General features: G+C 47.8%; 1 protein-coding gene across 5 annotated transcripts; it reads left to right on the top strand.

Moving 5' to 3' along the window:
• The first annotated feature begins 29,243 nt into the window (after positions 1-29,243).
• On the top strand, positions 29,244-256,571 carry Pcbp3 (poly(rC) binding protein 3). 5 transcript variants are annotated; one of them, XM_076868082.2, is made up of 17 exons: positions 29,244-29,399; positions 85,920-86,022; positions 181,780-181,908; positions 194,651-194,723; positions 217,181-217,335; positions 219,348-219,371; positions 220,243-220,275; positions 220,642-220,758; positions 231,131-231,262; positions 232,010-232,138; positions 235,488-235,562; positions 238,788-238,829; positions 247,944-248,022; positions 248,682-248,741; positions 251,028-251,080; positions 254,786-254,955; positions 256,067-256,571. In XM_076868082.2, exons 5-17 carry the CDS (start codon positions 217,267-217,269, stop codon positions 256,101-256,103), a joined length of 1,020 nt encoding a protein of 339 aa, XP_076724197.1. In that variant the 5' UTR covers positions 29,244-29,399; positions 85,920-86,022; positions 181,780-181,908; positions 194,651-194,723; positions 217,181-217,266; the 3' UTR covers positions 256,104-256,571. The 5 variants fall into 5 exon arrangements, with proteins under 5 accessions (XP_076724197.1, XP_076724196.1, XP_076724194.1 ...); XM_076868081.2 differs by lacking the exon at positions 194,651-194,723 and having other exon boundaries at positions 247,947-248,022; XM_076868079.2 differs by lacking the exon at positions 194,651-194,723.
• The last annotated feature ends 11,366 nt before the right edge of the window (positions 256,572-267,937 follow it).

Here is a 267,937-nt window from a genome sequence, read left to right as displayed (position 1 = left end):
AGTTGAGCTGCCCCTCCCTACCCCCAGCACACACTGCGCAGCCTCCTCAAAGGTCCAGGGCGGCCGTTGGGCAGCTCCAGGGCTGTGGTGACTGCAGCGGAGCTCAGCTGGACTCTGGGGTGAGGGAGGAGCTGGCAGAGGCCGAGCCCTGATGCCAGCCCTGCAGGCCTGGATGACAAGGACCCCTGGGGACCTGCATTCTCATCTGGGGAGGGGATTGCAAGGAGTCTGCGCTGGTTGGGCTAAACGCCTCCCCCATGGCTCAGAACCTACCCCAATTTTGCCTGGGTGTCCACTCCCCCCCCCACAGCCCCCACTGGGCACCCACCCCTCCCCAGCTAGTCCGAAGCAGTCAGCCCAGTGTGCTGCCTCCACCACCGTCTGTACGTGGAAGTCTGGGCAGACAGTCTCACTCCCTCTGGGATGGCCTGGACTGTGGATGTGAAGGCTGGAGTTACTGCTGCTACTGTGATACCAGAGGGAAGTGCCCTGAGGGTAGGACACATGTGGAGTGCTGCATGGCAGAGTTGTGTAGAATTATGACTGGGACCTGGGTCAGACGGCACCTGAAGCCTGCCTTCCCTGGACTTCACAGTGTTAAGAGTCAATGTTCATCAAGAGATGGGTGTTTAAAGTTTGAGTTGGGATCTTTGGGACATGGAGTGCTCCTTTGACCCCAGTGCTAGCAGCACCCCTGGGTCTCTGAGTTCTTTCTGGGGGCTCACACGTGCAACAGGGTACAGATCTAGTGCCTGCTAGATCTAGCTGCTCTGGGCTGGACACTGGTGGAGGCCTTCATGGCCGATGGAGCTCCTTCCCAGCCACACCTGGTGGCACTCTGCAGAGGAGGGACTGAGCCTGGAGAGGGAGCCCAGGCGCCCGCCCACATCTCCAGTGGGGAGGGCGGGAGGCCAACCTGCAGCTCCAGGCTCAGAGCCGGGGCCACCCTTCTCCCCACGGCGCAGGTGTGTGGGGCCCAGGAGCTCGGCTCCTTTGGTGAGCTGCTTCTCCGTTTCCCTCGTCAGGCTCACGAAGGGTCTCCCAGAAGCCCTGTTCCCAGCACACGTCCTGTTTCTTGCTTTGCCTCTTTAAAGCAGAAGCACAAACATTGACTTCTGCACCAACAGACCCCCCCGGAGCCCGGGGAAAACCCTGCCGTGTGGCTGTTTTGCATTTCCCCCTGAGTGTCCAGTGCTTGCTTGTAGGGACCCGGCCTCCCCTGACCATTTCCATCACCTCTGTCTATCCTGGGGTCCGGGCGATGCTGCGGCCTGTCCTCCAGGTTCTAGATCTGACCCCTGACAGTATCTAGTCTGCGATTCTGCCTCCAGATGACATGGGCTTCTGCATCTTGCTTCTCTGGAACCCTCCCAGGCTCCACGTGCTCTGGACCTTGGCCTCTTCTTCACAATGTCCTGCTGCGTTCTCACCTTGCAGCTCAGCCCCTCTCTCTGTGTGGGGCTGTCTCCCAGTGGTCAGGCTGAGGCCTTTTGCTGGCTTGGCCTTCCCAGTCCTGCCCATCCCCAGGTGTGAACACCAGCACTTGCTGGGCACCCCAAGTCTCAGCTTCCTTCAGCAGCTACGTGGCCAGGCAGATCCAGGAAGCTCCTGGCTCCTGGCTTCCATGGTGACCACTGTTCTACACTGGGCCTGACTTCTCTGCCCACTGTGGCAGGGAGATACCCCAACTTCCTCTCAGGGCCATGGGCACCCAAGCTCCCAAGCAGCACAGGACACCCAGGGAGTCCCTGTGGCACAGCACGTGGCCATGGTTGGCTTTCTCTGTGGTCCACAATGCTGTGTCGAAGGCTGACTTCCAGTGGGTGACAGTGGGGGACTGCAGGTCCTTGCACTTGTCTAGAAGCACACTGAAGTTGGCCGTCCTGTGGGAATACAGCGCCCAGGCCCCTTCCCGGCTTTGCCTCCTGGCCCCGTGCCCAGTGCTGTGCTCCCTGGCCTCAGGGAGGGCCCTCTGTCTGCCCTGCGAGCCTGGCAGCACCCTGCAGGCGTGGCTCGGCTTGGCCGCCTCGGGAGGCAGAGACTGCTGTGGTCCTGCCTGTGCCGGTGTGCTATGTGGGGCGGGCTGGGGGTGGGGCTTGCAGCCCCAGTTTGACGGGTGGGTGTGAATGCTGCTGACCACCCCCACCAAGATGGAAGGGCAGCAGGACTTGCAGAAAGGTGCTGAAGGGCTTTATGTGACCAAGGCTAGGCCCTTGACCTACGTCTCGTCCTCCTCCTTGGGAACGCCCCTGGGAGGTGAGGGCACAAGCCAGGCTGGGGAGGTCCCAGGGCAGGGAAAGATGCGACTTCCAGGCCTGGCAGCCAGGCAGCGCACACCTGGCCCGTCCGTTGTCCCTGCTGTGGCATGTGCTGGCTTCCAGGCCCGCATCACGGGACGCTGTGTGTGTGGGGCTCGGGTCACGCCCGGCTCCTCTGCGTCGACTTTCAGGGCTGATTTGTATTTTAGGCACAGAAGCGCCGTCTCTCCCAGCCCGCACACTGCGCTGTGTTGCCCGGTCCTGTTCCATTAGCTAATGACGCCTTTCCTCGTCCTTCATCTGTCAGAAACAGAAGTTGGCTAGAGTCTCCAAGCTTCACGGGCACCATGTCTCCTTTGTCCATGTTTCTGTCTTAACAACAGAGGTCTTTCCTGGTCCCTCCCTGCCCTCCCCGCCTTGCAAGGGGGGACTTCAGCCTGACTCCAGGGTGAAGGAGGAACGTGAGGCCCGGGGTCACTGGCCTGGGGCACACACAGCCTCACCCTCCTACAGGGCCACCCTGCCCTTTCTGCCAGACTGCGGCTTGCAGTTCTGGGGAACTGTTCCCCCAGCTCTTGGCTCTCACTTGCTCCCCTCCACACGCAGAGGCTACCGGCAATCTGCGCCCACACCTCTCCCGCCAGGATGACGTTCTTCCCAAGTGACGGGGAGGCAAACAGCAGCCAGACAAGAGCTCTGCGCCCTGCAGTCCAGGTAGGGGACAGAGGGCCCCTGAAGGGATCTTTCAGAAGGCAGAGGTGCCGGGGCAGGCTCCCGTGACATCAACACTAGCCTGTGTCACCCGTGGTCATGGAATGTGATACCCCAGCAGGATGGAGGGCCGCTGCCCTGTCTTGCTGGCTTTGGGCCCTGTGACCTCTGAGCCATGTGGCACTGCCGCGAGTGAGCAGAACCCTGCCCTAGACTCTCCTCAGGCCCCCCACCAGGTCCCCAAGTCACCTGAGGACCATTGCGCTCTGTTCACACTCCTGGACCATAAGGCTGCCTGGCTTGCCTGAGCCTCCCACGGGTCTGGGTAGTAATTTGCACCTTTTTGCAGAAAATAAGGGGCAGCTGTGGCCTGACCCCCAGGGATGTCACGTGGTTGGAGAGTTTTTCCTGAGCTCAGTTCAGTGAGAACTTGAGACACTAATTGGAGGAACAGACTTTCAGCTCCTGCTGGGCACCATGGACCCTGGGAATTAAGGGATGAGCGTCCTGCTCCGCTGGGGAGACTCACTGGACAGGCACCATGACATGGCAGGGCAGTCCCAGGGAGCTCCTGGTCAGGTCACCCTGCCTTCATGGGTAACTCCTTCCACAAAAAATATTGAAAATCCTGTTTTCCAACTGTTGATAAAAAGACCTATGTGTTAATAGTGTGCGTGAAACATTTTCTTCTAAGAGCTCTTTTTCTTAAGAGGTTAACAGTCACTGGAGGGTGCTGGGGGGCTTGGTGCTCCCCAGGAGGCAGTGGTGCTCCTGCAGCAACGGAGGACTCAGCGTGAGGAGCATCCTGGGGGCGTCTGGGCCAGCGGGTGGGGGGCGAGTCTGACCTAGGCAGGCAGGTGTGAGTGTCTGGAGTCAGGGGAGGCAGGTGACGGTGTGTAACTGAGGTGGGAGTCGGCCCAGCACAGGGATGGGGTTCTTTTGCTCAGTTCAGAAGAGAAATCTGCCAAGGCAGAGTGGGGCCCAGTGGAGTTGCCAGCTGTCACTGTTACCAGCTCATCCAGGGTTCTGTTGCCCACTCTCAGACAGGAACCGCCAAGAGGCCGGCCACACCACCCCAGCAGGCGCTATGGGGGTTGTGCCCAAGCGCAAGGGCCCAGTGTGGGGTAGGCTCCCAGAGGTGCTCAGCGCTCGCGGGCCACTGCAGACTCGGGATTCCTGCTCACGCCTAGTCGGCTGCTTGCGGCAGCGGGGTTGGCACTGGACATGTGGCCGGCACATGAGTGCTGGGTCCACCGTCACTCCAGGAGGGTCTCCCATCAGTCAAGTGGAGGCCCACAGTGCCCGCAGGGGGATGCGGCTGGCCTGCGGGGGGGGGGGGGGGGGGGGGACGATTCTGCCCGGGCCCTTGGGATGGTGGAAACCTGGACCCTCCCTGAGCCAGGATCCTGAGCCCGACTCGCTGCTCTTCTTGAAGGTGTCCTGGGACTTCCTGCTCCCCCACTAGACACACCCAGACCTTACCCCACCCACAGTCCACCAGGTGCTGGGGAAGGGAGGGGCCATGCCAGTGCACAGAGCCCTTGGTGGGCGCCCACCTCTGACTGCGGTCTGTCTCTGGTCACTCTGCGGCCCTCTAGGGCCCTGTGCCTTCCTCCCACTAGAGGACAAGGGAGTGCACAGGTGAGTGTGCAAGTCATGAGGCCCCCCCCGTGGTGGGCGTGGCTCCAGGGGCGTGGCCTGGGAGGCTGGTGGGCGGGGCTCAGGTGGTGGGCGGGGCTCCAGGGAGGGGTTTGGGCAGGGGGGAGGGTAACGGGCGGGCGTGGCTCCAGGGGTGTGGCCTGGGAGGCTGGTGGGCGGGGCTCCGGTGGTGGGCGTGGCTCCAGGGAGGGTGCGAGCCACCGAGAAGGCCCTGATGGCCAGGGTGGTGCCTCCTTCCCGGCGGCCGCTCAGTCCCCAGCCCCTGGCGGTGGGAGCGACTCACTGTGAGAGCAGCAGGGAGCTGGCGCCTACAGCTTGGGGAAAGGGGCCAGGCTGCGGGGGTCCCTGGGGAAGAAGGGGCGGGAGAGCGCCCGGGCTTCTTTCCCAGCGAGGTCTGCCATATTTTGGTGCACATGTCAGTTTTGTAATAAACAGACTGCTGTCCGACTGCTGTGTTGATTCCATTGAAATCAGACTTAGCATGATCACTCCGGTCACCAGTTTGATCTGACACAGTCATCGGGAACCAGCTGGATACCTTTTGCAAGGAAAGTTAATTAATCTGACTTTTTCAGGCTGATTTTCCTTTTCCCCTTCCCTTGTTTTAAAACTGGCCATTATGTGTACGTGATGGATTGTAACAGCTTGTGCCTGTTGCCCTACCTCACGGATGCAGTTCTCTCCTCAGAGTCGGGACCTTCTGAAAAATGGACATGAGAAACCAGTGTGGGCAGGGGTTGTGCTCAGGGGTAGAGCATTGCCCAGCACGTGTGAGGCACTGGGATGGACCCTCAGACCACCTAAAGATAAATAAAGGTATTGTGTCCATCTACAACTAAAAAAAGAAATTAAAGTGTGTGTGTGTGCATGTGCAAGGAGCACAGGCATAAAACACAGTGAGCACACTCCAGAGTCCTGCTCTGCCCCTGACCTCTACGGTCAGTGCCATATTGAAGAGACCTTCCCAAACAGCAGGAGGGACAGGTCGCCCCAGGGACGCAGGCCAAGCCCCACCAGCCAGCTCCCTTGCCTGTGACCTTGAGCACTTCATCCCCTCAGCCCTGGGGCTGCCCTCACACTTGAGGACAAAGCCCATGTCCCCACTCCCCTGGGGGTCCTCCAGGGAAGCCGGGGTTTCTGCCTGGTGTCTGCTCCTGGCCCCGCAGTGGCTCTGCTCCTGCTGTCCTCCTCCCAGATGTCCACATCCCTCGTGTCCAGCATTCCTGCTCTGAGCACAGTGGGATTGTGGGCACCGCTGCAGGGGTGCTCTGTTCCTGCTGGACCCAAACCCGAAGCACAGAGGTGCCACTGGCAGGGGGCTTGGCAGTTGGCCAGCCAGTGGGACCCAGTTGGAGGCGTGGGTCAGGGCGCGAGGGAGCCGTGCCAGGCGCTGGCTGCCTGCTGTTCCCACCAGGACTTCCTCCTCGAGGTCTCGGTTTCCTGTCCTTGCTGGTACCTGACTGCGAGTTCCCTCAGGTACTACGCAGCCAGCGCTGCAGGGGTTGGTGTGTGAGGGGGCTGCCTCTCCCTCAGACTGTGCCTTTGTTTTCTGCATCTCGAAAGTGGGCTCAGCCTTGTGCCCTTGGGCAGGAGGCCTGCTTGCTGGCCTCGGGCCCCTCCCTGGCTCCTCTCCCAGCCTGCGCTCTGCCTGTGTGCAGCCCGGCTCTGGCTGAGAGTCTGGCAGGGCCATGGTGAGACCTGCCTCTCCCACACGGGCTTGCCATGTGCCTTAAACCCACCCGCTGCAGTCGGCGCTCCCGTTTGCCCTGTTCCCTCTGCTCCCTCCCCTCTGGGGCTCTTTCCGTTGGATTCATTTTCATTCCAGGCTGATCTTCTCTGAGCTTACTCTCTCAGCAGTCGCCCTTGGGATCAGAGCGCGGTCTGGGCTGGTTAAAGTCTAGTCCAGGTGACGCCTCTTGTCTCTGCTGGACCTCCAGGCCCGAGAGCTCCCTCTGCCGGAGTGTGCTGTGGGCTCAGCTCCTGCCGGCCTGTGTCCTCAGACCACCCAGCCTCCTGGCCTCCCTTCCTCCCCACCAAGCCTCCCCTGGGATCTCACACGTGGCCCCAAGGCCAGAAGCACACCTTCCTTCTTAGGAGCAGACCCTGGCTGACGACACCCGCTGTCCCTGGCAGCCTCTTCCCCCTTTCTTGGGTGGACTTTCATCCCGGAGCCCAATGCCTGTGATGGAGGGTGTTCTTTAGGAGGGTCTCAGAGGCCATGGGAACCACGGATAGTCTCTTCCCAGAGTAGAGGACTCTTCCCGACCTGGGGAGGGAGGTGCTCAGCCAGGAGTGGACTCTGGGGGAGTGGGATTGGGTTCTTGCTACAGCAGGACCTCACGGCCTCCTCCTGGCCCTCTAGCTTCGGGATGCTGAGACCCAGGTCCAGGCTCCGATGCTCGGCTCCCAGCACCTGCCCTCAGAGCGTGGCTCTGCCCTGATGTGGGTTCCTTGTTCTTGTCTTCCCTCTTCTTTCAGACCTTGGTCCTAAAACTTCTGACTGCTTTAGAAATTCTCTGTTGCTTTCAAGCAGACATTTTAAATGTGTTTTTCCCCAAGCCAGTCATGATGATGCACATTTGTAATCCAGGGACCTGGGAAGTAGGCAGGAGGATCACGAGTTCCAGTTCAGCAACTTAGTGAGACCCTGTCTCAAAATAAAAATAAAAAAGGACTGGGGATGTAGCTTAGTGGTAGAGCAACCCAGGTTCAGTCTCCAATATACAAAACAATTTTCCCCCAGGTTTTCTAGCTTTTGATGGGCGAGTTGGTCAGCCTCTGTTGGAACAGTCACATCTACAGAACCTTGAATTTCTTACTGATTCATTAAATTTCAGTCAGTCCCTGCAATATGTGTATGAGTGTGTCTTTGTGTTCACGTGTGCATGTATGCACATGTATATATGTGTGTTTGCGTGTGTGTGTGTGTGTGTGTGTGTGTGCACATGTGAGGTCCTCACACCTCCCCCTTAACACTGCTGCTTTTTGCTCCTGCCCCTCTGGCTGAGCCACCAGGGCAACGTCAGACCCTGGACAAAGTGTCTCCAGCTCGTCAGACCCTCAGACCCTGGACAAAGCTCCAGGCCTTTGAGCAGATGGTGTATGGGTGGGCTGAGCAGTGGCCACTCAGGTGGGAGTGGTGGGTAAAAGGTCCAGCTGGCTCCCAGAGCCAGATGTAGTAATGAAGCTAGTGAGTTCCAATTCGGGGGGTCCGTGACAAGTCTGGAGGGGCAAGCTGCAGCTCTGGAGAGGAGCATGCCTGCCCCTTTCCTGACTTGGCAGGAACCAAGCGTACACAGGTCCGAAGCGAGCTCTCCAGGGGGTCCCCTGAAGCTTCCTTCTACGTCACACAAGCATTTGTTCAGGAAATACTTTAAAAACAAAGCTGCCTAATGAGCTGACTTCTGCTTGACGGGACACATCATTCCAACTCCTGCTTTTTGAAAGAGGTGGCCAGACAGCGGACAAGGACAAGCTGTGCATTTCCACTCTAGTTCTGAGAGTGCTTAGCGGCCCCTGGGGAGGAGGACCCATGAAATATTCAGAACAGAAGTGAATAAAACATATAGGTTCTAGACACAGGCCAGGAAGAGGCTGGGTCCCGCGAAGCCTCTGAGATGGGGAATCTTCTGGAAGAGGCAGCCGCTGCTCCCGGGTCCTCCTGGGACATCTGTGAAGAAACAAGGCACCCAGTACAGCAAGCAGCTTGGCTGAGGGGACGAGCTGGGGACAGCTGGCTGCAGGCCACGCTGCGCATAGGTCCTCACACACTGCTCCACACCACCACCCTCTGAGGTGCAGTGGGATCCTGGGGACCCTTCTCCAGGAGTCCCACCTCCGGCCTCCCTCTGTCACTCAGCAATCCAGAGGGCAGCGCATGGCGCTCCAGGGGACCGCCTAACACTGCTGAGGAGAGAACGAAGGATCTTCTGAACTCTAACGGAAAGAATTCTTTTTTTTTTTTTTTTTAAGAGAGAGGGAGAGAGGGAGAGAGAGAGAGAGAGAGAGAGAGAATTTTAATATTTTATTTTTTAGTTATTGGCGGACACAACATCTTTGTTTGTATGTGGTGCTGAGGATTGAACCCGGGCCGCACGCATGCCAGGCGAGCGCGCCACCGCTTGAGCCACATCCCCAGCCCTAACGGAAAGAATTCTTTAACTTTTCATCAAGATCTTTTTTAAAATTCTTTTTCATTGTTTAATTGTGACCTTAATGGTACATGGACATTTATACATATTCATATTTAATCTTTTCTCATTTCTAGCATTTTTGAAGTCAGTTTTCATGGATTATTTTTTTATGAACTAGGATGTTTGATTAGTATGTTTTAGTTTTGTTTTTTATTCTTTTATTTATATTTTTAATTTTAAAAAATTTTTACTTTATATATATATTATTTTTTTCTCTTACCCGTTTCCCTTGATTCTGTCTTTTCTTCTGCTAACAGCCAATCTCTATTGTTCTCTTTCACTCTTTCTTAATTTGTTTACTTCTTTTTCTCTCCTCTTCCCTCATAATCATCACATCCTATATCCCTTCTGTTCTCTCCCTGTCCACTGTTGAAAATCATAAAACCTTTTGCAAACTTGCTGTTTCTATTATAGGCTATAATTGATCATACCATTTCTGTTGATTGTGATAATTAACATTGTATGTCATAGTAGAAAGTATTTGGTTTAACGCTAAGTTCTTTGCATTGGTGGTGGTTATTATTTTTCTCGCCATGAACAGTGAGGTGCTGGAAACCTTCAGGGACTCCCAACGTTCACAGGACCGTAACTCGACTGCCTCAGGTCCATACTGTTAAACAACATGAAGAAGCAAGGGGACTGATCGCTCCAGACAAACCCAGATACTCCAATAACAGAATCCATTGACCCCACAGGGGAAGAAATGTCAGAGAAGGAGTTTAGAATATTCTTAGTTAAACTGATCTGCAAAGTCAAGGATGGTATAAGGAATGAAATCAGAGAGAAAATACAGGAAGTGAACTATCAATTCAATAAAGAGAGAGATTCTGGGAAAAAAAAGCAGAAATCCTCAAAATGAAGGAATCAATCAACCAAATTAAAAATTCAATTGAAAGCATCACCAACAGACTACAACAGACTAGACCACTTGGACTTCAGAACCTCAGGCAATGAAGACAAAATATATAATCTTGAAAAAGAGTTGGCCAGAGAGAGGAGTTTTCAAGAAACCATGACCAGAACTTCCAAGAACTATGGGGTAACATGGAAAGACAGAATTCAAGATTTATTGGGATAGATGAAGGTGCAGAGACACAAACCAAAGGAATGTACCATCTTTTCAATGAAATGATATCAAAAACGTCCCCAAATCTAAAGAATGAAATGGAAAATCAAATACAAGAGGCTTGCAGGACCCCAAATATACAAAATTGCAACAGACCCACACCAAGTCACATTATAATGAAAATGCCTAACACATAGAATAAAGACAGAATTTTAAAGGCTGTGAGAGAAAAATATCAGATTACATATAGGGGGAAACCAACTCAGATCTAATGATTTCTCAGCCCAGACCCTTAAAGCTAGGAGGTCCGGGAATAACAAATACCAAGTTCTGAAAGAAAACAAATGCTAACCAGTAATCTTATATCCAGCAAAACTAAGCTTCAGCTCTGAAGATGAAATTTAACCCTTCCATAAGAAACAAAAGTTAAAAGAACTCACAACTAGAAAGCCTGCACTTCAGAACATTCTCAACTAAATATTCCATGAAGATGAAATGGAATGAAAAAGTGAAACACAAAGGGAGGCACTACACTGAAGGGTAGTCAACCACAGGAGAAACTAATTCAAATTAAAAACTAGAAATGAACCCAAATGACCAGGAACACAGATCCCATCTCAATAATAACCTTGAACACCAATGGACTAAACTCGTCAATCAAAATTCTCAGACTGGCAGATTAGACTGAAAAACAAGACCCAACAATAGGCTGTCTCCAAGAGACTCACCTCCTAGGCAAAGACATCCCCAGACTGGAGGTGAAAGGGAGAAAACGTATCACTCACGTGGACTGTGTCAACAGCAGGGTTTCTGTCCTACCAGATAAAGTGGACTTCAAGCCAAAGTTAATTAGGAGGGACAGAAGGACATTTCATACTGCTTAAGGGATTCATACATCAGCAGCATAGCAATTGTAAATATTTATGCCCCAAACAATGGAGTATCTAAATGCATTAAATAAAACCTTCTCAATTTCAAGAATCAAATAGCCACACAATAATTCTGGGTGACTTTAACATGACTCTGCCACCACTGGATAGATCCTCCCAACGAAAGCTGAGTACAGAAGCTATAAAAGTAAAAAATACAGTTGATGATTTAGACTTCTCAGACATACATAAGATACTTCATCCATCAATGACTGAGTACACTTTTTTCTCAGCAGCACACGGATCCTTCTTTAATACAGACCATGTTATGTAACATATGTTGACCTACAATTGTAACATTACCTTATATATTCTTACCATCTGTGGGGTCATTTTGAGAGCTCCCTTTCCATTGATATTAAATTTTCTGTTCTTGCTTTTTTCTTGATTAGACTTGTTTTTTAAATAAAATTTTAGCTGTGTTATTTCTTCTCTATTTCATATATTCCTGCTCTTATTTTTTCCTTCCTAGTATATAATTTGAAAACAATTTGATTGTTATTGTAGCTTCTTTCTGATACAAGTGCTTTAAGTTATAAATATTCATCTGATTATGGTTGCATCCCAGACATACTGATATTTTGAGCTTTTATTATCACTTAGTTCAAAGAACTTTTTATTTACTTTCCTTGCACTTTCTCCCTTGACCTCTGAGATACTTATAAGTGTGCCATTTAATTTTGAAATAGTTGACATGGGGTGGGGTTCTATATATCTTAAGGTGACTGATTTCTAATGTAATAAATCAAGCAGGAAATAGTCTGCATGATTTCAAATTTTAAAAAAGTAACGGAAATGCTTTTTATATTGATTGTATTGGTTACACACATGTCAAAACTGAAAAATTACATACTTCAAATATGTGCATTTTATTGTACTTCAATTTTTACCTCAGTAAAGCTATGGGGGGGGGGGAGCAAAAAAACCACACCAAAACACAGTGCTTGCCACAGAACCCCGAGACCTGCTGTTACAGGAGGGAGCTCATTCTGGGGATAGAGAAACTCCGTGTCTTGTCGCTTACTGGGCCTCTTCTGGCAGGTCCTAGGACCTCAGCTGTCTCTTTCCCTGCGCCCCGAGTTCCCTCTGAGCTTGCCACAGCCAGGCTGTGTCCTTGTCACCATGGACACCTTGAGCAGGGCTGCATGGCAGTTACAGGGCCAGGCCAGACTTGTCCCTCAGTCACCCAACCAGAGGTCCAGCTCCTGTGGCCAGCTTCTATGCAGCTGCATATGTGACCATCTTGGGAAAGGATCTACATCCTGACCAGGTCATCCCCAGGGAGGGAGTATCTGGGGCAGCACTCTCAGGAGTCTCGAAACTTTCCCCATGAGCCAGGGATGTGGTCGGTGTTGCCACCAGTGTTTAAAAGAAAGAGAAGAAATGGCCTGGCTTTGGGCTTCGGCTTCCCCTGAGACGTCAGTGATGGAGCAGGGTCATGCTACTAAGGCCTCTTGGTACAAAGCCTCAGGATTTCGTAGTTTTGTGAGTGTTTCCTTCTGCGGACATGGCAGAGGGTGACATGTCCCCGAGGGGGTCCCAAGCATCACTTGAATCACTCATACTGTGGTCCCACCATTCCAGTCCTGGTAATTGGCCAAAACAACTTAAATCATATATCCTCCAAAGAGTTGTGCAAGCATGTTCTCAGCAACTTCACTCATGATACCCCAGAACCAAGAGTGACCCAAAGCCTGTCAGCAGGTGGGGGAGAGACGTCTCTTGGCAACGAGACAGAAGGATGAGGGGTGTGGGCCATGTATCTCAAGACAGGTATTGTCCACTCAAAGAGCTCAGATGAAGGAGAATACATAGTCTGACTTACTGTTTATAGTGATTCCAGGTACGTGAATCCTGGAAGCTGCAGGCACACCTGTATCTATCTGTGGGACAGGAGGGCGGGACGGTGGGATCACAAGGGCAGGAGGAAACTCCTGGGGTGGCTGATGTGCTCCTCATCTGAGCCACCGAGATGGCTTGGGGCACATGTGTGTCCAAAATGAACAAACTGCTACTTTGATCAGGCGTGGTTTACCATGCGTCAGTCATACCTCAATACAGCTGAAGAGGAGAAGCAAAGTAACAACCACACCACTCGGTGAGAGTAAGGTGATCTGCAGGTACAGCGCCAGGTCAGAAATCACAGACCTGGGGCTGGGGTTGTGGCTCAACGGTAGAGTGCTTGCCGAGCAGAGGCCCTGGGTTTGATCCCCAGCACCACGTAAAAGTAAATACATAAATTGTGTCCAACTGCAACTAAAAAATAAATATTAAAAAAAAGTCACAGACGTTAGCAGCATGACCCTGCTCCATCACTCAGGGGAAACGGAAGCCCTCAGCACACTTACACCTGCTCCACTGGGGTGCAGGGTGCTGCTCCAGCGGGCTCTTCCCCTGGCCCTGGCCTCGGCTCCCCCAGCTACTCCACCTGTCAGCCTGGGTCTCGCAGAGGTCTAAGCCTGGGTGAACGGCTCCTGCAACCAGAGCTCCGGCTGCCCCGGACGCCCTCTGCCTCTTACCAGGCAAGCAAGCCGCTCCTGACGTCCAGCTCCTTCCAGGTGTCGCAGCGGGAGGGGCCCTGCGTGTGCACTGTGCTGGGCCGTCCTCCCTCCTGGGTCCAGCCTTTGAGATTCGGGGCATGGGCTGTCTCATGCCTGCTCCTCCCCTGTGAGGCTGCACCTCCTGTGGAGGCCCCGGTGCACGGGTCAGTGTTGCTCCTCTTTCCGGCTGTGGTGAACAAGGCGCTATGGACACCTTGTCCAGGCTTTTTCATGGGGGTGCGGACATCGGACATTGGAGGTTTTCCAAGTGGCTGTCCTGCGTCCACCCGCCCGCCATGCACCCGGGGCTGCGGATCTCCCCTTCCAGCCACCCCCGGGCCTGCCAGGACTTCCCCGCCCACGGGCTGTCCGGATGTCCTGCCCTGTAACTGTCTAAGTTTAATTTTGTTTTGTGGTGCTGGGAATCAACCCAGTCCCAGCGATGCTAGGCGACCGCCCTGCAGTCCTGGTGCAGGCCACTCAGGTCGGTGCCAGCTGGGGTGAGGGGGGCTGGGCTTTCTCCTGGTCCTGGCAGTTGGCTCCTGTTCTGGACAGGAGTTTGCCCTACAAATGTATTGTGATGCTTTCATCAGAGCTGAGCTGACTATTTAATTTTCTTAATAGTGTCTTTTGATGAACAGAGCTTTTAATTTCAATGAAGACTAAAATGTTGATTTTTTAATTTTGCCTTTATTGTCGTTTTCACCCTAAGAACTCCACCAATGCCAGGGTCAGGGGACACTCTCCTGAGCCTTCCTCCAGGAGCGCTACAGTGTGTGTCCCTCCTCCCAAGCCCTTTGAGGTCTATGATCCTCCCCGGTGACTTTCGAGTGGGTCCTGCAAGGTGTCATGGGGGGTTGCAGTGCCCCGGCTTGGGCTGTCTTCACCCTGCCCATGGGGCCCTTCCAGGGTGGGGTCCCGCGGTGGCTGTAGGTTTTCCACAGAGAACTTTATCAGCTGAGGAAGCTTCTGTTTCTAGCTGGCAGAGAGTTTTATTGTCAGCAGAGGGAACTCTGCAGGAGGTGGGTGGATGGTGCTTCTGCTGGCTGATGGGGGAGGGTGGCAAGGCCTGGCCTCTGGACGGCTCTTTTTGGCCGTGCACAGCAGCCGTCTGGTAGTGCCTGAGCGCTGTCCTCTGGTTTGGATGCGGGACCCCGTGCCGTGTTGGTGAGGCGCGCCGGCTGTGGTGTGGGGACGCGCTGTGTGCCTGGTGGGAACGTGTGCTGCTCTTTCCTAGGTGAGCCCCCAGGAGACTGCAGAGACCCTTCCTCCAGGAGCCCGAGGCCCTGCACTGCCCCCGCGAAGGTGTTCACGACTCCGCTTCTCTGACCCCACAGGACCTCTCAGGGCTGTTGACTCTGGTACAGAGTTCCTCGTGGAGTCTGTCATTTTGGATTGGGACTAAGTTCTCACGTGACCCCTGTCCTATCTGTCCAGTCTCTGAAGGATGTGCAGGGAGTCCACACCAGCAGTCCTGTCAGCAGCAGTAATTTGTGGTTTCTTTTCTCTTTTTCCTTTATCAATTTCATTGGTCCTCTCCACTGCTGGCCGGTCCCATCACTGACCATCCTGCTGTTGCCTCTTCCCTGTGGCTGGCCTTGTCCATGTATTGGGAGTCCCAGGTGGCCCCACTCCCTTGTCCCCCTGTGGTCCTCACTGCCTCTCCACTCTGAAGTCACCTCCAGCTCAAAGGCTCTGGGAACATCTTGGGGAGAAAAGGGGGCTCGGGCTGGACCCCCCACACATCCCCTGGCAGCAGGAGGGACGGGCTCCTGCCTGTCACACAGCCACACCCTGATGCACCCCCTGAGAGAAGCCAGCGCTGCCCTCGCAGGGACCAGGTGGCACTGCGGCTCTTCCCGGTTGTCAGCTGCTGGCACTTCCACAAGAGCGTCAGACTTGACGCAAGCCTGGAGTGACTCATGCCTTGTCCCTTGGGACTGCCTCCTGAAGCCTCCAGGTGAAACGAGGCACAGGTCAGGTGTCCTCAAAGCACAGGACGCCGTGGCTCTCCTGGAAGTGCTGAGGAGGAGCCGAGAGAGGTGCCTTGTCCTGGCGCATGGGGACAGACCCCGTCAGGTGTCTGGTGCCCGTGAGACTGCCCTCCATGGGTGCCAGGGGAGTGGGGGACCAGGGCCTGTTCTCTGGGGCTTGGGGAGCCAGGCAGGTCTACCGTGGAAGCTCAGAGCTCCTACAGTGGCATTGCACACACAGACTGTCAGGCCAGTGTGCCAGAGGACCCCATGTCCATGTGCACACTCCAGCTGGCTGAGGTGCAGGACCACGGAGGACACCTGGGAGTGGGGCTTCCCCTCCGGCTTAGGAGGAGGCACTGCAGCACCTGCCATCCTTGCTGCCTGCCATCCTCAAGAGGGGCAGGCACCTGCAGGCAGCAGAGGACCACGCCAGAAGAGGCCGGCAACTGAGTGGGGAGGGGAGAGGCCCTGAGTGGAGGTCGACTCAGTGTAGTGAGTCCCAGGAGGGAGGAAGGCATCAAGAGACAGAGGAGCAGCTAGATTGAGGGGCTCCCAGAGGCTCCCCACCGCATGGCTGGCCTCCTAGCAGCTTCCCATGCATTCACCCACGCCATTTGGTCCTCACAGTGACCTCGGCTGAGTGTCCAGAATAAGAGGAAAACTGAGGCTTGGAGAGTCAGGGTGCCCAGGGGGGCTCAGGGTCACTTCGCCCTGGCAAGCTGGAACCCTGCCTGCGGAGAGGACTAGGGCCTGAGAAAGGCCGGGAGTCAGAGGCCAGCGACCATTTCCCACTCGCAGCCATTTAAGCCCATGTCGCGTGGCTGGTGATGTCCCTGCTGGCTGGGCGCAGCCAAGCTGGGCGGGCCACTCAGCTGGACGGTGGCGCATGGGCCTGAGCGGCTGCCGTTCTTCAGCTTCTCACCAGCAGGTCACGGGGAGGGATGCAGAGTTTTCAGGACACAGGAAATAAATATCTTGGCTTTGTAAAATCACTCTTGGGGAAAAGTATGTGCTGGACGGCTTAAAGAGAAAAATAAGCTTAAGTCAGATACGTGGCTTCTAGTGACAGGCGGCGAGGAGCTCCGCTTCCACGTTTGAGGTCTGAGGCTTTAATCCGAAGCCCTCCCCGGCTGAGACAAACTCCCAGGAAGGATCAGTCACTTCATCCCATCAAAATCATCCGCAGGTTTTTTCCCTTGAACATTTTAATGCCAAGTTTTGTCCCAAGATGTGTGTCATTTGTTATCTCCGTGGCACACAGGGTGGCAGGATTTCCAGGGTTAATGTGGCTGATGACCAAGGCCCTGGGGGGGGCCTTCCGGGAAGGGGGTTGGGCGTCACAAGACTCGTGCTGCTGAGCACTAATCCCAGGCTTACGCCCGCCCCAGTTTGCACAGATTAAAATCCTGCTCTAACGTGCTCCCAGGCGTGCGGCCTCGGCAGTGCTGGGATGTCTGCATTGCTGTTCTTTGCTTCTGCTTGTGTTTTAAATGAAACTAAGTAATCTGCCGCCTGCCTGGTGACCAGGCCCGGCCATGGCTCTTGGCAAGCGACCACTGACCTGAAGTGAGTGGGGGTCCAGGAGCCTGTGTGGCGGGGACCCTGTGCTACACGCTTGCATCCCCAGTGCTGGGTGCAGGGAGTTGGTGGACTCGTCCAGGCTGCTTCCCTGACTGGCCTCCCGCTCTTGGTGAGCTGCAGCAGAGGTGTCCCTGCCGTTTCTCTGTGGCAGCCAGTCTTTGCTGTGAGCATCCGCGGCCTCACACAGCTGCTCGTCTGGCTGGGCCTGGGTCAGGCGCCAACCCTTGGTGGCTAAAGCAACAGCAGTGGCCTACCTTCTTGCCCTGGGCTCTCACTCTTGCACTACTGGTCCCCAACTAAGCAGGTCAGTTGCTGTGGCCGAAACAGCTGCTAGGAGCTTACTGTACCTCCGTGTGCCTCTCCAGTACAGAGGCTCCGGTCAGTGGACCTCTGTTGTGGTGGCCAGGCTTCCAGGGGCTCCTAAGAACGGCAGAGTGGCGAACACCACGCTCTTTTTCCAGCCCAGCCTCAGAGGTCAGGGGCACCACCTACCACCCTCTGAGTGGAGGTATTCACAGGAGTCCACTTTGGCTGAGGGGAGCAGGTACAGGTCTGCCATCTTCCTAGGTGAGCAGTGAGCTCTGGAAGCACATGTGGGCAGGGAACACTGTGGCCACTTGACCTGCCCACCCTTGCCTCCTCACCCCTGTGATGGGGAGCCAGTCTGCAGGGCAGTTGAACTCTGTCAGGCTCATGCAGCCCCCCGGCAAGGACAGTGTCCTGCAGACAACGGCCACTGCACTGGGCACTGGTGGTTTGGGTCTCTTTACCGGATCCTCCTGCCAGCCTCGAGAGGGGACTGTTACCTCTCTGTTCTCAGCGGAGGATCCAAGGCAGGGTCTGGTGTCACGTGCTGGTCACCCGAAACGCCTGGCTAATTCCGCTTTGTTCTGTGCAGGCTGTTTTTCTCGTAGTAGTTTGAGTGCTTTTTAATGCTTAAAAATTTTGTAGGGGATGGAGTCATAGCTCAGTGGTAGAGCACTTGCCTAGCATGTCCAAGGCCCCATGTTCAATTCCCAGAACTGAGAGAGAGAGAGAGAGAGAGAGAGAGAGAGAGAGAATTAAAATTCTTTAACCTTATGGTCATCTTGAAACATTTTTGATCAGCCGGCCCATTGTCAACAAGCACCTGAGAAAATTTCCTCAAATGTATGTAATTTCACTTGGTTGAAAACATTAACTATAAAACATACATAAAAATGAAAACGGATGAGATGAAATAAACAACTTCAGGATGTTTCATTTGTTATTTAGAAACATTGTGCACTCATTTTAACACTATTACTAATTTAAAATTAGTAATCATAGTACTGCTTAGGGAGGTTGGTGTGAATGAATATGCGCTATTGTCTTAAACACCTCGTTTTAGTACATTGTGAAACTGCGATTTCAAGGGTCTCGTCTAAAATGCTTGTTTCAATAGCTGGCTGTCAAAGCTAAAAAGAACACCTCGGAAAAATATGCAAATTCAAGTTTAAAAAGTGCATGTTGGCTGCACTTCCAAAATCACGGTATTCTTTGCTCAGTCCATCCATCAATTATGCAAAGGCTTTTGGTGGAATTCGGCTGGTAAATTTCCATCTTCCCTGATGCCAGTCACTATCTCCAGCAAACTAATTAGAAAAAGCTACTTTAATAAATTTTAAGCAATTGGGTTCAAAACTCACTGAAACCTTTTATTTAGAAGACTTTTTTATTTTAACAGATTGTTTCTTTGTGGTAAAGTGAGCAAACACGAGAGTGGTCACAGGTGACAGATTTAACAGGTTTGGCGACAAGGTGACATGATATGAAGAACTGTTCCAAACTCCTGTTGCCTGGGCATCTCTCACCCCTGGTTTCTAGTGAGGGCAGCTGCATTCTTGCTGGGGGCTAGAGCTCATTCCTACCTGAAGAGACAAGGTGCCTCGGCTCTCTGTTCCTCAGGAGGGTGCTGGTGGCATGCACACCCAGGCGGAGGGAGCCTCGTGCTGTGCTGCACACTCTGCCTTCTGTTGTGCCTTCAGAGCTGCAGGGAAGGGAGGGGACCATAGTGTCTTCCCACTACCCCTGGGCCTGTTCCCAGGCGTGGGGCTGTGTGTGCGTGTGTGTCTGTGTGTGTGTGCGCGCGCGCGCGCGCGCCTGCATACTAAGGCCACTTGTCTACTTTGCGAGAAAGGCTGATTAAAGTGCAACAAGAAGTCTATAACCCTTGTCATCTGGCACATACCTGGAGTGTCCACCCTGCGCCTGACGCCCTCTAGCTCTGCTCTGCTGCTACCTGACGGACAAGGGGTCTGTGGAACCAAAGTGACATCCCCACTTGGGTCCCACATTTTTGCCTTGTAGACCCCAGCTTGGGTCCCCAGGCCCTGAATCTGCTGTTCCAGGGAGGGACAGCGCTAGGGATGAGAAGAAGGGGCTGGGTTACCCCTGAGGATAGATAGTTCATGGCCCTGAGGGGAGGGGGCATAGGGCCAAGCTCTCCACAGCACGGAAGTCCTGCTTGTCCCCACTCTGTGGGGGATGAGTAGCCTGGTGCAGGGGTCCGTGTGGTCTATACCTTCCCTTGGGGGCTCTTGCGGGTTGGGGTTAAGGAGCAATTGCAAAGAGAAGCCCCAGGGTTTATCTTGCAGCCAAGACGGGGGCGAGCCCCTGGTTCCATCTCCAGATTTGCTGTGGCAGCCGGCGTCTGGCTCTGCTGTGTCCAGGTTTGTTTAGAGTTAGCTCACTTCTGGGATGGTTTTTTTTTTTTTTTTTTTTTTTTTTTTGGTACCAGGGAATGAACTCAGGGACTCTTGACCACTGAGCCACATCCCAGCCCTATTTTGTATTTTATTTAGAGACAGGGTCTCACCGAGTTGCTTAGTGCCTCACAGTTGCTGAGGCTGGCTCTGAACTTACAGTCCTCCTGCCTCGGACTCCCGAGCCGTGGGGATGACAGGCGTCACTTCTGCTTTTTAACTCACACCTTCCTTCTGGCCTTGGCCCCCTCTCCTGGGTGTGACCTCCAGTGGTCACTTCAGAGCTAGTCTGAGGCACTTCTCAGCTTCCCCACGGAATGACAGTTTCGCTGGGTGTAATTCAACCTTCCTGGGCATGAATCCTTGGGTGACTTTTATCTTCTTTCTGCGTCGTGCAGACCCTACTTCCCCCTCAGCAGGCATCTAGATGCTGCTGCTGCTGCTGCATCCTCATCAGTCTCATGGCCCTTCCCTTTAGCACCGATGCTCTCTGCTCACCTTTCCAGCTTCTCTTCTTGGGGATCCTGGGTTTCATCTTGCTCAAGTCTCACAGTCCCCCAGGCTCTCTCAGTTGGTCACTTTCTGTGAGGGCCTGCACTGGGTCCCTCGGCCTCGTCCTCCGTTCATATGTTGAAGTCCTGAGTCTAGGACTTAACTTGCTGTGTGTCTTTGGAGATGGGGCCCTGCAAAGCCTAACTAATGTAGAATGAGGAGGACACAGACATGCACAGAGGACACACCTGTGAGGTTCAGGGAGAAGACACTGTCTGCAAGCCAATGAGAAAGGTCTGGGAGGAGCCATGCCGAGTCCTCTTGACCTCAGACTTCAGGCTCCACGATGAAGGAAACCATGTCTCTTGGGTGAGCCCCCAGTCTGGGGTGCTTTGTTATGTGGACCCTAGAAAACTTCCAGTCTGAAGATGCGCAGTCATTTTGCCCCTTGAACATTGCCTCTTTCTAATATCTCTACTAGGCTTTGAGTATGTGTCCCCCCAAACTCGTGGACCTGAGATAGTATTGAGAGGGGGGCCTCTAGGAGGTGAGCAAATTGGATGATCAGGTGGGTGACATATATTAGTGCTCCTCTGACAGGGCCCACGGGAGCCAGTTGACCCTGTGTTTTCCTCCTCCTGCCATGTGAGAAAGTGGAGAGCCATGCTCACTGGATATGGAAACTTCTGGTGCCTTGATCATGGCCTTCCAGTTTCTGGGACTGTGAGAAATAAATTTATGATGTTTGTAACCACCCAATCTCAGGAATTTTGTTATAGCAGCAGGAATGGGCTGATACCAGCTGTGTTGAATCATCTCATTCTGTGTTTCCTCTCCTACGGGCCTGTATCCTCTTCTCCATCTTTCTGGGCTATTTGCTGGACATGATTTCATCCTTACGCTCTGGTTTCATACTTCTCTTTTCCATGTGACTCACCTGCTTTCAGCCTTTCTCTTGAGTCTTTTCTTTTTCTTTTTTGGGGTTAGACTTTTCACTTCTGAAGTTTCTAAACTGTCTACCTCTGTAAGCATCCTGGGCCCCTGTGCTGGCCTTTAGTTTGTCCTTGTTCCTCTCTTCCCCTCGTCCCCCTTGGCGGCGGCGGCTGCCCGGTGATCTCTCTGCCTCCCCTTCCCTTGCATAGCTTGAGTGCTCCCCACAGGAATGGGAACTCTCTCCTTCCCAGGCCCCAGGGACTGAGACCCACACTCCAGCAATGAGGAGAAACGCAGGCCTCACACCACCCCTCTCACACCCTCTTTCTCTGGACAGATGGGAAACGAACTTGCTGATTGCTTAGAGCAGAGGGTAGGGCTTCTCCACCTTCTCGTGAACAAGATGGCTCTCCAGGCTCTGGGGGCCGCAGCGCACATCATTCTGCCCGCCCTGCCAGTCCCCCAGGGCCTCCTTCTGCTCTGTTCTCCCTGAGGCTGCTCCAGGTGTCTGCTCCCATGACAGCTCTGGCTTTGACCTCTCACTTTGGCACTGTACCATTCTTTTTCTTTGAAACAAAGCTATTTAGAAAACGCCAGGTCGTTTCATGTGCTTGGTCCAGTGTCTGTGGGGAACAGTCCCCCGGCAAGGCCTGTCCTGGGGAGTGCCAACCCAGGGAGGGGCTTGAGGCCGGAAGGGCAGAGCTGCGAGGATGAGGAGCCAGTGCCTGCTCGAGGCTGACCACTCAGCGTCCAGCTGCCCTCAGAGACCGTGTAGCACCTAAGCTCTGAGCAGTCGCGGCAGGCGCAGGCAGGGATTGGTCTGCTCAGTCCCTGGCCAAGGTGTACCAGTTCTGCAGATGGCATGTGTGTGGTGACAGATGTGTCCTGGTGCCTCGTACCCTTCACAAAAGAAAGCACAAAGAAGGCTGTGGAGGCCCCTCGTGTGAACCTGGGGCCAGGCCCTCTTGTGTCGTCTTGCCCGTGACGTGAGGTCCTGGAGACAGAGATGTGCTTTGGCTGCAGGGGTGACCGCAGCAGACAGTCTGAAGTGATTCATTCCCAGAGTCCCTTACAGTGCACCTTTGTGTGTTTGGGTAGTCAGCTTTGTAGCCTTGTAACAAAATGCCTGAGATAATCCATTTAAAAGGAGGAAAGGTTAATCGTGGCTCATGGTTTGGAGGTTTCAGTCCATGGTGAAATGGCTACTATATGTGAAATGTGCATGTATGTGGTGTGTGTATAAGTGTGTGCATGCATGTGTGCCTATGGCATACGCGTATGTGTTTGCACATGGTGTGTGCATGCATGTATGTATGTGCATGTGGTGTGTGCAGGTGTGCTTGTGGAGTGTGTGGCATGTGTACATATCGTGGGTGGGTGTGTATATATGTGTATACATGTGTGCATGTGTGTGCATGTGTATGTGTGTGTCCATGTGCTTGTTTTGTGTGTGTGGTGTGTGTGCACATGAGTGCATGTGGTGTGTACATGGTACAGTGTGTGGTGAGTGTGTGTGCATGTGTTGAGGTACAGGCTGTGTCTTCTTCTCAGCTGTCAGCAGGGGAACCCTCACTTGGCCTGTTCCCTTACTTAAAGTGCTCTGCAGGTGCAACACCAGGCCTCTCCTCTCTTCATCACATGCCCCTCCACATCCTCCAATGAGGAATATGCAGGTGATATGGAGCATCTGGCCTCCATGTTCTGGGTGGCGATTTGTTGGGCACTCACGTTTATCACGCTCTTGCTGTAGGAGCACCTTCGTTCATCACTGGAGATATCCTTCAGCCGTATAATTCTGCGTCCAGTGGCCCCGTCCCTCTCGTGTCTGCTGTGCCCTAGACGGCCAGCTGTCACTTAGCCTGTGTGTGCTGCTCTGTTGCAGAGGGCACAGCAGCCAGAGAAGGAGAGGCAACGCCATCATCTCGTGGTGTGGCGCTTGTGTTTGCAGAGTCAGCCAGTGTTCAGTAAAAGCCATTACCCCACCCTGAGTGATTTCCAGTGTTCACACCAGCAGGGCAACTGTCTCAGGCTCCTGCTGGGGCCCGTGAGAGTCCACAAGGGATGGGCAGTTGGCCCCAGGAGGGCAGAGGGGTAGGAGGTGCTGATGGCACAGGCTGGCCATGGGTGGTGAGGGGTGTGGTCAGCGTCAGTATGCGGTGGTGTGCTGGGAGCTGCCCTGTGTCCCAGGCTCTCTGGGCACCAAGACCCAGGAATGAAAAAGCAGACACTTGTGCATCCCTCCACCTGTCCCTTCAGGAGCTGAGCAGGGATCTGCAGCAGCGGGAGAGAAGAGGCCACAGGACTGGGGCTTAGGAGACCTGGTGCCACCCAGGCTCTCCTCAGCAGGGTGCAAGAGGGAGGGACTCTGTGAGGGAGTCTCCACCTCAGTTCGGGGAAGCCCCTGCCTTTGCCATGTGCCTGCTGCACAGATCCTGTCCTAGAGGCAGGCTAGTGAGGACTGCTGACCCCATCTCAGGAGGCAGGCAGGGCAGGCACTGGAGACCTGGTGATCTCTTTGCAGCCTAGTCTTGCTCAGGGCTTTGCAAGTGCAAAGGCTCCCAATGGCCCCACAGGTGCCATAAAGGCACTGACTGACTGGGCTCAGGACTGCAGCTGTGGATTGGGAGCTGGGAGAGGGTGCTGGGCAGCACTTGACCTGAGTGAAGCAGCTCCCAGATATGATCTCCGCAAGAAGGTCTCCTTAATTTGCATTTAAGGGTGTGCTTCCCAAGGCTTGCATTCTTGAACTTTCACCTTGAAACACTCAGCAGAAATCTCTGGTTGCCAGGAGGCTGAATGTGCATGCCTGCATTTTCCAGTCTAGCAGTCGCTGTGACCATGTGGGCGGGACACCAAGAAAGCTGGTATCCCAAGTGAAGAAAGGCTTGGGAGGGCTGGGCCACACCTCCACTGCCAGCATCTTTCCTCATAGGACTTGACTTCTCAGCTGAGCAGTACTGTGTGTTTAGATTCATCTCTGCAAAAATTAGAGATCATTACGTCAACCATGATTTAAGGTGACCCTAAAAAGACAAAATGCAGCAAATGATTGTAAAAGTCAGTTTTAAAATGCTTAGTGTATGTAGGCAGATCAAGGGTGTTCAGAACACCTGCCCTCATCGGCAGGGGCCCTTCTTGGGATGCAAAGGCTTCACACTTCCCTGCTACGCTTTTCCTAGACCCCAGCCAGTGAGGCTTGGAGGGAGGTGGTGGTCCCCCGGAGGCTCACTGCCAAAACAAAGAGTGGTTCTACTTTTGTCTTCTTGGTCCCTGTAGAGGCCTGCAGAGAAGGGGAGGGTTGGAGCCTCCACTGCACTGAGTCTCCCAAAATGAAAAGTGTGTCAGCTGAGGGGCTCTGCCTCCTTCCCTTGCCATCTCTCTCTTTTCTCTCCATCTCTCTTTCCAACTCTGTCTCTGAGGGCAGAGACTTGAGCTCCAAAGTCGGGGAGTCTGAGTTTCAGGGGTGTTACTTCAAGGCAGGGCTGGTCACTCTCACTTTTTGGTGTTGAGGTAAGATAGAAGAAATAAGAAATAGAAAGGATACATAAACAAGGAAATAAGATTCTAATTCAAAAGCTCCTCATACTTTTCAAGCCTGTTACTCTCCAAGCCAGACCCTTTCCCAGGCCTGTCGCTTCAAAATTCCTTGGAAATCTGTAAATCTACCTGTGCAGTGTTGATTACCCTCCCCCCGCAAAAAATAAAGGCAGATCCAATAATTTAGGGGACTTTGCAGCACTATCTAGTGATCAGATAATGAGGACCACAGTGTCCTAAGGACCGAGATCGACCAGATCATGATAAACTGGTCACCAGACTTAACAAGGCCTTCCCAAACACACCCTGAGGTTTCCTGTTGAAGAAGAGCTGAGAACCCCCAAAGGCACCTCTCACTCTCAAGATGGAAGGCCATGAGCTAGTGCCTGTGTGCCTCTTTCTCACCCAGGATGATGCCTTGAAGCTTCAGGGTTCAAAACCGTCCGCTCCACGAAGGGCTGGAACCCACACTGCCAGCACCGGGAGGCCTACCAGCCGCCACCTCTCGTGCCCTGTCCATTCGTGCTTCCAGCACGGGGAGGTGACTCGCGTCTGGCTGAGCCTGGAGGGAGGCCAGCACACTGAAGCACTTCTGAAGAACGTGGTTCTGGTTCTGGGAGGCAGATGTTTAGGCGGGGCAGCTGGAGGGCACAGGCTACGCCCCAGCCGCAGAGGGGAGAGCGTGGGAAAACCGTCTCCTCGCGGGAGTCCCCGTGGACGCCCCACCTCTGCAGGCTGGCCACCGGGCGTTCCCGTGGGGCCGTCTGTGGGCCGGGGGTCTCTGCTTTGCGGTCTCTGTGTGGGCGTCGCTCAGTTCCCAGAGTGTCCGGGACCCAGCAGGCCATGCAGCACACAGCTGCTGACCCGCCCCTTCCCAGGGGCGGCCACCAGAGGGGCCCACAAATTGCCTCATCCAACGGAAGTACGATTGACTTCAGGGACGACCAGATAAATTAGGTCCGGCCCACTTGTTACGCACACGCACACGCACACGCACATAATTGATGTTTTAGTTGTAGTTGTCAATACCTTTATTTTATCTATTTATTTCATGTGGTGCTGAGGATCAACCCAGGGCCTCGCATGTGCTGGGCGATACTGTACCGCTGAGCCGCCGCCCCAGCCCCCATTTGTTATCTTTGATACCAAAAAAGAAGAAAGTGACGTCCAGAGCGCATTTTTGTGTTTTCGCAGTCCCCAGCCCGGGCACCTGGCACAGGCATTAGCTTCCTGCCTTCTGGTTTCCGCACCCTCCTCGCACGGGCTCCGACCCCTCTCCCAGAGCAGACTGCCCCGTCCCCCCAGGCAGCTTCTCAGGAGGCGAGCTGACGGCGCTGGCCGGCGCTTCTGGGGCGGGTCCTCGCAGAGGGACTTGGGCGGTGCTGCGTGAGGAAGACCAGCGGTCCCGTTCCGCTTCGCTTTCCACCAGGCAAAACTGCGGGTCAGGGGCGGCCCTGCGAGTTCTTACCGCAGAAAGGCTCTGCACCGAGGCGGAGTCCTCCTGCAGGTCAGCGGAGGTCAGCGGAGGCCACACCTTCCACTCCGCACTCAAATCTGAGAGCTGATGTCGCCTGGAAGGGCTGAGCTCTGCAGGGCGGGGCAGGCCTCCACGTCTCGAGGACTTCGACATTAATTACCACCGTGACTGCTTTCTGGGCCTCACTATTCTCCTGGCACTTTTAGCCATCTAACGTGGAGCTAAAGAAGGCTCCCGCCCGCATCCCTCCAGATGTCCCAACTCTGTGGTGGCAGGGATAAGCGTGACAAGCAGGAAGGCCAAGCTAGAGCTTGGAGACTTCCTAGGGCTTGGTCTGACATCACTCCCAGCAGTGATAATTATAAGGCTCCTTTCCTCCCGCTCTCCACGCCCCCAACAAGACAACAGGGAGCATTTATAAATAGGAGCTCCAGGGGGCACTTCTGGGAAGGCCGGCAGGGGTGGACAGCGCACTCTCAGGGATAATGCGAGGCCGGAAGCACAGGGAGGGCGGGGCAGAGGTGATGCACAGACTGTGCATTGCAAGTGCTTTGCGAGGTGATGTGGGATGTCAGCTGCCAGCCTGGGTGGGGGCTGCCTTGCTGCAGGTTCAGAGTGTGGAGATGAGATAGAGTGAAGCAGATGGGCTTGTCTTGTGTGTCAAGGGCGGGGCCATGAGATGATCTGCATTTTTTCTTCCCAGGGTTGGCAGGAACTGGAAATAATTGAAAGTTGTTAGGGTCCAACTCGCTGCCCTGAAAACACTATCATTACTCTTCTAATGACTAACTGTGCCTTCCAGGAGGCAATGCAGCAGCTGAGAAGCCTGGCTCCTGGAAGGTGGGAGTGGGAGGCTGGCAGCCTGTAATCTTCGGGCATAAGAGTACTCTGCCCAGAGTCCCACCCCAGCCCCAGCCTCCAGAGGAACACCCCCAGGGTCCCTCTAGCCCTTCTGCATGCAGAGTCCTGGGGAGGCTGACAGCAGGGACATGGGATCAGGGGCTGTGAACCCTTGCGACCTGGGCTCGAATGAGGTTGGGAGTGGGGGTCCCTGGCCCCAAGTCCTGTGGGAGGGGTCTACCTCAGACCTCTCTTGTTCATTTATCCCAAGGTCCTGGTTCCCAGCAGCCTTTCCCAGCATTCCTGGTGACCCTCCATCAGGCCTCCCTCTCCTCCTTTGTCCTCCTCCCTACCATTGGAAGGGTTTTCCTAAAGCACAGGATTGGAAATCTACCCACATGTACATCCAGGTTCTCCAGGCAGGAGCCTCAGGGACACCTTCTTTTCATCCCCTACTCAGGTCCTTTCTTTTTTTAAAGTTTGTCTTTGAATTACTCAGGTGACATTTAAAGATAAAGGAGAATATACTTTTCTTACCCATCCCACCCAGTAACTGTGGCCTGTATCTCATGTGGAATACAGAACTTTGTCCCTGCCAGTGGATTCCACAGACACCTGTCCTTGAGCCCTACCTGTTTCTTGATGTGCCCATGGGCTCAGGAACCATAATGAGGTTCAGGTCTATGAGGCTCTTCCTGTATTTGAAAGAAGAGAACTTTAAAGTGCTGTGACAGGCAGGAGTGGCAGGCAAGCTTCAAAGGCCCTCTTACCCCTGGTGGAGGGAGGGAGTGCAGCAGGGGGTCCTAGGCCTTTAAGGCACTTATTGTCCTCACCGGGTGGTCTGGGTGGCCTGAAGTGTCTGAGGTCTCTGGGCTGGATGATAGTTTTGTTTGTTCAGTTTGAATCCCACCTCCTCCTGCCTCTGCCCACCTGTTCACTGCTCACAAAGGCCTAGAGGTAACGGAGAGGCCACCCATCTTCCCACAGAGATGGCTGGGAGATGCTCCTGCCCCGTCTCTCAGTCAACTTTGCCAGTGGGCACTCTGTTAAAGCTACCGTGGAGGAAAAAGTCTGGCACCCAGGCCTCTACCCACAAGGCCTGTGGCCTGGGCTTTTGGGGACTTGGGTACTAAGTCCCCAACCTCCTGGAGACTTCTAGTGTCTGTCTGGCCCTTCTCCTTGCCAAAGACCTCAGGAAGACAGTAAGGCTGGACTCTTGGCTCTGAACCACACCCGACCCTCTGCCCAAGGCAAGAGTGTCTGCTTTTTCCCTTTGGAGCTGCTCTGGAAGCAATAAGCATGTGCTAATAATAGGCCAGGATCACAAATGAGACACTGAGAGAGTTCAGTTTGACGAAAATGACCATAATAGAAACAAAACAAAGCAAAACGCAGCCAAGGAAGAGCGGACAAAGACTCCTGAAATAAAAAGTACTAAAACATTCTGTTCCCTGAAGACGGCCAAGGCAGCCAACTCTTCAGACAGCTTCAGCCACCTATGGACAGGTATGCTGGCCCAGGCATCTGCGAGCAGCATGCCAAAGTTCAGCCCTTAGTCTGGGCCGAACAGGGGTGTAGAGGTCGCGTGCGCAGGAAAGGATACCCGGGGAGGGGGCTAGGGTCCCGGACCCGATCTGCAGGGTACCCAAGGCCGCGCATCCAACTGACCGCCGCAGGACCCTGGCCCACGGAGCTCAGAGGCTGCAGCCTGAGCCAGCAGCGCGCCTGAAACCCGCGGGGATTTGGAGGCGAGGCCGCGGGGACTACCCTGGGAACCCGCACCGAGCGGCCTCTTGGTATCCACTCGTCGCCCTCTAGACCACGTGTGGCCCCGCCCCCAAGCCCAGGCCCGTGCGTGTGGGGGGGGACCCAGGTTGCATCTCCTGCCGCACCCCACCTAGGCCGCCTACGTCTTGCAGAGGTCGGCCACCGGCCGCGCCCTTGTCGCCCCGCCCAGGCCCCTCCCCGTTATGGTCCCACCTCTTCCCTCTATGGCTTCGCTCCGCCTCTGTCTTGGGCCCCGCCCCAGAATGGCTCCGCCCCCGACCGCCATTGGGTGGGATTTCCCTTAATCCCCGGGCCCCGCCCCGCCCCGGACGCTAGTTGGCTTCGTGTTGGAGAGGTTCCCGGGCGCGGATTGGCCGCCCTCCTCGCCGTCCCGCCGTCCGATTGGCCCGCGTTGCCCGCTTTCGCGAGCCCTGCCTCTGGAAGGGGGAGGGGCCAGGGGCAGCGCGCGACTCGGGATTGGTCGGCGGCGAGGGGAGGGCGGGCCCGAGCCGCGCGCAACGCTCGGGCTGGAGCGCGAGGAGCCGCTGCCGCCGCCTCAGCCCTGAGGAGCCCTCACCCTCCGCGCCTTGGTGGCCGCTCGGTCTCCACAGGCTCCGCGCCGAGCGAGGTCCTCTGCTTCAGCCCTGCCCGGGCGACGCGTCCGCCCCGCCCGGTCTCCGCCGCTGGCCGGTGGCTTCGCCGCCCGCCGCGGGACAGGTGAGTGAGTGGCCGTGGCCGGGGCCGGGGCCGGGGCCGGGGCACAGCGCACTCCGCGTCCCGGGAGGACGAGCCCCCGCCAGCGGCCGAGGACCCTGAGGCCCGCGGCCGGCAAACTTCCCCCGGGCCGGGGCGGGCAGGGCCCCTGGCGCCCGTTGAGGGTCCCAGGCTGAGCAGGGTCCCGGGGCATGGGCCAAGGGGCGGTCCCAGGTGGTGGGCGAGGGTCGGGGGCGGGCGGGAGCCCGGGGCCGAACAGGGGCTCCGCGTGGCGGGCGGAATCCGGTGGAGCCGGGGTCCCGGGCGCGGGACCTGGGTGGGGACTCCGGGCCCGGACGGGGTCCTGGACGGAGGTCCGCGACGGGGCGGGGTCCTGGCGAGGGCGCCCGCCCCGGCCGGGTTCTGGTCTGGGCTCCCGGGTCCTGCGCCGAGGTCCGGGCGCGGGGCTGGAGTCCTGCGGATGGCGGGTCCCAAGCCCGTGCAGGTGCTGGCAGGGTGCGGGCCGGGCGTGTCCGGGGCGGCCCCCGGCAGAGCGGGGGTCCTGAGCGCGTGTCGGGCCCCGGGGGTCCCGTTCGGTCTGGGCCCGGCCGGGCAGGGGTCCTGCGGTGACTGGCTCTAGCTGGCGCCCAGTGTCGGGGAGCGAGCGGACCGAGCTGCAGCGCGCTCTGGAGGACCTGGGCTGCCCTGCCTCCGGTCCTCCCCAATTCGGAAGTTGTCAGCGGTAAGGCTCCTCGCTGCGGATCATTGACCTGGGCTGGGTCGTCGCCCTGGACTCGGGAGGCCTTAGTTTCAAAACCGCACAAATGTTTTTTTGAAGAGATTTCAGGAAAAACCTCCGACGGGTGGGTGGATGCAGGGCGTGGGGTGCAGTCTCCCGAGCCACCAACAGCTGCCTTTTTACTTCCCCTGACCCCCTCCTTTCTTTCCTCTCTTTCTGGTGACCTCCCAAGGAAGAGGTAGGTTCCTCTGATGCTGATGCAGGTTCCTCTTTTTGGGTCACTGTACTTTCTTTTCTGGCAGAGGGAACCTTTTTCTTATTGTCCCTACAAGTGTTTACTGAAAGTGTTTTATTTTTCTTTTTTGCTTAGTATTTTCCAATTTTTTTCCCCTACATTGTCAGTATGTTTCTTCTTTAGGAGATTGGAAAAGTTGACCAAAGCTGGGACCTTCCCTCATGATCATGGACTTGAAGGTCTACTTCAGTCTGTATGTTGGTTTATAGTGTGTGGTGCCCCAAAAGGAACTGTGGATGCAGAGCCTTGCAGAACAGCCCTTTGAATCTAGAAAGATGACATACAGTCCCTCCATTCCAAGCCGATCCTCTGTTTTAGGCCTTCACTCACTATGCCTCTGAAACTGAACTTGCCTCCTGAAGCAAACCGTTGCCCCTTCCTCTTCTTTGGACTTACTCATAAGAGGTGTGCAGGCCTGATTCCTTGTTGAGAACTAATTGCCAACCTTCTCATCTGCAAGAACAATTAATCAACTAAGAACATCTCAGAGAAATGTAGATTCTAGAAGTGTTTGCAAAATTCTGCACTCTGGAGGATCATTGTTCATGAGAGGGGCTGGAGAAGCTTGGGACAGTGTCTTCAGATATGAGATCCGTCACCAGGCAGGGGGTTTCCAGACACAAGTGCAGTCATGGACTACTGAGTGTTCCACTTTGAGTAGTATCCTTTTCACTTGTGTGTAGACTCTGTTGTTATACAGTGTGAATTCAGTACTCATGTTTTGGAATATATAAAACTTTATAAACTTAATCAATTGATGCTCAGTATAAAGATTTGAAAGAGTTTTGATGGCAAATGGGGTCTTTATAACTGAAAGATTGGAAGTCCATCCTCAGCTTTTAGTGCCAGTGGCAAAGACTCCCACAGGCCCTGTATGAGCCCACTGTCCATGGTGCTGAATCGGTGTCTTCTATTTCTTCCTCTCACCCCTTCCTTTCCAGTGTGAAATTTGATTTTTAGAGTATGTTTTAGAATTAATTTCAGATTTTACATTTTAAAAGAAAAGTTGAACAGGAAAGTTCTGCTGAACCTGAATGGGAGAATGCCTTTAAAACGCTCAAACCATATCATTCTCTCTTTCTCTATTAAAAAAAGCTGGTAATTGTGCTGACTCAGCATTCTCTTTCTTTTGCTTAGTCTTTCTTCTCTCCAGGGGGAGTTTTCTTGCTTAAGTATGAACATCAAGTAACAAGCCATTGAAATTAAATGAGACTGTTTTCTTAATAACCACCTTCTAACAAAAAGAACCCTTTATTGCAGTATGCATGTATATTTGTGTGCATGGGGCAATTTGTCTCCCTAAAAAGCACCATTTGTTCCACCCTCACATCTCCAGCCTTTTCAGGAGAAGGCTGGGTATGTGGTGGCTTATTGGTGGTTGCCAGACATTTCTGCTGTTAGAGCAGTGTCAGTTCTTTTGTATAATTTTGAGGAATATAAATAATTTCTGATAAATACTTTATTACTCATGGGGTTAACTTTATCAGTTAGTTTAGAATGGCCCCACAGGTTAGCAATAGAAATGGTCTTGCTTGTGGTACAGAGATTCTTCCACATGATAGTGGATTTCATATTAAGCCAAGCAGTGGGTGATTGAAGTGTTATTGGTATGATTATCTGAACTAATTCCTTGGCCCTACTTGCTGTACACTTAGTCCAGTTTATTTGTAACATCTTTTTTATTGAGGAAACTCAGCAAAATGTCACTTAGGATTCAGGAACACTCTGAGTGTCTCCTTTGCTAGTTGCTGTGACATGGGAACCTCAGGGAATGAGGCCTGTTCTTGTCATTGAAGGGCCCACCAGTTGGACTGAGAGGGGCTTGAAAACAGATGGTTTCAGGGGCACAAAGTGCTGCAGTTGGGATGTACAGAAAGTCCAGTGAGAGTGTTGGGGCTTTGAGTGATTAGACTGGGGATCTCCTTCAGAGAGGAGGCAACCGTTGGGATGAGCCCTAGAGGATGAATTATAATTGTGTACAGATATATAAAAATTGATTAGATAAAGATGAGAAGATTGTTGTACTTGGGGAACAGAGTGTGTGGTGGTACAGATGCTGGAGGTGTGAGTGGAGGTGTGAAGGAGTTGGAACCCTGTAGGGATGAGGGGGGAAAGTGGAGCAAGGATTGTCTATAGGTAGAGTGATGGTGTTCTAAGGCTGTCCACATCCTAATCCTCAGAAAACGTGATGTGTCAGTTACTTGGCAAGGGAAGTTAAGATAGTAGATGGAATCAGATTGCTCACCAGATGATATTAAATAGGGAAATGATCTTGGGATCCTCGATTGTCTGGATGGGCTCACTAATCACAAGGGTCATTAAATGTGGAAGAGGGAGGCAGAAGTGTCACTGTCAGAGTGATATGAAGGGAGGATTTTAGTTGTCTTTGCTGGCTTTGAGGATGGAAGGGGATCACGAGACAAGAAATGTGTATAGCATCTGGAAAAGGCAAGAAGATGGATTCTCTCCTAGAGTCTCCAGAACTGCAAGATGAATATGTGTTGTGCTAAGTCACTAAGTTTGTGGAAATGAGTTCCAGCAGCAGTAGGAAACTGGTACACACTGGAATTCTGCTCTGTGCAGTCCTGGCTGGAAAATTTGAGGAGGAAATAACACAATCAAATTGACTTTAGATGATCAAAATAACTCAGCTGCTGTTTGAGAGTGTTTGCCACAGTTGGCAAAATATGGTTCTGAGCCCCAGTTTTACCTCCTGGGCAAGATTGAAATATGATGCTGTCGTTTCTGACCTGAGCTCCACCTCAGTTTCCTGCCAGTGGTCTGCCCAGCCTTGCCCTTGCTGACTTTCATGTTCCTTTGGCTCACATTTCCTCTCTGCTGACTACTGGGGGAGAGACCAGGTACATACAGCTAGGATCATGGGGGTCACAACCCCATTGCTGTTGTTGCCTCTCATTCACACTAATCCTTTGTATCTTTAAGTGTTTTAATTGTTGTAATTGGGTAGGTATGAAATATCTCACTGTTTTAATTTGCATTTCCTTGATTACTGGTGAGTTTCAGGATTTTTCATCCTTTTTTTTTTTTTTTTTTTGGTCATTTGGGTTTCCTCTCATTTACTTTGTAATCTCATCTTGTTTGTTCATCTGTTGTCTCATTTTTCTTTTTTGTAGCTTTTTAGAAGTTCTTTATATATTCTGAATTCTATTTGTGTCCTATTCTTTATCCTTTAAAAAATTCTCTTTTGATGAACAGATGTTAATTTTAATGTAGTTAAATTTGTCAATCTTTTCCTTATGATTTGTGGTTATTGAGTCTTATTTGAGAAATCTTGTATTACTTTAAGGTTGCAAGATATGCTTTTCCTTAAAAAAATTTAAATATTTTCTTTTATATTATGCCTGGAACTTATTTTTGTATGGGGTATGAGCTAGAGATCCAGTTGTAGAATTTTTCCAAATTTTCTCCAATTACTTTTATTGAATACCATCCTTTCCCAGTGATCTTTAATACTGCCTTTGAAATGTACCAAATTTCACAAATGGTACGAATCAGTTTCCTGATTCTCTATGTACACAATAATAATTTCTTTCTTCCTAGTCCTTAAGCTGTTATTTATGTTTTATTTACTTTACTTGCACCACTAAACAAAGTAGCGTAGAAATTGGGTAAGAATATCATTGTATTGTTTTTCACTTGAAAGGCAATCCTATTAAATCCTTAATTGTGAACTTTGCTTTTGTGTTCTGGTAGATTCCTTTTGTTAGGTTATGGATAGTTTCATCTACTAGTAGTTTGATAGAAGCTTTTTTTAAAATTCTAGATGGACATAATACCTTTATTTTACTTTTATGTGGTGCTGAGGATCAAACCCAGTGCCTCATGCATGTTAGGCAAGCACTCTACCACTGAGCCACAGTAGAAGTTTTTTAAAAAAAAAATCATAAATTTTTATCCAATGTTTTTCTATATTTATTTATATAATTTAATATTTTTCTTCTTTAAACTGTGGCTGAGATGAAGTATTTTAATCTTTTAATTTTAAGTTACCATTGATTTCCTGAGGTAAACTGTACTTTGTCAAGATATGCTACACTAAATGGTTCTGTTGGATTTCATATGCTAGTATTTTACTTGGAGTTCATGCACAGTCTTTTGAGGGTGCTGGCCAATGCTGGCCTATTCCCACAGTGACTCATTCAGCTTTGGTGTCAAGAGGGTGCTTTATCATTTCTGATAGATTTTAAAGGGAGGATATTTAGTTCTCTGAAAATTTGGAAAATTGCGTCTTAATGGTCTTAGTCTGGACTCTTTAGAAAATGGAGACTTTTACATGAGTATGTAATTGTTTTGGAAGGGCTACTGGTCTATGTGCTCACATTTCACTGGCCAGAAGGACTCATTCTGGCACACTTGGTTTTAAATGGGGTGGAGTCTTCCATGTACCAAAGTATAGGAAACTGAACACAGGTCACTCTTGATAATATTCCTCATATTGGGCAGGCTAATTGATGTCCGTGCTACAGAGTGGGCCCAAGCCTGTCCTGTACTGCCTTCCAGGTCTTGTCCATAGATTTTTCAAGTGTGTTGATCATCAAGGTGCCATTAGAATGTGAAGCTAGGTAGCCTAGGTAGCTTGTGTTTGTTGTGAACAAATGGTCTGGTTAGTCCGCTTTGCATTACTATGATGAGATACCTCACGTAAGTCACTAAAGAGTAAAGAGAGGTTTATTTTGGCTCATTGTTGTGGAGATAAGTCCAAGATTAGGTGAACCCCTGAGTTTAGGCCTCTTATATATAAAGTCCTGTCATGCTAGGATATTTGATTTACAGACTCTCTTTGTGGTTTGAAGAAGTAAGGGGCCATGTTGTGGAAGCACATATGGCTAGAAACTGGGTATCTTCTGGGAGTTGAGGGTGGACTCCAAGGACTGACAGTAGGAAGCAGGGGACAATCAGCCTATGGTGCAAGGACACAAATTCTGTCAGTCACCATGGCAAACTCTATCAGTCAAGCCTTCATGTGAGCACACAGCTTGGCTAGTACCCTGACTGCAGCCTGTGGGACCCCAGGCAGGGGACCTGCAAGCTGCTCAGCTTCCTGACTCAGAGACTGTGAGATAACAACTGTGTCCTGTTTAAGGAGCTGCACTAGTGATAACTTGCTATGCAGCAATGCACAGCTAATGTGTGGATCTCTGTGACCTCCCAGTGCTCTCACTAGAAGTGGATTTGGATTGGTGAACAGTGTTCAGATCTATGAGGTAATCAGTTTGTCATGTATTTTATCCTTTAAAACATTTTTAGAAGTAATACAAATGTTTTCAGTAGAAAAATTGGAGCAAACAGAAAAGTAAAAAAGAAGATGAACATCATTCAAAATCTTACCATACAAAGATATCCAGTGTTTTTCCTACATATATGCATGATATGCATATCCTAAAGTTGGGATTCATTCCATGATGTATTTTATAAATGAATATTTTCGTTTGAGCTCAGGAGATAGCTTTGTGGTAGAGCATGTGCTTAGTACGCACAAGGCCCTGTATTCAGTCTCAGCATCAAAAACAAACGAGTAAATAAATAAAAAATAAAGCATAAAAATATCCAGACCAGACTTTTACTAGCTTGTGGTGCTTCCTTCTGTCATCTTTCATTCTTCTGACATGCTATCCTGAATGGTTGCATACTATGCCATGGGTGTCCAAGTTTATTGAGCCACTTCAATATAGCTGAACATTTTTATTGCTCTAAGATATGCACCATCATAAATAATGCTTTGGTAAATATTCTATATAAATATCAGCATGTTTCCTGCTGATCTTCTGGAGGATAAATTTCTAAAGACATAACTATTAGGCCAACGCTTGCAAATGTTTTTAAGCCTCTTGGTACTTAGCCTATCCAGCTTCCAACATTTCTAAAAAATAATGTAAAAGTTGGATGTCTATTTCTATAACTCGCCAGGTTGGGATGGGACAAAACTATTGATTTTTGAGCATTTAGGTTCCTATTTTCTTAACCCTGTTTTCAAAGTGCTTTTAAATTATTCATTAAAGTGCAATATGGATTCTATTTATAGACATGTTTGTGTGTGAGACTGCTCTCTTAATGTTTGGGAAAAGGCTTATAAATTGCTGTTATCACATCCCTATCTTTGTAAATCTTTTTCCATTCCTCTCCACCCTTTCCTTGTTCTTAGTCAACGAAATAGAGATACTGAGACACAGAGGCCTCGTGGCCTTGCGTTACTCAGACAAAATGGCTGTTCTGAGCCAGCCTTATTCTTTTCTTCTTGCCATTTATTAGCTAGCTGACATCATAAAGATGAGAGGTCAGACAAATATTAATTATTAACTCAAAAATATTTCTGTAATCCTAAAGTAATCGTTGTTTATTTGGAATATTTCTAAAATAAAGACTAGCATCCTAAGCAAAATAAAAATCTGGACAGTCAAAAAGAAAATCTGTCACCCGCTGATGACCAGTGTATAAACATAACGTGGTCATGCTGCCTGTTCCTGTACTGTCTGGCTGGTCTTGATGACTGATGCGTTGGAATGTTTGCATGTAAGCCTATCAGAGAAACTGGTGATGATTTTCCTTTCTTGTGGCTGTCCTCTTTATAATCTGAGCTGAATATTCAGTTTATTAATTTGCAGCTTTTTTGTTTTTCTAGTATGTGTACTTAAAGGTGATGTATTTCCTTATAGATAACACTTGAACCATATTATACAGCGATTGATTTGAGACATTTCATTATTGTTTAATGTATTTTCTAATTTCCATTATGATTTTTCCTTTTATTTGTAGGTAATTTAGAATAGTTTAAAATTTCTAAACATTTGAATATTTTCTTAACCTTGTGTTTTCCAGCAAAATTACATTGCCCAAAGATCTTGCCATGATTTTAATTCTTTGAAATTTGCTGATAAACTTTTTGTAGATATTTCTGTGAGCTGCTTGAAAAGAATTGGGTTGAAAGTATTATATATTCTATTTAGCTAAGTTGATAAGTGTATTACTCAGATCTGTTTTCTTATTGGTTGAAGTTTAGTTCTTGTATGTTAGTAAGATAATTATACAATTTCTTTATGATTTTGGATTTGTCTTATTTCTCCTTGTAGTTCTGTCAATTTTTATTTGTATATTTTGAGGCCGTGTTATTAGGGGCATGCAATTTAAAATTGTTGTGTCTTCCTCATGAATTGAGTAATCAGCATGAATGTTCTCTTTTATCCTTAGTAATGCATGTTTGTCTTTATGGGGGTATGTCTGATGTTCATAAAGCCAGACCAGACTTTTCAAGCTCATATTTTCAAAATATCTTTCTTTTTCATCACTTTACTTTTAACGTTACTATAGTGTTATACTTTGGATATCTCTTTTTCGAGAAAGGAGTATATTAGATGTTTTCTTCTAATCTGACAATTTTATCTTTTTGTTAGAACATTCAATTCATTTACATTGAATGTAATTACTGATACATTTCAGTTGAAATCCACAATCCTATTATGTATTTTTCTTACATTTTCTGTTTATTGTTCTCCTTTCTTGCATTATTTTAAATTGATGTTGTGTTAAAAACAATCATCCCATTTTCCGTCCTCTCCAGGGATTAGAGGTCAGACTCTATTTTTCTTGTTCATAGTGGTCACCGTGAGTTAGATGATATGCTGGTAGCTTCTTCAGGCACACTGTGGCACCCTCCCTTCCTCTGGAGCACTTGGGCTTCTCTCACCCTCCAGGCACAGATGTGCTTGTTGCCGTGCATGTAATTTCCTATGTTCTCTTAAGTTCGGCAAAACGATATTAACAGTCTTATTATGTTTATAGTATTGGTTTTAACTGCATATATGAACAATAATGTTAAAAGCAAATGTTCATTTAGATTTGTTCACATTTTTATCCTTTCATTGCTCTCAGACATTTCTGACTTTCATCCTGGGATCGTTTCTCTTCTGCCCAAAGAGCCTTCTTTAGAGATTTCTGTACAGCTGGTCAACAGTATTTTTTTTCCTAAAAATGTTTCTATTTCAACTTAAAAAACTTAAATGTAATTAGCATACCATAAAATTCACCCTTTTAAAGTATACAACTCAGTGGCTTTAGTATATGCATATGGTTGTGCAACCATCACCGCTACCTAATTTCAGAACATTCTCATCATCTTAAAGAGAAATGGCATGCATTTATGGTAACCCCGTACCTCCTTTCCCCAGTCCTCTGCAGTTTCTATCTCTAAGGATTTGCCCATTATGGACATTTCATATGGAGTCATATAACATATGACCTTTTGTCTCTGGCTTCTTGTACTTGGCAGAATATGGTCAAGCTTTGTCCATGTTCTAGTATGTGTCAGTAAGTATTTCATTCCTTTTTGTGGCTGAATGACATACCATTATATGGACATGTGACATTTGTTTGTTCAGCAGATGTCATTTGGGTTGTTCCCTTTTCTGGCCATCATGAAACATGTGCCTATGTGCTATAAACAATCACGTACTAGTTTTTGTAGGAATCTATGTTTTTAGTTCTTGGTTTATACCTAGTAGTAGAATTGATGGTCATATGGTAACTTTTGTTAAACTTTCTGATTAATTGCCAAAGAGTTATATAAAGATGCCATCCCATTTCTACCAGGAAAGTGTGGGAAGCCAGTTTCTCCACATCCTCTCCAACACTTCTTATTTTCCAGTGTCTTTGATGATAGTCATCCCAGTGGGTGGGAAGCGGTATCTCACTGTGGTGCTGGCCAGCATTTTCCTAATGATGAATGTTGAGCATTCGTGTGCCTATTGGCCATTTGTATACCTTCTTTAGAGAAATGGCTATTTAGATTCTTTGTCTATTTTAAAATTTTATTGTCTTCTTTTTCTTGAGTTGTAGGAGTTCATTATATTTTCCATCTACTGGTTCTTTATCAGATACATTGTTTGCAAATATTTCCCCTCCTACCCTAAGCAGTCTTTTTACTTTCTTGATAGTGTCCTTTGATGCACAAAAGGTTTTCATTTTGATGAAATCCAGTTTACTTTTTATTTTGTTGCTTGTGATTTAAGTGTTACATTTAAAACAAGTTTGTTGGGATGGGGCTATAGCTGGTAGAGTGGTAGAGTGCTTTCTAGCATGTGTGAGGCCATGGATTCCATCCCAGCACCACAAGAAAACGAAAAAGCAATCAAGAAGACCACATTGCTTAATCCCAGGTCATGATGATTGACACCTCCATTTTAGTCTGAGAGTTTTATATTTTTAGCTCTTAAATTTAGATTTTTATTGTGTTTTTTTTTTTTTTTTTTTTTGAGAGAGGGTCTTACGACGTTGCCCAGGCTGTAGCTAACCCCTCCTCCTCCTCCCTCAGCCTCTCCAGTGGCTGGTTAGTTTGGTTAGTTCTTATATATGGTGTGAGGTGCTGAATTTCTGTTCTCGCTACTAAAAGGCTCAGGGGTCACTCCAGTTAAACTGGGCTAACTGGGCTGTGCAAAATAACCACACAAGAGACACAAATACCTTTTTTATTGGGGTCGCTTTGATGGCTTCTCTGATGTAAGGGTCTGCAGGAAGAGAGAGAGAGCACACGCTGACCCCTTTTTTTGAGGAGAAGCTATTCAAATGAGACAAGGGGTCAGGTTTCAGGGGCCTGAGTCTAACTTCATGATGTCCACTGTCAGCAGGTTGACTGACTTCTGGGTAGGCCACAACTGAGGGCACAGTAAGAGAAGGGGACACACACAAGGCACTTCCATGGAAGATTCTATCCTAAATAGGGCAAGGGGTTATATTACAAAAGAACAGGTGAGCATAGCTCCACCCATGGGGCTATAAGAAAGACAAGCCTGGGCAGGAAGACACAAGTCCCTCGAATCCTACAAGAACAGGGCAGTCTAGCAGCATGGGTGCCTGACTGCCATATCGCCCAGCAGGGGAGTTGACTCTGTCACTTGGGAGGTTGGTCTCCCACAGTGAGGGAGGAGGATGTTTACTTCATTGTTTTGCGTGTTGGCTATCCAATTGCCCAGGTATTATTTGTTGACAAGACTATTTCCCCATTGAATGGTCTTAGCACCTGTGTCAAACATTAATTGATCATGGACTGGGATTGTGGCTCAGGGGTATAGCACTTCTTTAATCCATGGCCTAGCATGTGTGAGTCACTGGGTTTGATTCTCAACATGACATAAAAAAATAAATAAAATAATGATATTGTGTCCTTCTACAGCTAAAAATATAAAAAAAAAATTGATCATGAAATATGAGTTGATTTCCAGACCTTCAATTCTATTTCATTGACCTACAGGTCTATCTTTTTGATAGCTTCACACAGTCTTGATTATTGTAGCTTGAGAAACATGAGTCCTTCAACTTTGTTCTTAAGATTGTTTGGGCAGTTCCTGTCCCTTGCATTACCATATGATTTTTAGTATTAATTTGTCAATTTCTGCCAAAAAAAAAGGCAGCTATAATTTTGATAGGGATTGCATTTGAATCTGAAGATCAGTTTGGAGAGTGCTATGGTTTGGATGTGTGTGTGGTTTTTTTTTTTTTTTGGTACCAAGGATTGAACACTTAACCACTTAGTACCTAACCACTTAGCCACATCTCCAGTTCTTTTTTTAAATTTTTTAAATTTTGAGACAGGGTCTTGCTGAATTGCTTAGGGCTTCACTAAATTGCTGAGGTTGGCTTTGTACTTTTGACCTTCTTGCCTCATCCTCCTGAGTCTCTGGGATTACAGGTGTGCACCATCATTCCTGGCTTGGATGTGTTTTGTCTCCCAAAGGAAATTTGGCCCCCAGTGTAATGGTGTTGAGAGGTGTTCAACCTTTAAGAGGTAGGGCCTACTAGGTGGTGATTGGATCTTTAAGAGGGATTTACACTCTTTTTCCTGGTGTGCTTTCTTAGTCTTGAAGATATCTCTGCAAGAGCAGATTGTTATAAGATAATCTGACATCGCTCTGAATCTCTCCTGCTTCCTTGTTTACTCATATGTCCCTTCTGCATGTGACAAGTTCTTTTTCTGCTTCTCTGCCACATTGTGGCACAGCTAGGGAGACCCCAGGACATTGGCTATATATTGTTTGGACCTTCTGGTCATCAGAATCATGAGCCAAACAAATCTCTTTATTTTAGAAGTTACCCATCTTGAGGTGTTTTGTTACAGCAACACAGAATGGACTAGAACATAGCATATTGTCATCTGAACAATGTTAAGTTTCCCAGTCCATGTGCAAGGGACTTATTAGCTATAACATTTTTTTTAATGGATTCTTGATGATTTCTATCTTTTAGATATGGTTTCCTTTAGTTCTTTAAACATATTTAATGCTGCTGTGAACATGAATATACAACTATTTGAGTTTCTGCTTTTACTTCATTTGTATGCATACCCCAAAAATGTGATTGCTAGATCATATGCTAATTCTGTTTTATTTTTTGAGAATCCACCATATCTTTTCCTTAGTAGTTGCACCATTTTTTATTCTCATCAGCAATATACAAAAGTTCCAGTTTCTCCACATCCTTGTCTTGCTACTTTCTGGGACTTTTTTTTTTTTCTTTTTCTTTTTTATAATAACCACAACTTTGGGCACGAAGTGTATCTCATTGAGATTTTGGTTTGCATTTTTGTAGAGATTAGTAATATTGAGCATCTTTTCATCTGCTAATTAGCTATTAGCATGTCTTCTGAGAGAAATGTTTATTCATCTTTTGCCCATTTTTAATTGGGTTCTCTGAATTTTTGTTGTTGAAAGTGTGGTTCTTTTGATAGTCTATGGGGTGATTCCAACTTTTTGTGTCATTGTGGCTGTTTTGTTTTCTGTGATTTCCACTGTGTTTTTCCTCATGGTGTCTAATTTCTTCATGTGTGCTAGACATTGTATTTACAGAATCATTTTCAGGGATAATTTGAGACTTAGAATGATTATTTTTAGAATGGTTTTCCGATGTTCTTTAGTGTTAAAGGAGCCACATTAAGCTATTAAGCCTGAGGCCATCTAAAGGAATAGAACAAACTGCTGCGTCTTGGAGGGCTAGCTCGCTTCTCAACTTTAAGGTTCAGCCCTTTTGGCTTCTCAGTGTCTGACTCACAGTAGTGTGGAAGGGTGGGAGGGAGCCCTGAAAACTCACTAGTGTGGACAGCTGAGCCCTCTTTTGAGCTGAGGAGTCTCCATGGGTCTTCGCTACTTAGACATTTGTGGGTTTATATTTTTCTCCCAGGGCATAAGGGGTGGCTTTTCCACTTGATGAGGCTCATATTTCTGGACTGTCTCTATACTCTTTTCTGTCTCTCTCACATTGGTCAGTTTTGGCCTAAGTTTGTCTCTGTGATGCTCAGCTGAGCAGAGTGGGTACTAGTCTCCCAGAGGGCTGGCGTTCCCATTTCTTCTCTCTGTGACTGGAGGTTGGGCACGTGCATGGTCTGCTTTGAGGGGCTGGGGTAATAGTTTTGCCAAATGCTTTGCAGCATGAAGTAGGTTTCATCACCACCCGCCTAACAATGGTTTTTATTTTGGCAACACTCCTCTTCAAAGAGTCCATTTCTGTATTAATTCATCTCTGAATTAATGATAGAGAATTTAAAAGAGGAAAATTTATGATCTAAATTCTTTCTTTGGGAATTATTTGACCCATTTTCTACTTCTTTCTGACTCTTCACTGCTTGGGAGTGAAGCAGTGTACTTGTGCAGTTCTGGGCAGGCCTGGTTGTCTGTCCTTTCTCGTTTCACCTGCATTCACATGAGGAAATCAAGCCATTTCTGATCTTTTATAGGCAAGGAAAACAAGATACTTCACTTCTTTTGGAATAGGGTAGAATGTAAATTGGTGAAGACAGTGGTTTGACTCCAGACTGTGGTGATGTGGGAGGTTTGCAGAAGCTCTTCTTGCTCTGGGTCTGTTTCTGCTGAGGAAAGGCAGACACAAGTACCTCTCTTGGGGCTGTTCTGGAAGTGAAAGGAGATGACTGACATGCAAACATGTTCAATGGTGAGGCTTTTTGGGTAGAGAAGACATTATTATTTCATTCTGAAGTACTTTTAGGGGATAAATAATTTACTCAGCCCACTAAGTTTATCCTTTGAGGCCAAGTGCTCATACTCTCCCATGTCGAGCCAGTTCAGGAACAGCGTGGAGGAGGGAAGCAGTCCTGAGAGTGCGCACCCTGAGTGTTACTGAGCTGGGTGCTGTGAGTCAGCTGTGCATTACCATAGATGAAATGCATGTGGCAATTAACTTATAAAGGAAAGGATTTATTCTGACTGATGGTTCTGAGGTTCCAGTCCAATATTGGGTTGCCCCATGACTTTATGCTTGTGACCAGGGTACCTTGTGTTAGGAGTAAGCGGTGGAGCAAACTGCTAACAATTTGATCTAGGAAGCAGAGAGGAACTGAGGGACCTGGGATCCACAGTTCCCTGTGAGGGTATACCACCAGTGATCTAGGGACCTTCTGCTAGACCTCACCTCCTAAAGTTCCTTTACCTCCCAATAGTGTCATGGTGTAGTTTGCTCTTTCAACACATGGACTTTTGGGGGATATACCTGTATTCAAAACATAGCAAGTAATGTTCCAGAAATTTATTCCTAGTTATCTTTAAGCAAGTCAGAAACTGTCCATAGTGACGAAACTTCTAGAGAGCATAGCTTACAGTATCTGTGGCGTGACAGCTAGCAGTTGTCCATAGTACTTGGTGTCCCTGACAGTTTGGAATTTTGTGGAATTTTGAACATGTGAGATTTTATAATAGAACTATTGTATTAATCAGCATTTTGTTACTATAGATACCTGACACAGCGTGCTTGTGGAGAAAAGGAGAGTCATTCAGCTCATAGTTCTGGAAGTTCAAGCCCAAATGGACTAGTGCAGATTCTGTGGCAGGGGTCATCCCTGGCTGCATCTTCTAATGGTGCAGATAAGAATGACAGGAGTGTGTTTGTGAGCAAGCAGGTCATGTCTCAACCAAGAGGCCAGAGAAGACAAGAGAGGCAGGCCTGCTCCTTTTATAACAGCTCCCCCCCCCCCTTTTTTTTAAATATATATATATTTTATTTGTTGATGGACCTTTTATTTTATTCACTTATTTTCCTATGAACTGCTGAGAATTGAACCCAGTGCCTCACACAAGTGAGGCAAGTGCGCTGCCATGGAGCCACAACCCCAGCCCCTATAAGAGCCCTTTTGAGAGATCTCAGGGGCCACATATGACTACTTTACACTCCCAAAGATCTAAGGGCCTCCTACTGGGCCCCACCTTTTCAAGGTCCCACTACCTTGTAGTATTGCCTTCCTGAGGAATTAGCTACCAGCACATGAATCTTTGGAGGGTACAAGCTACGTCTGACTGGCAACCTTATTTCTTGCTTACTGACGTCTTCCATACCTATTTGATTAAACCGGCACTGAATTGTTTTGACTTGATGAATTACCTCAAAATTTTGACATGATGAATTATCTCAAAATTAAACAGACAGTAATCAAGTGAGTTACTTTGCTTACTGATAAATGGGTCACCTTGAGGTAGCCACATTTTCTTTATCCATTTTTCTGTTGAAGTTTACCTAGGTTGGTGCCATAGTTTATCTATTGATAAACTATGAATTGAGCTGCTATAAACACTGATGTGGCTGTTTTACTATAGCATGCTGATTTTAAGTCCCTTGGGTATAAGCCAAGGAGTGGGATAGCTGGTTCAAATGGTGTCAACCCTCGATTCCTACAATGGGCTGTGACCCATGGTTGGCTCTTTCCCTACCTGCTGTAGATGGGTGCAGCCCCCACATAGCATCCCCGCTTCCCCTGGCACATTTGAATGTTCACAGGGCTTCTTGTTTTGGACATGCTTCACATGGCACTCATCATCCCTGTTTTTCTTGCCCTGGGTATCATTGCATTGTCTAGGCACAACTTCTCCTGGGCTTATAGGGATGCCCTGGAGCCTATGGGATGTCCCTGTTGTTCTGCTGTCTTTGGCAAGGACCACAAAACTTTCATCTGGAGAACAGCTTGTCTGCTCCGCATTCTCATTGCAGGGACAGATCTTCTTCAGGTATGCATGCCCCCACAGACACGTATGTGCTGTCAAGGAAGCCCACAGGAGAGGACCTAGTCCTCTTACGTGCAGTGCCCGTTAGGTAAGGATCAGATTGGAATATCAGACTGGAAGGGAGCTTGCAAGTCACTACTGAAAAGAGGATCAAATGCAACCCAGAGAGGGCAGCAAATAGGATGAGTGGTCAGGTGGCTCTGGTTTGTGAATGCTCATTAAGGATGGCTCAGGGATGGGCACAGTTTAAGTATAGGTGAAGGCAGAACTTGGACTCTCCCTCTTCTTACCCCTGTCATACATACCAGTCAGTAGGACTCCTTAATATATGGATTCTCAGAATTCCCTGGAACCATGTATGGTAGCTTGCACCTGAAATCCCAGCAACTTGGGAGGCTGAGGCAGGAGGATCACAAGTTCAAAGCCAGCCTCAGCAACTTAAGGTCTTAAGTGGTTCAGTGAGTTCAATCCTGGTACTCAAACAAACATTTCCTGAAAACCTTCTAGGGTGCTTGTAAGGTCAGACTGTGTTTATAATGGCATTGTGGCATTATATCATTTTTACCTTATTGAAAAGTGGTGACAGGAACTTTAGCAGAAACCAAGATGGCAGTACCCCATGCTCTATTGACAGTCACGATGCTCTTCATTGCTACCCACGTACGTTCAAAAAGCCAGCACCATTTAAGACTGTTCCAATGAAGCAATAAGAATTGATTTTATTGAAATTTGACCCTTGAACTAGTTGGATGGTTTGGCACTGTTTTGTCCCCCAGGGCTTCATGTGTTGGAGGCTTGGTCCTCAGTTTGGCCATGTAGAGGTGGTGGGATAGCTAAGAGGCAGAGCCTAGTGGGCGGTCCTCATGTCATGTGGGTATTCATAGATAGTAGTTCCTGTGGAGCTCTGTGTTTGTTCTTGTGAGGGGGAGGTGTTGTAAAGGCCTGAGCCTGGTCTTTGGTCTGCCTTCCTGCTTCCTGCCTGCTGATACGATTGTGCCCTTCCATGTGGCTCCCACCATCCTGATGCTGTTGCTGTTAGGCTATTACCATTGGGGGACCAATGGGTTGTCCAGTCTTGGACTTTTAGCCTCCAAAACTGTGAGCCAAACAAACCTGTTTTCTTTGCAGAGTTACCTAGCTCCAGGCACTTTGTTGTAGTAATGAAAAGTGGACTCAAAAAGCACCTCTTTTTAATATTGTTAGAATATTATGGAGTTGGAATTTGCATAATGTACTTCTGCCAGTGGAACACAGCAGTTGTTTCAAGGGAGAGTGCTTGTGTCTTCGTTGGGTTGGAAACTAAACTAGCTCCTCTTTCCCATGGAATGCCATTTTTACTTTGAGGAATAACTGACAAACTGGCTGCTCAGCCATGTGTTTTTGGCAGTGTCTGGAAATTGAACTATGTGAACCTCTTACTTCAAAGGAAATAACTGCCTTTGTTTGTTGCAAATGATAAAATTTGAGTTTTCAGGCCAAAGTTGGAATTTTGGAAAACTTGTCTCTGCTGTGGTGAGCTTGATGGCTTCCCAGTACTTATAGACATCTAGGATGAGGTTAGTGGTTCTTTAATAAGTGTGAGTTTTAGACATTTATGTTGACATGTGTTAACATCAGAAGATCTGAGTCACTCGGTGGACCTGTTTTCCAAACTGACTGATGTTTTTTGTTGCAAAAGCTATGCATGGGTAAAACATTGGTTCAAGATGAAAGATTATTAGATAATGGTCTCCAGTGGAGTTGTCATAGTTCATTGATAGGGTTTCAGATTCCAGGTGTTTTTGGTGGTACTGGGGATTGAACTCAAGGCCTCATGTATGCTAGGCAAACATGCCACCAATGAGCTATATATTCCCAGCCCTGCAGATGATCTGTAAGAGATGACTATTTGCCAGGTTTCTGTGTTTCAATCAAGGGAGCCCACCATAATCTGATATGCTATTCAGAGCCTCTCCTGTGTCCCCTGTTGTGTCTGTGTAAGATTGGGCCTTTCTCTAGGTCTGGTGCAGTCTGGCAGGTTGGAGCCCTTGGATGGGAACTTACAAGTCGTCACCTGGTGTCTGGAAGCAGAGCTCATGGAGAGGTTGTCACTGCTATGTAAGCCACTCCCTGTGAGGCATGCCGGGACTTAGGCCTGAGTTTGGGTGCCAGGTGAGTTGTGTGCTCATTTGCTCCTGCTGAGTGTTGCTGCAGTGTTCTTAGTAGAAAAACAGTTGAGTGCTGGTGGGAATCTGGGGAGAAGGGAATTCTGAGCAATTATACTTTTCTTGGCTTCCAGATCATCACTAAAAAATTTCCTTATGCCATAAGATTAACTTTCTGATTTATTCTCTAGAATTTGTTAAAGTGAGTGAGTCTTTCTAAAAGACAGGATTTTGTAACTTAGGGTGTCATGAACCACAGGACATTAGCAATCTAAGGACCCTGAGAAGTCATTTGGTTTTGATCTCCCACCTCAGAATAGTGCGCCTACAGAGCTTCCCTTGCCATGGATATGACTCCCACCAGCTGGAGTGAACAGTTGCTGGCATAAGTGGGCCCTGTCCCTCAGCTTCTTGGTGGTAGGAAGGAGGTCAGAAAGCTTGGTTGAGGACAAGAGCCCCAGCTATGGCAATCTATGGTACAACTTTGGACTCTTGCTTGCTGTGAAGGTTATGTCAGTCACCAGTAGGAAGAGCATGTCATCCAGTGAAGGGATAATGCAAGAACACACGTTCTCAGTGCCAGAGCTGTGTGTAGATGAGATCTCTCCTGGGCTCAGCAGAGGGAGGCACATTGAACTATGACTGTCTTCTGAACTCTATCACTTCTTGTTTAAAAGTCTGCCATAGGAGCCTAAGCCTCTGTGCAGGATCTTCAGAGAGAAAAAGTAACAAAAGTGCAGAAAGTGATATGGAACTGTGAACCTTGGGTGATGTGGGAGCTCTGGGCTGCTCCCGGAGGGGACTCACTTCTGATGCCTTCAGAAGTGTTACTTGGGTGACTGTGCTTGTTTTATTTAATTCCTCTCTGACATCTTTCATTTCTTTGGATATGAAGACTTTCCTTCTACATAAAGTGCGGGACTGTGGCAGGTGATGTTAATGAGCTTGCTGTCTTTAAATAGTACAGCTCCTATAAACAGAATTACCTGCTTTATAGCCTGATTTTGAGGATCCTGGATGGCTGGTTTGCATTAGAAAGGCAGTAATATGCTCCACCCCTACTGTGAGAAGACTGGCTGGGAATGCACACCCCACACCAGAGACGCTTCCTTTGGGGTGGACCAGATTATCCGTCAGGATGCATTAAACTCCGGTTGCATTGAAATGAAGAATGGCCATGCCAGCATCTTCTCCTTGATTATCGGAAACTTAGTCATTTGTTCTCTGAGTCAGCTTAATGGCATATAATGTTCACATCACATTCTTTTGGGGCTGGGCCAAAAAGCCAGTATGCTTGCCAGCACTTCAGCAATGAGCTAATCAGCCCTTGGCTCCCGTATTCCTGGCCCAGAGCTCCTCTGGAATTAGTGCTATCACTGCATCAGACCAGAGTCCTTACGAAGATTGCTCTTTCTTTTCCTCTGGGTCACATGCTGGTCCTTGCTTTCACCAGATGATACCAGACCCCTTCTGTCCCAGAAAACCTTCCTAGGCTGAGCTCTGAGATGTGATGCTAGGAAGTCAACGCAACGTATCATTGAAAAGCCTGTCCTGGTGGCTTGTGAGGTGGGCAGTGGCCCCCACCCTCAAAGAGCATGTCATCCAGTGAAGGGATAATGCAGGAACAAATATATCCTCAGTGCCAGACAGTGTCAAGTATGCAAGCCCCCAAAGAGCAACAGACAGATGTGGTGTTCCCAAGAAGCAGGCACTTTGCAGGAATGGAGGCTGCCTTGGAGAGGGTGGGACTTATGGTTTGATGTTGGAAGGTCTGTGGAAGGGGCTGGCACATAATATGACCTGAAGAACAGCTATTATTATTTTATTGTGTAGATTTTTGTCTTCTAATTCATAAAAGCAAAAAAAGTTGTCTTCCACAACTCTACTGGATTGAATTATGAGGCCCAGGCAAGACAACAGAACAGAAGCTTGGGGAGCAGGTGTGAGGATGGTGGCTGGGCCAGGTGAGTACTCAGAGTCTGGTGTGTGATGACCAAGGTACCCAAGCCTGCAGGATATCCACCTTGGAACTAAGAACAGAGGAGAAGCCTTTTGGAATTTGGAAGTAGTAGGACATGTCTGACTTAAAGATGAGCCATGGCCATATAGTCTGGTCTGTGTTACTAATAATATAACTAAGGAGGAAAGAATCCTTTTTTGAAAGTGTGATAAAGGGAAAAAATTAAAAAATTACAGTATACTTTCCACAAGTTTGTGCTAGAGCATGAGTTTAAAAAGATGTTTATGGGCTGGGGTTGTGGCTCAGTAGTGAGACACACACACATGAGGCACTGGGTTCAATTCTGAGCACCACATAAAAATAAATAAATAAAATAAAGGTACTGTGTCCATCTTAAAAAAAAAAAAAGATGTTAGCTGGGTATTGTGGTACATGCCTGTAATCCCAGTTGTTTGGGAGGCTGAGGCAGGAGGATCACAAATTCAAGGTTAGTGTCAGCAACTTATTGAGGCCCTAAGCAACTTAGTGAAATCCTGTCTCAAAAAAAAAAAAAAAAAAAAAAAAAAAAGGGCTGGGGATGTGATTCAGTGGTTAAATGCATCTGGGTTCAACCCCTAGACCCTCCAAAAAAGATGTTTAGAGGATTTTATAAATACTATGTCATACTCCACTGTGCGTATATATCATGATTTGCCTGTTTGTTCAGTGGTTATACTGCTGAAGGGAATTTGGAATATTTCCAGCTTGGGCTATTAAGAATAATGCTTCTATGAGCATTCTTACAGATTTCTTTTGGCCAACAGATATGCACATTCCTCTTGCATATGTATCTAGAGTTGGAATGGGTGTCCTAGGGCTGCTGTGTGTTTATTTTTAGTAAGTAATTGCCTGACAGTGTTTTGAGGTGGTTGAACCAAGTTTTAGGCAACCAGACATGAAGGTGGATTTGGCTGCCTCCTCCTTGCTGGCGCTGGCTGTTTTCTGTCTTTTCCATACCTGCCTTTCTGCAGGTTGTGTGGAGGGTCTCACTGTGTTCTAATCTGGACTTTCCTCATCACTTACAGTTTGAGTCCTTCTTAATAAGTTACCAGTCATTTCAGTCTGTCTTGTGAAGTGCCTACTTAGCCTCTTGTTAATTTTTTGTTGGTTGTCTTTTTTAAGTTGACTCATAGTAGTTTTGTACATTCTGGAGGCACATTTATTTATTTTTAGAATTCAACTTCTTCCATCCTTCCTTCCTTCCTTCCTTCCTCCCCTCCCTCCCTCCCTCCCTCCCTCCCTCCCTCCCTCCCTCCTTCCTTCCTTCCTTCCTTCCTTCCTTCCTTCCTTCCTTCCTTCCTTCTGAGGATCGAATCCAGGACCTCACCTATGCTAGGCAAGTGCTTTACCATTGAGCCACAGCCCCAGCACGCAAATCTTATTTTTAATGAAACCCAATTCGTCAGTGTTTTATATGCAGTCCTTATTATTTCAGGTTGAAGAAAGGTGTACTGACTCCAAGGCCATGGAGGGGCTTCTCCACGTTTCCATCCAGGAGCTTTTCTGTATTCCTTGAGCTTCTGGTCCTGTCCACTTGTGTTGGTTTGAGGCAAAAGTTTAGATTTGTGATTTCTGTGTGCACATCTAGTTAATCTAGTCCCATTTGTTGATAGGACCATTCTTTTTTTGCTGAATTATAGGTGTTGCCTTTGCTAAAAATCAAATCATCTTAGATGTCAGGGTTTAGTCAGAAGACAATAATCAATTATACCACTAGTTTGAAAAGGGACAATTTAATAGGAAAGATTTTTAACTAGTAAAAGGAGTTAATAATTAAGAGGGACAAGGGATGAAGGCCTCTGTAAAGAATGCAAGAAAAGCAAATGTAGGAGCTGCTCAAGGAGAAATGATACAAGTTCAGGCACAAGTCCAACAAGTCTGATTTTAGGCATTGCTGGAGAGGATAGGTTGGGATCCTCAGAGAAAGCCACTGAAATGCTAGCTGGGCTCCTTGGGTAACTGTGCGGCTCCAGGGGAAGGAAAAAGCCCTAGAATCTGTGGGAGAATCTCTTCTGCTTGCAGTGTGCCTCCAGTGCCCTCTGTTAACAAGCCCATCCTGTGCAGGCTGGCCAAGGAGAAAGGTTCTCAAGGCTTAGCACCAGCATCACTGAACAGGCCAAGAAGGGGTTGGGGTCGGGGCTGAGAGGCAAAAGTGGGTGACTGGGGCACCTTGTGGGGAGTGTCTGTTTTCTGACAAAAGTGTTTTTCTATCACCTTCTTCATCTTGTGTCAGTGCTACTGTACTAATTGCTGTGTTATAGTATAGTGTCCCCCTCTTTTTTCATGGGAATATATTCCAGGACCCCAGTGGATATCTGAAATCACAGATAGTATGAAACCCTATGTATGTTATATATATTTTTCCTATCCATGCATACTTATGAAAAAGTCTAATTTATAAATTAGGCACTGTAAAAGGTTAATAACAGTAATTTACTGTATATCTTAGCAACCTCAGCATATGATTTTTTTTTCTTTCCTTATTAAGTCAAGAACTTCTAGCATATTTGAATTGTAAGATCACTACTCTTGTACTCTGGAGCCATTAGTAAATAAAACAAGGGTTGCTTGTATTCCAGCACTGTGATACCATAGCAGTCCATGTGATAACTGAGGTGGCCACTATGTAACCTATGGTGGGTAGCATATACAGCATGGATACACTAGACAGAGGGGTGATTCATGACCTGGGCAAGCTGGAACACAATGGTGTGAGATTTCATCATGCTGTGCAGAAGAGCATGCAATTTCATTGAGAATTGTTTACTTTTGAATTGTTTATAAAGTGTAATAACTTGGTTATTTCTGGAATTTTCCATATTTTTAGGCAATGGTTGATGATGGGTAATTGAAAATGTGGAAAGCCCATTTGCAGATTGGGGGCTTGCTGTAAATCCTAATGACTGGTGGTAGAGGTTTCCCTGTGTTTTTCACTGAGATTTTTCACATTATCGTAAGTCCTTTGCCTGTCTTTACATATTGTAAAATAAGTATGCCAATATCACACATACACAAGCCTGCTGGATTTTGATAGGGACTTTCTGGTTTCATAGAATTGATATTTTTACAAGATTAAGTCTTCCAAATTCCAGAATATGGCTTATTCCTCCATTGAAATCTTTAATTTTTCCAAATGATGTTTTGTTGTTATTAGCATAGAGACTTTGCATAGGTTTTGTTAGTTGTATTTTTGGGATTTCTTTGATGCTGTTGTTGCAGCCATGTAGAAATATGTCAGCGAGTGCTGCTCATTGACCTTTTATTCAATGACCTTGCTAAAATCTACTTGTAGAATTCAGCATAGCATCTACTACAGTTGTGGCTTTATCTGTTCCTCTTTTTACTTCTGTTTTTTGCTTTTTATTTGTTTTTCTGCTGTGCAGGGTATTGAACTCAGGCCCTGGTGCACGCGAGGCAGTTCTCTACTGCTGAGCTATGCCACAGACCTGTTTTTAGCCTTTTATACTTGAAAGAGACAATAGGAAGCATATACTAATTCTGGCACTATGTATTCCCATACTGACACTTTCATAATTATGAGGTGTTCTTCTTCTCTGGTGAAGTTTCGCCTTAAGGTCAGTTTCATCTGAAGTAATGAAGCTATTCCAGTTTGCTCTGATTCATGTTTAAGTGATGGAGCTTTTTAAATTCTATTTTCAACCTAGCTGCATCCTTACTTTCAAAATATGTTTCTTTCAACAGAATATAGTAATTTTTATTCAGTGTGGCAACCTGTATATTTTCATTGGAGTGTTTAATCTGCTTACTTTTATGAAATGTGGTGCTTGATTCTGTCACCTTGCCACTCATTTCCTTTTTGTTCCATCCATGCTTCTGCTACTTTATTTTCTTTCCTTGCCTTTATTTGGATAATGAGGTATTTTCCCCACTATTTTAATCACTTAGCTTTTATTGGCTCATTAAATATATAGGCAAGTGTTCTACCACTGAGCCCCAGCCCCAGCCCTATTAGCTCATTCTTGTGTTACTTTTTAGTTGTATCTGAGAGATTTCAGTTACGTGCCACTTTCTGAACTTTGGGTAAGACTCAGTGTGGCCTGGCTCCATTTGTCCCCTCTGCACTCTGGTCATACATTTTTACTTCTGTGTATGTCAGAGATTTAGCACAACATCATTTCTGTTCTATGTCAAGAGTCTATTGGTGCATTTGCCTTTTCTGGTGTTCTTCAGTCTTTCCTGTGGTTCTTTGTTCCATTTGAGAGCATTTTTTTTTTTTTCAGCCTGAAGACTTTCTAAAAGTATTCTCACAGTGCAGGTCTATCGACAGCACAGTCTCTCAAATTTTGTCTAAAATTTAGGTTGCCTTCATTTGTGAAGAAATGTTTTGACTGACTACTGAGTATAGCATTCCAGGTTGACAGGTGTTTTCTTCCAGCATATTGAACAAGTCAGTATTTTCAGAACCTTCTGGCCTTCACAGTGCCTATTGAAGAGTTAGCCTTTGATTTTGTTTTAAAATATAGTTTTAGTTGTAAATAGAAACAATACCTTTATTTAGTTTATTTAGTTTTTTATATGGTGCTGGAGATTGAACCCAGTGCCTCACATGTGCCAGGCAAGCCCTCTACCATTGAACCACAACCCCAGAATTAGCCTTCGATTGTACTGTTACTCTTCTAATAAACACACTGTTTTCTCTACTCAGTTTTAAGGTTTTTCTGTCTTCCTGTGTGCACACATGCATGTGTGTATGCTGTATGTCTGTCCGAAGTGGGACACACAGAGGCTTTGGTCAGGTCTGGAAACTCATCAACCACCATTCATTTAAATATTGCTCTTGCCCACTCCTGTCCTGACTATCCTGGCTACACATGTTGACTGTGCTCCATGAATCTCTAATACCGTGTACTCTCAATTATGTGGTCTTCATACTTAACATTTTTTTTTCTCTCTGAACTTCAGTTTGGGTATTTCAGTTGGACCTGTTTGAGTTTCTCTAATTGCATCTTTAGTTCTGAACGCTTTATGTTAAAGAAATCAAAAAAGTCCATAATGCAGTTATATTTTTTCAGTTCTAGAACTTTTTCTAGGCCTATTTCTAGTTTACCAGTGGGTGTTGGTGTTGTTAAATGTTTTCTGCACTCATTCATTTATTCATTGATTATTTCCCTGCTTTATTCTGGTAATGTGGTAAGTCACATAGAATGATGATGAGTGTTAAGCCAACCTTGGATGCTTGAGGCAAACCTCATTTTGTTGGGAGGCTTTATCCTTTTAAAATATTTCTGGATCTGATACAATGATGTTTTATGGACTTCAGTGTCAACCTCCAAGAGGAATACTGACCAACCCATAGCTTATTTTCTTGTAATACCTTTTTTAGTCTTTGATATCAGGATAATATTGGCTTGATAAAATCAGTTCAGGGGTGCCCCTTCTCTTCTTTATTTTTATTTTTTTCATTCTAATTTGTTATCTATGACAGCAGAATTCATTGCAAATTATATTACACATATAAAGCACAATTTTTCATATTTCTGGTTGTATTCAGTATATATTCACAGCAATCATGTCGTCATACATGAACTTAGGATAATATCTATCTCATTCCACTGGCTTTCCTACCCCATGCTCCTTTCCTTCCCCTCCCACTCTGCCCTATCCAGAGTTTGTCTAATCCTCCCATGCTCCCCCTCCCAACTCCACTATGAATCATCCTTCTTATATCAGAGGAAACATTCAACATTTGTTTTTTTGGGATTGGCTAAATTCACTTAGCACTATATTCTCCAACTCTGTTGGGGTTTTTAGCTTCCTCTATCCACTCTGTCCCTCAGAGAGGCTTAGGAGAGCATGCCCCAACCTGGACGGATCAAGAAAGGTCGAGTTGGCTGGCCGCCCACCCAGCCCTCCCCACCGGAGGACAATCAGATGTGCCAGGGAGACCAGTCAAAGCAGGATCTCATTTATTGAGGAAACACACACAACTTATATAAGGAGTAAAAGCTAATCATTTTAAAACACGGAAAAGTGGGAACCGATCAACATAAAGGTCAAATCAGCAGGAGGAATTCACAGGTATACCCATACCATAGTTTCTAATGAAGAGCACAAGCTGTGCCCGAGCACAGAGGAGAAGTAAGCCAATCAGGGTGGTTTCAAACAACTTCAGTGTCCTCCTACTGGCATTTAGCCAGGCGCCTTCTTAGTTTTTGGCCCCACACAACTCCATCCACTAACCTACAAATGCCATGATTTTATTCTCTTTTATTGTTGAGTAATATTCCATTTTTTTAACCACATTTTTTTTTTTTTATCCATTCATCTACCAAAGGGCATCTAGGTTGGTTCCACAGTTTAGCAATTGTGAATTGTACTGCAATAAACATTGATGTGGCTGTGTCCCTGTAGTGTGATGTTTTTAAGTCCTTTGGGTATAGACTGAGGAGTGGGATAGCTGGGGCAAAAGGTGGTTCCATTCCCAGTTTTCCAAGGAATCTCTATACTGCTTTCCATATTGGCTGCACCATTTTGCAGTCCCACCAGCAATGTATGAGTGTGTCTTTCCCCCACATCCTCACCAACACTTATTGTTGTTTGTATTCTTAACAGCCGCCATTTTGACTGGAGTGATTTTGGTTTGCATTTCTCTAATTGCTAGAGATGTTGAACATTTTTCATATGTTTGTTGATTGATCGTATATCACCTTCTGAGAAGTGTCTCTTCAGTTCCTTGGCCCATTCATTGATTGGATTATTTATTTCTTGGTGTTAAACTTTTTGAGTTCTTTATATATCCTAGACATTAGTGCTCTGATGTACAAGTGGTAAAAATTTGCTCCCAAGCTGTAGGCTCTCTATTCACTTCACTGATTGTATCTTTTGCTGATAAGCTTTTTAGTTTGAATCCATCCCACTTATTCATTCTTGATTTTAATTCTTGAGCTATAGGGGTCTTATTAAGAAAGTAGGGGCCTAATCTGATATGATGGAGATTTGGGTCTACTTTTTCTTCTGTTAGATGCAGGGTCTCTGGTTTAATTCCTAGGTCCTTGATCCACTTTGAGTTGAATTTTGTGCATGGTGAGAGACAGGGGTTTAATTTCATTTTTTTGCATATGGATTTCCAGTTTTCACAGCACCATTTGTTGAAGAGCCTATCTTTTCTCCAATGTATGTTTTTGGCGCCTTTGTCTAATATAAAATAACTGTAATTTTATGGGTTAGTCTCTATGTCCTCTTTCTGTACTACTGGTCTGCCAGTCTATTTTGGTGCCAATACTATGTTTTTTTGTTTTTTTTTTACTGTTGCTCTGTAGTATAGTTTAAAGTCTGGTACAGTGATGCCACCTGCTTCACTCTTCTTGCTAAGAAATTCTTTAGCTATTTGGGTCTCTTATTTTTCCAGATGAATTTCATAACTGCTTTTTTCTATTTCTATGAGGAGTGTCATTGGGATTTTGATTGGAATTGCATTAAATCTGTATAATGCTTTTGGTAGTGTGGTCATTTTGACAATATTAATTCTGCCTATCCAGGAATAAGGGAGATCTTTCCATCTTCTAAGGTTTTCTTTAGCATTCTGTAGTTTTCATTGTAGAAGTCTTTCACCTCTTTTGTTAGGTTGATTCTCAAGTATTTTATTTATTTTTTTGAGGCTATTGTGAATGGGATAGTTTTGCTCGTTTCCCTTTCAGAGAATTTGTCACAAGAATTAATAAATGGGATGGATTCAAACTAAAAATCAGAAATGCCTTTGATTTATGGGTGTTGATTTTGTATCCTGCTACTTTGCTAAATTCATTTACTAGTTCTAGAAGTGTTTTGGTGGAATTTTTTGGGTCTTCTAGGTATAGAATCATATGGTTGGCAAATAGTGCTAACTTAAGTTCTTTTCCTATCTGTATCCCTTTAATTTCTTCCATCTGTCTAATTGCTCCTGCCAGTGTTTCAAGAACTGTGTTAAATAGAAGTGGTGAAAGAGGGCATCCCTGTCTTGTTCCAGCTTTTAGAGGGAATGCTTTCAATTTTTTTTCCATTTAGAATGATGCTGGCCTGGGGCTTAGCATAGATAGCTTTTACAAGGTTGAGATATGTTCCTGTTATCCCTAGTTTTTGTACTGTTTTGAACATGAAGGGGACACTGTATTTTGTTGAATGCTTTTTCTGCATCTATTAAAATGATCATTTGGTTCTTACCTTTAAGTTTATTAATGTGATGAATTATATTTATTGATTTCTGTATGTTGAACCAACTTTGCATCCCTGGGATGAACCCCATTTGATATGTTTTCGTATTCAATTTGCCAGAATTTTATTGAGAATTTTTGCATCTATGTCCATTAGAGTTTTTGGTCTGAAGTTTTCTTTCTTTGATGTGTCTTTGCCTGGTTTTGGAATCAGGGTGATATTAGCCTCATAGAATGAGTTTGGAAATGCTCCATCTTTTTCTATTTCCTGAAATAAATTGATGAGTATTGATACTAGTTCTTCTTCAAAGGTCTTGTAGAACTCAGCTGTGTCCATCCAGTCCTGGGCTTTTCTTGGTTGGCAGGCGTCTGATGGTGTCTTCTATTTTTATCGCTTGAAATTGATCTGTTTAAGTTGTGTATATTGTCCTGATTCAATTCAGGCAGATCATATAACCCTAGAAATTTGTCAGTGCCTTTGGTATTTTCTATTTTATTGGAGTACAAGTTTTCAAAATAATTTCTAATTATCTTCTGTATTACTCTAGTGTCTGTAGTGATATTTCCTTTTTCATCACATATGTTAGTAATTTGAGTTTTCTCTTTCCTTCTCTTCCATATTGGCTGCACCATTTTGCAGTCCCACCAGCAATGTATGAGTGTGCCTTTTCTGCCACATCCTCACCAACACTTACTTATTGTTGTTTGTATTCTTAATCTGGCGTTCTGACTGAAGTGAAATGAAATCTTAAAGTACTTTGGTTTGCATTTCTCTAATCGCTAGAGATGTTAGCATGGATAAGGGCTTGTCAATTTTTTATATTTTTCAAAGAACCAACTTTTTGTTTTGTCAAATTTTTCAGTTGTTTGTTTCAATTTTATTGATTTCAGCTGTGATTTTAATTATTTCCTGTCTTCTACTACTTTTGGTGTTGACTTGTTCTTCTTTTCTAGGGCTTTGAGATGTAATGTTAAATTTATTTGTTGATCTTTTCTTCTTTTAAGAAAGGAACTCCATGCAATGAACTCCCCTTTTCCTTTCCACTGCCTTCATAGTGTCCCAGAGATTTCGATCCATTGTATCTGTGTTCTCATTCACATCTAAGAATCTTTTAATCTCCTCCTTGATGTCTTTTGAAACCCATTCAGTAGCATATTATTTAGTCTCCAGGTGTTGGAGTAGCTTTATTTTTTTATTTTTTCATTGATTTCTCATTTTATTCCATTATGATACAACAAAATGTATCTCTACTTTATTATATTTGCTAGGAGTTGCTTTGTGGCATAATATATGGTCAATTTTAGAGAAGGATCCATGTGCTGCTGAGAAGACAGTATATTTGTTCATTGAAGGATGAAATAGTCTATGTATGTCAGTTAAGTCTAAGTTATTGATTGTATTATTGAGTTCTGTAGTTTCTTTGTTCAGTTTTTGTTTGAATGATCTATTCAGTGGTGAAAGAGGTATGTTAAAGTCACCCAGAATTATTGTGTTGTGGTCTATTTGACTCTTGAACCTGAGAAGAATTTGTTTGATGAGACACTCCATTGTTTGGGGCATATAAATTTATTATTGTTATATTTTGTTGATAAATGGTTCCCTTAAGCAGTATAAAATATCCTTCTTTATCCCTTTATAACTTTGACTTGAAGTCTACTTTATTTGATATAAGGATGGAAAAAAATCTCTGCTTGCTTCCGCATTCCATGTGAGTGATATGATTTTTCCCCAACCTTTCACCTCAATTTGTGGATTTCTTTTCTTATGAGTCTCTTGGAGGCAACATTTGTTGGGTCCTTTTTTTTTTTTTTTTTAAATCCAATCTTCCATTCTATGTCTTTTGATTGGTGAGTTTAGTCCATTAACTTTTAGGGTTATTATTGAGACATGCTTTGTATTCCCAGCCATTTTTTTTTTTTTTTGGTATTTAATTTGACTTAGTTTCTCTTTTGATTCATTTCTTCTTTTGTGTAATACCTTCTTTGCTGATTTTCATTGTTGTTTTTCAATTCCTCTTCATGGAATATTTTGCCGAGGATGTTCTGTAGTTCAGGCTTTCGAGTTGTAAATTCTTTTAACTTTTGTTTATCATGGAAGGTTTTTATTTCATCATAAAGATAAAAAGATAAAATTAAAGCTTAATTTTATTGGATATAAGATTCTTGGTTGGCATCCATTTTCTTTCAGAGCTTGATATATATATGTTGTTCCAGGATCTTTTAGCTTTCAGGGTCTGGGTTGAAAAATCTGCTCATAATCTAATTGGTTTTCCCCTATATGTAATCTGATTCCTTTCTCTCATTGCTTTTAATATTTTCTCCTTATTCTGTATGTTGGGCATTTTCATTATACGTGCCTTGGTGTGGATTTGTTGTGATTTTTGTACATTTGGCATCCTGTAAGCCTCCTGAATTTGTTTTTCCAATTCATTCTTCATGTTTGGAAAATTTTCTGCTCCCTTTGGTTTGGAACTCTATGCCTTCCTTTATCCTGATAACTCTTAAGTTTGATCTTTTCATGCTATCCCATATTTCTTGAATGTTCTGCTCATGGTTTCTTACCATTTTCACTGTGTGGTCTACATTCTTTTCAAGATGATACATTTTGTCTTCATTTTCTGTCGTCCAAGTAGTCTAATCTGTTGGTGATGCATTTGATTGAACTTTAATTTGGCTTATTGTTTCTTTCATTTCAAGGATTTCTTTTTTTTTTAGAACCTTTATCTCCCTATGAAGTAATCTTTTGCTTCCTAAATTTGTTTATTTAGCTTATTGTCAAAATGATCTTTTGCTGCCTGTATTTGCTCTCTTATATCATTCTTTAATTCACAGAACATTTTAATTATGTACATCCTGAATCCCTTTTCTGTAATTTCTTCTGCTGTGCTGGCCATGGATTCTAATAATGTGGTATCTTGATTTGTTTGGGGCACTTTCTTCCTTTGTCTTTTTATATTACGTGTGTGTCTTCCCTTCTAGCACTGTGCATCCAAGGTATTACCTTTTTTACCCTATAGGCTTATAGTGCCCCTGTAGGGATCCAATACCTCTCCTTTGAGGTGATGGACAATGTTAACAGATCCCAATATAAATAATATGCACCCTAAAAACAAATGTTTGTTATTAAGATGTTTACAGTTTGGTCACAATGAAATGGTGATTATTATTATCTACAATATATTATCTACAATTATTATCTACAATATATTCAGTAGGTTTGTAAAAGGGTTTACAGTTTCTGATGGTGGACAAAGAAAGAGGGGTGAGGAGTAGGATGATATGCTGAGGAGGTAGGAGGTGAGAATATAGAGTTGTTATATCTTAGGAAGTGTGAAAGAGAAATCTAAAGAAAATTAGTAGCAGAAGGGAGAGGAAATAATTTTGAGTAGACAAGTAAGTGGGAAGACAGAGTACATAAAACAAACACACACATATATATTAAGAAAAAATAAAAATGTTAAAACAGTAGAAATTGGTGAGAAAAAAGAAAAAGAAAAGAATATACAACACAACTGTAATATACTATGCAGATGTCCCAGTCCTCAAAAATCCTAATTCATGCAAAGAACTTGGTTTCACATATGTTGGGGAGGTGAGGGCAGGAGAATAGAGAGGGAGAGGGAAAAAAAAAATCTTGAAGGAAGAAACAGGAATTGTTTTGGTTGGAGATCAGTATCTTTCCTGCTTCCCTTCTCATCCAATGTGTGGGGTTGTCTGTTGTTAGCTGGTATCTCTGCCCTCAGGATGGTGAAGGTAACCAGGGTGTCACTATGCTGGGCTAGTGGCTGCTGGGGAGAGTGGGGAGTTAGAAACTGGGTACCTGGCCAGCCGGAGTTCCGAACTGGGATTTGCCCCCACTGAAGATGGTGATGAAGGTGGCTCAAGATGGAGGCTTCTGCTTTCAGCGGTAGGGTGTTGGGTCTGGTGGGGGGAGCCAAGCGATAGTGTTGGACCATGAGTTCAGAGACGAGCTCTGTGGCATGCAGTATGTGGCTGTCAACTGACTTCAGAGCCTGCTTGAAGTTCTTGGGTACACGCAGGCTATTGTGTGTAAGGGGCTATCTCCACTGTTGCAGGGTCCCAAGTTGTTGGCAACCGGGGAGCCCACGTTGGTAGGTGGCAGTCCACATGAGGGTGGCGGCGGGGAGTTCCTGCGCTTGGGAAGCTGCCAAGTATCCTGCATAGAAGCGGTGTCCATGACTTCTGCTTGGGTGGGTGGCCGAAAGTTCTTTGTGGGTGCTGCTGCCGCCCGATGGTCTTGCTCAGATACCCGGTAGTCCTGCGTGGGTGAGTAGTTGGGAGGCCTACTCTGTCGCTGAGGCCTGGAGTCCTGGATGGGCACAGTGCTTTCTGTGTAGGGGCAGTAATATAGCTCACAGAGAAGCAGTATTCTCACTACTTGGATCCCAGGTCACGGAGAGACACAGAATGCTGCCTCCCTCTGGCCTGCCAACTTGGATCCTCTGCCCGCTCTCTTCTGTTTACTGTAACAGTTTGTGTAGCGTCTGTGTTATTTATTTCTTTAGCGTTTGGCAGAGTTCACCAGTATGGGCTTTTGCGCTTAGAGCTTTAGACTAGGAATTTGACTATGTAATAGATATGGTCTGCTTGGGTTATCTGTATATTTGAATGAACTAGGGTAGTTTCTGTGTTTGAAGAAATCGAGCCAGTTTTAAGTTGCTGAGCATGCTGATGCTGTTCAGGGTATCTGCTCATTGCCTTTTGTTATCTGTGGGCTCTGTAGAGATGATTCCTCTTTGGTTCTTGATAATGATATGTGTTATACCTTCTTTAAAAAAAAACTTGATCCTTCTAGTTATGAGTTTATAGATTTTGTTGATTTTTTTCAAAGAACTAGCTTTTAGTTTGATTAATTTTTTGTTTTAAATTGTGTTGATTTCTGTTTTTTTCTTCTTTCTTTTTTTCCTTCCTTTCAGTACTAGAAATGGGGCTCTACCACTGAGCTCACCCCCAGGTCTTTCAATTTACATATTTTTTGAGACACGGTCTCACTAAGTTACTTAGGACAGCCTTGAACTTGTGATCCTCATGCTTCACCTCCTGAGTTGCTGGGATTATAGGTGTAGCCACTAGATTTGGTTATTCTTTTCTTTTCCTTTAATTTGTGTTGGGTTTACTTTGCTGTTCCTTTTCTAGCTTTTTGAGGTGAACCTAAGAACATTATTTAGAAAGTCCTAGTTTGCTACTGATCTTGAGAGTGATTTGGGTGTTTGACTGAGACCCATGCAGGTTGTCTCCTTAATTCTTTTTCATCCAGTTAAAGATTTTGAGATGACCCCTTTAATCTCCTGCCATACATAGATGTATTCAAATTATGGCAAAGGAATTAATTGAGGGGGAAGACAAACTTGTGTACTTGTTGTAGGCCCCTGTCCTTTAGTTTGACACTGACTCCTAGACACCGGGAGATGTGGGAGAACTGCCATCCTGCCTTGCTACCTCCTGCACAGTTCCAGAACCCCATGGGATGAACAGGCCTGGAGCTGGGGACTCCTTCTGTGTCTTGTCTGTTGCAGTGGAATGGTCCCAGGGGTGCACAAAAGCCCTGCTGGTTTTGCTTTCCTCTGTAGAATCTTTCAACTTGCACCCACTCTTATTCTTAGGCGATGTTCAGAATTGAGTGGCTTATTTTCAGTTTTTCTAGAAGGCTCTTACTGTGTGGAATTGTAGTTCTTATAGCTTCATTGTTATGATGATTATAGAAATACAGTTTTTGGAATTTACAATTTTAAAAAAGTCTGCTTGCTCCATTGGTGGGTTGGCCTCCTCTGAATCACTGCATTCTCTCCTATTTGGGGTGTGCAGATTAATGACTGCATCACAGCCAAGGCTTGAAGACTTACCCGAGGCTCTGATGCCCTTTCCATCCATGCCTCATCTCACTTTCTCTTCTAGGAAATCATGACATTCTTCTGTCATGCAAATAGAATCTTGCAGTGTCTCTTGCTCCCTTCTTTCAGCATTTATGTTTTTAAGATCAATCCATTTTGTGTGGATGTGTTCTGTTCCTCTTTATCATTGAGGAGTCTTCCATTGTAGGGTGTGTTTGTTTACTTGCCTGTCAGTAGACTTGGATCATTTCTAGCTTTTGGCTGTTGTAATACAGCCTCTATGCACGTCATGCCCTGACTTTGTGTGGGAATGTGTGTATTTCCTTGAGTGAGGATCTGGCAATGGAATGGCTGGGTGGTGTGGTAAGTTCTATGGTAAGTGACTTTATAACAATATGCCCAGCTGTTTCCAAACTTGTTGAATGGCTTCTACTTGTACTCGCCCTGTACCACAGGCACAATTTACTGGCACTTTCTTATTGTGATTTTAGTGTTTATTTTCCTTAAGACTAATGATAGTGAGCATCTTTTTCACATGTTTATTAACTATGTCTATGTCTTGTGTGATGTGTCTTGCTATGTTTTATTGGGCTGCTGTTTCCTTATTATTGAGTTATAAAAGATCTTCATGTTTTCTGAATATAAGTCTGTTTTCAGATATATTTGAAAAGTATTTTTTCATTCTGTCATTTACCTTTTCATTTTGTAAATGGTATCTTTCAGAGAAAAAAATTTTAAGATTTTGATGAAATATGAATTATAACTTTCCCCCTTTTTTGGTGTATTGCTTTTCTTTTTTTCTAAGAAATTCTAGACTACCTCAAGGACAGAAAGTTTTTCTTCTAAAAGTTCCACGGATTTATCTTTCATATGTGCGTTAATTTTTGAATATAGTGTTAGGTAGGGATCAAGGTTTTCCTTTTTTTTTTTTTTTTTTTAAATAGAATGTCAGTTCTTCTGACATAGTTTGTTGGAAATACTTTCTTTTTCCATAAAAATGCCTCAACACCTTGGTTGAAAGGTCAGTCATACAAGCTTGGGTCTGTTTTAGACCCCCCCCCTTTTTTTTCTGTATATATGTTCCTTATTCTAGTAAGACACTGTACTGATTACTGGATATTTGAAACAAGGTAAACTAACTCCTCCAACTATGTTCTTTTTCTGAATAGTTGTGGTTATTATAAGTCTTTTATATATAAAAATAAAAAAATTTAGAGTCAATCAACTTCTGCCAGAAAGCCTACTAGGGTTTTGATTGACATAATCTTTAATCTATGGATAAATTCAAGGAGAATCAACATCTTACCAATATTGAGTCTTCCCATCAAAGTACATCATAATTTCTCCATTTAGTAACTCTTTAATTTCTTTCACTGCTCTTTACTTTTTTTTTAGTTATAGATGGACATAGTATCTTTTTTCTTTAATTTATTGAGTTATTTGTGGTTCTTTATTCAATTATTTGTTTATTTGTGGTGCTGAGAGTTGAACACAGTGCCTCACACATGCTAGGCAAGCATGCTACCACTGAGCCACAACCCCAACCCTGGACAAAGTATCTTTATTTTATTTTTATGTGGTGCTGAGGATCGAACCCAGTGTCTCATACATGCTAGGTGAGCGCTCTACCACTGAGACACAATCCCAGCCCCATCTTTCACTGCTCTTTGAACTTTTCAGTATGCAGAATTCTAACATATTTTGTTAAATTTGTTCCTTAGATTTTTTTTAATGCTATTATAAGGGTTGCTTAAAATATTTCATATCTAATCATTGGCAGATAATACAGAAATAGTTTTGTTTTATATATTGAATTTTTACTCTAAGATTAGCTAAAGTTAATTATTAGATTTAATAAACTTTTCTGCAGAATCTTGTCATCTGTGAATAAATGTAGTTTTACTTATTTCTAGCCACTATGAATTTCTTTGAAGTGTTTTCCCACCTTAACGTCTGGGACCTCTAGTACAAAGTCAAATAGCAGTGGTGAGATTGGATTTTCTCGATTTGTTCATTCATTTGCTCTGAAGTTTTGTGTTAACTGCAGGGTTTTCATAGATGCCTTTGTTAGCTCAAGGAATTTCCTTTATTCTTGTCTCCTGAATTTTGAATTTATTCTTTACCAGAAATGTGTGTTGAATGATACCTTTTTTGCATTATTGAGATAGTCATGGGAATTTTCCCTTCATTCCATTGGTGTCTTGAATTGTGCTTATCAACATTCAGAGCTGTAAAATTCTAAGTTGAGTGTTAAGCCAACCTTGCATTCCCAGGATAAGCCCCACTTGGTCCTGACAGACTATGTCTATGTCTGTGTAGTATATATTTTCCAACTTGATTTGCCTGTACTTTTAAAAGGACTTTTATGTCTGTGGTCCTGAGGGAGATTAGTAGTTCTATTTTTTTTCCCAAGCAATGCTGGGTTTTGTACAGGATAAAGTGGCCTCGTTAAGTGAGTAGGGCAGTGCTCCCTTCTCTATCTTCTGAAGGAATTTGTATTAGTTTTATATATTTTTTTCTTAAATTTTTGATAGAATTCATCTAGGAATTTCCTTGTAGGGAGTTTTTTCTTCATGGGAGGATTTATTTTACATTAAGAATGTAGCTTCTTAAAGCTTTTTAGAATTTTGTATCCCTGGTCAGTTATACTAATGTGTGTTTTGTAAGATATTGATTTTTTTCTAAGTTGTAAGTTCAGTGATACAAATTTTCTCTTTATTTGACATTATCCTATTCATTGTTGTAAGATCTTTTTCATTACTAATATATGTAACTGGTGTTTGTCTCTTTTATTGATCAGTCTAACCAGATACTTATCAATTTTTATTGACTTTTCCCATTACATAGATTTGCTTTCATTTTCATTTTCTTTCTCTTTCTTTCACTGTTTTATTTACTTTGTTCTTAACTTTATTATTTTCTTCCTTCCTACTCGTCTTGGATATACTTTGTTGTTCTTTGTTCTAGCCTTTTAAGGCGCAAGTTAAAGATCACTTATTTTGTATCTTTTTCTGAAGTCAGCATTCAGAGCTATAAAATTCTAAAGACTGCTATCTCAAATATTTTAGCAACTTTCTATTTTGAAATAATTTACAGAGTCACATAATTGCAGAGATAATATGAAGAGTCCTGTGTGCTCTCCACCTGGCTTCCTCATGTTTTGGCATCTTATACAACTCTAATGCAATATAGTAATCAGGGCATAGATGTTGACACATTGTTACCTGGATCATGAACATTGTTTCCTGGTGCATTGTGTGTGTGTGTGTGTGTGTGTGTGTGTGTTTCTATGCAGTTTTATTCCATGTACAAAATTATTACACCACCACAAAATAGCTCCTTGGTGTTACCTGTTGGTATTCCTGCTGCTTTCCCTTCCAAGACTTGTCCCTGACTCTTGGGGACCACTAGTCTTCTCCATCCCTGTAGTTCTTCACGTATAAATGGACTCACATAATCATTCAACTTTTGGGCAATAGCTTCTTTTCCCTAAGCGGAGTGCACTTGGGCTTCCTGTAGATTGTTCCTTGCATCAGTAGTTTATTCTATTTTGTTCCTGAGTAGTATTTCATTATATGGATGTCCCAGTATTTGCTTAACCATTACTTGTTGAAGGGTATTGGGATTATTTCCAGTATTGCCACATAGAATAAAACTACTATGAACATTCATGCACAGAATTTTCTGTGAACATATGAACATACATTACATTATTTGGAATAAATGCCCAGGAACACAATTTGTGGTTTGTGAGGTTGTGCAAGTTTAGTTTTTTTTTTTTTTTAATGAAATTATAAAAAGTTTTATAAAACTATAAATATTATAGGTAATATCTTGCTATTATCAAATATAGGAAAAGCATTACTTTTAACATAAACTACTAAACTATAGTCTGGATTAGTGATATCATTTTACATATTAGTGATATCATTTTACATATTTTTGCTATCTTATATATTAATTTTCAGACAATTTATTTTCCAAAATTTCTTATGATTTCTTCTTTGTCCATTGATGTCTTCAATTTTTTAAATTTCTAAATGTTCAAGGTTTTTAATAGGTGTTGTTTTCTCATTTAATTTTATGGTAGTGAGAAAGCATTTTGTATTATTTTATACTTTTTCAAATTTTTTTGAATTTAGTTTATATTTTTTAGTTGTTGACTGGCATGTTCTAAGTTTTCAATTAGGACAAATTGGTTGATGGTGTTTAAGTCTTTATTCTCTTACTGATTTCATGTCTACCTGCTTTATCTAGTGCATAGAGAAAAATATTTTCTTATTTCTTAATTCTCTCGAGTTTTATTATGTGTTTTTATTTTTTTGTTGTTGTTTTGCAGTGTTGGGGATTGAATCCAGGGCCTTGCTCCCGTTAGGCAAACACTGTGGCATGTATTTCAGCAATAAAAAGAGAATAAAATCATGGCATTTGCAAGTAAATGGATGGAGTTGGAGAAATAGCTAAGTGAAGTTAGCTAATCCCCAAGAACTAAATGCTGAATGTTTTCTCTGATATAAGGAAGGTGATTCATAGTGGGGTTGGGAGGGGGATCATGGGAGGATTAGATGAACTCTAGATAGGGTAAAGGGGTGGGAGGGAAGGGAGGGGACATGGGGGTAAAAAAAAATGGTGGAATGACATGGATATCATGTCATATTACCCTAAGTACATGTATGAAGACTCGAGTGGTGTGAATATACTTTGTATACAACCAGAGATATGAAAAATTGTGCTATATATGTGTAATATAAATTGTAATGCATTCTGCTGTTATCTATAACAAATTAGAATAAAAAATAAAGAATTAAAAAAAATAAAACCTATTGTTGTGTACCTACACATGTAGGATTGTTATGTCTTCTTGACAAGTTCACATTTTTATCATTATCTAGTGTCCTTTCTTTCTGTTTAGTGTTTGAATGACATATTTCTTCTGTCCTTTTACTTTTAATCTTTTTGTATTTAGTGTGGGTTTTATTATAGATAACATACTATTGGTCCATCTTTTTTTTTTTTTTTTTTTTTTTAGTCATAATTGGACACAATACCCTCCTCAGCATATTCAGGGTGCTTTTCCTCTTGTAAAACTGGCATTGAACTATTGAGCAGAAGTTCCCATCTTTTGTTCCCCACAGAATAGAAGTTCTCCTTGAAGACCACACGTATATTTTCTGTCCTGTGTGCTCGACTAATCCCTGTTGCTCACATGTGGGAGGCACTGAGTTCGATCCTCAGCACCACATAAAAATAAACTAATAAAGATATTGGGTTCATCTACAACATATATATATATATATATATATATATATATATATATATATATATATGTATGTAAAGAATGTATATCATTTGGCCTTTGATTTTAATGTTAGGATATGGTTTGTGATCTTTAAATTAAAAAAAAAAACTCAGATGGTGAGAGTTGGAGGGGTATATATAGGTGTTTTTTTTTGAGAGGGGGCAGGTTGGATAGACTTTTTATGTTTTTATTTTGTAGCTTAACTTTCATTTAGCCTCCTATGTGATACTTTGCAAATATTAAGGATAGACAGTTAAACTGTGCATTGTCCATATTGTTTTGGCCTAAAGGGCATTGTAAGGGTATTGAAACAGTGAGTTTCAATGTCTCTTAAGATTTAAGCTCAGGTCTTTCTTTGTCAGTGACACCGTCTTAACTCCGTAAGTTTCAGCTATATATAATCCCCTCTGAATTTCATATACCTCGGCAGGACCTTATCTTTAAAATCTTCATTCAAGACATAGTGTCACATCTTTGGAGAATTTTGTCCTCACTTCCATTTGGTAGAGAATTTGCCATTCCACAGTGGTATTATAAATATTTGTGATCTTCTCTTGCAATCAAATATACTTGCTATGCTCATGTCTTTCCCTACAGTTCTGCAAATCATCTTCCCCTTGGATCTTCTGACTTTGCTGTGTCTAAACCAAAGAAGGTCCTCAGTAAAGATTCATCTGAGGAAGAAAACTCATCATGTTCCTTAGTTATAGGTGAAATTAGTGACTTACCTAAGACTTAGGTCTACATTTACAGTCTCAAACCCTTTCCTATTCTGTTTTGAACCCACTACCATCTGTATTTTGCCCTCTTGTCACCAAAATAGTTTTGTGAGGGTTAACTTTGCTGACCCACTGGTTAACACCCAGTCCTTGTCTTACTTCACCTGTCATCAGCAGTAGATCTGGATCCGGAGCACTGCCTTCTCCTCCTTAACACACTGTCTTTATGGGGCTCCCAGGATGTATCTCCAGTCTGGCTTTTCTTGTAGCCCTTTGATTGCTACTGTTTTGATTTTGCCCTCCTGATTCCTGTCCACACCCAGTCCTCACTAGGAAGCCCAGGGCTAGATTCTTGGTATTCTTTTCTTTCTGTGTCATTCCCCTATGATTTCACCTGGTTTCCTGGCTTTAAATACACTTATGTGCTGATGTATCTCAAATATATCCTTGCAGACTGGACCAAACCCTCCTTCCGTCTAGGCTCATACCTGTCTGCGTAATCTCATTACGAGGCAGTCACCATTCTTTCCCTCTGGCTGCTTCTTTCTCAGTTTTCTCTAGATCTGCTGATGCAGTTCCATTCTTCCACTTGTCAGTCTAAAACCCTAGGGATAATTTTTTGCCTTTTTCTTTCTCTTATATCCCATGTCTAATAAGCATCAAATTCTGCTTGAATATTCTATTCAGTACTCTCAGGACCTGGCTACTTCTTACTGCCACTGCTGCCATCACCTGGTCTTGGCTGCCATCCTCTCTCACTTGGATAGCTATGAAGCCTCTGACCATATCTCCTTGCTTTAGGTTTTACCAGTTACAGGAGATGAGTCCCACAGTAGTAAGAATTTGGTCTTCCTAAAAATTAGGTTGATTTTCACTTCCAGGAAGCTGGAGTAGATACACTTTTTCCTATTATTCCTATTAAGTACAACTGAAGAACCTGAATGTTCTGTTTAAAATGAGCATAGATTCTGAGAGATGGCAAGAAGAAGGCAGTCCAGCTAGGAACCTTGGGACCCATGGATGCCATGGTAGAGAATTCTTTGGATTTTTTCCCTTTTATATATTTCAGACTTGGCATAAGAAGCTGGCCGCCCATAAATACCAATCAGCACAGGAAAAAAAAAATGAAATGAAAAAGCATATTCTTTCTTCAGCCAGGAAACCAGGAAAGGGTCTTTCTAGCCCTGTCAGAAAACTTTTACATGATAACTGTTCTACTCTAGAAAAACAGCATGGAAATTTTAACTATTATTTCTTTAAGTATTTTTGTTTTTGCTCTGCTTTTTTCCCTCCTCTTCTGGAGCTGTAATGACAGGGTGAGTAGCTCTTTTTCTGTAGTCCCCAGTTTTCTGAGCCTTTGTTCATTTGTCTTCAGTCATTTTATTTTTGTTGTTCAGATTGGATAATTTCTGTTGTTCTGCCTTTCATTTTACTGATTTTTTTCTTTGGACCTCTCCATCGTGTTTTATAATTTTGGTTATTTTGTTTTCCAGAGAACAAAGGAGGAGTGAAAACTTCTCAATTAATTTTATGAAGTTAATAATACCTTTATAGTAAAGCCAGAAGAAGACATTACAAAAAATTTAAAAAATTAAAATACAGACCCATATCCTCCAGGAAGATAGATGCAAAAATCTTTGGCAAAGCATTAGCAATCAGCAATATATACAATATATACAAAGAATACACACACACACACACACACACACACACACAAAGAATCATGCATCATGATCAAATGGGTGTATTCCAGAAATGCAAGCTGGTTCAGTATTTGAAAATCAATTAGAGTAACACTCCATATTAATAGACTGAAGAAGAAAAATCAAGAGATCGGATCACTGATGCAGTGGAGACCTATCCATGATGAGAGTCCTCAGGAAATAAGCAATAGGGGATGCTGTCCATGGTCTGAATGTCTCCCAAGTTCATGGTTGAAAATCCCCTTCATGGTTTCAAGAGGTAGGGCCTTTAGGAAATGATTGGGTCATCAAGGCTCTGTCCTCGGAATGGATTAGTACCTTTTAAAACGGTTGAATTAGCTAGTGTAGGATCTTTTACTCTTGGGTCTTCTGCCATATGAGGACAGTGTTCGCCCCTTCTGTCAGGTGGGGATATGATAAGAAGGCTTTTACCAGTTCCTGAATGCTGGTGCCTTGATAGTGGACTTCCAACCTCCAGACTGTGAAAAATAATTTTCTACTGTACAGATTACTCATATTGTTTATTTTGTTATTATAATAAAAATGTCACCCAACTTGATAAAAACTACAACTAACATTTAATAAGGAAAGGCTGATTTTCCCCTAAGATCAGGGACAAGACAAGATTGTTTACTCACATTCCACATAGTGCTGGAAATTGTAGCCTGTATAATAAGGGGGGAAAATGTTAAAAGATTTATGGATCAGAAAGGTTGAAATAAAATTGTTCTTATTTGCAGATAATTAAATTATCTATGTGGAAAATTCTAAGGAATCTACAGAACCCTCCTAGAATCAGTGAGTTCAACAAGATTGCACAATGAAAGATAGACACATAGAAATCAGTGTACTCTTGTGTACTATCAATAAACACATGAACTCACAAAATTTAAAATATAATAGAACACCTGAAAAATACACACACTCTTAGTTATAAATATAATAAAACATGTGTAGGACTTTTATACTGAAAACTACAGAAAGATGATGAAAGAAATAAAAATAAATAAAAAAATAAATGGAGACACATACCATGTCCATGGACTGGAAAATCCAACTTGGTAAAAATGTCAATTCTCCCCAAATTATTATAGAGGTAATGCAATTTCTATTACAATTTAATAGTAACTCTTGTTAATATGGACAGGCTACTTCTAAAATAAATAAGAAAAAGCAAAGTGACTGGAATAGCTGAAGCAATTTTGAAAAGGAAGAGTAAACTGGGAGGAATTAGTCTACCCAACTACAAGACCTATTTCATAGCCATGTAGTCAAGATCATGTGATACTCTCTGAAGACTGGACACAGAGGTCATTGGAACAGAATAGGAATTTCAGTAGAGAACTACAGAAATGTACTCAAATACTTTTTGAGAAATTAGGCTCTGGAATGGTTTTTGAGGATTGCAAAAGCAAGTTGGGGCTGGGATTGTGGCTCAGTGGTAGAGTGCTTGTCTTGCATATGTGGGGCACTGGGTTCAATCCTCAGCACCATATAAATAAACAAAATAAATAAGAGAAAGGGATTGTGTCCATGTACAACTGAAAAAAAAAGAAAAGGTTGGGGGGATGGGATGACCTTTCTAACAAATGGTGCTAATGCAGTTCCCCACAGGCAGAAAACATGAGCCGCCATCTGAGTCTCACACCACATACAAAAATTAACTCAAAGTTGATGGCAGACCCAGATCTAAAATGCAAAATTATATAACTTAGGGCAGAAATGGAAGAAATCTTTGTGCTTGAGGGCTATACCTGATATGAAACATCATCCATAAAAGGAAAATTGATCTTTATTAAAATTAAAACCTGTTTCTGTGCAAAGAGCTCTGTTAAAAGGATGAAAAGAGAAGCCACAAACTAGGAGAAATATTTGAAAATCATATACCTTAAAAAAGACTGGTATTGCAATATATGAAGAACTCTCAAAAATCAACAGTAGAGCCAGAAGCTACATAAAAGACATGAAGAGACATTTTACCCAAGAGAATATACAGATGGCAGGTAGCATGTGAAAAGATGTTCAATATTATTAGCTAGTCAGAAAATGCAAGTTAAAATCATGATGAGCCATCACCACACACTATTAGAATGAGACCTAAAATGGTGATAATAGTAAGCAATGGTGAGGAAGTGGAGGAACTGATCGCCTTATGCACTGCTGGGTAGGAGCTATGCTGTAGCCTCTTTGGAAACAGCTTAGCAGATTCTCATGAAGCACTGAGCAACTGTCACACAGCCCAGCAACATCAGCTTCTGCACATTGATCCCAGAGAGATGAGAACCAGGTTCATACAAAACCTATTAAAATGTTTGCAGTAGATTCATCAAAATAGCCAGAAACTGGGAACAATCCAGATGTTCTTCTCTGGATAAATGGGACCACGCACTGAGTACACTCTGCAGTGAGGACTGAACTCAGGGTAGAGTACCTGGGTGACTCTCCAGGGACATAAGCTGAGTGAAGAAGCCAATCCCATAGGAATGCATGCTGTATTATCTCATGCCTATCCCATTGTTGAAATGGAAAGTTACAGATGTGGAGAGCATATCAGTGGTTGCCAGGCTGAGGGCAGGGTGTTGGGAGGGATGTGGTGGTCATGGCTCTAAGGGGATCCTTGTGATGGAAATGTTCTCTTTCTCGACTGTGTCAGTGTTACCATCTTGGCTAGGATGTTTCACAATAATGATGCAAGACGTAACCATTGTGGTTAAGGGTACACAAGTATCTCTGTGTTCTATCTGCAACTGCAGATCAACCTTAACCAGGTTAAGGGTACACAAGTATCTCTGTGTTCTATCTGCAACTGCAGATCAATCTACAGTTATTTCAGAATCAAAAGTTTGGTTATAAAATGTAAGTCACTATCATGCCATCCCTCTTTGCAAAACTGTGTGTCCCTTTTAGTGTAGTGTCGGGAATGTGCTCTCCTGCAACCTGTCCCTGCTGGTTTTGTTAACCCCTTAAACACCAACACACAGCTACAAATTAACTGTTTCAATTACCTTTTTACTTTGGTTTCCATGGGGCTCAGTTCTTGAATTCAAATTTATGGAACACTGGTTCCCCAGTGCCAGGGCTGTTCTAGGTGCTTGGATGATCTCAGTGAACAGAACAGAAATCCTGCCCCCAGTGAACATTATAGACCAAGGAATGTGATGAAGAAGTCCCTTTCTACATGTTGTCACAGAAGCAGTGCAAAGCTGGGGAGGAGGGTGGCTCATCTTCTCACAGCGGTGCACAGGGCTGCTCTCTTTGAGAAGGTGTCAACTGAGGAAAGGCCTGGTGTAGGTGAGGGACCTGGGCAGGTGGATACTTGGGGAGGGGATGGCAGGAGCAATGCTCCTCACAGGAAGGAGAGAATGGAGTGGCTGGAGTTGGGAGGGGGATGGCTGGGAATGGAGAGCAGTCCTACAGGACCTTGAAGGCCAGTGGAAGAATCTGACTTTTCCTCTGCAGGAAATAGAGAGCCATGTGGGCTGTGAGAAGAGCAGTGCCATGAATGGATTTAGGCTCCTACAGGATGGCTCTGTTGTTCCAGGGAACAGGGGCAGGAGAAGGAGCCTGTTAGGCAGTCACTCTCCAGGAGAGCAGCAGTAGAGGTGTGAGGAGGGTGGGCTCAAGGTGTGGCTTGAAGCAGAGCTCTGTTCAGAGTGACTTTTGGCCCAATAACCTGGAAAGGCAGCCTGGATGTTTTCCTACATAGGGAAGCCCTTGGGGCTAGACTGGAAGATGGGGAGGCTGAGGGTACAGTTGCTGATTACTTTGGAGGCTGTGGCACTGTTGGTCAGTTTTGGGAGAGAATACTGGACATGGGGTAATTTGGGACTGAATGGCATTTAGATGGATGGATGAGGAATACAGAGAGATTTGAGGATCCAGGACTGAAGGTGAGCCCTCTGATGTTAAAGAGATCAAAGGGAAGACTGGGAGGGACAACTGAGCAGCTGGAGGAAAGCCGGAGCACTGCCTGCAGCTGAGTAGGTGGTGGTGAGGTTGTGTTTGATGGTGGAGGCGGCTCCAGGGGACAGTGGCAGCAGCCATGGGAAGTGTGCAGTTGCTGGTGGCTAGGAGAAGGGCAGGCTTGGTCCAAGGTACAGCAGAGCCAGACTGGAGCCAGGGCAGCTGATGACAGCAGTGATAGTTGACATAGCTCACATTTTTCTTACAGAAAAGCATAGGAAACGTGGTGGCAGTTGGTGGGGAAAATGGGACCTAGTGAGAATTTTTAAAATGCAAGACACACCAGCTTATGTTTGCTGTGGTCAGCGAGTTGGCTGCAGACGAGAGGCTGCCTGGGCCCCTCCTGTGCCCGACCACTGCCCTCCCTCTGACACAGGCGCCCTGAGGGGCTCCTGGGGAGTGTCATGTGCCGCCAAGGAGGTAATGGGATATGGGAAGGAGGCAGACATGGAGACATAAAACACTGTCTAAGTGAAGGGCAATCGTATTTGAAGTAATTTGAAGATTGACAGGAAATTCATAAAGGGAATATGGAGTTCCATTTACAACGGCAAGAGATTGCCTTGTCCATAGCTTCCTGACCTCTGGAGGAATAGCAGTTGCTGCTGGCAGAGTTCCAAAACAGGAAAATGTAAAATGGAATTGAATAATCTCTCCTAAATCAATTTTGTGAGCCAGACGACCTGCAGAGTGGTGTGATATGGTGCAGGTGTAGGACGCAGCTCTGCTGGCTGCTCGCACATCATGGCACGGATTCTGAAGATAGCCCAGAGCCCACTTCCCTTCAGCTCTTGGAGCTTGGTCTCTGTAGCTAACCTCCCTGGTCTTCAGGATGCAGTCTCTTTTTCTGGCTTGAGACTGTTGATCTGAGTTTGTTATGAGGGTCACTTTGCTGGCTGCGAGGTGCTCTGTCAATCTAGCAGTGAGGCCACTACTGGTCCCTCCTTCTTGGGCTTGGGGCATGGCTGTGAGTTCCAGGCTACTTCCTCGGAGTGTGGCTTGTCCCACATGTTATTTCCTGTGACCAGGCATGAATGGATTTAGGCATCCATTCATGTGGCAGGCTGTGGAGATAGCTGCTGGGGCCAGGCAATGGGTGCTGCTGCTCCTACCTGTTTTGGAACACTTAAAGCTCAAGGTTCCACCCTTACAGGCAGGGGCCTCTATGTGAGGACACAGCAGGACCCAGATTGGACACTTAGGCATTGTGGGTTAGTGTCAACCCGGGTGGGACACAGTCTGGTCTTCACCAACTGTGTGGCTTCACAGATGCCCTTCATGAGCCTCACTGGACTGGATCATCCCTTGTGGACATGGACATAGGTGCCTCTAGATGCTCCACACGGGGCTTGGCACTGAGTGGGTGCATTTTTTCTTGATATTCTTAGGGTGGCTGATCCTGCTTCCACCTGGCTTCACCTTTCAAAGCATTTCAGGCCCTTTGGGCTGGGAGTTGTCAGGTGAAGTGCTCACCAAGGTGAGTCCCTGCTTAGCACATCTATGTACCTATGGCTGCCAGGAGCCAGGGACCTGTAGATGTTTTTATGGTGGGCCATGTGTTCTCTGATGTTGTTTTCCCTGTGAACTTTGTAAATCATAAAAGCCATTTTTAATTCACAGGCTATACAAAACTAGCCTGTGTGCCTTGCTTTATTGCCCATCCCTTTCCCTTGCCATAAGCCTGGGAGGCAAAAAAAAAAAAAAAAAAGTTTGCTTGGCTGCAGGACAGATTGACCTGGAGAGGACCTTGCTGCCCGACAGACTCCATGCTCAGGTGCCCATGCCCATGTGGTGCTGAGGAAGTGGCCGGTGCCATGCCTTTGAGTAAGTCTTTTCTCGTGGACCAGTGCTTCTCTTCTCAGACTGCACATTAGTGTTATGTCAAAACACCCAGCACCTTCTACACAACAGTGGTGCCCAGGTCCCCCTAGAAGAAAAGTCTGAATCTCTGGGACCCCATCTCCACCTCTTTCAGATCTCCTTGGGTGGTCCCAGAGCTTGACCCTTCTGGCCAAGGCTTGAGCCACTAGGAGCAGTTTGCTGGCTCTCTGCCATAACCCAGGCAGGCTGGGTCACAGTGTCTCTGGCATGCCCCCTGCGCTGTGGTGCAGCTTTCCTTTTCCTCTTTCCCTCCCCTCTTCTTTCCTCACCCCCTCTCTATGTATCCCTCTGTTTCTCTCTTTCCCTCTTTCTGCTCCCTAGCCCATATCCTGACACGTAGTCGGGTGAGCGAGGTTCTGTCTTGTCGGCAAGTGCTGGTCCAGTTAGCAGGAATACCGAATGGCTTGGGGAGGCCACTTAGCAGGCAGGCCAAGCTCCAGCCAGGCTGAGGGCAGTGTTGATGTGGAGCGTCCGTGTGTCCCTCTGTGGAGGTGAGCTACTGCCTCTTTTGGATGGATTCCTGTTTCTTCAGTTCTGTATGTCCCAGTTCCAAGGGGATGTACATCTGAGAACTACTATTTTGTTTACAAAAAAAAAAAATCCATCTTTACCTCCGCAGCTTTGATCAAACAGTTTAAGACAGTGCCTAGAGGGATGTAAGTAAGAGATGACAGGAGTCTCATGACTGCGAAGCCCTTGGCATGCTTGTTTTGTTCTTTTCTTCAGCTTTTGTCCTGGGCCCTGAGGCCCCACCCTGCTCTTACTCGTGTCAGCTGAATGTCATGCATGCTGCTAAAATGAGAGCCTCCCACCTGAAATACTCCCTGATAGAAACCTTGGAATTGCATGCTTGTTTGTTTTCATGTGTCTAGACCAGAGCTTCTCAAACTCTAATATGCTCACAATTCTCCTGGATTTTTAAAATCCAGATTTTGATCCAATAAGTGTTAGGGGTGAGAGTCTTCATTTCCCATGATCTCCTCTGTCCACATGCTGAGAAGCTTTGAGCCAGTGCACATGATCCTCCACTGAGGCGCATTCAGAGTGACTATAGAAGGTACCTGCCAAGTACAGGTTGTGTTATTAGCAGCTAAGTGAGGGAATTGAGGGAGCTGAGTCCAGCTTAGAGAGCGCCGAGAGAGCCCACTCACCTGCCCAACAGCTCCCTCCTGGGGCTTGTGCCTGCAGCCTGCTGGAGGCTAGCATTTGCTGGGCTGTGTAATGGAGCATGTTCAGGACCAGGGTGCTGTGTGTGCTGGTGATGCATCACAGTGGCGCGCCTCACCAAGGGCATGGGTGGTGCTCTCTCTGGCTGCCTGAAGTATCTGCAGAGGTGGGGTCTTGTGGGGGAGGCTGTGTAGGAGGGGCAACAGAGGGAGTCTGCATAGGGTTAAATGACTCTAAAAATCCTGGCCAGTTCTAAGATTCAGTACTCCAAAGACATGTTTGAGATCCTGTGTTGATCAAGAAGCCAGGGAGGACAACATCGCTGTTTTGCTGACTGAGGTTTGGGAACCATAAAACGTCTGGAAACTGACCATTTTGGATCTTTCCACTGTTCAGGAAACAAAGTGAAAGGACCACTTATAAAATAGCTCTCTACATAAGTAAGTCTAACAAAGGTGGAAGAATAAAGTCAATGTCTCATTTAAATAGAGCAAGAAAAGCTACAACTGTAGCTCAGGGAGGGGAGTTTGGTGCAGAGTTGATCCCTTCAAGGTTCTGAAGCACTTCGGGAATTACTGTCCAAGAGCTAATGCATATTGATGGGCGTGACTCATGGGGCTCTGTGAAGCTTTTAGGACCTGGCTCAGGTTCAAGGCACAGACTCAAGATGCCTCCTGGTTTTTCTCCTGTAGAATTCTGTGTTCCCCCTGGGAGCCTCTGCACTAGTCACAAAAACATCCATTGTCCAGAGAGCTCTGCACATGGCTGGGTGGGCCCTCATTGCAGTTGGTGTGTGCACATGCCTGGCTGTGTGTGCAGAGGCAAAGGGACCTGGAGGAAAAGCCAACCCCAGCTCCAGCTAGGTAGACATGATTTCTAAGGTTGGCCCCTTTGCTTGCTACCTATGAAACTTTTGGACAAATGATTTAGCCTTTTGGGATTGCGGTTTCTAAATCTCTAAAGAGAAAGCAGTAGTCCCTATCTGGTGGGATTGGTGTGAGGAAAGCAGCAGTGTATGGGAATTGCCACTTATAGCAGGCTCTCAGCCAGAGGGGCTGCTATTAGGTCATGACTAGCAAGTGCAACAAAAATTTCTTGTAACTGGAAGTGATAGCCTGCTTTCTAGAATATTTAGTGTCCCAAGATGAATATTCAATGTCAGAGTTAATGAATATTTTTGTGGCAAAGCTAACACTTTGTTTTTCATCTGTTATGACCAAAAATCTCATAAATGTGTCAGGAGGGAAACACTTCATCCTAAATATACTATAGGTAGCAGGATGCTGGCACAGTCCTGAGTACTGCCTGTGGCTTGGACCTTCTATGTTCTCCTAAATATGCATTTTCCCTGACTTCAACAATATCAATATCAGAAGGTGGTGATGATTTTTCAGAATTTGACAGTACTGTGAGACAGCTTTTTTTTTTCCCACCAGGAACAGACTAATGGTAACCTAAGTCTTTTTCTTTAATGCTTTAAAAAAAATTAATGTTTCATATTAGAACTGTTTTACATTTAAGATTTAAGATTCTGAAGATTGCTTAGACAATTGCTGTATGCCCCATACCATTTAACATCTTCCATTAGTAAGCTACATTTGTCATGGTTGAGGGCCAGTGCTGAGACACTGCTGTAGCTATGTCTGTCCTTTACACTCCTCAGTGTTCCCCGATGTCCTTTTCTGTTCCAGGATTCTACCAGCAACCTCACTACAGGTGACCATAATGTCTAGTAGGCTCTTCTTAAAGGCGGTGCCAATTCCCACACTTCCCTTGTTTTTGATGATGTGGAAGGTTTTGAGGAAGGCTGGTCAGGCATTTTGTAGACTGCGGCTCCCCTGGGAGCTGCTGGCGTCCAGTGTTTTCTTGTGGTTGGACTGGGTTTATGAACTTTGAAGGAAGACCGCAGAGTTGAGCTCATCCACCAAGGGCATGCTGTCCACCTGGTTTCTCACTGCTGAACTGGACACCTGGCGGAGGGGGCTCTGGGGTTTCTCACAGGGTCTGTTTCTTTCTGCTGTTCCCCCCCTGCAGACTCCACTCCACTCCACTCCACTCCACTCCACTCCACTCCAGAACTCCCTTGGAGGAAGTCACTGTGTGCAGTGCACACTTAAGGAACAGAGGGTTGTGCTTTACCTCAATGAGGGTGGAATATCTCTGGGAACAATTTGGATCATCATTGGAGATTTGTCTCTATTCTCCCATCTATTTATGTATCAATATGAACTCATGCATATTTATTTTATACCTTGGTTTATAGTTCTATGCTACTTTTTTTCTCAACTTCTTCCAGCTTTGACCCTCTGGGAGCTCTTCCAGTTGTCTCTTTGCCTGGCTTCCATCATTGTGTGTGTGCTGCTTTTCTAAGCACTTCTTTACTAGGCACTGTATGGTGGTCTAGGCTTACTTTATGAATTTCCTGTCCCCATCCTAGGATTAGCTGCTTCTCCAAGGATTCCTGGTTCCTTTGATCAGCAGATAGTACAAGAAACAATCTGTTTGGTTGCAGAATATATATGTAGCTACTGGGTTTTGTTGCTTTAGGTCCTTCTAACTGACAAAGCAAAGGGCTACTTGAATGTACCACCCTGTACAATGCATGTATCTAAATACTTACCTCTAGTCATCTGTGTCTAGGTTAAGCTAAATATCATTTCATACTGACATTTCTAGTTCATTGCCACATGGATCACTCTAGCCTCTCTGTTCTTGTGTGTAACCCCCACTCCCAAAACAAGACAGTTGGTTTCCATCATCCACCATCATTTTACTTAATTCTTTAATGGTTGGGTTCTGGTGGACACACACAGCGGAGTTGGGATTGTTAAGTCATTCGCCCTGGAGGTAGCTTCAGCAACTGAAGTGTGGTGCTTGTGTGGGCTTTCTGCTGCCTTGCCACTCCACTCCAGAGCTCCTTATTTCCCACCCTTGAGTGAGACATTTCATATGTCTTTAGTGCAGTTAGGCTGTGTCATCACATTCCACATACTGTCTTGGGATTCTTCCACTCTCCTAAATGATTTTTGTAAAAATTGTGTACATTAAGGTTTATATTTTATGCTGTAAAATTCTATGGATTTTGATAACTGCTTTATGTCTTATAGCTGGAACCACAGTATTACCAATATAGAGTACTTTTACCACCAGAAAATCCCCCATACTCTACTCATTCACCCTGCCCTGAGCCCTGATGACCACAGATCTGTTACCATCACTATTATTTTACCTTTTCCAGAATGACCAATAGGTTGGAATAGGTTCTCTACACTGGCTTCTTTTACTTAGTGACATACACTTACAATTATTTTGTGTCTTCATAGCTTGACAGCTCATTTCTTTTCATCACTGATGGTACTCAGTCCTATGAATGTGCCAGCTTGCCTATCTGTTCACCTATTGAAAAGTATTTTGGTTGCTTCTAGCTTTTGGCAGGAGCTTTTGGCTGTCTGAATAAAGCTGCTATAATCATTTGTGTGCAGGCCTTTGTGTGAATGTAAGTTTTCAACCTGTGTGGGTGAGACCAGGGAGTGCAGCTGAAGGTAGTCTGGTGAGAGCACAGTTAGATGACAGAGAACCAGCAAGCTGCCTTGCCAAGTGCCTTGCTGTTCTGCATCCCTACGTGTGATGATGGAGTGTTCCTGCATCCTTGCCAGCACTTGTTAGATTCAGTTTTTTGGATTTTAGCAGTTCTAACAGGTATGAGGTTGTGTTTCCTTGTTCTAGTGTATACTTCACTAACTTTGCCAGGTATGTATGTATGTGTGTGTGTGTGTGTGTGTGTGTGTGTGTGTGTGTGTATGTGTATATATATATATATATATATATTTTAGTTGTCAATGGACTTTATTTTGTTTATTTATATGCAGTGCCTCACACATGCTAGGCAAGCACTCTACCACTGAGCCACAATCCCAGCCCTGCCAGGTTTTTATTTGAGCTATTTTTGAAAACTGACCCTCTTCTGTCTTTTTGTTACTGTACGACTTATCCACATATCTCCCACTGACAATGGAAATGTTGGTTTGTGGTCAGCATCTTGTTAGCTTGAGCTGTTTTTGAGGTCTACATTCTTCTACCCATTATGATTACACATTTCTTTGGAGGCTGCTTCTTTTGTATAATTTATAGTAGGCTTTTGCTGCCCTTGCAGTGAACCATACAGGTCCTCAGCTGCTAGGACCACATGGGAATTTTGGGATGAGTGTATTATCAAGACTTTAGGAAATTACTTCCACTAGGAATTTAGTTCCAGATTTCGGCATGCCACCATAGCTCAGAATCTGCCCTTGGCCTCCTTTGATCATTCTGAGAAACACCCTACCAGCCAGCCCCATGGCCTCACCTTCCAGGTCTCTGTCCTCCAACTTGATGATCACTTCTCCTTTTGGTTTGGACAGAGTGGGCTGAGTCTCTGACCTTGCTCTTGCTTCCCCTCTGCCAGGCCTGCGTGTCTGCAGATTCCATGCCCAGTCTGCTCACATGGCTTGCCCAAACAGGCTTGTCCTCCACTCAGTTCTCCTGCTCTCCCCAGGAGGTGGCAGTGTTGGCTCTTGCACCAGTGACCACCTTCTGTGGGCAGAGGGAAGGCCCTACCCTACCTGGCACTAAGGCCATTGGCACGCCTGTCCCTTCTTTCTTTATACACACCGTGAGTGCACCCTGAAGATGTGCCTACATCTCCATCTCTGACCCTGCTGGCAGCCTGTTAGAGGGCTTCACCTGCATGGCCCCGAGTTGGAAGTGTACCTCAGGCAGAAGGACTCTGAGCCCTCTCCTTTTGGGCCATTCACACAGGTCCCTGGGATTAGAGTCTGCCTAATTCCCACCATGCTGCTGAGGGTGACAGGGAAGATGTATAGCCATGTGACATGTGGCCAGTCCACTCCACACAGGTTCTCTGTGTGCATAGGCTTAAGCTACCCTTGTGTCATAGGTAGACCCCTGTCCTGTGAATCCTGTTCTTGCCTGCTTCTGTGGAAGTCTCATGAGGAGATCCAGATGGCACAGCTCTAAAGGGCACTCACCATGAGTGGAGCTGGCAGGACTGGAAGTGGCTGTGGGTGAGTTGGTGTGTGGTGGGACCTTGCTGCAGAAGCCTGTAGACTTTGTAAAACTGTCCATTTAGGCCACACTAACTTTACAGCAAAAGATTTTTTTCCATTTGATATTAAGCTTTTTGTTGTGTGTGTGTGTGCCTGTTGTGACTTTTTTACTTTATAAACTTTAATTTTTAAAACTTTTAAATACTTTTGTAATAACACTTTAAACAGAAGCATATTGTGTGTTTATTGCAAAAAAGTATTTTGTATTCTTTATATTCTTATTCTGTAAATGTTTTTCTATTTCTAAATTAAATTTTAAGAAAAAATTTTAAGTATTTGTTAAAAACTAAGAGAAGCAGTCATGTTAACGTAGGCCTGAGCAGGGTCACAATCATCAGTGTCACAGTCTTCTTCCTCCACTTCTTGTCCTGCTGGAAGGTCTTCAGGGCAGTGGCATGTGTGGAGCCATTATCCTCTGTGATAACAGGGCCTTCTGGAATCCGGGAGCTGGCTGAGGTGGCCATACAGCAAGCTGTGCTTTTTTCAAGCAGAAAGAATGCGCTCTAAGATAGTGACTGAAGTGTAGCGTGGTAAACAATAAACAGGCATTGTCATTGCCAGTGTGAACTGTGTGCTTTAGATAGTGGTGAGCTCTGAACTGGGATGCAGTGGGCAGCAGCAGGTTTGTTTAGACCAGCACCACCATGTGAGCATGGCATTATGCTGTGGCATCGCCATGGCTGTCACACTGCCAACCAGGGGCGGTTTAGCTCAATTATGATCTGTTGTTGTTTGTCTTGCTGTGTTTCCCAGGCTGGTCTCCAACTCTCAGGCCCAAGCCTTCTGTGCCTCAGTCTCCTGAGCAGCTGTGACTACAGGGGTATGCCACCATGCTCAGCGCAGCTGCAATACAGTTTGATGGGGCTTCCTGATTATGTGTGGTCTGTCCTTGACCAAGACACCACAGGTGGTATACGACTAGCTAATAGCCAAACCTCAGAGTACATAGAGAATTTATCTATGTGTACTAACTAAAGTTTAAAATGTAGAAGAAAAATGGCTGACTTACAATTGAATTAGTAATCAAAAAACTTAACTCATTGCAATCAAGTGAGGTATTTTGTTGTTTCTTTTTTAGTAATCAATAAGTCAAGTGCACACACAAAAATAAAAGTATTCATGATTTTAGTGGTAAATACATCGAGCTTTATGTCTTTACCATATAAAAATGTGGCCAACTATAGTGCACATATTCTCTTGAGGCACAAAAAATGGCCCCCAAATCTGTCCGTGTATTTGGTTACAAAGTAAGTTGCACATTCTCTCAGACCATGTTCTTTGATCAAAGTAGTTAAATCAGAACTCAATAATAAAAGCACTGAGAAAGAAGACTTTTATATAAGACATTTTAAAACACTGAAAAGCATTCTATTTAAGGAGGAAGTTCCAATGGAAATATCTAAAATTGAACAACTCTAACAATATAAATAAAAGCCTTGTAGTTGATCCATCATTTAAGTGTCTAAGAACTTAGCAAAAAGTAGAAGAAAAGAAGGTTAAGAATAGAAGTCAACAAAATGGAAAAAAGCATTTTTATCTTTTATTCCTTTAATATGACATATCACATTGATTGACTTTTGAAAGTTAAACCAACCTTGTTTTTTTTTTTTATGTAAATTCTACTTGGTGATGGTGTGTGATTCTTTTTTATCATGTATTTATGGATTTGGTATTTTGTTGTGAAGTTGTGTATCTGTTCACGAGAGATATTCATCTGTAATTGTCCTCTGAGATCTCTGGTTTTGGTGTCTGGGAACCATGGGCCTCATGAAGTGAGGTGGGATTTATCCTTTCCTCCTTTGCATTTTGGGACAGTTAGTGAGGGATTGATGTCAATTCTTCTTTAAGCATTTGGCATAATTCACCAGTGAAGTGACCTGATCCTGGACCTGGTTTCTTTTTCTTTTTTTTTTAAAGAGAGAGTGGGGGAGAGAGGGGGGGGGGAGAATTTTTTAATATTTATTTTTTAGTTCTCGGCAGACACAACATCTTTGTTTGTATGTGGTGCTGAGGATCGAACCTGGGCCGCACGCATGCCAGGCGAGTGCACTACCGCATGAGCCACATCCCCAGCCCAAGGACCTGGTTTCTTATGGAAAGTTTTTTGATTACTAATTCAATCTCTTGGGGTTTATTCAGCTTTCTATTTTTTCTTGAGTCAGTGTTTATAATTTGTACGTATTTCTAGGAATTTGTTCGCTTCATCTAGTTTATCTAATTTGTTGATGTAAATTGCCCATAGTGTCTCCTTGTAATACTTTCTCTGTAAATTTGAAAGTAACATCTGCTTTCATTCCTAGTTGAGTCTTCTCTTTCTCTTTTTTTTAGTCTGGAAAAAGGTTTCTCAGTGTTGCTCTTTTCAAGGAGCCAGCTTTTGGTCTTGTTTTTCTACTGTTTATTTTTGCTTGAGCATTTGCTATTTCCTTTAATCTGCTTGATATGGGATTGGTTTTCTCTGTTTTTTCTTGTTCCTTAAGGTGGGAATTTGGCTTACTGATCCTCCTTCTCTTTCAAATGCAGGTGCTCAGAGCTGTGGAGGAAGCCCCTGCTCTGCCCTCCCTGCTGTGGCTGCTGCTCCTGACTACAGAGCTCTCCTGGAACTGGGGAAGGGGATGGGAGCAGGGTAAGTGACAGTGCCACAAAGCTTGCCATTTTTGCCAAGATTCAGTTTGTCTTTTTTTCCTTGAACAGATGACCCTTGGATTGCTGCAACCTCTTGATTAATTTGCAGAGTTCTTAAAAGTTAATTAAGACCGTTTTTTTCCAGTGTTCTCTTTGATTTTATGGAGGGGAGAGCTGTTGGTGGTCGTTACCCTGCCATTCCCAGTGATGTTGGTTACCTACTATGTTTTATACATAATTTTTTTTAACTGAATGTGGTTGCTACAGGATATTTTATGGAGATTGATTAACTGCTTTTAAATGTCACAAGGAAATTATTTGTATAAAAGTAGCCATCAAATTTTAGAAAAGAACAGCAGTGCAGGGCTGCTGATTGTGATGTCAAAACATTCTAGAAAGCTGAGGAAGGGAGAACAATGTGGGGCTAGTGAGAGGCAAGTAGTCTGGAGCCTGGGTCCTGGAAGTTCTGTCTTGTGTCAAACACACAGGTGGAATGCAGGGAGTGAGTATGTGCCTTTGTGTCTCAGCCATGGCCAGATAGGCAAGCCTGTGGTGCCCTAGCACGTAGCTGTGTGACTAAGGCTGTAGAGAGGGTTGGCTCCACATGAGCATGGGCAAATGGGGACTACCAAGGGGAGGGTGCAAGCCAGGCCATAGCTGGGAGAGTTGACAATGAGGAATGGGCAGGGGCATGGGTAGAGAGCGGTTACTCTGGAAGCAGAAGAGGGAAACGTTTTTAGTGTAACTACAGTCACGATAATACATCTGGAGCTGAGCAATCACCAGACCCCAGAACCTCCACTGCGTCCCGAAGTTGGCAAGAGAAAGTGGCATTGTGCAACAACCATGTGACTATGGACCTGGCATCTCCAGATGGACATGAAAAGGCAGCCAGCAGTGGGAAACAGCAAGTGTTTGTATAGGAAGAACATCGCTACTGTTTGTACTTTATTCTGGGATCAATATGTTAAATACACATACTAATCAGTTTTTTTTTAAATATTTATTTTTTAGTTTTCGGTGGACACAACATCTTTATTTTTTAAAATTTTTATGTGGTGCTGAGGATCGAACACAGCACCCCATGCATGCCAGGCAAGCACGCTACCGCTTGAGCCACATCCCCAGCCCCACTAATCAGTTTTTAAAAACCAGTTTTAGTAGTGTTAGCAACTTATTCTTATTAGTGACTTATTAAACACATACGCAGTAAAAACATGCAAAAATGCAGTGTTCACAGAATTTATTACTGCATCTAGACCTCTGAAAGATATCTGCACAACAGTTTTAGTTCCCCATCACCTCTTTGGTTCCCCTCGTAGGGTTGCAGTGGTTATACTGATGCCTCTCTTGCCTTGCCTCTGTGGGTAACTGAAACGGGTTAGCAGTAGCATCTCAGACCAATAGGAAGCAGGCTGCACATGTCATACCAGTGAGTTGATGAGATCGGAGACTTGGTTGCACATTCTGAGATGATTTGGACTTTGAGTTCAGCTTGAGCTCCTGTTTTAGACTTGGAACTAGAATGATCGTTTATTCTTTTGAGTGCAGAGATGGCTGCAGTGTGGCTGGAGACCCATCTGGGCTGCCTCCAGATGTTTTGTTTTATGGTCAGACACCATGTTTCAGGCCCTGTGATTTTTTTCCCTCTCTCAAGTTATGGAAGCAGTTATTTGGCAAATCACCCCACCCCTGCAAAGAGAAGGATGAGAGTCTAAACTCTTGGCTCCAGAGTGTCCATGAGTATTTATGGGGTCTAACTTTGGAGAGAGAACTGGAGACAAATCTTTATACACTGAGATCACAGTGAGTTCTACCCTGGTCCAATTTTATTCTATTATACTTTGGTCCATCTAAAAATTATTCTAATATAAAAATGCCAGAATTTTTTCTCTTCAGTGTACCTATATTTGTTGAAATTTTGACTAGAAATTAATGATGCCTCTTTCTTTCTGCACACCTCTTGTCTCTCACTGATTCCACCCAGTTATATCACTGTCAGGTGCTGAGCAGGCATTTCACTAACCAACATGGATGGGTGCTGAGCCTCTGCTCACCGATGAGGACAGTGCACGTGTGTCACCATAGACTGTCTTACTGGCATGGGTCTTTAAAGGTTTACAGTGTAGGGTTGTGGTCACAAATCAGAGACCAAGGGTGCCATCTCATGTGTCTGAGAGGTTGACTGTCAGAGGCATTTGGAGGACTCTTTGTCCATGTGTATCAAAAACTTCAAAAATATTTACCGACTTTGGCTGAAAAGTCTAATGAATTTGCCTTCAGAAGACAGTCAGATAAGTGTTATATTTATATGTGGAAAATGTTTATTATAGCATTACTTAAATAATTCACAATTGGAAACAGTCCAAATGCCCAACAGTAGAGCACTTAATGATAACTATACTCTACAGCACAATAGAACATTAGGCATAACTTGTGTCGTAGAAAAGATTCATGACATGAAAAAGCTGGCAGTATATGTGAAAATAGTATGGCATGAAATGCAGGTGAGTGTGTGTGTGCCTGGTCTGTGGCACATTACGTGTGCATTTAAGGGCTTTGGGAAGTTCAGTCTTAGCATTTGTCTCTGAGAGCTGGAATTGCTGCTGATCTCTGTTGCACAAATTTCTGAATTTTCTAAATTTTCCTCAATGAATACATACCACTTACATATTCATAGGAAAATGAATATATGTTGTTATTACTCGATGTGAATATTAATCTGATCTTTGAGCTGCGGAAGCATTTTCTAAGCATAAAAGTAATCCAGGTAATCTTGAATACTAGATATTTGATTTTCATAGATTTCTTTGGATGTCAATACACAATGTTAAAAGGCTAAAAAAACTCATGAAAAATTTCTCCAGATGTTACAGATATATACTACTTTGTTCTGAAAGAACATATAATTGATGTCATTTGTTTTAAAAATAGGTAGATGTGCTTAGGAGAAAATACTGCTGTTTGTGGAAAATGCTTGGAGGTGCTTTTAGACACGTTTCTTGTACTTTTCTATCCTTTTCATTCTTTCCATACAGAGGGCAGGTGTGTGTTCTGCAGCTGGCCATTGTGTTGGATAGTAGGGTCGGGGCTACCTCTGCAAGGAACCTGCCATCCTGGGAGGTTCTGAGGCCGAGCTGTGCAGGACAGATTCTTTGTCACTGATTGATTACCATCTGGAAAGTCCAGCAGATGTATTTAGGCAACTTCAGTACTTCCTGTATCTGGTCCTGGTGATGAGAGTTGACCCACTCAGAGAACTAGGACAGTATCAATAATGCAGTTTAAATTTAAACTTAGTAGGTCCATGTACTGACAATAAAGTAAAAACCCTTTTATATATTTTTGCAAGTTGATCATGAATAAAGTCCATAAATATAATTTAGAAAGACTGAAACATGTGTCGGTGCTCGCACTCACCTGAAATATGTGGGTGGAAGCGAGCAGGTATGTGAGAAGACACTGAACCCACGTGTGGAGGAACTCAGTGTCCCCAGTGTCTGCATGGAGGAAAGGATATGTGGGTGACCAGACCCTGGAAAGGTTGGGTATGCATGGTCTGCGTCCTCCAGCCTTGTTACTTGCATCACAGCCAAGCAGTGGCCTCAGGATGCTGCTTTTTGAGGTGGAGTAAGAGCTCAGCCCTGACTGAGTCCTTCTTTCTGTGAGGCTGTCTCCAGGAGGGCTCATGACTTAGAAATGATGATTACCTGGTGATTCTGTGGAGGGAATTGGGATGGGTCATCCTTGCTTGTCCTTACCCCATGGAGGCCTCTTTCCCCTTGTTTCCCCACCTTCTGCTTCTTGTTGGCGCTGTAGGACTCTGTCTACTTTCCTACAGGGAGCAAGCTGATGAGATTCTTTGTCCCCTAGACCTGGAGAAATTCAACCAAGCTACCCTAAAGTCAGATCCTTGCTGTGTATGGTCTGCTTAGTATTTGGATAAAAATAGTAGTATTTGCTCTTCTTCCTCCAGTGAGATCTGTCAAAGTCTAAGCCCTTGCAACACATTTAGCAAAAATGGGACCTATGAGCAGATTTCTAGGAGTCACATTACCAGATGTGCCCAGCTTAAAACCACCAACATAATAGTGTCATTGTGAGACTGAGAATGACAGGGGCATCAGATGTATGGGTATGGTGAAGGAGGCAAGAGCCAGGGAAAACCAGCTTTGGGATGGAGGCTTCAGTGGATCTAGAAGGAGCCCTCCTCCCATAGCTGGAGCAGTGCTGCTGGCTCTGGTTCAGGCTGGTGGAATGCAGAGGCTGTGTCTGTCAGAACCATTCCTCCAGAAGTAAGGAGCATGTCTACACTAGGTGCATGCTCTGGTTGGACACTGCAGTATTCTATGAAACTCTGTGTACCTAAAAGTAGGAAAATTACAGATAAGAGCTCAAGGCATCCAGCATGATCGGAGGCATAGCAGGAGACTTATCACTCTTATCACTTGTCTGTTAATCTCTGATGAACATGTTCTGTTGTGGGTGCGTGGTTTCATGTACAATGCTGGGGAGTGTCTGTTTGCAAACCCGTGCCCATGCAGGAGCCTACCAGCAGTAGCTCTGCTGAGTGCCTACCCATGCAGAGCACCTGAATCCTGAGCAGATGGTGTCTGATCAGAGGTTCTTGTGAATCGCAGCATTTCATGTTAGGTACAGTGCCTTCCCCTGTCAAAAGGTCTGTTTCATCATGGGATTTTAAAAAGTGTCAGTTTTTGCTTCACATATTTGGCAGGGCTTGCCCCCTTCCTTCCTGGATGGTGCTCTTGCCCTGGGCCCTAACTGTTCTGGAGCATTAGTGGAGTCTAACCCCCTGTTCACCTCGCTCAGGTGGCCTTCTCTCCTACCCGAGGGTTACAAAGATTTGATACAATCTGGTCTGTCTGTTCCTGTCTAATGGTCATTTTTGTCCTTCTCTTGTAGGCCATCTGTGTTTAGATTTCTTTGTCTGTGTGAAGAATCTGAAGGAAGACATCTTCACATGACCTGTGTACTTTATTGCTGTAGGTAGTTCTGGATGGTCTGGACAATATTTATTTGTCTTTCTCTGTGGGACCATCACTTTTGTGTGCTTATTTGCCATCCATATATTTTCTTTGGTGATGTGTCTGATCACATATTTTGCCCACTTTTAAAATTATGTTGTCTGGTTTTTGTCTGTAATAATTTCTATTTATCATTCTTGATGTTGTTAATTTGTATCTTCTTCCCTTGTTTTCCCTGGTTATTCTGGCTCAGTGTTGATCAATAGAATTGATCTTAAGCAAAGAACCAACTTTTAGTTTCATTAATTTTCTGTATTTTTTTCTACTCTTTTTTCTTTCTACTTACTTTGTCCTTTAGTCTTAGGTAGCATAGGTAATTGTTTTGAGACCTCTTTCTGGTTTTTCCTAATATATATATATTATATATTATATATAAATTATATTATTATAATTTTATATAAAATTATATATTATATATATATTATTATATATATAATATATATATATTATATATAATATATATATATTATATATATATATTATATATAATAATATATATATTATATATATATAATATATATATAATATATAATAAAATTATATATTATATATATATTATATATAAATAAATAAATAAAATTTTGTGCTGTAAATTTCCCTTTTGCTGCATCCCACAAAATATTGTGTTTTCATGCTTATTTGGGTTAAAGTTCTTTTGAAAGTTTGTCACAATTTCTTCTTTGACCTGTATTTAAATGTATGCTCTTTATTTTCCAAGTATTTGGAGGACTTTTCAGATGTTAGTGGTTTTTAATTTAATTGATTTCTAATTTAATTTGACTGTGTTCAGGAAACATTATTTTCTTATTTCATTCTTTTAAAGTTTCATTGAAACATTTTAAAAAAATATTTATTTTTTAGTTTTTTTAGGTGGACACAATGTCTTTTATTTTTATTTTTATGTGGTGCTGAGAATGGAACCCAGTGCCTCATATATGCTAGGTGAGCATGCTACCACTTGAGTCACAACCCTAGCCCTATTGAAACATTTTTAATGGCTCAGAGTATGGTCTTCAGAAATATTCCATGATCATTTGAAAAGAATGTGCATTCTATTGTTTTTGTGTTCGAAGTGTTCTGTAAATGTCAATTAAGTCATGTTGGAGGATAATGTTGCTTCTGTGTCCCTTACTGATATTATGGGTAGTTTTTAAAAAAATAAATTATTGAGAGAAAAATGAGGAAAGCCCCCACTATAATTGTGAATTTGTCATTTCTTTTGGTCCTATCAGTTTTTGCTTCATATATTGTAAGCTCTTTATTACGTAAAAAAGCATTTAGGAATATTACTTTCTTTTGATAAACTGACCCCTTTATTATATAATGTCCTTATTTACTTCTGGTAATATACTTTTTCTCTAAAACCTACTTTTTTGATGTTTTTATAAGTGACTCTGATTTTTTTATGATTAATGTTAGCTTGGTATATAATTTCCCATCCCTTTTCTTTTAAACTGAATGTTTATATTTAAAGGGGTTTCTTATAGATAGCATTTACTGTGGTTCTGCTTTTTTACTGAGTTGTAAAATCTGTTGTGTTTTAATTGGACTGTTTAGACCATTCATATTTAATATGAATTTTTATATAGTTGGGTATAAATTTCTCATTTTACTATTAGTTTTATATTTTTTCCCATTTTTATTAGGTCCTTATTCTTTTTTTTTTTACTTTATTTTGGATTGAGTACTGTTTTGTGATCAGTATCCTCACCTTTACCAGCTTATTAGCTATATCTCTTTGTCTTTCGGGATCACTTTGGGACTCATCGCATATATCCGTAGCCTGTCACAGTCCACGTATAGTAAAGACCTACAACAGTATTTCTGTCACTTTTCCATGCCTTTATGTTACTTTTCATTTATATTTTTTCATTTTATTGTCATGCCATTTTACTTCTATATTGTTATAAGTCCCATAGTACATTGCTATTATTTTTGCTTTAAATGCCACATTATCTTTGAAAACACTGTTAAAAATTAAGGGAAAGGGGCTGGGGTTGTGGCTCAGCAGTAGAGTCTTTGCCTAGCACATGCAACACTGGGTTCGATCCTCAGCATCACATTAAAAATAAATAAAATAAAGGTATTGTGTCCAACTACAACTAAAAAAACATTTTAAAAAATTAAGGGAAAAGATTTGTGTGCTCGTGGTTTCTGTTTCTAGTGCTTTCCCTTTCTTTTTGTCGATCTGGATTTCCTCTTGGTATTTTCCTTGGACTTCTTCGGGTTTTTCTGTAGTTTGGCCATATGGGACTGTGAGTGACTTCCATGTTCATTGGGAGAAGCCCCCATTTTATGCTTGTGTTTGAAAGTCATGTTTGCTGTGTCTGGTGTTCTCTTCTGGTGGTGGCCAGTTGTCCCTCCTTGCTCTGGATGTCACCTCCTGGCTCTAACTGCATCCCCAGCAGTACTCCGCCCACCACATGGTGCTTGTGCCTTTGTACTTGTTTCCTCTATTTTAAAAATAAATTTTATTGTGCATGCTGAAGGCACACATGTGATATTATGGTCACGTACAGCCAGGAGGTTACCTCATGGAGATCACATACCACTCTTCCTTCTCTGGTTGTCTTGTGACAAGAGCAGTTGTAGACTAATGATTTTGTTTTTTTATGGCTGATTTTTAATTTTCTTTTTTTTTTTTTTTTGCCATGCCTTAATTTCCTTCATGTTGTCTTATGGTCATCGACCTTCTCGATCTATGTGTTGTCCGTAATCTTTACCAGTTTTTGAAACTTGGTCATGTATATTTTTAAGTCTGTGCTATCTGATCTGCTGTCCCTTGGCTCTTCACTATGGTGAGTCTCTATTGCGGTGGGGAGGTGTGTGAGTCTGCTGTTTTGCTTCGTTTTGGGTCATTTCTGTCGACACAGATTGTCCATCCACATGGACTCCTCTCTTTTTTGTGGTGTCTGATGTGAAGCTAGTCCCATGCAGTATAAGTTTCATCTCAGATGTCCTTTTCATCTCTAGACATTTCATTTGGATCTTTCTCAGATGCATTTCTTTTTTTAAAAAAAATATTTATTTTTTTAGTTGTAGTTGGACACAATACCTTTGTTTTATTTATTTATTTTTATGTGGTGCTAAGGAGCGAACCCAGGGCCTTGCACATGCTAGGTGAGCGCTCTACCACTGAGCCACAACCCCAGCCCTCAAATGCTTTCCTTGTCTCTCCTTGTTGTTAAGTTGTTAAGCAGAGCCTCACTTAGCGGTGCTGACATGACCCAATCACAGAGGTCACACTCCTTCAGGTAATGCCACCGTCCCCATGCTACCCAGGATCTTCAGTCCAGGTGGGGAGTGCGCACTCCTCCTGGACCCTGAGCACCACGCTGTTTGATTTTCTCCTTTTCTGGTTCCTCCCCTGGCTTCAGGGGATTCACTCACTCACAGGTACAATCAGAGTCCAGGTGAGAGCCCAGGGTATCTGCCTTGGTTCTTGGGAGAGTTTCTTCAAGCAGCTCTTCTCTTTCTGGTTCTCTGTCCTTTGATTTGAGTGCTTTTGCAACCCTGCATTCTTGACAACTGTCTCCCCGTTGGGGCTCCTCTGCCTCTGCCTGTGCTGTGGAAACTCCCCAGGTTGCAGGCCGGGGCAACCACAGGATATACTCTATTTGCTTCCCTTTTCTCAGGGTCATCGTCCTATGCTGCCGGTGGTTCCACATCTGAAAACCCCTGGTTCCTGTCTTTGGTTAACCATCTGGAGTGGGAGTCAGTGCAGCCAATCTGCCTCTGTCCCTGCTGGAAGTGGACATTCTGTTCCTGCAGTCTTTAGGCATCACTGGACATCTGACTGTGGGCAGTCATCCCTGCATGTGGTTTACCTGCTTGTTTGCCTTGTGTGGGGTGGACGCTTCATTCTGTCCTGTAGGTGAAATGCTCTGCAGAGTGGGGCTGAGACCCTGTGGGCATCTTGGGGTGTCCCATCAGGCCTAACCTTTTCTTCCCCAGGCTACTCCCCATGAGTTTAGGGGAATTTGAGGATCCATTCTGCCCTGGATTTCAGGCAGGTATAGGACTATGGGTCAGTTTGGGATTGCTGAGGCCCTAAGATTTTATCAATCTAAGTTCAGACCCTGTTTAAATCTAATCATATGTTAGGAAATTCTTTCCCAGGGAACCTGCCTTTGACCTTCAAATAGCTGGCTTATGAATATATTATTTTAATAAATTACTTTAGGTTGATAAAATTTTATCAACTAGATATAAATTGTATCAATTTATATCTAGGTTGACTTTTGTCTTTGGATTTGTTTCTACCTATGATTTCTAATTTTAATTGTTTTCTTAGGCTATGGGACTATCAATGGAGGGAGAGCTTCACACATCCGTATAAATAGTGCTTCTCAACATGCTGTCCTAGAGATCACGCCTTTAGGCTGAACAATGCTTTTTGTATCAGCTGATTTTTGAAGTCTTGCTTGGCCTTGTGCCTGTTTCACATCAGAGCATGGGAGGGACCTGTGGCAAGCTGGGGGCAATGGCAGTGTGAGCTGCACATGCTTTCCTCCCCTGATCCTCCTTTCTATTAACCTTTCTTCTCCAATGCTCAGCTGATGTGGTCCAGGAGGGGCTTGAGGGCTGGTTGTGAATGGCTTCGAGTGGACATGGCTTCATGCCTGTGTTGCAGCAGTGCCACTGGCCCAGCAGTGACGAGTAGTGTAGGGTTTGCCTCTAGCCACATGGCAGGTGGGTGGCGTCTGCAGAAAGGCTGTGTGACACATGTCTCAGATGCTCAATGGGGCCCTGTCTCTAGATTTGCAAAACTACCTTTAGATATTTCTTTCAGGTTTATCATTAAGAGGGTTTTCTTTTTCTAAGGCTTATAGATATTGTTTTCAAAGTTTTCAGCAGAATACTTGTTTGTAAGCAGTCTCGTGTGGAAAGCAAGGTAACCGTAGTAGCTGCTAATGTTTATGAGGTCCCTGGTTTGCGCCAGCTCGCTTGACTTGACTGTTTCATAAGTAGTCACATGCTTAGATCTTAAAGTGTCCCTCGGGGCGAGTATCACTCTCTACCCACTTTCCTGAGGCTTAGAGAGTGAAGTAACTCACTCAAGGCACCTTGGTTGCAAGTGGCAAGGGAGGAGAGAGAGCTGCCCTCTGATGTGACTTCCCAGTGATGGCTGCTGAGGACCTCCCAGTGACAGCCTGTCCTGTGGGTTTGGGGGCAGCCCATTGCTGCCTTGCTGTCCTGGACTTAGCAGACCTCCATCAGAGGGCACGTCAGGCACAGCCCAGTGACCTTCCAGAGCTGTCTGCTGCGGCAGGACCACCACTCACTCAGAAAAGACAGTCCTCCAGGTGAGATGGTGGTGAGGGTCAGGATCTATGAGGTGGTACTGGCATCCTGACTTTTCCACAGAGGAAAGTTCTTATTAGCAAATTGCTGAAACAGCAATTGCTGGAAGTGGACATTCATTTAGTAGATGTGCTAGGGGTGCCTGGCATGTGCTGGGCACTCCTCAAGAATCCTGACGTCCTTGTGGAGGGATACAAAACATGGATGCCTTCAGCAAATACCTCCTGTAGCATGTCAGGCTGTGAGGACTGCTATGGAAGAAACAAAGAAGTGGGGGCAGGTCCTGGTGCCACGTGGGCATGGCAGTCAGGATGGGTCATGGGAGGGTGGGCATCTGAGCAGGTCCTTGCAGAAGGTGCAGGAGTGAGTCCAGGGGTGCTTGTGGGTTAATGGTTCCAGGACAAGGGGAGCTAGAATAGAAGTTGTGCAAGACCTGCTTGGTGTGTTCATGGAGCCACCAGGAGCCTGTGTGGCCAGAGCAGTGTGTGGAGGGGAGAAGCAGGAGCAAGGTTAGGGTGGCAGTCAGGGTGTGTCAGGGTCTTATAGCCATGATGAGGCATGTGGTCAGTTGTTGTAGAGCTGGGCTGAGGATAGAGCATGGCATGAGTGGGGAGCTATCTCGTCTTCTCGCTCACTGTGCTAGGTTGCTTCTGTTTTGTTTTTGTTTTTTCATCCTAGAGCTGTTATGATACCTGCTTCTTAGAGGATATCCAAATCCTTATTGCCTTGGGACCAGCTTTATAATTGTGCAACTCTGGATCTAATTTTATAATTGTGCAACTCTGGATCTAATTTTCACAGAAATCTCAAGGGAAGGGCCTCTGGAACTCAGACATACAAACCATGCTGTTTATGTGCTGTGCCTCTTTTCCCTCAGACTTTGGTGTTGTCTAAATTCTTCCTCCTGGCAGAAGGGGGACTTGAGTTCTGATCTGGCCTTCAGTTTTGGAAATAAACCAGTGTGCTGAGCTCTGGCCCAGCTGTTGGTGCTGCACAGCTCAGCAGTTTCCAAGCTAGTGATGGCCCAGAGCAACCAGATTGAGAAGCAGAGATGTGTAGTGTGGTTTGAACCATCAAGGCTATATGCAAGTAGGTTTCAAAGGGCTGCAGCAGGCAGATTCTCTGAGAATTCCCGAGGCCTTAGTTAAGTAAAGGGAGGGAGCTTTTTATAGGGCACCTGTGGCCTCTTGTGTAGGTGGAGAGGGAGCTGTTAGAAGCACTGAGGTGCTTGGAATGGAATGGCTCTGTTTCCATGGACGATGCTGATTGGGTCCTGCAGTTGTTCCCCCTGGGACTCCTGGGTGGTGCCAGGAAGCAGAACAGAGCTCATCTGCAATGGGTGCTTCCCAGGGGACATGGTGGCTTACCTTTCCCCACTTCTTTAGAGCAAGGTGAGTGCAGTCCTCCACAGAGAAGCACAGGTGGCCTTTCCTGGTTCATGAGTGCAGTTTCACTCCCTGCAGCTGGTTAATGATGCAGCCACTCTCGTCCCCATCTTCCCTACACTAAGATCTGGGAACTAAGAAATAATGATAACAAACTTTGATGAAAGTTTTTATTTACTTCAGGGACTTTTATTCTTTGCATTGGTTATTTGCTGTTTACATTTTTGTTTTATTACTCTAAGAACTTTAGAACTGGAGCATTTGGAAAATATGAATAAGAACTTTAACACTTGTCTCTAATGAGTATAGACAGGAGGTTTGAGCAGAGGAGCTGACTGAGCTAGCCCCAAGCGAATGTTGCTCCAACAAGGGCCTCAGAGTGATTGTCCCTGCCCTTTCCAGTCCTTGGTAGTGTTGTGACCTGCCTCATCTTTGTCAACCCTGTGGTCACTCCACACACACTCTTTGCTTTGCTATGTGTGTCAAGGGCCCACTTGGCAGAGGAACACGGTGTTTCTGGGGAGACCTATGAAGGTATGTGTGACGTGATGGTGCACATGTGTGTGGCATGTGTGAGTGTGTGTTTAGTGTGTTGTGTGTATGCGTTAGGGCATTATGTTGCCTCCTCAGGTCTTGGAAATGGCATTACCATGTACCTCTGAGAATGGGAGAGGCAATAAGGGTGGCCTCTTTCTCCCTGGGACCCAGGAATCTTGAGCACTGCAGGGGACTGTCCCAGACTGAAAGCACAGCTGTGTTCCAGATTTTGAAAACCTGGGGATGGATGGAAGAGGGAGGAAAGGGCTGCAGGTGAAATGAGGAGCACCATGGGAGCTGGCTCACAGGAGTGGCCCAAGAGGAGGTCACAGGGAGTTCCTGGTGTGTGAGGGTCAGAGGGCAGTTGACCTCAGCTGAGATGGGAGAGAAATTACCACACAAGCCCACAGTGTGAGCGCAAGCTCTGTGTACAGGAAGGGCCTGGCTCTGGGTGGGAGGAGCAGTCACAGAGCCATCCTTGAGAGGGTAAGGAGACGTGGATGGGTACAGGAAGTCACCTCTCATCTGTCATAGCAGGAAATAAACCGCCGGACATAAATAACTTTGTAAAGTCAAAGATAGCAATACAGATGTGGTAAGGAGGTGAATGAAAAGTGGTCTATGACACAGAAACAAGGTGGCAGTAAGGAGAAACACTGTCTTTCATGGTATGCTTTGTAGAATTATTTAATTTTTAAAAGGTACACATTTATAATTTTATGAAAAATGAAAATATTGTTTTCATTTCAAATATTTTTTTTAGAAAAATAATTAATAAACTTGGGCCCTTCAGGTTCCTTCCCCTTGCTTCTGTTCCTGCCAGGGCAGAACTCAGCCGCAGTTGCCATCTGCTCCTCCCCAGCAAGTCCTCGTCCCAACCCAGTACGCACGTCTGCAGAATCCCAGGAGCACACTTCTCTGCAGCCAGGCCTGCCCCCGCTTTGTGCAAGATGCTCTTCCCAGAGCTCTCACTGCACACTCTGGCTCCCCACTGTTGGTGGGCATCCTTCCCCGTGCCCCATGCCGGCTCTGCCACGAGCTCCACTTGTTAGGGCACCTCTTGCCCAGTGCTCAGGCTTTTGAGGACCTCTTGCCAGGCCAAGTGCCTCAGGGATGAAAACTGTTACGTGTGTTTGTATCATGCTTTTCTGCTGCTTAGCAGTCTGCAGAACGTATCACTTGGCCAGGCAGATTTCTTTGGAAGGTGGCATAGTCCCCTAGCCTTGGGTGTAAGCAGGCATAGATTTATTGGATTCTTCTCCTTTTGTTTACTTCTCTCTGTGGAAGTGAGGTGCATGTGTGCTCGGGAACTTGCCTCCACTTCAGCCCATGGTCCTGCATGTGGTCTTCTTGGAGCAAGGGGGAGAGACAGCTGAAGGAGGCACAGTGTATAATAACCACATTGGTCTAGGGTGGCTAGTTCAGCTCCCCTAGAAACATGGGGCATTGTGCCATCTGCACCTGGAAGTGGAGCAGTGGACTGCACCCCTGTGCAGGTGCAGCTCCCCAGCACCAGAGCACTCTTGCCTGACCGTTGGCACTCTCGCCTTGCTGAGACGTCTGCTTTTACCTGTGTGGCCGGTACTTTCGCCAAGTGCATCATTTGCCTTGTCATCTGCTCTGAGTCATGGGTGGTTCCAACAGCACTTTCCTTTGTGGTGCCATTTTGTATTGAGTTTACTTGTAGAGAACTCTTGTCCACCCTGAAGTGTGGGCAGTTTCTTTCTTTTGTTTCTGTTTTTCTTTAGCTCCTGGGATTTCTTGGGTGTGTGTTGTTGTGTGACAGTGTAAGCCCTCATAGCTGTGGAAACACTGCTCTTAAAGCACTTCATTTCCCAGTGATGGTGCTGCTGCTGCTGTCCTGCCTGTGTGTCACACTCCCTCACTATTCTGTCCTTGGTCCTGCTGCTACCCCACTTTAATTGTTTTGACTTTATGGCATATTACCAATGCAAATGTTCTGATAAAGAACCCCACTATTTTAAGAAAACATTTTACCTCTTTGGCTCCTTGCTTTCTAGATGAATTTTAGAATGATTTTCAAGTTAAAAAAAGTTTATAGTGCTAAAATGTAGTTCCAAATGATCAAATCTGTGATTTAAATCATGAACAGCTGGCACTTTGGTGGTTTCAGTTCTGATTCAGGAAGCTCTCCTGTCTTCGAGTATTCTGTTAGCCTGTCTTGCTGTAGGTTTTTACTTTAGAACTCTTTCCCAATATATTTGTGTCATTTGGTTATCATAATTGGAATTTCCCTATTGCACTTAACCAGACACCTACTAGTGGGTAGGAAAACTCTGTTTTTATGTAATTGTGTGTGATTGTGCATTGAATGTTTGTGGCTACGAGACAGTTTTTGGTTGACCATAGACTTATTCCTGACTTGATCCATATGCTTTCACTGAAAAGTGTGCTTGCTGTAGCTGTCTGCTAAACATTCTTCACTAAGTTATACAGTTTCCTCCTATTGCTATTATTATTTTAAATTGAAAATGAAAATTTCATTAGTTAGTTGCAGCTGTTAAGATGGTCATATGGTTTTCTCCTTTCATCTCTTAAAGTCATGAGGTCCACTGATGAAATTATGGAATAAGTGCTATTAGGTCTTTTTGATGCTTTTTAATAGTCTTCCAATTGCAGTGCACTCCAAATGTTTTGCTGGGACTAGAATAAGGGTTGGGGCTATAGTTAAGGTCAGTGCCAGAGCTGGGATTAGGGTCATGTTAGAACTAGTGTGAAGTTCAGGGTTAGGGTTGGGATTCTAGCTAGTGTGATGTTGCTCTGTAAGTTTCTTTTCTAATTTTTTTTTGGTATGGTTTTGGAATCATGTAAGTGATAGCTTGCTTCTATAACATGATTCAAGAAACTTTATTTTTCTCTCATTTACTTAAACAACAAATTTTCCTTTTCTTAGAAAAGAAGCATTGTTGGTCTCCTGTTTGATAGCATTCTGCTATTCTCATTTCTTAAATGTTGATTCTGGTGTTTTCACTCATTTTCTAGTTAAGGCATTTTGGCTCTTCATTTCCTCCCAAGACACTTCAAACTTTATCTCATTGGCTTTGTTGTGCACTAACCAGCTATTGTTATTCTTTAATCCAAAATTACGCATCCTCTGGGTGGTTTTCTCCCCTGTGGAGGACGTTTCTTTTGTTGTGAGTTGCTCCTTTTGCAGCATTGCAGCCAAGAAGGTGGCTTGTGTGGGCCTATGGGAGCATGGGTGTGGAACTTTGGGATTGTGCTGGTTCTGCAGGGAGTGTGGTCAGGGAGCCGTCCACACACCTTCTGGAGCAGTGGGTGCCACACAAGCCCACCAAGTGACCCTCCTGGTAGATGGAACAATGACATGAAAAGAGGGGGAGTCTGGAGGGTTTTTATTTAACCCCCTAAATAATGTCTGTTTAAAAAAATGTTATTGATGAATTATAATTGTACCTAATAGTGGGATTCATTGTGACATATTCATACACACACGTAACATAATTTGGTCAGTCTCATTCCCCACTACCTCCCTTTTTCTCTCCCTCCCTCCCTCCCTCCCCCCCCCCCCAGTCGTTGTCTTCTGCTCTACTGGTCTCCCTTGTATTTTCATGAGATCTTTTCCCCCTGTTCTTCCCCTTTTTCCTCCCTAGATTCTACATAGGAGAGAAAACATATGACCTTTAACTTTCTGAGTTTGGTTTATTTCGCTTTACATAATGCTCCCAAGTTCCATTTATTTTTCCTGCAACTGACATAATTCTGTTCTTCTTTATGGATGAATAAAACTCCATTGTGACTATATACCACATTTTCTTTATCCACTCGTCTTTTAATAAGCACCTAGGCTGGTTCCATAACTTGCCTTGTGAATTTTGCTGCTTTAAACAAGGTTATGCCGGTATCACCGTAGTGGGATACTTTAATTCTTTAGGATAAGTATCAAGGAGTGGTACAGCTGGATCATAGGTGGTTCCATGCCTAGTCTTTTGAGAAACCTCCGTACTAATTCCATTAGTAGTGTACTATTACAAGCAGTAATACAACTGCTTGTTGTACACCAATAAGCAGTGTGAAAGTGTTTCTTTTCCCTTATATCCTTGTCAGTATTTATTACTTGTATTCTTGATGATTGCCATTCTAACAGGAGAGAGAGAAAATTTCAGTGTAATTTTGATTTGCATTTCCCTGATTGCTAAATATGTTGAACATTTTTTCTCATATTTGTTGGCTATTTGCATTTCTTTTGAGAGTCTGGAATCTGTAGGGAGCAGGTTCACTTCTCTGATAGACCCAAGAACCAGGGGGCTTTTGGAACCTGGCTCTGAGCTGCAGGGAGGCTGGGGGTGGCGTGGAGCTCATGGGGAATACAGAAGAGAAGGTTAAGCTGCTGAAGCAGAGAGCTCCTCAAACCTGCTAGCTTTAATAAGGTCAGGTTTGTTTCTGTGATATAACTGTTCCAGGGATGGGGCTGCTGGCTCTAAAAGACCCTGCTTCCTCTGAGCTCCCTGCCCTGGCTCTGGGTGGCCCGCCATTCTTAGCCTGTGGTTTCTGTCTGGCTCTGTTATCATAGCCTCAGAGCCAAGAGAAACACAGGTGTTGATTGTGGGAAGGAGGAGGGTGTGTGGAAGGGATCTGGAGTCAAAGCTGTGCTGACTTGTATCACTATCTAGGACCAGCTGCATACCAGTCATGTGATCTAGACCAGCTGTGTACTGTGTGTGCCATGGTGACCCTCTGCAAGCTGCCCAGAGCTCGTCATAACCCTGTTGTTGTGGAGGAGGGCAGCAGGGGCCTAGGGAAGCCTCTGTGCCTGCCACAGGCGAGTGAGGAGTGCAGCGAGGAGGAGGGGCTGAAGGGAGGCCTGGGGCAGGAGGGCCAGCAAGAAGACCTGGCAGTGTTAGGAAGGCAGTGTCATATGTTTCCTCTTGCACTTGAAAGCAAGAGAGAAGAAAGGAAAAAGGGGTCCCCTGAAGGCAGAAGGGAGACCATTAGGCTATAGCAGGGGACAAGGGGAAGGGACCAGGAGAGGGTAGTGAAGGTACCAGGCAGTGAGATTGATCAAATTATGTGCATGTACAGATGTGCCACAATGAAACCCACTGTTCTGTGTAATTAATATGTGCCAATTAAAATTAAAAAGGAAAAGGGCCAGGTGTGGCGTCAATATGGCATCCCTGACACCCGAGGCAATAGACAGACACGTTCTGGGATGCTGCTTGCCCCTACAGAGGGGAACATTGGGCCATGTGATGGGGTGCTGGGCCTACATGCCTCCAGGAGTCTTGCCCTCAGTGTCTCAGCATTCTTGGATGCTACTGTGTGACACAGTGGGTGCTGCTCACCTGCCAGCCAAGATACCAGGGCCTGCAGGGATGGGGATGGACACTGCTTCCTTGTAGAAACCTGGGCCTCAGCCCCAGGACGTTCAGTGGATACCAGGAGGTTTTTGGCTTGCTGAAGAGGAACATTTTAACATCTTTCAAAAAAAACAAGACAAAGCACAGATGGCCACAGAGGCTTTGGGTCTGTCAGTATGGGCTCAGCCCTGCCCTCCAGGTCCTTGAAGCCTCAGGAGTTCCTCAGTCTCACCCAGGCTCTGAGGAGGCTAGCTGCTGGTGGCACAGACCCGCAGGCCATGGTCCTTCCTTCCCTTCCTCCCCTTGGTCTCCTCCTTTCTGGCTGAGTGGCTCTTCTTCTCCATTGCTCCTTGCCATTTCCCTTTTGCAGGGATTCTGGAGTGTTGTCCTCAGAGGCTCAAATCAGATTGCAGCCTGATATGAGGGGCTGATCGTTTTTCACAATGACTCATCCATTCCTCCTCAGCCTTGCTGCCAGGCTATCTGCTGGCTCTGCATGTGGAGACAGTGACAGATCTGGAGAATTGTCCTGGTCCCATGGTGGCTGGGGATGGCATGTGAGGTAGAGAACAGGTCACCTCTAGGACACGCTGGGACAAACAGGAGTCGGCCTTCCATCCTCTTTTGTTTTATGAATGTAAAGCAGCACGTTTCTCTCTCCTTGCAAGGGGCAGGTTAGGAACGTCCATTTGTGGTGGGCTGTGCTTCACCCTCTGCCCCAGCGTAGGGCAGCTAATGTCTTCTGGCCTCAGAAAGGTTACTGTAGTACTGGTCCAAGATGCTTCTCTTCCCTGGTTTAACATTTCTCATTTTATTTACAGTGTTTTCTTGCCCTGTGCCTCCAATGTCTTCCCTGAAATGCAGTGACACATTATGAGCTTACTCTGTCCTGTTTGGTGCTCTCACTTGACCACCACTGACTGTGTGATGGTTGTGTCTCAGAGGCTGCCTCATCTTTGACTATGAAGGGCAGCCAGTGCCACTTCAGAAGAAGTGAGCTGGAATGAGACTCTCAGGGTAGGTGTGCCTTATTTCCAGTTCCAAGATGGAAGACTGTCACCTACAGCTCTTCTCTCTGGTACTGAGCAAATATGTTTGTTTTACCTCCCCGTCTCCCAGCTTCTGTTTTACCAGCCAGTGAAGAGAGCCCTCGACCTATCCCCTCCCCACCCCAGCCCCAGGATCTTCTCTGCAGAGACTGTGCTGCCTCTCCACCCCTCCATCCCACGGTTCCCCCAGGGAATGCTTTTCCTCTTCTCTAGTTGAGAAGGGAGGAAAAACAAAGTGTGGAGGACTGAAGGTGTCTGTTGGGTTGCCATTAGCATGGTTGGGGGGCACAACTGACTTTGAGGTCAAGAGGAAGCTGGATCAAACTTGTTGAAGGCTGATGAAGGGTTGGGAGCTGGGTGGCGGTTTAAAATGTCCATGTCTGAAAACTGGGAATCCGAAAGATTTTTTTTCTCCCCAACCCCAGGAACCATTTGAATAGGTCTATAACCTAAAAAGGAGTTAGTAGAACAAAACTTTGAAAATCAGGGGCCCAGAGCATATGGATGTTGCATAGACAGGGCCAGTGGATGGTAAGGAGGGTGGTGGCAGCGTGTCAGAAACTGCTGCCTCTGGAGGAGCACGGGGCTGCTCCCTTCACAGCCACACAGGCCAGGTGCAGGCCAGTCTGCCCTCTGCACACCAGCCTTGCCAGCTGCCCGTGCTGCTCCATTCCTTGCTTTTCCTCCCAGTTCAGACCCAGCCTTGTTGTCTGTTAATCTGGGGTGTCTCCACAGCCTTCCGGTCACTTCTATGACATTGATGATTTGAAGAGTGCAGTCTCTTAAAAAACAGAAGTCTTTCCCTTTGGGTTTGTCCACTGCTTCCTCATGATTTGCTCCAGTTTCACATTCTTGGCTGAACACTGCCTGTGTGGATTGCGCCCTCCTTGGGGCTTCACGGGGACACAGAATGTCCACCTGCCTCTCCTGGGGATGTCAAGTTGCTTCCCCAGTCAAGAATTCCTTCTTTCTCTGTGGTTTCCACCTTTGCCCTGTGAGTAACGTGGGAAGACCACTAGCCCCACCGTGCCCTGCTCCTCATCCAAGCCCTGGGTTAGTATCTGAATGGTCTTGGCCTAGATGAGACTTTTATCATGATGGTTGCATGGGTGGCTTGTCCTGCTCCAGTGCTCTGTCCTCTCAAGTCTTGGCCAGCTTTGTGAGCAGGAGCCCTCCCTTTTTGTGCCTCTGTTTTTCTGTTTAGTATCAGTTTTGTTCAATGGATTCCTGTTCCAATATATCATTCAACATGATCCTTTGATTTTGGAGCTCAACTGTCCAGATATGGTCAGTGGGATTCCCTCCAGGATGGCTGCAGGTCCTGGTGGGAGGTCTGCTTCCTCTCTCCCTCCCTCCCTCCTTTTCAGCCTTCCTCCCTTTGGCCCCCTTCTCATTTTTTGGAACACTCCCTTATTTTTCTGCACAGTGTTTCAAGCTCATCTGAACCTACCCCAGCCCTAAAATAAGCCATTTTTTTTTTTAAGGTCCCTGGTTCTTCATAATGAGGAAATATTATCAAAGATGGAGGTCTGGGTTCTAGGTGTGTTTTCTTCTATCACATATCTTTGCTTCCCCTCAGTGGTCAGAGCTGGGAAGTGCTACAATATGCACATGTGTATGTACACATTTTAGCATTGAGCGTGTAAATGTGTGTGTGTGTGTGTGTGTGTGTGTGTGTGTGTGTGAAATTGATCCTGCAGTGTCCTTTTTCTTCCCACCATCTCCACTCTTCAGGTGGCAGTGATGTTCTAAGGGTGTCTCACCAGCTCCTGAGGCCCTTTGTGTCTCTTCCCTACTCTGTTCAGTGACGACATTTGGTAGTTTGCCCATGGCCAGAAGGAACCTTCTCTGCTCCAAGGGCTCTTTTTAAAACATTACATGTTTACCAGCATACCAGTGTAGGCAAACTCATTTTAAAAATTTGTTAATTATCCTCCTGTATTACTTTTTATAAAAATAAACATACATGTATGTGTTGAATTTTCTCACATTAAATCTATATAACTTATTTTGCTACATATGCTCTGTCTTTTTTTTTTACTCTTTTATTGTAAACTATACATAGCAGAAGTTGTTGTAGTGTAGAACAGAGTGGCATTAATTACACTCACAGTGCCATGTGGCCACTCACCTCTGTACTTCTGGCACTGTACACTGGTGGCCACCCCATGCTGCTCATCATGGTCATCCCCGTCCTTTTTCTCCCTGCTGGCTGGTGCTGCTTCATTGCTTTCATGTTGTGACACAGGGTGTTGCAAGCAGCTTGCAGTGTTTTGCAGTTATGGACAGGGATGTGCTGAATGACCTTGTGCATTTGTGTTTTCATGTTAGGTCACGGGGTCGAATATGTGTGTAGTTTTGCCAGATACTTCTTCTAAACCCCCTTCCCAGGGTGGATGCCATGTCTCACCTCCATCAGCAGTATCCACCAGCAGTCTCCAGTGGCCTTTTCCACCGTGGCTCTCCTATAGAGTCTGTGCTTAATTCTGGAGTTTTTGCCAAAGTGGCTGGTGAGCCTGGCAACTGAGGGTAGTTTTATTTGCATTTGTCTTCTTATGAGTGAAGTGGAACATCTTATTATGTTTTAGAACACGTTTTAGCATGTCTTTTGAAAATTTTTCTGTGGAGTCTTTTTTGTTTTTTCCCTCAATTTAGACAAGTTTTATTCATTGATTTATAGGTATATTAGGGATATTATTTCTTTTTTTGCTGTGATGTATGTTATAAATATTTTCTTCCATTTATTATTTGTCTGTCATATTTTATCATGGCATATTTTGCTATGACAAAGATTTTTAAATTTTTAATTCTAATTTATCTACTCCTTTTTTATTGCATCTGGATTTTAGTTCATAATTAGAAAGCCTTTTCCTATGTCCAAATTAAAGAGGAAGTTACTATTAGTCTAGTACTTGTATAGTTTATTTTTTTGCTTTATTTGTTTATAGTTTTCGACATTTTTTTTCCCTGTGGGGTGTTTTATCTTTTCTATTTCATTGACTCTGTTTTTATTTCCTTATCTTTGCTTTTGGGGTTAATTTTGCTATTCCTTTTCAAATTTATATTGAAGTTTGCTCATTGATATTCAGCTTTTTTAACATGTAACTTGGCATCTAGATTATGTAGTTTCTGCTTAGGTACAGCTGTTTCAGTGCATTGATTTAGATAGATAGTACTTTTTAAAAAATTTTTATTATTGGTTGTTCAAAACATTACATCGTTCTTGACATATCATATTTCACACATTTGATTCAAGTGGGTTATGAACTCCCATTTTTACCCCGTATACAGATTGCAGAATCACATCGGTTACACATCCACTGTTTTACATATTGCCATACTAGTGTATGTTGTATTCTGCTGCCTTTCCTATCCTCTACTATCCCCCTCCCCTCCCATCTTCTCTCTCTACCCCATCTACTGTAATTCATTTCTCCCCCTTGTTTTTTTTTTCCCTTTCCCCTCACTTCCTCTTGTATGTAATTTTGTTTAACAGTGAGGGTCTCCTTCCATTTCCATGCAGTTATAGATAGTACTTTTATTATCCTTAAATTTTAAGTGTTTTGTTTGTACTATGATTTATTTTTAGCATATGAGTTACTTAAAAGTCTTTCTTAATTCTAAATATATGGGGTTTAACATATTATAAAATATATTTATATACACAATATTTGACATATTTTAGTTTTTAAGTGCACTGTTTTAGACAGGTATGTTCAGGATGGTTCATCTGGGTCAAGTCTCACGAATGTTCTGTTTGGAAGGGGTACCCTTTGTAGTTTTGGAACATAAGCCTTCTGTGTACAGTCACTTGGTGAAGCTTGGTACATCCTATCTCTTTCTTGTCCTGATGGATAGTTCCTCTAGCGGGTATATCAATCATTGTGAAGAGTTGTGCTTGAACCTATCAATTTGATTGTAGATTTCTATAGCTCTGCTGTGTATGCAATGTTAAAACTATTTGTAGGTATATTAGGTTTAGAACTGTTGTAGTAGCATACTAATAAATTGAACCTTTTATCTTTATGTAGTCTACTCCTAGTAATGCTTTTTGATTTAAAGTAAGTTCTGACATAGTTGCACAGTGTATATTTTTCTTTCCTTTTCTTTCAGAATCTATGTATCTAAATACTTTATGTGTATCTTTAAAATGTTGTCTAATGGAATTTTGTCTCATCCTCCCTGAAAAATATTTGTCATTTAGAGACTGAACATTTAGTTTACTTTAATTTTAATCATAATTTGGACTCCACCCTACAGTCTTATTTTGAGCTATTTAGTTCAGCTTTCTCATGGAATTTTTTCCTCTTCCTATCTTTTGATTGACTCATCATTTATTTACTCACTAAGTTTTCTCCTTTACTGTATAATTTTGATTCCTCTTATTTTTGTGTTTTTCTTGCATGTGTACTTCATTTATCAATGTGAAGTTAATCAGTGTCTTTATTCATTTCCCAAAGAATGTGAGCGTCCTGCGGTACTCCGTCTCAGTCCCTTCGTGCTTCAGTGCGGTCTCTCACGGTCTGCTGGGCTTCTGGGTCCTGCACCCTCTTGGCTTCGTGCCCTTGTACCTGTGTGTGCCTATCACTTGTACCCCCTAGGCTCCTTGCTCTTCTTTCCACCTTGGTCTGGGTGCTGCTGTTTCTGAAGTGCACCATGGTTAGGTGCTATTAGGAAACTCTTTTTACCTGAAACCTTCTTCATTTTCCTTTTATTGTATATTTTCATGTTCAAAACATATTTTACAAAGTCATTCTGAAACTCTTCTACCTATGATTACTTTCTAAAATTAAGACAAATTTTAATGGAGAAAAATTGGCATGTGGCATACTCTTCTTTAGAAAAGCTGTGCTACTAAGCTCAGGAATTATGATGTGTCTTTGTTAAAGGTATGTACAGTACCATCTTAGTGAGCATGGCTATCAACAGGCAATTCAAATACCCAGGAAGGTGTCCTATCAGCCAAGGCCCAATACACTTGCAGGGGTTGTGGACCAGCCTAGGGGAGGAGTCAGCAGCTGCTGGAGCCTGCCATGGTTGGAGACAATTCTGCCAGGGTCCCTGGGATGGACGGAAACCTCCATAGGGTCCAGGACCTTCTGCTCTGTCTTGAAAACCAGCAGTTTTCCAGGATTGATGAAAGCCACTGATCTAATTTTAGAAACCAGACATATACCAGTTAGGTCAAATAGAAAGAAATGTGTTTCTTGACATCGTGGTAAAGCTCTGGGACACAAAAGACAAGCCAAAGCCTTAGCAGAGAGGAAAGACATTGCCTTCAGGAAACTGCATTCAAGCGGGAGGGACTCTGCTGTGGAGTTGGGAGGTGGGAGAGAGGAAGGAGGTCGTGCACCAACACTCTGTCCTTGATGGGCCTGTCTTTTAGGAATGAGGGGAACAAACAGTTTTCTACAGACATAGAGAAAGCAAGTTGTCCCATAAGGAAGATCTGAAATTAGGAAGGGATTGTAAGTAGAGCTGTATGCCGGTGAGTCACAACATGGACTAAGTGTCATAGTCACAGGGTGAGTGTCTGTGCCAAGAACAAATGGCAGAGTGTCTCTGAATGCCCATAGGTCAGTCAATGGGAAGAGAACTGAGTCACTGGAGTTTTAAGGTCCTGGAGTTGTTTGGATGTTGTACAAAAATATTGCACTTTGATACATTAGGGATTCACGGTCAATATTAGGGTTAAAAAATAGAAGAGGGAAAAATCTAAAAGAAAGGAAAAAAGGAGACCTAAAAATTATAGGAAGATACATAGGAAACAACATAAAATGGTGAATAAATCCAGATATATTGGGCATTCCTTTTAATTTCAAGGACTAGATGCCTTAATAAGTTGCAGGAGAGACGATCACTCAGAACTCTGTCATTTTTGACAGTCAGTGCAGCCAGGCTGAACTTGTGTGTTCTCTTCCTAGGTCTCCTCAGTTGAGTCAGGACCTGGCTCGGGGTCCTTTCCTCTGGAGGCTTCTCTCGCCAGCTTGTTGGGGGTCTTGCCTTTGTATTTGTTCTCTTTCTTTCCATCATGTCCATTCTCTCTGGAACCCAAGGCCTTTTCTGTTTCTTTCCTGTCTCTTCCTTCCTGTGCCTTCTGGAGATTTCTTTGGTTTCGTCTTCTAATCTTCCAACTCACTACCAAACTGCTCCTTTCTTTCCATAGGTTCCACATGCTAGGTCTTCCCTTTGACAGTGTTTTCCCTCCCCAGGTGTCCATGTGCTCCTCTGGTGTGGACTTTCAGGCCCAGACCTGGGACAGGTAACCTAGTCTTGTTGTTTGCTTTCTGTTTTCTCCAGTGCCCACTCCTACTTGGTTTGGGGTTGCTCAGCACACTTCTTTTCCTAGACTTTGTCTCTTCAGTAGCTGGTGAAGTTTGCATTTTGAGAGTGCTTCCTATCCTCCTGTTGCCTGTCTCTGGGGCCAAGGTGCAAAGTTGCAGCTGATGTGGTCTGCTGTGCTGGTCTGTCCAGTGGGATGTGTTCTGTCCTTTGCCTCAAGGTGCGCATTGCCTGTCCCCCTCCTCCCTGTGAGCTTTAACCTGGTGCAGACCCACTGCCCAGTCAGGCAAGGTGCTGGAGGCCCAGCTAAGTAACCCCACACAGTCCCCCTGGCTCTTCCCGACTGCATTTCTCTGGGCCCACCTGCAGGTTTTGTCTGGTCTCTCTCTGTTTGACTTTTCCATGGAACCTGATCTTATTCCTGACACAGGCTTGTACTTTGTATTATCTTTTCTTTTCAATTGTCTGTGTAGATTTCACTCCATCTGCTTCCTTTCTAGACAGTCACAAATCACTTGATGATTAGGACACATTCAGAGAAATGAGTCATTAGGTGATTTTGTTGTGCAAACCTCATACAGTGCATTTACATAAACATGCCTGGTGTAGGTCAGTCACCTGATGTGGTCTCTTGCTGTTGTCAGGAGACCCAGAAACTCAAGGTGCAATAGGCTGGTGCTGGCATAAGACAGTTTGCTGTTTGTGGAAGACTTCTTCTTCTTCTTTTTTTTTTTTAAAAAAAATAAGTGGAGGGAGTATGTTCTAAAATAATGATAAAAAGCTCAGAATAGTAAATATGTAAGCTAGTAACAATTGCTTATTATCATCATGTGCTGTATTTTTATCTGACTAGATGATAGGGATTTGTCAACTCCATTGTAATCTTCTGGGCCCACCATGGTGTATACAGTCAGTTGGTAACTGAAATGTTACTTGTGGTGCATGACTGTATTTATTTTCTATTGTTCTTTAACAAATTAACCCAAAACTGAGTAATTTACTATGACAAATTTAAAATGGCACAGGTTGACAGGGCCTGGGCCATCTGAAGATGTGGCTGTGGTTGGAGGGTCTATATCTGATCTGGCTTCCTTTCAGGCTTTAGGCTGGAGGTCTCAGTCCCTTGCTCTGTGCCTGCTCCTCTGGGTTACTGAGTGTCTTCATGGCATGATGATGGCTCCCTTCCCCTGAAGTGGTGGTTCCAGAGCACACCAGGATCTCAGTGTCCCCTTGTGGAAGGGGCCACAAGGTCCATCCCCACATTTGCCTTGTAGATAGGACCAGCTACAAACCTTCAACGGGACACATGAGCCTTGGCTTTTCTGTTGCATAAATTTTTTGGTTATTTTCATTGACTTTTCCTTTATGATTGGCTTTTTTTCTAGGTGATGTAAAAACACAGCATGTGTCTAACTTCTTTAGCACTTGTGTGCTCATTCTTGACATGACCCACACTTGGAAATTCCCACACCAGGTGGCCCTTGGCCCACAGGGCTGTAGCCACTCTCTAGGGTGCCCTCTGACTTCCTGGGTATGAGAAGCATCCATCCATTATGTAGGGCAGGCCTGCTGTGCTGGGCTTTTGCACTTCCTCTACCCGGTGCTCTGACTGTCCCTTTTTGTGATACATAGGAGGGTATTTGTGTGCAGCATTTGCCTGGTGCTCTGTGCTCCGACCACAGCCCAGGCACTGGGAGCATAGGGTCTGGCGGGAGAGCAGGCCTTTCAGCCACCCTGCTGCAAGTGCTGCAGTGCTGTGGCACGTGTGGGAGCACCTTGCTAGCTGGGCCGTCTGTGGATGGGTTCGTCATTCTTCCCTTTCACCTCCCTCTTTCCTTTCTTCCTCTAAACTCTCCCTGCGTAGAGGATATTGGAAAGACAAATGGCAGAATGAGAACTTAAACATGAAGAATTTGTTCTTTGAATGCTTGAGAGAGGAGCAGGACGGGGCATTCCCAACTGAGGTGTTGTGGTCAAAGGCTTGGGGAGCCAAGAAGGGGCACTATCCACCTAGCACCTCTGCTGGGCACAGTGGGCTTGGCTGTGACCCTGTTGAGTGTCTCTGCCATGTGTGGACTGCCAGGCAGCTAGCACTGCACACACAGGGTAGATCTGGGCAGCATAGCTGCCTCTTCCTTTGGCTTCTTCAGGATCCTACCTCTCCCTTGCTGTCCTGGTCATCAGAAGGGTTTGTCTGATCACTGTTTTACCTTGGTCTGGTCCTGTCTTGCTCAGGATCTGTTTACTAATAGTTTGACTTGATTTTGTCTACATTAAACAATTAATTTAGTTTCTAATATATAATGCATTTAATGCAAGATGACTTTTTTTATTGAAATATCTGAAGAAAAAATTAGCTTTATTGTTGCGAGTGTGAAACTCTGGCTCTTAAGTGCCTTCTTTTCTCTGTTGAGATCATTGCTTTTGGATGAATTTTGAAGTTGTGCCAACTCATAAAAAGCTGGCTGTCTCCTCAGCACCTACCATGTGAGGGTGCTGGCTGCTCTGATACTATGCTTCTTTCAGTTGACCTTGCTGCCCTGCAAGAAGCCCTCAGAAACCTAGCTGGGGGAGGCAGGCTGCCTGCAGAGGGCCTTATGATGCCATCTTCTGGGAGGGGCTGGCTGGTGTGGTAGGAGTGCTTGGGGGCCCAGATCCAGCCAACTCATGGGTGTTTTCATGCATTTAATTTAAACAAAAGCATAGAATGTAAAAAAAAAAAAAAGGCTTAAAAATGTTAGTTTTCTTTTTGCCACATTCTGGCAAAGAGAAGGGGTGGTATCATTGTTCTGTGTTTGCTAAGTGATAATTATAAGTGTGGAGACAGATGTGGTTTCTTGGGAGCCAGCGGGACTGTGCCAGAAATGCTTTGCTCCTTGGGGGAGGAGGCATGGGGAGCTCAGCCCATTGCCTGGGACAGAAGCCCCCAAGGGCTTGGAGCAAGGCTGGAAGGGTCAGTGGTCCAGCCCCAGAGTGGGCTGTGGGGCCAGAACCATAGAATGGACATGCACTGAGTCCACACATAGGGGATGGGTGTGTGTGCAGATACACAGTCCTAGGTCAGAAGCGGTGGAGACTAGCTTGCATGATGATGTGGCCTAGCTATGGATTGAAGACGATGAAGAGAGTCCAGGTGGGTGAAGAGATGTTAGCAGAAGCCTTGTGTGTCCTGGGGTGGCTTCAGGTGGTTAGGATGGCCCTAGTGAGAAGAGGAATCAGAAAAACCCACCCAGGATCATCACTTGCTCCCCCAGGTTGGGGTGAGCCTTTGGAAGTTTGGGAAGGTGAGGAATCCAAACTTCTGTTTTATAGACTAAAGTGAAGTTGATGGAAATAGCAACTTTAAAGTAGGAGGATAGCACAAATACCTAGAGAAGTACTCAGATCAAACCGTGTCAGCCACGCCCTGGAAGACAGCGAGTGTGCCTTCCAGGAGGTGGGCCTGTCCGCCCTGCAGTGTTCCAGGGCTGGTATTAGGGCTCCTAGGGCCCTTGCCTACTGGGCTCAGGGAGGGTTTATGATACAGCTCCTTGGGTGTCTGCTGTCCCAGGGCTGCCAAAAGGTTGTCTCTTTTGGTCTCTTTCCTGGACAGGTCTCTGGGGACTCACCATTCCTGTCCCAGCTTTGCCTTGGGTGGTGGGACTTCCATGGGGACTAGGCCTCCATCGAAGAAATGGGATATTGCTAAGTAGAAAAAACAAAAGAAATGAGTGATTCCCCCAAAGGTTGTGATCCTCTTCCTGTGACTGGATGTAAGGGCTCAGGCTGTGCTTGTCTGAGGACTTTGTGTTCAGGTGGGTGTTCTCAGAAAATGTCTGGGAACTTCTGAGGAAGAGTTGTGGTGATGCTGGGGTGAAGAAGGTGGTTGCAGGTCATTGTGCATTTTGGGTCCGAAGTCTTGTGCCTCCTTTAAAATGTTGACCCCACTTTCTCGTCCCCGTGGCTGACCTGGGAATCCACATCACAGCACCATCTCTAGCTTCAGGCCTGACAACAGCAGCAGTGGTGAGCTGTCCTGTGAGACACCTGCTGAGGGGTCTGCAGACTGTGCATTTGTTAATGAAGACTTTGAGTTATTCCTAGGACTCTTAATAAAACTGATTTTCTCCTCAGTACCTAGTGCCATGCACTGAATTTTGCTCCCCAAATTCCTGTGTTGGACCTCAAGTCCTGCTGTGACTGCACTTGGAGGCATGGCCTCATTAAAGTTGAGTGGGGCCAGGGGTGGGGCCCTGCTCCAACAGGACTGTGGCTTTGTTTCTGAGAAGAGGATGAGATAACAAGTGCTCTCTCTCTCTACCATTGAGGACCCAGCAAAGGGGAGCCATCTGCAAACCCAGGAGTCAGACCTCACCAGAGCCCAGCTGGGCTGCTCCCTGGTCGCAGCCTCCAGTTTCCAGAGCGTCAGAAATGAATGTCTGTTGTTTAAGTTGCCCAGTTGAGTATTTTGTCGTGGCAACTGGGAGACAGAACACCCTCATGAATGTTGTGGCAAGTGTTTGGGAGAGCAGCCTGCACTTTCCTGGGGTGCAGGCCCCTGCAGAGATACAGAGATGTTGTCTAGTCACTTATGGACCGTTGACAAGCTGGATGTGGAAGGCCAGTTTCTTTAACATGAAGGTATGTGGTTGTCAGCGTTCTGCCCAAGAATGTCCTCTTGCCCACTCTGGGCCCTATGGTTAGTTAACTCATGAATTATTTAGAGCTGGTTCTTTTTTCACTTGTTAAACCAAATGGGAAGGCCAACTCACACTTAACACAAGAGCAAAGGCAAGAAGAGCATAATTACTGCATCAGGAGCTAATTAGGAAAACGCATGTACTTAAATACATCACACACTCACTCTCTCTCTCTCTTTCTCTCTCTCATGCTTTTGATCCTAATAGCAGCTGTGTGAGGTAGTACTTTTACCCCTCCTTTACATTGAGGCATAATTCCCTTAACATGAAATTCACCATTTTCAAGTGAATACTCCTGTGGCATTGAGTACATTCACAGTGTTGTGCAGCTTTCACATCTATCTGGTTCCAGAACATTCCATTCTCCAAGGCAAACCCCATCCCTGTGAAGCAGGGGCGCCCCTTCATCCCTCCACCTGGCACTTGGAAGTCATCCATGTACTTTCTGTCTCTGCAGCTTTGCCTGTTCTGGACACTGCATACAAATACAGTCACACCACGTGTGGTCTTTGTGAGTGACTTCTTTCCCTGAGCATGTTTTCAGGGTCATCCTCATTGTGACATGTCTTAGAACTCCATTGTGCTATTCCGTCGTAGCAATGCACCACATTTTAAAACCGTTTTTCTGTTGATGAACATTTTTTCCCCCTACCTTTGGCTGTTTGGAATAGTGCTGCTGTGAAATTTCTTATATGAGTTTTTGTTTGGGCAATTACCATATGAAATTCCTGGGTCATATGGTAATTCCGTTTAACTTACTGAAGAACTGCCAAATTATTCTCCACAGCAAGTACATGTTAGCTTACCAAGGTGAAGATTTCTTACTCTTGATTTAGTGAGTGAGGGTCTGGGGTATGGGGAGACAGAAGGACTTGCTGTGGATGGGAGTCATTTGGTGACAGAGGCAGCTCTGTGTGGTCAGTTGGCAGGCCCTGACAGGCCCCTGCCCCTGCCCTGGTGTGCACATCAGTACCAGGTACCTATAGGCTGGTGCTATGAGGACATTAATAGGTGGCTCTGAGAGTAGGGCCATTTGTAGGAACAGGCAGAGGGAAGGATGGTTTGAAGGAGTGAGCAGTGCCAACTGGGGCTCAGTTTTGGGTTCTGCATCTTTTTTTTTATGAGCTTCTTCTTTGTTATTAATTAATTAATTAATGTATTTTAATTAGGTATATATGACAGCAGAATGCATTTTGGTTCATTGTACACGATTGTAGCACAACTTTTTATTTCTCTGGTTGTACATGATGTAACATCACACCATATGTGCAGTCATACGTGTACCTAGGATAATGATGTCCAACTCATTCCACCATCTTTTCTGCCCCTCATACCCTATCCCCCCATATCCTATCTTCCCTCCCTTTTGCCCAGTTTCTCCATTTTTCCCATGCCCCTCCGCTCCCCATCCACTTATCAGAGAGCACATTTGGCCTTTGGTTTTTTGGGATTGGCTTACTTACTTTGCTTAGCGTGATATTCTCCAACTCTATCCATTTACCTGCAAATGCCATAACTTTTTCTCTTTTAATGCTGAGTAATAATCCATTGTGTATATATACCACAGTTTATTTATACATTCATCCATGGAAGGGCATCTAGGTTGTTTCCACAGTTAACTATTGTGAATTGAGCTGTTATGAACATCGATGTGGCTGCATTACTATAGTATGCTGATTTTAAGTTCTTTGGGTATAGACCTAGGAGTGGGATAATTGGGTCAAATGGTGGTTCCATTCCAAGTCTCCATACTGCTTTCCAGATTGGTTGCAGCAATTTGCAGTCCCACCAGCAATGTATGGGTGTGCCTTTGCCCTCACATTCTCGCCAACACTTATTGTTGTTTGTATTCTTGATGACTGTCATTCTAATTGGCGTGAGATGAAATCTTAGAGTAGTTTTGATTTGCATTTCTCTAATTATTAGAGATGTTGAACATTTTTTCATATATTTGTTCATTAAATGTATATCTTCTTCTGAGAAGTGTCTGTTCAACTCCTTAGCCATTTATTGATTAGTTTGTTTGTTTTTTTGGTGCTAAGTTTTTTGAGTTCTTTATGTATCCTGGAGATTAGTGCTCTATCTGACATGTGTGTGGCAAAAAATTTGCTCTCAAAATGTAGGTTCTCTCTTCACCTCATTGTTTCTTTTCCTGAGAAGATCTTTGATACAGGTACCTGTGATTTTAGGACTGGAACTGTGACCCTGGTTGGCCAACAGCCACAGCATCTATGTCCGTCCTGCCAGGATGTGCCATCTTCTGTCTTGTGCTCACATTGATAGTCACAGAGGATTTGCCTTCCCACTCTTTGTTTGGGGGTGATCCCCTCTCATGCCACCCTCTGTGTGCATAGCTCTTGTGGCACCTGGCAGAGGCTAGCTTGTAGTCAGTCATATGTGACCAGCCGTTGCCAATGCCCTGTGTGGCGATGCAAATCACTCTCATGTTGTGAGCAAAACACTTGCCTGAGATGAAGGTCCTGCCCTGTAGCCTCCCGCTTCTGGAATATCTTGTTGCCCATGACACTGCCTGTGCTCATAGTAAGCTGCCATGGCACTTCAGTTACCTCAGCTCTTGCTGCTGCGCACCAGACCGCAGGATGCCATCCTGGTTCTTGTGGGTGGCAGAGCAGAGATGGCAGAGGGGACTTAACTCAGATGTTCGTTGTCACATTCTTGGATGATGATGATGATGGTTTCCTGGCAATTCAGATCAGTGTGAAGCAGCAGCACCACTTTTACAAGCCGAGGAGGTTTGTACTTGCTGAGTGAAGGAAATGTTGCAGACTGCTCCCAGCTCTCCTCTTTGGTGTAACCACTAGGGAGAGGCTGGTGGTTCTACTCCTGCTGACTCCTTCCACCCACTGGCATGTCAGCCCTGCTGCTTGTTCAGCAGTTGGCCTGTAGGTAGAGGAGCTGGAGGGAGGCTGTGCTGCCTTCCTTGTGGGCTGGGAGCTCGACATCTCTCCTCTGCTTGCTTCAGGGATGTTGCAGCAGCAGCAGGGAGTGGTCAGTGCCTGAGGACAGACCACAGGAGCTCAGTGTGCCCCAGACCACAGGAGCTCAGACAGGCCCTGCTTCTCGTCAGGTTGTTCTTGCTTTTGCTGCCAGGTCAGTATTCAGGGCTCTGTGTGATGTTGGCATAGCCTCCCACCCATAGCCTGTGATAATGTGGGCAGTCTCTGTCCCTCCTTGATTTGTTTCCTCATTCACTGAGAGTTGGTGGAGCTTGCCAAGTTCTAGGCCCAGGAAGTGCCGTCAGGCTAGTTCTCCCACAGTGCTCTCCTGTGTGCATTCTGGGACTGGAGTTGAGAGGACATGACTTTTCAGTGGAGGAGGTGTCAAATCCTGTTCCTCAGTAAAAGCTGGCCCTCTCACCTGTACCTGGAGTTCAGGTGAATGTGTGTGCTGGCCACTAGAACTAGGTGTTTCTGTGGGGTCTGCCTCTAGCCTGTGGTGGGACCTTGGGTGCACTGCTCCTTGTGCCTGCAGCTGGGTCTGTGAAGTGAAAGGGACAGTTATGTGATTTTATCATGTGGGTGCCTTCCTGTGATGCTTTGTTCAGTTTAGAGCTTAGGACCATTGTCTTGGCAGGTAACAGAGGAGGGAACCTGTGTTTGGATGCATGGGCACCTTCTCTCACTCTAGGTGGGAGTCCTGGCTACCTGCTCTGCCCGACTCATGGTGTGAGGCTCTTGGGTCCTCTGGTCCTCTCTTTCTTCTTTGCTGGTTCATCTCTGGCCAGCAGTGTCTGAACACAGCTTCCATGCAATATGTGGTGAAGTTCAAGGAGGGCCAGTGGGCCACTCAGGGAACAGATGACGCCATTGCAGTATTACAGGACTGCTTGGCATATAGGTGGCACATGTGTGGCTTTGTGTACCTCAGGGAAAGCGTATCACAACGCGAGAGCTTTGAAACCCAACCCAGTGAAAGCAGTGTCTCTCTTGTAGATCATGTTTTGTTCCGAGTCTATAGGAAGCACACAAAGAACTTTCCCAGATCGTGGCACCTCATACAGGGAGCCTGCAAGGCCCTGAGGTGGCCTCGGGGCCCTGGCCACTCACTCAGAAGGGTCTCTGAGCTCAAAGTGGGTGCCTGTATACTGTGCACTGGGTGACATGCCATAAGCAAAAGCCATGCCGATGGGCTCCTGCCCTACAACCATCAGATCAAATAAGCAAGCAAAGATCAGGAAGATGGAAAGCAAGCGACAAAACCAAGCTGCTGATTTGGACAACTGCTTCCTCTCATGGCTGGGTGTTTCCTGCAGCTCTTCTAGGACTTCGAAAACTGGATTAAATCTCATTATAACTTTGTCTCTTGGTGTTCATACTCCTTCTCTTTGGACTGCCAATTTGAGGTTTTTAGCCTGTTTTGTTGAGGTTTTGTTTTCTGGTCTCTGAAAGCACCTCACAGGCTGTTGTCCAGAATGGACTAATTTCCTTTGTACAGGCTTCTCAACATGTGCTCTCCTGCCTCCTGCTGATGTTTTGTGCTTTTCTTTATGTGGCAGGGTGACTTCATGGCTTTCTGTGTTTATGTCTGTTTCTCCCTGAAAGAAAAGTCAGTCCTCATCTAGCCTTTATCTCAACACGTGCAGACATTCTCAGCTAGGGCCTCATTTTTTTTTGCCTGGATCTACTTTCACATTCTTGTGACTTTAAGCTGGATGGTTGTTCAGTTGAGCCAGTCCCCATATCAGACCAGGGACAGCAACCAGACAGGGGTGTTGAGAGGAGACTGAGAAACTCTGGTTTTGATTTTCACCTTGTTTGGTGGGGACCAGTGACCTCTGCCATGGTGCCCCCATCTCCTTTGCCATGTGTCACAGCACATGCCTCTCAGGGAGCCCTGGAGAGGGCCTCAGGGCTCTGCCACCCATGTCTCACATTAGAGCTTATTGAGGCCTAAGTGATTTGATCTCTTTGCTTAATTTAGCAAAAATGTGCGTAGATGGAGAGTAAAATGCATGTGCTCACTTCAGTAGCTTCCTTGTGTTGGGATGCTGCCAGTTGGAGGGACTGCCCTTGTACATGCTCAACCATGGCTGTCCATGCCGTTGTCACATTGTTGGCTATTTTATAGTCCAGCTGCTCTTGTTGCCCTGATCAGGATTTGAATTTGTAACATTGAGCTTTTCTGTTGTTTGTGTCTAGTAGATTATGTATTTTGAGGTCAAGACAATGGTAACTAACATTCCACACAGGATTTCATGTTCATTAATTCACTAAAATTTTATGGGAAGCACATGATGGGTATTCACTGAAGACTTAGAGGTTTTTGTTAATTTAATATTAGCAGTTTAGTGTGGTGGGTAGTTTAGAAGCAAGTGTAAGCTTAGAGTATTTTCAGAGCATCCTGTTGTCCCAGATAAGGGGCCAATGTCATGAGGAGTTTGGCTGGAATAACAGCCATTATTAGTGGAGAGTCTGCCAGCTGTCTCCAGGCTCAGAGGAGAGTGGGAGGAACTGGGAGAGGCCAACTCCCAGTAGGTCCTTGAAACATCCCTGTCCAGCTGTCAACAGTCAGCATGTGACTCAGACAGAAAAGGCTGGGTGGCCAGAACAAAATGGGTAGGACTGACCATAGGGCCAGCTGGGCTGCCTCAAAAGCATTTCTCTGGGACTACATACAGCATAACTTGAAGCTGTGGTAGAGAGTCAGGACCCAGAGTAGGCTCAGAATGAGGAAGCACTGTGGGAGTTTTAGCAGCTGACCTTGAGAAGTGGGAGGCCTGGACTTTGTCAGTGGAGAAATGTGGGGGCCATGCAGAGTAAAAGGGGATAGTCAGTGGGTTGAACCAGGGACTTTCAAGGTCCTCCATTCAATCCTTTCCCCCTCCAAACATCGAATTGTATACTTTGTTTATTTTTATGTGGTGCTGAGAATCAAACCCAATGCCTCACACCTTCTAGGCAAGTGCTCTACCACTGAGCCAAAACCCCAGCCCCCTCTCCTATTTAATTCTTAGGCCATATAATTATAAAATGTATTTGTGGATAGTAAATTCAGATGAAATCACTATGTTCATAACTGAATTTAAATTTAGTTCTATATTTGAGGAAAAAAAATAGGACAGTAGTTAAGTGCAAAAGAGTTTAATAAGTTTAATGTATCAAATAAGTATTCTTGGTAAACAACAGAAGACTAAAATTAATAGAATTAATTGTCATAGGAGTTCATCCCTTTTCCTTCCCTTCCTTTTTGTTTTAAGGCTTTGTAGTAGGCTTGACTCATTTAGGCTAAGGAGTAAGTTTGCCTCCTAAGATTAGCATGAGTTTTTAAATATTAGCAGGGTAAAAACAGGTACAAACTTTAGAGATTGGAACAACCTCGTCTCTTTCCAGGCCAGTGACTTGATTTTCATATTCTCTGAAAGCCCAACTTTGACAGAAGAGATCATATAGCCACATCATATTTTTCTTACTTCCCTTTGGAATAGTTGCTTTGTCCAGGCCTAAAAGCTAGGATGCAATTCATCCTTACCCTGCTTTCCCAGGACAGCAGTTGGGAAGATCCTTCTGATGCCCTTTCATCTGCTGACACTGCATCACCCAGGGCTACCTTAGCTCCCTTCCTGTTAGTCTCTTGTCTGGGGCCAGCTGTGTCAGAATTAAAGCACTGGAGTGGATGGTCTATAAGATGGGGTTTAATCAGGGTAATGGTTTAGGTGCATGTGGAATATCTACTGTGATAGAACATATTCGGGTCATAAAAAAAATTTAAAGATTTTTATGTTTACCAAGTATGTTCTCTGAAAATGACAGATTAAATTAATTTAAATTAAATTAAATGACAGGAATTAGTAACAGAAAGGTGTCTGAAAAATACCCAAGTCCTTGCAAAATAAGTGACATACTTCCAAATAATCTATGGCTGAAGCAGCAACAAAGAAGAAATGAAAACTATTTTAAAATGGATTAAGATGAAACCATAGCTTTCAAAATATTCAAGTTTCAGCTAAAGCAGTGCTGAAGGAAAATTTATAGCACTGAACATCTATATTAATAAAGAAGAATTGTCTCACATAGATGATCTCAGCCTCCACTCTAAGGAATGAGAGAAAGACACCAAACTAAAGTAAACAGAGTCAGAGACAGTCACCCAACAGAAACCAATGAGATAACTGAGTTAAAAACTTCATTTGTTTCTATAGTCTTGCAACACAAAATGCTTCTTGGACCTCATATGTGGGGATTTCCTCACATACCAAGCAAGCATACCTCCAGGAGTGAACCACAGCTGAGTGATCTCTTATGCATATTCTGACACTATTCATGTAGATGTAGTGTCATACCCCCTGGGTTGAGAGCTCAGTCCCATAACACTGAACACCTCATTTCAGATGCCACTTTCAAGCCCCAAACTGGCACCTGTACTTCTGATTGGCTCCTTGGTTTAAATTAACTTGCTAGAATGGTTCACAAGTCCATGAAATGCTTACATTCCCTGCTTATTAAAAAGGATATTACAAAAGATACAGATGATGAGACATACAGGGCAAGGCATGTGAGAAAGGAGTGAGCTTCCATACCCTCTCTGGGCATGACCTCCAGGAACCGCTCCTGTTTGGGAATCCACAAGCTCCTGGAACCCAATCTTTGGGAGTTTTTATGGAAACTTCCATCATGAGGTGTGATTGATTAAATCATGGACCATTGATGATCAGCTTGGCCTTCTGCCCCTCTCCCCTGTCCTTAGAGGTTGGTTGGGCCAACCACCAGTGCCGCAGTCTGGCTGGGCACAAAATAACCAAGCCGCCACACAGCCTTGTAGGTTCAAAACAGGAACTCCTTTATTCTCCGCACTCCTGCGAATGCCACGCATGCGGCCTTCTCTTCGGACACACCACACACCAACCGGAAATCCCTCCTACGGAAATCCCTCTTTCGGGCACTTCCCCAACCAATGGGAACTCTCCAGGAATCCCTGGGAGAACTCCAAAGTAGCAGGCTGAGGCTGACAGCAGGGGTCTAATATACAATTGAATACTCAGCTTAACATAACCATTATCATCTCAATGGCTTGCTGGTGTCACCTCTCAACCACTGGGTTCTGGCAAAAATGCCATGCGTTATTCCTATTCCTATTCCCACTCGGCTATGGCTCTCAGCACACCAGCCAACTCATTAATGTACAAAGACATTTGAGGATCTCAGGAGTGTATGCCAAGAAACTATGATGATGATCACATGTAGATCTCACAATATCACAGGATCAAATAGAAAACTCCACAGAGGTGAAGGCGAAAGGTGGTTCTTTGAGATCAGGAAGACTGATAAACCTCCAGACATAGGAAACCAGCAGAGGAGATCAGCTGTGCAAGATGACAGAGGCGCCACCACTTGGGTCTACAGGTGCTGGAAGCGTGCACTGGATCAGCCTTGTACCAGCACATTCCATGGCTCAGATGAAATGTGCATGCATTCACAGGGAAAACTCCAAAGCCCACTTAATTAGAGAGAAATTATCCTAATAGTCCTGATCATGTTAAAATTTGTACTTGTATTAAAATCCTCTTTCCCTCACCTAGAGGGAAAAAAATCTCCCGGCCCAAATGGCTTTACCAGTGAATTTTAGGAAACAGTTAAGGAAGAAACATTTTAAAAAGGAATAATGCAAGTTCTCCTTGAACTCTGTCAGAAAGTTGAAAAGGAGGTAACATTTTCTAAATCATTCTATGAGGCCAGAAATGCCGTAATAACAAAAACCAGGCAAAGATTTTGGAAGACCAGAAAACTGTAAACAGATATTTGTCATGAACATACTCCTAACAAGATTTTAGCAAATAGAAATTTGAGGCCTAGAAAAAATAATTGGAGTTTAATCCTAGGAATGCAAAGAATCATTTATGTTTAAAATTAATCAGTATAATTCACTATTAACATACTGAAAATGAAAAACAGTATCATCTTAGTATATGCAATAAGAGCACTTGACACAGTGCAGTATCCATTCCAGACAAAGATTTCCAGGAAACTAGTGATAGAAGGAGACTTCCTGAGGTGGCAAACAGCAGACATCATGTAAAATGGTGAGACTGAGTCCTTCCCTTAAGACTGGGTGAAGGCCAGGAAGCCTCTTACCTCTTCTATTCAGTATTTTACTGGAGTTGTTAGCAAGTTCTGTAAGATAGTGAAGAATAAGAGGCTCTCAAAATTAGAAAGGAAAAAGTAAAACTGCCTTTATCCTTATCAGCTAACATGTTTGCCTCTGTAGAACATCCTACATCCAGAACAAAACTACTGAAGCCAAGAATGAGTTTAGCATGGCTAGAGGAGACAAGATCAACGTACAAAAATCAGTTGCACATCTCTGTCCTAGTAACAAATAGTTAAAAATTGAAAAAAATGTTTTCAAGGGCATTAGAAACGGAAATACTTAGGAGTTGGCAGGACAAAAGATGTATAGTACTTGAACACTGAAAACTTTGAAATCATTGTTGAGAGGAATTATGGAAGTCACAAATAAGTTGAAATATAGACAATGTTCATGGTTTGGAAAACAATACTCTCAAGGTGTTAATTGTCCCCAAACTGATCTGCAGAACCCATGGAGCCCCAAACCAAATCTCAGAAGGCTTTCACAAAACTTTGGCATTAGTTCCACTTGATTTTATGACTTACTGTAAGCCACAGTGGTCGGAACAGTGTTGCATTGATTTTAAGTCAGACAGCAAGATCATTGGGTCAGAGTATGGAGTCCAGAAATTGACCTTCACATATGTGGTCAGTGACTTTTCAACAGTAGTACCAAGGCAGCTTAGTGGATAAAAGCACGGTTTTTTCTTCTCCAACAAATGATGGTGGAACAACTGTATATCCCATTTTTTTTTTAAAGAAACACTTTCATTTATAATCCTCATCACATATAAAAATTAACTTACAGTTGATCAGAAATCTCAATCTAAAACTCAGAACTGTACTATTTCTAGGAAAACACTATGAGACATTCTTTATGACCTTCTGATCTTGCATTCAGCAAGGTTTTCTTAGTTACAACCTTAAAAGCATTATCCATAAAATATGCAAATGTATACATTGGACTTCTTCACTTCCAGAAATGCTGCTCTTCAGTGGCAGGTGTAGGGTTTTTTCTGATCAGGTCCCAAATTTCTCTCGTGACTGGGGAGCAGCATTACTCCAGCCCCAGGGCAGGTGGAGGTGAGTGTTTGCCATGTGCTTTCACAGCATCCTTCTCTACCTGTGTGCAGCCCTGCCTGAGTGTAGGACCTGTGACAGAGAGCTTGTTTTTACCTGCAGATGCCCTTGTGGCTCTTGTCTGACCCCTACCTAGTTTATGTACTGAGACAGCCACTCTCCTAATCAGGGGGACCCTGATTAGGTGGGAAGTGAGGGTAGGATGTGTGGTCTAGGGAGACAAAGGAGGCAGTGAAACCAAACAGGTGAAAAGCAGAACTGGCATGCCTGGCAGGCCATGGGAAGGTGGAAGCTGTCCAGGACATGTGTGTTCAACCAACAGGTAGGGGACAAAAGAGATAGAGGGAGAGTAGGGACTCTTGGGCCAAAGCCTTTTGGGGGTACCAGGTGCTACCTAGGCAGGCTTCCCTTAGGGAGTTCTAATTGGTGGATTTAGAGCAAGCAGGTACAAGTTCTGTGGGGTCACTCTATGGATGAGTGGTCACTGTGGGGTCACTGTGGCATATCTGGGCAATGTGTTCCACATGTAGTGGGCTCATTGGGGCCAGTTAAGTAGTTTGTATGCAGCCATCCCAAAGGAGGATGGTCACAAGGAGGCAGTTATGTAAGGCCAGGCCCTGAGTGACCACCTTGAGGTACCTGGGGGAGGTAGATAAGTAGAAACTGTGTCCATGGTGACCCAGTTCTGCTTCTGGAATGAGAGATCCAACCTATATCCAGAATGTAGGATATAATTTTATGGATGCTGAGGGAGGCCCCATAAAATTATAAGAATTCACTACACACTGTTAAGGAATGGAAAAGCAAGCCACAGACTGAGAAAACACTGGTACATTACAGAACTAATGTATCTGAAATATGTAAGAACTCTTAAAATTCAGTACTGAGAAATCATAACTAAAAATGGCTAAATGTTTGACCATCCATTTCACAAAAGAAGATATGTGGCTGGCATAGAAGTCCATGTGTGTTCATTGTCATTATTCACTGGGAAGTGCAAATAAAACTATAGTAAGACACCTCTGCTTTGTCTAACCATGGTGAGTTTGGGCAGAGACGGCACCTCTTACGTCCTTCTGGAGAGGTAAAATGGTGCCACTGCCTTGGAAATATTTTGGCAGTCAGCTCAGGAGCTTATTAAATATGTATGCACGAGCATTGTACTACTAGGTGTTCACCAAGGTCAGTGAGAGCAAATGTCATACAAAGCTTTGAACAGGAATGTTTCCAGCAATTTGTTTTTAAAAGCTAAAATACTGATAACGTATCAAATGTCCATCCTTCTGTGAATGGGCATACAAATTGTGGTATGTCCAAATAATGAAATACTGAATGAACTAGTGATTCACAAAGTAACAATGAGAATCACAAAATAATTATGCTGAGTATGAGTAGCCAGATCAAATCCCATTCATTCTATTTATGAGCTTTTAGAGTAGGCAAATTCTGTAGTGTCAGAAGGTAGATTGGTGGTTTTGCGGAGCCAGGATTTGGTGCCAGGACGGGAGGGGACAAGGCTGCAGATGCCCCAGGGAACACTTGAGATGGGCCTGTGTACCCACTATATAGTGGTTTCATGGGTGTACCCAACTATGGTGGTTTCATAGGTGTTTACATGTTAAAACAGCAGTTTGTAAGTTTAGAACATGTATTTACTGTATGTCAGTTTTATCTCAAAACTGTTCTATTTTATCTTGTTTTGTTTTTCAAAAAGAGAGCAGAACTCCCTTTGGAGCAAGGCTGCATTGTGCAGAGCCTCAACCACTTCCAGCCAGAGTGAGACATTCTGAAGCTAAAAACAGGAGCTAACAGAAAACTGATAAAACAGAGAAGAAATAGACCCAGATATTTTATATGATTGCACTGTCAGATAAGACCTTAGAATATCAAGATTAATACACTAAAAAAGGAGAAAGTGATGCAGAAACATTTGAAAAGATGAAGAATTTCAAGTGGAATCATAATCTATAAAAAGAATCAAATTGGACATTCTAGAACTGAGAAAAGTAGGTTCTGGAATTAATGATTCACCAGGTATGTCTAACAGAAGACTGGACAAAGCTGAACACAGGCCCATGAACCAGGAGGCAGGTCAACATCGGGAATCTAGATGGAAGCACAAGAGGAACGAGGATGGAAAGCATGGCAGGGTGCTTGAGTGCCCTGGTGAGTCCCAGGGGCTGACATGGTGGGTCCTAGAGGAGGTGGGGGAGTCAGACAAACATTTGAAGGGATGAAGGCCATGCATCTTCCAGAGTATCAATAGTCATCTGTACCCAGATTCATGAAGCAGCCTGCTCTGCACAGAACAAAGAAGCACACAAACAAGCAAAACAGATCTCTCACATTTGAACATAAAATGGTTTGACTCTTGGAAGCTAAAGTCAAAGAGAACATCTTTTAAAAGCAGCCAGCTTTTAGAATGGCCCATTGCTGTCTCAAGAGCCACAGTCTGCCTGGCACCGTCTGTGCACACACACACTTCCCAGGGGATGCGTCTGCAAGTGGAATTGCTGTATCATTTGTTATGCGCATCTTCAACTTTGTTGGCTGATAACATTTTTTTTTTCTTTCATAGTTGGAGCTCCAAGCAACAAAATATAGACTTCCCTTTCATTATGCCTATATCTGTAACCATTTTCCTCCACAATTTGGCTTCAAAAGCAATGCCAAGCCAGGTACGGTGGCACGTGCCTGTAATCCTAGCGACTCAGGAGGCTGCAGCAGGAGGATTGCAAGTTCCACGCCAGCCTAGGCAACTTTTAGTGAGGCCCCGTCTCAAATAAGAAATAAAAAGGGTTGGAGTTGCAGCTCACTGGTAAAGTAGCCCTGGTTTAACTCTGAGTATTGGGGGAGGGGGGAAGGTATACCAAATTTTGGGCAGCAATATCTTTCCCCACTCAAGATAGTGATGTTAATAAAATATATTAAATATGTTAAATATGTAAACTATATGGAGTCATATTGCAGCACCATGGCTTCAGAAATGGGGACACTCACACATTTCTCATGTAGCCATTTCCACCTGTATGGAGCAAATGTGCTTATGTACTCTATTTGGACAGCACCAGACAGATGTGCTGGGGCGGGTGCCTCTTGTGAGGGAGGCTGAAGGGTACCAGCTCCTGCAGTGTGTTCTTTCAAGTTTGTTTCTGTTTCAGACTGTTCTCATTCTTGGCCATTGCTTTGCTCTGATGAGGTCTTGCTGAGCTGAAACTGTACATGCACTAGAGTATAAAACAACTACAACCTTCAAAAAGTTTTATGAAAATAGTGCAGAGATGAGAATGTGAGCACCATGAGCAGTGAAAGCACCCTGACTCCCTGCACATTTCCCCAGTCAGTGCCCCTGACATCCCTTGCTCTTCCTTTGGCTGGTAATATCTCCTTCTGTGCATCACATTTTGTGTGCAAACTTGCTTATTTGCTTTTGAATGATTACTTTATCAACTTGTGTTCATTGCTCAACTGATTTATTTTTCTCTCTTTGAAAATCTTTCATCTGTGGTTGAGATCAAACATGTCCTAATCTTTCCGTTAAAATTAGTGGGAACATTTTTTCCCTCATGGTAGAAGGATTCTCAGGACTAATCCTAGTCCAGGCAACAGAAGGATGAGATGAGTTCCTGTTGCGGCTCCTCCTCATGGAGACAGGAGGTATTGCCAGACTGTTACATCTGAGGCAGTGTGGTGGGTGTGTTTCTGTCTTTTGTTTTACTTGTGGATCTGATCATTTTTCTTTTGGGTACTGGGGATTGAACCCAGGGGCATTTAGCCACTGAGCCACATCCACAGCCCTTTTTTATATTTTACTTAGAGACGGTCTCCCTGAGTTACTTAGGGCCTTGCTAAGTTGCTGAGGCTGGCTTTGAACTCGCTATCCTTCTGCCTCAGTCTTCTGAGCCACTGGGATTACAGGAGTGCACCACTGCACTTGACACTCGTAGATTTGATTACCAATGGGCCTGAGTACCTTTTCATGTGCTTTTTGGCCATTTTGGTCTCTTCTGTGAAGAGGTTTTCTTCAATTTCTGTGTATGTTTACAGACATAAAAAAAAGTGGAGAAAAGGGTACAAAATCCATCCAAAAAGAAAACAATTTCCTCAATAATACATTTCAGAGACTTGAGAACTCTGGGAAAGGGATTTCATGGACTCTATTGAAAGAATCCCATAAAAATGGAACCTGACCCCAAAATAGAAACTGAGGAGAGGAAGGCCACGGGAAGATGGGCAGTGACTCCAAACAGTGTGCAGAGCCAAGGGTAGAGGACAGGATTCCAACACTGCAAAGCCTCATGCAGCAGCAGCATCGTGGTAGGGGCCAAGCAGGCTGGGGGCAGGGGGGCGACAAATAACAGCCTCGTGCTCCACCAGCCAATTAGTCAGTGTGTAGGGGTTTAGGAACATCGTGTGTAGAGTGCTAATGAAGAACCAAAAGTGCTGAATAGCCTACCCACACAGAGTTGTGGCAGGGCGTCAACACCCCTTGTGGACAGAGGCCGGAGCAGGGCTTCTACATGTAACATGAGATCCATGAGCATCATAGACTCAGACTCACTCAAATGTGTATAGTTGTTAACAATTAAAATGATAAAGTGACACTTTTCACCTGTCGATTAACCAAAGTTTAAGATATTTGGGATTGACTTCCGTAAGATGCCATGGGAAATAGCACTCAGCAGCTCTGGGGTGTGACTTGTCGAGACCTGTATGAGAAGATTCGGGTAACACCTCACAAGTTAAAAATGCACTTCTTGTATTTCAAATGCACTTCAAGTATTTCACTTCTTATGCCAAGGTAGCTCCAAATGTTGCTGATTCAAAAGCTGCATTGATTGTAAAGGATGATGCACCAGCACTTCGCTCCTGTATGTGTAGAAAATTTCTGGGTGGACCCACCATGGAAGGTGACCATGACCTGACTTTGCAATAGTAGGAAAATCTATATCCATTATCTTTTTACATTTTACCCTTCATATTTAAATATCTGTAATTTTGAAAGTTTATTAAAATCACCTAAGACTGAGAAGAGTTTTAACAGGTATTAATGCTAGTGAAAGAATTGTTAAAAAAGAATTCACACATGTTGCTGCATTCATTCTGCCTCATAGGATGCTAACATTATTTAAGGTCAGAAGCCTGAAGCCTGAAGTGAAGTAATTCACCTCAGCTCAGGAGTAGAGCAGAGCAGATACTGTCCTGGCACCAGAACTGCTCCTATAGGGAAGATCACAGAATACAGTCATTAAGATGCTCTGAATAGCCACATGTCCCAAGTTAAACCTTGCCCTCTGATCACATTGTTAGAAGCCATCTCCTGCATCCCTCCACAGCACCCCTGCTCCCATGAGACATGCACCTGCTGGGTGGGAAGGGCTTGTGCTGGTTTTCTGAGAGCTGCTGCTTCGTACTGAGAGTCATTGGTTATACAGCACTCCTCTCTGAACCTGATTCTCTCCCATAAAAATCAGGCAATAGTGCCTACTCCTTAAGCTGGTAAATATTAGGTGTCATATAATAAGCATGAAAGTTCTTGGGAATAATAAAGTGCTTAAATTGTTAGTTTCCCCTCCTTTTAAAGATTTTATCTGTTTACATAATCCTGTGTCTTGTCTCTGGAACACCATCCAACAGTTGTGATTTGGAGAATAACTAGATCTGGTTTCTCCTGAGTTTCTGGAAGCATTTCCTGCAGCCTAGATTCTACTGAGAAATTCCCAGAGAATAAGGTATTCCCTGTCAGTTGGTTGCTGGTGAGCACTGGCTGTGCCAGGTGGGGTTAGTGGCTGTCCTTAGGGTGGGGCCTTACTCTTGAGTCACTTTACTTCACTAACAGATATTGGGCTTTGGCTAGGGTCTGCAGCTTGCTGGGGCTCTGTGGCTCTTGCCAGATGTGCTGCTGAACTTGAAAGATGCACTTCTGTTGTAGCTGAGGTGCAGACTGTTCTGACAGTGCAGGTCAGAAGCCTGGCACACAGCAGACTCCAAGAAACAGCTCAGGTGGTGCTTACTGCAAGCAAAGTGGCAGGGCAAAGGCCAGGCAAGGTGACATCGGGAAAGGGCATACATACATACCAGGGTACCTTGTGCCTATATAACAGTGTCTGGCAATTGCCGATGGGTGCAATACCAAATTTCAAGTAACAAGGTTTTGTGTGAATAGAATTGAAAGGGGTCAAGTGGGATGTGGTCTTTGTGTCTTAGTGTTGGCTTTGCCAGGTTCATTGGGTAATGTGATGCTTTTCCCTTGCTTTTTGGTAGATGGACAGTGTCTCACCCTCGGGGAGCAGGTGGGCTGGCAGGACAGGCGTCCCCAGGCCGGGAGAAGGAGGCGCTCCCAGGTACTCTCAACTACCCCTGCTGGTGACCTGCCTGCCCAGCCCTTTCCTGTTCCAGATAATTGCCACTTGTGACCCTGCCTGCTTTGACTTGCTTTGCCAACCTGTGCCCACCTGTGCCTGCCTGTGCCTGACCTCGGCCCAGATTTGTACCCTTCCTTTTCCTACCTAACTCGGGGCCTCTCCTGACTTCTGATTGCTGCCTTTTCTTGTCTACTTCTTTTGAGGTTCTTAATCCTGAATCGCACCTGATTCCTATTAACCTCCCCTTGCCATGCCATGTTGCAAGGGTTCCTCAAGGAGGCGATTGATGTAAGGGGACTCGGATGCTGGTTGCTTCTCATCTGCTCATTTCCAATAATGGGGATTTGTAGTAAAATGAGAAAAAAGTTTTATTCCTTAAGTAACACGATCTGAAGTCTTGGTGATTGTCACTTCTTATCCACATAGGATGTCAAGAGCTCTTTATTTGCCTCTGAAGTTTTCAGGTTAAGAATGTAGTGGGGGCAGTGAGATGCTTGAGAGAACTGAAATGAGGCTGGAAGAATTGACTTCATACCCAGGGTCAGCACGTTCACTCAGCTAGCAGTAGGCAGGCAGTGCCCTGTGCCAGGCTCTTCTGGGTTTGGGTCAGAGCCATCAGCAAGGATGTCCGTTTCCATAGTCAGCCACCCAGAGTGGACTTCACTCCTGAGAAAACCAGACAGTGACAGGCTCAGCAGATCCAGGAAGAGGGGCACCAAGATGGGGTCAGAAGGTGTGGGTGCCTGTGTGTGAGGGCACGCATGTGTGCAAGTGTGTGCACATGTGGATGGGTGTGAGTGTGCATGAGTGTGGCACATGTATATATGTGAGTGAATGTGTAACCCCACGTATGTGGATATACATATGAGTATTTGTGTGCATTTCATGTGTATGTATGTGCATATACATGTGAGCTTGTATATGTGTGTGCATGTATGTATGAGTCTCTGTGAGTGTGCCTGTGTTTATGTGCCTGTGCATGCATGTGCTTATGTCAGCTTGTGTATATGTTTGTGCATGTGCATGAGTGTATATGCACACATGTGAAGGTACACAGCTGAGTGTTTCCATCCCTGCCCATAGGCCTGGTAAGGGGAGAGGCAGGACTCAGCTGTAGGAGTCCAGACAGTCACAGGTGGTCTCTACCAGTTTTGGATTGGGGAAGACAGAAGCAAAGACAGGGTACACATAAGAGAGAAGGACAGCAGGCACTGGGGCAGCTGCTCTAGAGAGTTTTACTACAAAGGAAAAGATTAAGAGGGGAGAAGGAAGCCAAAAGACGTGGGAGAAGCAGCAGCTTGTCTCTGCTGGTGCTGTGCACAGGTGGGATGAGCGGGCAGCCCACTGAGGCCAGTGTGCAGGTGCATGGTGGTGGGGTCTACCTGGGAAGCCCTTCCTTGAGGGCTCCATTGGTCATCAGGGTGGGAATGGGGAGGACTGAAGACAGAGGAATCAACATGAAATCTGTTTGCTTGCCTGTTGTGACATATACTGAAAGGCAGTTTCACTTGGTCCAGGATAAAGTTTTTTGCAGGATAATTTGGAAGATTGGGGGTGTGACCAGACCAGGGAGGTGGGTTGTGACTGCAGGTGTGTTGTGGCCTGTATGTGGCTATGGCACATGTTCAGTTGCTTGTGTTTTCTCCTGGTTATGTGCAAGCTCTGTGGTCTAGGCAGAAAGTGACAATTTAACAGGGTTGTGACTTTAGGATGGCAAGGACTAGGAGGCAGTTGGGGCAACGAGAGCCCAACATGGATGGAAAGAGGAGGCAAAGGGGAGCTGGTGGTGTATTCTGGGCAGAGGGACAGAGAGAACTGAGGAAGATCAAGGGACAACAGGAGGCAGATAGCTACACCTAGCTTCTTTTCCAATTGGTGGCTATTGTGAGTTAATCACATCAAAATAGAAACAACCAAGAAATTTAAAAAAAATACAACAGCCTTTTAAAGTTAAAGAACGTTACTTGGTTTCCCTGGTGACTGCCAATCATGTAACGGCACCGCCAAGTGTTATGTAGTGGCACGGGGTAATTACAGTCAACAGAGAAATTGCAGGGTAAGTCTTAAATAAATACAGAGCAACTACATGGTTAGGTTCTGCTCCTGAAAGCAATGTGCAATTCATTTCCGGGCCTGAGCTGCATGCAGGAGCTGGGCTGTATGCCCAGTCACCAGTCTGGGTCAGTGCCAACTCCTAGATCATAGCCTTTCCCTTACTCCAGTCACATAGGGGTGAGTCCTATTCCTCTTTTGTGCCTAGACCTCAGGCAAGCTGCCCTCAACCCCACCAAACCTCTGTGGCACCTTCTCAGGGCCAGCCAGATAAGGGTGCATCAGGTGCAGTTTCTGTGTGATGCTCAAGAAACTCAAAATATGATGTCAAGGTTAGTGCTGTCAGTCAGGACTTTGGGTTTCTAGCCTAAAAGGTGACACACATTGGTCTTCTGATAATTGTAATAGGATAGAAACTGAGGATAGTAATTTTCTGTCACTGAGCCAGAATTCCTGGAAAAGACAATTAAATCAGCAACCACAGCAGAAATGTGTGACATGCTTGGAGTCAGGGACAACTGCAGTCAGAGGACCAGATGAGTTGATTAATTATTAAGAAAAAGAAACATAATGTTTGTGGAATCAAAACAGCACAGGAGACATGGAGAGGCCTATTGCATGTGAGAATGAGGATCAGTACCATGATGGGAACCTCAACTGACAAATCCAGGTGAAAACCCCAACGTCTCACATAGTCACCAAAGATTTGAATAGCATCCCTAACAAACTCTGCTTTCAGTAGAGGATATTCCTCCCTCCCTCCCTCCCTCCTTCCCTCCCTCCTTTTCTTTCTCTTTTCCTTCCTTAGTTTTCCTTAGCATACCAGGACCATTCATAAGTGTATTTGCCATGTATTTTATTTTTTAAATCTTAATTTACAACAGCAGAAATCATAATGTGCAGTAAGATGGAAAATAACCACAAAATCATAGCCCAAAATAAGCCAGACTCCATTATATACTTAGAAATTTTGGGACGCTCTTAAATAAAGCATAAACTGTTTAAAAAATAATGAAAATAAGAGAACATAACACGTCAAAATATGAAGGCTGCTGCCAAAGCAATTCTCAGAAGAAAATTTTGAAAAACCAAAACATGTAAAATAAATGAACTAGCCATATGACTCCAAATGTTAGAGAGAGAATTACAAAATAATTCAAGTCAAAGTAGAAAAATGAATGAAAGTAAAAGTAGAGATGAGTATAGTAGAACATAAATTTGTTGCTTGGTGTAATAAACTCTGAACAAAGGTTGGATTGGTTAGCTTTGTATCCTTATTAAAAAACTTTACCTGACACAGGCTACTTATGAGGCAAAGAGAAGTTTATTTTGACTATGGTTCTGGAGGTTCTAGTCAAAGATTAGATGTCCCCATGGGTTTGGGCCTTGGTACATCATAGCAGCAGTGCGCATCAGAGCAAGTGCCCACATCTTCAGCCAGAAAGCAAGGAGACAAGAGGACTGGCTGGTCAGACAATCCACTTTGAGGGCACAGCCCGGGGACCCAAGGATCTCTCACTAGGCCCAACCTCCTAAAGGAGTTCACAGCTCCTCACTACACTGCCACCCCTGGGCCCAAGCTTCTCCGTATGGACCTTTGGGGAACACCATCTGAATCATAGCAAGGGTCAATAAAATACTTAAGCCATTAGCCACTGGTGTCAGGGGTGAGGGAGGCAAAACTTTAACACTTGGGAAACCAGAAGTAGGCACCACTGCAGACAGGAGCTATTACAACTTTAAGAGCCTGCTGTTGCCACTTCTGAGTGAAATGAACAAATTTCCTTAAAAAATGCAATCTACAAAACTACCTCCATATAAAAAAGGAAGTCTAATCAGACATGTCACCATGTTTAGAGGTCTTCACTCACACTCCAGAGGCCATCTCCTTAGCAGCCACAGTCCAGCACCTCCTGGAGAAAATTTAAAGGTCTGTACACCATTTTAGAGTACAGAAGAAAGCAGAAAGCCCCAGAATCATTTTATAAGTTCAGTAACATTGAGATATAAAAGGTATGCAAATGATCTTTTAGAAAATCTTTAGGTAATTATACCATCTGAAGATAGACGTGCAGCCACAGGTGGATGTGGGCAGATTGTAGCCATCAGTGAGTTTAGTTCTGCTGTGGGTGGGTTTTTTTGTTTTTGTTTTTGTTTTTTTGTGTGTGTGTTTCGTTTTTCAGGGTATACTGGGAATTGAATCCAGGAGCACTTTACCACTGAGCCACGTCCCAGGCATTTTAACTTGCTAATTTGTTTAGGGCCCTGCTAAGTTGCCGAGGCTGACTTTGAACTTGCTATCCTCCTGCCTCAGCGCCCCCGAGTTGCTGGGATTATAGATGTTTACCACCAAGCCTGGTTCCTCTTTATTTGTTCTTTTTTTAATTTAAGAAGAGCTTTGTTGAATAATGGTTTGGAGGTCCAGCTCTGTCTCAGCTTGGTGCATTGTTCATGCACATAAGCTCTTCTTAGCTTATCTTCTGTATGTATCACTTTTCTTGAATTCTCCTTCCTTGTTTTTTTCTTTTTTTTTTATTGTTGGTTGTTCAAAACATTACATAGTTCTTGATATATCATATTTCACACTTTGATTCAAGTGGGTTATGAACTCCCATTTTTACCCCATATACAGATTGCAGAATCATATCAGTTACACTTCCATTGATTTATATATTGCCATACTAGTGTCTGTTGTATTCTGCTGCCTTTCCTATCCTTTACTATCCCCCCTCCCCTCCCCTCCCCTCTTCTCTCTCTACCCCCTCTACTGTAGTTCATATCTCCCCCTTGTATTATTTTTCCTTTTCCCCTCGCTTCCTCTTGTATGTAATTTTGTATAACCCTAAGGGTCTCCTTCCATTTCCATGCAATTTCCCTTCTCCCTCCCTTTCCCTCCCACCTCTCATCCCTGTTTAATGTTAATCTTCTTCTCATGCTCTTCGTCCCTACTCTGTTCTTAGTTACTCTCCTTATATCAAAGAAGACATTTGGCATTTGTTTTTTAGGGATTGGCTGGCTTCACTTAGCATAATCTGCTCTAATGCCATCCATTTCCCTCCAAATTCTATGATTTTGTCATTTTTTTAATGCAGAGTAATACTCCATTGTGTATAAATGCCACATTTTTTTTATCCATTCGTCTATTGAAGGGCATCTAGGTTGGTTCCACAGTCTTGCTATTGTGAATTGTGCTGCTATGAACATCGATATAGCAGTGTCCCTGTAGCATGCTCTTTTTAGGTCTTTAGGGAATAGACCGAGAAGGGGAATAGCTGGGTCAAATGGTGGTTCCATTCCCAGTTTTCCAAGAAATCTCCATAGTGCTTTCCAGATTGGCTGCACCAATTTGCAGTCCCACCAACAATGAACAAGTGTACCCTTTTCCCCACATCCTCGCCAGCACTTGTTGTTGTTTGACTTCATAATGGCTGCCAATCTTACTGGAGTGAGATGGTATCTTAGGGTGGTTTTGATTTGCATTTCTCTGACTGCTAGAGATGGTGAGCATTTTTTCATGTACTTGTTGGTTGATTGTATGTCCTCCTCTGAGAAGTGTCTGTTCAGGTCCTTGGCCCATTTGTTGATTGGGTTATTTGTTATCTTGTTGTCTAATTTTTTGAGTTCTTTGAATACTCTGGATATTAGGGCTCTATCTGAAGTGTGAGGAGTAAAGATTTGTTCCCAGGATGTAGGCTCCCTATTTACCTCTCTTATTGTTTCTTTTGCTGAGAAAAAACTTTTTAGTTTGAGTAAGTCCCATTTGTTGATTCTAGTTATTAACTCTTGTGCTATGGGTGTCCTATTGAGGAATTTGGAGCCCGACCCCACAGTATGTAGATTGTAGCCAACTTTTTCTTCTATCAGACGCCGTGTCTCTGATTTGATATCAAGGTCCTTGATCCATTTTGAGTTAACTTTTGTGCATGGCGAGAGAAAGGGATTCAGTTTCATTTTGTTGCATATGGATTTCCAGTTTTCCCAGCACCATTTGTTGAAGATGGTATCCTTCCTCCATTGCATGCTTTTAGCCCCTTTATCAAATATAAGATAGTTGTAGTTTTGTGGATTGGTTTCTGTGTCCTCTATTCTGTACCATTGATCCACCCGCCTGTTTTGGTACCAGTACCATGCTGTTTTTGTTACTATTGCTCTGTAGTATAGTTTGCAGTCTGGTATCGCTATACCGCCTGATTCACACTTCCTGCTTAGCATTGTTTTTGCTATTCTGGGTCTTTTATTTTTCCATATGAATATCATGATTGCTTTCTCTATTTCTATAAGAAATGCCATTGGGATTTTGATTGGCATTGCATTAAACCTATAGAGAACTTTTGGTAATATCGCCATTTTGATGATATTAGTTCTGCCTATCCATGAACAGGGTATATTTTTCCATCTTCTAAGATCTTCTTCTATTTCTCTCTTTAGGGTTCTGTAGTTTTCATTGTATAAGTCTTTCACCTCTTTTGTTAGGTTGATTCCCAAGTATTTTTTTTTTTTTTTTTGAGGATATTGTGAATGGAGTGGTTGTCCTCATTTCCATTTCAGAGAATTTGTCGCTGATATACAGGAATGCCTTTGATTTATACGTGTTGATTTTATATCCTGCCACTTTGCTGAATTCATTTATTAGCTCTAATAGTTTCTTTAATAGTTTCTTTGTAGACCCTTTTGGGTCTGCTAGGTGTAGAATCATGTCATCTGCAAATAGTGATAATTTAAGTTCTTCGTTTCCTATTTTTATGCCTTTAATTTCTTTCGTCTGTCTAATTGCTCTGGCCAGTGTTTCGAGAACTATGTTGAACAGAAGTGGTGAGAGAGGGCATCCCTGTCTTGTTCCAGATTTTAGAGGGAATGCCTTCAATTTTTCTCCATTCAGAATGATGCTAGCCTGAGGCTTAGGATAGATTGCTTTTACAATGTTGAGGTAAGTTCCTGTTATCCCTAGTTTTTCTAGCGTTTTGAACATAAAGGGATGCTGTACTTTGTCGAATGCTTTTTCTGCATCTATCAAGATGATCATATGGTTCTTATTTTTAAATCTATTGATGTGGTGAATAACATTTATTGATTTCCGTATATTGAACCAGCCTTGCATCCCAGGGATGAATCCTACTTGATCATGGTGCACAATTTTTTTGATATGTTTTTGAATCCGATTCGCCAGAATTTTATTGAGGATTTTTGCATCTAGGTTCATTAGAGATATTGGTCTGTAGTTTTCTTTCTTTGAAGTGTCTTTGTCTGGTTTAGGAATCAGGGTGATGTTGGCCTCGTAGAATGAATTTGGAAGTTCTCCCTCTTTTTCTATTTCCTGAAATAGCTTGAAAAGTATTGGTATTAGTTCCTCTTTAAAGGTTTTGTAAAACTCTGCTGTGTACCCATCTGGTCCTGGGCTTTTCTTAGTTGGTAGTCTTTTGATGGTTTCTTCTATTTCCTCAATTGATATTGGTCTGTTTAGGTTGTCAATATCCTCCTGACTCAATCTGGGCAGATCATATGACTTAAGAAATTTATCTACGCCTTCACTATCTTCTATTTTATTGGAGTATAAGGATTCAAAATAGTTTCTGATTATCTTCTGTATTTCTGAAGTGTCTGTTGTGATATTGCCTTTTTCATCCCGTATGCTAGTAATTTGATTTCTCTCTCTTCTTCTCTTCGTTAGCATGGCTAAGGGTCTGTTGATTTTATTTATTGTTTCAAAGAACCAACTTTTAGTTTTGTCAATCTTTTCAATTGTTTCTTTTGTTTCGATTTCATTAATTTCAGCTCTGATTTTAATTATTTCTTGTCTTCTACTTCTTTTGCTGTTGTTTTGCTCTTCTTTTTCTGGGATTTTGAGATGAAGTATGAGATCATTTATTTGTTGTTTTTTTCTTTTTTTAAGGAATGAACTCCAAGCAATGAATTTTCCTCTTAGAACTGCTTTCAATGTGTCCCATAGATTCCGATATGTTGTGTCTGTGTTTTCATTTATCTCTAAGAATTTTTTAATTTCCTCCTTGATGTCTTCTATAACCCATTGATCATTCAGTAACCTATTGTTCATTCTCCAGGTGATGCATGATTTTTCCTTCCTTCTTTTATCGTTGATTTTCAGTTTCATTCCATTATGATCAGATAAGATGCATGGTATTATCTCTACTCCTTTATATTGTCTAAGAGTTGCCCTGTGACATAATATATGATCTATTTTTGAGAAGGATCCATGTGCTGCTGAGAAAAAAGTGTAACTGCTTGATGTTGGGTGGTATATTCTATATATATCAATTAAGTCTAGGTTATTAATTGTGTTATTGAGTTCTATAGTTTCCTTATTCAACTTTTGTTTGGAAGATCTGTCCAGTGGTGAGAGAGGTGTGTTGAAGTCTCCCATGATTATTGTATGGTGGTCTATTAGACTCTTAAACTTGAGAAGAGTTTGCTTGATGAACATAGCTGCACCATTGTTTGGGGCATATATATTTATGATTGTTATGTCTTGTTGGTGTATGGTTCCCTTGAGCAGTATGTAGTGTCCCTCTTTATCCCTTTTGATTAACTTTGGCTTGAAATCTATTTTATTTGATATGAGTATGGACACTCCTGCTTGTTTCCGAAGTCCATATGAGTGATATGATTTTTCCCAACCTTTCACCTTCAGTCTATGTATGTCTTTTCCTATCAAATGCATCTCCTGTAGGCAGCATATTGTTGGGTCTTGTTTTGTGATCCATTCTACTAGCCTGTGTCTCTTAATTGGTGAGTTTAAGCCATTAACATATAGGGTTATTATTGAGATATGGGTTGTTCTTCCAGCCATATTTGTTTATTTATGTTACTAAACATGGTTTGTTTTCCTTTTTGATTATTTTTCCCCCCTTTACTGTCCTACCTCCCACTGTTGGTTTTCATTGTTATTTTCCATTTCCTCTTTCTGTAATGTTTTGCCGAGGATGTTTTGAAGACATGGTTTTCTAGCTGCAAATTCTTTTAACTTTTGTTTATCGTGGAAGGTTTTAATTTCATCTTCCATCCTGAAGCTTAATTTCGCTGGATACACGATTCTTGGTTGGAACCCATTTTCTTTCAGTGTTTGAAATATGTTATTCCAGGATCTTCTAGCTTTCAGAGTCTGTGTTGAAAGATCAGCTGTTATCCTGATTGGTTTCCCCTAAATGTAATCTGCTTCCTTTCTCTTGTAGCTTTTAAAATTCTCTCCTTATTCTGTATGTTGGGCATCTTCATTATAATGTGTCTAGGTGTGGATCTCCTATGATTTTGCACATTCGGCGTCCTGTAGGCTTCTAGGATTTGGGATTCTGTCTCATTCTTCAAGTCTGGGAAGTTTTCTCATATTATTTCATTGAATAGATTGCTCATTTCTTTGGTTTGAACCTCTATACCTTCTTGTATCCCAATGACTCTTAAGTTTGGTCTCTTTATGTTATCCCATATTTCTTGGATGTTCTGCTCATGGTTTCTTAACAGTCTTGCTGAGCTGTCTATCTTCTTTTCAAGTTGAAATACTTTGTCTTCTTTGTCTGATGTTCTATCTTCTAAGTGTTCTACTCTGCTGGTAGTATTCTCAATTGAGTTTTTAAGTTGGTTTATTGCTTCCTGCATTTCTAGGATTTCTGTTTGTTTGTTTTTTATTACCTCTATCTCCCTGTATAGTTGATCTTTTGTTTCTTGGATTTGTTTATGTAATACATTGTCGGAGTGGTCGAAGTGATCTTTCATTGTCTGATTTTGCTGTCTAATGTCTTCCTTGAGACTCCAGATCATCTGCAGCATGTATATCCTGAATTCTTTATCTGACATTCCATCTGCTGCAGCTATTACCTCTTCTAAAGTTGAGTTGACCTGCATTGCTAATAATTTAAAAAATATTAGGCTATAGTTTCTGTATTTATTGTTAGCTCATCTTTATGGTGTGCTTCTTGTCCATGGAGATGCAATTTGCTTCTCATTTTCTTGTTTTTAAAAGACACCTTGTATGGGATCTGACTTTCCCTGAAATTTGCTTTTCTAAGTGCTCAAAATGGAGCGTTTTCAGTCCCACAGCTCCAGCATGCCCTCTTGTGTGACTTCCAGGAAGGGTTAGTGAGTTCAGAATGCATCTGGAGGCAGAGCTGGGGAGTGGGTGGTCAGGAAGCAGGAGTGGCTTCAGTTCTGACAAATCCTGGTCCTGGTAACTCTGTTTGGTAGGATGTTGTCCTTTTGAGGACACCCTGCAGAGCTTGGGGCAAGGAGCGTGAAGGTTGCTTGTCGCACTCAAATGGTTGAGACCTGTGGGGAGAGTGAGTGAGTGTGTGGATGGGCACACTGCAGCACGCAGGCAGGCACAAGGGCAGTTACTGGAGGAACTGCCTGAGGAGGCATAGACATTCTTGATGATGTCTGCAGATCTGAGATTAAATCCACCAACAAGTTATCAAACAAGTGCATGAAATGGGTTCTTCAGTGGAGAACACGAGGCCCCTCCTCGGGTCAGCTCCTACAAGATGGGGGAAGAAGTGGTGCTGTCACTGCCCTGGTGACTGATCCAAGGTGGCCAAAGCCCAGGGGTTCAGGTGCATGATCCTCAGGGATGACCTGAAACCGGAGGGTGCTGGGAACCAGGTTGCTTTGTTTGAGTTTCTCAAGAGCTTTTCTTGAAGTGGAGTTTTAATTACAACTAAATGTCTCAAGAGTATACAATCAAGAGTACAATGAGCAGAGTCAGCAGCCATTCTGGTTTCTGAGTCCAGGAGGCCCGAGACCCAGGTGGGGGCAGTGTGCATCTTAGCCAGGGTGACAGTGATCTCCCTCCACCCAGGTTAGTGGTGGCATATGTGGCGTGCCTGGTAGAGGGACAGGGTGTGGTGGGGGGACGTTGTTCATTTTCCTATTGCGGTGCCTCATGCTGTCACCTGTTATTTCCTCCTCTGTTACATCTAGCCCAGCTGTGGTTCCTGTGGTTCTCTGTGGGACCATGAGTGTCGGCACCTGGTCGAAGGGTGGGTGCTGTGTAGGGATTCTGAAGTGGGGCATGAGCAGTAGCATCAGGGAGCCCTCCCTGAAGCTCATGTTGAGGTGCTACATGGCTGCTTCCATTTTGTGGTTTCTGTGTGGCACTCTGACCCATACCAGAGGTTCCTGGCAAATCCACACACAAATCAGGGCTGTCCTGGGTGTGATGCGGAACAGGACACAGGCGAGGCTTGGGGCCTGATGAACCTCTTTCTAAGTGTTGACCTTGGAGCGGGTCTTCGGTGAAATAGAGATGGTAGCACCTTTTACTGACAGACTATGACAGAGGAAGAGGCCCGTGAAGTCTGAGGATGAACTACATGGCCCTTTGTACGCACTGAGCTCAGGGCCCAGGCCTGGCTGGCACTGACTCAGGCATGTCCTGATAGGCATGCTTGTTCATGACCTTCTGACACACTCTGCCTCACCAACTGTACCAGTCTTGGCTGCCTCCTTTTCTCAACTCTGCTGCCTGTTGATGTCCCCTGCCAGCCCTTTGAGCTATGTCCTTGGGCTGAGAACCCTGTGCTACCTTGTGTGCACTGGGGTCCTTGCTGAGCCTTGGTGAGGTGGCCTTCCTACCTAGGCTGAGCACCTCACCTGCCCGGATCAAAGCCCAAGGAGGGAGGGCCATCTTCCTCTGACCTTATTTGTTCAGGCTTTGTTGCTGATGACTGGCTTTCCTTCCACTCCCAGCTAAGCTGGGAGGTGGGACACTTCATGTGGAGGTCGCCACCTCCTGCTCCAGACCTGCAGTCCACTCTGCTGTGGACCTTTGCTTGGCACACACCCCTTGGTGTGACCATGGATCACTCTGCTGGGCCATTCTCCCACTCTGGTGGGGTACTGGCCATCATTTCTCCCTCCTTGGCCTCCCTCACTTGTCGTACACCTCGTAGCATCCCCTGCCCAGCTCTTAACTACTGTTGCTTGCTGCTGGGTGGGTTGACATGTTGCGATAGCTAGCCTCACAAGGCCCTGGGTGCTGTCCCCGAAGTCATGGCTTGCTTTAGCCACATGCAGTACTAGAGTCCCGTCTCTCTGAATCTGGCCTGGCTTGCCTACCACCTACAGGACATCTGGTGTCCTGGGCCGGCTGCTCCCTTGTTGTGGGCCCTGTCAGTGTAAAAGGTGTTGCACACGAGCAGAAGGAAGCAGTGAGGGGGCAATAGGGATAGGGTTACAGCTACAAATTTCATATTCTCCATCCTCAGTGCATTTGCTCGCTGGGCATGAATTTCACAGGAAAGGCATGTCCCAGCACACCCACAGCTTCTGGCAGTGTGCTGATCATTATGTGTTCACTCATCCAGCTTCAGCTTCCCACCTGCATTATGTGACTGATCCAGTGGATAGCCCCAAGTACACTCTGTTGTGTGTGCTTCTTGCACATTTTCTGCTGTGGGACTGTTTTCTTTCGAAGGGGCCTGAATGCTGTGCACTATTCAGGGTCCGTTGCTGCATTTGTTAGCTGTTGCTTTTATGAATGTTTGCCTTATACCTGCAAGAATCAGCTGATCTATCCAGCTTGAAACAGGCATACAACGTATGAGGGTCCCAGCCTATGTGCTCTTCTCTGTGATATACCGAAGTTCAAAATAGTCACGCTATGCAAATGATTGTTTGCAATTCTTATGGCTGCCCTCCTCCAGTGTGTCTTGACATCATTCACTGAGTTGGTCACTTGTCCTGTGAATGGACTGTCCCTGTGTGAGTTCTCTGGGGTCTTCCCCTGTTCTTCCTAGGAGGCATCTTGGTGATTCTAGAAGGACCTCTCCAGTCATGGCTGCAGGGGGCTCCTTCCTCCATTGCAGACCCTTGTTGTTCCTTAGCCCACCTCCTCCTTGAATGGTTCTGCAGCTGGATGCCACTCCCATCCAGTCATGCAGGGGGACAGTTGGGGCTCAGCAGGTCACACAGCTGGAATGCTGGGGCCTGGTGAGCTGAGCATTCCAGCTCCTGTGTCCTCACAGCTCCTCTTGGCTGTCCTCTGCGTCCAAGTGTCTTGTCTTCCATGGTAAGCTGGATCTTTCAAACCCAGTCCTTGTGGCTTAATCTCCCTTCTCCTGCCTCTTGTTGGTTTATTCTTCATTAAGAATAATATTCAGGGGACTGGGGTTGTGGCTTAGTGGTTGAGCGCTTGCCTAGCATGTGTGAGGCAATGGGTTCAATTTTCAGCACTGCATATAAATAAATAAATAAATAAATAAATAAAGGTCCATTAACAACTAAAAAATATTTTTTAAAAAGAATAATATTCATTGAGGGCCTACATTGTCCCCTGGATATCCATGGACACTTGGGCAGCATGAATGACAAGGCTGGATGGTCCAGAGGGCTGAGCAGAGAGGGCTTTCTTCAGGTGGTCTCTGAGGGTGGGTGTTAACAGGCTGGGGAGGGCACGTGAACTCTGGAAGCATGTAACCTGGGCAAGCAATGGAGGGGAGAGTGTAGCTGGGCAGAGACTGCACTTTGTCCTGGGGATGAGACACCTGGGTGTTGTAAGCAGGACAAGGATCAGTTTGCAGCTTTTGGAGTGCCCTCTGGCTTCAGTGGGAGGAGAGACCCCAAGGAAGATGGAGCAGGATGGACATCAGGACCTGGATCCCAACAGGGCATGAGGGGTGCAGTGAGAACACATCAAGGAAAGGTGTGGAGGTGGGAGGCAGGGCTGCTCAGGAAAGCAGCTAGACCAGGAAAGGCTTTACCATGTCCTCTACTGAGGACTGCCTGGTTTGCTCCATTTTTAAGTAACGTGCAAATGTTTCCTCTTGAATCACATGAATTCTTTATAACTACATTTCTTATTCTCAACAAAGAGTAAAATGTCCAATCTACATTGGACAGTCATAATTTGAAAACAAATACATTGATTGTGTTGTGAACTCTTTTGTTCAGATTCTTTAACATGTCAAGAAATTCACTGAGAGCCCTTTCGGGGCCACTGGGAGCAGCTGTTCAGAGTGTCCCCTCCACCTCACCATGGCCACCCTGCTGCTCAGGAGCCTCCTCTTTTCACCCTCAGCCTAGGGAGGCAGGCAGCTATCTGAGTGCAGGGCCCGTGTTCACCTGGGGGTGGTGACCGTGCAAGTGTGTTTATGCATTTTTCACTTATGCCACTGGCTCAGGTTTGCAAATTAACGGTGGATTTTGTTTATCTTTTGACCTCCAGAAAAACTACAGTTGTTTTATCATTTGTTATGGTTTCAATATGAGGTGTCTCCCACAAGCTCATGTGTGAGACAATGCAAGAAGGTTTGGGGTGAAATGATTAGATTATGGGAGCTGTAACCTAATTGGTGCATTAGTCTACAATGGGGATTAGTTAGTTGGTAACTGTAGGCAGGTACGGTGTGGTTGGAAGAGGTAGGTCACTGGGGAAGTGTCTTCATCTCTGGCCCACAGCAAGGAAGCTGGCCATCTATGGCTTGAGACCTCTGAAACTGTGAGCACCAAATAAACTTTTCGTCCCCTAAAATTGTTCTGTCAGGTCTTTTGGTCACAACAATGAGAAAGTGATTGAAACATTCCTTTCCCACTGGGACACGAGGGTGACTCTTTTGCTCAGATTCCTGCCATCAGCTAGTTTTGTCTTCCAAGTGCAGAGAGCTAGACCCTGATCATCTTACAATTCCCAAGAAGTTACCCTTGAACATAACAGACGCCAGCATGTCTATGGCAAAGGTCTGGCTGGAAGGATCAGGCATGTTGTGAAGGCTCATCCCTGCACCTGTTTGCCTGTCGGAAGGGACATCTCTCCTTCCTGCTTCACCTGTGCATGTAGGAGCAGCACCGAGGAAGCCTGAGAGGTGGAGAGTGGATGGCTGGACAGCAGTGTGTGGGGAGGTCCAGGCTCTCCAGCAGGGGTCTGAGGGTCTCACAGCATGAGGAGACATCATGAAGTTCTCTGTTGCTCTTCTCTTCAGGTGGGAGAATCCGAGGGGAGAGCAGTCCACACTGATGCCATGTTGCTGGAGGTATTTCTTCTTCAACCCCCAGGATCATTCAGCTTGAGGCAGACCTTAACCCTGGCCAAGGAGCAAGTGCCCCCCATCTGAGGACCAGCAGCAGTCAGCATTGACTCCCTGTGGCAGAGGCAACTCCCAGTGGCTGGCCTGTGCAGACCAGGGACTCTTCACAGGATACTTGTGTGTGGAATAGGCCGCCTCTCCATTCCTGTAGCCATGTGCATTTATGGACTCAGGTGGACGGGGAGTGCAGAGCTGATGCAGGCAGCCATTCTTTACTCACAGATGGGAATTGGAGCTGAGTCCCGAGACATGTTTCCCCTGAGTACACTGCACACATCTTCCTTCTGCACGCCACCAGTGAGCAGGGAGTCCTGGCATTGTTCAGAAGGGCCTTCCGAAATAGAGCACTGAATGTGTTCCTCATGCTCTTTTCTATCCCTTTCTCTCATCTCCTATTTTTACTTTAGAATTATATGGGGAAAATAAAGCTTAAATTCCTCTCATTTGTATGGCACTTGGCAAATTACAGAGTACTTTTCACAGCCCTGAAAGGTGGGTATTTCATGGTCCCTATTTAGAATGAGGAGCTGGAGCTGAGAGGAGTTGAGTCACAGGATTAGCCAAGGGCAATCCAGTGGAGGATCCTTTCAGAGCAGGCCTCTGAGGGGCTGGGGTCCCAGGCTGAAGGGTCACCAGGCCTCAGGCAGTGTCCCTGTAGGGTCAGAGAGCAGCTGCATCTGAACCCTACTCCCGTCTCCCTTCACCCAGAGCTGAGACGCGGGCCCTTCTCTCTGAGGACCTGCTCCTCAAACGCCCTGCATGCTCCAGAACTCCAAGAAGTCCTAGCTGGTGCTTCTTTGTAAATTTTGCATTTGTGTGCACTGCACATTTTTCTTTTGGGAAAATCAACTTTTTTCAAAGTTGATTCCTAGGAGTGCTTTCCTTTTACAATTTTTTTTGCTTTTGATCTCCTGCATATAGATGTCTTCATCCTTGCATGGTTCTATAAATATTGAGCATTTTTGGTTATAGTTCTTGTTTTGTTTTGCATTTTCTTCCCTCTCCAGAACTAATTTTGATGGCTATGGGTCAAGGTTCAGGCAGGAAAATAGTTCCCACTGCAGGCATTTCTAACAGAGTACTGAGTCCAGGGATTGATTGGACAAGTGACAGCAGATGGAGGGGCAGAGGGGATGAGGAAGGGAACTGGTGAGTGTGGGTTTCTCTCTGGGATCAGAGAAGCAGTGGCTCTGGACTGGAGCCTGCTAGCCTGAGCCAGCTGTTGGTTGCAGGGCACACAGCTTGGCTCTGAATTCTGAATGAGGGCTGCTAGACTCTTTGAAAAGAAGCTGCCTGACCTCTCTTGCTACTGCCACTTGTGCAGCCACTTCGTGCCAGCAAGTGTCGCAGCTGCACCCTGTACAACCCAGAGGAGGCAGTTCCCCTGTCCTCCTGCCTGGGTCTCCCTCCTTCTCAAGTATCTCCTTCTTGAGAAGCTAACACAAAGTCAGCAGATAAGCTGCAGTAGGCAGAATCCTATGGAAGGGAGGTGGGAGTAGTGGGGCAGGGCAGGGGCAAGATTCCTGCCCCTGGTGCACAGGTTTGCATAATTTCACCCTTTTTGGAATGGGGGAACCTATTGACATGGTGGGAAATCATCATTGCTGTGGTTAGGTCATATTAAATGGCAAAGGCGTTTTGTAAATGTTATTAAGTCTTCCAATCAGTTGACCTTAAGTTAATCAAAGGTGAGATTGTCTATGTGGGTCTGACCTAAATACATGGATGTTTAGAAACATTCTAGAATTCCAAGACATTGGAAACCAGAGGTGGGAGGTATGAGGGCACTGGACATAAGGGGTTCTCCGCTACGGGCTCGGGGACAGGCTCATGTGGCAAGGAGTTGGGCATGACAGTCATCCTCGGGTGCAGGGGCTAAAGGCAGCAAAATGTGTTCGGGCCTGGAAGAAGGCCCCATGTCCCCCTGGGATCGTAGGCCAGGGACAGGACCCTGCCTCCAGCTGGGACTTCAGCTAGCCTTTTGAAATTCATGGAGAACCCTGGGCTATACATCCATGAGTTGATGCAGGGTGCTGTTTTCAGCTTCTGGATGGGTGGTCATTCAATAGGCAGCCACATGAAATATCGCAGGGTGAACTTTGTGGCATGGTTTGTAGACCCATGGCCACAGTAGGACAGAAGTGCAGGTATAGGGCTGAGACTGCAGAGACGTGCCCCTGTGTTTGCTTTTATTTCTAAAGGGTTGGCCTGTTGTCTCAAAAGTTCCTCTACTGATTTGAAATGCACATTTTCCACAGTAATTTACATGTGCTCACTCTTTTGGAGTATTCTCTAACATTCCCTCTTTGGCATTTATCCATTTTCAGAAAAGCCATCTTTAAGACCCATCTCACTGTTTTTTTCTCCAAAACTTTTGTTGATTTCATGCCTTTGTTTCCTGATGAACATGAGATATTAGCTTTCTATTACTACAACAAGTGTGTGAGATAAGCAGACTTTTAAGGAGAAAAGCTCACTTTGGTCCTGGTGTCAGAGTTTTCAGCCGTGGGTAGTTGGCTCTGTGCTTCAGGGGTGGCAGTAAAGCAGCACATTGTGTGTGGGAGCATGTGGCAGAGGAAGCTGCTCACCCAGTGATCGCGAGGAGGCAAAGGCAAACAGGAAGGGTCAGGATCCCCTTCAAGGGGACACTCAGTGACCTAGCTTCTTCCCACTAGGGCTACTGGCTAGAGGTTCCATCACCTCCCAGTAACACCACAGGCTGGGAACCAAGCCTTCAGTACATGGGCCTTGGGGGATACTTGTCCAAACCATAGAATAAAAGTTGTGTCTCTTTTTGAAAAAAAAATTTTTTTAAATAGTTACATTTGATTGGTAATAGAAGACCAGTCAAAATCCAACTGTTCTTTTAAATAATAGTTTTCAATGTTTAGTAGTATTAATGTTGAATGTGAAGGTCTTCCAGTTCAGGTCCATTGATCAGAACATGGCTTCCCTGTGGGTATGGGGTGAGGGATCACCAGGAGCTCCCTGCAGGTTCTGCAAGCCCAGCCTGGGCTGGCTCTTTTCCTGGGTCCCCCTGGGGCCTCTTTTCCTGGCACCATAATGTGGGGCACAGAGCCCATCCTCAGGCAGATTTTCCTCCTTCAGCAATCTCCTTAGCCTCAGGGTCCAGGCAGGATTGAGAACCCCAGGATGGTCTCTAGGAAGAGCAAGAGGTATCAGCCACTGTGGCACCAAGGCAGGCACAGGCATGCAGCGCCCTCCCTAGAGCAGGTGCCACAGAATGAGGCTGGAAGTTGGCCTGGCAGAGGGAACAGGATCACCATGGCCCTTGCTGCCACAATTTTTGGTCTCCTCTGAAGGCTAGGTTTGATGGCTAGCAGTTGGCAGCACTGCTTCCTGTGAGCTGTGTCCAGGGCGCGAAGCTCTGAGCAAGCCTCCCTCCCAGGCCAACATTCAGTTTCCAGAAACAGATGAGATCTGTGTTGTAATGAACACAGACCTCATTTCCACTCGGAAGCTGTACGATGTAAAATCAGACCCTACTTAGACAGTACTGCTACCAGCTGAGAGCAAGTCTAGGTGGCATGGTGGCTGATGGAATAGCCGCCACATGCCTTGCCTTCTGCTCCAAGCTCTGCCTGAGGTGCATCTCAGAACTCTGAGATGGAGTTTTTCATGGTCAGTTTGCCAATGGCAGCCTGCCCCAGGGACCCTGCCTGGATTCGGGCTGGCTGGATTTGGCACCAACCTGCCAGCACAGGAAATAGAAACAAAAGCCAGGTAATAGGCATATGTAGATCTGGCTAGCTAGAGAATGTGTCAGTCTTAATTTCCTTGGTGTCTGTCCTCAGTAGGAGGAAATATGGAGTGCAGAAAAACAGTTATCAAAAAGTTGCTTTTCTTTTCAAAGGGGAGTCTGTTTCAAAACCCCCCCGCCATTTAGTCTTAATCTCAAGGTGAATGGAGCTCCAGTGGTCCGACTGGCAGTCTGCTGTTGGATAGGTGTGCAGATACTAGCAAGGAAGTTGAACAGAAGTAGTCAGGTGCTTATTCCTGAAGGAGGCAAGTATTCAATAGCTCTACCTGGGAGAAGGGCTTTAGTAGTGGTTTGCATAAGAACTAGGGTTTGTCAAGTGACTTCATGTGATTAACCCTATCTCTCTTCCCCCTTCACTTAATGATTTTCTCTGAAGACATCCCTGATTATTTGCCAAGCATTTTGTCCCACAGCATGGAAGTCATGTCCCATTCGTTGAACTGATTGGCCCATATTAGAGGAGAAGTAACAATTTTTGAGTCAGAGTCAGAATGAGATAGGAATTTGGGGACACAGAAAAAGAAAGATACACTGAATATTAAAAGAGAAGTGCCCATGAACTGTTGAGTGCAGGAAATGACCATACATCCTTGACTTGCAAAAGTAAGGACCACACACAAGTGGTAAAATATTGGTACGAATTTGCACAACTCTGCCCTGACTCTACCTGTAGCTCCTGTTTCTCTACCAGTATCAACACCAGACCAACGGTTGTGCCTCTCACTCTTAAGAGGGTCGCATTCTAAATAAATCTGTCACTGGTGCATGCTGAAATTCTTTCCTGGTCACGTCACATATGCGAGGACACCACTTGTTCAGAGTCGAGGTTTAGCTCTTAGGCCATGAAAATACAGAACATTAATAGGAGCAAAGCAATCTAGTCTGCATTATGGATTCGAACAAATACGCATGATCTCATTTTTATCTGATCAAAGAAAATTAACTTATAAAAATAATTTTGTCAGATTTGCATTAAAGAGAGCCTATTAGGTAGAGACCTTATGTAAATTAAGGTAATCATCATCTGGGTAGAAAGTTCAACACCATATTCTATAACATCTTTAGAATTTAGGTACATTTTATAGAATTGAAAATTCTGAGTACAGTATACAAGAATTAATGTCATTTTATTAATATTATGTTAATTATATCAATATTATATATTAATGTCATTCAATTAATATACATTCATCAGTTACCAGGAAGTTACATTTAATTATAATTATTATATTAATGTTAATTTAATATAAATGATAATTCAAGTTTATTATCAGATTTTTCTAATTTCTCAATATTTTTTGATCTGCGGGGTATTTAGAAACATGTCTATTTTCAAATATTCTGGGAATTTGTGATAGATTTTTGTTACTGATTTTTAATTCTTCAGACAGAACTCTGTGGACTTTCCAGATATGGGATCTTCTGATGGACCAGGAGGTGATCTCAGGGTGTATCTCAAGAGCAACTACAGCTTGGGCATGATGATCTGTGGCTGGTGGTGAGATGGCGGTAGATCCACTCTATCCCTCTCTCTTTGTTAACACCTGGTCTACATCAGTTCCATCAGTCATCAGTAGAAGTTTAGAATTTACAGTTGCAACTTTGACTTTGTTGATTTCTGCCTTTATTTTGCCAGTTTTTGCTTCATATATCTGGAACTGTGTTCTTAGCAGCATGCACACACAGGATACTTTTTCTTCCTTGATACCTTGACCATTTTTCATTGGGAAACATCTCCCTTTGACTCTGCTCACACTCTTCTTTCTGTCAGCTTTATCTGGTGTTAATCAGTCATTCCTGCTTTTTAATGTGTGTCTTTGTATTTATAAAGTGTTTAAGACTAGCATGTACTTGGGTCTGCTTTAATTATCCAGTCTGACAGTGCATTTTTTAATTGGGAGTGTTAAATCGGTTTACACCTGTTGTGATTATTGATATGTGAATTCAGCTCTTCTGCCTTGTTATGTGTTTTCTATTGTCCCATCTGTTCTTTTATATATTTGCCTTATCCTGCCTTCATTTTCACTAATCAGTCATTCCTTAATATTCCATTTTATTTCGTATATATGTCTAATCTTTATTGTTGTTCTAAATATGGAAATAAACATCCTATTACAATTACCTTGGGTTGATATACCTTTTCACATTTGCTTTGAGGACTTTACAACAATATACCTTTGTTTAAGCTTCTTTTCTTATTGGTTTTGTTGCCACATAATTTATTTCTGCATATGTTGTAAGCCATATGATGTATTATTATCATTTTGCTTTCCAAAACCAGCTTTCTTTTAAAGAAATTAAGAATAAAGTGTTCTTCTTTATTTACTATTTTGTTTTTCCACTCTTCATTCCTTCTCATAGATGTTAGCTTCCAGATGGCATAATTTTCTTTAGTCTGAAATTCTCCCATTAATGTTTCATGCACAGTTGTTCCAGTTGCAGATTTTCCCAGTTTTCATTGATTTAATAATTTTAGAATGCCTTTGTTTTGCCTCCATTGTTAATTCTTTACGGATGCATAGGACTAATTTTGATGAATAATGGAGCATATCCTCGTTCATTTCTTAAGTTTCTTACCACTCTAGTATCCACATTAACAAATCTTACAGTCTATGTGAAGCATCACAGCACGTGAGATAGGTAATGTTCCCCACAGCAGGGGGGTGGACCAGCAGCATGGGCCTGGCAAGCTGGAAATGCCACCCAGTCCTTTCTCTCTGTGTGACTGGACACAGGCATGTAGGCCTGGAGGCAAAAGACAGAGCCATGCAGAGTTTCCACAGTGATGATCATTAGCTTCTCCTGCAAATGAAAGGACCCAGTCCAGTCTCACAGAAAAGGGTGGGTAGCTCCTGGAAGGACAGCAATCTCCACTGTTGTGCTGCCCAGGTGGGCAGTGGACACTCTAGCACAGAAGGCAGTCTGGTGGCTTCCAGTGTTTACAATGGCATTTCAGTGAGACACCTGTTCCATTGCACATTCCAGTCCCATAACACCCTTAGGTCTTCACCTTGACTGAAAAGTCCAGGATCATTTCTTTTTCCCAAGAGGGAATGTCTTTAAAATAATCCTGGAAAAATCATAATACTTAAGCAGGTTTCGGAAACTCTACATACAACTCCAATTCTGTTTTAGGATGCGGGCCATGTGTCTTTTCATGACAAGGTTAAAATGCATGGGTAAAAAGATTAAAGGGACGCCATTCCTTTCCTGGGCATTCGATTCTAGACTGTCTCAGTACTGCACAGGGAAAACCAGCACAGTGTATTCATAGTCACCAGTAAAATTAGGAGGGGAAGATAGGTAGAAACTCCACACATGACACCGTGCACACGAATATAAGAACAAGAAGCACAAGAGAGCTTCACCCATGATTCTGGGTCCCTATTTAAATAATAGCACTGTGTGGGAAACAATATAAATAGAATTTGGAGCATCAAAGTCATTTAGTTTATCTTTAATTTTCCTGCTGAAGATAAACTGAGAATAGATAGTTAAAATGGACCAAAGAGCCTCTGTTATCCTGTTGTTTCTAGAAGAAAAGCTGTTAAAGGATGGGGGTGAAAGGCTTGGCCTGGACTGTCCACCAGCTGAGGGAAGTCTGCCTGTGGCACACTCTTGGGAGGAGGGCCCAGGACTGGCCATTTTCCTGGTTCTGTCTCTTTCCACCATTCTACTTCTGTGCTGTCCTTCAGGGCCTCTAAAAGGCTTCTGGCAGAAGCCTGAAGACAGTGAAATCCAGCAGTCAGGGAGACAAGCAGCCGACCTTGTTCACCCTGGTTCTCCAAAGAATGGAGTCGTGTTCCAGGTTTTCTATACTGAAGTGATAATCAGTTTGACACCTAATATGCTCTTGAAGCTCCTTCCACAGGATACACCTGTGCACCTGCACTGTTGTGGAAGAGGTGACCATGCTGGGGCTAAGTTCTGTGGAGAGGCTGATCTGTCCTTCCACCATGTTCTCACAACTGTACAAGTTCACCTGAGGTTCCGTCTCCCTCGGCCTCGGCCTCAGTTTCTAAAGGAATCTTGGATATTACCCCATCTTCACACTAGATACTTCCCATGATCATCTCTTCTGTCTCACTTCCAACTTCATGTGTCATTTCTCCTGTTTCTATGGGCTGCTTCGTCTGCTTCAGGTTGACCTCATGAGCTATTCTGGGATCCAGGTCTCTCCTGACTGTCTGGTCTGACATCAGCTAAGTGGAGTGGTCCCCACTTGTGCATATTAGCTTGAAGAAAACCAAATAAAATCATACAATGACAATGCACAAGTCTCACTCTCTTTGTTGATTACTTGAATGAGCCTCATCCTCACTTCATTTCCCAGTTTTCTTTGTTTTCACTGTTACTCCTACTTTCAACCTTCTCTCCCTTTTCTTTGCTAAATTTTGGTTTCTTATTTCCATGGCTGGTGATACTCTGAGACTGCAGAAAGATTTTTCCAGTGTTTGCTGATTCTTCTGATGTTGGTGGATCTGCCATATTGCTGAAATCACTGGCCTTCCTTGTTGGGTTTCCTTGTCTCCAGTTCTGCTTTTATAACTTTGGGGGAGCTGAACTCGCTGGTCTGGCCCCAGCAGTTGACTGTGGAGAGGATTCATTCCTTACTCTTTTTTATTCCTCTTTGTGAAATGCATCTTTTTTTTTTATTGTTTAATTTCCCTCTCTCTCTCTCTCTCTCTCTCTGCTTCAGCATTTTGCCTAGGTTGTGGCCATATATGGACTTTCTCAGATGCCTTTAGATAATTTTTTTGACACTTTGTCCAGAGTTGATGGAGTTGATGGTTGTTGTCTGTAATCTGTGGCATGGTAGGTGGACAGAGCTGGGAGGTCATGATTGGAAGGGCCTCAGGGCCATGACCAGGACTGTGGGTGAGTACAGCCTGTGGGTTGAGGATGTACATATCTGTTTTGGGCACATAGCATGCATGGTGTGGCATCCCTGAGCTTTCCATGTCTGTCTGTCCTTACTGATGGGGGACAGAGACAAAGGAGCTTAGGAGGGTTTATGTGCATCTGAACCAGGGAGGTCCCCAGCTTCCAAAAGCTTGTTCACTTTCCATTGTTCCCTGCCTCAGGCCAGGGTGGGGAGAGCCCAGCCCTCTTCCCCAGGGCCCCTGAACCCCAGGGCTGGGAGCTGGGCCAGTAGTCTGGATTGGACTAAGGCCTGCATCTGCAGCTGTCCTGACCTCTAGAGCCTCCAGGTCACGTGTTCTCCTTTGCCCGTTTCTCTTTCTCTCTTCCTTTCTTCCTCCCTCCCTCCCTCCCTCCCTCCCTCCCTTCCTTGATAGACCCCTTGACACCCAAGGCATGTGCTGCAGGAATGCCCCTGCCTACCACTGCAGTGTAGGCTGCAGGAGACGCTGGGCCCATCTGAGTGCCAGGAGTGAGGGTGGGGCCCGGTTCAGACAGAAGCCCGGCCTGAATGAAGTTCATGTTCTGTGAAGACACAGATCACTGCAGGGACATCTTCACCAACACCCCACACCCTGGTGGTACCTGGAGGTTATAGTCAGAGACCAAGACAGCATGGCTTCTCCCATGCCTGACCTACACCCCCAGTGAGCACCCTGGCATCGTGCCAGAGGTTTAGTGGGAAAGTGTTTTCTCCTGTGGGTAGAAGCAGTGCTCCGTTCAAGCCCTGCTCAGGCCCAGGCTCCCTGGGTGGAGAACTTACTTGTGTCTGTCCTGCAGTCTGAATAGAAGTGTGTGGTGTGAGTGCTCGTGTCTGTCTCCACCCTGCGACTGGAATCAGATTGACTCCCCTCCACGGAAGTGCCAAGTGTGGGTGCTGAGTGACACTTGAGGCTCTCCTGGCCCTTCAAGCTAGGCAGGGGCTGGCTGTGATGCTCCTGTGGGAACTGATCACCAGCCCCTCCTCACACTGGCATAGCCAGTATTCTTGTTCTTTTTAATGAAACATAAGATGTCTTAACCATGCAGATTGAAGTGTGTTTTATTCTAACAGGCTTTGAGAAAGGACAAGCCTTGAAGTCACATCACCAACGTGCTCTGAACAGGGGAGGGAGCAGCAAGTGCCCCAGCTGTGTATATGTGTTAAGAGGTCTGTGTGTCCTTAGTTACTGCGCGTGAAGAGCTGTTTTTAAAGTGAAGACGGATCTGAGCAGGAGTCCTGCGGGCGTGGGACTTGATCTGCAAGGCTGTGAGCAAGTGGTTTCGTGGCCAGGAGGGACCTGAAGATCTGACCTTTGGTCACAGTGCTAGTGGTGCGACAGCCCCTCTGCTGTCAGTGGGGACTTCTCTTGGGTTTTCTGTTTGGGGAGTTTATTTCTTGCTCCTAGGGCTCTGTGAGACTGAGGAGAAATCAGGGGATTATCCTCTGAGGCACATGGAGGTCGGTCCAGGGTGTCTTGGTGGGTGCTCCCGACTTTCATGCCTGCCTAGACTTGGGCCCCCATCACATCTTTGTGCTCAAGGTCCAGCCCCTCACATTCCAGCTCTACAAAATGCCCATCTTGACCTGTAAACCTGATTTGTAACCTTCTGGATCTGTAAAACTTCCTGTTATGTGTCCTGTGTTCAGTGGCTGAGGAACATGGGAGGTGACAAACAGCTAGACCTTCCCTGTGGGTGGTCCCAGGATACCCGCTTTGCCTACAATTCTTGCCAGAATCTGTGGGGAAATCCTTTTTACAAAAGCATTTTCATTAAAGCAGTTAATTTAAACGTTGCTTCTGGGAGTAAATTGAGGGTCAGTGTAGGGGAGGGATTCATGGGTGGGTGCTCCTTCTGGTTGGCTCCTTCTGAAGTCCTTCAACATGGAGCTTTGCTCACTCTCCTGTTAAAATAAGTTTGAAATCCATAAGTAAGGACTTGTGCCAAGTGAGAAAGAAAGTACAGTTGAAGCCAAGGACAAGAGATGGCTCAGGAGAGCACTGGCGGGCTGGGCTCTGAGCACTGGTGTGGTCAGTCCTGCCTAGCTGGTTGACACCTCCGATGCTGGCCTGTGCTCTGGAGCCTGACCATTTAGGTTGTGGTGCCATCACCAGCACCTTTTACAACATTCCATTTTGTACAGATACCATATTGCCTCATGTGGCCGAGGGTAACCATGTACACCTGCCCCTTCCTCATACCCTTGCTGGCAGACACCGGGCCTCTGCAGGATGACTCTACTGAGGGTGGTATTTAATTAGCTATGAAGGTGGGTTATTGTTGCTATGCTTTTAGGTGAAGCCTACAGTTCTACCGAGAAATAGAGCGTGCTAGATAACTACCAGGTACTGGTGCCCAGTACCAAGACCAGAGGTCATCAGATGTGGGAAATCAGATACCCAGGTTCATTACAGAAGGTGATAGCTGGGGAGAGGCATCTGTTAGGAGGAACCTAAGAATGCCTGGTGCACAGTGACTCGGGCTTAGCCTGGCTCTGGCACTGAAGACACAGACATGCAGGTGTTACCTGGAGCCCAAACGGAAATGCTCAGTAGGTCTCACGTGTTCTACTCCCTGAAGCACAGTGCTTGCCTCTCTATTCAGGCCAGCTGTGGAGTTCTCCTTTTCCATTCCACCCCAGGCACAGTTGTTAGCTGGCCAGCTCTGCTGGGTTACCTGTGCTTCTACTGCCTTGCCCTCTAGACACACAGCTTCACAGGTCCTAGGTCCTCCCCTTGGGCCTGTGCACACTGGCACCTCTGGCTGGACTGCTTTCCCAAGTTCCCAAGGTTGGTTCCTTCCCTGACCCCAGACATACCATGAGTGCTGTCCTTGACTCTGGCACAGCTCAACCTTACTGTTGGTCACATCTATTAAAGGGTGCACTCCTTGAAGAGGGGACCTCTGGGTTTTTGTCCATTGTTCTCTGTCAGGCACATGCTGCAGCACCGGACATGCACATTGCTCTGTGATATGCTGAATGAACAGCCCAACTCCATCCTAGCCCCTGAAGTGCCAGGGTCTCCAGGGATATCTTCAGCCTTAGTCCCCCCGTAAGTGAGAGGAGCTTCAGAAGCACCTCAAGAGCCAGGTTAGTAAGCTGGAGTCTGAGGAGTGTGGAAATGACACCCAAATCTCCCTGTCCCTGACCCTGTCTGCAGGAAACAGACTACCTATTACATGGTGACTATGTGCCTCTTGTGGCATTAGCAAGAGACACAAAGACCTCCCATCTGTTCAGTGCATGCCTCACACTTTAGTCCTCTCCCTCTCTGACCTTGCTCTTGCCAGGTCCAGGGCCATCAGCCCAGCCGCTCGCTCCTGCCTACAGTTTGTCGTAGCTTCCCTGAGGCCCCATCTTTGCAGTGGTCTTCCTGCTGTGAGATCTTCCTCTCCCCACAGACCCTAGGGCATCTGTGTGTGCAGGGGGAGTGGATACGCAGTTGTGTCTGTGTCTGGACAGCATGAAGTCTGGCCTCTCCTGGAGCCAGCCTGGATTTTCCTTCTGTCCTCTGAGCTGGCTTGGCCCATGGCCCTGCTGGTGCCCAGTGCTGAGCCTGCTGCTCTTCTGCCTCACTGAATGTGGGGTGGGTCGGCAGTGAGGAGCTATGCAGAATTCTGCCTTCACTTTCTATTTAGAAGCCCAGTGGGGGCTGCTTTTACAGGTGCTGAGTTCTGTCACAGGAGGTATAGCCGTGCTGCAGAACCTCAGCTATCTGCACAGTGTTGTTTCCATTGGGATTTGCCAGGACTCCTCATAGCTGGGTTCCTGTCTGCTGGGTCATGTGCCCACAGGGGAGGACCTGCAGCCTAGATGGAGGCAGAGGGCCCTGCAGCTAGCCTCCTGGTCACCAGGGCAGATGTCGGGGCTGCAGAGTCAGGGGGCTCACCATATCGTGTGCCTTTCTCCAAGCATTAGGAGGCACCAGATGCAAAACACATCCTTTACTTAGACGAGCTGTCTTGTCGTGGCCCAGACCACATGACCTCACACAGTGTATTGACTGCACCTCAGAACCCCTATGAGTTACCTCCCACCTCTGCCCCATGCACCTCTGGAGTATCAGTTGATTTGCTAGTTCCTGATCACTGTGTCAAATCAGAAAGATGCCAACAACAAACGGGCCCAGCACCATGTTACATCAGAAACATGTATGGAGGGGCTTCTGATTTCTGGCCCAGCAGGCCCAGGAAGAGAGTTTAGAAGTTGCCTCCCTGACCTAACAACAAGCACAGAGCTGAACAAGCTGACAAAGCAGCCTATCTTTTTGGATGTGTGGAGAAGTGAAAGCACAGGGCAAACCACTGCCCCCAAGTTGGAGCAGACAGGCAGAGTTAGAGTAACAGAGCAGAAGCTTCTAGCCCCTGTCCAGGGCCAAGTACCTGAACAGGGAGTGCCACAGCATTCACAGAGAGAAAACCTGTAGGGGACCCAATCTTCTGAAGGCCCCCGCACTTGAATTTTACCTCCGGGAGGTCTACCAGTTTCTCACAATGAATATTGGAGAAAATCTGATGCCTCTGGCAGACAGAAGTAAAAAGAACCATTTTGAAATATGTCAGATATTCTGTTCTTCTTAACAAGGCCTACCTGCACAAGAAACTGTTTAACCAGAACCTAGCCTGATGGGATTTTGTTAGGGCCTGACTGGCCTAGAGAAGGGAAATACTGTAGCCGTCAACAGCCAGCCTGTTCCACCAGGGCAGGGGGAATACTCAAGTCTAGCCCTCAATAGCCATCTTGTTCCACCTGGGCACAAGGTGGTGGGTGTGGAGAAGCACTGGTGAAGCTGCCAATCCAGGGTACAGGCTCACTGAAAGACTGAGACCTCATCCTAGGCCTGCAGAGAGCTCACCTCCCCCACACCTGACCATGACTTTACTAAAGAGCCGTTTTCAGCAGATCCTTTTACCCAGTACCTCACATCTGGTCATCAAGAAAAAATTACAAGACACACTAAAAGGCAAAAATGCAATCTAAAGAGAGCAAGCTTCAGAGCCAGATTCAGATATGGCAGGGAGGTTGGAATTATCATAACCGGAACTCAAAACATGATCAATGTGTAAGAGCTCTCATGAAGTAGTCGACAGCATATAAGAACAGGTGGATGGGCTGGGAGTTAGCTCAGTGCTAGAGTGCCTGTGCGGCAGGCAGGAGGCCCTGGGTTAGATTCCCAGCATGGGAGGGAAGAAGGAGGAAGCGGGAAGAAGAAAGGAAGGAGGGAGGGAGGGCAATGTAAGCAGGGAGATGTGAGAAATCAACGTTACTTTTACAGAAATGAAGAATGCCTTTGATGGACTTATTAGCAGACTGGATAAGGCTGAAAAAGAGTCCCTGAGCTTGAGAATAATAGCCCAGATCAGTAGTAGTTGTCATTTCCAAAACTGAACTGGAAAGAAGGAGGGGGGGGGAGATTGGAGAATAAATAGAATAGAATTTGAAATAATTATGGGACAACTACAAAAGGTGTAATCCATGTATAATAGGAATATCAAAAGGGGAAGAGAGAGAAAAAGGAACAGAAGAAATGTTTGAAACAGTAATGATTGAGAATTGCCCCCAAGTTCAGACACCAAACCACAGATCTAGAAAGCTCAGAGAATGCCAAATAGGATAAGCAATGAAACAAAACTGACAACTACAGGAAAACCACACCTATGCATGTCCTGTTCAAACTACCCTAAGTCAAAGAAAGGAAAAGTCTACCTCAGCTGCAGAGGAAGAAAGGTAAGATTTCTATCTGACTTCCTTAAAAAGCAGGCAAGCGAGGAGAAAGGGGGTGAAATAGTGAAGGTATTGGGAGATACAAACCACCAACCTAGAATTCTATACATGGAGAAATCACTCTGCCAAAGGGAAGGAGAAGTGAAGACTTTCCAGACAAAGACTGAGGGAGTTTGTTGCCAGATGACCTACTGTGTTAGTCAGATTTTTGTCATGTAACCAAAAGATGAGACAAGAACAACTTAGAGGAAGAAAACTTTATTGGCTCATGGTTTCAGACGTTCAGTCTGTGGTCAGCCAGCTCCATTACTCTGGGCCCAAGTGAGGGTCACCGTGGTGTAAGGGTGTGGCAGAGGAGCACTGCTCCAGGCAGAGAGACAGGCAGAGGGAACATGGGGAAGGTTTACCCCTCCAGGGCAGCCCGCAGTGACCCACCTCCTTCAGCCACATCCCGCCTCCCTAGGTACTACCTCGTCATTCCATTCAAACCAGATGGACTGATTAGGTTACAGTCTCCTAATCCACTCATTTCACTGCTAACATTCCTGCATTACTACAGGAACATCTGGGGTACACCTCACATCCAGACAGTAACACCTGCCTTGTAAAAATGTGGCAAGAAATTCTTTAGAGAGAAAGAAAATTATAAAGTTCACAAAGTCATTTCTCCATAAAGGAAGAACATCAAGAAAGAATAAGTGAAGGTGAGATAAAAACTTTGATTTTTCCTATTATTAATTGATCTAACATAATATTCGTTCAAAATAATAATAGCAACAAAGCATTCTATTGTGTAGGTTCATGAATGCTTAGATGTTAGTAAAACGAATGATAACAATGACTAAGGAGAGAAGAGAGGAATTGGAATCGTTTTGTTATGATAAGATGCTTCATCACCTATGAAGCAGCTTAGTGTTATTTAGAAGAGATAGTTTAGAAGAGTCTAAATGAACCAGTTAAAAGACAGCTTGCCAGTGGATCAAAAACCAAGGCCCAACTACATGCTCATTCTATGTTGTAAATATAAATGCATATATAGATTAAGAGTAAATGCATGAAGAAAGATCTACCATACTAACACTAATCAAATGGAAGAGGAGTAACTATTTTAATTTCAGACACTGCAAACTTTTGAGCAAGGAAACCTATTAGGAATAAATAAGAGCTTTATATAATGAATAGAGGGGTCATTCCTCAAGAAGATGTAGCATTTTTCACATGTATGTATCTAACAAGAGCATGTCAAAATCATGAAACAGAACTGAGAGAACTGCAAGGGGAAGTAGAAGAATTTACTGTTACTGCTGGGGACTTCAACCACACTCATATTCAGAAATGGACAGATCCAGCAGGCAGAAATCAGTAAGGACATATACAACTCAACAACACTGCTGATTTGTTAGATTATAATGGACAGCTGTGGACCCCTTCAGCCAACAACACAGAACAACGTTTCGTGTCAAGCTCCCATGGAACACTCACCAGAACAGACTACCGTCTGGGCATAAGGTGCACCATAACAGATTTAAAAGATAGAAATAATACAGTGTTTGCTCTTAGACCCCAGTGGAGTTAAATTAGAAGGCAATAGCAGAAAGATAGTTGGAAGATGACAAAACACTTAGAGACTAAACAGCACACTTCTAACATGTGGATAAAAGAAGAAATTGCAAGTGAAATTTAAAAAAATATTTTGAACTAAATGAAAACAACTTATCAAAACGTGTGGGATGGAATGAAAATAAAACTTAGAGGAAAATTTATTTATTTATTTAATATTTATTTTTTAGGTATAGATGGACACAACACAATGCCTTTATTTTTATATGGTGCTGAGAATTGAACCCAGGTCCCGGCCGTGCTAGGCGAGCACTCTACCACTTAGCCACAGTCCCAGCCCCTTAGAGGAAGATTTATATCAGTGAATAAAGATCTTAAATCAATAATCTAAGCTTCTGCCACAGAAAACTAGAAAAAGAAGAGTAAAATAAATCCAAAGTATGCAGAAGAAAAGAAATAATATCATGACATTTGCAGGTAAATGGATGGAGTTAGAGAAGATAATGCTAAGCGAAGTTAGCCAATCCCCCAAAAAACAAATGCCGAATGTTTTCTCTGATATAAGGAGGCTGATTCATAGTGGGATAGAGAGAGGGAGCATGGGAGGAATAGATAAACAATAGATAGGGCAGAGGGGTGGGTGGCAGGGGAAGGAGGGGGCATGGGGTAATTAATGATGGTGGAATATGAGGATCATTATTACCCAAAGTATAGGTATGAAGACATGTATTGGTGTGAATATACTGTGTATACAACCAGAGATATGAAAAATTGTGCTCTATACATGTAATAAGTAATACATTCTGCTGTCATATGTTAAATAATAATAAGATATAATAATGATTATAGCAGAAATCAGTGAAGTAGACAATATGAATTCAGTAGAGAAAATTGAAACCCAAAGCTGCTTCTTTGAAAAGAGAAATAAATTAGATTCTAGCCAGGCAGAGGAAGAGAAAGGAAGAGAGAGAAGAAGAAAAGGAAGAGGGGGAAGAGGAGGAGAGAGGAGAAAAGAGGGAAGAGAGAAAAGAGAAGACAAATTATGAATATTACAATTGGAAGAGGGGTTATCACTTTGGATCACATGGACATTGAAAGGATAATAAATAGGTCTATGTCCATAAATTTGATAACCCAGATAAAAGGGACTTGTTCCTTCAAAAGAAAATTTGCTAAAACTCAAGCAAGAAGAAATAGGTGATCCAAATAGACCTTTATCTATTAAATACTCTTCCTACCGAGAAATCATTAGGCTTAGATAGGTTCACTAGTGAATTCTACCAAAATCTTAAGAAATAAATTATAGCAATTTTCTACAATCTCTTTCAGAAAATAGAAACAGAGTGAATATTTCCTATGAGGCAGGCATTACTCAAACACCAACAGTGGATTAAGACATTATAAGAAAACCAAAGATCAGTGTCTCTCATTAACATAGACGCAAAAATCCTTAACCAAATAGCAAATAGAATCCAACAGTGTGTATAAATAGTTCACACCACAACCAGGTAGACTTTACACAGGTATGCAAGTCAGGTTCAACATCAGAAAAATCAGTCAATGTGATCTGTGACACCAACAGATTGAAGAAGAAAAACCATATGATCATATACATGGATGCAGTAAAGGCATTTGACAAAATCCAATACCCAGTGATGATTAACCAAAAAATCACCTCTCAGTGAACTAGGAATAAAGGGAAAATCCCTCAACTTGATAAAGAACATCTACAAACAAAACAAAACAGCTAGCAGCAGATGAATAGTCAGAAGCTAGAAGCTTTCCTGCTAAGGTCCAGGATCTCAGCAAGGACAGCTGTTCCCACTACTCCTTTTTAACATCACACTGGAACTCCTAGATAATGCAATAAGAAAAGGAAATAGAAATTATACTGACTAGGAAGGAAAAAATAAGACTTTATCCATAGGTGCCGTGATTGTCTATGCAGAAAATCAGAAAGAATACTGTGTTAGTCACTTTTCTTTTGCTGGTACAAAGTACCTGAGAAAATCAACATATAAGAAGAAAATATTTATTTTGGCTCAAAATTTCAGAGGGCTTAGTCCTGTTTTGCTTGACTTGTTGCTCTGGGCCTGTGGAGCACAGTACATCATGGCAGGGAATGTGTGGTGGAGCAAAGCTGCTCACCTCACAGTGGCCAGGAAGAAAAGAGAGAAAGAGAATAAGAAGGAGGAGAAGAAGAAGGTGCTGGGGTCCTAATATTTCCCCCAAAGGCACACCCTAATGACTAACTTCCTTCCTGTAGGTCCCACCTCCTAAAGGACCCTCTGCATCCCAGTAGAGCCACAAGCCTTTAGCGTATGGGCATTAGGGAGGACATTGAAGATACGACCATAACAAGTAGAGGGGAAATCCATGAAACTAGTAAGTCATTATAGCAAGGCTGCAGGGTACAAGGTTAACCCTACAAGTCATTTACTTTCTCACCTACTAACAATGATCAAGTAGAATGTGAAACTTAAAAACACCATATAGTTACATTAGCACCCCCCATGAAATATTTAGGAGTGCGTCTAAAAAATGTGTACGAGATCTATATAAGGAAAACTACAAAATTCTGATGGGTAAAATCAAAGGGGAACTAAATAATTGGAAAGAGATTCCCTGCTCTTGGGTAGGGAGACTCAGTGTTGTCAGGATGTCAGTTCTTCCCAAGATGTATAGATTCAACACAATCCAAACAGAAACTCCCAAGTTATTTTTTGTAAATCAACAAAGTGATTCCAGTATTTATCTGAAAAGGCAATAGGTTGAGAATAGCCAACATAGTACTGAAGGAGAACAAAGACAGAGGACTGACACCGTCCAATCCAAGATTTACTGTAAAACTACAGCAGTCAAGCAGATGGTATTGGCAAAGCATGGACAGGCAAACCAACAGAACTGAAAGCCCAGGCACACATGCATGGAAGTGTATAGCCAGCTGACCACTGCCCAAGAGCAGCGGCAGTGCAGTGGGCACAGACCTAAGGCTAAGTCAGAACCCCAGAAAACTCCTAGAAGACCATACAAGAGAACAAGGAAAACAAGAAGCCCTTGCCTTTGGTGCTGAGATAGGGCAATAAAGGCTCCATCTAGGAAATAAATAATATAAAGCAACCCGATTAAAAGTGGCCAATAACCTTAGCAGACCCCTTGCCAGGAAAGATGCACATATGGCCAACAAGCATATGAAAAGATTTCCCAGGAGGCTGATTGCACTGTTACATGCATGTGTGAATATGGCATAATTGTACAAGTTCAATGCACCAATCAATTAAAAAGATTTCCCACATTCTATGTCATTAGGGAAATGCAAATTAAAACGCCAGGGTGCCCCTGTACTCCTATGAGAATGGCCAGAATACAGAACACTGACAGTGCTGATGCTTGTGACAGTGTAGAGCGATGGGATTCATTTTCTGTTGGTGGGAAGGCAAAATGGTACTACCACTTGTGAAGACAGTTTGGCAGGGTTTTTTGTTTTTTTTTTTTTCTTCTTGATTTTATTATTTATTTATTTATCCATTTATCTATTTATTTATTTATTTTGCCCAAAGCAAGCATGTCTTACCTTGAGATAAGAATAAGAATAGGTTGTGCTCCTTGGTATTTGTGCTCCTTGGTATTGACCCAAGGGAGTTGAAAACTTAGGTGCACACAAGAACCTGCACCTGGATGTTCACAGCAGCTTCCTTCCTGGTTGTCCAAACTTGGAAGCAACCAGGACATGCTTCAGTAGGTAGAAGAAGAACCTGCAGTGCTTCCAAACAAGGGACTTACCTTGCTGAGAAGAAGTGAGCTGTCCCACCAAGCATGGAGGAGCCATAAAACCTATCAGTAAGTGAAAGCAGCCAGTCTGAAAGGGCTCCAGACTGCCCATGCCAGGCAGAGCTGTGTGTACATGGTGGCCTCTGGATGACTCTGGGCGTCCCTGCCCTCTAGTGAGGAATGTTGAGGAGGGGGAGGCTGTGGTGAGGAAGGGGATATATGGGAAGTCAACCTTAAACTGCTTTTGAAAAACAAAGTCTTATTAAACAAACAAACAAAAGCCGAGTTCTTGAAGACTGTCTTGTGAAGAGCTTCAGGAGACAGCAGTACGTGACTCTTCTCCGTTGGAGAAGCAAACTGATTGGACCCTCTTTACTGCTGGGACTGAGAAGGACAGTTCACCAGGAGAACTGCCCATCTGAGTCAGTATAGACACCACATCGCTTGGCCGAGACCAAAGGAGTTTACCATTGCACACCGTGGTCCCCAGTTCATGGTGAAAGTGGAAAGGGGTTGTCGTGGGCCAAACCACCTAGCAACCCTGACTTCCTTGATGGTAGGCTGTCTCATTTCCCCCAGGCGCTGTCTTGGCTGAGGGTGGGGTGGTTCTGGGGGATTGCAATTGACCTTTCCCACTTTCTTGTGCTGAGACCAGGAAACCAAAGTGTTTGTTCTGGAAACTTCTGAAGTGCCTCCATCTCAAGTTTATATCCAGGCACTGGGTAAAAATGTCAGCCTGATGGTGTGCAAATGTATGTGTGCACTGTGAGGCAGACAGGGCCGTTTTAATTGGGGTTTTGTGACAGTGTTTGGGTGCCCTGGAATAGGCAGAGCTCAGGCCCAGTACCCAGCAGTCTCTAAGGCCTGGGTGTTCCCTGCCCCATTCCCCAGCAACTCTGAGGGTCCTGCTGCACATGGTAAGGTTGTTTCAGGACCCTGTAGGACCCCGCAGGACCCAGCCCTTCAGTTGTGGGCTCTTATCAGTGGATGGCTGAGACCTTGAGTCTGGACAAGGGACTCGATACCCGTGGAGGGGTTGGTGCTGGCCTCTGGGGTATCCATATCACATGTCCTCCTGTTTTAGGGCCACCCTGCTCCAGGCAGGACCTGCATGTGCTTTCTGGGGCAGAGAAAGGAAATTGGTTTTGTGGCCTCACAGTCTTTGTAGCTTTCCAGCTTGGGAGCTGGAAAACAGCTGTGGGTTGTAAGTAAATGAGTGGGCGTGCCTGGGTTTCCAGTGAAACTTGAATTACAGAAGCAAGCAGTGGGTGGGCTTGGTCTCAAACCCCTGGGTCAGATACAACCCAGAAGCACACTTCCTCTTTGAGAAATGGTCGGATTTTTCTGAGTACTGTGATCATGGGAGTGGAGCTCTGTTGCCACCTAGTGACAATAATTTTACACATTCAAGTCTCATCCTTTTCAAGGTTTGGAAGTTGGGGGAAGGGAGCAACACCCAGACTGGACGTGCTCTTTTCTGAACTTGCCAGCACTGCCTGGATGCACAGCCAGCCCTATTGCAGGTTGGGGCTGTAGTCAGAGGGAGCCTCCCAGCACACAAGGTGCTGACCTTGGCCATGCCCTGCATCCTGTGGGCCCCATCTGGAGAGATCCTCCTTGTCCTCGGCCAGCAGCTCCGTTTGAGCAGCAACCTTTCTGCAAACAAGCATCATGAGCTTCCTGTGCCGCTCCCACCCCTGGCTCCTCTCCTCGCTGCCTTGCAGGGCCAGTGGCCGAGTTGCAGCTTCCTCCTTCAGGCAGCACCTTGGGGTCCTCCAAGTTCCACAAGTGGCTATTGTGAATTGCACTGCAATCGGGCACATTGAGAATGAGGTGGAGAGGTGACCCCAGGAGGGTCTGCTCCCTGGGGAGTCTGTCCACCCAGAATTCCTGTCCCCTAATCTCCCACCACTCTCCTGCCTCCCTTCCCAAGAACTGACCCCAAAGTCCTATGCTTAAGGAAGTCCATTCCACATGCAAAATCTGGAAGAACAGTTTGTCTAGAATAGAACTTTGTTCTCTCTTACTTGGAAATGTTTCGTGGCGCCCTTCAATGTTTGTCTCTCTCACACAGTCATTCTCACAAATTGTCTTTGAGACCAGCTGCTCTTGTTCAACCCTTTCTAGATGCAGGAAAATCAGAGAAGGATCAGGCCTATGCACACATCCTTCTCACGCTGAAGCCACCGGTCCCTCCCAGCATCATGTGGCCAACCCTGAGCTCTGCCTCTGTGCACCTTCCCTTGCTCTGCGCTCCAAGTCTTATCTGAGGCCTTCTCCAATTCTGTTCATTTTTTAAAAAGTGTCCTGGCTAAAGCTGGACACATTCCCCCAAGGAGTTGTTAATCAATCACAGCAAGAACTGTCCTTTTCTTTAAATGACTTAAAATAATTTCTTTTAAATGGTCCCTTAAAATTTGTATGCTGACTAAGCAGAAGACAGATTTTTACAGGGAGGAAAAAGTACCTGCTGCAGTCTGGCTGGACACAAATCACGAGCCACTGAAGCAGGAACAAACTTTATTTCTGAACTCCACCAGCACGCTCCACACACACTCCCGGGAACTCCTCCCGAACGCCACACAGCTCGTCCAGGAACCAGCAGCGGGAAATATCCTCTGGAAATCCCCCCTCCTGCACTTCCCCAACCAATGGGAACTCTCCGGGAATCCCCACGAGAACTCCAAAGTAGCTTGAGAACTGCAAAGTAGCAGCCTAGGCGGATAGTAATGCCTCTCCTGTCAATCAATACTATTGGCAAAATGCCAGGGGCCATTCCGACTCAGCTGTGGCTCTCAGCAAGTACCAACCTAAAGAAGCCTATAAAAGAATCATGGAGATAATATGGTATTTAGCATGTTTCCAACAGCATATGGTCCTGCCCACAGGACAGAGCAAGGACTACAAGGGTAGGGACCCCATATGTGGGACAGAGCAAGGACTAAGAAGCATGGGGACCCCACTTGCAGGACAGATGAGGACAGAGAGGCCCTGTACCCTGCCCTCAAGATGGAGGGTAGGGAGTGGCCTTTGAGGGGAAGCCCATGCTCTTGAATCTCTGTGCCACTCGGCTTCTACACTGCAGAGGGCTCTGTCCTAGAGAGCTGGTCAGATATTGAGACATCTTTTCAGATATCTTGGAGCACTAACAAGAGCACCAGGGTCTCTGTTGGCTTTGGGCAGGAAGGGGACCCTGGGAAGGAAGCAGGCCAGAGCTGGCATGGCCCTGTGTGCCTGCCCCACTTTGCAGCCATGAACTTCCACTTTGGCAGGTTTATGGTGAGGAAAATGGGAGTGTGGCTTAGGGTCAGTCTAGATGGGAGTTAGGGGGTCCCCTATAAAGATGTATGGAAGTAAAGGCCTTCCCTGTGCCAGCTCTTGCCACCTGCTGACATTGTGGCCAGGGCTCAGGGGCTTGGTATGTTCATGTGTGTTCATAGCACACATAGCATAATTTGGTCAATTTCATTCTGCAGTTCCTCCCTTTTCATATCGCTCCTCTGTCCCCCTCAACCCCTTTCCTCTCTTCTTAAGCTCCCTCCCTCCCCCCCCCTTATTTGTTCTAGCTTCTGCATATGAGAGAAAACATTTGACCTTTGACTTTCCGAATTGGCTTATTTCACTTGGCATAATATTCAGATACCTTGGAGCATTTACCAGTTACACCATAATTTTATTCTTCCTTATGGCTAAGTAAAACTCCATTTTGGTGTAAAAGACATCCCATGTTCATGGACTGTAATAATTAATGTCTTTTACTTGTGTTTTATGGTACAGTGTACAGATCTTTCACTTCCTTGTTAAATTTATTGCTGAGTATTTTATTATTTTTGTAGCCTTTGTAAATAGGGTTGTTGTATCAATTTCTTTTTCAGAAAGCTTGTTATTAGGGTAGAGAAACACGACTGATTTTTGGAGAGTTTAAGCCTCTATTCTCACTGGCCTATGTTGAAGCACCCCAGTTGCTCCCGTGACTGAGCATGTCCTGTGTTTCCATTGGAGCCAAACTCTGAGGAGGCCCTCTCCCACTGCTGTATCAGTAGGTCCAAGTGTGGGGCTGCCAGGCCCCACTTGCCTAGCAGTAATGAGGAACCCCTCTGCCTGTGTTCTGCCGAGGCCAAATGACAACCTGGACTTCTACCCAACAGCTGCAATGGAGCACCACACCTCTATCCATCCTGCTTCCCTGCTGGAATGGGTGTGGGCTGAAAAAACATAGAATCTAAATAAAATCAGAGTCTTATAATATCAGAATGTCCAGGTTTCAGTTGAAAGTCATGTAACATTATGAACCAGGAAAGCCTCAACTGGATGCCAAAGGAAATCAACAGACACCCACACAAGATGACACCTAAATTAATACTATCTCATGGCCTTTAAAGAAGCCATAGCAAAAGTGTATCAATAAGCAATTACAAACACACTGGAAACAAATGAGAAAAGTATAAGTCTCAAAAAAGTATTAGAAAGTGTAGGGAGGAACCAAATCAAAATTTTAGGACTGAAGAATATAAAAATTTACATATAAAACTCAAATTGTATACTTTAAGTATGTGTAGTTTTATGTACATCATCAACCTCAATTAGACTATCAAAAAACAAAACTCAGAAGGGGTCTCAGAGAAGTCCAGTGGTATAGGAGGTCTAAAGAAAGACCCAGAACATTTAGAAAGAAAGAAAAAGGGAAGATTACCAAATCCATGCCAACTCCCCTCTAAAGAAAGGAGACTTGGAACCAGTCTGGTAGTGAGAATCCACACTGCTCACGTCTCAGGTGCCAGTGGCACTCCAGCCCATGACTGACAAGGCACGATGGATCCCCACTTGCTGTGTGAACTGTGTTCTTTCCATGTTGTCTTCAGCCTCTTCCCCAGCTGATGCTGCAACCTGTTTCTGGACACTGGCATTGCTGCACAGGGGACCGAGACCCTGGGCAACTCTCCACAGTCTGGACCCAGCTTCTCCCAGGAGAGATGCCATGCTCTTCTCAAAAATAACCACATGAGCCTGATATTTCAAAGAAAACAGCAGAGGGTTTTGTTGCCAGTAACAACCTTTAAACTTTCAAAGCAAAAATTAGAATTTTGGAGCATATCCCTTTGCTTCTGTTCACGACTGTGGGAGCAGCCTCTGAGATGCCCACCTAGCCTGGTGGTGCCTCCATAGACAGCCCAGGTGCACCACGCCTCTGCTTCTAGCCTGGAAGTCCTGATATCTGCAGACCAGGACACCCACCCCTTGTTGGTTACACAGCACATGTCCAAGCAGGGAAGATAGTTCCCCTCACATTCTGCAGATGGGAAGATGGAGATCCAGCTTGGCTCTGCAGTGTTCCACAGGTGGGACCATCCACAGTCTTGCTAGTCTGTGATAATGGGTGACAACTTCAGCTCCCACCTGCCTGCTGTGGAGTGACCCTCCTCTCCTGCTGTTGTCCCTAGCCATGCCCCTGGCATCACCTCTGTACTCCAAGAGGTGGCTTCTCTTGGTGAGTGGGAGACTGCAGCCCAGGCACTGTCCTGTGTTCTGGGGGATGAGAGGTTGCCGCAGTCTGGCTGGGCACAAAATCATGAGCCACTCACAGCTTTGTAGATTCAAACAGCAATTCTTTATTCCCAAACTCACACCGGCACTCTACAAACACGTTCTGGGGAAATCCACGTTCTCTGCCCAAATCCACCTCCTCTGCCTCCCAAAAATACTGTCTGAATCCCGTGAGAACTCAAGGGGAACTCAGGCAGCAGGATACACCCTATTCCCAGCAGGAATAACCTTAAACCTGGAACCGCCCTAAACGCGGATTGTCCTCTAAACCAGGAACGCCCTAAATCCAAGGAGAGCCTTAAATCCTGATCCGCCCTAAACCCGGATCCGCCCTGGTCCTTGAGCAAGGTCACCTTACATGCAATGTCACTGCAAAATGTCCAAGGCAGGTCCATTTTACCAGGAGTCCTTCCTGTAAGCAACATGGGGTACACTGGCAAGGAAATTGTCATACCTACTTGGCTAATGGCTCTCAGCAAGAGGCAGTCTTTCCCTGGCCCTTTCTAGGGCATGTGTACATGTGGACCCTTGACCCACATTTCAAGGTTCTCTTCCCTGGTTCAGAACAGTCCTGGGCCAGGGCAGTGGTGATGTCACAGCATCTGTGCAGATGTTCACTGAGGGGACCAATCACTTCCAGACCCTGCAGGCTTAAGTCCTACAAGGTTCTGTGTCTGCACAGAGCCTGCCTTTCCTGTGGAGCCCAGGTCCTCTCTGAGCCATGAGGCTCCCCACAGCTGAGCACCCCTCCATGGAAAGCTCTTGATGAAGCCCTCTGTAATGCCACCAAGTAGCTTGTCACTGTACATAAAGATGAGACCCCAGCATGACCAATAGCAAGTTCATTTAGAGAACAGTCAATGAGAGGGACAGGTTAGGCTTGCAGAGGGTGAGGACACTGAAGCCTGGACTGGTGGCACCACAGGGGTCACAGACCCCAGTCATGTCTGTGAGTGTCATGCGTGCGTATGCGTGTGTGCACGCATGTGTGTGTGCACACGTGTTCTCAATGCAGCCTGGGAGAGGGTACTTGAGGTCTGAGCAGCCCCTCTGTTAGAAGCAGCAAGACTGCAGCCCAGGACACCCACCCCTTGTTGGTGACACAGCACATCTTAAATGCAAGAATATGACCGGCGGTGGTGGGGAGTGTGGTGTGATGACAACAAGCTAAACCGCTGCTGGACAGGCTTCTCTGTGAGGCTCCCTGCAGGAGAGGAACTAGGAAGAAGCAGTCGCCACTGCGGCTGGCCCTGTTGTATATAAAAAGCAGCTCTGTGCCTCTGCCCTTCTCTTCTGGGCCCCGGCAGTGCCCCAGCACAGCAGCACACTATCCATACACCCTGCCCTGACAGGACAGCTCCTCCTCTCACCCCTCCTAGAGCAGCCCCAGCTCTCTTAGCAAATGTCTCTGGGTTCATTCTGCCCTCCCCGCTGTCTTTTCCCTTTCTCTTGGCCTCATGAAAAGGCCTCCTGACTTGCCTCCCTGTGTCTGGGCCACCCTGAGGGCCTGACCACATGCTCACCATGGTGTCCAGCCATACTCTGAGGCATGCTGGGTCACAGCAGAACCTCCATGGGGTCCCAGGCAGCCTGCCATCTAATAGTTCCCCCTCACTGATGCTGAGGCCAGGAGCTAGGAGCTACCTCAGCCTGACCCCTCTACCACTGGGTTGGCCATCAAGTAAGGTGTCCCCATCTCAGGCCTCTAGAATCAGCTTGTTGACCTAAAAGGACTGTTCTTGTCCCGGTTGGGGAGAAGTGATAAGAGCCCACAACCTGGCACCAGGGTTGCTTAGCACAATTGGTTTGCACTTCTTTTTCATAACTGTAGTACATAGAACTAAGGAATTTTTGTATATTTAAAAGAAGGGAAAATCATGAAATTTCATATTTACGATTGCGTGATTTTTACTTAAAATACTTTAATGCTTGTTTCTCTGTTCTCTCATCATTACTATGATTTACTTTTATTTACTTTTTCCTAAATATGATAGCTTAAAAAATGATACCCATATTATTGTTATCAATAAATAACTAAATTAAGATTAACCTGTTTCCTTGCACCTCTTTCTATCCCTGTAACGTACCCCAAGGGTGCCCGTGGGACTCCTACGCTTGAGCTCGAGTCTCACAAGCCTTCTGTCTGTGAGGTGTAGCACGTAGCACTGACTCGGCGTGTATTTAGTTCTCAGGGTTTTTCCCTAGCTTTTAGGGACATAGAACAATTCTTGTTTTCAATTATGTGAACACTGACTGCATGATCATAGTCAAAACTCACTCATGGTCCATTAAGAGGAGCCTGCTTGTGACCTTCCCACCACTCAACTCTGCCGCTCCTTGTTAAGTAGCTTACATTTAAAATCTTTCCCTTATTTCCTTTTGAAAATATAAACAGATATGGATATAATGAGGTCCTCAACTTAGAAAGCTTTTCTCTCTCGCTCTCGTTGTTGTTGTTCATTTTTCTCTTTATCTTTAGCAAAATTTGTAACCTTTCACTTGACTCAACACTATTTTCTGTTTAAATGATTCACATGGCCCTTCTCTGTCCCTGACATAACTGTGTCAGCTTCCTAATGCAAGCAGCATTAGGACAAGCCCACGCTCCTCCTCCTCCTCCCCAGGCTTCTCTTTTCATGCCTGTCAATCTGCTCCACAGCTGTGGACTGACAGCACACTTGTCTTCGTTTCCCCTCTCCTACCTCTTCTCCCATCTCATTGGTTGTATTAGTTTTATTTTTAGTGAACTTAATGTTGGCCTATGATTCTATGGTCCTTAGCGCCATCATTTAGCCCTGTTTTATAGATATACCTGGCCCTTGTTGCTATGGTTTATGCAAAGCTTTTCCATTATCTCTTGGGTCACCAAAACCATTTTACACCAGGTTCTTCAGAAAGGGCTCATGAGAAAAAGATTCCCTGTGTTCCTACGGGTTCACACCTTTACGTGTAGACTTCACAATTTACAGTTGATTTGATTCACATTTTTTCTCTCCAGTATTGGAGGTGGAGCCTTTGGGAGGTGACAAGATCATGTGGATGGAGCCCCTAGGAAGGGATTAGTGCCTGATAAAGGGACCCTGGCGCTCCCTCACTTTCCCACCAAGAAACAGCTGTCCTAGTTGGTGACAGCCAGAAGACAGGTCTGCAGCCTGGAAGAGGCTTCACCAGAACCTAGCCAGCCTGGCCCCCAGGCCTCAGACTTTCAGGCTCCAGGACTGTGGGGAATAAATTTCTGGATTTCACAAATCATATCTGTGGGACTTTGTTACAGCAACCTGAACTAAGACAAGTGCTCCTTTGAAGTTCAGAGAATTTCCTTCTCTTCCTGCTCTTAGCCTTTGCCATGAATCGGTTCTGAATTTGGTCCAATTTTATTCATCAATTAGAATGCTCATACATGTTTATGCTTCAGCTTCTTGGCATGTGGATTATTGTGATTGATATGGCATCAGCCTTGCGTGCCTGAATGAGTGGGCACATCTGTCTTTTGCACGTCACTGAACTCATTTTGCTGAAATTTAAAAATTTATTTGCAAATGTGTGCATGAGAGATTGGTCTGTAGTTTTCTTTTTCTGTGCTCATGTGTCTCTGGCCTTGGCATCAGGGCAGTGTGGTAGCCTTTTTAAATGAGTTGGCAGATGAACCCCTCTGCTGTGCTTTCTGTGAAACTTGTTGTTTGTTATTCAGATGTTTGGTTGAACTCTCCAGTGAAGCCTCTGGGGACTGGAGGTCTCTAATTCTCAGCTTTTTATTACAGATCCAACTTCCCTAAGTGCTTCAGAGATCCAGCCATGTCTTTGGCAGGTCTGTGGGGTCCAGGTGTGCTGCTGGCACTCACGTCCCCTGTGTGTGTGCTGAGGCTTTCTCAGGAATGTGCTACAAGGGTGCTCACTGAGGCATGGGGAGGTGCACTTTAGCACCTGTCAAAAGCTCTGACACCCCTGTCATCTCAGTGCTGGCCTTAGTTCATTTTCTTTCCATATATCCACATTGAGATGATCCTAGTTTTTATCAAGATGTGACTGTTGTCTGTATCCTGGTATGTCATGAGAGATTCTGTTCTATCTAAATCTGTTTTAGGCAGCCTTTGCCAAGACCTGGGGGAGGGACACCTTGTTACAAGCTGGAGTGGAGATCCAGGACCCTCCTTCCCCACAGACCCCAGGTGGGGAGGAGCCTGGGACTGTGGAGGGGCAGGCTCCCACTGCCCTCTTCTCACGGGGCGTGTGACCTGTGTGTGCTGTGTGGGGGGGGGGGGGTTACCAAAGGGATTTATGACTTACTAGCTTCCCCTTTCTTGGTCCTTGACTCAGAGCAGCCTTTTTTTGGCGGGGGGGGGGACTTCTATTATTTATTAATTATATTCTGTGCCATTTGGCATTTTTATGTTGTGAGCTTTTCTGGTGACCTATCTGCAGCATGCAGGAGGAAAACAGCAAAACCAAGAGCAATAAACCCATTACTGGATCATTCCTGAGGTCCAAGGGCCCCAGCCAGCCCACTGCTGGTCTCCCCATTTTAGGACTTCCTTTTTCTGCACAGTATCCAGAGTTGTGGCCAGCAGAATGGGGAGGTCAGGCAGTGTTGTCTTTCAGTTTGTTTTGTCCTCTTCCTCTTGGTGACCTCTGTCCTTGTGCTGCCTGGTTGCTTTCCTTGGCCAAACTCATCAGAGGGCTGTGTGCTACCTGGACTTCACTTTAACTCGTTCTGTCCCTCATCCCAATGGCAGAACTCCTGTGAAAACTTAAACAGAGTGTTATATGTACTCATAACAATCGTATGTATTAGTAGAATTATATTTTAGTAGAATTATGTATGTTCTGATTTTTCAACCTGTTCTAATACCCTGTGTCAATTTCTTTGAAATATTTGCAGAACTGAATAAACATGGTACTTTTTCTTTCTTTCTTTCTTTCTTTCTTTTCTTTTCTTTTCTTTTCTTTTCTTTTCTTTTCTTTCTTTTCTTTCTTTCTTTCTTTCTTTCTTTCTTTCTTTCTTTCTTTCTTTTCTTTTCTTTTCTTTTCTTTTCTTTTTTTTTTTTTTTGGTGGTGCTAGCAATTGAACCCAGAGTCTTGTGCATGTGAGGCAAGCACTCTACCAACTGGGCTGTGTCCCCAACCCTAAACTTGGGACTTTAATAACCAACTCCTGGGTACTTACCGATCTTCTCCACTCCATTGATATTTTTTTTCCTTTGCTTTTCTGTTACTTTTCTACTTTGTGTAGACACTGAACTCCCTGTTGGATTTTTTTTACTGTTATTAATATTCTGCTACTATTTATTCCTAATACAGACATTTAAAGCTATAAACTTTCCTGTAAAGTTGTATTGTAAGGTTGTATTTGCCTCTTACTTATTTTCCATTTTATTTATTTATTTATTTGTTTGTTTGTTTATTTATGTATTTTTTGGTACTAGGGATTGAACCCAGAGGCACTCAACCACTGAGCTATATCCCCAGCCCTTTTTATTTTTTATTTAGAGACAGGGTTTCACTAAGTTTCTTAGGGCCTTACTAAGTTGTTGAGGCTGACTTTAAACTTGTGATCCTCCTGCCTCCGCCTCCCAAGACACTGGGATTACAGGCATGCACCACTGTACCTGGCCCTACTGCTGATTTGGGCATGCAATAATTGTGTTGTTGAGATCTGTTTTCCAACTTCATTACTTTCTTCCATCCATTTCCTATTTAGAAACACTGTTAAAATATATGTCCCCCAAATTATGAAGTTGTCTCTTCTAGAGATATTTAATTTAATTTCCTAGTAGGCAGAAAGCATAGTCTGTTGATCCATGTCTTCAAAATTTGTTGAAACTGGATTGTGAGCTAAAGAATTGTCCATTTTTAGTTTGTTTCTGGGAGTTTAAGGAGATTGTGTAGCTTTTGATTGTAGCTTTTGATTGTCACACAGACTGTGTGACACACATTACCATGTTTGGTGTTGTTCTTATATTCTATATTGCCATTACCTTGGGGGCTACACCTCTGTGGACTGCAGTTGAGAGACGTGTGTAAACATCTCCCGTCGGATGGATGAAGGCTGGTTTGTCTCATCACACACAGTCGCAGTCTCCTGACTGCACTGTGGCCACTGTCCCTTCATTCTCCTGCATGCCCTAGTTGTGTGCCTCCTCACCACACATGCACAATCAGTGCCCGTCATCCCAGAGCTCCCCTCTGACCTCTTGTCCTTCCCTTTACACCTCAGCCTGTGCCTGCACCAGCACCAGAAAGCACGTATCTGCATGCCATAATCCAGCATGGCTCTTCTGAAACCCTCTTTTTTAAAAAGTTTTTTAAGAAATTTTATTTATTTATATCTGGTGCTGAGAATTGAACCAAGTGCCTTACTCATGCCAGGCAAGGGCTCTGCCACTGAGCCACTGCCCCAGCCCTTCTGAAACCCTCTTGCAGCTCTGCTTCTTACGGATTTCACTGCCCCCATTCTGAGGCTTGCACAAACACCTCTCCAGTTTGGCTTCTTATTTCCACTTCTCCCTAGGGTCACCCTCCTGCCATATGCCCTCAGTACCCAGGTGCACCCTCGCCAGGGCCTGTGAGCAAGTAGTTGAGTTGTGTTTATCTCCCTCCCTTGGCTTTTCTGGTCTTACTTCCTGGGGTTTCTGTTTCAAATTGCAGCCCACCTACAGTCGCCTCGGTGTGCACATGACCATGCTATTTCAGTTGGGCTGGCCTGTCCCTCTGAAAATCTGCTTCTGCCTCCGTCCTGGAATGCTGATTGGCACTCCCCACCTTGCCGTGGGGTTCTGTCATTGCTGATGGGGTTCACTTTGAGGCAGTCCTGTGCCACAAAGGATTTTCTATGCATGTTTTCTCTCTTTTAAAAGCACACAGTTTCCTGCACCAGCTGTAGCAGGGAAGGGTGGGTTGAGGGATGAGGCTTGGGCTTACTTGTTCCGTTCTTTTCTTTTCTTCCTTCCTTCCTTCCTTCCTTTTTTAATATTTAGTTTTTAGTTGTAGTTGGACACAGTACCTTTATTTTGTTTATTTATTTTTATGTGGTGCTGAGAATTGAACCCAGGGCTTTGTACATGCTAGGCAAGTGCTCTACTGCTAAACAACAACCCCATCCCTCACTGGTTCTTTTCTAGGAACATCCTTTTTCTGCTGGTCAGCAAATGCAGTATTTATATTGTTTTAAAACTGTAGTTTTGGAGATGGGGTTTAATCAGTGTGCCTTCTGATGCCTCAGTGTTCCTTTATTTTTGTGGGAAACTCAAGTCCATTCTTCCTGAACCCTTCTCTTTTCTACCCCAGCTCCCATGTCTCTTCCTGCTCTGAAGCACTTGTCCCAAGACCGTCATCTCAGTGTCACACCCTTCTGTGCCCTTCCTGTGGATTTCCTGCGGTCCGTGTGTTGACCCCTGAGGTCAACTGCTCCATTTTTGTACTTCTGGGTGGAACCTCACTTCTTGGGGTGTGGATCAGTGTGTTCTGCTGCTGTGACCTGGCAGGGCTTGCTCCTTTCCACTGTGGTTTTGCCATTGGCAGAGCACACAGGGATCTGGCCATTTAACTCTGGGGTCTTCCAGATACAGAATTGGTGTGTCCTTTCTCTGGCCTCATATTTTATTGACAAGTGAATTCTCAGTTCTTCTGGTGAGAAAACCAACCTGGCTACAGAATTCTGAGGCCATTGGACAAGGGATGGAAGGCCCCATGTGCAGCCTGTTGCTACACTCACCCCAGCTTTTGACACTTCTTCATCTCTAAAACGTTCATTGTCGTGAGTTCAGGGCCTGCGTGTGCCACCTGAGAGAAGGGGCCTCCAGGCCCTCCGCTAGTGACAGAGAGGGCCAAGGACTGCAAGTCCTGAGGCTCCCCAGCCAGGCTCCCTTGGTGCTCCTGCTCATGCAGACCAGTGGTGGTCCCCGGGCCTCTCCTCGTGGGCTCGGGTCCCAGCTTCCTTTGTTGTCCCACCTGCTCACTGCTGGTTCACCCTCTCCCGGCTGCCAGTCTGTTGGCCACCCGGTTGTTCTCCTCTCCCAGCTGCTGAGCTCCTGAGGTGTGTGCCTCTTTGTTTGTCAGGATCATTTCCCTGTTCTCTGTAGGGAGGAGATGCACGCCTGTTAAATCTGAGACTTTTAACAGGACGTATCTTGCATTGTTTTCTCTTTTTTCCTTAACTTTTGAGTATGACCTTGTGTTTTTTTTTTTTTTAATTTTTTAATTGAGATGTAGTTCATGTGCCATAAGTCCACTCTCTTGAAGTGTGCATCAGTGGCTTTGGTCTGACCCACACGTGGAGCTCAGGGCCTAGCTCTACAGCTGTGGTCTCCCACCCTCTACCAGTGGCACTCTCAGCCCTCTGCTGCACCAGTGTGGCAGCCTTCCCTGGAGAGGGAGGAGGGAGGGGGTTTCCTTCAGCCTCATCCTTCATGGGATCTTCTTGCATTGGGGTTTTTTTGTTTGTTTTCTGCACTTGAAAGCTCCTGCTGTGGTGGGATGTGACATACTAGGGAAACCACTTCAGGGAGAACCATTGATGGCTGCCATGTGGCTCAAAAGAAAGGCCCTGTCGTTCAGGATGGGCTCTGATTACCACTGATCACAGTTCCAGGTGCTGGACACTGTAGTCAGTGTGCCTTTAAGATGCCCACGGCAGTGGTTTGTGGGGACCATAAGTATGCACCTGTGGAGCAGATGACCAAATGCAGCAAGGAGGATGATGTTCTGAAGTGAGTGCTTGTGGCTGGGAATCCAGTTTCCAGTGTTGGCAGCAAACCTGAATTCTAAAAGCACAAAAGTCAAAAATATAAACTGAGTTGAAAATGAGACGCTCTGGAAAAGCACTAGGTTGTGCCGAGGGCAGAGTTGCAGGCTGGGGTTGGAGAGATTGAAGGGAATTATCTCACTGACTGTGAAAGTGGGACGCAGCAATGTACTTAAATTAATGTTCATTTAATAACTGTCATTTCAAAGTCAGGGTGTACATAGATAAAAACACTAACATAAGTAGAACATTTATATGATCTGTCAAAATATTTCTTCTGGGTCACCCACTGTGAGGTGGACGCCACCCAGTACAGCACTGCTACTTGGGCTACACCAGGCAGCATTCTTGGGGCCAGCTCTGCTGACACACGTCTCCTCACACAGGTCTCGGACTCGTGCTTCAGAGATGGGCACTGTTCTGTCGAATGCAAGAAATGATCAGCAAAGCCCCGTGCTAAGGACAGGACCATGCACTGGAGCTCACGGGCTCCTGTCTGTCTTTCAGGTAGGCGGGCACTGACTAGCCAGCCCCTCTGCAGATTCCCCGTTCTGGCGATGACGCTCTGAGCCCAGTGCACCTGGCATTCGCATCTATGGACCTGCTCTGAACCGTAGAGCCTGCCTATGGGGGAAGGTGAGTTGCTGTGAAGTCCCCTCTGTGTGCTTGCTTGTTCATCAGGGACGTGGGCCACCCAGCCATGTTCACCCCTGAGGAATGCAACTGCTAGAAGTGGCACAGTCCCACATCCTTCCCTGCTTTGGCTCTTGATGGGCCCTGAGGTTCTGCTGTGTAGGACTTTGGGGGGAGGGTCCCTCGTTCCAGCGTCCCTGGGCTGGTTGTGGTTGCACTCCCTCATGTCCCAGTCACTTACCCAGAGCTGCCCTGGGAAGCTGGGGAAGTAGGAGGGAAGCCCTGAGTGTTGAGCAGAAGACTGTTCTGGGTGCTGAGGCCCCTGGGGGGTATCTGAGATTGGGTCCTTAGAGCCCAGGGCAGGGCAGCATTAGAAGGGGTACTTTTATGCCACCTGATGCCACCCTGTGGCTGTGGCCCCTGAGGCTTTCCCAAGCCTGGTGTAGGAAAGGGCAGAAATCAATGAAATGGGGGACGCAGAAAGAAAGAAAATGGCAGAGCTAAAAGCTGGTGTTCTCTTAAGGAGTAGTTAGCCCTCTGATAAGAGGGTTCAAGAAAATGGAGGGGTGATACTAATAAGAATCAAAGGCACAAAAATAAGGGTGAATGACAACTGAGAAGAAGGCTTGCAGTACTGTAATGGCCACACGTCAACACAACTGAACACTTGAAAGAAACAGATAACTTCCCAGGAAAGTTACAGTGCCAAAATAGACTTGAGAAGAAAGAGAGAACTTGAGTGGGCCAGTACACATTTGAATTATTATCAAAGACTTGCCTTTCATAAAAGCCCTCACTCGTGTGTGTCACAGATAGTTGTACCCAGCTTTAAGGACCTCTAAGGCTTCTAACTCACATAGGCCATCCCAGAAAGCAGAGAAGGAGAGCCCCCAGCACTCAGACCAATACAAACCGATCTCAACTCCAATATCATGTAATGTCTACAAAGAAAGAGCGAGCCCAGGTTATTGGAACTATGCCTAAAAATCCAAAATGAGATATGAATGTGTCAAAATCAAAGTACATTTAAAACAAATAAAGAAGATATTGTGATTTAATAGGGTCCACCATAAGATCTCAAACAATCTTTGTGCTCGTCACTAGTTAAGTGACTGGTAAAGAATAATACCAGCACAGGTGATGAAGTCCATGCCGTCAATGGCAAGAGCTCCTAACAAACCAGGAGGGTAGAGCTCCAGCCTTGGCCCAGGAACCCATCACACCACAAATGTTGTCTTGGTGGAGAATGTCAGATGCCTTCACCCAAGGTCAGCAACAAGGCCAGGTGAGCTCTGCCACCACAGTGCGGCCTTCCTCATGTGCAGGGACCATCACAGGAATATGGAGGGTAGATGTAACACTGGCATTCTTTGCAAACAAGTGTGATGATCTGTTCTAGAAAAGTCAAGAAAATTAAAACCTACTAGGACAAACAGACCAGTTTAGCAGAACCCATGAGGTGTCCAGAAGTTAGCCCGAGTGAGGGTGCACAGAACACTGCGGCAAAAGCTAATGCTCTCAGAAGGACTTGGAGGACAAGAGTGGAGTGAGATGTTCACAGCCTGTCTTGGGAGAGTTGATGACCTAAATGTCTTGGTTTTCCTTACTCGATTCACAAACACATTGGGACCACAATCAAAATTCCAGGTAGAACTCAGTGAACCTTTAGAAGTTTACTTCTGAACATGAAAATCCAGAGGTTTCTGGAGATTTGAGGTGAGTTTTGTCAGCATTAGAGAAGACTGAAGCCAGAAGGCCCGGAGGTCTAGAGTCAAGGTCACCAAACAGTGTGCTGTCTGCATCGAATCAGATGGAGACCTAAGTGCGAAAGGTGAAAACCACGGAATTGGTTTTAAAAAAGCTTAAATGCATTTATTACCTGGGACGTAAAAAGGAATTCATAAATAACACAAAAAAAGCAAAAATGATAACAAAAGTTTGGTAAGTTGAGTTATACCAAATTAAAGATTTCATAAAAGCAGCAACTCAGGAGGCAGCCTCAGCAAGTTCAAGGACAGCCTCAGCAACTTGGCAAGATCCTGTGCCAATCATCAATAAATAAATAAGGCTGGGGATGTGACTCAATGGCAAAGCACTAAGTTTGATCCCCAGTACCACCAAAGAAAAAGAAAAGGTTTTAAAGAAGGATTCCATGGGCAAAATAAAGAGAAATGAGAAAAAGGAGAAGATATTTGGGGAGTCTGAAACCAAGAAGGCATCAATATCTTGAGCACACATGGAAGTCTAAATAAGCCCCCATTCTGGGGATGGGGACAGAATAGTCCCACAGGCGCCCATGTCCTGATCCTTGCACAGCAGGGATAACATGCAGAGGGCTTGGGCTGTGAGCCAGGTTGACCTTTATGTATAGAGATGATCCTGCTTAGGTCCTTCACGTGGAAGAGTGGGCAGAAGGTCAGAGTCACATCTAAAGGTGTCAAGTTGCTAGCTTTGAAGGTGGAAAAGGGGGTGGCCTCTAGGTGCTGCAGGCTCTCCTAGGGCCTTCAGGAGGAACACAGTCCTGCAGACCCTGGAGTCTAGCCCAGCGAGGTCTAAGTCAGACATCTGACTTCCACAACTGTGAGATCATCCATTTGTATTGTTTTAAGCCATTAAATTTGTGCTTTATAACATCAGCAACAGGAAACTAACATGCACTGTAACTTCTGAAGAAAAATAGGCAATGTATCTGAAAGATAATTTACAGAAGAGAAAATGCAAAAGGCTGATGTGCTCCTTGTCAGAGACATGAAAACTAGAAGGACTTTACACCACTTGGTGCAGCTTAGATCTGCGAAAACCAGAGGCTCCCAGACTACCCACCAGAGGGCGCACAGGCAGGGCTAGAGAGTCACCAAGCTTGTGACCCATGAGTCAGGCATCTGTGAGGGGGTGAGACCCCCACACACAGCACAGCACACGCTGGTTGGGTACTGTGGGTGTGGGTGCAGCGGGGATCTCAGTGTTCCTTCCTGGAAGAGAGTAGACATGAAACATGGTGGAAGCATGCCCCAGAGCAGCTGGGCACCATGTACTGGGTGTGCAGTGGGGAGCAGGTGTGGGCCTCGCAGCCCGAGCAGAGTGAACCTCCAGAAGGACTGGCAAGGTCCAGCCCTTGTTTTTATCAGTAAAGGCATGAATAGATAGCCAAGAACATGTAACACAAGCCGCATCCAACCCTGGAGGGTGGTTCCTGAGGCGCTGCTCTGTGCGCCTGACTCAAGAATGGGACTGTGACAAGTAGCCTAAGGGCAGCCTTGCCTGGAGCTGCCGTGCTGAGGGGCTGCGTGTTCAGCACAGTCAGCGCAGCACATCAGCCCCCTCCGTGGAAGGGGAGAAGAAGGAGTCTCAAGAAAGGAACAGTGAACGAAAAGCAAAGGAAATGGCTTTATTTCCTCAAGTTGAAGCACTGAAGGGGCTCAAGCCAGCCTGCTTCACAGCTCGGTGAATCGAGCCCCAGAGAGGCCAGGTAGTGGGCTCAGTGTGGGGACCAGACCATGGATTGAAAGCTCAGACAAGCGCTTCCTACCCTGCCTGTGCAGGTGTCCACTGCCACTATCCTTTGTTAAAATGTATTTTCATTTTAATCACAGTAAAATGTATGTGACTTAGAATTTTGTGTCTTAACCACTTTTCTGTGCACAGTCCAGGGCATTAGGAACTTTCACACTGTTGGGTGCCACCTCCAGAACTCTTCATCAGGCACAACTGGAACTCTCACCATGAATGACTCCCTGCTCCCCTGCCCCAGTCCCTGCCACCCACCTTTCTTCTTTCTGTCTCTCATTTGATCTCATGTAAGTGGGATCGTTCATTAATTTTTTTCCTGGGACTGGCTTATTTCACTTTGCACGATGCCGTCAAGGTTTATCCATCTTGCAGCATGTGTCTAGGTCTCACTCTGTTTCTCCACTCACCCATCCACAGACGCTCAGGCTCCCCCCACCTCTCAGCTGCTGTGAACATAGATGTACAATATGTCTTCAAGACCTTGCTCTCAACTCTTGTGGTATATATCCAGAAGTATCATTGCTGGGTCATATGGTAATTCTATTTTTAATTTTTTGAAGAGTCACTGAACAATTTTGCCTTCCTGTCAATAGTTCACCAACTTCTTTTTTCTTTTTTTTTTAAATCATAGCTACACTAATGGGCATGGGTTGGTATCACATTGTGGTTTTGATTCACATTTCCCTCATGATTGGTAACTATTTTATGTGACTAAAATGAAATACCCAAGTTTGGGTACTTTCTTTATTTTTTAAAGATTCTTATTTAGAACACAGCCCTGAAAGCTCACGGGCATGGCACCACACCTGCTCCGGCGTGGTAAGGCCTCATGGTGGATGGCATCTTGCTGGCGGAGTGTGTGCCACAGGGAGGGACCTTGTGGAGAGGCAACAAACCAGAAACTGACCAGGACTGGCTGGGGTTCCTAATTCCTCCTGAGGGCACACCCCCAGTGACCTCAGGGCTCCCGCAGACCCCACCTGTTAAGGCCCACCACCTGTTAGCAGCATCCCACTGAGGACCAAGCCCCAGCCTGTGAGCCCTGGGGGCAGACCTCATCCATCCACAGCCGTGATGTGATCACCTTTTCATGACTTGCTGGCCATTGGTACATCTTTTTTGGAGAAATGTGTGTGCAAATCCTATGCCCATTTTTCAGTTGAGTTGCTTGGATTTTGTTGTGTTGTAAGAGTTCTTTGTATACTCTATATTAACCCCTTGCCAATTGTATGATTCAAAAGATATTTCCTAGTCCATGTTGTCCTCTCACTGTTAATCATGTCTCTTGCTGCACAGAAATTTTAAATTTTGCTTATAGTTTATTTTCACTTTTTGCTTATGCTTTTGATGTCATAGCCAAGAAATTATTATGAAATCTGATATCATGAAGTTTTTGTACTGTTTTCTTCTAAGAGCTTTGTGGTCCCAGCTCTTATGTTTCAGTCTGATTTGGGGTTTATATTGGTATGTGGCTTTTGTTTGCATATAGATACCTAATTTTTCCAGTCCCATTTGTTGAAAAGACTGTCCTCTCCCCATCAAATGTTCTTGGCACTCCTGTCCAAAGTAATTGGCCACACATGTAAAGGTAGGTTTCTGGGCTTTTTATTTTATTCCATTCATTTGTCTGTCTGTATGTAAGCACCACACTATTGTGATGATCATAGCTTTGTGATAAATTTTGAAGTCAGGAACTGTGAGTCCTCCAGTTTTGTTCTTTTCAAGATTGTTTTGGCTATTTTTGTATCCCTTGCGACTCCATAGGAAGTTAAGGCATGCAAGAAATGCTGTTGCTCTTCTGACAGGCATTCAGTCTGTAGGTTGCTTGGGTAGCACCGGCATCTTAACAGCACTGTCTTTCAGTTCGTGAACACAGATATCTTTCAGCCTTTTGTGTGTGTGTGTGTGTGTGTGTGTGTTCTTTCTGTCAGTTTTCAGGGTCTAAGTCATTCACCTCTTTGGTTAAGCCTGTACTAAAGAACTTTATTCTTTTGATGCTATAGTAAGAATTGCCTATCTAATTTCATTTGGATTGTTCATTGTGAAGCAAGTCCTTTCTGATGAGGTGAACAGTAGAAAGGACATTTGGACTCTGTGCTGGCTAGTGGGGTGGAGAAAGCTCTTTTCCTTGCAGGCAGCCCTGACACAGGGCTCTGGGCAGCAGATGATAGCTGGCAAGTTGGGGAGGTGAGCAGGACAGTGGTTACCCGCTCTCCTCCTTCAGCATCTGCTGCCCTGGCTTTACTATAGCCCAGTCCTGCAGGTTGGCCCAAGCCTGACAGGGAGCTTCTAGAGAAGGTGTAGGAAGGGCCCAAGGAGCCGTATGCTTAGAGAAGATGGGAGCAGGCCCAGAGTTTTGCTCTTTTCTCTGTTCTACACCCAACTCCAGGCCACCTCATGGTGGCAGCAGTGGAGCAACAGGGCCATGGAGTCTAAGATCTAGCGGGTGGGGCTTCCTCTCAGGGTGGCAGCCATGGTCCCTCCCAAGAGGTGGGATGAGTCTCTGTTGGTTTTTTCCTCCCTCTGCCTTTCCTTTGCCTGATCCTAGACGTGGGCACATATGGGGAGTAAAAGGTGAGCAGGATAGAGAAACCTAGAGCATTCTGGCTCCAAGAGGGAGAAAAAGAGTCTGGGGGCTGAGAAGAGCAGGGGCAGGGAGGAGTGACCTGCTCAAGCGAGCCCAAGAGAAGTCACGGTGGTCTCCTGGGCTCATCTCAGCTTCACTTACATAAATCTGACGCTCAGCAGCCTATCATAGACCGAGAACCATGATGAGGGGTGGAGCAGCCCAGGGCCTCACTTTTTTGTAGACCCTTTGCGGAGTGTGGATGCCACCGGGTCCTTGCCTGGATGCCATGCAGAGTGGTGCACACACAGGAGATCCGAGTAGGACTGGAAGGGCTCTGATATAGCTGACCACACACGAGCCAGTTAGAGCTGACATATAAATGCTTTCCCTGGGCTTCAAGGGAAGTCAGAGCCTCTGACTTATCCAGCAGACTCAGATCTTGCAGTGAGGCTCGTGTACTGCTCGGGTCAGGGGCCACATACCTGTTCACCGTCTGCATGGTGGCAACTGCTGGGTAGGCACTGGGTGCAGCTGCAGAAGTAATGGGTGGAATCCAGGGGAACAGAAAGCCCACAGCAGAGGAGGAAGGGCCACCACTGAGCCAACATGTCAATGATCAAGAAGCCATGGCGCACCATCCACTCTGGGGTCCACATTTGGAGCAGATGGGGGGGGGTGGCAGATAATGCTGCCCTGGGGTCTTGCTGCCTACTTTTATGGGGGTATTGCATAGAGAGACTCCCTGAGAGAGTCAGCTTGAGAGACAGTGCCTGAGGGCTCACAGCACTCCCCACAGCACTGCTCTAGTTACCCGGTCCCCAAGACACCCTCCTCTGCTCCTCAGCTCTGCCCTCACCCTCACGACAACCTTGCCAGCCCTTCCCCAGGGACCCTCATGGACCTCAGTATCGCCCCTGGTGACCCAGCAGATGTGTCCAGAAAGTCTCCCAAGGTTGGTAGGCGTGTTAGGACCAGCAGAGCATTGCAGTGGAACTCTGTGTGCTGTGGCACACTGAGGGTGTACTCAAGGAGGCTGAGCAAGGGGAAGTTTCTATTGGAAAAAAGGGGACAAATTTACCTAAGATCTTGCATAGGAGACTATTGGTCTTGAAGACCCAAGGCAGGAGTTGGCATCGGTTCTTTGGTGGGGGTGCTGCTGCTGAGTTCTGTCCAGAGCATCCTATCCAAGTTGTCATAGTCTTAGAAAACCTTAAAGATAAACTGTGTTTCAGAAATCTGTGCACACGTAGCATGCAAAGAACGGGGCATGTATAGAAGAAGAAGGGGTTTTAGGAAGTCCTTTAGTAGTGATCTCAGGCAGGAGACAGGAGTCTTCCACCTTCATAACCTTCCAGCTCCAAGGTAAGGCGAGACAGGAATGGTTCCATCTTAGGGTCAGCAGTTCTCCCCTTCTAAAGTGTCTTTCTTGGTGAGGTTTTCCCCTAAGGAGCATGTGCAAGATCCACACTAGCCCTTTTGCCCATGCCAGTCACCATCTGTTCATCTCTTAGTATGCATTTCCATCCAAGAGAAGGCAGGTACCAGGCAGACAAGAAGTGCCTGGTGCCGTACCACAGTGCCTGGCCCTGGGGCAGTGCCTGGCATCCGCAGGTGCTTAGCAGGTGACAGAGAGCGGAGCAAGCCTTGCTGGACCAGGTAGAACTGGCCAGCAGAGCCCAGGCCATGGGGGCCAGGCAGGATAGGACTGGTGGAGGTGAGTGAGGCATGCTATGTGGGTGCCCAGCATGACTGTGCATCAGGAGACTGCAAGTGCATCCCGGCCGCTGGGTCTGGGTCCTGCTCAGTGACCTCACTCTTCCCAATAAGAAGGGATATTTGCTCCCTGCCTCTGCTCAGAGGAAGCTGGTCCTGACAGGCAGCATCTCACACACTGGGGAAACCCGCAGATAGCAGCCATCAGGTGACTGCTGAGCTCCCAATGAGCCTGGTCCCTGTGTCATCACTATATATTGCCTAGAGCACCCTTCTGGGCCTCACTGGGCTCTGTGCAAGATCCTGTGGCCTTTCCAGGAGGGAGTGGGTCTGCCACGTGACCAGCGCACGAGCCTCATAAAAGAAAGTTCGATGCATAAAAATTGCTAGTGAGTTTTAAAATTAAAGAGACAGACTCTCATTTACCTTTATTTCCCAGCTCCGAGATGGCTTCTCCTAGCTCCTGCCTCCAGCCACCTAATGCGGTGGCGAGGTTTACAGAAGAGGCTAGCGAGAGAGAGAGAGCGCATGCCAGGGAGTGAGCTTTTATTGCGGAACAAAAAATTCCAGGGAAAATCCCATCCAGTGGAGGTTAAGGGGGGCAGCATCCCAAGGTCAGGGCTAATGATTGGGTCTTCGGGTCAGTGGCCAGGCATGCCTCTGCATGGACAAGCCCTCGTACCTGGGACAGGGTGGGGAAGACTCTGACACCGCTGTGTCTAAGCGCCTCTCACCCAGCCAGGGAGGTAACTCAAATCACGTGCGAGGATGGCCTCCCACAAGTGGGCACTCAGGGGTACGCACTTGGAGACCTGCAGACAGGAATGCAGGAATGGCTATACTCCACCTTGCTCCTTGGACACAGGATCCCAGACTCCAGGCCATTGGGCAAGGGCTGATGACTAGGGCCTCTCACTAGAGAGTCCTGGTAGCCACCTGCTGGTCCATAGCCAGAGGCTTCTCTAAGGTGGTGGAGGGGTGGCCCCTTTCCTTAGCACATGAATGCCTGAAAAAGGAGCTGCTCCCACAGAGTACAGAGAGGGAGCCCTGGCAGTCACTAACCCAGTGCAGTCTATGTACTGGATGGGGTTATAGAGGCTGGGGGGCCCAGGAATGCCCACCCCAGCCTCTTGTGACACATGACCCCCAAAAAAGACATAGGAGTCATTTGTATGGGGGCCAGAAAGAGCTCTCTCTCCATGGAGGCCCAGTCTGACCTGCTGGCTGCTGGTGCAGAGGCAAAGGCAGCTGCAACCCACGGCCAGAGCAAGCGTCACCCACTTCCAGCTCAGCGGCAGGCCTGCCCAAGCCTTCTCATTGCCACTGTGTCCACCACAGCAGTCTGTCATAGGTCCTGTGTATTCCAATGGTTTCAGAGAAAAAGGCTCATCAGACACCTCCTAAATTTGAAATTTAAAACCATTTCTGATTTGCACAGTGACACCGTTAGGTTCTTGATCTCATTATAAACTGTTCCATTTACTCTGGGCTTTCAATAAGCTGCATATTGGCAAGGGCGGAGTAGGCTAATATGAGAATTATGCAACCTGATTTGTAAAACATATTAAGAGCATAATTATGCAACTAAATATGAGTTTCACCTGCAGTTCATGGTTGCTCTTCACGTGGCGCCTTATCTCTGACCTTCTAAAATAGGTCCAAAGTAAAAAGGACCAGGCTGCTGGCAGAGTGGCTGGCTGCAGGCCTGGGCAGGAAGCTGGGGTGAGCCAGGAGCACTTGTGGTAAGGAGACAAGAGGGGGAAACAAAGAAAATGAAAATCCAACAAGGAAGGGCATGTTGTAGTGAGCAGGAGCCAACCCGAAGAGCGTTCAGTGGCGAGCAGAATAGGTAACAGGATTGGCGGACCGCCCGCACCGTACAGCAAATACTGATAACGGATAAATGGGGGAGAAGGGACACCCCCTGAAGAACTTCACACAGCTGTTCTTCCTGCAGGAGCAGAGCACAGCCTTCCACTGAGTATAAAGCCAGTGACACTCATCCAAGGGACAGAAAGGGAACCGGCTCAACCAGGGAGTGGAAAGGTGTGGCACGGCCAGAGGTGGGCCAGCACCCCAGTGGTGGCAACGTGGTGCAGTGACACAGATCCCTGCCTTGGGACTCTGCCCTCAGTCTGTCTCTGCCCTCCAAGTGACTCCAGGAACTGTGGTGCCCCTGTGGCATCACCCTCCTGGCCAGGAGATACCAACAGAAGACTTGCCATGCAGCTTCCACGCCAAAATGCAGGCAGTGGCCCCTCAGGACAGGGCAAGCACCAGCTGCTCCTCTCTCTCACCTGTTTCTCTTTCCAGCAGCTTCAACTCAGTGGCAGCTCCTCCTGCACATGACAGGTGATGCCTCAGCTTCCCTCCTCCCTCAGGCCCACTCCTTCTTGGCCTTATTGTGGGTGCTATGCCTTGGTTCCTCCTCTAGCCTGGGAGCCTGGGCTCAGTGTACAACTCACTTCCTGTCCTCCGCCTCAAGGACCTGGCCGCCTCTCTACTCCTACTTGATGTGCTTCCTTCCTTCTTCCCACTGCATGCATCAAGCTGGACTTTCCCTGCCCTAGACTGCACATCTACTGCAGCCACCATCCATCTCTTCTTGCATCAGTGACCAGGTCCTCAGTGCCTGTACTTACTGTCACCTATGGCTTATCTCCCACCAGACTGCTTTATCAAAGTCACCCCAGACCTATCCACACCAGACCCAAGGTCGTATCCAGTCCTCCCCCGGGTGTCTGGTGGGAGGAACACTATCTTCAGTGGTCTGGGTCCAATTCCATTCCCTGAGATTTGTGACTGAGCTGTGAGTGACACTGTGCCATTGCTGTCTCCACCCACCACAGGAGCATCAGAGCCTCTACTGTGTGGTGAACTCAGCCAGCGGGGCCAGATGGGGCAAGGCCATCCTGATTCCCACTCCTGTTCCTCCTCCCTCCTGTTAACCAGTGCTGGATCCATGCTTCCAGGACATGTCTGCAAGGACAGAGTCTGCCCAGCTGGACTGCAGTGGAGATGTACTGGCCAAGAAGCCTGTACTGTGCACCAGAAATTTCAGACTTTGCATCTTTGGACATAGAAATTATATTTCTACATAGTTCTAGGAAGACAAGGGAAGTCAGAAAGAGACATATGCAAAGATGCTATCTTAACCATTCCTGCTTCTATAACAAATACCCAAAACTGGGTGACTTTTCAGTAGGGTGAACCCGTTCCTTACCGTTCTGGAGGCTGGGAGTCAGAGCAGGATGTCAGCAGACTGTGCATCTGGTGAGGCCCCTCACTGCTTCCAAGATGGCCCCTGGAGTGCTGTGTCCCCCGTGGAGTGCTGTCGGATGAGGCGATCACTGCTTTCACGATGGCATTCTCTGGAGGGGTGACGCTGCATGGGAGGGCAAAAGGAGCCACATTGGTCCCATGAGCCCTTCATATGGCATTAATCTATACATAAGGGTGGAGCCCTCATGCCTTTACCACCTCCTAAAGGCCCACATCCTCATACTGTCACAGTGGGTTAGTTTCCAACATGTGACCTCTGGGTGGAAACCTTGAAGATAATTATCAAAACAGTGCTTAATATAACAATTCAGCCACCCAGCATAGTCAGTCATTGTAGGCTAGTCACATTTTTAAGCATTGTAGTATATAACATAGAATCCATAAAAGTCTCATGCACAAAATGTAATGCTATGGGATATTCAATCACTATTACATAGACCAGAATGCATTAATACAGAGGAATATTGAGTATGTAATGCTAAGTGTGAAAAAGCAGAGCAAACACAGGCAGTTTGGCTCTATTCTTGCTGAAGAGATTTACTAACTCCACCTGGACAACAATCTGAAGAGGGAGACTTCCCGACACCACAGATCTTTCTGGGAACAACTAGCTAGGGGTGTGCTTTTCTATCGTGAATATCCCCTATCTAGTTATTTTAGTTTAGTAATGAACCATGGGGATGACTTGGGTGGGTAAGGCCTGTAGGACTGCACCTCCTCTGTGCCTTGGTGGGCACTGGAAAGCCATGGGACTTCCCTGGTGCAGCCTGCACCTTCTGCACAGCCCACAGCCCCTCTGGACATTCCCTCCAAGCGTCTGCATGTGTTTGATGGTTATGTCGTCTGGTCTTTGTGTAAGACAGGGGTAAAGGTAGCATGTCACACCAGGCAGAGTGGGAGGCTGACTCTTAACCTGGTGGCAGAGGTGCCTAGGCAGAGTGGGAGGCTGACTCACTGGGTGGCAGAAGTACACAGTTTGGTGGATGAACCAATTTATGTGCCCCTTTCTCTCGTGCCAAGTGACTCAGCCCTGGGGTCTTGGTCAGTCCCTGCAGCCCACCTGTGCAGATCACAGCCCACATCAGGACTGCTCTCAAGAACACAGCATACTCATGGCTTATGTGTGGGCTTGCTTCTCAGGGAAGATTACAGTGAATTACAAATGGCAGGATATCCAGTCTGTGCTGTTTCAGGCCCTCGTCCTGGTGAAGAATAACCTCCTGATGCAGTTCCGTGAGAACCTGCAAGTGTGTCGCCAGCCAAGCCCAGGACCAGCCCGGGGCCAATGGGTAGGCTCTGCCTCCTGCCCAAGCCGTCCACAGGCAGACGGTCAGCAGCAGCGATGACAGCTCGAGCCTGAAGAGCTGCGTCTGGATTAATGTGGGCCGAGGTCCCCCCATTCCAGGGGCTTAGCTGCTGCAGCCTATGTCCTACAGGCACTCTGCCTTGTTCAGCTGCCCTGTTGGGGGAAGGAACCATTGGAATGACAGCCCACGAGTACTGGGTGCCCCTCCAAGGGCACAAGGGGAGCGGGGCGAAAAGTAGGTCACATGTGCCTGGGCCATGTCACGCGGTCCCCACCCCAGGCCAATGGGATGGGTGGCTTCCTTCAGTCGAGAACAAAACAGCTCTCTAATTTTTCTCCTTTAGCGTTTCATCTTCTCTAAACAGGGAGAGTGGCCATCTGTCTGGTACCCACATCCAACGCGATCCTCCCGACCTCACGGGGCTGCTTTGTTCTGAGGTAAGGGGATTTTGTGGGCCTGGGGAAGCAGTCAGCGGAGCAGGACAGGTGGCCGAGGCTGGCTGTGAGGACAGCAGACCCAAGGAAAGCAGACCCAGGCGGCATGGCAGGGCAAGTAGAGTTCTCACACGTGTGGGTTGTCGGGACGAAGTGCTCGGAGGAGCTGCCATGACTGCACAGAGCTCTTCTTGGGTGGACGGGCGGAAATTGGACTGTACGTGCAAGTGGTTTCAGGTGCTTAGAGGACAGTGCTGTGCTCTAATAACATGGCTCCTTTTGAACAGTCAACGTTGTTCTGATGCTCTGCACTGGTAAAGCAACGTTATTTGTAGGACAATGAACATAGTCTTAAGGATGTTTGTCAGAGGTAGTGAATATGGATGGGGAAGTAAACCCCACCCTGAGCATGCTGGTCACTCTCAGGAACCAGGGTCCAGCACCATCCAGCTGGGGACATGGCCCTCTGAAGTAAACAGTTGAGCTGTTTGTTCCTGTGGGCAGGAGCTCCATGAAACCCAAATATCAGTGAGGCTAATACACACCGATTTCTACCAAATGGAGGATGTGCAGTCTTGGAGCTCGATATCAATATTGAGAAGTAGCTAGTTCTTTTGGTTCTGGGAGGGCGTCAAACATGACTTTCTTGCATGATAAAGCTATGCAGACTGCGTAACAGTGTTTAAATGTTGGTAAAGCTAATGCGAGTTTTGCAGCTTATGAATAACAAGCCGTCCTATCTTGCCTGAATGAATCGAGTGCTCCATTAGCTGGGGACCCTTCGGACGGACACTTCTTGTCGGTGACGTGTGCAGGAGGTGGTGTTCGTGGTCTCTGTGTGGCCACCCTTGGTGCCCCATCCAGACTGACTAAATGCTAGTGCTTGCATTTGCTGGAAAATGTTTCAGAGTCCTAATGGGGTTTGATCTTAATCTGTTGTATCAGTGAACAATTTTCTGCCTTTGAGAGATACAATATTTTAAATTTATGTTTTAACTGTTTGTATGGCCAGGATCATAAAACAAATGCCCACACTTTAGGGTATCAGCTGTCCTACATTTTAGTTTATGGAACGGCAGTTGTACCCGTGGTGACACAAGAAGCTTTCCTCTTAGAGCAAGGTCATGGAAACATTCTGCACTTAGTAATACCATTTCCTGTCAACTACAACCTGAGGGTGAGTCCCTAGTTACGTTCCAAAGGGCTCTTTCCTTAACCAGATTCCAATTTTTTTTTTTTTTTTGGTACTAGGAATTTAACCCAGGGGCACTTAACCACTGAGCCACATCCCCATTTTTGTATTTTATTAGAGACAGGGTCTTTCTGAGTTGCTTTGGACCTTACTTAAGTTGCTGAGGCTGGGTTTGAACTCGCAATCCTCCTGTCTCAGCCTCCCTAGCCGCTGGGATTATAGGTGTGCGCCACGGCACCCGGCCAGGTTCCAGCTCATGGAAAATGTTCTGTTTCACTAAAGCAGGATAGAAGAATTCAATGATTTTCCTGTTGATGGTTTTAAATCTTCCTTTTGTGCCTGGGGAAAGCCGAACCAACTTTGTGCAGCTTTTAGCATTGTCTCCCTCTCTCTGCTGCTCTCTGTGTCCCAGAAGCTAGTCTTCCTGTGGCTCTTAGTCACGGCGTGCTGTAGCAGGACAGAGGTGTACTCTTGTGAGGATCATGAGGGTGCACATCAGATTATCAAGTTATTACCCACCTGTCCCATTTGCCTTCAGGGGAAACACAAGTGCTGCTGCCTCAAGGGCAGGCCTGACCGTCCTTACTGCCCCTCAGCCTCCAGTGAGCGGATGACAGATACGACCATGCAGAGGCATGGGGCACCTTGCAGATTAGATTATGCCACCCAGACCAAAGGACGCCCCTAGAGCCTGTCTCTGTGCTCCTGCCTGCCCATCCCCAGGCTTCTCACCAGTGGGCAATGTGTCCTTAGGCACTGTGGACTGACTGCCTGTTCACATCGCCCTCATTGTGCTGGCTTTGACTCATTTGGGAGCTGAAGGGTCACAGGTGGAGTTGGCCTGACCAAGTCTTGGGCAGGTTCCCTCTGACCCTGCACCCCACGCTCCATGTGTGGGAGGTGTGCACTATCTGGGCCCTGCTGGGTGGGGCCAGGAACCTGGATAAAGCATTCTGCCACCAACCAAGGAGCCTGAGAAAGACCTGGGGTCAGGAACACCCCTACAACTGGAGCCTTCTAGCCAGGGACACTCAGAGAACCACAGGCCCGGATGCTGTGACTTGGGGCCAGCAAGGCCATCCATGGCAAAACTAGTGGGCTTGGCAATACCCTCTGGGGCTCCAACCCAGCTGGAAGTGATCAGACCCCATTCTTTACATCTCAGCTACACACTCTTAAAGAAAACACATGTCTGGCTAGGAACCACCCCCACCCCCAAGGACACTCTGGAGGTACAGCCACAGCTCCCTCCTGCATAGTGATGTGACTCAGAAGCTCTGGGCTAGCCCGCACTCTGGAGCTGAACAGCCTTCCAGGAGGTCCTCTGTGAGTTTGAGAACCACTGTACAACCATGCAGGAGTGAAAGTTTAAGTACAGGTCATGTGGGGCTCCTGGTACAACTGGAGTGGTGGCTGAAAGGGGCAGGCCTGGGTCAGGAGAACAGCCTGTGGTGTCCAGTGACCACATGTCCAAGGTGAGCAATCCCCTGTGGGGACTCCTGGCTGAATCATGTGGTTCATTACCTGTGGCGGGCCTTCCTGTAAGAAAGGAGACAGGCTGCCCCCCACACACATCCACTGAGAGCCCTGTGGGAGACCAGGAAGGAGGAACCTAGAGGAGAGTGACCTCTCTTGCTAGAGTTCAAGGTGAGCAGGACCCCAAGGCAAGTGCCAGGGGAGAGAAGATGCACTAGGCCACAACCTCTAGTCCTAGAACTAGGGCATCCACTGGGAAGTGTCCAGGGGTGGGCAGGTATGGCCAGGAGAGGTGAAAGGGCTACAGTGGCCACTGTCACAGCCCCAGACAGGAACCAGGGCCAGAGGGTCTCAGGGGAGGAGAGGACCTGACTGGGGTGGTAGCCCGACAGGGGCAGAGGTGAGCCCTGGAGAGCCTGGGAGTGTGAGGGCCAGCCCTGACGCAGCCTTCCTGCCTGTCACACAGATACACAGACCCATGAGCTCTCTGAATACATTCAACATCACCTGCCTGTACGCACCCTCTTCCCTGCCAACACCCTCTCCCCCCAGCTCAGCAGCCCTTCCTTCCCCTCGTCTCTGCCCTGCTCAGACCCTATATATGCGTCCCTACACTGAGGTACATGTGGGGAGTATGGGCATTAAAAACCATCAGAAGAGTGCAGGGATGTGGGGGGAGCCATGCACCCCGCACTATCAGGAAGAATGGTTAACCTGGTAGGCATGGGGCGGAGGACAGATGGCAGCAGGGGCGGGACTGGGTTTGCTTTGCTTTAATCTTTGTGTGTGTGTGTGTGTGTGTGTGTGTGTGTGATTTGTTTTTGTTTTTGTTTTTTCCGCGGAATCAGAGATTGAACCCAGGGCTCCTGTGTGCTAGACAAGTACTCTACCACTGAGCTATATCCCTAGTCCTTGCTTTGCTTTAATCAAACCAACATTTAAATCACTAGAAATGGATAAACTATTCATAAGTGATGTTGAGTCAATTAAAAAAAACACTAAATTTAGAATTTGATCTCACACCAAATACAGATGTATTTGAGATGGGGTAATGAGCTAAAAAGCACAGAAATCCACGTTGATTTTGAAAAATGATCTTTTTCTTACAGGGCATCCTAGGCCATGCCACACAAAAAGATACAAGAGTGCCAGGTCAATTAGTGCAGAAATAGCAACCAAACACAAATAAAAAGGCAGCTGTTAAGAAACAGAGACTCCGAGCGGCTGACAGATGTCCAAGGGGCCAGTGGCCAGGGAATGGCAACTAGGAGAAGTGTGCGTGGCCGTGAGGAGTAGAGGTTGGGAGTACACGGGCTGCCTGTGTGCCCTGCAGACCTGGAGGGTGAGGACTGTGCAGCTCTGCATGGAAGACTTTTGGCCAGGTCTACGTATACCTGACCTGCAGTTCTCACTGCAGGTCTTAGCAAACCTTCATATGTGCAGAGAGCTGCATGTAGGGTTGTGAGAGGAGCGGAGCCTGCCTACAGTCAGGATGCCTGAGGCTGTCAGGTCTGCACTCAGGCCTCCCTGGAGGAAATCAGGATGAGGGCATCGACGGGAACAGGAGGTGTTTAAGCCACAGAATGTCACTGGGCAGTAAGAAAGAGGATGTGTGGTGATGATGGGCCCAGCCCTAGCAGCAGCAGGTGGGTCTCAGACATACTTTTAGTCAAAGAGTGGGCTCAGAGTGCAAGCCCACAAGGGGACAGGAGGACGCTGCCAAGCTGCAGCAACTGCCTGGAGTTGGCCAGAGCTGCCTCACTCTGGGTATGGAAGGTTCCAGGTCATGAATGAGTAAGTCATATGCTCAGGGCCGCAAGACACTCGGGCTGCACCCTTCAAATTATACTCCTCACAGCCTCCAGGCGATGCTGCCCTTCAAAGCCAAGTCACAGAGCACACATGATGTGGCACTTATGCAAAGTAGGGCTAGGAAGAGGCCCAGCATCCGCTGCAGCATGCAAGGGTGTTGCTCCAGGGAGCTTTGTCCTCTCCGCAGCCTGTGTGTTCCCAGAGCACTTGGGCCCTGCCTGCCCTGGCCAGGCTCCGTCACACTCAAGTCCCAGTCAGGACAGCTCGGTTGGCATTCATATTGCCTTTCGTTTTGTTCTTTTTATTGGTCTCAGAGAGGATGCTGCTGCTGTGACAGTCACACTGTCTGGGTGACCTAAGAAAGTGAGCTGATTGTGATTGACGTGGACCGGAGCCAGGAGCAGTGCCTAGGAGCCATGACAAGGAGTCCACACCCAGATTCAGCCATGGTCCCCGGTGGCCCCCCAGGGGCCTCAGGACTGAGCTTAACAGAACAATTGTTCTCATTCCCAGTGTGCAGCCCTCAGTACCAGAGACCTTGGCCAGAAACAGGAGGCAGCAGGGGTGAGCCAGAGGAAAGGCCAGGACTTCTGCCTCGGCTGCACAACAAAGAAGCCTGCAGGACCTCCTTCAGGTCTGCCCAGTGACATCCTTGCTTGACAAAGCTCATGCACCCCACTTCTTTCCAGCAGAATGCAGGGGGCCAGCTTCAAGAAATAACACTCCCAACCAGAGGGCCTTTTAATTGATTTTTACCCATGCGGTATTTATGAAGGTGCTCATAAATATGTGTTTGCATTTTGGCAAGGAAAGATACAGGGCTTGTCTCTCACATACATGTCTGTGGCTTTCTCAAATACATACATTGAAATAAAAAGCCAAATCCATTAAAATAAATTAAATGAGGCAGGCAGCTGCGAGGTTTACAGGATTAACAGGCCATCAGCGGCTGAACTCCCAGCGCCTCACTGTGATGCTGTTGCCTTGGGGATTAAGCTGATCCTAGAGTCAGCTGGGAGCAGGATAGCACAGATTCAGTAGCTGCAGTGTAGGGACCTTGCTTCTGCCACCCTCCAGTCTTCCCTGCTGAGGCTGCCCACCTGGACATACCACCAGGCCCCTTGGGAGCAGGTGAAGCCCTCAGTCCAGCACAGTGCAAGGGGATGCCATCATCCCTGCTCCCCACACCATCCCGCCTGCCCCTGCCCTCTTCAGGTGCAGTGTCAACACCTATGGGCCAGGCCTCCAAGGATACTCTGTGTGTGTGAAGGTCCTCAGTGGCAGGAGGCCCAGGGAGACCCCTGGGCGCCCTCTACACCTGCCCCCAGGTGGCCTCCTGTTTGTGTTATTGTGACCCAGGTCTTCCCGAATCTCTGGCACCCTCAGCAGGCTCTTCAGTGCTGCCCGCCACCCCCCACTCCAGATTCTGCAGAAACACTTCCAGAGCAGCAGTCCAGGGTCAGCTGCCTGCAGCCAGTCTCAGCTTTGCAAGCCAGTCTCCATAGCTTAGTCCACCCAAACGTACCTGTTTTTCTTTTTTGAAAGTTTCTCATCTAAGTTTTCTTTTTTTTTTTTTTTTAATTTATTTTTTAGTTTTCGGCAGACACAACATCTTTGTATGTGGTGCTGAGGATTGAACCCAGGCCGCACGCATGCCAGGCGAGCGCGCTACCGCTTGAGCCACATCCCCAGCCCATCATCTAAGTTTTCTTGATTCATTTTCTGTCTTGATTTATTTTTGACTCTTTTAAATTTTGTTTAATTTTTAACTACTTAAAATCACTTGTTTTCCTTGGATAGCTCTCATTTTGTTTTCTTTAAAATATTATTATCATTTATTATTTTATTTCTCTTTTTATCTTTTTTCTTAATTCTTTCATTTGGGAAGATTTTTAATGTTTTATTGCTTCAGCTTTTATCTTTTTAAAAAATTGTATAGTATATTTCGTACATTGCCATTTGTAGTGTTGTAATGAAGTATTACTAGTATTAAGATATCAAGACACTAAAAGAAATCACCAGGTGTGGTGGCACACGCCTATAAATCCCAGCAGTTTAGGAGGCTGAAGTAGGAGGATTGCAAGTTCAAAGCCAGCCTCAGCAAAAGCAAGGTGCTAAGCAACTCAGTGAGACCCTGTCTCTAAATAAAATACAAAGTAGGACTGGGGATGTGGCTCAGTGGTTGAGTGCCCCTGAGTTCAATCCCTAGTACTCACCCCCCCCCAAAAAAAAATGACCTCTCAATCTAATTTCAGCTTATTTTTCTATTGAATTTGAGCATGAGCTATGATTCTGCCTGTGTTGACAAATGAATCTTGTATAGTCGTTAATCTGTGAGTCTTCCAGCCCCACGCACACCCTCCCAGAGAAGCTGTGTTCCTCTCCCATCTTACTGTGACCCTCAAGGAGACCCACATACCCTCAACACCTGCTGTCCACGTCACCTGCAGCCTTGGGAGGCACAAACACAGCAGGGCTAACCTAGCCTTAGCCAGCCTGCCCTGCTGCCAATATGTCTACATCCTGCTGTCCTCTGCCTATACCTGCATTTGACTGTGGGCAAGTCACTTGCTGCCTGTGCCCTCCCTCCCCATCTGCCATGCAGTCAGCAGTCTGTTGGCAGTGTCCTTAGGTCTCCATCCTGTTCTGAAGGCCAAGCTGACCAGGAGCCTCTCTAGGACAGAGAAGTCGGCCCTCTTGACAAGCATCATTGGCACCTGAGGCACATCTCACCAAGAACGGGGAGCATCAGCTCCCAGGAGAGCGACCCTGTAACCGACCAGGCTGGGGAGGCCTGCCAGGCTCACCCTAGTCCTTGTGCCTCCTACACAGAGAGCCCGCCCCTGAGAAGATCCTCTTCTCAATGTTCCTGAGGGCAGGGACCCCTACAGTTGGCCGCTAAGCAGGACTGCTCCTCCTCAGTTCTTTCTGGCCCTGATGGGGCACAGGCAGGCACAGGGACTCCAGCCACTGAAGGAGACAGGGTCTCCTGCCAGAGACTGGGTCCTTCCCAGGACAGTTTCCAGGTCTTGGGGGTGGACGTCCCAGGTCAGGCTTCCTCTTCATCCCTGGATTTAGCAGAGGAGATGGTTCTCCTGCCCTGTGTTCTTCCAGAGGCTGCTATTTAAACTTTTCTTCACTCTCGGAAGGACAGCGGCACCTCCTGCCAAAGGGGCATTTCCTGATGAGATGGGAGGGGCTGTTGCCTTGGAGCCGAGCCCCCACACCCTGGGACACCACGCTGTTAAGTGAGCAAACACAGGCCACAGGGTTATGAGAGCATTCCTTCTTGTCCTTGCTCACCAGGTTGCTTCTGACCTGTTCATGGAGGATGGCGAGGCCGCTCCTCAGGGTGCAGGTTCTCTGGCCCGGTGCAGTGTCCATGCAGGCCAGTGTGGACCTGTTTACAGCCCTCTACTTCATCACTGGGTGGATTTTGTTTCCTTCAAAATCTCCTGCCCTACTGACTAACCTTGGCCTTCTTTTCATGTTAATAGGACAGAACCCTCTCCTTTGTGTGTTTATCTATAGTTCCCCAATTCTCATGTCTATCACTTTGTTTTGACAAGAGCAATAATTTGAAACTCTGTGCCTACCCCACCCAGCTCAGAAAAAGTGGTACCAGAGTCACAGGCTTGGAAAGAAGCACATGGTACTTGGCTTTTGTGTTTGGGTGAATCATCTGACCTGACTCCAGTGCTTCCTTCTGCTCTGATTGGGCTTGTCCATCATGATGCTCTGAACTGTATCAAGTACCTTTCCGACTTCCATGAGGGAACTGCATTTGCAGAGTGGGCAGCCAGTGCTGGTGCCCTCTTCCCTCTGGGAGGCCGTGGTACTTCCCTGAGTGCTCTGCAGTGGCCCTGCTCCCATGACTGGTGAGACTTATGCCCAGCACACAGCGACAGTGCCTTGGAGCTGGCTGTCCCTCAGGCGCGTGTGCTTGGCTCCTGCTCTTCTTCAGTGTACAGATATGTGAGCAGAACTCCTGACACTACATTACCCATCCACCCCAAGTACAGACTCCACAGGTCCTGTGTACTGTTGGTCTTCATGTATGTTGCTGGTTCTACGTGTTCACATTTGACTTAGTTTATTAGTAGAATCTCTAATTAGAAGCTGGAATGCTGGGTCTAGGTGATGTCAGCGGTCCCCTTCATCATACCAAATGTCTTTCCCAAGTTAACCAGTTTGCTCTGCTGTCCTCCAGGGCTTGCTGCCAAGTTTCTTGTTGTGTTATATTGTATTCCAGCCTTTCTGGTAGGAATATGGTGGCACCACCGTGACCTTACTCTGCTTCTTCCTCTTGACTTTTGATGCCCATCTGCCAGGGGATGGGTTCCAGACCCCTCTATGGAAACCACAGTGCATGGATGCTCAAGTCCTTTATATAAAATGGCGTAGTATTTGCACATTACCTGTGCACTTCCTATAAATCATCTCCAGATGACTAATAAATCCTAATATAATATATGTGCTATGTAAGTAGTTAATTCTGATTGTCTAGGGAAGAATGAGAGGGAAAAGAGCTTGTGCATGTTCAGTACAATGCAATTTTTTTTTTTTTTTTTTTTTTTACAAATTATTTCAATCCATGGTTGGTTGAATCTAAAACCCATAGGTTCTTTTGGTCATATGGATGGCCTCTTCTGGACCATGCCTGTTCAAGGCTCATGCCTCTTCTTCCTGAGCAGCATGGGAATGCTCCCTGGACAGAAGCCTTCAGCAGTCCCATGAGCTGCAGGCGTCTCCCACTCTGTGGGCTGCTTTTCTCTCCTGACAGGGTCTATGGGGCACACAGAGAGTTGTAGCTCTAACTGGTTCGTCATTTCTGTCTTCTCCTTAACAATTAGTGCTTTCTTGTGTCTAAGGAAATCTACCCTTTTCCCAGCTATATTTGTTACATCTATGTGCTTCCAAAGGCTGCGCTCTGTCTGGGACCCCGTTTGGATACAGGCCACCTGGAATGAATCTGAGGGGAAAATTGGGGAGGGAGCATTTGGGCTCTATTGTCCACTTGCCCTTCTGGTTAGTTGAGTGCTGGCTTCTGCCCAGTGGAACTGCTGGGGGAATTGACTGGTCCCGCCCACTCCCGCCTGGCTGGTTCCTGTAGCTTTCTGTGCGGATCAGTGGCAAGACTCTGTCATCTCACTTTGTTCTTTTCCTCAGGCTATTCTCAGAATGATGACTTTCCACGTAGATTTTAAAATAAGCTTATCTGTGGAATTGGGTCTGTAGATAAGTTTGGAAGTAGTACATCCCAAGTTTCTGAGCATGAGTCTAGGAACAATATTTGTCTTCTAATTCTCAGGTTTTCTTTAATTGCTCTCATGTTTCCAGTTTTCTTTTTTTGGTACTGGGAATTGAACTCAGGGGTGCTTGACCACTGAGCAACATCTCCATCCCTTTTTTATAATTTATTTAGAGACAGGGTCTCACTGGGTTGCAAGTGCCTCGTTAAGTTGCTGAGACTGGCTTTGAACTTGTAATCCTCCTACCTCAGCCTCCCAAGTTACTAGAATTATAGGCATGTACCTCCATGCCCGGCTCCAAGTTTTCAGTTTCCTACTGAGAGGTTTTACACATCTTTTGTTACATTTATCCCAATTCTGAATCTTTTATGTTCTTGTAAATGGTATCTGTTTTAAATTTTATTTTCTAAACCTTACTTTTATGGAAATGTGTAAGATGATCACCCTGTTGAAATCTTCCCTTTGGACTCTTGTCTGAGGATCATTTTGGATTCATAAGGCTACCAGGTCCTCTGCATTGTCGATTTTCCTTGCTGGTTTCTCACCGTATCCAAAGTAGGAGGAGTGTCCACTGCACTCTCTAGTGAGGCCCTGTGGGGCACAGAAATTCAGGGGGTGTAGACTCCCATTGGCATGTTTGGGTCCCCAAATGAGCGGTTATGGGAAACCTGCAGGTGCACTTGGGGAACACTCAGCACAGCCAGGTCGAAACGGGAAGCTATGCCAGGATGTAGGAAGAGCAGGCTCATCCCAGCCTCTCCTTTACTCTCAGGGTCCCTGAGGCTTGGGGAAGTTGTTGTTTGATTCCTTGGGCGTGAGGCTCTGATGTGTCACTTCTGGACCTTTGGCCCCCATGGTCCATGTGTTTGAGCAGGCAGGGAGCATGGCTGATCTTCAGTTGTGTGCATTGTCAGCTCTTCTGTAGTCTGATTTCATCACCAAACTGCGAGCCACTCCATGCTACATGCACACTGCCTGGTAGGAACTGTGAAAAGATGAGTAAGCCAGAATGTTCCCATGAACCCTTTGTAATGGGCCAGTGGAAGGCCCTGCTTGGTAACCTCCCGTGGTATCCAGAGGTTCCTGTGAGATGAACCACATTCAGAGAAGGTGCTGCGTGTGGGCACAGGGCACAGACAGCAGGCATAGCTCCCATTGCCCCAACCTGGTGGAGACACAGATAGCTCTGCATCAAGGTGGTGTCAGAGCCAGGTCTCAGTTCAGCCCTTAGAGAGATGCTCTGTCTCCACATGGAAGATGCTATGAATCTTGAAATGGCTGCTTTGAAAATGAGAGCGTTTGTATGAGGCACACACTGACATGGGATATGCTGGACCCCTTAGCACTTTTCCCCAAAGGCAGGGCACAGAAATATCAGCACCAGTAGGGGGAAGCCTGGTATGTTGCCATAACAAGAACAACTCTGCAGGTTGCAGACTAAGCCCTATGCATGGTCTCAGGAGCAGGAGGAAAGGGGTCAGTTTGCTGGTCCCTGCCCCTGTCACCTTTTCTCTGTCTTGACACTTGAGTGACAAAGGAGCAGGCTATTTCAAACGTTCTCTAAAGTCAGGGTTGTGTAAGCCCTGAACGTCTTTCTAATGCTAACTGTTACTGGCAAGAGCACTAAACTGCAGAAATCTCCCCTCCCCTGGATGGCCTCAAGGACACAGTGTGCACTGTGAGTCTCTAAAGGAGAATGCAACCGCTAATCAGCTCTGTCGGTTTCTGCTGCCGTGGCCTCATACAGCCTGATGCGGGCACTGAGCTGTTAAACATGATAAATCAAGTCAGTGCTCACCCTCTCCCTGCCCCAGTGCCCCTTCTAGACAGCTGAGGCCTGTGGTGCAGCCCTGGACATGGCTCAGCTAATGGGGGTAGGCCAGAGCCGCCAGCCTTGACGGGCACTCACTGCTGCCACATGGACACCGACAGTGCTGCTAGAGGCACTCAGCCCCTCTCAGGAGAGGATCTTGTGTTGGAAGGACTCAAAGAAGTTGCTGCCACTGCACATACAGCAAGAGTGCTTGCTGCTATAAAATATAGACCCCTGTGAGCCATTTCTACTTTAGCACCCATCAGCTTATCTCCCCCAGAAGAGAGCCTTCTGTGCTCACACTCTGGCCATGCCCAGCGCAGCATGTTTCTTTGGATGGAGCCACCTGTCTGGCTTTCACTTTTGACCAGGATGGAATGCAGAGCTTGTCTGACTGGTGGTCAGAAGCCTAGGCCTGTCATCAGCCAGGTTCAGGCCGTAGCACCTCACTGCTCACAAGTGAACAGGGACAGAAGAGCCCTACTGGATTGGGACAGCACGTGTGTGGTGTGTGGTGGCAGCTGCTGTGCTTACACAGTAGTTTGGTTATGGCAGAGTGTGCTTGCTGGTATCTGTTGGTTGGAATGATCTTTTAAAAAATCATTGGCAGGGTCGTGGCTTTGGCTCAGATGTAGAGCGCTTGCCTAGCACATGTGAGGCACTGGGTTCAATCCTCAGCACCACATAAAGTAAAAATAAAGACATTGTGTCCACCTATAACTAAAAAATAAATATTAAAAACCATAATTGGCAAAAAAATTTTTTTTTTTGGAATTTCACCACAATGGTGCAGGTTATGGGCAGCTGTTATAATTTAACCCAAATTAAAATTAACAAGTGTTTGGTCTGGGTCAAAATGGCGGACACACCACCTTGCCACTCCTGCTGCCTGCTACTGGGCCTTTAGGGCAGAATGTGCAGAGGAGCTGCTGGAGGACTCAAGTCAGATGGATCAGCCCATCTGGAGCTGGGCTGCAAGTCAGAGCCTAGACTGAGGCAGCACAGAAGTGCCCTTTGGGTCTGGACCAGGAGCCTCTGGGCAGTGCTGCATTTCTGTCCCAGGAGCTGCAAGGGAGTCTCTGGAGATTGAATGGGGAGTAGTTTGCTTTAGTTATGTTTTTCTATCCCTGCTTCCTAGGATCCAGCCTGGAGACCCTTCTGGGACACTGAGGGCAGTGGCCACCAGCAGATGTAAGAGCGGCGGGGGGGGGGGCTTCCTCTCTAGTAGAGGGGTGCGCTTCCAGGGAAGAAGGGTGCTCCCATCGCCTCTTTCTGTCTCTGTCCTCTCACCGCCTAGCCCTGGATGCAGATGCTATGGCAAGACAGATGAGGTCCTGGCTTTTGGCCAGAAAGACAAAATCCAAGGAGACCATGGGAGATCTGGGGGGACCTTACAGAGGAGGGCTTGATGGAGGGGACCCCGCAACATCGTGAGTACTCACAGGCAGGCCTTGACCTCTGCATCAAGGATCTGACCATAGAGAGTACAGCAAGGCCACTGTCATGAGGGCCAGGGGATGATGACTCCCAAGCCCAGTGAACACTGGCAACACACATGGACAGAGTTGAGGATCACTGCTAAAGCTCTCAGAGCCAGAAACTGGAACCACAGCCCCCAGAAGGCTGGGGGACTGACTAACTGGTACCAGTGCTGGGCAAAATAAAAATATCTTCCTGCATAAAATTTAAGTAATGGCTAGAGTCTTATGACAATGTTCAGTGTCCAGGGGACAGCCTAATGTCCATACGTGACATGAAGGACCAAGAGTTTCAACCTTGTGAAAGGAAAGATGATCAATGGACTTCAGCCCACGGTGGCCCTCTGTGTTGGAGTGACCAGAGTCTTGAAAGAAGTTTCTGTGACTGTGTTTCAGGAAGCATGAAATGAATGGAAGACAGGATGTCTCAGTAGGAAATACCAGGTGCAAAAAGAACAAAACAGAGCTTTTAGAACTGAAAAATCTAATAGCCAAAATAGAGTCTTGTCGTGGGAACTCAGTAACAGAATGGCGTCCCGGGCCAGATGGCGCAGAGGCAGATGGGCTCCATGACCCAAGCTGATGCAGGAAGCAGGGAAATCCAACAGGGCCTCAAAGACCTGGCCTGACCCCAGCGGGCACGGCTGCTGTGCACATGTGGACACTCACCAAGGTGGACCACACTCTGCAGAGAAGAAAAAGCAGCCAAACAAATTTAAATAATTGAAATCATACAAAGTGTAGTTTAATTAAACTATAAATCAATGACCAAAGATAATTGGAAATTTTCCAAATACTTAAAAATCAAAATACACCCCTGTGAATGCTCTGGTCAAAGAGATATCAAAAGAAATTAGAACAATGAAAAAAATGTCAGAATTTGTAGGATACAAGTAAATCAGGGCTTTAGCATTAAATGTTACATTAGCTAAGAGGGAAGGTCACAACCCCTTCCACCTGAAGGAAAATCAGGCAGAAGGGAAGAAATGCTAGAAGAGGACCAGAAACAAGTGGGATCAGACACAGAACCAAGCCTTCCAAATTAGAGAAGCTCCAGTAAAGGAAAACGGAAGCAGTCCTGTGTTCCAAGAACTTGTAGGTCGTAGCAGGTCTTTGCTGCGGGTTTTGTTTTACAATATGGGACTGGGTTCTGTTTTCAAGGTGATTTTTCCTCATCCTTCTTACTGGCCTTAAGAAGATGGGTCCTTTCATGAGTGCACTTCCTCTGGGACCATGGGCTTGTGTGTCAGGATGGGCCTCTAGACAAGTGTCATTGGGACAGTTCCCCAGATGGCCTGCTAGGATGTCTGTGGGCCTCCAGTGGAAGTGGGCTTGGGGCCCCTTGGTCCTACGATGTCCCCCTAGGGAGCCTCCATGCTGCATGTCTGTGCCTCCTCCATTGTGACCCTCAGAGCCTAAGTGAAGGTATAAACAGATGGACTGAGGGAAGTGGAAATACGGTCTATAGGGATTGGTTCAGGACCCTCATGGGTACCAGAATCCTCAGTACTGTGTCCTGATGTATTTGCATGTAATTTACATGTATCTCTATACGTTAGTAATCTCTGGATTACTGACAGTCCCTAATGCAATGGTAATGCTAACTGAACGATTGTTAAGCTGTTGGTGAGAGAGTGTCGAGGAAAGAGTGTGCATGTGAGCAGAACTGATGCAACCGTTGCAGGCCTAGCCACACAGCTCATGAAGGGCACGTAAAGGAAACAACGCTCAGATATGTGCTAGAGAGACCAGATTGGCAAAGTGGTGGGCCCAGCAGGGCATGCTGGTGCTCAGCATGTGGCATATTCAGGTATTGCTTTTGAGAACTTCTGAAATTTGGGGGGATATTTTCAGTCTGCAGTTGACTGAATCTGAGGATGCACAAGTATGGAGCATAGAGATCACTCCCTTCTGATTTTGGAATGTTTGTGAGGCCATGGAAATCGAGTTGGCCTCAGTACTCCTGGTATAAGTTCTCTAATCCTTCAATACGCACTGAGCCTTGTGGACCAGGAATGGTGCTGGGAACTGGGGTGCAGTAGTGAGTGCTGTGGTCCAGAGGTGGTGTGCTGGAAGCCTATCTGCAGTGGGTGGTACTGAAGGGGGCTCCTTACAGGTGGGCCTGACAGGGCTCCACTCCCGGAAGGGATTGTTGTAGTTATTTTAAGAGTTCTTGCAACAGCAGGTTTTAAAGTGACACCACCCGTGCTCTTGGCTCCTTCTGCACACAGCCAGGGGGGACTCTTTGGAACCTCTAGCCACAGAATCATGATCCAGATAACCCTCTTTATAAAGTGTCAGCTCAGGTGTTTTGTTATAGCAACGAACCCAGAGAATGGAGACCACCATGGCCTTTGTAGCAGTGTCAGGGCACACAAGTTGACCTCAATAGGACCAGGGCTGTGATGAGAGGGGCACAGGGAGTGGCCTTCTACAGAAGTTCCTGAGACATGGGCAGAAGAACTCAGCCTGTTTCTAGAAAGGATCTGAGTGAGGGGAGAGAGGGTGGGAAGGACAGACACCAGGAGAGAGTGGCAGATGAGGCCTTGGGGACAGGGACTTTGCCCTGGATTGCGTTGCACTGCAGTGGAAGGGTACCCCAGGGCTCCGGCGAGGAGGTGGCATGGTGTGACTTCAGGTGCTGTGAGTGCGTGGGATGTCAGGCAGCACACACCTCTGCCGCATGTTCCAGAGCAAGCATCTTTTCTGCAAAAATGATGTTTCTGCTTTTCTTCATCATGAGTGGGTGCTGGATGTGCTGCTGTCCTGCCTGCGCTGATGTGCTTATTTGCACTGATTCACTTTTAAGACGTGCACCAGCGCTGCCGTGTGAGAATGGCCCCCGCGCATCATTCTCTCAGGTCACTAAACTCCACGTCTTAATGTTGGTGTGTGTGTGTGAAGTGATGGAATAGCACTGACTAGAGTATCTATCACCTCACACACGTCCCATTTTTGGGGTGGTGAAAATGTTACCGCTGTTGGCCGGTGACGAGTCCTTGCTTCCCCAATGTTGAAGAATAACACCAGAGAGCACGCCGAGGCAAGGTCAGAGTGGAAAGTAGAAGTTTATTAAAGGACAGCAGAAAAGACTTCTCCTGGAGGAAGAAGGGGACCCAAGAGGTGGAATCCGTGGAAGTGCGGTTGTCTCCCCTTTTTATAGTTTTGGTGATGGAATGTAGGTGGGAAGGGTTGGGACACAGGTGGGCCAAACAAGTGATCTGGGCAGGAAGGACTTCATTATCACTTCTTGGGATGGGCTATCTCCAAATCTGTTGGGGGCTGTTTCCTGGGTTCCATTAACATTCCTTTGGGGTGGACTTTGGCCTAGGGCCTTTCCAGGACTTCATTAACATTCCATGAGTTGTCCTGCGTTTCCCAGAATCATTGTCAGCATGGCCTCCATTTTAGATTTCACTCGGTATTAGACCTGATTTACTTAACTACACTGACTACCTAATTTCAAATCTGGTTTCAAAAACATTTAATATCCACTCTTAGCAATTTTCAGCAATGTGATACACTTTTACTCACTGTCAGACTGTGCCGTAGGTACCATGGACCTTCAGCACTTACTCCTTTTGTCCATCTGAGACCTTGTACCCTTGACCAACTTCTCTAAGTTCTCCATGCCCCACCCCTCATCTCACAACCACCCTCTTCTCTGTTCCTATGGGTTCAGCTTTTTCAGGTCCCACATGTAAGTGAGGTTGCGCTGTGTGCATCTTTCTGTCAGGCTACCTCACTAAATACCATGCCCAGGAGCGTCCTGTTTTCCACAGGGCCGGCTCTCCTATCTAAGGCTGACTAGCATTTATTTGTATACCCACCACACTTGCTTGGTCCATGAATCACTGAGGGACACTTATGTCACTTCATGTCTGTTGGGAACAGCACTGAAGTAGACATGGGAGAGCAGATGTCTCTGCAGCTAATGGCCTCCAATTCCCTTGGGTGCACACCCAGAAGTGAGTTGTGGGGTGATATTTTGTGAGGAAACTTCATCCTGTTTTATGATGCCTGTACTAATTTACTTTCATACCAAAAGTGAACAAGAGTCCCGTTTCATCCAGCCCCTGCCACACTTATTATCTTTAGTTAATAGCTGTTTTAACAGGTGTGACTGGACATCTCATTGTGGTTTAAATTGCCCCTCCCAGATGATGAGTGACCTGCTGGGAATTTGTATGTCTTCCATTATGAAATATCTCCTCAAATTCTTGGCACATTTTTATTCCAATTGGATCATTCATTTTCTGGCTGTTGAGTTGTTCATGTTCTTTACCTATTTGGGGTATTAGACCTTTATCAGAGATTCGGTTTGCAGGTCTTTTCTCCTACTCTGCAGATTATCTCCCCATTCTCCTGAATATCTCCTTTGCTGTGCAGAGTTTATTTTGATCTAATCACTTCTATTTTCACTTGTGTTGCTGAGCTTTTGGGGTCATCTAAAGCAGTCATTGCTCAGCTTAAAGTCATAAAGCTTTTTTCCCTGTATTCTCTTCTAATAGTTTTATAGTTTCAGGTCTTAGATTTAAGTCTAATCCCATTTTGATCATATATATATATATATTTGATTATATATATATATGGTGTAAGACATACCTCCAGTTTTCTTTTGCTACAGTTGGGTGGACAGTTTCCCAGCCCCCTTGCTGAAGAGATGGTGCTGGCCCGTGGCATGTTCTTGGTGGCACAATGAGTTTCTCATAGACAGCATGGGACAGGGCCATGTTTTTAGTCCACTTTGTTTTTAATGAGACCATTTATATTGGGAGTAGCTACTGAGATGTTAAGACTTAAGTCTGCTGTTTCGTTTTTTTGTTTTGTTTTGTTTTCTCTTTGTTGTTTTTTGCTCCTCTTGTTTTTAGGTTTTGTTCGCCAGGCTTCCTGTGGCTTACTGTCTTTTTGATACGTTTTGATAGTATTTTTAGGTGTGCTCCAGTAATCTTTTGGGTTTGTGCTTGCGTTTGTGTGTTTTTAATCATTGCTGCAGTATCTCTGTGTCTGTATCTGTATACTTCTATCTATAGGACTTATCAGTAAGACTGCCACTATCTTACGATCTTTTTTTTTTTTTTTTTTGAGGAAGATCTGGCTATTACTTTATTTTTTATTTTTAGAGAGTGAGAGAGGGAGAGAGAGAGAGAAAGAATTTTAATATTTATTTTCTAGTTATCGGCAGACACAACATCTTTGTTTGTATGTGGTGCTGAGGATCGAACCAGGGTCAACGCATGCCAGGCGAGCGCGCTACCGCTTGAACCACATCCCCAGCCCAAAATCTTACGATCTTACTAGTTTGTGAGAAGAATAGAAACCAAACCCCACTCTAAAATTATTCGCCCTATCCTGTTTATAATTATTTCAGGTATTTCCTAACCATACTGTTCATATCAGACAGGACAGTAGTTTCAAAAGGTCCTTTTGAAGACTCAGCAGGAAAGCAGAGGCCTTTGCATTTCCTGTTTTTGCCTACTGTGTTCCTTCTTCCCTCTCTACATTGCACCTCGCTCTGCCAGTCGAGCTCCTGGATGTGAGGGGCAGCGCCTGAGAGCTCTCTGTGGGGTCTCTGAGCCCCTGCAGCTACTGGAAAGGGGCCTTTGACTCCTGTTGTCCCCACTTGCTGCTGCCATTCTGTCTTGTCTTTGATTTTTAGACATTTAACCATGATGTGTATTTGTGTGGATTTCTTTGGTTTATTTTGTTTGGGGTTTTCTCGTCTTCTTAAATATATGGTCTCCTTTCTTCCCTTCGGCCTTTGCATTTCTTGGTGGCACTGTCATTGTGCTTGCCATCACCGCTCTCCTTGTTAGTGGCTGTCTCCAACCAGTGTGGCACTTCAGGATTGTTGTGTGCACTGACAGGGCAGTTCCTGGGCCGTGAGAGATTAGGGTCTCAGGACTGAGCTGTGGAAAGATGGGCTTCCAGCTTCTAAGGTAAGGGGGCCGCAGATGCAGAGGCCCCATGATGGAGGTCTCTGGAGAGAAGGGTGGAGGGATGATGGAGACCTTCACCCTCAGAATCTATGGCTGTTGAGTCGGGAGATATGGACTTGGCTTGACTCTGAGAGAACAGGAAGCCAGTGGGGTCAGTGTTGCTTGTTAGAGCCCCTGAGAGTTGTCGATGAAGGTCAGAGTGGTGAACAGGGAAGGTGGTTGGGCTGAGCAGGTGGGGGCCGTGCTGAGACAGACAGGTGGGTGGATGGCCTGGAAAGGGTTCAGTTCGGTGCCTTGCCCATATCGCATGCAGTACCTACTGGAAATCCATGCAGCTGGCCCAGGGCTCTGCCCTGGGAATCTGGAGTCCAGGTGTGTGCCAGGCCAAAGCACATCTGTAGGCAGTATCTGCATGGAGTGGCACTGAAGCCACAGACTGGACAGGCTTGCTGGGTGTGGGTGGGAGGCTTGGGCGGGGCACAGACTATGCCGGGTCCTCCTCTACCTCCTGTTAAGTGAATTAAAAACATGTTCAGTCCAGGCATGGTCTGTGATCCCAGAGGCCAAGGATGCTGAAGTAGGAGGCTCACCAAGTTCAAAGCTAGCCTTAGCAATTTAGTGAGACCCATTTTCAAAATAAAAACTAAATAAATTAAAAGGGCTAGAGATGTGGATCAGTGGGTCAGCACCCCTGGGTTGAGTCCCCAATATCCCTACCACTACCAAAAAACACATTCAATCCCAGGCACTGACGAGAACAGAAGAAGAAGCTTCTAGAAGGCCTGTAGGGGAGGGGTTCCAGGAGGAGCTGCCCATCCATTGTGATTCCAGGTGACCAAGTAGGGCAGTGGGCCCTTGCTTCCTGTTGAGTCCTTTTGGAACCCTTTTGTCCATTAATTTCTGATAGCCCATGACGCTCTGGGCGGATGGGTCAGTGTGGGCTGGGTGGGAGCAAGGCCTGGGGCACCCTTGGGTCCCAGGAACAAGCAGATACAGCAGCAGATGGGCTAGGGCTTGTTCACCCCATGCCTCAGAGAGATCTGTGGCTCCCAGAGCTTCAGTAGGAGCAGAGTGTTCCCCAGGATCGAGTCCTAAGTCCCAGGAGACCTCATCTATCCATGGGACAACTCCTCATTCCTATAGTACACAGAGCCTCTGTGCTGGCTCCCTCCTGCCTGCAGATGAGGAAAGGCGCTGGCCTGTGTGACAGATCCCTGCTGACAGCCTGGAGCCGGAAGCACCCCGGGCAGGCGCTGACCTACTTTCTCCTCCCTGGGCTGGAAACATTTATGTAACAGACGCCGCAGGGCCCTGCTGTCCCTGTGGTGGAAGGAGATGCCTTTAATTAAAAAGGAAGCACTAAGCCCTGAATTGGCCACAGCACGAGGGGTTCTTTGGACCTGGTGAATCAGCCTCAGCAGAAACGCAGATCTGAGAGAAGGCTTGTCTGGGTGTCTCTATGGATATTCGGAGTTGTGCATTTGAGCAAGATGTTTCTCTCTCCCTCAAGACCCTTCCTCCTGAGTGCCCTGCCTGGGCCTGGGCTCTGCTGGGACTGCGCACTCACCCTGGCCAATAGAGCTCTCCCCCGTGCCTCCCACCGGGCAATCAGTAGTCACACGAGGCTGTGTGCTCAGCACTCAGGTGCCCAGTGAATTTTAGTCTTAATGTAGAGGGCAGCTTGTGACCCAGTGGACAGCGAGCCCAGAGAGCACTAATGTGGAAGAATGGTTTTTAAAACCTCTTTGCTACGTAAAACCCGCATTCAGTGCTATGCAAGCATAACTGGCGGTTGCTCTTTGCAGACCTCCCTTATGCACCCAATGAGCTGTGTCTGTGCTTAATTTTTCTGTTTTCCTTCTGGCATATTTTTTAGCAGAAATATTTTGATGAGCAAAAAATTTTGCTCATCCTAAGCCCCAATCTCTCCTGTGTGTGCCTGTCTCAGTCCCCAGCTCCATCACATGGGGCTGGGTAGGTGGGCTTCATGGGGCTTTGTCCCTGAAGGATTGCCATGAGACATTCCTGCAGTGATGCTTTCCTTTGGGGAAGACCTAAGTGTGCCGCTCTCTGTGAGGAGCTCTCAGTGCCAGCCGCAGCCTCGCCCCTCACCTTCCCAGCCACTGCCCTTCTCTTGGTACACACCTGGGCAGGTATGCAGGGAGCCTGGAGGCCTGTCACCTCTGTCCGTGGTGCCCCAAATGCCCCCAGCACTGCATGCACCCCACAAACCAGCAGCCCCTACTCCAATAAGTCACTCTTGCTATCAGCACCTGTCCCTGCTGCCACCTGCCTGACTATTCTCCAGGTCCTGTGGAGGCCTCCATACCCGTGTTCCATCCTGTGCCCTGCCCATTTCCTCTCCCCTCTGGTGACCCCCACAGCCCCACACTGTGCCCCATGCAAACCACTTCCGATGCCACATTCCTGCACCTCACAGGCTGCCGGAGGGCGTGTGCATGCCCTTGCAGAGAGCTACTTAACCCTGCCCTGCCTCAGGACTCTTCAGCTGCAGAATCAGAGTCCGGTCCCCTGAGGTGCCTCCACCCCACTCCTCCCACATCTGGCAGTTCCAGAATATCTCCTGGGCATGTGCATCTCTCACCCTCTAGCTTCAAGAATCTTTGCAGGACCCCGCTCCCTCCTCCTCACTGCTCCACCAAACCCTTGCTTCTTTAATCCTCTCTGAGGCATGGCTGGGAAGCTCTGTCTTGTGCTGGGTGGCCCCTAGAAGGGGATGGCACAGTGGCCTGTGGGGACCAGTGTTGGCCAGTAGCTCACTGGAAGGGCCTGGAAGCAGGTCACCAGAGCAGCACAAAGCCATCATGTCCCTTTCCCATGAGCCCTTCCATCTTGCCACCAGTGATCCATCTTTGCTTGTAAAGAGTGAAATGAAGCCTTAATCTAGCCTGGCAGCTAACTGTGAGTGGTCGCCACAGAAAGCATGTGATCAGGGCAGACCTGATCAGAGAGAGCATCTGCTGATGGCTTTGGTCAGGAGATGCCAGTGGTTTGGCATCTCTAGTGACCACAGGGACATTGGCAAACGTGCCCTTCTGGCTGCTTGAGGTGATGTGGGTGGCCGTCAGGGAGCTGCTCCCTGATGTGATGGGAAATGGTCAGAACTGAAGCCACATGGTGAGCCATGCTGGCCAAGCTGAGAGCACAGGGCAGGCTGTCTCCAGGACACTCCTGGGAGGTCTCTGGACTCTGTGGCTTTGAGAGAGCTGCTCCCATGACCCTCTTCACAGAGACTTCAGTAACCTGCCCAGGTAATGTGGTCAGTCAGGTGGGGCCAGAACTAGCCCCAGGGCCTTTCCCAGAGGCTCAGGTCCAAAGTGCCAGGCAACCTATGGCCCCAGGTGAAGCCGGATCAGCCAGTGGAGGTGAGGGCAGTGTGTTCACTCCCACTCAGGAGGCTGGAGCCCCAGAAGGCCAGAGGTTGTTCCTGAGCTGAGGAGATCTGCCCGTGGTCAGCGTCTTGCCTTCTCTTTCCAGGTGACGCCATCTGGGCCCCATCCATCCTTCTTCACAGCACCCTCAGTACCTTAAGCCATCACCCCCATCCACATTTTGGGAGAAAGATGGAGTCCAAGGTCTCTGAAGGTGGCCTGAATGTGACCCTAACAATCCGCCTGCTGATGCATGGAAAGGTACAGAGACTTGGTTGTTGTCAGAGGAAGGGGACATCCCACTGCCGGGTCTTTGCTCTGTATAATGTATTTCAGTCTGAGCAATCTCAGACTCACAAAGCCTCACGAATACAGTCCATCACACTCTCCTGGAAGCCTTCTAGACCACCTGGCAGCCTAATGCCCTGTCCCAGAGTACCCCGGGGCAGATCTCTCTGAATAGCCCTCAGAGCCAGGACCCATGCAGATGTGCCCCGCCTGGGCCCTGCAGGCCTAGCAGTGTGTGTGGCACAGCCTTTGATGGCAAGGGCCAGGCAGCACTGGAGCACAGCCTGTCCCCTCTTTCCCGTCTCCTTCCACTTTGACTTTTACTGGTACAAGTTTCTGTCCGGAGTTTTTGTGGCGTGGCCCTCACTGTGGCTCTGGTGGACGTCTCTCTGCCATTGACAGGATTCACGGCAGCTTCCTCTCAGTGGCCAGATGTCGCCACATCCCATTCCTGGTGGTGCTACGTGAGCCCCTGGTGGGAGGCTCCTGCCCCGCTCCCTGTGTGCAGCAGCCCCTCTCCATGGTTAGAAAGTCCCTGCTGGGAAGTCTCTACAGCTGCAGGCATTCCCACCGGGTCATCGGACCTTCCACACACTCATTCATTCCATGGTCCACTTGGACTCGGGCCCTCTGCCTTATCCAATGGGCCACTTTTCCCTGTAACTGTTATGATCACTGTGGTGCTTGTAGGATTCCTGGTCCTTGCCACTCCTACAGCACTGTCTCCCTTCATGGCTCATCTTTTCCTTTCCTGGTCCCCATTCTCGAGTCAGCCATGTCTCTAGAAATGGACTCCTTTGAGTGCACAAGAATATTTTGGAGGCTGGGATTGGGCCCTAGGAGCACTCCTTGATCCTGGCCACTGAGAGACTTACACAGAGCCAGGGAACAGACAGTTCCAACATCCTCGCTCTGAATTCTGTCCATGTTGTCCACCCCTCCAATTCCACCCCAGCAGCACAGGACTCATGGTGGTGCCTGTTCCCAAGAAAGCCAGCTCCTCTTGTCTGCACAGTGTCTCCCAGAATGGCAGGCAGCACAGGGCTGGGCTCTGGAGCTGGTGGGGCTGGCACAGCCAGCTTTGCAGAGGGCACATCCCTCTAGGCAAGCGTGGGCACTCTCAGGCCTCCATTTCTGTGGTGGAGAGTGACTGCCTGGCCTCCTCCTGATGCGACTCTCTGCAGACCAGCTGCTCAGTCCCCTCAGTCCCCTCTAGCTGCCACAGCTGCCACCACACCCTCTTGTAGGAGATGAAGTGGGCCTGTGACAGGAGGGTACTCCCATGCCCCTGCTCCCCTCCCTGCTCCTTCGTCCTGCATGCACACCCTCCCCATAGCTTAGGAGCAGTGTGTAGGTTGTTGAGGACTTGGCTCCGGTGAGGAAAGTGAGTCAGGGTTTGAAAGAAGTCATTCTCCATGGCTGGAAGCCATGCTGGCCCTGTCTCAAGTGACATGCCCCAGGGACCTCTCTGGGGCTGTCCTATGTGCAGAGAGATACGTACCAGCCCCGCAACAACATGTGCCCCACCACCAGTTGCTGCAGCGTGTGCCAGTACTTCTGTTGGTATTATGTCTTTTAAAACAGCAGTGTGGCACTGCCCTCTGGGGAGTCACAGTCAGGATTTCCTTGAGGCGGCAAGTGTAGAAGTGCCCTCCTGAATCCCTGATCGAGAGCAGCTGGCTGCATCCTCCTGGAGAGTCAGTCAAGCTTAGAGCAGCCCTGGTCTCCGACAGACGGACCTCTCTACAGACAGCCCAACTGGGCACTCCCTGCCCCCGTCATGTAGTCCAAATTCTCCCCTCTTGGGTTGAGAGTATGGCCCAGTGGTAAAGGCTTGGTTCCATCCCCAGCACCACGTAAATAAATGAATAAGTAAATACCAATCCCTCTTGTCAGGAGGGTGGATGGATTCTGCAGCATCTGCCCCAGTATTGTCCTCTTCTGCTCTGTGACATAATCTTTCTGTGATTTTCTTTTTTCTACAGGAAGTTGGAAGCATCATTGGGAAGGTAATTGGTGAATGAACTCTGCATCTTTCGGGTCTCTGTAAGGACACGGTGAGGACAGTGGCAGCCCCTGGTGATGGCTGGCTCCAGCAGCCGCACAGCCCCAGCAGGCATTCCGCTCTGTGCTGGGGAAGCGGAGATCCCGGGGAGCACTGCCATTCAGCCCCTTGGCACCCCTTCCTGCCTCAGGCTGCTCCAACGTGAGGCTGGCCCCTGGTGAAAGCCCAGGGGGAGGCATTCCTCCTTGGCCCTGGCAAGGCCCAGATGGGAACTTTGGCAGCCCCACCACACCCGCTGCCTTGGTGGCCAACCCATCTTCTGGGTATGTGACTCCAGGTCATTTTTGCTTGCATTCTCCAGAAGGTGGTGAATCTTCCTGGTGTTTCCATCTTTACTCAAAGCAAGAGTCCCCCAGGGAAAGGGCCTGTGTGGAAGCCTGTTGCTCATGAAGGAGAAGAGCTGAGGGGCACTGCCTTCCCTGACCATCTCTGGGTCCCCATGTCCCTTTTCTCCATTGCCACTGTTCTACGGGGAGCCTCCAGTTGCCCACGCCCAGCTTTCTCACATGCTCTTTTGGGAGAGGGCCTCTCAGGGAGTCAGCACTCGTGGAAGATGGTGCAGCTGCTGGCACCACAGTCTCAGGGCCACTGAGTGAGCACTCCCCACCTCACTCCCTCACCTGAGATGACGGCAAGGTCGTCAGGGGGCTGGCCAGTGCAGGGCGGGATGGAGGCTGGCCCTGCTGTGCTGCAGGTGCCTCCCTCAGGACCCCACACACAGAGGCAGCTGCCAGAACCAGGGCCACACCCGGGCCACATGCCCCACACAAAGCTGCCAGTGACACTTTTCCTTGTTGTCTAAATCTCCTTTCCAGAAAGGGGAAACTGTGAAGAAGATGCGTGAAGAGGTGAGTGTGACTTGTCCTGCAGCATCCTGTACCCCAGTTGGGATGCGGGAGGGTCTGAGCTTCACCTGTCTTGGGGGCCTGCTCATCCCACCCATGTGCACTGGGGTGGAAAGCCTTGCCTGGGGAGAGGAGGGCCACTCTTCCCTCTGACACATGGCATTCAAGAGGGTCAGATGAGTGGGCATAGGCATCCTTAGGGATGGCTGAGATCCTTTTGTTAACTAAAGTTTCCCACTAACGGAGCCCAGTGCAAAGAGCCCCACTGCTCAGGGCCAGACACTGGGCCATCTGTGGCCTGGAGAGCCCAGGTTGGAACTGCTCAGGTGGCTTTCAGCTACTGCAGCCTTTGCTCTGCCCTTGCCCTAGAGTGGTGCCAGGATCAACATCTCAGAGGGAAACTGCCCGGAGAGGATTGTGACGATCACAGGCCCAACGGATGCCATCTTCAAGGCCTTTGCCATGATTGCGTACAAGTTTGAGGAGGTGAGGTGCACCTGTTTGAGCCCTCTGCCAGGCAGGGAAGGGCAGGCTGAGCCAGCTCCTAGGGCACAGGGGCCTGGACAAGGGCATGGCCCAGACCACCTAGCACATCCCCCTCTTACCTCCTCTGCCTCCCAGGTACTTTTCCCAACTCCTGTCCACCTGGTGAGGGGCCAGCATCCCTCCTTTCTCCTGAAACCAGCCACTCGTAGCACATGTACTTTGGAGAAGCCCACCTCACTCATGGTTGCTCAGACCCTGCCCCTATACGTCCAGCCTGACCTCAAAACACACCACACTGACTTCCAGGGCTGCTGCTCACCCCCAGGCTGGGCCACATGGCCCTGCACCAAGCCCCACTGTCACCACCCTTGTCCTGCTACCCCACCACCACAGCCAGCCTCCCAGGAGAGTCAGTGTGGCTGGGCTCCAATATGGACAGACAGAGCTGGAGACATGGGGTGTGTGCTTGCCTGCTAGTGGAAGTGCATGTGTGTGTGTGGCACTGTGAGCTTTTGACGGTGAGTTAGAGCGTAGTGTCTGTGTGTTTCCACTTAGTGTCTTGATCCAGAGACAGGGATTGAGCCAGGAAATTAAACTTCTCTGTCAAAAAATGAGGATGGCCAAGTAATGAGGCAGACTTTGTGAAAATAAACAGGGAGCCCTCTGAGAACAGGCAGCAGTGTCCATGAAAGTGGCTATGGCAAGGGATTGGCCACCGTTTCTTGTCACAGGCAGGGCAGGAAAATGTTGCATTGTAGACTGAGTGTGGGTCCCAGGTGTGCAGCTGGTGCAGCTGGGGCCTGTGAGCTGGAGGTGACTCCAACCATCAGAATCCCCATGTGAGTACTTAGGGGTCATGTCTGCCTGCTCTGGCTGGTCCTAGGTGGGAGGTGGGAAGCTGGGGTCACCAGCCAGGTCCTGACCATGGTGGACCAAAATGGCAGAAGCTGTGCTCGAGCTCCCTGGCAGGCTGCTGCAGAGGTACAGGCCAGTACCCTCTTGCCACTTGTGGCCTAGCTGTCCCCAGTGTGCAGAGCCAGTGTCTTAGTCTCCCCTTCTGGTCACTCTCGCCTGGGGTCCAGATTTGTTCATGCTCACCTGTGCTGGGAGAGTCATGACCTTTGGCCACTATGCCATGTCAGCTGTCCGTGATGAGAGTGGTTGCACTGACACACATGGGACTCTGGATAGGAACAGCCATGACCACTGTGACAGAAAAAAAAGTGGTGTGTCCCTGAAAGGTGCACTGGGTCCATGTGCCCCAGGGCCCAGGCTGCGAGGCTTGGCGAGCCAGTGGTGTTTTCCCTCCAGTGATGCGTGGCTTGTGCCCTTGATCCTCACCCAGCAAGTGTTAACCATGCTGCAGATGCCACCATGACCAGCCAATAAGAAGGGTGCCAGCAGGTGGTCGGTCTGCCCTACCCCTAAGCACTTCTGCCAGGGTCAGTGGTGGGTCTGGCAGTCTTCTCATTGTGTGGTTCCCACAGGGAAGCACTGCTCTGGCTGTGCACTGAGCAGTAAGTCAGTTATTCCTCCAGAAGAGCTCCTGAGTGATGAAGGTGGCCTTGTTTTGGGACACAAATCTGAGTCAGAATTCCCAGCCACAGCAATTTGTAGGATCAAGGTCTCTGTGCAGAGAGGTCTCATAACCCTCTTTCCATGAGGTACATGAGCTACCAGTCAGTCTAAGACTAACAGGCCCTGAGATTTCCTGGTTTCAAAGGCAGCAATGCTGGCAGAGTCACCTGGAGGCCAGGAAAGAATCGTTGCTCAGGACAGAGCTGAACCAAGGCTCTGTTGGCTGGTCACACACGGTCTGCAGTCGTCTCTTCCATTGCTCTGTGAAGGTTGTTGAAGTCAAATTTAGACTAACCAATAGATTTTCTCACTGATCAATAGACATTTGTATTCCTAGAAGGTAGGGAAACTAGCAAAGTCACAAGCTGACTTATGTAGGGTCCCTTGCCCGTGTTTGTGCAAGTGGAAAAACCGTCAGCTGCAATACTCCAGTATCTCAATCGTCAACACTAGAATCACCAGGCAACAGTTACCATTATTGTTATCCTGGGGCTCTGGCAACCAGTGGCACAGTGGGTGGACAGTAAGATTGAAGATGGTGGTGGGATGTGGCATGATCTAAGGTTGACACTGAAAGCAGTATGTTGGCCTAACAGATACCATATAGTGAAAAGAAAAGAGACAGGAGCCATCATCAAGGGTACCAGCCAGGGGCCTGCTGGAAGAGGAGGAGTGTGTGTTGCTCAACTTCCCGTCACTGTGATAAGGACCTGAGCTGTCAACCTATAAAGAGAAAAGGCTTATTTTAAAGGGTCAACGATTGGGCAGAACCATTGCTTTCAGGCTTCTGGTGGGACATGGGCAGCATGTGGCCGAACAGTTCACCTAATGGTTGGGACACAAAAAGGAGAAGAGAAGGAGAATGAGGTCCAACAGTTTCCTCAAACCTCCCAATAGGCCCTACCGCTTAAAGATTCCACTGCCTCCCCACAGCATTAAGCTGGGAATCAGACCTTTAACACAGGGATGTTGGGTGACCTTTGCATTCCAGATGCAAACCATGGGAATTCACACCTGACCCTCAAAGGCTCATGTTCATCTCACAATTCAAAGTGCACCGAGTCTATCTCCAAGTGTCCCCCAATCCTTAACTGTTCCTTAACTGGCACAGGGTGAAAATTCACATTCTGAAATGAAGGAATAGGGGAATGATAAGGAAGTATTGGGCCAAAGCAAGACCAAAGCTTAGCAGGGCAAACATTAAGTCCTATAGCTCTAGGTCTGGCATCCGAGGCATAGTCTGGTGGGATGTGGGCCCCAAGGAGCTGGGTAAGCCTGCCCCCTGGCTTTCCTGGCTGCCGCCCACATAGCCTCTCTCCTGGGCTGGCTCTGCTTCCTGCCTGCAGTTCCCTCAGCAGTGTGTTTCCTGCTCCTGGTACCTCTAACGTCCTGGGGCGTCCTTCCAGCTTGGGCTTCACTCTCACAGTTCCACACAACACCCTATGCTTGTAGGGACTCCAACCCTGCCACACAGGCCTGTCCTCCCAGGCTTTCCTTTGATTTTCTTGGTGGCAGCCTCCACAACACCATGATCCCTGTAGTCTGCATGCCTGCAAAACCAGCAACAGGGATGATGCGAGGTCTGCTGCCAGCCTGAGCTGTGCCTGGCCTGAGGGCCTGGCTAGTTTAGGTAGTCCTAGATGGGAAGGGCTCTCTTTTCAAAAGGCTCTGCCTTGGAAAGTCTTTGAAACAAATTTGCACTTCTACAACTCTGAGCCTTGGATGACTAGGCCTTGCCCATTCGGAGATACCCTGCAGGCATCCTTCATACTGTCCTAGTGTAAACCACTTGACTTTTTAGAAATTGTGTTAATCTCTTTAGCAACTGCATCCTCCTTGGCTAAACCTTTGAACAGTCTTCTTTTCTGGATGAACTGGAAGTTTTCCAAAACTTTTTGCTCTGTTTTTGCTCCTACATACTATAAATTTGACCAAAAGCAGCCAATAATTCCCTTATTGCTGTCTGAATGCTGTTTTGCCTTGAAATTACCAGTATCGGATAAACTAGTCTGTCACCATTAAACTCAGTCTCATACAAAGTCTCAGGGCATGAACAAAATATAGACAAGTTCTTGTCTAGAATGTAACACAGGTTGGCCATTAGTCCAATTCCCAGTAGAGTTGTCATTTCCATCTGAAGACTCATCAACCCAATCTTCTCAATCTGCGTTCCTATCAGCATTCCGGTCAGATCCCCAACCAGAATCAGCCATTAAACTCCCCTTAAAGCATTCTAGTCCTTCTTCAGTCTGATTATTCAAACTTTACTAAACTCTTTCCCCAAACCAATCCCCAAAGATTGTCCACTTCATCAGTTATCATCATAACACCAGCCCCACTTCTCAGAACCCATTTTTCTGCTAGTAAGCCTTCCATTACCGTAACAAATACTTGAGAGAAATCAACTTACAAAGAGAAATGGCTTATTTTAGCTCAAAGTTTTGGACGTTTTAGTCTACGATATGCAGAATTTTTGCTTTTAAGCCCCTGGTGGGTTAGGGGAGGTGGGCAGCATATCATGGCAGAAGTAAGTGGCGTAACAAAACCAAAGGCACACCCAGGGTGACTTTATACTCCCAGTAGGCCCCACCTCTTACAGGCTGAGGGCCAAGATTTAACACATGCTCCCTTTATAGCTAATGATTATAAGCAAATAAAAACCAAAACAGAAATGAGAAGGTGTCCTGGAATGACATCTTAAATGGAGACTGTCCACTGTCAACAACTTTCTATAAAGGGCTTGGTCTGTTTCTGAAGGGTAGCTGTTTCTAGAGGCACTCTGACAAACAGTATGAGTCCTCCCTGGCATGATACTCTGAAAGGTCCCTAAGGACCCAGTGTGAGTCCCCTCTGGTGTGTCTTTCTAGAGGGTCCCTACACTGTGAGGCCCTCTTTGGAGTGATGGTTTAGGGTTTAGAGAGTCTGTGAGGACCTAGTGTGAGTGCCCCTGGTGTGACTTTCTAGGGGGTCCATGAGACCCCAGTGTGAGACCCCCTTGGAGTTTTTTCTGGAAGACCCCTGTGGAGCCACTTATGCTGATAGGCCTCTGAGTGACTTCCTAGGGTCTGTGGACTGCTGAGTCATGGTCTTGGGTGAAGTTGTGGAGCTCCAGAACCCACAACCTGGAGTCTCTGCAATGCCGTAGAAGTCCCCTCCCAGTACGGTTCCAGATCAGCTGCTTTTGTTAGGATCAGTCTTTTGTTAGGAGATAAGCCCTCCTGATGGAAGATCATGAAGAGGGTGTTTGGGAAGCAGCCTTGCCCTGCTGGTGATGGTGGGAGTATGGGTCCCTTACCATACATTGCCATTTCTGCCTGCAGCAGGACAGAGCCTGACATCAGGGTGGAATCCCTGAAGGCCTGGACCTCCAGTCACCAGTCAATAGTGGCAGCACCCAAGGGAGTGGACTACATGGCCTAAGGAAGCAGAGACTGTGGAAGGTTTTTTTTTTTTTTTTTTTTTTTAATTTGCTTGTTTTCTTGTTTTTTTATTGTTGTTTTGTTTTGGTACTGGGATTGAACCCAGGGCCTTGCGCGTGCCAAGCACAAGGTGTACCACTGAGCTACATCCCAGTCCTCAAAGTGTTGGTCATTTGAATTGTCACTGGTCTTTCCAGCTTCCCAGAAGATTGGGATAGTATGACAGTGTAAGTTTTCATAATGGTTCCCATCAAGTGGGTGTCCTGAATCATTTATCTTGTCACGTAAAAATGGGCAAACACCAGGTTGGAAACACAGAACCAAGCAGTTGATCACAAGCTATAGCTTTTCAGAAAGGAGTGTTCCACACATCCTGAAATAGACAGTGCCATAACTGAGACACTCACTCAGCCCAGGGAGGGAGGAAGCTGGTGAGCCACCCCAAGAGCTCAGGGCCCACAGCCGTGCCTCATTTTCACAGTTCCTCCAGGACTATGTTGTTGACAGGTGACACGTGGCCACAAATGCCCTCACTGTCTCACAGTTTCCTGCCAATGTGGGTTTCACATAGTGACCAATGTATCTGCTCCTACATGAGTAGTTTCACAGGCAACTCCGCTAACATCTGTGTTGGTCACTAGGCACCACCAGCCAGCAACAGTCCTGGAGTTCACTTTGGGAAGGGGTCATGCACCCCCTGTCCTTCCTTCCTCTTCAGTATCAGGGACTTATGCTGGTAGCTCACAGCAGCATCTCTGAATGCGCACAAGCACATCCTTGAGGGGTTTAGCTAGAGGTACAGCCTGAGTCCCAGAGTTGTGTCTGGTGTGATGATCTGCAGAGCATTTCCCTCAGCTTCTGTGTTCTCCCTGCGTGCAGTCATGGCTCTGGGAAGCAAAGCTGTGTCTGAGCACCCTTTCCTCCTAATATGTCGATGGGGCTCCAGCAGAGGCGCGAGCCCTAAGGTCATGCTCCTCTGAAAGCGTGCCTTCTCTCTGGTGCTCATGAGTACAAGTCCTGCATCTGGCTGACCTTGCTGGGTGGAGCCCTGTGTTAAAGGAGATGAGGCTGGTGGTGTCCTTAATCTGCCCTGGCTGCCTCCATAACCAGGTCCCACAGCTGGGTGGCTTAAACAATAGGCATGGTTTTCTGTTTTGGAGGCTGAAAGCCCAAGATCAAAGTATCAGGGTGCTTGGTTTGTTCCTAGGCCCCTTCCCTCAGATTGCATATGGCCACCTTCTCATGGTCCTTTTCTGTGGGCACACCCTTGCTGTCTCCCTCTTGTTATCAGGACCCGAGCCTTACTGGACTAGAGTTCACTCTTAGGACCTCATTGAACCTCATTAGAGACTCCATCTCTAAAGGGTCACAGTGGGGTTTAGGGCTTCCTTGTGGGTCCACATCACCCGACTTAATGACCTCCAGCTTCAATTTCTGAGGATATTGGTCAAGTTGCCAACAGGGTCTGCCAACGCCAAGAGGCAGAAAACAGAACCCTCCCAGGGTAGGAGATCATCTGCATGTGACATCAGAACCAAACCACAGGGGAATTGTGGGTTTTACTCTTGAGGACCTGGGAGAGGTGGTGGTGCTTCAGTGCCCCTGAGCCGGCAGTCCAAGCACCTGAGCCCAGTGCAGGTGCACAGATGTGGCTGTCCTGCTCTGCAGACGCACTGGTGAGGGCAGGGCTGAGGCCCACACAAGGAAGCAAGTGACTGTAGGAGCATCTAGGGAGGGTGGTACTCTACCTGGACCGCAGGCTCCAGGGAGACTGCTACCTAGACCTCCACACACCCAGCTCCAGGGCAGGGGAGGGCAGGAGGGAACTGGTGCTCTTCCTTGATCTGTACCAGGGGGCTTTCTTTCTAGGATAGGGTCCTCCTTCCCCAGTGATGCCTCTGCTCAGTGTCTACATGTGCTTGTCCGCAGCTGGTGGCAGTGAGGGGGCCGCCTGCCTGTGTGAGCTGCAGGGCCACAAGTTCATTTTGGCCCTGCCTTATTTTGTTCTAGAACCCTCTTAAATGTTCTGCCAGGTGTTGTGTTTCAGCTACAGGATCACAACACACACACACACACACACACACACACATACACACACACACACACACACACTCCCTGTCCTAATTTCTGTTTTCAAATTAGGTTTGACTCTATTGAGCAGATGGGATGGAGAGGGACTCCTAGGCCCGCACTCCTCAGCTGACTGCTGTCAGAGCGTGCCTTCCAGTCTTCCCAGAACCCAGGGGTCTCTTTTTTCCCTGTGGGCTCAGTTGTTCCAATCATTTCCATTGGAAGTGTTTGGATATGGCTTTTAGGAGACTTTGCCCTGCTACCTTTTCTGACTGTTGGGTTTATTGGTGGGGAGAAGGTCAAGTTGATATTACCTAAGGTAACCCTGAGTCCTGTGCCCTGAGAGTTCCAAATTCTTCTGTTAGTTGCTGATCTTGTCTGGGTTTGGAGAAATCCTTCATCATAGCTCTTAATTCAGCTCTGGTTCAGGTTTAAATTGCCTATGTCACCAGTTTGGTTGGGGGAATTCTACAAGTACTCAGCATCAGGGGTCCTAGGAGCATTGTTGGGAAAAGGCAGAGGTGGAGTTGGGGGGGCGGGGGGAATGTGTGGAAAAGATGGGAATCGGGGCAGGAGGTGCTGAGGGCTAGGAAGGAGGACCTACTGGATAGCATCTGAGGTCTGTCAAATTATTTATTTGCTTTAGCCAAAGAATCTTTCAGTGAAGCAATTTTTAAATCAGAATTTCATTAGGAGACCTATTCACACTGATCCAAAAAATGCTGCTCCACTGGGCATGAGAAACCTTGTCCACTTTTTTTGTAAGGTGGTATCCATATATAGGGTTTAACCCAGGGCACTCCACCACTGAGCTACAGCCCAGCCATTTTTATTTATTTATTTATTCATTTTTTTTCAGTTGTAAATGGGCACAGTGCTTTTATTTTATTTATTTATTTTTATGCAGTGCTGAGGATTGAACCCAGTGCCTCACAGGTGCTAGGAAAGTGCTCTATCACTGAGCTACAGCCCCAGCCCCCCATTTTTATTTTTATTTTGAGACAAGGTCTCACCAATTTGATTAGGGTCTTGCTAAGTTGCCACGCCCAGCTACAACATTCCTCTTGAATGGACTGTTATACTCAAGTCTAGTGTCCCCAGAGTGGTCACCAAAGGCCCGAGTCATGCTTGGTGGAGAGACACCACAAATGGGCAGGTGTGGAACCAGGGCTTCAGTGGGTGAGGTTCAGGAAGAGGAGGCTTAGACAGACCGTGGAAGCTGCCAGCAAGTAGGACTGCAGCCCACATACCTTCAGCCACCCCAACCCCATCAGTGGAACCGAGGGACAGTCCCTCCACATCAAATAAGCTCTTAGCACAGACAGTCGAGAGGAGGAGAGCTCCATCTGAGAACCAGGTGTGTCCATGTGGATGTTAGTCCAGGACGATCAGCTTGTGTTTGGCCCTGAGGCTCCTCCTCATGACCAGCAACACACCGAAGCCAGCAGGGGGATGGAAGGGCGTGACTCCACCCACCAGGGAGGTAAACAGATGGAACCAGCTGCCAGACCAGGCCCCAGGCTGGGAATGCACAACCCAGGAGCTCCGAGCCTGAGAATGGGTCCAGACCCAGAGCCAACTCCACCATGCTCACCTGGCAGGAACAGCAGGCACAGGGCCTCTGGAGAACCACACCTGGGTGGGAGCTGGGTCCATGTGGAGATGAGCAAGGCTACCTGGATGGAGCAGCAGAGGCCACATGTGCAGGGCTAGCTATGGCAAGAGGGCCGGCCACCCTTACTTGTGCAGGAGGTCAACTTGTGCTGAGCAAGGGCAGCCTTCGGTCCACGTGTCCTGGGAGGGCCGCTGCTGGGAGCAGGGGCTGGGTCACAGAAGCAGAGCCTCCTAGTGATGGATTGGAGCAAGTGCATATTTTTGGGTGGTCCTGAGTGGGAAGCAGGGCAAACATGAGGGAAGCTGCAGTCCTTGGCGAAGCACTACAAAGGCTCTGACTTGACTTCCTGTGCTGGGGACCACAGAGGTTGTGGACCCAGCTCCCCGGGCACCTACAGCCTGGCCCAGGCATTTGTGTTTGACTCTCTTGTCTGGCTTTTCCCCCTGCCCCAGCTGCTTCCTCTATAAGCAGACTCTCCGGTGCTGGAGTGACTTGCCCACGTGTCACAGGGTTTTCACACACACAGAGCTGTGCAACTTCCTGGTGACTTCCTTGTCCAGCCTGCAGGCAGAGAGCCCCTTGGAAGCTCCCTTTCCACTGGCCCTGGCAGGTCTGCTTTAAAGGGACACCTCTCTCCTTGTCCTCATGCACCTCCTGACATGTCACTTTAGAACGATCTAATGTGCTACTTTTCATGACTTAATATTGTTTTCAAAAAGAAGAGAGGCATGAGTTGGTGGGGAGTAAATTGTTATACAAATCATAACTTGGAAAGTGGTGGAGCCCTGTGAGGGACCGTTCCTGAGATGGCTGGGCACGTGGAGAGCGAGCGCACATGGGGAACCCCTCTGGATGTGCTGCACACTGTGGTGGGGCCTGGGTCTCCATAGGTCCTTGCTTCTTCACAACTCAGACACTGGAGGTATCGCTTGCCCCATTAGTTGCCAGCCTGAACCAGAAGCTGGATGACTCCTTTGTGTCAAAACCACAAGCTGAACATAATGGCTACCCAGGCAGGCCGGCTCCAAACCTATCATCACACCTGTGCTGCCCTTTGCCTTCTGACTCATCTCTCACCTCAGTGCGGGGCACCAGACAGCCACTTTCCACCCTACACCTCCAACCCTTGGCAGTCACGCTTGTCATACCCACCCCAGATGGTCTCTGCTCTGCAGTGCTCCCACCTCACACGTCTATCTGTGCAAGCCCTGGTACCCCCAGGCCTTCAGACTTCTTTTCTTTTCCTTTTTCTTTTCTTTTTTTTTTTTTTTTGTACCGGGGATTGAACTCAGGAACCCTCAACCTCTGAGCCACACCCCCAGCCCTATTTTGTATTTTATTTAGAGACAGGGTCTCACTGAGTTGCTTAGCACCTCGTTTTTGCTGAGGCTGGCTTTGAACTTGCGATCCTCCTGCCTCAGCCTCCTAAGCCACTGAGATTACAGGTGTGTGCCACCAAACCTGGCCACAGGTGTCCTTTTGATCTGTGTGCCCTGCCTGAGGTCTTCTGCAGCTTGGAGACCACCCATCCTGTCCTCTGTGTCCCTTCCCCGTGGGGGAGGGATTCATGGGCCCTGCAAGGTGCAGGGGGCTGGTGCAGGGCACAGATGCTGTGCACACTCCTCTCAGTATCCCAGCCATGCAGCTGTACTCACTGATGTGGTGCCAACATGCATCTTTTCCTCCTTAGGACATCATCAACTCCATGAGCAACAGCCCTGCTACCAGCAAGCCCCCAGTGACGCTGAGGCTGGTGGTCCCAGCCAGCCAGTGCGGGTCCCTAATTGGCAAAGGTGGCTCCAAGATCAAGGAGATAAGGGAGGTACCAAGACCTTCCCCACCATCTCTCTGCATGTCCCCTATGCAGCCTGCCATCACTGGCACTAGCTGTTGTAGATTCTGATAGCCTGACGCTTACATGCAACAGGGTCAGTCAGTCCAATGAACTAATGAAAAGTGGAGTGTGGGGGACCCACACAGTGACCTCGTGTAGGGAGCAGCCCTGCTGGCGGTTAGGAAGGGTCTCCAGTCCTTCCAGTTCTGTGGCTCTGGGCTGCGCTCAGGCCTGAGGGCTTGGGTCCCCGCTCTGAGCAGCGCTGATAGAGCCACAGGAGGCGTGGGTACTCACACACACCTGGCTCCAGGAAAGCTGAGCCTCCCCTGACATGGGAGGCACCACCCACTTGACCCCCCAAGCGACCCGGACTCTGGAGGAGATGGGGTTCGGGGTGAGGAGAGAGCAATCCATCTCCTGCAAACTCCATGCCCTCCCAGGGGCATGGCCTCCTGTGCAGCGTGCCTGCCCCTATGGGACAGCTCCTGCCTGAGGGCCATGTGTTCCCAGAGGAGACTGCAGAGGCTGGGTGTCCAGGCAGGGGTGGAGGGAGGCGACGTAGGAGACAACACTGTGGTCCTGTGCAGCATGGCCAGCCAGGCCCTATGTCAAGTGAAGGGCTGTCCATTGTGTAGACTACCCTGAGTATCCCCAAGATTCTGGAGATACCACGTATCCTGTGCACAATACCACCCTCCTTTTCTGCTGTCCACTTCCAATGTCCCTTTTCTCCAGTCCACAGGTGCCCAAGTCCAGGTGGCAGGGGACATGCTGCCCAACTCCACGGAGCGGGCAGTGACCATTTCAGGGACGCCAGATGCCATTATACAGTGCGTCAAGCAGATCTGTGTGGTCATGCTGGAGGTACAGTCACGTCACCAGCCCACCCTCCCTGCGCTCAGCGCTGGGTTCACTCTGCGCTTGGCTGCCCTGAGTCCTGGCAGAGCCCAGGCACCTCCTTGATGCTGAGGAAGCACACGGTTGGTTGGGGCATGACATGAGGATCTGGAAGTCCCTAGACCCAGCTTCCCAGGCTGCAGTTCCCTGGGGAGGGCAGCTGGGGTCTGCCCTTGCCCCCCAACACCCCCTCTGCCTGGAGCATCAGTGCCACCTTTGTCAGCTCAGAGAGAGCACAGGAAGAAGCGCACTTCTCTCTCACTTTGGAGCTGGACAGCTTTGTCCTGGTGAGAGGATTTGAGGCCAGAGAGAGCCCGCCCTGGAGGGGCTGACCTCGTGGAGGCCAGTGTGGTGGAGGTGAGGGGGGAGGGAGGGTTGCAGTGCCCATCTCAGCAGGGTGGGGCCCGAAGCTTCCGTGTTCCCCAAGTCTGCAGATGGCACCAAGAACTGCCTCTGAGGCCAACAGGGCAGACTCAGGACGAACACACAAAGTGCCCGGCGTGGAGATAGAGATGAGGGGACAGAAGGATAAAACAAAGCAGAGGAGTCGCAGCAGCCAAGGAGGAAAGAACCCAGGAATCAAATTCCAGTCAAAGCCAAAATGAAGCCAAATTCACGGCACTGTCAGTAGCTGCTTGTCTTTACTGAAGCGATTGCAGCAAGCCCACCCCAGAAGAAAGGTCCTCCTGCCTCACGGGCGGCTGGCTTTCCCTCCGTCCCCCTCCCGTGGCCAGGCTGTGTGTCCACATCGCACCTGGCTGGGACTGGGGTCCGCCAGCAACCATAGCCTTGCTAGACGGCCACCAGCTCTGTCCCTTTTCATATTTGGCTCTGCGCTCAGACTCCGTGTTTCTTTTTTTGCTTGTTTTTCAGCACTGGAGATTAAACCCAAGGGTGTGCTTCCACTGAGCTACAGCCCCAGCCTTTTTATTTTGAGATAGGGTCTCATTGATTTGCCCAGGCTGGCCTCAAACTTGATATCCTCCTGCCTCTGGAGCAGTTGGAATTACAGGCATGCACCACCATACCCAGCCTCAAACCCCATGTTTAATTCTAAAATTTCGCATGATTTTATTTTCATGAGGTATGATATTTTGAAAAGTCTAAAACATTTTTCAAAATATTCTTGTTGTGAATTTCCCCCACACGCTGGTCAGGGTTACAGAGTGTTGCTGGTCTGAGTAACTGGAAACCCGAGGCTCACCAAACAGGCCTGCAGGTGGCACCCTCGGTGTGGCAGCGAATGACCCTGCCTCCTACGTCCCTGGTCAGGGATGGTGCCCAGCTCTTAGGACAAAGTGTATGGTCTTGTCAAATTCCTCCAGCTGATTGCCTGCCGGTGGTGGTGGGAAGACACCGGCCCCCTCAGAGGCAGGTAGGGCCATGGGCTGTGGTATGTCGGTGCCCCAGGCTGAGTATGAGAACCATCTTGTCTCCTCCTGATGGTGTGACATGGGAGACAGGGAAGCTGCAGGTACAAACAGAAGATGGATGTTGGCCTGACAAGACACCTACTCTTCACATCCTGTGGCTGGCAGAAGGTTGGGAGCCGTTCTTCCCAGGGGAGGAGGGTGCATCACCCACAGAAGCAGTGTAGCTGGAAATAAAAGCAAAGGATGGCTTGAGGCCCTCCTTGTCAATCAGAGGACTTTGGGGCTTGCGCATGGGGTATGCCTTGCACTCCTAAAATTGCAAAAGAAAGGGCTGTCCCGTGACAGATGAGCCTGCAGATAATACAGGTGTCACAAGTGTGGGCCACCTGCACTTCTGTGCCCATCAAGGAAAGGCCTGTGTGCTTGGCCCCTCCTGAGGAACATCGGCTGCTAGAGAGTCTCTCCTCTGTGGTGAGAAGGGCATTGGGGGTTACAGCCATGCAGTACTGCAGAACAGGGCAGGGGAGTGGAGCTCTGGGCTGGGGCCCTGGCCTTCCTTGTTGGGGCTGAGGCTGAGGAGGTCGGCCGGGGGCAGGGCAGCAGTGGTACAGTACAGAGGTCAACTCTGGCCCTCCAGCATGATTCTTCCACAACCAACCCTGAGTCTGACTACGAAGCCTTGGCCTGAAGTGAGCCCTGGTCTGCATGGAGGCACTTGGAGGCATTTGGTCAGTACCCCACGAACACAGAAGATGGGCCTCCCTATTGCTGGCAACACCCAGACCCAGCCTGGGCCTGCTCACGCCCACTCTGCACCATCCCCGCCACAACACTGTCACCCAGCAAGGCCTGTGCTACCATGGACACTGCGCCCACCCTGAGGGGTGGGTCCCCCATCGTGTGCTCAAAGGTCACACCCAATAGGCCTGGGGTGCCGCTGGCCCTTGAGTGGTCTGTGGCCCCAAAACACCCACAGGCAGGCTATCCCCAGCCTCCCTGTGCTGCAACAGCCTGTAGCCCTCAGTGCTCCTGACCCATCCCTCGGACCTGCTCCCAGGGGACAGGGAGTGGGGCCGGGTAGTGGCTGACCACTCCTGACCAGGTGAAGAGGGCTGGGGAAGGTTATGGTGCTCAAGAATGTCCTTCACCTAAGAATCCTATATTTTGGACACAGAATAACCCAGGAAAACTACAGCAAACCTCATCCTGACTGTGGAATACCTCATTTGGCATCTACGTAATAAAATGGTGTTTTTCTAATGGCAACATTGGATGTTTATGAGTTTCCTGTGACCATCTCTACTGACTGTTGTCATGGACCAGGAAAGCCCTGGGGGCATTGGACAGCAGTTCCCACAGTGCTGTGTGCGAGGCCCAGCTTTTGCCAAAGAACTCAAGCGTTTCTGTCAGAGAATGCCAAGCTGTCCACCTGTGAAGTCACAGCCAGGCCCAGCTCATGGACGCCATGCACATTCTGGTCCTCGAGGGCCACACCAGGAGGAAGGGTGGCGGCAGGATGAGCGAGCACTGCAGAGCCCATTTCAGCCAGCAGCCCTCAGCAGGGTCCCACGAGCAGGTGGCTGCCCTGCTGGCCTCCCATAACCGACACGCCACACTACACAGTGCTGCCACGTCCTGCTGGACTGGGCGGCAGGGTCGTGTTGGGGTGGGGGCCTTGGTGGGAAGGAGCCTGTCTGGAGGAAGTGGCCGTGAGGATGGGGGGCACCGCCCTGCCCTTGGTGTGCTGCGAGGATGCTCGGCTCCTCATGGTGCCCCCTGGACTGGGCTGCTCCCTCCAGCATCGCCACGGCCTCTGAGCCCTTGCCTGGGCCAAGTCTGGAGCTTGGGGTCTATGCAGAGGGGCGGGCTAGGGAAGGCAGCCCCCACGGCCAGCTGCCAGGCTTCTCTAACGCTCTCTCTCCCTCTCCTGTCCCTTTTCCTAGTCCCCACCGAAAGGTGCCACCATTCCCTACCGCCCAAAGCCCGCCTCCACCCCTGTCATTTTTGCAGGTGGTCAGGTAAGAGCCGACCCGCTCGCGGCCTCCACTGCCAACCTCAGCCTTTTACTGCAGCACCCGCCGCTGCCCGTTAGTGCACTCAGGTTTTCTCGCCTTCTCACGTGCACGTCTCCCACCCACCGGACAGACGCAGAGCTCTCCTGGCCCACACCAGTTGGCGGGTGGGAGCAAGGGAGACAGGTCTCCCGAGTGTGGCCCCTGACCTAGACAGGAGGGACCCTCACATCAGGGCACACAGGTCTCTGCCCAGGCCACACCTGCCAAACCTAGTTCTTGGATGTGACTGAGCTGCTTGGGTAGAGACCAGGGCACCTGGGCAACTGACGGCTCATGTCGGAGGCAACTGGGGCTGTGAGAACTAGGGTCCCCAGACCCCACAGCGCACTCCAAGTAGGAGCTGTGCAAACACAAGAGGAGGGAGGAGCAGCTGCAGGCCAGGCAGCCCTGGTCCTGCTGGCCCCGCTGGCCCTGACACCCCCGCCCTGCCACCTGCACTAGCAGGTGTCCACAAGTCACAGAGCACCTGCGTTGACAGCAGGTTTAGCCCCCCACCCCTGTTTTCCTGGAGAAGAGACCTGGAAGGATGGGGTAGAGAGGAACTGTGTGCTCTGGCTGGGCCAGACCCCTGGAGAAGAGGCAGGAGAAGGGCCATGCCCCGGCTTCTTCCTTTGTGGCCACCTCAGGCCATACTGCCCATCCACACAGATGATTTGCACACGTCCAGCTGGGGTTGACCTGGAAGAGCTCTGTGTCCAGCCGGCCGCGATGTCTGTCTTTGTTCAGGGGAGAGTTGAGAGAGAGATGTCCCCACAGGTGGTCCAGCCGGTGCGGAGCAGGCATGGGAGTTTATCATCTAAAAAGAAGGAGGACAAGGAAAATGTTTCCTCATGTCTTTCTCATGGTGTGGAGGAATCTTATCAGATGCTGCGACTGACCCATGGTAGAGGAAGGGACAGGGAGCCTGCATTTCCATTCCTTTGACCAGACACATGGTGCATCCTCAGGCTTGCCCCCACCCCACCTGTCTCATGCCTCTGGTCTGCCCCTCTGTCAGCAGGGAGTCCTCCTGTGCACACCGTCCTCACGTAGCCCCAGCATGTGGCCCATGCCCTGCTTCAGATCAGAAAGCCAGGCCCTGCATGGTGAAGGGCTGCAGGCTGCCCTGGTGGAGCACACACCATGCAGCACCTCCTCACTCCAGCTCCACCGCACACTCCCACGAGTTCATGGAGGTTGGCGTCGGCAGACCCTGGGGACTCCCCCAGGATTGGAGCAGACCCTTGATGGCATCTGCAGTGAAATGTGGAGTTCGTTCACTCCAAGGGAGGTGCTTTTATACAGACACGTCTGCAGAGCCAGATGACATGAACTCTGGTGGTAAAGCCACCACAGGGGGACACCATCTGCCTGTGAAACAGGCAGATGCACCACCCTCCAGTCATTACCATGTGCCCTCCAGGTCACGGTGCCATGGCATTTGTAGGGCCCACCACTGTGCCCTTGGAACAGTGTGGTAGCCAGCGATGGCCTTGGTTGTGACATGTGGATAGTCACACAGGAGTCACTTCTGAGTGCAGGTCACCCAGGAAAGTATCCAAAATGCAAACTGAGAAGTGAGGTACAGCAGAACTCAGAAGTATCTGCTTAGGCCACGACCCAAGCTCTCCAGGACTCAAGCCCCCACATGCCCAAGAGTAGCATGCATGACCGACACAGAGGAGGGAGCCTGGCACTCGTCCCCTTGAGCAGGGGAGTGACGATGCCACAGGCAAGGGTGCTCAGTGGCACTGTCCACACAGCTGTCACTGCAGGCATCACCTGGGCACCCTCAGGCAGAGCCTACAGGGAACAGGCAGGTGTGAGACGGCCCACAATGAGCAGTGACCTAAGCAGCACTCACTCACAACTCAGCTCAGACCTGTGGGCCCAGAGAGAACAACCCCCTGTGTCCCAGGGGCCTGGCCCATGGGTACTGCAGAGGTCCCTATAGTAGCTAACACATAGGATCTCGTCCCTGGAAGCAACTTTGCAGAACCTGAGGCTGGGTCTCCAGGCCCTGCTCCTTCCCTAGAACATCGCTGTATCTGATAAGATTCCTCTACTCCCTCCATCAGCACAGTGGGGCTGTCCCAGCCAGCACCTTGGTCCACTGGGCCTGAATCTGTTTCAGAGCTGGACTGCGGCTGGGTCCCTGTTGGGTGGTAGATTGACCTTGAACTCCTGGGATGGGTTGTTGATGAAAACTCTGGACAGATTAGAAACCTGTAGGAGGGCCTGGGGTCCAAAGAAGTGACATGTGGTCTCCCCTGAGGTCTCCCTCTCAGACATCGGCGACCCTGAGTGTAGACACAGGTGGACAACACATGTCCTATTGGGATGGGGCCCCCACATATCCAGGTGCCAGTAACCACACCCTCACCCTGTGCTTCCAACAGGCCTGGTGGCCCCCCAGCAAAGCCAGGTCCACCTTCTGTGCGCTTGCTCTCCCTTGACTCCGTGGCTCCTACGTGATCTGGCCAGGAGCTTCTGGATCACAGGAGGCGTCTGGGCCGAAGGGACCATGGGGCTCTGCCATCACTGGGGCATCAGGGTGAGGTGGGCAGGCCCTCAGAGTGGATGCTTGCTGAGCTGGCTCAGTCACAGAGGTCAGGCAAGGAGATCGTGAAAACGAGTCCCAGGGTCCCATAGACACTCTGGGAGGGAAGCCGCCCTTTCGGGATGCAACTGTAGATTTGATGGGAAGAACCAACTGGGCCGAATTAGATCTCCTCCATCTGGCTTTTGCAGGTTTGGGTCATCTTTTAAAGCTTTCTTTTTCTGTTTGAATGTTTTGGGGGCAGATATTTCCCCAACTACCTACTCTGAGGGTTGATTGATATTAATGGACCTCTCACTTGGGTCAAGCAAATCACCCTCAGGGCTTGCTTTTAGGAAAAGGGGTGAGCTCGGCCGTCCCCTGCCTCCTGCTGGTGTGGCCGCTCAGTGTGCCGCCGCTCAGGGAGGGTGCAGCTCTCTGGCCTGCCCTGGCCTCCTCCTCTGGTGGTGGCTCAGGCCTCCTTCCCTGAGAAGAGTGGCCTTTGTCCTGAGCAAACAGGAGCAGGTAGAGGAGCACACTGAGGGAGAGGCTGTCACCAGAGGGTTCTTATTGTGCAGGGGAGGGTTGCCGGGGGTGGCAGGCCGAGGTCTGCCACGATATGAGCTGAAGGTCTCTCTCTCTTTCTCCAGGCCTACACGATCCAGGGACAGTACGCCATCCCCCACCCGGATGTGAGTCTTCACTTTGTCTACCTTCCACCCTTCTATTCTTTCTGTCGTGTGCCCGCCTGCATGCCGCTGTTAGTTGCTACTAATATTAATATTACGTAATAATATTAACCAGTTTTCTCAGTGCTCCTGACCCGTGTTGTATCCATATGACCTCGAGTAACCTTTTGACCTCTTGGCACTCATTCCGCTTGTGCTGAGGACTTGGCCTGATGGCAGATTGTTTCCGCTGACTGCTACAGTCCAGGGCTCCCTCCCACACACGCACACTGAGATGGCTGCGGTGGCCCCCACCCTGCAGGAGCCACTGCCCTGATGGCAGGCTGCCAGCTCACCTCTGCGCAGGTGTGGGCGCAGTGCTCCAGGTGCACCTAAGGAGTTAGCGATGTTTTCTAGATGGGTCTTCTAAGGTACCTTGGAAACGGCACTTGAGTGCCTGCTGGAGCAAAACAGCTCCCTCCAGAGCCCAGGCTGAAGCTTAGAGTGCTCCATGCACAGACCCCAGTGTCAGAAGCCGGCAAGCCCTCGTGTCCTCCTGGAGTTAGGAGGATGCCACATGGTAGCTCTGGCGCCTGGGCTCCTACTGAGCCGCTCAAGCTGAGCCTGTCGTGCTGCTGCTCCTCGACCAGGTCTGCTCAGGCGTCTCCTGGTCACAGGACAGTCTAAATGTACAACTGGTATTTGTGCCAGCAGTTCTCTGTGCAGAGATCTGGGTGCAGAGGGGACCACAGTGGCACTAGAGCAGTGGGGCTACAGCCTTTAGGGGCCCAGAGAAAAAGGGCCAAGCCATGAGCAGAGGGTGTTCTTGAGAAGGCTTTAGAGATACCAGTCAGTGGGGTCTGTGCTAGAAAACAGAGATGAGGGGGAGTGGGGAAAACAGGAGAGCAGCCAGGCAGGATCCTCTGTGTGTGCAAGTTGATTCTGAGGCTACAGCAGTCTGTGCGATCTCCACTCAGCCCCAGAGCTGGGCAGCCGTCAGGCAGGGCTGGGCCCACTGAGCCTGTGGTGCCCATCAGTCTTCTCCAGATCCTTGCATTTGAGTTGAGCAGGAAGCAGAAGCTCATCTGGATAAAAGCTGAAGGCAGGACAGGGGAGATTTTTTTTTTTTTTTTTTTTTGATTAACTACCACTAAAGAATTTGAAATAGAGGCAATTCACTGTCATTGCAGGAAAATTTCTATGGGTGAAAGATGAATACTACTGGGTTTTATTTTTCCTTTAAGTGAAGCACACACAGCCAGTGATGGAGAAACAAGGATCAGAGGGGTCCTTCCCGCCTGCAGTCACACTCAGGCATGTGTATTGGCTCTTGGTTTTAGACGTGACTGATACTGCTATCTATGACTGGTCAACTGTGGACACAACTGCCTGTGGCCACCCTGGAGGCTGAGGCCGTGGGCCACCTTGCACCCACTGCCACGTCCCTTCTTCCCTCGGCCTCCACTTAGCTGTCAGTGCCACATAAGCAGAGCATGTGCACTCCTATGCCCAGAGAGGCTGACTCACTGTGGCCCATGGCCACTGTAGAGCACTTGAAGTGAAGGGGGCAGGTGGGGCCAGGGCTTGGCTTCCAGCATGGCCAGTCTTCCTGAAATGCATGTGGGCAGATGCAGATGCCAAAGTCTGGCTGTCAAACCTAGAGCCACAGACAGCAGAGTCTGGCACCCTGGTGGAGGCAGCTGGCTGAAGAGGTTGAGTGTTGTCTGTTTTTACACCAGATGGCAGTTTCAGAGTCAGACCTCCTGACCTGCAGGGACCATTTGGCAAGCTGGTGGGTTTCCTTCAGGCAAGAGCCCAAAGTTCGCACTGATCTTTTAGCGAAGGTGCAGACGCTTGCCTTGATGGAAAGGTATTTCTGGACTGAGATTTGCAGAGGTTGCGGCTTAGGCGTGCGTGTGGGAGTGAGATTTCGATTGGTTTGGTTGGCTGATCTGTTTTGAGTGGTGGTTTTGCTCTTCCCCACGTGACTTTCCTCAGTACCTCTCCAGTAGGTAGTTTACAGACTGTTTCAGATTAGTTTAAGCTAATGAATAACTATTATGCAATCGCCTCTTCAGTGTGGTGAGATGTGAAGTACTTGGTGCTGTGGTTTGAATGTTCCTTCCAGAGTTCATATGTGGAGACCTAATTGTGACAGTGAGGGCCTCAGAAGGCGCCTCTGCAAGGGGAGAAACGGGCAAGGCCTGAGCCTCGTGAGTGGAATTAGTGCTCTTAAAAAGAGGCCTCAGGTGTGGATGTGGTGCTGCGTGCCTGTGATCCCAGTGACTGGGAAGCCAAGCCAGGAGGATCCCAAGTCCCAGGCCAGCCTCATCGACCTAGTGAGGTTCTGTCTCAGTATAAATTTAAAAGGGTTAGGGATTGTAGCTCTGTGGTAAAGCACCACTGGCTCAATCCTCAGTAACACACACGCACACACACGAAACAAAGGAAGGAGGATTTGCTTCAGGGATTTGCCTCCCCTCTGTCCCTTTCACGTGAGAACATGGCACTCAGGGCACCACCTTGGAAGTAGACAGGGGCCCTCACCAAACTCAGAGCCCATGGCATTTGATCCTAGGCCTCCAGGCCCGTTAACTATGAGCAGTAAGTTATGCTGTCTGCAGATTATCCAGTCTAAGGTCTTTGGCTGGAGCAGCCCGAATGGACTAGGCCTTGGTCATTTGTCCTGAGATGACTTTCTGTGGAAGTCATTCTGTTCTCTGTAGCAGTGTCATGTGACTTGCAAGCAGAGTGGGGTATTCCCAAGTGCCTTTCTTGCAGGCACATGAAATGAAGTCTTGGGCAACCACTTGGATAACCCACAGAAAGCAAAGGCAAGACGATTGCTTAGTGACACAGGTGATGGTGGCTCCAGACGTGCATTTACCTGAGCTTCGTGCGTGCTTGTAGGAATTTTAAGGCTTCAGTTTCTTAGAAGGAAAATATGACTACAGGACAAGCTAACTGACTTATTTCACAGTGTGACTGAATACAAAGTGCATGCCCACCACAGTGACCGGCACCTGGGTCCTGCAGTCTCTTTCGGCAGCTTGACTTCCTGTCTGGATGTGCATGTCCAGTTCAGACGTGTGGACCTGATAAAGGTCTGCTCCTTGCCACTGAGTGCTTTGTCTGGACCCAGAACATTCGCATGTCCTGTGCTGGTTTCAGACAGTGCTCTTAGGTGCTTTTAGTGGACCCTTATTTAATAACCCTGAATACTGGCCTACCCCACAGCTTCCTGCTGCCCTCCACACACCTCCTGCGTTGTTCACCCAAACCCCCTGGCCGCTCCTGGAGCTCTGGAGGCTCAGGCTTCATGAAGAGGCACAGAGTGCTGCTAAGCAGGGGAGGACTTGGTTCAACACCCCCAAGTTCCCCAGGATGGCGGCTCAGCAGCCTTGGGAAACTATCCACGTACCATGGTGTCCTGCCAGGATCAGGTCAGGTGTGGTCCAGATTCACGGAAGGGAAACAGCACCAGTATTGGGGCATGGAACAGGAAAGAGGGCGCGCAGAGCCTGGACAGACATGGAGACCGGGTGGGCTGCAAGGCTTGCTTCCTCCTGTTTCTGTCATTTTACTTACAGTGGTGCAGTTAATCCAGGAAAGGCTTGCTTTCCTCTTGGAGAAACTGCACACGTGCTCAACTTACAATAGAGGTGTGTCCCGATAAGCCCTCATAAGTAGAAATTGCACCTAAAGCACAACCTGCCGAGTCTCCTGGTTTAGCCACAGCACAGCCCAGGGTCAGCTCTGTACCATCATGATGGCAGACTTGAACTCTTGCTGCCCAGCATCCCCGTGGAGTGTGGAACACAAATCACCAGCTAGAAGAAGGCCCAAGCTCCAGGCAGTTTCTACTGAGTGCATATTGTTTAGACCACCACAAGGCCAGATCGTGGGAAGTCAGGGGCCCTCAGTGAACTTAGAAGCACCCTCAGGCATGCATATTTATATCCAGCCTCCGGAGTTTCCAGACCACTCCCTTGCTTGGCATCCCCATCAATTGAAGGATGAAGAAAGCTGCAATGTTGAAACCATAGCCTGTGAGCAATGACCGAGGGTTTGCCATCTGTCCTCTCTAGAGCCTGCACAGCCAGGAGGTCCACCCCAGGACTGTCGGCCTCATACCTGAAAGAAGCTCTGAGAGATTCCCCTGGCAGAGAGGAGGGGCAGTGCCATAGAGGGTGTTGAGCACTCTGGAGTGGTCAGCACCAGGACTGATAAGGAATTTGCTCTTTATTTGCAATATAGTGGGGAGAATGTGGAGGTGTGTATCAGAGTAAAAGAAAAATGTGGGCTGGTGTGCAGCCAGACCATGTACTGGAAGTGCCTTCATCCCCGCATCTGTCACAGTGCCTCCGAGTGGGGAACACTTACTGTGGACCTGTGGAGAACAGAAAGTCTGTGTACTGCGGAGCTGCGGGCAGAGAGCTGTGGAGAGCCTCCCCTCCCATTTGTTCGTCATCTCCCTCCAGAGCCCTGTAGAGAGGTGGGTGAGAGGACCCTCTCGTTGATGGTGAAAAAGAGGAAAGAGCCAACACCCCATCCCATGGACACACAGCTGACGGCCACACCCCGGGCCCTGAGCCTGCGTTCTTGCCAAGATGCTGGATCAGGAGTGCTACAGAAGCTTCCCCGGCTCCACCCGCTGCCAGAGGGTGGCTGCAGTCCTGCCTCACAGAACTGGAAGCCCAGATTAGCCTTCAGTGCTGGCTGGAGCTGTCTTCCTACCGCCTTTCTCTCCCCCAGGTCAGGCACACAGAGCAGCACCTCCTAGGCTGTGCCCTTGAGTGCAAGGCTCTAGCTCAGCTCCTCCACCTGCCCTCAGGAACAGACACTGGCTTCCCAAGCCCATCGCATGGCTTGTTCGCATGGGAGTCTAGAAACACTGGTGAAGAGAGATGACAGGGAAGAGCATGCCCGTGAGTGGAGGCCAGGAGCTACTGGAGTGGAGAGGACAACTACGAGATATGGCCTGAGAATTCTTCCAAGTTAGTAGAAGAAGCCAATCCTCACATTTAGAAACTCCAACAAATCCAAACAGGATAAACAAAAAGAAATCCATCTTACATCTATATAATACCAAGGCCCAAGGTCAAATCTTAGAAGTAATCATATAGAGGAAGAATGTTATAGAGGGAGAGCAGTGAGAAATCTGGTTGACTCTTTTAAAATCTTGCCTTATTAAAAGCTAAAGAGGACAAAAAGATCTAACTAAAGGAGAGACATACCATACTCATGGATTAGAACACTAAGAATTGCAAAGATATCAGTTCTTTCCAAATCGCTGTACAAATACAATATGATTCCAGCCAAGATCCAAAAAAAAATTTTTTCATGCCATTTTAAAATTCATATGGAAGGTAGGGGTGTAGCTTAGTGGTAGAGTGCTTGTGTAGCATGTGCGAAGCCCTGAGTTTGATCCCCAGCAAACACACACACACACACACACACACAGAAGAGCACTGGTCAGGAATAACAGGAGAAGGGAGATCAGCAGAGTGGAGCACATGGCTGGGGGGCAGGGAGGGAGGGAGGGAGGAGAGGTGCTGGGGAGTGTTATAAGTACGAGCAGGAATGGCACTGTGAGTCCAGCTCTGTGTACAGTGACAATGCATCAGTAAAAGAAAACAAAAAATAAGCTTCCACAGAAGAGAGGGAGGAAAAAAAAGAATAATCAGCATATCCATGAGAAGGACAGGGAGACTTGCCTTTGCAAGTAGGTCACGGCAACCCAGATTGCACTTCATGTGCAAGGAGGGACAGCCAATGACCAGGCACCCAGCATCTGAGCGTCAGGGGAGGAGACCTATTGCATGCAACCACTCAGAGCAGACCCCAGGAGAAAAGGGATCACTCAGAAGTGAATGCCCGAGAGCTGGCCATCCCAGGAAGAGTGGACATTCATAACAAACAAAACCATCCTCGTGCACCAAGAAGGTCAACATGAGAGAGCGAGCTGAGCCATGTTAGAAGGGAGTTCAGGAGAATTCCCTTCCTTTCTCATCAGGGAAAGATTTCTTAAAGAAAACACCAGCGTAGGCCAGAATGGGGGACTGGGGGGTCAACTGCACTGCAGATGTGGAGTCCTGCTTCTCTAAAGACACCATGAGCAGAGAGGACAGACCTCTGTGGCCCGACATCCAAGGCAGGTCCACATCCGAGTCAGCAGCGACAACCCAGGAAGGAGAATGGGCAGAAGACATGGCATCCTGGACAGTAGTGCTGGGCAGGTGAAGACACTGTGTGTCCACTGGCCTGAATGGGAGCACAGGGCCTGCGTCCTGCAGCGCGGCCCAGCACATGGCCCCAGTGCTGGTCTGCTTTTCTGTTCCGGTGCCGTAGAGTGAAGGGAGAGTGGGGCCTGGCTGTAATGCGGTGGGTGCCTCCCTGCCTCTCCCCTCCTCCTACCAGCTGCCCCACTCCTTTCTTTATCCTCCCTCCTGTTGATCTGGAAGCACTGGAGCCACAAGTGTGGTTCTTTTAAATGTTAGAATCATCTTGAAAGCTCCCTCTGCACTTAGTCCTGTTCTCTCCTTTAAAAAAAAAAAGTGGAAATTGAGTCCCAAGAGGAGAGGGCTGATAAGCAGGGCCAAGCCAAGATAAGAAAGATGCCAGCTGCCTTCCCCGGCAACCCACCATCCACTTACTCACTCAGCACTGCCCACCAGCACTGCCCCACTCTGGCCTCAGTCTATCTTTGGGGGGGGGGGTTATTTGCTAATGTGGCAATTTTCTCTTAAAAAACAGAAAGTGTATGGCGCTAGGAGGGTCAGGGTGATAGAACTGAGCTTCTGAATGTCAGTCTGGAGGCCAGTGGAGCCAGCCTTAAGAAGCACTTGTTTTACCTGTAACGTGGCCATCCTGGCAGATGGCTTTGCCTGTGTGCCCAGCAGGTGAGGCTGCAGAGTAGCTGGGCAGCTGGGATGGGCAAGCCACAGCTGAGGCATGCAGCACTCCAAAGCTTCCCTTCACTCACAGACCCCTTTACAGATCAGAGAACTGAGGCCTATAGAGATCGGAAGTTCCCGTGTCCACATGGACCAGCTGAGGCTAGCTCCCTTGCCCCCAGCCAGTGTGCCTCACAGTCCTGGTGATATCCAACCACAAGGTCTCCACAGATGCAGGGCAGATGGAGGGGTTCTGTTCCTCTGGGGAGCAAGGCAGCCTGGCGGATGCACGTAAGAGCACAGGAATAGCAGCTGTGAGCAGAGTACAGCTGTCAGGATGCCCCGGGCCTGTGGGTGCTCACACAGGTCCCCGCCCAGCACCTACCCCTGAGGCTCACTGCAACCCCCGTCCTGCTGCAGGGCTGCAGCCCCAGGGGTGTCCTGGGAGCACATTCCTCACTAGGATGCCCGAGAGCTCTGCTCCCTCCTGCTCTCTGTGGTGGAACATGGTCTCCCCTGTTCCTTGGCCTTGGCCATCTTGCCTGGAGGCACAGTGCTTTTCCTGTGACTTCGACTGAGGTCCTGGTGATGTTGTCTCCTGTCCATGCTCTTCTAGCCTTTACCAGGCAACTCCACTCGGGAAGTTTAACCACCCATCAAGGTGAAGTCACGGGACCCATGTGGGCCAGGGGGAACCAGGCAGTGCTGTACCTGGGGCGGGCAGCTGGTGCTGTGACATGCCAGGCTGCAGCTATACCATTAGCTTTCCCCCCCCTTGCTGTAGCCTTGTCAAACCCCCCTTCAGGGGACACAGAACCAGAGCTGACCCCAAGTCACCATGTCCCTTGACCTGAGCTGCTCCTAGGACGAGCTAGGACTTCCCCTTGCAGACCCAGCCCAAGTGCCAAGGCTCAGGGAACAGCCAGGAAGCTAGGAGAAGGCTGCTTTCAAGATATGCCCAGTGTAAACATGGCCACCTTTCCTGGGGAGGGAGGAACTAGACATCTGACAGGCAAGTGTCCCTCCAGAGCCAGTGCAGGGAACACTGCACTCTCCAGTTCCACTACAGTCAGCAGTCTGGGGGCACGCCCACCTAAGTTCCATCTCCAAGGTGTGATCTCTGAGGCCACAGGCCTGTCCTCATGTCAGAATCCCACACAGTAGACGCAGGGAGAGGCCAGGCTGGTCAGCCAGCACCCCGGAACCCCATTCCCACAGGCCCACCCCAGCCCTACCTGGCTCAGGGTAAGGAAGGGCCGAGGGCGGGGAGCTGGGTGCAGGGGAGGCCTGGGTGGCTGCCGCTGTTCTGCAGGGTCCTGTGTGGAGGAGCTGGATTCCACTGTGGAATGGTGCCACCGCCTCACTTGGCACACCCCCAGCCTCCGCCTATTAGGTAGGGTGGTCTCTGTGGCAGCTGGGACATTGCCCAGAAGGCTCGTAGCCCTGGAAGAGCCCAGGCCTGAGGAAGGCCAGCGCCCTCTGCCCTGGGGCCCCACGCCTCGAGAAGGTGGGAGAATTCCAGGCAATCTAACTCTGCTCCCCAAATGTGGACTAGTTGACCACATTTTACCTTCGTCTTCTACTGCTCTCAGTTTTATTTAAGAAGTGAGGCTCAGGTAAAGAAACTGCCTGTCAAAGCCTCCCGGAAAAGCCTGTCTGGTGGGGGCTGAGGAAGAACCTGCAGGAAGCAGTGGGCACAGACAGAGGCTGATTCACACAAGAGCCTGCAGCCCGGGGGTCCCTTGGGTCTCACCCATGCCCTGTAACCCCATGTAAGTCAGGAATCCCTGGAGAGGACTGCAGGGAAGGCGCATGGCCCTCACAAGGCTCCCAGGCCGCTGTCTAAAGTGAGGCCTGCAGGACAGGGCCGAGGCAGGGGCAAGGTCTGAGGACGTGCCTCTGGAGCCCAGAGGTGTGAGACCCTTAGAAGCCCAGTGTTCCTACTCCATGGCCCTCATATCCCCCTTGCACCCCTTGACCCAAGGACCCTGCCAGCCTCCCCCCCACACACAATGAGGCCTGGTGAGAGGGAGGCAGGGCTGGTTCAGGCCCCACAGCTACTGACAGCCAGGCCCACCGGTTCCACCCAGGCCAAGTCCTTGAGTCCTGCTGCGTCTGCCATGTGTTCGCATGGCCCCCCTCTCTCTCTCTCTGTGCAAAGTTCTGTTACTGCCATTTTGATTTGGTGTACTTGTGCTCGATGACAATAACCTTCTTAGCTCTCGTGTCCCTCCTGCCCCAGCAGCTGACCAAGCTCCACCAGTTGGCCATGCAGCAAACCCCCTTTCCTCCCCTCGGACAGACCAACCCCGCTTTCCCCGGTACGTACCCAGCTGCCCTTTCTGACCTCCTTCTCTTCCACCTGGGGACTTTCTCTGAACTGCCCTATGCCAAGCAGCGAGCAGCACAGGCGCAGTGGAGGCTAAGGCCCGGGCTGCAGTCATGCAGTGGGCTTGCACGCAGCGGGGCCAAGGCCAGCTCAGCGTGTCTGGCTGGGGGCTAGTTTGCCTCATGTTGACCTTGGGTGTCCTTGCCTGTGCAGAGACATCTGCCCCTCCGTGGATCCATGCTTGGCCAGCAGTGCTCTGTGCTGCCCACAGGCCGTCCTGTGGCCTTTCCTGTGAAGGCATCCAGGAGGCCAGCCCTGGGGCATTTCCTCTCCAGGAGCAGGTTCTACACCACAACGTGGCTGCACTTCTCAGGGCACCAGCCCTGCCAGGGAAAGCAGTGATGTGAGCCAGCCCGGCCCAGGCTGTGGTGAGGCAGTCAGAGCAGCCGGCCGTGGCCTAGCCCGACATCTGGCTGCCAGGCATCCTCCCACAGAGGCAGAGCAGCTCCAGTGGCTGTGGCCGGTGACAATCTACCACCGTGTGTGTTAGCCGTGCCAGTGCCAGTCATATTTTGAGCTTCCCTAGTTGAAGGGACCTTGCTTATCTCCTTGAGGGCAAAACATTAAACCTGTCTCTTCTTTGCTCTCCAGGAGAAAAGCTGCCTTTACACTCCTCCGAAGAAGCTCAAAATCTGATGGGCCAGTCGTCAGGTAAAGCAGACCACACTGGTGGGGCTGTAGGCCACGGGGGCCCAGCCCCTGCAGCAGGCTGTTCTGCAGGAGGGGGGCGGGACCTCACTCACACCTGGGGACAGGGTTTGTGTGCCGGCATGCACACCTGCCAGAAGTTGGCAGCATTAGTGGCTTGGGACTAAAGACAGACGCTGCCCAGAAGCCCCACAAAGGTCAAGCAAGGTGGCTGTCACCACGCTGTTGGCTGGCTGGTGGGTCTGGGCATGCGCAGAGCTGACAGTGTGCACCGCGAGGGGAGGGCCTCTGCTGTCATGGTCCTGTGGTGAGGCAGCTGTGCTGGGAGGGAGCTCCTGACCTTGCCTTTTAGAAAGTGTTCCTCGGGGCTCTGAGCAGACCTGAGGAAGGGGAGCACGGCCTGTCTGGGCCTCCTGATGTGCATCACAGCTTGCCCTTGGGACACTGCAGCAGGGAGTGCAGAGACCTGTAGATTCTGTGACAGGGCACGAGACCCACGTTGTCTGGGTGTGAAGCCTTTGGAGGAGCCATGCTGGGGCTAAACCAGCTAGCAGGTTTCCTGGGTCCCTGTGATGGAAATGCTGTGTACCCTTCACCCCGTGTGGACTGCCCGAGCACATGGCCGGTGTCGTCTGGCTTCCTGGCTGCCTCCCCTCACCAAGGCCAGAGCCCTGCAGCACCCAGGGCAGCATCTGAAGAGGGGTGGGAGAGGAGGATCATTGGCCTGAGCTCTGAGGGCTGGCTGGGCTGTCTCCTGTGCTGGGAATTGCTGCTTCTGCGTCAGACAGATGAGCGCGTGCTCTGAACAGAGTCCTGAACTATCCGCTCAGTTGGTAGATGCTCTTAAGAAGAGTTCTGCCACTTTCCTCCCTCAGTGAAAACATGCCAAGTCCTTTAGTGTGGCCCCTGTTCCTGGCTCATCCTGAGCAGTCAGGACTCAGGACTAAGGGAGTCTTTCAAGTGACATTTTAGATGTCACCATTTATGGACTGTGTACAGATAGTTAAAAAAAAAACAAGTAATTATTGTACTGAAAAGATATGTTATGAAAAGAAGATAAAGACCAGAAATTCCAAGTTTAGATGTGCGAAAGAAAAAGAGCAAAATTTGGGATGAATTGAATTGAACCACTCACTTCCACTGGGACCCCACTGTGCTGGACACTTCCCTCAGGGCTTCTCCCCTTGGGAGACTGGAGCAGGCACCTGCCAGCGTGGGGGCCCAGGTCCTCGAGGGTCACTGTGGGGAAGGTGGAGCTCACTGAGGTTGTTTTGGGGAGACCCCCCCAGGGCTATGCAGAAATGAGACTGAGGCAAGGGCAGAGGCAGGACCAGAGGGCGAGAGGCCACCTTGCAGGTCTGGGTGGTTGGAAGGAGCAAGAGCAGGGCTCAGCCATAGCCTTGCAGGTTGAAGTCACCTCTTGTTGAGGAAATGGGTCACCAAGTGCAGAGACCTCTTGCACTCAAGGAGCAGCCATGTGGCATCCATCTCAGGGGCTCCTTGTGCCCTATTTCCAAGGCCAGAGAGGGCGCTTAGCTCTGAGGAGCTGTCTCTCAGTGGTGTGCAGGCTGAGCCCTGAGAAAACAAAGCCTGGGCTTCGTGGTGGATAGACCTCTGTCCTCCCTCTCCACTGCAGGGGGGGAGGCTTTACAGGAGTGCAGTCTGTGCTGGGTCCAGAGTCCATCTTGGCTCGGTTCTCCTTGCTCCCATCACAGAGAACCATGTTGCAACCTGGGCTGTCTCAGCTGACCAGGACTGGGCTCTGATCAGTCATGGGTCAGAAACATAATAAACAGCAAGTGCTCTGTGGCCACTGGTCACTGCAGCAGGACTACCTGGGGTCAGGGGTCAAGCAGAGCAGGCTCTGAGCCAGAGAGGTCTCCAGGAGCTGAGGAAGAAGGGGTGCTCAGGGTCAGCATGGCCTGTGCCCTGGACACACATGGATGCCTGAAACATGGTGATGCCCTGCTTAGCCTGGGGCTCGTTGGGGTCTGCACAGGGAGTGGGGGAGCACATGAGCACATTTGGAGTGAAGTCCAGGTGTGCCCAGAACCAAAGGGGGATAGCATTGTGCTTGGGTCTCATTTTCCTTTTGAGAGAAGTTGGGGCTCAGGACCTGAGGTTGCTATGTGGGCCTCATGGGGTCTGAGCCCCTGGGCTTGCTGATTCTTGCCCTCAGCTAACCTTTCAGCCCTGCCCTGTCCAGCCCAGGGGAGTGTAGCCAGGCCTGGGGGTGTGACCTGGAGCAACCTTCCCACCAGCCTAACCATGTCCCCTTGGTGTGCCCAGGTCTGGACGCCAGTCCCCCGGCCAGCACTCACGAGCTCACCATTCCCAATGATGTGAGTATGCCCCTGCACCCTCCTGTCCTTGCGCGGGAAGGCCAATGCTGGCCCAGTCACCCTCCACCCAGTGGCACCCCGGTGGCCCTGCTCCCATTCTTTGATCTCTCTCCCCCTCCCTTCCATTCTAAGCTGGTTTAGTGCCAATTATAGTATATAGGTTTATATGCCTAAGGTATCCCACAAGAAGGGGTCTTGGAGCCTTCAGGTGGATGAGAGCTTGGATGCAGAGTGGGCTGGAATACACCTGCCCAGCGGTTGTGGCCTAGTTCAGGTCAGACCCTGCAGAACCAGCGGCCCAGGTGTGTTCTGGAATAGACCCACCACACCGCAGCCCACAAGCTCTCTACGGAGCTCAGGATTCTCTGGGCTCTGGCTTCAACAGAACTGAAGTCCATGGGCCACAGGCTGGTCTGGATCCAGGTACGCGAGAGGCTGTGGCCTTCGAGCCAGCATCCCTAGCACACTCAGTCCTTCCCAGGCTCAGCAGGGTTCTGGTGAAGAGGGGTGCCATTCTCTGAACCCAAGGATCATTCTACTCTAGATCTGGACTTGTGAGAACTTCCACTGCTCTGGAAAGGCAGGAACCTGAGGCAGGAAGCAGGCAGGCAGGAGGACAAGAGGCCAAGGAAAAGCAAGCCAGCCAGTGGAGGGACCATGAGGCCAAGGAAAGCAAGCCAGCCAGTGGAGGGACCATGAGGCCTGTGGACGCCATCGTGGGGCATCCCCTGTGACTGCAGGCCAGGCTTCTGTGCAGCCAGGGCATCTCTCCAGGGCTCTCCTGTCCTCCAGCTGCTTGGTGGGAGAGACCCCAGCCTATGTAGAGATACATGGGGTCCTCACTCCAGCACTCAGCTCAGGCCACAGCACAGGACCATCTCCAGGGCAGCACCGCTACCCCTGTGTTCTTGGAGGAGATCTTGGCTTTGTTTGCCCCCTGCCCTGGTCCCCCTGGCTTCCCTGAGCAGGTGTCCTTTCACCTGAGTGATGAAAGCAGTGCATGTCCTACCAGGAAGGGCCTCCCTCAGCCTCTTACCTGCACACCGCTCCCTGCACCAGGGAAGTGCTCCTGTGGAGCATTCATTCCAAAGCTCAAGTGGGTCCTCCCGCAAAGCTGATTTGTCTGTCTCCTGTGGCCACCGTAGCACCACGGTCCTGCCTGCCCATCCTCCCCAGGGGTCTCTGTGGGGAGGGAAGCCTGCCCCTCAGAAGGGTGGCAGCTCCCTCGCCCATGCCTACTTGGAAGCACGGCCTGTCATCCTGCTCCCAGGAACAGGGGAGGGCCTCCCACTCACCCCAGACCTCAGGGGACATTCTGGGTTGCAGCCACTGGCACAGTCCCCCAGGACTGAGGTCTGCAACTGGCAGACACCCGCCACCTTCATGAAGGTGAGGAGGGAAATCAAGCGCTGGTTTTGACACTTGCCATCACCACGTCCCGGTCAGGCTCCTGGTCACAGCTGGTCATGCCTCATCTACAGGCTGCCTCAGCCCATCTGCAGAAGGGCACTCAGTGATGGGACTTCTGTGCTTGTGGGTCTACAGCAGAGACACAGGCCAGGCCAGGGAGCCCCCACACCCTGGTTCACTCCCAAGGTCACTGTGGGCCTCCCTCATGGCCCAGTCCAGAGCTTGCTCCTGGCCATGTGGCCTCTTGTGCCTGCCTCCTGTGCTCTGTCCTGAGCCCAAGCACCCACTGCCCAGGCTGAGGCTCCCTCCTGGGTCCTGAGTCACCAGGGCCTTCTGCTGTATAAAGCAAGGCACGCTGTCCCATGGAGGGCTTCCTGAGGGGGCCAGGCAGGAGGTATGGCCACAGCTCAGTGTGGCCTGTGGAGTCCTGTGGCAGCTGATTAAAACAGCCACGTTTTTTAGAACATTTTACTTTCCTTTGCACTTGTAATGGGGGGCTGTGAAGGTGAGAGGGGAGTGGCCTCAGGGCTGCATGTTGATGGCCCAGCAGGTCCAGGAGAGCCAGGTGGGAGAGCCCTTGGGTCTCAGGTGCCCTGAAGTATCTGGCCTAGGGCAGGGCTGGCAAGGGGCTCTGTGGCTCCTCACATTCTGCTGTGACTCAAGGGCAGTGTTGCCCAGTGAGCGTTTCTGCTGAGGGTAAGCATGCTCCCATGGCGGGGACCCCCAGCACTGGACACAGGACACCTGGAGGGGGGAGGGGGCTCGAGGCCTTGAGATCCAAGCCCAGGGAGAGAGCCACCCTCAACACTCCTAGGCAGGTGCGGAGGGGAGAACGGGGGCATTACTACCAGGCCAGGAGGAGAGCAGCGGTGGTCAGCACTGTGAGGATGGCAAAAGGGCCCAGGTGGGGAGAGCCCAGGAAGGAGAGCAGGCTGCAGAGTGTCTAGGACAGACTCGAGAGGAGAGGAGGCCATGGGGGCTGGGGCCTCAGCAGTGGTCACACCACTGGGTGGTCTGTACTCTCCCTCATGTTCCTGCCCAGTTTCAAGGTCCAGCATGCCAGGCCCTGGTCCAAGATGAGCCCCCAAGATCTGGCACACAGCCAGACAGGTTCGTGGGCCATGTGCAGGTTGGGAAGATACGCCCCTGGCCTCAGGGCCCAGGCACACTCAGAACAACCATACAGGCGAGAACAGGGAGGGGTGGGAGTGCCCAGAGACACAGGCGGGAGACTGGGTTCTGTGGAGTGGAGGTTTCACCCCATGTTCCCCAAGAAGGATCTTTGCAGTCTAGTGAGACCCGGTGGGACTGCTGCTCATCACACAGCTTTGTATGATGGGACTTCTGTGCTTGTGGGTCTATAGCTCCCCACCCCCCACCTCCTGCCCGGCCCCAGCCTTCACCCGGCATCTCATGGCAGTAGGGGAAGTGTTCATGACCCCATCTCTCCTGGGCCAGTGCCCACAGGAGGTGCAGCCATTAGCATGGGCTCCTGTGGGCTGCTTGCTGTGGCCTGGGGCTCTCTGCCTCTGTCTGACCTTCCTTTTCCCATGCTCACTCCAGAGCCCTCTGCAGTATCTGTGGATGTGGGGTTCTGCTCCAATCCAATGGCAAAAAGCAAGGGATGCCACCTAGCTCCTCTGCCAAGTCCTCTCTGTGGTCTGCTTTGATCCCCCCATGCAACAGGTTGGGCCAGGAGGGGCTCTGGCCACTGCCAGAGAGAAGGCCATGGCCTCAAGGCTACTGCCCCCATGCCCAGGGTGGCCCACTCTTTTCCCTGAGCTGCTTAAGAAATGGTCCCTCTCTCGGTGACCACGTGGTCATAGCTGCTGCACTCCATCTTTAAATGGAGGTCACAGTGGCAAGGAAAGGAATGCCCAACGAGCTCCCAGGGTCCCAACAGAATCCACCAGAGGGCAGGTCTCTGGTGGAGATGACCTCCTGCATTCCCTCGGCAAGCCTGGGTGACACCTGTCTCTTGGCCAGAGTCTTCCTTCCCACGCTGGCGTGGAGTCCCCGGCTCTGCCTCTGCCCGCCTGTCTCCGTCACTCCTGTCCAGGCCAGAGGAAATCAGCATGGAGTGGCAAGGCCTTGAGACAGCCATCTCTTGATCTGATGGACCCCCAGCGCTGGGGCGGGTACTGAGCAGAGGCCGTGTGGTACCAACAGGCGAGTCCAGGCTGCTCTGCGGGGGCCAGGGGTCATGCCCAGGAGCACTGAGTTCCCTGGCTCCTGAAGTCCCTTCAGGGGACTCTCAGGATGTCCTCTAAGGAGTCCCTCCATCCTTCCTTCTAGCTAATAGGCTGCATAATTGGACGCCAAGGGACCAAAATCAATGAAATTCGACAGATGTCTGGAGCTCAGATCAAGATCGCTAATGCCACTGAAGGGTCGTCGGAGCGTCAGATCACCATCACGGGAACCCCGGCCAACATCAGCCTTGCCCAGTACCTCATCAATGCCAGGTAAGGGACTCCACGGCCACAGGACCCTACAGGGGCTCCTAGCCCTGGCCTGCAGCCCACCTCTCGGCTTGGACAGTTGAAGCAGGTGGGAGCCCCAGCCACACTCTCCTTCCTAGCTGGACATGGGGACAGAGTGTACTGGGAAGTCTCCTCATTGACACGGACCACCCCCTCTTCTGGTTGGTTACAGTGAGGAGCCAGGAAACTGGAAGAGTGGCCATCCAGGGTGGTAGCGAGGTAGCGTGTCCAGGGAGGTCCTAGACCTGGGCCACTGGCCTTTGTCAACCAGACTGGTCCAGAAACATGGGAGCCTGGACGCCTTGCCGTGTGGTCTTTACAGACCCCTGGAGGAGGGAGAAGACCAGGGCTGAGCTGGCCTCTCCTTCTGTGTCCCAAGCTGAGCAAGGCAGTGGCACTTCCCCTACATCGGCTGGCAGGAGGCTGATGGAGCCATCTAGTGGTGGCAGCCCCACGTGGGCTGTAGGACTTCCTGCCCTGGTGCCTCCCCGAGGGGTCCCAGTGAAGTGGGAAGGGGTTGACCAGGAGAGACGAGGACCCCCCAGCCTGACTTCACCCTCCCATCTCCCCTCCCCTGCAGCTAACCCAGGGCCACGACCAGGCTCCAGTAGAGTCTACCCCTTTCCACTGCTGGGCCACACTGCTGGGCGGGCAGGGACCAGGCAGGTGTGGAGTTGGCCAATCAGGAGATGGGGTGCAGGGAGGCTTCCAGCACCTGCCCCCCACATGCCCTGATTCTACTAGCAACAGCCCAGCTGGAGCCCTTCTGGGTGCCAGAGGAGGATGCTGACCCAGGTCACAGTTATTCTTGTGAGAACTATGAAGTCCCTTCTTAGGTCAGGGGAGTGCGGTTTAGAAGGTCAGGATCGCCCACTAGGGGCAGGCCCAGGGGCTATGGCTGCTGACCAGATCCCCCAGTGTGACCCAGTGATGGGCAGGGAGAGAAGTCCCTGTGGATGCTCCAATCGGCCTGCCTCCTGTGTGCTGCTAGGACCACATGCCAGGCCACAAGGGCACCCTGCACCCTGCCTACCTCGCCCCACCCACCTCACAGCAGTGCCATGACACACCCCTATGCCTTTGTCTGTTCCAGGCTGACGTCTGAGGTCACCGGGATGGGTGCACTCTAATCCTACCCAGGCCACTCTGTGCACCTGACCGCTGGAGCCCACGGCCTCACCGGCTGGCGCACTCTGTACAAACCGCCTGCCCTTCCTCGCAGATACAAGTAGTTTTCTTACGTACCGACGGTCCATGCAGTAGACACCAGCCCCGAGCCGTCTGCACTCCAGGCTCGGCCGCCCGCCCCCTTTGGTAGTTGGAGCCCGTCTCCATGCATTGGCATGCACTGCTAAGTATTGTAACGCTTCGGGGAACTCCCATCCGTGACATTGTAGAGAATTGTCCCTCAGTGTCCTTGTGACTGTCTAAGATTTGGTTTGACGCTTTGGCACACTTCCTGTGACCTGCTGTCCCTGTGCTCAAGGTCCCTGCGCTCTCTCCCCTGTGCCCAGTTTCCCCTCAGAGCCACACTGCCTTGGCTCACATTCCCACCCAGGCCATGTGCTGGAATCTGGGCTGCCTTTCCTGCAGCCTGTGGGGACGCCCAGGAGAGGAGGGGCTTGGGGGACGTCCAAGGAATGGGGCGGAGTGGCAGAGGGTGCGGGGCCCAGCTCCACAGGGATGTCCCCTGGGGGAGGCACTTTTGGGCCCCAGGCGTCTTCCGGGGTGGCTGGAGAGTGCAGCCTCTTCAGAAAGCCCCTCTGCACTGTTGGAGTTTAATAAACGTTGTGCGCCTCCCCCATCAACTCCGTCTCGTCTCTGCCCCCAGTGCCCATCCTCACCCCGGGCAGAGCCCTCAGCCGTGCCAGCCTGCTGGCCAGAGCACTGGGTTCTCTCACAGTGAGCTCAGGTTCATCGCCCCTGTCACAGCCTGCTCTCGCCCTTCTGCCGCTGAATTTGCACATGACTCAAATGACAGGGGTGAAAACCCCACCCTCCACTGGCACCAAAGGCTGGCCCACCTGGTGGCCCAGCTGCTGTCAAGTATGGAGTGCGTCCACACCCCAGCTCAGGGAACCGTGTCCTGCCAACAAGCAGGTCCTTTCTCCTGGCTTCTCCACCTGCATGCCCCCTCAGTGCTGAGGCCCTGCATCCTCTCTTCCCTCGGGGTGAGTGGCCAGAGGACCCAGACCCAAGGCTGGGGGAGCCCAGGAGAGCCGAGACAGGATGGCACCTTACCTCTGCCTTGCACTCCCGTCCCAGCACTGCAAGCTCAGATCCCGGGTTCCTGGACCCTCCAGAGGGCAAGTGAGGCCTGGCAGAGGCAGGTGGACCCAGGCAGGGAGGGGCTCCACACCCTCTCACCCCAGAGGTGCCTCCTGGGGAGTCATGGTCCCTGCAGGTGAACAGCTGCCTGGAACCTGTCAAGCTTCCTGGGCTACAGGGCCTGGCCCGGGCTCCTGGCCAGCTGCAACACCCCTCAGAGGGGACCTGCTTCTCGTCTGCCTGGTGACTTTTCCAGGTTTCCTCCAGGATGGTCCCGGCCAGAGGCACATGTGGTCTGTGCAAAGTGGCACAGAAATGAGCCCAGCATGCCTGGCCACTCAGCATGCCCGCAGGCTAGGGCAGAGGCTCTCTCCCTGGGACCTGCAGGGCTGGGGAGGCCACAGGGAAATGGAAGACACTGGTCTTCCCCAGCATCCTTTAGCTGGGCAGCAGATGGCAGCTATGTCCTACCATGAGTAGGACAGAGGATGATAGTGTCAACAAGATGAAACCCAGCACGAGGGGTCAAGGTGCAGTGTTGGATGGGGCACAGGAAGGACCCCCAGAAGGCGTGAACAGGTTGGGGTAGAGGAGCATCCGGGTGAGGCCAGCCAGGACGTGCTTGGCCCTGGCCCTTGGCTGTGTGCCTGGAAACAGTCTCCCCCTGACCAGCCAGCCCTGCTTCCCTGACTTCAGATGACTTCACCTCCATGCAAGAGCGAGGACAGGTGAGACTCCTCCTTCCTGAAGGGAGGGAGGTCGGTCCAGGGCCCGTGCCACGGCCTACAGCTCAGCCCAGCTCGTGGGAGTGGGGGATGCTTGGTCAGGAGCTGGGATGGGCACACCGTTCACCCCAGCTCACGGATGGCTCCCTCGGCAGCTGTGTGAGGTGGGCACACATCATTCCACGCCAAGAGGTGAGGCAGAGGTCTGTTGGGCTGGCCACGGGTCTGTCCCCAAGGGAAGAGGTGAGAACAGCCCCACCTGCTGACTTGGGAAGTCTCTTTTCCTTTGAATTGATCTTGGGATTCAAAATCGTTAATACAGTTGCTTATCGTGTCCTTGTAGGTTTTTAATCTTTCCGCCTATAATTGTTTCTCTATTTTCAGTCCCTCTTTTTTTTTTTTTTAACACACTAAAGAGAAGAATTATTGCATTCATAGGAATGGAACGAAAGCAATAGCATTATATTTTTACAACATGAGACATTTATGTAGAAGAAGTTTCATTTTTCAAAAATGTTACCCTATTTCTTCCCTTTCCATCTTCCTCGAGCATGAACAGCAGCCACTGACCCTCACAGACAAACTGCTCCGTGGGGTTGGACAGTATTCACCTGAGTGTCGTCTGTACTACTTCACAGAAGACTTAGCCATTCAGTTAGAAGGACGCACAGCATTAGAGAAACAGTGTCATGTGGACTTGAGGTACTGTTTACTGGCACAAAGCCCTTTATTCATATTATTAAAACAGCAATAATAGAAATAAAAACTACTGTAATGAAAATAGAACTCAGGAACAAGGTCATTAAATGTAACTAAATACATTCTAACATAAACACCATGAGGTTCCTCTAAGTATCAGGTAAATCATAACCTATCTGAAATTCTAGAAAAAGGGCAGAGATAACTACAAAGAAGGTGCTTCGTGTTATCGGGTCCATTTTATTTATTAATAGCTTTTATTTTATTTATTTATCTTTATGTGGTGCTGAGGATCGAACCCAGGGCCTTGCACATGCCAGGTGAGCGCTCCACCGCTGAGCCCTAGCCCCAGCCCCAGTCCCAGCCCCAGCCCCTGTCAGGTCCATTTTAAACAGCTGAGGTCCTCTGGGGACTCTGCACTGGTCTTTCTTTTCGCATAGCTCCTGTTGTCCCTGGGTTGTGACAGTTTCTGTCGCACACTGCAGTCGACCTTGCCATTATTTGCATCCTTGGACTCTTAAACAGCTTTTCTAGGCCACGAGTTTCACAAAAGGGGAAACCCTAGGGCACGTGTACGGCTCCTGGATTTTTGCAGATCCAGAGCAGAACTGGACGAAGACAGTACAAGGAAGGCCCACGCTTGTCCCAGGCTCGAGCTCCTCAACGAGAGGCCAGGCAGGGTGGACTGGGGCAGGCACCAGGTGTCCGGCAGAGTGGGGATTTCATCTTCCTTTTCTTGCTTGACACTGTCAGAATCAATAGCTCTTATTAACCTTCTTGAAGAATCTCCTTTGGCTTCTGCCGGGGGTGCTTGTTCTGCTTTGCTGTGGTGTTGATTTTCCCAGGACCTAGGTCCTGTCTCCTTGTTGGCTGTACTGACCATGCTGCGCTCTTCCTCCTCCAGAGGCTGCTGTGTGGAGGAGCTCTTCACTCCTGACGCCATTCTTGGGGATTGGTTCAGCACTGTGTGTTCTGGGTGCTGCTCTGGGCATGTCCCCTGACCTGTGTCGGTCGGTTCCGGCTGGTTCTCATTTCCTCCCGATTTCTACTGACCCGGGTTCTGAGTGCTTACTGAAGGCCACACCTCTGAGCTCCTGCTCATTTCCATGTAAGCTGCTCATGGTAGGCACTCACACCCTCTCTGGCACTGACCCTCCTGTGACCAGTGCTGTGGTATCTGTGGCTGTCCCGTGTCTTCTGGACAGATGTGCATTCTGCTCACTTGATGTGAAGTCCCGTATCTCGCAGCCTCTTGGTCACCGCATGGCCTGGTCTTGATCTTCACTTACTCTCTTCTGGTTTGGTCCATGTGGGAGGCAGAGCATCCCAAGGACATTGTATGTGATCCCTGGATGAATCCCATAACTCCATCATGTTGCATGCTGGGTATTAAGTTTGCAAACTAGTTAAGGCTTCCGCTCTTCTGACCTGAAAGTGAGGGGATGATCCTGGATGATCCAGGTGGGCTCAATTTAATCACCAGGTTCTTAAATGGGGAGGAGGGAGGCCCAGGAGGTGCCAGGGGCACTAACAACCCCCAGGTGAGTGCGGGCTGTCTGAGGTGGCTAGGAGGGTGAGGAAGGGGAACCGGCAGTGAGGGCTGCAGCCCCAGGGCAGGCAGCGGGCTTTCTGCTCAGCTTGCTTAGACTTGGGGCAGGGCTCCGTGTTGCTGTGCCGGGGCCAGCTTGGGGTGTGCTAAGGGTGGGATGCACTGAGTCGGGTGGGGCGTCTCTCTGCTCTGGTGCCTGCAGATGCCAGGCATCTCTGCCTTGCAGACACGGTTTTTACCTAGATGCTTCTGGGTATTTGCCTAGTGTCTGATGTCTCCATTCTTTTATTTTCAACTTTTTTATTCTTTAGCTTATGACAGACTGGTCATTATGAGATCTTGCCTTCTGTCAAGGTTTTCTGTGTTCTAAGTGGAAGGTGCCACAATTGTGATGTTAGACTTTATTTATGCTACTTTATTTCCCGTTTCCCATTTTTATACTCCATTTCTATTTTCATTGAGGTGACAGACTTCTCTTCCACTTGGCTACACCATTAACTGTGATTGTAAGGTCAGGCTGCGGCGGCAACCAAAAGGAGGCAGATTTTAAAAAGACCGCTGAACAAGGCTTTATTGAGATGTCACTCCCAGGCAGAAGTCGATCAGACCGGCAGAGCAGCCAGGAAGAGGGTCTGAGGAGAAACCACGTGGGGGCTCCACCAGACAGGAATTTTATGGGCTTATGGCAGGAAGGGAAGGGCTTGGGACAGGAAAGGGCGTTTTTAGAGTCCGTTGTCCCAGTGGAGTTGGTTCGGGGGGAACTGGCTGAGATCCAGGATTGGCCAGGAGACTCTGCTGATGGACAGGCAGTTCCATGGGTGCCTGATTGATGTTTCTTTCCTGTGCGCGGGCTGCTTGGCGCTCTGTTCCTCAGTCACCACCATCGACCTGACAGTAATCCTGTTTATTCCTATGGGTGTTTATACCCCCATGCCCCTCTTCTGTCCCCGAAACAACACAGTAGTAATGTCTTCAGTTTTGGTTTGTGTCATTATGTACATACTCTTCTCGCCTGCATTTTAACCTAGCCATCTTCTCCAAGGTGCTGGACCACGCTGGTGCCTGCTCTCAGGGGCGCGTCCCCAGGGAGACCTCCCATGCCCTCAGCCCCAGGGCCCGCACCTTCAGCAGGGCATTTCTGTCACCTCACTAGATGGCTTCAGCCCGATGTGAGGTGGGACACCCTGGCAGAAGAGTGTCACGGAGGCGAGCCGTGGGGAACCTCCGCCCAGGAAGCAGAGGGCCCACTCTCCTCTGTGACAGGATAAGGCAGGAGTAATGTGTTTTCTGGGAAGGGAAGTGCCAGAGAGGTCTGGGTCCCAAAACCACAGGCCGTGGGCGAGCAAGTCCCCGCATGGACACGGTCCCCCTCGGAGACAGTCTACCCGACTCACAGATCACAGCCGCCCCTCGGATCTGTAAAAGAGTGAGATGGGATTGGGTGACCCCGACAGGACCTCTTCTTTCTTTTGATTCCAGATGGGATCAAATTCTTTGAAAATCCACCTCTCTCCTATCTGCTCAAAAACTGGGAGCGTTTGGACCCCAGTTAAAGAGAAGATCTTTGATCTTTGCACTGAGGCCTGGCCCCAGTACCGTTAGGAGACGGAGGACAGTGGCCCCCTGGGGGACCCTAAATCACAGTACTATTCAGCAAGGAGAGTAGATGGAGTGAAGCTCCTTAGTCCACTTGTTCCTTTACCTGAGACATCGTCCTCAGCTAGAGGACTGCACGCCTGACCCTCAGACCCTCGTCTGCTGCCCTGAGCCAGAACCAAACCCCAGAACAGGAAAACCTGGACAGAGGAAAGGGGACCTTATACCAGCTGCTCAGGAGGTCCCCTGGGCCCATCGGAAGGAGGGGTGATGGGTCCTAAGACCACTGTCTTCTGAAAGGCTTCCCCTTCACGTCCCGACTTAAAAGGACGGGAGCCAGGCCCCTCCTCCAGGGACACTCCCCCTGTGATCCCAGAGGTGCTGGGAAATGGGCTGCTCACGGCTGCTTCCTCTCAGGGCGATGCTGGGGCAGAGGTGTGGACCTGAGGTGGTACATGTCCCCCTTTCACTGGCTGAATTAAGGGACATAAAGAAAGACCTAGGGAACCGCACTGAACCAGAGCCGCCTTCCACCTTCCAGCGGTTATCATCAGTCTCTATGACTGTGCAGGGAGGTGTCCTGTTGCTCACGAGTCACACTTGACCTTCCTTGAAAATCACAAGGTCTTAGGGACGACTACGCTGCAGCAGGAGGGCAGCAACCTGCCTGGCAAGAGTGGGAGCCCGGAGTCCCCTCCCTGAGCCACACTGGGACGCTGACAGAGACAGAGACAATGGGCCAGACGTCACTGTGTACACCAGGTGTCAGGAGGACCGAGGACGGGGATGGACGTCACTGTGTACACCGGGTGTCAGGAGGACCAAGGACGGGGACGGACGTCACTGTATACACTGGGTGTCCAGAGGGTCTAGGACCGGGACGGACGTCAATATATACACAGGGTGTCAGGAGGACTGAGGACCAGACGGATGTCACTGTGTACACCGGGTGTCAGGAGGACCGAGGACGGGGACGGACGTCACTGTGTACACCGGGTGTCAGGAGGACCGAGGACGGGGACGGACGTCACTGTATACACTGGGTGTCCAGAGGGTCTAGGACCGGGACGGACGTCAATATATACACTGGGTGTCAGGAGGACTGAGGACCAGGCGGACGTCACTGTGTACACCGGGTGTCAGGAGGACCGAGGACGGGGACGGACGTCACTGTGTACACCAGGTGTCAGGAGGACCGAGGACGGGGACGGACGTCACTGTGTACTCCAGGTGTCAGGAGGACCGAGGACGGGGACGGACGTCAATATATACACTGGTGTCAGGAGGACTGAGGACCAGACGGACGTCACTGTGTACACCAGGTGTCAGGAGGACCGAGGACGGGGATGGACGTCACTGTGTACTCCAGGTGTCAGGAGGACCGAGGACCAGACGGATGTCACTGTGTACACCAGGTGTCAGGAGGACCGAGGACGGGGATGGACGTCACTGTGTACACCGGGTGTCAGGAGGACCGAGGACGGGGATGGACGTCACTGTGTACACCGGGTGTCAGGAGGACCGAGGACGGGGACGGACGTCACTGTATACACTGGGTGTCCAGAGGGTCTAGGACCGGGACGGACGTCAATATATACACTGGGTGTCAGGAGGACTGAGGACCAGACGGACGTCACTGTGTACACCAGGTGTCAGGAGGACCGAGGACGGGGACGGACGTCACTGTGTACTCCAGGTGTCAGGAGGACCGAGGACCAGACGGATGTCACTGTGTACACCAGGTGTCAGGAGGACCGAGGACGGGGACGGACGTCACTGTGTACTCCAGGTGTCAGGAGGACCGAGGACCAGACGGATGTCACTGTGTACACCAGGTGTTAGGAGGACTGAGGACGGGGACGGACGTCACTGTGTACACCAGGTGTCAGGAGGACCGAGGACGGGGACGGACGTCACTGTGTACTCCAGGTGTCAGGAGGACCGAGGACCAGACGGATGTCACTGTGTACACCAGGTGTCAGGAGGACCGAGGACCAGACGGACGTCACTGTGTACACCAGGTGTCAGGAGGACCGAGGACGGGGACGGACGTCACTGTGTACACCGGGTGTCAGGAGGACCGAGGACGGGGACGGACGTCACTGTGTACACCGGGTGTCAGGAGGACCGAGGACGGGGACGGACGTCACTGTATACACCGGGTGTCAGGAGGACCGAGGACGGGGACGGACGTCACTGTGTACACCGGGTGTCAGGAGGACCGAGGACGGGGACGGACGTCACTGTGTACACCGGGTGTCAGGAGGACCGAGGACGGGGACGGACGTCACTGTGTACACCGGGTGTCAGGAGGACCGAGGACGGGGACGGACGTCACTGTATACACCGGGTGTCAGGAGGACCGAGGACGGGGATGGACGTCACTGTGTACACCGGGTGTTAGGAGGACTGAGGACCAGACGGACGTCACTGTGTACACCAGGTGTCAGGAGGACTGAGGACCAGACGGACGTCACTGTGTACACCAGGTGTCAGGAGGACCGAGGACGGGGACGGACGTCACTGTGTACACCGGGTGTCAGGAGGACCGAGGACGGGGACGGACGTCACTGTGTACACCGGGTGTCAGGAGGACCGAGGACGGGGACGGACGTCACTGTGTACACCGGGTGTCAGGAGGACCGAGGACGGGGACGGACGTCACTGTATACACCGGGTGTCAGGAGGACCGAGGACGGGGATGGACGTCACTGTGTACACCAGGTGTCAGGAGGACCGAGGACCAGACGGACGTCACTGTGTACACCGGGTGTCAGGAGGAACGAGGACCAGACGGACGTCACTGTGTACACCGGGTGTCAGGAGGACCGAGGACCAGACGGATGTCACTGTGTACACCGGGTGTCAGGAGGACCAAGGACCAGACGGACGTCACTGTGTACACCGGGTGTCAGGAGGACTGAGGACCAGACGGATGTCACTGTGTACACCGGGTGTCAGGAGGACCGAGGACGGGGATGGACGTCACTGTGTACACCGGGTGTCAGGAGGACCGAGGACCAGACGGATGTCACTGTGTACACCGGGTGTCAGGAGGACCGAGGACGGGGATGGACGTCACTGTGTACACCAGGTGTCAGGAGGACCGAGGACGGGGACGGACGTCACTGTGTACACCGGGTGTCAGGAGGGCCGAGGACGGGGACGGACGTCACTGTGTACACCAGGTGTCAGGAGGACCGAGGACCAGACGGATGTCACTGTGTACACCGGGTGTCAGGAGGACCGAGGACCAGACGGATGTCACTGTGTACACCGGGTGTCAGGAGGACCGAGGACGGGGATGGACGTCACTGTGTACACCAGGTGTCAGGAGGACCGAGGACGGGGACGGACGACACTGTGTACACCAGGTGTCAGGAGGACCGAGGACCAGGATGGACGTCACTGTGTACACCAGGTGTCAGGAGGACCGAGGACGGGGACGGACGACACTGTGTACACCAGGTGTCAGGAGGACCGAGGACGGGGACGGACGTCACTGTGTACACCAGGTGTCAGGAGGACCGAGGACCAGGATGGACGTCACTGTGTACACCAGGTGTCAGGAGGACCGAGGACGGGGACGGACGTCACTGTGTACACCAGGTGTCAGGAGGACTGAGGACCAGACGGACGTCACTGTGTACACCAGGTGTCAGGAGGACCGAGGACGGGGACGGACGTCACTGTGTACACCGGGTGTCAGGAGGACCGAGGACGGGGACGGACGTCACTGTGTACACCGGGTGTCAGGAGGACTGAGGACCAGACGGACGTCACTGTGTACACCGGGTGTCAGGAGGACCGAGGACGGGGACGGACGTCACTGTGTACACCGGGTGTCAGGAGGACCGAGGACGGGGACGGACGTCACTGTGTACACCGGGTGTCAGGAGGACCGAGGACGGGGACGGACGTCACTGTGTACACCGGGTGTCAGGTGGACCGAGGACGGGGACGGACGTCACTGTGTACACCGGGTGTCAGGAGGACCGAGGACGGGGACGGACGTCACTGTGTACACCGGGTGTCAGGAGGACCGAGGACGGGGACGGACGTCACTGTGTACACCGGGTGTCAGGAGGACCGAGAACGGGGATGGACGTCACTGTGTACACCGGGTGTCAGGAGGACCGAGGACCAGACGGACGTCACTGTGTACACCGGGTGTCAGGAGGACCGAGGACCAGACGGATGTCACTGTGTACACCGAGTGTCAGGAGGACCGAGGACGGGGATGGACGTCACTGTGTACACCGGGTGTCAGGAGGACCGAGGACCAGACGGATGTCACTGTGTACACCGGGTGTCAGGAGGACCGAGGACGGGGATGGACGTCACTGTGTACACCGGGTGTCAGGAGGACCGAGGACGGGGACGGACGTCACTGTGTACACCGGGTGTCAGGAGGGCCGAGGACGGGGACGGACGTCACTGTGTACACCAGGTGTCAGGAGGACCGAGGACCAGACGGATGTCACTGTGTACACCGGGTGTCAGGAGGACCGAGGACCAGACGGATGTCACTGTGTACACCAGGTGTCAGGAGGACCGAGGACGGGGATGGACGTCACTGTGTACACCGGGTGTCAGGAGGACCGAGGACCAGACGGATGTCACTGTGTACACCGGGTGTCAGGAGGACCGAGGACGGGGACGGACGTCACTGTGTACACCAGGTGTCAGGAGGACCGAGGACCAGACGGATGTCACTGTGTACACCAGGTGTCAGGAGGACCGAGGACGGGGATGGACGTCACTGTGTACACCGGGTGTCAGGAGGACCGAGGACCAGACGGATGTCACTGTGTACACCGGGTGTCAGGAGGACCGAGGACGGGGATGGACGTCACTGTGTACACCGGGTGTCAGGAGGACCGAGGACGGGGACGGACGTCACTGTGTACACCAGGTGTCAGGAGGACCGAGGACCAGACGGATGTCACTGTGTACACCAGGTGTCAGGAGGACCGAGGACGGGGATGGACGTCACTGTGTACACCGGGTGTCAGGAGGACCGAGGACCAGACGGATGTCACTGTGTACACCGGGTGTCAGGAGGACCGAGGACGGGGACGGACGTCACTGTGTACACCGGGTGTCAGGAGGGCGAGGACGGGGACGGACGTCACTGTGTACACCAGGTGTCAGGAGGACCGAGGACCAGACGGATGTCACTGTGTACACCGGGTGTCAGGAGGACCGAGGACCAGACGGATGTCACTGTGTACACCGGGTGTCAGGAGGACCGAGGACGGGGATGGACGTCACTGTGTACACCGGGTGTCAGGAGGGCCGAGGACGGGGACGGACGTCACTGTGTACACCAGGTGTCAGGAGGACCGAGGACCAGACGGATGTCACTGTGTACACCGGGTGTCAGGAGGACCGAGGACGGGGATGGACGTCACTGTGTACACCAGGTGTCAGGAGGACCGAGGACGGGGACGGACGACACTGTGTACACCAGGTGTCAGGAGGACCGAGGACCAGGATGGACATCACTGTGTACACCAGGTGTCAGGAGGACCGAGGACGGGGACGGACGACACTGTGTACACCAGGTGTCAGGAGGACCGAGGACAGGGGTCAGACGTCACTGTATACACTGGGTGTCCAGAGGGTCTAGGACGGGGACGGACGTCACTGTGTACACCAGGTGTCAGGATGACCGAGGACCAGACGGATGTCACTGTGTACACCAGGTGTCAGGAGGACCGAGGACCAGACGGATGTCACTGTGTACACCAGGTGTCAGGAGGACTGAGGACCAGACGGATGTCACTGTGTACACCAGGTGTCAGGAGGACCGAGGACCAGACGGACGTCACTGTGTACACCAGGTGTCAGGAGGACCGAGGACGGGGATGGACGTCACTGTGTACACCAGGTGTCAGGAGGACCGAGGACCAGACGGATGTCACTGTGTACACCAGGTGTCAGGAGGACCGAGGACGGGGATGGACGTCACTGTGTACACCAGGTGTCAGGAGGACCGAGGACAGGGGTCAGACGTCACTGTATACACTGGGTGTCCAGAGGGTCTAGGACGGGGACGGACGTCACTGTGTACACCAGGTGTCAGGAGGACCGAGGACCAGACGGATGTCACTGTGTACACCAG

This window comes from Callospermophilus lateralis, chromosome 10 (assembly GCF_048772815.1).
Source record: "Callospermophilus lateralis isolate mCalLat2 chromosome 10, mCalLat2.hap1, whole genome shotgun sequence".
Taxonomy (NCBI): domain Eukaryota; kingdom Metazoa; phylum Chordata; class Mammalia; order Rodentia; family Sciuridae; genus Callospermophilus; species Callospermophilus lateralis.
The sequence above is the reverse complement of the archived record's forward strand: the minus strand, read 5'-3'. Positions and strand labels throughout refer to the sequence as shown.

What these genes read in the sequence shown, in the direction of transcription:
- Pcbp3 (XM_076868079.2), top strand. An exon ending in GCCTGCTGATGCATGGAAAG is followed by an intron (nt 217,336 to 219,347) that starts GTACAGAGACTT and finishes TTTTTTCTACAG; the next exon opens with GAAGTTGGAAGCATCATTGG. An exon ending in GACCAACCCCGCTTTCCCCG is followed by an intron (nt 248,023 to 248,681) that starts GTACGTACCCAG and finishes TTTGCTCTCCAG; the next exon opens with GAGAAAAGCTGCCTTTACAC.